Raw genomic sequence first — 288,358 nt, forward strand, 5'->3', positions numbered from 1 at the left:
GTATTCAGTCTATAAAATGTTCTGTTTTGATTCTATTTTCAATTCTGTAACCTGATTGATATTTGACTAATGAATAAAGGGTCAGAGAACTTTAACTTTTAACTAGAAAATAAAACCCTTTAAAAATACTCACAACTCTCTTTATTGGCTTAAATATTTAATTCCATTTTGATTTTTCATGTTTATGTAAAGTCTCCTGAAGGTAATATACAGTGGCAAGGGTCCAGTTTTGCATTGAGAAATTACCGTGAAATTACCGCTGAATCAAAAGACGAGACTGATTGCATTGCAAAATTGTAGAGTATGTTCATATTTTCATATTCCCTTAAGTAATGTCCCTTTTTTGTGTCATGTACATTATGGCGTTTGTTGTATTCTTTGGCGTGCACTCTTTGAAGGTATGTTTACCTTCAAAGAGGGCCCGCGTGTTGTGTCTGTTTCGGTTCGAAGTCCGAGTTGCTGAATTGCGATTCAGCGGTTGGACTTCTGCCAGTACAGACGTGCTCCTGTGATGTCCTCAGATACATATGGAATAAATCTACTTGGATTGTAATTCAACCTGCTTACTATCTTCATTCCATATCAACCTTTGTGTAAATTGGATTATTACACACTTTACATTTTGGCGACGATTTATTTTTAAAAGAGGACTTCACCACCTTTGCACCTCCTACCTCTGTTGGAAAAGCGCTTCTGGTGATCGGCTCCACATTTTTCTTCAATTGACTCTTTTCCGCTTTTTTCTGCCACCTTCGAGGAGCTAAAGATGGAATTTTAAGTATTTTGATGCTTCCCAGCTCGAAACTCTTCTGACGTCTATCGCGCTCCTCACGAGATCTCCTGGCAACCACTTCAACAATCGACCAAGCGGAAGAGATATCATCACGCTGACGTACATGCGTCACCGGCGGCAATTTTAAATTCATCAACAAGCCTGTTTCCATAACAACTGATTTTCCGATCACGAAAGTTACAATCGGAAGCTCATTCAAGACACGGGAATGTGCAGAGTGTATATCCTTCAGCGATATACACGCTAAGAAATCAAAATTAAAGATTTAAACGTGCATAACATATATTTAAAGGGGAAACAACAACCTAAGAACACAAAAAAAAAAAAAGGATTATCAAGAAATCGAAGGTACTTTTTGTTTAAAGATTTATAAAAAAAAAAAGGGGGGGAACAGAAGAAAATCAGTAATTCACAATATATATTATACAAAACATATATATATTAACATTATTTTAATTGTATTTAGAGTTAGTTTTATAAAGTCAGTTTTATTTTATTACTTGATTTTATCACTCTCACTCAAGTTAATGGCAACCAATCAACAAATTGTGTTCCTTGAGCAATTTATTCCTGTTCCTGGTAAACCTAAGGAAATTTGGAAAACATGGTTTCGTAGCTTTGAGAGTTACTTGGTTGCGATTGATGCTGATGATTATTCTGCAAAAAGAAAGTTGGCAATTTTGGATAGTCACTTAGGCAAGGCGGGACGTGAAATATTTGATAATCTTCCGCCTGGCATTCCTCCTCCCGGGAATGGAGATGGATGGAATATTTTCACTGATGCAGTTCAAAGACTGAATAAAAACTTTCTAGAGCAACCAAATGTTATGCTTGAACGATATAATTTCATACAAAGAAAACAAAAGCCAAATGAAACAGTTGAAAAATTCATTTCTGCTCTCTGAAATTTAGCGGCGGAATGCAACTTTGGAGCTTACCTTGACACAGTCATAAGAGATCAATTTGTGTACAAATGTTTTCATAAAAAAATACAAGAAAGGATTTTAAGTTGCCGTGATCCATCTCTTTGAGAAGTCATAGCTATGGCAAAAAGCATTGAGCGATCAATTATTTCATCGCAATGTATTTCAGAAGAAACAGTTTCTTCGTTAGATTTGCAGAACGACTCTCAGATTAATGCCATTACTGCAAAAAACAAATTTATGAAACCTTTTAAAAAAAAGAGTAACTTCGTCATGCTATAGATGTGGTTCAAGAACACATCTTGGGAACAGTCCTATTTGCCTTGCTCTTGGAAAGAGATGCTTAAATTGCCAAAAGATAGGACATTTTTACACAGTCTGTAGGAGTAAACGCTTTGTTCAAGTTAGTGCTGTCTCCTCAGCTGAGCATCCCAACATTAACATTGCTTCTGGTGAATCGTCCATGCAAAACTTGGATATTAACACTGTTGAGGTGTCTTCAAACATTTTACAAAAAAAGATCATACTGTCAATTGAGAATGATGGAGATTCATCTATACTTAATCGCGCAAAAGATCCTACATGTGAAGTTATGATTAATAACATTTCCTTCAACATGATGGCAGACTCTGGTGCTCCAGTAACCATCATTTCAGATGTTTTTTTTAACTATCTTTGGCCATCTCCTTCCATCCAGCTATATCCTCTAGATATTGTTCCAAAAGCTTATGGTGGCAAAGACATTGATATGTTGGGTTACTTTATTGGTGATGTGTCATGCTTGGGTAAATGTATTTGTACAAAGATCTATGTGGCGATCAAAGGAAAATGTATTATAGGTTGGCAAGACCTTGCAAAAATGGGCCTTAAGCTAGTTCCAGGTTCAGATTGTCCAGTACAAGTTAATGATGTCTCCATTTAATTGATTTCTGAAAACTTACATGATTTAGTCAATAGCCTCACTTCAAAATTTCCTGAAGTTTTCAAGGAATAAGTTGGTAAAATAAAGAATTACAAGCATTTAATCAAGCTCAAACCAGTTGCCATTCCAGTCATGCACAAATTAAGAACAATTCCATTAAATGTTAAGGATGATCTGAAAAAGCTATTAGATAAAATGGTGTCTGAAGGCATAATTGAAACAAATAATTCTTCACAATGGGTCAGTCCAATAGTTATTGTTAAAAAGAAGGATTCCAGCATTCGTTTGTTTGCTGACCCTCGCTCACTAAATCAAAATATTGTCATCCTCTTCCCAAGATTCAAGATTTACTTACTGGTATTTCAGGTTCCAAATATTTCACGTTACTTGATCTCAGGAGTGCATACCACCAGATTCCTTTGTCTCCTTCATCATCTGACCTTACTACATTTATCACTCCGTTTGGAGCTTATAAATATTTAAGGCTTCCATTTGGCCTGGCTTCTGCAGCCAGTGTTTTTCAGAAAATGATGGATGATCTACTTAGAGATATACCTTCTGTGTAAACGTATCAGGATGACGTTCTTATTTTTACAAAAAATAAGGATGATCATATTAACACTTTGAATGCAGTTTTATCCCGATTCAAGGATGTTGGTGTAACTTTAGGAAAAGGCAAATGTAATTTTTTGCAACGCAAGTAGATTATCTAGGACACTCGATTTCTGAAAACGGTATCAAACCTACATTTTCACTTACCTAGGCCATTTCAAATGTTCCGATTCCCACTGACCAAGATTCTTTGAAATCTTTCTTAGGTTTGACAGAATATTACTCAAGGTTTGTCCAAGGTTACTTGCATATTGTTCAACCTTTACGTACACTTCTTTAAAAAAAATTAACATTTTCCTGGTCCAGTGAGGTTGAATATGCATTTAATCTAGTTAAAAGAGTCATAATTGAGGCACCTGCTTTATCATCTTTCACTCCTGGATTAAAGTGTACAATCTCTGTTGATGCAAGTCAACATGGCCTTGGTGCAGTCCTCTGTCAATGGATAGGGTCTAAGGAGCACACCATCGGCTTTGCTTCCAGGTCCCTAAATAGTGCTGAAAAAAATTATAGTACTATTGAAAGAGAAGCTTTAGCTTGCTCATGGGCAGTTGAAAAATGTTAAACTTATATTTGGGGGTTCTCACTTCGTCCTTCTTAGTGATCATAAACCCCTCTTACATCTACTCAATGGAAACGGCACTGGGAAAGCTTCAGCTAGGTTGGTCAGAATTCTTTCAAGGTTACATGAATTCAATTTCACCATACAACACATTTCTGGAGGACATAATCTGAGGGCAGATTGTCTTTCTAGACTACCTTTAAAAGTTAATTTTTTAGACTCAAAATTTGATGACATAGAGTGTGTTGTTGCCTTAATTGAGGATTTAGTTCTTTCTCCTTTTAACATTTCTCAGTCAGAGTGGGTCAAAGCTTACAGTGATGATTCCACACTCTCTGCTGTTAAGAACATGATTATCTCAGGTTGGCCAAAAGAGCGTTCTCTTCCTGCACCTTTAAAGTCATTTGCTCAAGTGTCAAACGATTTGTCTATTATTAATGATGTGATTTTTCGTGGAGATCAATGTGTCCCTCCAACTATTTTTAGAAACAAACTTTTTCATGCAGCTCATGAAGGTCATTTAGGGCTTGGTGCCACCTCAAGAAAACTTAAAGAGCACTTTTGGTGGCCAGGCCTAGATAAAGATATTACCAATTGGATTAACAATTGTGACACATGTTTAGTGTCGGATAAACATTGGAAAACATCTCATCTTCCTTTACATTGTGTTCCTTTACCTGAGGAGCCCTGGTCAAAAATTGCTATTGATTTTGCTGGTCCTTTAATTATTTTGCCGCAGCCGAGACAGTATATCATTGCACTCATTGATTATCACTCAAAATGGGTTGACTTTGATTTTTGTGAAGCTCCCAATTCAAATGCCGTCATCAAATTTCTTTAAAGAGTTTTTCTAGCTGAAGGTCCCCCAAAAGAAATTATTACAGATAATGGTTCACATTTCTGTTCTTCCTTAATGCAGGAGTTTTTTAAGATGCATTCCATTAAACATTAAAGGGTTGCATTGTACTCTCCATCCTCGAATGGTCTCATTGAGAGAGTGAATAGATTCATCAAGGAGGACATTCAGTCTGCAATTCCCTCAAATGTTGATGTTGAAACTTTCCTAAGGAAGAAGATTTGGTCATAAACGGTCACTCCTCATTCCACTACTGGCATATCTCCCTTTAGACTACTTAAGAAAAGGAATCCTAATGGAAACATCTGCCCATCGTGGATAAAAAGTATTTCAGGAAATGATAATTCTTGCTCAGCTTGTCATGATAAAGAAATCATCAAAACAAATGTTCTTGCGCAACAGGAAATTCAAAGGAAATTTTTTAATTCTGTTGTTAACCCTGTTGTGCAAACTTTTCTGATTGGTGATTGGGTCATTATTAAAAATCCTAATAGGGTTATTAAAGGTGTTTCCAGATTTTCTCTACCAACACAAATTATTAAAGTTTCAAAAGGCTCCGTTTTTTTGGATAGGAAGGGATGGTGGAATAAAAGAGCTATAGTCAAACTTTCTCCTGAGCAAGCCAACAAAATTAGGTTGTCAAAGCACTCGACAACTCTTCATGCTCTCATTTTCCTATTGGCTCACCTTCAGATAACTCAAACATTTTCACGCAACCTTCTCTAGCTGCTTCTGACAGCTCACCTCAACGCTCTACCCCTGATTCCAGTTTTCAATAGAATTTCTCTTTTCCTACACCATCAACTTTATTATCATTCAGACCTTCTAGGAATTGTTCATTCCCTGCAAAATTTAAGGACTTTTATTTGTCTTAACCTTTCTTTCTTTTTACAGCTTGTTCTTTTATAAAAAAAAAGGGAGATGATGTAGAGTATGTTCATATGTTCATATTCCCTTAAGTAATGTCCCTTCTTTGTGTCATGTCCATATGGCGTTTGTTGTATTCTTTGGCGTGCGCTCTTTGAAGGTATGTTTACCTTCAAAGAGGGCCCGCGTGTTGTGTCTGTTTCGGTTCGAAGTCCGAGTTGCTGAATTGCGATTCAGCGGTTGGACTTCTGCCAGTACAGACGTGCTCCTGTGATGTCCTCAGATACATATGGAATAAATCTACTTGGATTGTAATTCTACCTGCTTACTATCTTCATTCCATATCAACCTTTGTGTAAATTGGATTATTACACACTTTGCAAAAATCTTGTTTTGTGAAAGCACTTTGTCTGTGATTCAGTAGTTAAGCTGGTTAGAGGAATGGGCAGGCTGTTCTTAGCTATTTTTCATTTTAAATGTAAAACAACGGTGTTTATATGTTTCTATAGAACCCAAGCCAGCAACTGGAACACACAACTTTCAACGTGACTGGCGATGCTTTTGTCTATAACACGTGCAATGCGATACGAATTATAATAAAGAATGATAAATGGAGCAATATAAAATGTATCCTCAGTCGGATTTTCGGTGACGCTTCTGCAATAAGTGACGTCCGAGGGAGAGTCAGTCTGGTGCAATCCCCGTGTGTAAACAGACTCGGGGCACTGCCTGTGTGGGCGGGCGGGACTGGGCTGGACCGGGCGGAGCTGCTGCGTGCAAGGCTGGGCCCTGAGGCGTTGGACCGCTCCTGCACCTGGCCTGGCCTGGCTGCTTCAAGGCCTCGCACTGCTGGCCGCAAAGATGGAAATCCCCCCGTCTCACTACCCGGCCACTCGTGCAGCATCCCTCGTGGCAAGCTACATCAACTACCGGCAGGGGGCGCCGTACCGCGTTTACCAGCCAGACTGGGTAACGGCAGCCAGTAGAGAGGTGAGTGGCGGACGGTACTGCAGAGAGTCAGTGACAGCCTGCGCGCCTGAGGCGGTTAGAGCGGCCGAGGGGTGTTGTGTATATCCTCGGGCCTATGGTGAAGTCGGCGCAGCAAATCACGAGGCAGGCACACCAATCGCTAGTATGAACTTCTGTCTCGCGCTGGAAACTCGGCGGCTTATTGCGTCATATCCGGGTCGTACCAAACGCTCCCCAATCCCGAGGAGACGAGGCCCGTGATCCTGCGCTCGCATAGCCATCAAATTTTAATTCTGCCCGTTACATTTCCTTGGTTTTTTTGTGCTAATGTGTGAAATTTGATGCTGTTTGAGTGACTCTTTATCGCAGATTTAACAAAGTATCTATGCCTATTAAATAAAATAAATATCACACATTAACAAATCGTTGCAGTGTAATGCTTTAAAAATGGTCGTAAAACATCCTTTAGTGAAAGTGATCTCGGATAAAAAGCCAGGACAGAATGAAGGTGTAAGTCACACACATTGTGACTGCTGACCAGCTGTGTCATGGGCTTTCCTTTTCCCCAGCCCCACCTACTCATGGGCGCTCTCAGTGATAAAAGCTCAAGACACACCTACAAATTCAGTTGTTTAGTTTTGTTACTGCAGAATGTCAAAACTGCACATTTATATCTGCTAAGCTAAAGAACTGTTATCTGCTTGGTTAATAGCACAAAAGGAAGAGCAGGGGCGTTAGCCAAATCACCATGACAATAGTGCTAGCGTAATGTCTTAATGTAAACATGACATTACCCTGTGGCTATTTTTATTTGCTCACTTAATTGCAGCCCTGCCAAGTGTCATACATTTGTGTGACATACAGTATGGCAGGCTGGTGGGGATGCGGTGACCTAACCTATAATGTGTTATTCTAACACAAGATGCGTGGCACCTGCATGTGGTAAGCCCCCTGACTCCCCTGGTTGGCTTATTAGGAATTACATTTTTTAATCAACCATATAAACATTAAGAAAGCTGTAATGTTCCTTACATAGGTGGCACATTTCCAGTCTGCTTTGTTCAGCATTTCAATGGTTGGCATGTGCTTAGGTGTGACATTTTTAATGGTTGGAGTGCATTAATGGTTGGAGTGCACTTGTGTGACATTTGATTGCCTAACGTGTGACACTTTGACTTACATTACATCATGCACCATGATATGGGACTGTCTCATGAAATGCGATCTTTTTGGATCGAAAGGGGTGCCCAAAGTGCTACCCTCATACTGGTGGAAGGCTACAGCCTCCACCAGGAGTTGAGCAGCACAAGTGTTGCGGTGGTACATACCATTTAGTGAACAGTAGTAGCGAGCTGGACCTTTTTACCCTGTGTCACTGAAGTGAGGCCTACAGTCTCAGTCACCTTTTTAAAAGTTCATCTCCTGTGTGCTTAACTCACCCTTGGCCTACATCAGGTAGATGTGTGGTACTGTAAAACGCAGAATTAGTGAGTGACTCTGCAATGTATGTATCAGTGCCTGGGAAGGGTACAGTACAGGGCTACATCAGTACTGTGTAGTGCATGTATGGATAGTACATGTACTGAGTGTATGTAGGCCTGAGAGGAATTCATTACATAAGAGATGTAGTGCTGCATGTCCAATGAAACCATGTTCTAGATGTATTTATGCTTTCATAAAGTACAGTATATAAAGAGTGAAGTGTTGTGCAGCATGCACATGGTGAGTGTGTGTGCTGCCAGTGTGTGTGTAAATAGCATGTGCACTCAGACTGAATGTGTGTGCTGAATACATGTTTGCCTGTAATGGTACAATGCATAGAGGTAACAGTACTGGATGGCAAGCGTACTGTGAATCTATACAGAGTGAGTGTGCCTGAAATACATTACATGGAGGACCCTGGGTTCCATTTTGTGAAGCCCAGGCCTGCTTGGTGAAAACATGAGGAGGAGAGACAGATTTGTGGATTGCTACATTCCTGTAAGCTTGGAGGGACATACACTGGAGGGAAGGGAGGGACGTCCATTGCAATTCAAGAGGCTGTTCTTAGATTCAGTGAAAAATCACAAGTAAGGGGCCTGGACACCTCTCAGGAAGGAAACTGGGGCTGATAAGAGACTCATAAAGAGTGAGGCTGGGAGCCCGGGATTAACCTTTTAATGCACATATCACTGTGGCTGACGTTGTGAACTCTGGTCACTCCAATGAATTGTGTTGTGGGTCAATCAGCTTTGGAGTCATGCCTGTTGTGACTGGCACCTTTCATGAAGAAAGAGAGAAGTATTCACTTCAAAAGAAGCAGAACCCCAACAGAAAACTTCCAACGGTCCTGTATCACATTTGGTGTCTGGAAAAACGAAGGGGAGGTTGAGCCCCCAAAATGATGTCATCTGCCAAGCAGCTAGACAGGTGCTGTGAAAAGGGAAAGCTCTACAAGACTTTTGCCTGTGATTAGGACAGTGGGCAAAGGCCTGCTAGTTTCACTTCTGGATGAGGAGACATTACCTAGGACACCAAGATCACCTGCCCTTGAGCATCATCGCCTGCTTGGTTGCCAAGACCATTATGCCCTGCCCTGGAGCACCATCGCCTGCTTCATTGCCAAGACCAATATGCCCTGTGGGAGAGGAGAGCGTTGGAAGGAGGGCAGTATCGTCTCTGCGACCATTTTTTTTAAATTTTATTTTTTAAACACTTCTTTATTTTCAATTTGACAAACGTACATGGTGCTGTGATCAACGGAATAATTTGATTGCATATAATACCGGCATAGCATTCTACTTGTGCCAAAGATCGGGTTTACATGATATACAGTTTTCATGCATTCTACATCACATCATTTATGCGTCAACCCATACATATGAGAGCCAAAATTACAGTCACTTAGGGTCACATTTCAAGAAATACTCAGAACATTAACTGTGTGAGGAAAATAATCGTATGTTGTAAATGGGATGGTACATATTGTCACTGACTGCGTGTGGTGTGTAGGAGGTAGTTTGATGAGTGCTACAACTCTAGTGATTGCTGGCTTCACCTTTGGTGGAGGGGGAGCATGGGAGGGAGGGCATTGGGGTAGTTGGACAATGCGCCAACTTATGTGTGACTGAGCACGTCTCTCGCTTATTCATTTTTAAGAGCACCAGTGTGTCATAACCATTTACGGTGGAGTGTCCGTTAATCTGGCCTTGACCACTGTGAGATATGTCTTCCAGTTTGGAGAGTTGGGCGTGACCCAGTTACTTGATATGCCTGTGTAATATCTCCAGCTGTGCTATAATAACTTTACCTAGGTTGATGAGCTCATAGCTATCCTACGTTTAGCTTATGTTTAGCTACCACCAGTGCCAAATATAAAAACTTGTTAAGGGTCTTGTGCGCTGTCGTTGATCTCAAAAGAAAGTGTGGACCTTCTATTGGTACAGTATGGGCCACAGCCTGGGATAAAGTCTCAGCTATTGCCATCCCGTAGGATAACAAGCGTGGCCATGACCATACCATAAGTGTAAAATTAGTCCCAGGATCATGATAGCGGGGGCAGGAGTCCAGGGAGCCTTGATACATCTGTTTTAAGTCTATGAGGCGTGAGTTATGTGTGTTGGCGATAATTAAATTGGGTATATTTAAGCCTAGCATTCATGGAAAATCATTTTGGCACTCCCAAACATTGCTGCCATTGTTTATCTGTAAACATAGTCGAGAGTTCACCATCCCAGTAGGCTCTGGCGTGGGAAGGGGAACTGCACTGTTCCTGCTGTTGCCTCTGGTCTGGAACCCAGGTCCAGGCAACAGGCATCCCCCAGTGGGATAGCTCAGGGGCATAAGAGGGAAAGGGTTATTTCCTGTGTAGGTAAGAGGCCCAGAAGGATCGGGTCGTAGTCTTAAGGCTATTCCCTACATCCCTCGGGATTGTTCTCGCTGCGATAATCATTCCACTATCTTAGTCAGTGTATTCCAGTCGCCCAACATCCCAGTTCTGTTACATTTTGGCCGGCTATCCAGTGCATTGGCCATTGCATATGTGCGGCCCCGTAATTATAATCGTAATTTGGGTCCCCCAATCCTCGGGGACCCCAAGCCTCCCTCCGTCAGGGCGGCATAAAGTTTTGGAAGAGAAACCCGCCTTCTACCTTTACCCCATATTAAAGCCATTTAAAACATCTTGAAATCCTGAAAACATTTCTGGGGGATCAGAATGGGGAGAATGGCAAAAAAATATAACAATCCTGAGTAGGACCAACATCTTAGAGATGGATATACGACACATCGGAGAAAGTGGCAACTTAGTCCTGTATGTTGAGGAGGACCTGGCGCTGGCCATTGCCCGGCCCAGATTGCCATCCAACAGATCGTTCGGTGAGTGGTATACCCAGATATTCAAATATTAGAAGGAGTCACAGGACCACGGGAGTGTCCTCCTCTATTCAGGGGTTAGTAAAGTAATCGGGAATATTAGGGATTTGTTCCAATTTACTTTTAGGCGTGATACACTCTCAAACCTCTCTAGCAATGCCATAAGGTCTGGGAGTATCGCTGCTTCTTCACGTAAATATATCAGTGCATTGTCTGCATACTGTGATATTATATGCCACTAGTTGTATGCACTTATCCCCCAGCTCGTGGCCTGTGGCCGAAGTACGCAAGCGAGTGGTTCAATTGCTAGTACAAATATAATCGGGAACAAGGGGCAACCCTGCCGGTTGCCCCGCTCTATGCTGAAGGGACCAGAGACTGTAGATCCAGTTGTCACTCGTGCTACTTGTGAGTTGTACAATAATGAGATCCACTTAAGGAAGTTGGGGCCCATTTCAAACTTAATTAGTACCTCCTTCAACTAGCGCCATTCCCACAGTGTAAAAAGCCTTCTTGATATCGAGTGAGATTTGATTTGATTTGATTTTTCAATTTGTATAGCGCGCGAATGCCAAAAGGCGTCTTGGCGCTGAGATTCCCACTGACTCCTAAGTATGTAGTTGGGGCTGTTTAGCAAAAAGCCATGTTTTGACTCCCTTTCTGAAGGTTTTCAGAGATGGACTGTTTTTCAATTCCAGCGGTAATTGGTTCCACATTTTTGCCGTCTGCACTAGGAAGCTTCTGCCTCCCCAGTTTGTTCTTCTGTATCTGGGTACTTTTATGAGTTTCCTTTGTCCGGATCTCAGAAGTCTATTTGGCTCATACAGTTGTAGATGTGTTTTTAGAAATTTTGATCCCGTTCCATTTATTGCTTTGTATGCCAAGCATAGTGACTTAAATTCTATCCTACTTGCAATTGGGAGCCAATGCAAGCTCTTAAGTTTGTGGCTTACTCTTTCGAACTTTGGAATTTCCAATATCAGCCTCGCTGCTGCATTCTGCAGGCGTTGTAATTTAAGAAGAATTTTCCTCCTTGCTCCGACATATAGACCATTTCCATAATCCAATCTGGACAAGGCCAATGCCGTCACCACTGTTTTCCGAGAGTCATGCGGTATATAAGGTAATATTTTTCTTATCATTTTCAGGATGTACCAGAGTGATGATGCTAGTTTGCTTGCTTGAGCGTCAAATGAGAGGTTAGTATCTAGCATTATTCCTAGGTTTTTTACCTTTTCCGACGAATCTGGGCATCTTCCCATATCTGTGGGCCACCATAAAGGTGACCATATGTTTGTGTCACCACCTAGTATCAATACTTCACTCTTATCGCCGTTTAATTTCAAGCAATTCATTTGCATCCATTGGCTGATTTTTGTCATGCAGCATTGGAATTTTGCTGCTGTGTCTTGTACCTCTTTATTTATTGACACCACAATTTGGGTGTCGTCGGCGTAGGATATAGGGGTGAATCCCTCACTTCTTATTATTTGCGCGAGTGGGGCTACATATAAATTAAAAAGCGTGGGGCTCATTGATGATCCCTGCGGAACTCCGCATGGCAAGCTGAACAGATTAGACTTTGCTTCTCCTGATTCAACTGAGAATGTTCTATTTTCCAGATATGAGGCTATAAGAGCACAGGTTGACTCATGAATATTTGCTGTTTTTAGCCGTGTTATGAGGATTTCGTGGCTAACCGTATCGAAGGCCGCCGATAGGTCAAGTAATATCAATGCGGCCTTCGATCCGTTATCCATTATTGTCCTGAGTTCTTCCACTGCTGTGATCAAGGCTGTCTCTGTTCCATGCTCCGCCCTAAAACCAAATTGTGAATGGTCTAGCCATTCTCCGTCCATCAGATGTTGGGATAATTGTTTATTTAGCAGTTTCTCCAGAATTTTAGCGGCAAAAGGGATCCTGGCTATTGGTCTGTAGTTGTTAGGATTTTCGCCGTCCAGATTGTTTTTTTTTAGCAGTGGCCTAATGGATATCATTTTCCATTCGTCAGGGAAGGTGTTGGTAATGATAATTTTGGAGAATAGTTTTTCCAACACCAGGCTTAGTTCAATGGAGCAAGCCTGCATTATTCGGGGTGGGCAGGGGTCTGTTGGGCTACCTGAGTTGCAGGTAAGGATTTCTTTCTGTATCTGCTCAGCTGTAGGGGGTGTAAAACTAAAGGCTGGTATTAGGTCTTGTTGAGTTTCTGAATTAATTGAGTGGGATATATCTTTTTCCAGAGTTTCACTGTTCTGATTTTTAAAGGAGTTGTATACTGATGAGACTTTGTTAACAAAGAGGTCACCAAGTGTATTGCAGAATTCCGATGACAGCGCTTCCTGATTATTGTTTTCAAACTTTGAAAGTTTTTTGACAGTGTCAAAAAGAGTTTTACTGCAGTTTTTTGACTCATTAATTTTATTAGTGAAGTATCTACCTTTTTCTTCAATTATTAATTTTTTATAATTATTTAATGTGACATTATATTCTTGTCTGAGGTGGGCGTCGTATTTGGTTCTCCATTTTTTCTCTGCTTTTCTGCAAATTTGTTTTTGTGTTCTTAGCGCATCTGAGAACCAGGGTTGTGATGGGGTTTTTCTTTTCACAGTTACCTTTTTTTGAGGGACAGCCGAATTGACTGCCTTATCTATCCACTCAATAAATTGTTTACAGGCTGTATTACAGTTATCGTCCAATGTGGGGTAGGATATTTGGAGTTTCTCCTTGAACGCCTGGTTGTCAATTTTAGACCAGTCCTGATATGTTATCTGCCTAATAATGTCCACTGGTCTTCCCGTCTCCTTTTTAATTTCTAGCGTAAAGGTTACTAGTTTATGATCAGTCCATGGGATAGGGAGAGTCTCTACATTGTGTAGGTTCTGACACGACGAGAAAATTCCGTCTAGTGTATGTCCAGCATTATGAGTTTCGACGTTGACTTTGTTTTCCAGGTCAAAGTTAGCCATAGCATCAATAAATGCTGCTATCTTAGGGTCTGATTTTTTCTCTAAGTGTAGATTAAAGTCACCTAGGATGGTATAATCGGGACATTTCACACTTGATTCCAGAAAGGGGCTTAGTAAGTCGATTAAGGGGGTTTTCGAACTGGGTGGTCTATATATTAGTATTCCATTAAAAGTGTAATTATCTGTGATCTTTATTTGGAATGACAATGTTTCACAGTCAGCGGTATTACCTTTGTCTGAGGTTTTTACCTTCAATGAATCCTTAGCTATAATCGCTATCCCTCCTCCTCGTTTAATTTTTCTGTCAACTCTGGAGAGGGAGTATCCGTCTGGAATGGCTAAGGCTAGGTCAGCATCTGATGCCTCGTCTGCCCATGTTTCAGTGACGAATAATATATCTATTTTCTGTCCGTTTATTAATTCGGACGTTTGTATATTGTGCTTAACCAGTGACCTTGTATTGATCAGACCGACTTTCAGATTATAATTTCTGTGCTTTGGTATCCCGGTGTTAGCCATATTTTTGGCGGGAAGAAAATCGAAAGTGAGTGGACATGACGAACATTTCTTGCCCTCTGTATGTGGTTCTATCTTGGGGCATAAGGTGGTAGGTCTCCAACATTTTAGTTCCTCACTCGAGTATTTCCGTGGCCCTATGTGGTGGTTTATTTGTCCAGGGGATGTGGCCCTTGGCCCGGACTCGGCGCGGACGAGCGCAGACGAGCTTGCCTTAAGCGCGCCTTCGGCGCGCAATCGTCGCGCCCGCTGCGCTCGTCCGCTGCGCTTCCTGTGCATACACATTATTGTAGGGCGAGAAGGGGGCGTGGCCTCGAGGGGGGCGTGTCCCTCTGCTCGGCGTGGTCGATGGCGCCTGACAGAGCTCCTGTGTACTCTCCTTCCCAGCGCAAGACTCGCTGTTGGGGAGGCTTCTAGCAGTCTATTCATGTAAAGTGCAATCGCTTTAAAAACACAAGTATACACAAATTTTAAAAGTCAATTTCTACAATGCTCGCTAAATTCTCGCTCCCGGCTGTGCCTCAGGAGGGTTGTGGGTTTCTGGCGCGCTCGAGTTTCAGCGCTGCAGATGTACTATCAGGAAGGGGGCGTGGCCTCGAGGGGGGCGTGTCCCTCTGCTCGGCGCGGTCGATGGCGCCTGACAGAGCTCCTGTGTACTCTCCTTCCCAGCGCAAGACTCGCTGTTGGGGAGGCTTCTAGCAGTCTATTCAGGTAAAGTGCAATCGCTTTAAAAACACAAGTATACACAAATTTTAAAAGTCAATTTCTACAATGCTCGCTAAATTCTCGCTCCCGGCTGTGCCTCAGGAGGGTTGAGTGAGGCGACACAGGGATGTACACCCATTGCACGTGCCCAGTCCATCATCATAAAAAGTCTTCGTAGGTTAAGGAAGGTGTTCCTACGGAGTATAAAGCTGTTTTGGTCTTGATGCACCAAAGTTTGTTTCACCACAATCAATCCGTTGGCCAACACCCTACCAGGGATCTTATAATCTGAATTCAAAAGGATAGTGGTCAGTAGGATCCTAGAAGCAAAGGGTCCCTGTCTGGTTGAGACAAGACCATCAGCACCACCTCTCGAAGGGAGAAGGGCAATACTCCCCTATCTAATGCCTCGGTGTAAGTTGGGGACTAATTGTGTTCTAAAAGTGGAATAAAATTCCAAGGGCCAACCACCCGCTCCAGGAGTCCTGCCATCTGCTTAATGGCGTCCGTTATCTCTGCTTCGATAATGGGAGACTCTAGCTCACCAGGCCGCGAGGGCCAGATATGGGGAAGAGCAATGCCCTCTAAAAAAAACTGCATCACGGCTGGATCGTCCCCTTGGGGGAGGGGGGCTCTGTACAAGGAAACGTAATATGAGTAAAAGGCACTGTTGATGCCCTCCTGGGTGTTTACAATATAATCTCATGTCGTTCCTAATGCTGTAAACGGGTACCTAGGGGAGTCGGACATTAGCAGCCATGCCAGCAGTCTGCCGGCCTTGTCATAGCATGCCGTCTAGCCAAGTGTTCCCTGTGATCAAGAGCACCCAGTTTTTCTAAGGTTGTCATATGCGTTAATCTGACCTGGGTCAGGGAAGCTGCAACCGACTGGTCGGTAGGCAGTAGCTGCTCATTCTGGCGTATCTCAGTTTCTAGGTTATTGAGCTCCCTGTGGATGGTAAGCATAGCACTGTAAACATTTTTGATCATGTAGCGACGGAGCATGATCTTGATTGTATCCCACTCTACTCCCATTGTCCTAGAAATAAGATGTAATATCAGTGGCGGTGCGTCCATTGGGGCGCAGGGGCGGAGCCCCCCTTACCGAACGCGCAAGCAAATCCGAGACCGGCAGCAATGGCAATGAATGCAATGATGATGAATAATTGCGTCGGACATGAAGGGGTGGGGCCGGGGGGCGAGCACTGTGTGACTGACACAGTTGACAGGCAGCGGCTCGCAATTTATTTGCGCATGCTCGAGTTTGTCTCACGACAAGCACGAGCATGCGCATTCGCCGCACTGTCTGCCACTGACTACTACTGAGAGGAGGGGGCCGAGAGGCAGAGGGTTGCCTCATGCAGCAGCCCCGTCTCTTGGTATCCGGGCGAGCCCTATCCGTGCTCTTTCGCCAATCCAGGGCAGGCGCTGCTAATGCAGCGTCTCTGGATTGGCTGAGAGCCTGATAAAGTCTCTCAGACCCGCGGCAGCCTACGAGTAACTGCTAATTGGGTGCCTGCGCAACTATGGCCAATCACTGTGGCTTATGTCTGAACACAGCGACAGTGATTGGCCATGAGGTGCGCACTCCAGCAGTTGGTCGCGTCATCACGCACGCGGTGGTGCCACACTGTCTGCAGACTGCATGCATAACCTCGTGGCGGCGGTGCATACAGGACAGGAGGACCCGTCGTGTGACTGATCGTGGTGTGGTGACAATTAATTCTTGTTGTGTACTCTACTGTCCCGGACTTGTCCATTGGTGGTGACTGGTGAGTACTGCAGTGATGTATATCCTTATACCGGCAGTGGAGGAGGTGGGGGCAGCGGGAATTTTGTTTCGTTGTTTCTTGAAGTGAGGCGCGTTGCTGGGTTTACAGATCCGGGAATAAAAACATGACTGCTGTTGCAGGGCTGTTTCAGAATGGGACCCTAGTTTAGCTTATTTCACATTCAGTTGCTTTGTGTGAACCATAAATGCAGGAATTGTACTTGGCACATTAACTGGATGCTGTGATCAGAATGTTCGAGAATGACTGAGTTTGGCTGAGATCTCAAGCAGTATTACATTCTGTAAACATTTACAACAACCTCAAAAACAAAAAAAGTCCATCTGTACACATTCAATGTTGCTGGTGTCTTAAGAAGGCAGTAGCCGTGGAAATGTCGAATTATTGTTTGTAAGATCAAAGCACTGTGCAAAAAGTCGATTTGACGTTTCTCCCCCCTGTCCTCTGCTCGCTGGCCTGGTCTTTTCTTCTAAGGGGATAAAGGTCTTGTCTTGACTGTCTATCACTGTGTAGACTTCCATAGCTTTCTGAGTCACGAATTTTGCCTGAAAACATAATGTATTTATCAATACCATAATAATGGCTCTATCTACAACTTGTGAGCATCACAGATGTAAGATGAATGACTGTTTAAAAGTTGATAACAATATCTGTGGTTGACATTCTATTAACAGGCACTTTTACCATGGTAAAAAAATGTAGATTACCAGTTACAAATGACTTCACCGAAGTTGCACATTCCAGTTGATTTTAGTATCGTATTAGACTTTATTCTTGGTAGTTTTGGTTTGACTGTCTTACATCTCCTTATGAAAACACCAACCACCGTGAAATGACTACCGTTTGCTGACATGTTTCTATAAACTGAGGAAATGGGCTATTTTGCGCGCGCAGAGAACGCCCCAGGGAGCGGCCATCTTCTCACCGCCAGTCAAAGCACACGCGATAGACACCAACCCCTGGGTGAGAGCCTGGGGCTGGGGGTTAACAATAGCAGGCCCCAGGTGCCTGCCGTGTGTATGAATCAATCAATACGGCTATTTGTGGCCCAGACCACAGCGGTTTCTTCCGAGCGAGCTCCGATTACCGCCGAGCAGAGAGAGGCTCAGGCCTGATGAAGCAGGCGGGATCCGGGCCTGGCGCAATCCGCCCGACAGAACCTGGAATTAAGTGGCTGGCAGGGGCGGGCTGGCAGCGAGAGAGTGAGAGGCAGGGCGGGCTGGCAGCGGGACAGTGAGAGGCAGGGGGTGGGCAGCAGAGGTCAATTTTATATAGAGGAAGTAGCAGCGAAGCAAAGATGTCGTGTCCTCGTCACCTCGTGCAAGAAGGTAAAATTGCCACTCTCCTCATTTGATAGTAAAAAACAGTCCTAATTGGAGTTTAGTGGGCCACTCGCACCCCTGGACCCGGTGCCACTAGCGGCACGTTATATAGGCAATCCCTTGGAGGGGGGGGGGGGCGAAAAATACCAACAGTAGTAACAAGTGCGCATTCACACCAGGGATGGCTGCGTGCACTGTTTCCCTCCTGTTTGATAATTAACCTTCTGCAGGGGTAGATGTAAAAACTATTTTTTTCTGTGCTTTAAAGTGGCTTTAGGGATGTCTGTACAAATGATAACTTGTAACATGACACGAGCACCTAGCCTTATAATAGTGCTATATATTTAATTTTCACGAGCACTTGTGATATTTATTTTTAGTTCTTCAGGGGTAAATGCTATTTGCGACCTCCAACCCAGTATCATGTCCTTCTATCTCCTTCTTCCACTCACCAACCGTTGTCATCATCCTCTCAGAGTGACACCCACCTTCCCTGATGGGCCTTACAATTCACACCCTGAATCAAATACAACTAAGCGCTACCAAGAGGGCTCAAAGTGCAGGGATGGGCGCCTTACCAATAAACAGGTGTGGGGCAGTTCATCATCAGGGAATAGGGCTCTCTCCCAGGGCCCTGGCCAGTCTGCTTGTGTTTTTTTTTATCACCTTTCAGAAGCATGGTGTCACAGTTATGAGAGCTCCTCAGGATCCGGGTGGGGAAATAGAGTTCCACCTCCAGACCTCCCCGGACTCCAACCAAAAGGTTACAGAGCCCAGAGGGGATCAGGCGAGGGAAAGGATAGGGGTAGGATCAGCAGGGAATAGGATCTGCAAAAGAAAAAACAACACTTCAAAACATCCAACACATAAGCTTGAAATAACCGTCTACACTCAGGTGATCTCTCTAAAGTACACAGTACTACACAAAGCTCACAACAAACTACTCTCGGTTGGTCTCGCTAGTGTGAAGAGATCCTAACAGTGTAACAACAATAAATGGCATCCTAAAACTCTCCCAGAAACTACTAGGTGACTCCCTGCCTCCTAAAAGGATAATGTCACGGCCTCTTTCCAAAGGTAATTTGGCTTCCACGGTGCTACACCGCCGCCTAGGTTCCCTACGTAGCAGCGCTCCTTCACCGGGGATATCAACACGCTTGAAGTTGTCTCTAGACTCCCACTAAGCAGCGCCCAAGGCCGGGTTAACCAAGTCTCGTACTTCAAGATGCGTAGGCGCACTGTGGCGCAGGGACTAGCCAGAACACAGGGGGCACTGAAGGGTTCGCTCAGCCGAGCGCAACAAACGAAAGTACTAATCACCCTTGACGCATTATTCCAAGTACCCTACTATATTTAAATCACGGGTAGGCTCCGTGAGTCGATCTCCATGTCAGCTCCTCCGAGCTTTCTGCCTTATCGCAAGGCTGTACTCACCAGTACCTTCGGTACTAACACCCTGGAGGGGGGGGGGGGTGAGGGGGGGGGGGGTTGACAGGTCCGAGTCCCAGGTAAGGCAGGCACAGCACTCTCTACCGAGAATGCCTCCTCCACCAGCTCAGCCGAGCCTCGATACTCCTACCTCTCGGTCTTCTTCCCCCTTCGTCTGTATCTCCGGTAGTGTCTCTCCCCGCCTGGTCGCCAAGCTCCGAGGGGCGGGGAAAGCAGGTCCGGGATGGTTGCAAACGGGATACGCCGGATACTTCCTGATCGCTGGGACGCCGAGCTCCGAGCAGCGAGCAGGACGCGATTCGAATTCAAAATAACGCACGCCGGGAGACGCGCGTGCCGGCCTTAAGAAGCCTCCCACTTCCTGGTTTCAGGGCTGCTGGGATATGTAGTCCCGAGACGCTGGGTAGGCGCTTCGGCACCCGAACCCTCACACATGGAGCGCAATGGCAGGCAGAGAAAGAGGGGGATGCAAGAGTTGTGCTGAGATAACGCTTCGAAACGTGTCTTTAGTAGAAACGTTTGAATTTAAAATTGTGATTTATTATATTCCATAAAGATACTGAAAGCTAAAAATCATATCGTTATTACATGTTAAATAAAAAACATCTGTGAGTGAGGTACTCAGAAATGCATTGTATCCCGAAGTCTGTTATGAAGCTCTGTGGTTATACTGAATAAGCAGCTAACTATGTTATATGACATCTCTTTATTAATGTTATAACTGCACTTTCACAATTGCTTTATTAACCTTCCTGCTTTCTCAAATTTGCTTGAAAATGCACCATTTTCTTCTCTTTTTTCAAAATTTTCTCGGGGGGAGAACCCCCCCCGAACCCTCCTTATAGGGGTTCGGGCTCGCTCGCTACGCTCGCTCGCAACGGTGAAGTATACCAATCATTTTACGCCTCACCACTTTAAAATATCACCAGCCGCCCCTGTGTAATATTGTCTGAAAGGGAGGAGTGGAGCGTGATGTCCTGGAAGGCCTCCAGAGGCAAAAGCTATGTTGAAATTTTAGGTGCACATCTCCCCCAAGTCAATTGTAATTGTAGAAGACTATGATCTGAGAGGGTACGTCCGAGATATTCAGCACGGGACACCCTGGCAATGGCTTCCCATGAGCAATAGATACGATCAATTCTGGTGTGGGTTGTGCAACCCTGAGTAATGTGAGTATTCCTTAGCAGGTGTAAGCCCCTCCAAGCATCCTGTCCCTGAAGATCAGTGGCCCATTTCTGCAAGTGTAGTGTGAGAGCATTGATTGAGCTCCTGGGAGTTGGGGGCAGAAACAATCTTTGTCAAGATCTGGAGTGCAATTAAAGTCATCCCCACCACAGTAAATTGGGGCCAGTGTGTTCCACAGCAGCGTTAGGGTCATGGATTGCAGGAAGCGAGCTTGATTAGTATTTGGGGTGTAACGCGAAATGAGCGATAGCTGAAGACCATCTAGCAAACCCTCCAACATTACAAAATAACCCTCTGGTTAAATTCGAATGTATAGAACCTCTAGGGGCATCCCAGGATACACCCAAATCAACCCTCTTCTAGCACAACTATAAAATGTAGTCCTTACTAGTGTCCTTGCAATGGATCTTACGTCTGTGAAGGTATTGGTACACACGTTAATGCTTGGCAAAACCTGCGAGTCCCAAACGTTCCGGGTTAGTAACAGAACTGATGAGCCCTGTTCATTTACCATTAAGGCAATTACATTTTAAGCAAGTGTAGCCCCTACAACAATACCAGCCCACCCCTCACGTCCTTCCACACACACAGTACGTGATATCCTCACAAAGATAAAAGAAAAGTTTGCTTTGTGAATAATTGAAACATAACAATTTAAGCACTCAACTCCCGCTCTCCGGCTAGTTCGCCAACAGGTGGCCAGCCATTGGCACTGTAATGCAATATTAACAATTACAAACAATAGTCTTTACTAGTGGTTCTTTGTTGGTGGGGGGGGCGGCAATATTCAATGGCAGCAGCAGGCCTGCTGGACAGTAGCCACAGCCTGCGGCCTGCACCATGGCTACAGATGCAGTGAAAAATACATGCCCAATAACAGACGTATGCCCGCCCGTTCAAGTACTCTCCAAACCTGAAAGGAGTAGGTCACATTAAGTCCTCAGCTAACTGTGGCGTGACAGATGGACTTTGAGTCAGACATTGTCGGCAAGTCATTGTTCCGGCTCACCGCCCCCGAGGCGACTGATGCATGTTTTTCCACATCCATCCACACGCAAACCATCTCCTTGGCTGCTTGCTCTTTAGTAGAGCACAGTGGTCGATGTCTGGTAAGCACTTTTCGTTGCTGCTCTATTTGCAATGAGATGGAGGGGTTGTTTTGCCCCCAGTGGTGGGGGCAAAGTCCCTGTGCTCGAGCAAAGACCAAGCATCCTCTAGTTTAGTACAGAAGGAGGTTGTGCCCTTGTCCATGACCCGGAGAGTGGCAGGGAACTGCAAGGCATACTTGAAGCTGTGATCACAAAGGCATTTCTTCACATCCAGGAAGGAAGATCTGTGCCGCTGGACTTCCAGGGTATAGTCCGGATATATGTGGACTTGGGTCTTCTCGACGTTCCAGGGACCCCTGGTTCTTGCAGTTTGTTAAATATGATCTCTGTCCCTGTAGTTAAATAAGTGTGCTACCACTAGGCATGGAGGGGCACCTGGGTGAGGAGGTCTCCCAGGTACCCTGTAAGCCCTCTCAACTGAGAATAAGGTGGATTGTTTGCCCCGTAGAATCATGTTAACAAACCAGTCCTCGAAGTACAGCTCCATGTTCGGGCATTCCACCTACGATTTGTACATTATTTCTCCTTGATTGACCTTCTTGCTACTCAATTCGTCCACGCAAATATTCCACCTCTTCCTGCATGGCCCGGATACGTTTGTCAGAATCCACCACGGTGGGTCGTAGGGCAGCCAGTGTATATTCCGAATTTTCAACCTGGTCCTTCAATTTTTTGTGGTCCTTCCGGAGGAGACCCACATCAGAACATAAGGAGTCCAGTCTAGGTTTGAGAGTGGATTTAATGTCCAATGCTGCAGTTAGGAGTTTGTTGAACCGTCGGGAGTGCTCCGATAGTGTGGCTGCCAACGTCTTGTCTGTGGGATCGCAGACATTTGGGCATTCGTCATTTCTGTGTGCACCGCCGCCTGTCCCCGGGGCACTGCCTAATTTTGTCTTCAACATCTTGGGGGTAAGAGAGTGATCAGTTATGCCACTCCCCACGCAGCAAATGGGGGCAATGATGCTGAGGTGGCAAAGGCAAGCCAGCCAAACGTTACTATGGGCAAGCAGCAAGCCGCTAAGCCATACCTGCTTGATGTCTATGGCATGTAATGTGAGTCGCTATGGGTGTCCCTCTGTCGTCGCACTACCAGTGAAGGGTAACTTATGTTTAGTTAGTACAGTGTGACACCCTGGGTCCGAAGCAGTGAACTATTGCAGGTGACAAGGCATTGTGTGGAGCAGTCGTAGGGGGGCAACACAGTTCCTTAGGATCTTACTTGAGCCGGGTGCATTGTGATTCCAGTGGTGGTAGTGATGCAGCAGGTGGGCTTCCGTTGTCCTCAATGTATTGGAGCACTTTGTCGCATCGAGGAATGACTCATGCACTGCACTGCGCTGCGATTCATGCATCGCGGCGGGCCCCAGCGCCACTCGTCTCCAATAAGTCTGCTCCTGTGTCCTTAACGTTAAAGAGAGCAGGGCAGCGCGAGATTCCTTATGGGACATAACTGTCTCACTGCCACACCGACGGGGAGTTGTGGGGGAGGGAGCGAGAGGGCTTCCAGATCCTTTTGGAGGGATTTTTTTATTGTTTTGCATTTCAACTTTATAACTGTTTTACTACTGCATACATAGTTTGCACATGGCTTCTAAGTTGACCCTTTTCTCTGTTCCATAGCTATCTGGTGGTTGAGCTCAGGTCTTTTTTAGTAACTTCAGTGGTTCACCCTAACAAGGATTGTGATTTCTATATGAGATGGGTACTCACTTCCCTTGTCTAATAATCCAGTTTTGTACACCTTGGGAGGCAAGGTGTTAGCTAGTTTGAAGCACAAACAGCATACCTCACCCCATCAATGGAAGTATACCATTCGCAGATCAGCAATGGAAGATCAAAAGCACTCAAAGTGTGCACCAGATTCCGTCATCTAATACAGAGACACAGGACCGGTGAGAACAGGGACGCACCTTCCCCAATATTCTTAGGCAACTCTTCTACCTCACACTATTGCCACATTAGGACGGCAGCAGAGGGTAAAACCCTTTACCTCAGTGCTGCCTCATCATAATGATTCTGTGTTTAATACTGAAAGATCTTCTAGACTTTCAGCATGCACTACCACAGTACCTTCTCCAGACCTCTCGGCAGCCGTGCATCCCCCTTGTAACCTTTGGAATGCTGCAAAGTGGGAGGCACCTCCACTCCAGACTTTAAGGTTTGTCTGTGGTAAGACCAAGACCATGTGCTCCACTCCTCTTGGATAAATTTCTCCTGGATCCCAGAACCAATTGCTTTAATGTTTGAACCCTTGTAGATTTTTGAATGCAGCTCTTACCAATCGACACCACATCCACCAACTTTGCCATCTACAACCTGTTCACAGTCATCCCGCTCCTCTTTAGCAATCCTTGAATACTCGTCTTGTCCTCAGCTAGACCCTCTCTATCTGTTTCTCTCTTTTCTTTCAACTCCATCATTGGTCTTGCATGCTCTTACCTTGCTCAGACTGTCTCCTTTTATGTTTGGCTTGTCTCGCCCGGGTACATGGCATTATCTTACCATCCTAAAACCCACTGTGCTCCCCTGTTATTCTAGTCATTTGAAGTCCTACCACCACAGTATTGAGACACCCACCTTCTAAAGATCTGCTTTCTGACTTGATCACTGTGAAAGAAGTATCCTGTGATCTCTACGACCTGAGCGGGCGTCACTTGGTCCAAGTACATAAGGATCATTCCAGTAGCTAGCACGGATCAGACCAGTCATAATCTAATCCTGTCTCCCCATCACCCTCTTTCCTATGTCTCAAGGTTAGCATTTAACCTTTACATTTGAGCTGCTGTCAAATCTCTACAAGTGCAGAGTTTTTCCACCCCCCAGTCTTGTGCTGTGCAGTCTCACCCTGCACTTCTCGTGGGTGGTCACACGGGGCGGGGGGGGGGGGGGGGGGGGGGTGAGTATGTAATTAAATTTAAAAAATATATATATGTAATTAAACTTACCATTCCGACGGCCAGGTATCCCGTCTTCTCTGCTCTCCTGCTCTCCATGAACAGGAAGCAGTAGCAGGCAGCCAGGCTCCCCACTCTGGGAGGCCATTTTCTCCATGTAGGCTGCATCTTGCCTACATGGAGAAAAGGCAGAGTGCGCATGACAGGTTTGGGTGGCCACAGAGGGCCAACTAAACAGTCTTTGCGCACTCGGGAGTGGGCAGGCACACCACTCCTCCACTGCCCTGCTCTTAGAGCAGCCCCGCCCACCTGCCCGCCCGCAAATAAACATAAAATGGTAATAACGGAAAGTTATTACCATTTTAGGTTTCTGCTTCTCACACTGCGAGAAGCAGATTGGCGACGCTCCTCCGCCCTAGTGGAGGAGCCGCCCCTGGTACTGAGTATATTACTCCATGAATTGTTTGTTGTTTAATTTACACATTTCAAGTTGTCTGCTTTCTTTTTATTTTGTAATAAGTTAATCCAAGAGAAAAACCCTGCACAATCTACTGTGACAGAAACCTTTTACTGCAAAAAAAAGTTTTTACAGGGGAACATTTTAGCTGAAAAGTTGGGGTCTGTACCAAATTGTGCAGAAGTGCAGAGACAGAGAAGAGCAAAGATTGCGTGCTGTGTACAGTTCTGCCAGTGGAATTTAATTTCTTTTTTTTGTTTTATGTCTATCAGTAATTGTACCTTAAGAAAGTAAGTTTATTCATGCATAGTTATTTAAAACCATAGCATTAGATTTTTCATTGTCATACAAATATTAACTTTTAAACGATATAAGTATATATCCCCTTCTATCTAATTATTTTGTTTTTACTATGCAGAGGTTAAAAAAACTTTTAATGTTCTATCCAGAACCATTGCTACCTATCAAGAACCCTTTATTCCTACATGTTTCCTAAAGTGCGAATGTGTCGTACTATTTTTCTTCAAAAAAATGCATAGATTTTAGACATAACATGAGCAAAAGCAGAGTTATAATAAAACCAGTTATATAAAGTTATTTTAACATTTTCTCAGTTGACCATTAATGTTCAGGAGTCTCTTGCTGCTTTTTTCCTGCAACTTTAAAAAACTTAGTAAATCGACAATTCATTATAGTCAGTAGATCTAAAACTTGCAATAACAGCCTGTCTGCTGTTACGTATTCCTCGCTCATTAAATGGAACTTTCAGTCAAAGTCTTCTTTCTTTTAAATGTCCTGAACATACATGTGATGTGCATTATGTTTCCTTCTCCTTTATTGCACAACCTTCAGGGCACTTTAGTTAGTTCCTTATTCCATATTTTTAGGTCGAGCCTGGCGATCTGCTGTAGTAGAGTATGGAAGAGAAGCCCCGCCCACTCTCCGCCCATATTTGTCATTGGCTTCTGTGTTTGTCCTTCGTAAATGCTGGCTTCTGATTTCTTAATAGGCTTGTTAGTTCCTCCTTAGTAACGCCTTTTCTTCATTTGTAACCTCCCATGGCTGCTGGCCCCTTTACTTCAGTTGTTACACGGTGCGCGTTATTTAGTCTTGTTAAGCACTATTTTCTTCATTGAGTTTCTCTTCCTGCAAGCACAATGTGCTTTGCTTACATTCAGCGCTCCATGCGCCATTTTGTTTTACACATCCCGTTTCTCTCTGTCGCCACAACGTGCTTTGTTTATTTATTCAAGCAGACAAGCAACGTTTCTTAAATTGCCTGCAGTGTGGAAAAACAGGTTTGGAGTGAGGTTTCAGAGGCCAGGGTGAGAAAAAAAATAAGGTAATGTACTTTTGCCTCGTCTTTTACACCTGGGGTGCCACGGATAGGAACGGGAGTGGGGGGGGGAGGTGATGTGCTGGAACTCTCCTCTATACGTCTGAAATTCTCACTGCTGTGGGCCCGGGGTCTCCATTACATCCGTTAAATCCGGATAGTAGAGGCTTTTCCCAACAGTGAAAGAGGGGTGTTGATGTAATGAAAACGCTGCGTATAGATAAAACACTGTAGACGATTTTGCAAACGGGAAGAAGCCCGCAGACGATTTTGCAAACAGAAGTCTGCGGCTTCCTGTCAATGCGTCGGTAACTGCTTCCTGCCCGTCCGATTGCACCAAGCATGTGATAACATAAAGGCAGGGCTGTCAATTCAGGTGCTGCTTGGCACGGACTGTAAACAATGCTCTATCCGCATGTCTTTAATATACTAAGAGAGCAAGGCACGCAACCTGTGTGCAGGAGCATCAGGGGCACAAAATAAACCGCTTTGGGTTTACAGTCCGTGATTGGATTAAGCACACAATACAAATTGAGCTTACAAACATAGAAGAAACTATGGTTGGACGAAATGACTGTCAGCACTGGGTATTTCTCAATCCCTTTCACGGAAGTGGATGCCTTCTATGTGCGCAGTGTGTACACCGAGCTGTTAAAGCCGCATTGCGTCACAGCGCAAACTGCCCCAGTCCAACTCCCCTAAAAAGCATGCAGAGGGACTCGCTAGTAGGCAGCAGTACTGAGGCTTAGAGGTCGGGGTCCAATGTAGTGGTCAGAGACATCGTTCCCAGGGTCAGCCACAATGCCTTACCGTCTTTCTATTCCTTCCTTGAAGTCTTGTTTCAACTGTAAGTACTGAAGGCTTAAAGGGTGAACAGCTCACGCCACGCGGCAGCATGCTGCAGATCACAAGGTGTGGCGCTGACTCTTCAACGTATAGCCTTCTCTCTATGCAGCCAATCATGTGTAAGATGTTCCGCTCCCTTTTGCCCATGTCACAGTGGAATGGTTAAATGGTAAGCCATTGCAACATTACGTCTTGCGGAAAGATATATCACAAGCATGAACACTGTGTCAAACCAGTATTGAGACCTTCCTTTAGGATCTGCCGATACACCTCAATCCAGACTCAAGCAGTAGCCCCTGATATGAGAGAACGCACCAGAAATGAAAACTTGGGTCATGCCAAGTAGGTTCAAAGATACTGTTTTGTTTTACTTGAAAAGTGCAAACGTCCGCATTGATGGTGCTGTGGACACAACACTGCGCTACACCTACAAAAAGATGTCTCTGGCCAGCGACATGACATGCTTCTGCAGATTCAGAGAAAGGGCTGCAGGCACCTCTCAGCCACCCATTACCAGGTTTGACTTCTCAAATTCCAGAATACGGCCCACATACCAGACCTGCACCCAAGTCACAATCCTCCTAAATGAAGGCAGGATCACCTTCGGGCTCGTGCGTGCGATAGTCTCTCACCACTCAGCTGCCCAATGAGCGTCAACCAAGTATCTCATTTGTAAACTATACCAATGTATTCAATTGTACCACAAATCTTACAGAGTTTGAGCTTAAGACGTGTGCAAGTCATCGGGTGGATGGAAGAGGCTTCCATAAGGATAACACCGTCTGAGCAGAGAGGACAGGGTGCCAAGGACCACGGAAGGAAGCATTCAACTGCTCCTGTTACACACAGCGAATGTGCAGTGGTGGGCAGCATGAGTTATTGCCATGGATGGGCACTGCCAGAAGTACATGTTGGTGGGCAGCACAGCCGTTGGCTCAAACATCCTGTGACTCGACAACCCACTTATTCTCCTCGTGAAAAAAAGATGAACATGCCTGTGAGCAATATAGCTGGTACTAAAAGTCAGGCGCTACAATGCACATGGGACCAAGTTGTAGCTACATAAATAAACAAGCAATGGCGAAGAGGAGCACTTCTATACAAAAACATGCGGTGGGGCAAAAGAAAAAAGCATTTCTAATGTAATAGGTCTCACATTTGGGAGAGTTTAAGCTAATGGCATTGTAAATTACAATACCTTTAAAAAATATATATATATGTTTTTATTGATTTATAGCCTTTCAAACATTGTACAATACGTTGGGCCAGCGTTACATTTCGCAAACAAATATATATAAGAGGTAGCCCCTCAAGAATGTAATACCATCCTGTCAAGAGATAAATGCACATCCTCAACATTTTGTATCGATACATACAGTATTGTACTGGAGCGTAAATATGTCAGTCTTATCAAGAAAAACATAACATCATAACTTTAGCTTGCCCATCCCCCCCCCCCCCCCCCCCCCGAGTCAGATAAGGAAAAACTCTATCCTGCTACGTGTAATACAGGTCAAATGATGAGTGTGTGCAGACAATTCTACACTGCTCTCAGGGTATGAGAGGCCTGTGGACTTGCAGCCTCATCGGGATCGTCCTCTCCATTATTTTGTTCTTCTGTTACTTGTGAGGTAAGGCCCTCCCCCGTGTGGACCTCCGTGACCAGGCCATCGCATCTTCTTCTAGTTCACCATCCCTTTGGACCCGTCTCATCCGAATTAGCTCTGCCGTCGCCCATTCCCCAAATTCCCCAGTCCACTGCTCCGTCGTTGGGGGCCTCGGACTCAACCATCTAATCGCAATCCTTCTCTTAGCCAAAACCAAATCCCACTGGAGGAATCTACGTGTAAGCTTTTTCGTCTTAGGTCTAGGGAGTAATCCCAACAGCACTACTTTAATAGCTTGGGGTAGCGTCCACCCCGTCACTCAACGTAAATTCTGTAGTATTGATCCCCAGAAGAGACCCAGCTCTGAACCATCCCATATCATATGTAAGAACTGAGCGTCGCCGTGTCCGCACCTGAGACATCCATCAGGGTGATCCGGGTATATTTTATGGAATACACTTGGTGTCAGGTAAGTTTGGTGTACAATATTAAATTGTGTAAGTTAAAATCTGGTATTTGAACTTTATGCTTTTAAACCCTTCATGCACCCTTTGCCATTCTGAGTCCGTCAGGGGCTTTCCCAGCACCACATCCCACTTAGCTTGAATAGGGAGCGGATGCATATTCAAGTCCCCTCTCAGTGCCCTATAAATGTGTGATACCAGTCTACGACCCCCTGCCAAGGTCACAAGAGCCTGAAGCGTGGCGGTAGTGGGTGGCTCCTCCGAGAACGTCGGCCTCACCTCCTGTGCGACCGCTGAAATCTTGGCATATTGAAGATATTGCCCCTACCTAGCTCGAACGTTGATTCTGCCTCCTCTCTGGTGATGAACTTTTGTCCCAAATATAAATCCCCCATCGTGCAGCAGCCCCCCCTCCGACCATCTGAGAGTGGACATGGCTTGACTTATTTGTTTAAACTGCACCACCGCCCATAGCAGGGCCTCCGGGGCATAGGGTGCTCTTTTCACTGCAGTTTTAATTGCGAGTTCCCAAATTACGGCCACATGTCTGATAATGTATGGGAGGGTCTCTGGTACTTGGGATCTCATCATAAGATGATTTGGGAGAGAGGTCTCCCCATGAGTACCCCTCAACAATCGCCTCTCTCAGTTGTCATTCTCATCCAGCCACTGGGCGGCGTGTTGCAGCTGTGTCGCAATGTAATAAAAGCCCAACCTAGGAGCCTCCAATCCTCCCCGTTACCATGTCCTTTGTTGTGTATCCAGTTTCACCCTTTTCCTTTTGGACCCCCATAAAAGATCCACCAATAGGTGATCCAGCTTACGAAAGTATGTCCATGGAAGACGGTAGAGGGAGTTCTGCACAGTATATAAGCAACGTGGGAGAATCCCCATTTTAATTAAGGCTACTTGCCCCATCAGGGACAGGGGTAAATCCTTCCAGGATTCGATCGATTGACGGATACCCTCCACACACTTCCCCTTATTGCATTCCAGGTAGGTCTCCTGTGTGTGCATCAGCATAATCCCAAGAAAGCGTATCGAGTCTCTAATCCAGGTCATCCCCACCATGGGTAACTCACTCTCCTCTTTGCCCATCAGGCTCCCCATTGTGAAAAGCTTAGACTTCCCTGGGTTAAGGCAAAGCCCTGACAATTTGCCAAAGCCATTTAGCACCTTAAGGAGCTCGGGGACAGCTTCCTTTGGACGCCTGAGTAATACCAAGGTATCATCAGCATATATTGACACCACATGAACTGTAGCCCCCAGCCGAATCGCCCGGTGTGCCATCCTACATCTAAGGAAGGACACCAAGGGCTCCATTGCAAGTGCGAAAAGGAGCTGTGACAGGGGGCAACCCGGTCGGGTACCTCTCTGGAGTTCCAAGCTGTCCGATACCTGATTGCGAAGGTGGATCCGGACCGTTGGCTTATTGTATAGCATTTATCTCCCAGTCCCTTCCGTCCAAGCACCATCCACATATAATCCCATTCAAGAGAGTCAAAGGCCTGTCGGATGTCCAGGAGACACTGAGCCCAGTCCTCCCCCTGTAGTTGCAGCGCGTGCCAGACATGTGCCAGTCTGCGCAGATTATGCGTTGTATTCCGACCGGGAACAAACCCAGCCTGGTCTGGGTGGACCAATCGGGTCATGTATGGCAAGAGCCGCGCCGCTAACACACCACTCAGAATTTTTTCATCAATCTTCAGCAGAGAGATGGGGCTGTAGGAGCCTGGGAAGAGGGAATCCCTGTCCGGTTTCAGAATCATGGTCACTAGCGCTTCCATCATGGTGGCAGGAAGGATCCCCTTATCCAGAGCCTCAGTATACACTGCCAGCAAATGATCTACCCGCTGTGGGGCAAACATTTTATAAAATTCAGCGGGTAGACCGTCACTCCCTTGACACTTTTCTGGTTTTCATTTTTTGATCGCGGCTAATATTTCTCCCCTAGTGAGTGGCGCCCCTAGAGCTTCAGTATCATCATCCTCAAGGATGGGAGATGTTATGTCCCCAAATAATCCTGCATTGCATGCAGCTGAGTCTGTGTCACAGTCCAGCATGTCTGACGTAAATGACTAGCCAATTCCTGTATAATCGCATCCTGGGTATATACCGCGTTTCCCCTATTATTGCAAAGCTTCAACACCGAGTTCTGTACCGTCTCTGTGCGGATAAGTCGTGCCAAGAGCGCTCCTGATCTGTACCCATCCATATACAATCGTTGCCTGTAAGTGGTATAATTGTGTTTCTTTAATCGAGACCAAGCCTCAAGGAGGTCACCACGGAGTCTCGTTCACTCTGTCATGTCCGCGGAGTCTTATATAGTATATGCTTTAGGGTCTTTAGACATTTTTCTAAAGTTTCAATATCAGCACTGATTTGCTGTCGGACCTCATAGGTAGTCCTCATGCATACCCCCCTATTAACAACCTTCATTGCCTCCCACTCTGTGGATCTAGCAGTTGTGGATCCCCAGTTTTCCCCAAAGTAATGACTTAGTGCCTCTGTCACAGTTTTCACATATGGGAAGTCTGTAAGGCCGCCACAGCAGAATAGGTGGACGTCCTGGTCTGCTGGATAGCGTCACCAGTAATGGCGCAGGGTCGAAGAGATATCTTGATAAATATGAAATGTCCTGCGTGGCAGCAGACAGGCCGGTGGAAAGACAAAAATGGTCAATGCGGGAGAAGGTATGAGCTGGGGGGGGTATAGCAAGAGAACTCACTTTTTGTGGGATTACACGCCCTCTATTCGTCTTGAAGTTGCATACCGTGAAGGATACCTGTGAGGGATCTCCGCATGCAAGGTATGGTAGGATCTCTAGGGGGTTCCCTATCCAAATCTCAGTCAAATATACAATTAAAATCCCCAAAAGAAGGACCTCAGCCCCTAAGTACGGGGTAGCCGCCTTTAAGATTGTTGGGAAGAAATAGGGGCAGTCCAAGTTGGGGGCATAAACATTGATAATACATATTTCCCTCCCTTCCCGCCTCCCAAACTGGATAACATATCGTCCTTCAGAGTCTAGGACATGTTGAAGGTGTTGGAATGGGACCCCTGGCACCACCCATGTAAGTGCCCCTTGTGCAAAACCAGAATATGATGTGCCGTAGATCTGCCCCCTCCATCTCTTCGTAGTGTGTTCCCCCACATATGTGTTTCTTGCAATCCCGCTATTGCTATCCTATATCTCTTCAGGAAGGCGTGTATCCTTCGACGATTATCTAGGCCTGCCATCCCACGGACATTCCAGTTGAAGACCTTCAACATTTGTGCTGTCATGACAGTAGGACATTAAGCACCTACCATACGTGCCTCTGAGGTCAGTGCACCCATCTTGTTGGTTCCCCAGCCTGTGTATCCAAGTGTAATCCCGTGTGACTTCATTGGTTCCCTTGTAACAAAACCATCTTATAAGTAATGAACATACACTTACCCCCCCACGGGCAGTAGTATAAATCGGTAATCGCATCTCCTGTTCCCCACACCAAACGATATATACCGCCTCAAACCGCCCTCCACCCCCCCTCCCTTAGACGTTCCAAGATCAGTATGTTCTGCTTAAGGCATTGACCCAAGCCTTCGCTATCTAATATGTCAATTGCGTCTCCTAAACGCTGTGCAAGAGAACTGGTGACGCTGGGGCGCAACATTTCTCTCCAGCTTCCCCGACAGCCCTGGTCTCTAGTGGGGGCGTCGCTGCTCCCGCAGCCGCGGTGCTCCTAGCAGATCAAACGCGCCATCAGAACTCCAACCTATATGTAAAAGAAATGAAGGTTAGGCAACAAAGGAGAAACTTGTTGGAGCAGTCAGGGGTACCGCTCCCGCAGTCAAGAAACAAGAGATCTCCCATGGACCCATAATGTAACATTTTCGATCAGATATGTCAGATTGCCATCCTATCTGTAATACAAACAGAACTTATTTCTACATTACAGCAGGTAATGTTCAGTGCATTGAGTTCATTCGTGGCCACTGCCGGGTCCGTCGGTCAAGGTCTGGAGTCGTGTCCGCCGAATCTGGAACCACCTCCGAGTCGGAGGCCTGCAACACGCCGTTGTGTCTAACCTTGATACGACCCAGGCTCATCGTTCTTTTTTGTGGTTTCTGATGTGTAGTGTGTCTCCGGCCCCTTGAGGTGGACAGCAAAGACGGTGTCCCAATGGAACTCGTAGAAGGGACCAGCCATCTCCCATCCGGGGCTCTGGTATCCAGCCAGTCACTCACTTCCCCTGCTGAGAAAAACAACAACGGTCGCCCCTCACTCTCCACCCTGGGTTTCGCCGGGAACAAGATGCTGTATTTTAAGTTCAAGTCTCTCAGTATTCTTTTCACTGTGATGAAGGTTTTCTGCTGTTCTTGGACCCTTTGGGTGTAGTCCGGGAATATTGCTATGGAATGTCCCTCAAAGAAATATTGTTTGCCACGGTGGGAAGGTCGAAGCAAAAGATCCCTATCCCGGAAGTTGAATAGTTTTGCAATTATGGCACACGGAGGTGCACCAGGTCTAGGGGGCCAGCCAGCGCTCTGTGTGCTCGCTCCACACTAAAGAACTTCGACAAGTGTTTGCGAGCAATTTCTCTAGCGATCCAGTCTTCCATGAACAGACCCACATCCAGCCCTTCCACTTCTCGGGAAACCCCACAAATCTTAGGGTTCCACTTCTGGAGCGACCTTCTGAATCCTCCGCCTGGTCATCGAGATTGATCATCTGCCGCTTCAACTCCACCAGTGTCTCACCAAGGTTCTTTACCTCCTTCTTGAGGGCCTCCGTGTCTTTCTCAGTTGTCGTCACTCTGTCAGAGACTTCAATGAGATCGCATCTTAGTAAATTAAACTCAATGCCACAGCATCGATCTTTTTGATCATATCGTCCATGGTGGATTGGACGGCCCGGATAACATCCATCAGTGTCGGTGCGTCTTCAGCAGCCTCTTCCATTGTTCCTTTTTCCGTTATAGGGTCCTCACCTCTGTTCTCCGGACCATGGGATATGGGCTGATCATAATTTGACATCTTGTTGGATTGCGATTTCACTGTTTTATCTTTCCCCATACTGTTTCACGAGTTGCCGCAAGTTTGTTTATATGGTCCCTCTCCATGGGAGGTGCAGCCGGTCTGTATCTCTCCCCACTAATTCGTACTCCACGAAAGTTCTTGCACTCCATCACACGAAGTACCTTTCTCCTTAACACGGGTAGGTAGGACACCAGTCATAAGCGAACAGTTCCGCTATCCTCTGATCCGGAGTGAGAACCTCCTAGCCACCTCACCATTTCGTTGTCATCCAGGGTGGCGCGTCCAATGAGGCCGTCCGCGGCCACCCGTATAAGGTTCACTCTGAGGACCTCTTCAGACCCCTTCTTCCCGCTTCCAAGCCACAGAGGTGGGACCTCTTATTATCTCCCTCTTTGTCCAGGCCTACTCTACCAGACACCTCTGGACTGCACAAGATTTAGGCTGCCCTCTTCTCAATCACCATAGCACTGCAGCTAGTCTTTGCGAGGGGGATTCTGAATTACTCCCAGCGCACCGCACTGGTATCCTGTGCTGCACTTGGGAGTCCAGTTCTCGAGGGCTGGTGGGATTCAGGAGCCAGCATCTGTCCCCTCGAGCCCACAACCTCTGCTCAGGGGATTCACCTATGGGCCAATCGTGCCCTAGGCCCGGGTAGCCCTCCCCCTGGGATGTCGAGTGGGGGCACACCACTAACCGTGTGTGTAAGGCAGGGGCACTCACCCTCTGTGCCCGCCAGGTCCAGGTCACTCCGCAGCAGGCGTTGGCCCTCGAAACAGCGCCTCGCCCGACAGCTCTGTTCAGGGGTGAGATCAGGAAGGCTCTCCCGCTCCGCGGTGTAGGGCTCCACCACTGCGTCACTGCGGCCCGCTGGTGCCTCACCCTCTGCGAACGCACATTCCCAGGCTCTCTTTGCTCCGACAAATTTTGGGGATGAGCACCAGGACACTCCGGCACTTGGTTGTTCTTTCCAAGCCTGCGTCTCAGCTCCCCGCAGGACAAGATGGCGCCTCTACGCAGTACGGACGATACCGCTACTCCGGTATCTACAACGTTATTCTCTCCTCCGTTTGTAGCTGTGTGGGAGTCTTTAGTATATCAGAAAATGGCCTGGGGTCGTTATAGGGCTAAGATTATTCAGGATTATTACTTACATCGGGCCGCCGCGCGGAGCTCGGCTAAGACACGTCTAGGTGGCCATGATGCCAAGCCACGTCCAATGACAATACATTTTATTTATGTTTTAAAACCAAAAACATAAATAAAAGACATTGTCATTTACAATGCCAGTAGCTCAAACTCATGTAAATGCAAGACCTATTGCATTACAAATGCTTGTTCCCTATTATTTTTCCGAGGATACTGCCAAAACGGAGATGCATAAAATCTGTTTTCAAATGTATTTTTTTAATAAATCTTTTTATTAGAACAAATTCAACAACAAGGCATAGTATCACAGAATCACAGTAAAGGTAGCCGCAAAACAAAGATACATCAAGATACAGTAAGCTTATGCAGTAGGAATTACAGGGAGGAGGAGACATCTTCGTCCTGTAGTCGAGGGGGGGTACATATGTTTCCACGATATCAATTCCAAGGGGCCCATATCTTGGACCATTTCCGGGGGCAGCCCGAGCCGTATATACAAATTTTTCTCGTTGCATACACCAATCAAGGTCTTTTTTCCAGTCCGCAATTGTGGGTGCATGCGAGGCCACCCAGAGCTGTGCAATGTTCCTTTTGTCTATCATGCAACCGAGAGTGACCCATTGTGTGGCGTAGGTGTTGAGGTCTGTCGGCTCCCAGATGTTAAGGAGGCACCTAGGAGCTTCTGACTGGATCTCAGCCTCTAAAGTTTCACTCATGATTACATGTATCTTACGCCAGTACTCCTGGATTAGCCCGCAGTGCCATATGATGTGAATGAAAATGCCTGGTTGAGAGACCCCCCGTCTACAAGACCCATCCGTATGACCCCCCATGTGCACCAGTTGGGGGCCTGTTACATATATTCTATGCAGGATTTTGAGTTGCACCAGTCGGAGCCGCGCTGATATTGCTACTGTTTTAGGGGATGAAATTGCCGTCTGCCATCCTTCATCGTCTAATTCGATACCGTCCCCGGTCCACTTCTCTCTCAGTGAGGTCAGGGGATCGCTCATGTTATTAATAAGTTTTCTGTAGGTTAGGGATATAGCCCTTTCGGGCACCTACCCATCTAGCAGTCTGTCCTCAAGTGGGGAACTGTCCGGTAGGGAGGCGTCACACGGCAATGCGGACTGTAATGCGTGCCGGACCTGGAGATATCTAAATAACTCAGAGTCCACCAATGAATACTGACTCTTAAGAGCGCTAAATGGTTTTACCCCCTCTGTGCCCCACAGATCTCCAATACTGGAAATGCCAATCAGGTCCCACTTGTCAAAACCTTTGGTGTTACCCAGGTATCCTAGTGTTTGTGAGTCCCAGAGTGGGGTAGCAAGTGTTAGTCTATTATTCCAGCCCAGCGATTGGGTCGCAGCATGCCAGATCTTGACTGTGTGTTTGGTAGGTCCTGTAAGTGGGTATTTGTCAGGTTTGGAATATAGTGTTCGGGTGTAAGTCCCGTAAGGGAGAATCCAGCGGTCCATACGGAACCCCGGAGTGTCAGGGCGGCCGTAGGTGCCGTGGTTTATTGCTGTGAGGTGTGCAGCCCAGTAGTATTTCCTTACGTCTGGTAACCCGATTCCACCGTCGTACCAACTAAGCGTGAGTTTTGGTAAGGCAATGCGCGGTCTCCCACACCAAATGAGGTCCATCTGGAGTCGCTCTATTTCCTTAAAATAGGAGTTTGGGACAGGGTCAGCCGCATTTTGTAATGCATAGAGGAAACGGGGCAAGGACATCATTTTAAATAGGGCTGCCTTGCCTATTAGAGAGATCGGGAGCGATTTCCAGTTTATGATGTCACTTTTAAGCCGCTGCAGGGGTGGGACCAGGTTGCGGGCATATCTGATCGTCAGGTCAAGAGAAATAAATATACCTAGATAATTAAAGCCTTCAGTAACTATTGAGATGGGGCAGTTTTGGGGCAGTTGGGGAGAGTTCCCATGGAGAACATATATGAGTGACTACTGCCAATTGACTCGAAATCCAGAATATCTCCCAAAAACGTCTAAGATGTCGAATATAACAATCAGGGTCCTCTTGGGGGAGGCGAGGTAAAGGAGAATATCGTCCGCATAGAGAGAGATACGGTCCTCCCAGTCTGCCGACCATTGCAGCCCTCTGATTGTTACATCTTTACGGATCCATGCTGCAAGAGGCTCAAGGGCTAGCGCGAACAGCAAGGGAGAGAGGGGGCAGCCTTGGCGGGTGCCCCGACCAAGTGTAAAGGAGTTGGATTTTTTGTTGTTCACTACCACTTGCGCCAGAGGCGCGTTATAGAGGAGTTTCACCCAGCTGATGAATATCGGGCCAAATCCTAGTTTTGTTAGTACTGCGAAGAGATAGGGCCATTCAAGGGTGTCGAATGCCATAGTGGCATCTAGGGACACTAGGATTGCCTCTTCGCGAATGGTCGGGCCCTACCCAGCACCCCGTGGACTCTGCGTAGGTTCAGGGCAGTATTTCGCCGAGGCATGAATCCTGATTGGTCAGGATGTACTAGGTCTCCTAGTCTGTTGGCGAGTACTTTAGCCAGGATTTTAGGCTCAGTGTTAAGCAGGGAGATGGGCCGATAAGAGGCACAGTCGGTTTTGGGTTTACCGTCTTTATATATGGTGACAATGGTCGCCAAACGTTGATCAAGGGGCAGTATTCCCTCCTCCAGACTGTTAGTATACATGGATTTCAGGTAATGGCTTAATTTGTCAGGGCGAAGCTTGTACAGCTCAATAGGGATACCGTTTGGGCCGAGAGCTTTACCCGGACGTAGTGCTCGTATTGCTAATGCGATTTCCTCAGCGGAAAGGGAACTATCTAGGAATAGGCGATCTGCCTCTGGGAGGGTAGGGAGAGAGATATTCTTTAGAAGGTCCAGGGAATCTGCATTTGTATATGGGGCCACAGAGCTATAAACCGTGTAGAAATGGGCTGCAAATTGGTTGGCTATCTCTTGGGGATCCGTTATGGGGTTGCCGTCAGCTCCTCTAAGCTCTGGGACAAGGCGGTTAGCTCGCTCCTTCTTATCAAGCCAGGCAATCAGTTTCCCAGCTTTGTCTCTCCAGTCGTAGATCCGGCCCAGCCTTTCTTGCCCCATTAATTTGGCGCGGTCAGTGACCAGAGCCCTATATTCGTCTTGGCGCAGCTGGAGTGCATACAGCGTTTCGGGCGTGGGGTTTGAGTTAGCGTCTTGCTCGAGTTGATAGATCTCCTGTTCAGCGTCTGAGATGTCTTTCAGTCTTTCTTTTTTGGCTCACGCTATGAGGGACAAGGCCTGACCCCGGACCACCGTTTTAAAGGCTTCCCAGAGCGTCTGTGGGGATTCAACTGTATGTTCATTTTCCGTAAAGTAGTCATCAATGGATTTAATCAGATCTTTACGTATTTTGGGGTTTTTGAGGTGCCAGGGATTTATAGGGGCGATGCGCCCTATTTGTTTGTAGTCTAATACTATGTGGGCCCACAGGGGGGAGTGGTCAGATATACCTCTAGCAAGGTGCCTGACCTCATGAATGTTGGCGACCTGGGAAGCGGGGGCAAGTATGTAGTCCAGACGGGAGAGGCTGTTATGTGCACCCGAGTAAAAAGTATGTTGTATTTTGTCCGGGTTATAGGTTCTCCATACGTCTACTAAGCCCATTGCCTCCAGAAAGCTAGGGAACGAGTGTGCTGTTGGGGGTAGCACACGAGGCGGATGTCTGTCTAGCGCGCCCGATACGACAGAGTGAAAGTCCCCACCGACAACGAGGTGCCCCTCAGGCAGCGCCAGCAACAGAGCACTAAGGTCAGCGAAAGTAGCATGTTGTAGTCCAGGGGGTGCATAAACAGACAGGAAAGTTATAGTTTGACCCTCCCACGTGCCCGTGACACCAACATATCGTCCGCGGTCGTCTATGTATGTGGACGTGACAGATAACGGGAATTATTTTTTTCATCGAGAATCCCCCCTGCACATCGCCCCACACTTGTTGCCTATTAGATGCGTTTCCTGAAGCAGGACTATATCAGAGGAAAGTCGTTTTAAGTGCTGTGACACCACACTTCTCTTAATTTTGTCTTCCAACCCGTTAATATTCCAACTTAAGATTTTAACTTCCTTGTTTCCGTTGCGCACCCATTTGCATACAAACAAAATAGAGCACTGTATTTCACAGTTAGGGACTATGCCGTCGAATACATATAAACAACAAATGACAATAAGAAACAATCCCCCCCCAACACCCCCCCTCCCTGCTTCCCTGCATTCTGGGCTCAAAACTGCCCATCTGAACAAAAAGTGCAGAGTGCCTGTCGCCCATCAGAAAAAAAAGAAAAACCAGCTAAAAGAAGAATGTAAGGGGAGGCTGTGGCACTCCGCCGATCCTCCCTCCCATCATAATGAGCCATCTAAACATTGTGTGAGGAAATCGGGCTAGGGAATATTGGTTTATGCCATAATAAAGTGCACAGTTCAGCACCGGTGGGTATTAAGGAGTCATGGTCAGGTTCCAGTCCACGATGGAAGACGGTGGCCTCGTAGTCAGTAAAGGACTTCCAGCGCAGGCACCTCCTCCGTTTCAACTGTCAAGGGAGCCACTTTCCGGAAGGTCCCTCCGACTGTCCAACCAGTCAGATGCGGCCTCTGGAAGATCGAAAAAATAGGTTTTCCCATCCGCCTCGACACGCAGACGCGCAGGGAAGAGCATGGCGTATTTCAGTTCTCTGGCCCGTAGTCGTCTTGGAATGAGCGCAGACGCATCAGCACCGCGAGAGTAAAGTCGGGAAAAAAAGTAACAACAGCGTTGTCCAGGTGGAGTGGGGGGGGGGACTCTGGCGGCTTGTAGGATCGTATCCCTATCTCGGTAGTTCAATAAGCGGGCCAATATCGGGCGGGGCGGGGCTCCCGGCCGCGGGCGACCCCCGGGTACTCTGTGTGCCCTTTCGACCACAAAAAGCTTGGATAGACCCTTTGGTTGCAATTTAGTCGTGATCAGGTTCTCAATGAACAAGTCCACAGTAGGGCCCTCCATTTTTTCCGGCACCCCCAGAACGCGTATGTTGTTGCACCGTAGTCTCCCTTCATAATCATCAAGCTTATCTTCTGTGGATTTGCGGAAGGCTTGTAGTTCTGTAACATCAGTTTGCACTTGCGAGATGTCTTCTGCTAGACCTGTGGTGGTGGTCTCGAGTTGTTTTACCTTTTCCCGATATTTGGCGAGGTCCGCCCTAATTAATGTCACTTCAGAGGAGAGGGTATCAATGGACGCTCGAACTCCAGTGATTTCCGCCATTAGGTCCTTCATGGTGGGTTCAGGAGGGTCCTGCTCTGCGCCACCTTGGTGCATGTCTCCTCCTGCCTTCTTATCAGGTAGGTCCGCCTTAGGGCAGGTGTAGCGGTCAAGTTTGCTCTGCTGGGACGCCCTCGCGCCTTTTGAGTTGGGCATGTTGGGGCCCCCGGCCCAGCCAGCGAAGACGCAAAGCTAGTCCTCACGAAGAAAGGCACCAGAGCAGGATGGTTATGGGAATAGTCGCCCCGGATATGTCACCTAGTACATGGCACGCAGGTGAATCGCCACACAGCGGTGTCCCGCGACAGCCCGTGGGTCCAGCAGGTCAAGCGGATCTCCCTCGTCTCTCCCCAGCCACTCCGCCACGACAAGGTCCCGTCACGTGCACACCGGCACCCAGGACCCCAGAAGGCGATATCAGGTCTCCCAGTGCGCTTTCGTCGCGTGGCAGCCTCTTTCCAGCTTTCTGCGATTACGGATCCACGGGGGAGCCACAGAGGGCAGCAGTGCCAGTCCCCACAAGGCGCTGCGTCGCCCCAACTCCAGAGGCCAGGGCCGCCTGTAGCGCAGATAGTCAAGCCCTGCAGACGTCGCTCCAGATTATCGCTCCCGGGCACAATCCCACGGCAATCAGGGCAGTCAAGAAGGGCCCAGCCCAATATTTATGTCCCGCTGCGGCGCGCCCCACTCCCCTACCTCAGGCAACAATGCTCCACTCGTCCTCCGTAGTTGGCCACTCCGCCCCGGCGTGAGTCTCTTGACGCTCCGAGCGAATCAGAGTGGTGCCTCCTTCACCGCAGCCTCAAAAACGGTGATCGCCCGTTGAAGTCCTCCGCAAAAGGAGGGAGGGGGGTCATCGATGATGGAGTCTCGAAGGTCATCCACAAGCAACATCGGGGGTCCCGGAAAGGCACCGCGCATCAAAGGAGCAATGCAGCCCCCAGGGGGTCCCCGTCAGACCCGCCGCCGCCGTAGCGTCCCGGCAGGGGAGGGGGGAGCAGGAGCTATGCACTATGTTCTCCTCAACACAGGCGGGAGGCCGCCACAGCAGATGTCGCAGTGCTGCTTGTTTTCAAAGGGCGCTCCGCAGACCGGTGACTTCCGGTGGAGGTCGGCCGCCGCTGCCGCTGCGCCGCGCCGAAATGCACGCACACTTTAGCCCCAGACTTCAGGATTGCCCCCGGGCCTCAGATAACGGGACCTCACCTCCCAGGCTTGGAGGCAGCGCCGGGAATCCTCGAGGCATGAACAGGCACCGCTCACATCAGGGACTCCGATTCCAGCACTAGTAGTCAGGATAAGTTACAGGATGTTAATCAGGGAGGAGGTTTTCGGCGGAGCTGAAGAGCTACGCTGCCATCTTGCTTCGAAGCTAGGCCACGCCCCCTGTTTTCAAATTTCTTGACCATCCCGGTGTCGAGATATGATTGATACTTCAATATTTTATATTTGTTGATCACGGTCCAGGCATGTGATCTACTAGCTAGCTTCTCTTTCTCTTTAAGTAACAAGAGTTTATTTACTGTAGTACTAACTACATTTTTTAAAGCAGCTGGAGAAAAGGGAATTTACCTATATTGTTTGTATTCCAAGGTCTATAATGGCTGGATACAAATATATGAGTGCTGGTGCTAGTTCGTTCCTCTGAATCTCCTGCCACAAAACTTGGCATAATTGGCTTCCAAAGGCTGACCTAATATTTTTTTTTATTGGCTTATAAAGCGGCCGAATCACCCCCAAAGAAGTATCTCCGCGCTACGGAAGTGCTGCAGTCATGGCGGATGAGAAGCGGGTTTTTAGCAGAGCTCGGTTTTGAGGAGCTTTCTAAATAGAAGGTATTCTTAGCATTTACGGAGATGAATAGGGAGCTGATTCCAATAATAAGGGGCTAAGTGGAGAAATTCTTTTCCACCTAAGCGGGATTTTTTGAAGCGCGGGACAAGGAGCAAGGATTTGGCTCCTGAGCGTAAAGATCTAGGCGGCTGATATTGGATACGTTTTTCTGCTAGATAGTTAGGACCTTTCCCGTTTAGTGCTTTGTGCACAATGCAGCATATCTTAAATTCGACCCGCTTGCGTATTGGAAGCCAGTGCAAACATTGTAATAGAGCAGAGGTCTTCAAACTTTTGTAGGTTGAGCGCCCCCCAGCTGAATTTCTTTAGATGTCGGGCCCATCCACCACCTGACAAAAATTTCTGGAATCTGATACACTACATAACCGACCACCAAGTTTAAATCCCGGGCCATATCCGGCAAATAATGTTTAACACAATAAGAGTGTTTAGTAAACTGCAGGTTTGTGAGCGGGTGTGGTGAAATGACAGAGACTTATTACACAGCTCAAAACACAATTTTCCAAGATAAAATGTGCGTAAATTGTTTTTACTAGGATGCTTTGTTTTAGACATGACATAGAATGATAATAACACCACCAACATTAATGTGACAGGTGTGCCTGTTTTTCGGCACAGAGAAGGTCAATCTGTGGATGGATTTTTGCAATGCCATCCTCAGGTCGTGCTCCACATCCGGCCTTGAACGGTACTTAGTCTTTAACACCGCAAGTGCTGAGAACCCAATTTCACATAAATAGGATGAGCTGAAAGGCAAGAGAGTTTTAATAGCCGTTTCTCTCAAAGCTGAATATTCTGCCGACATTTTCAGCCAAAACAGTGACTGTATGGGAGACAGTGTTATCAGATTTTTCAAGCACTCCCTATCTCAGAGCCGGTACACAAGGAACAATTCTTCTCTTGAAATCATTTGCAAACGTTTTAGCAGCATTATAATGGGATAATTGCCCACCAACCAGTTATGGATCCAAAGACAGAGGTCAAAGTCGACAGAGAGGGCGCTGAACGAACACCTTATTGAGAATTCCTTAGTGGTACGATAAGTTGCTTGCCTGAAGTAGTGGGGGTTTTGGAAACATGTCGGGCTTATGTTTAAAATAAATAGAACTAATAATAAATGAATGATGTTGCCTATTTTACTTCAGAGCAATGTTGTCTGACAGACTTTGTGGTGGCAGGGACATGTTACTGATTTTAGGGGCCCTGGGCCAAAACTATTTGGGGGCCTCCGTTCAGAACAGCTTTGAGTTTATGATTCACTTTTAGCTCTGCCATACCCTCTTTAGCCAGGCTACTAATGGTGCACAGGCACTATAGTTGAAAATCTAGAAGTGTTTACATCTAATATTCAGAGATAGTGATGAGTGTTTTCATTGTTGTAACACAGCAGCAGCCCACTAATTTCACAGCGAATAATATCTGCGATACCCTCCAATTTCTCATCTGTGAGGACCCGTTTTGATCATGGTATCAGTGTGAGTGCATTGTGATTGCTGTGAGTGCCGGATGAGCGTGAAAGTGAAGTCCGAGAATGAGGAGCGAGTTGTCTAAATGTAGGGTGCATTCCCAGACACTTGAAGTAAATCAGCATGTTATTGACGGCAGCGTAGGGTTTCAAAAGTGTTAAACTATTGCTGTTATGGCATTAACCAGGGATCGAGGGTGGAGGAAATAAATGTGCTGATCTTGCAACAAATATCCAGTTTTATGATTAGGGTTGCCAGCTCATTATTTTGATGACCCAAGCGGTACAAAAATAAACAGTCACCTAAAGCTGTATTGTCAGCACTTATCTGTGCATACTTTGAACACCAAATAGAAGTAGAAAGCACTTTTTATTGTGTTCTAGGGTTGCCTGAATGATCCATGACTGATAATAAAAGGGAACAACGACAGAAAAGTCACATTACAAATGAATTCATACTTCTTTATTTATAACCCTATTTAATGTCAAGACAAGCAATTTTCAGGCTGTTTAAACTACACATGGCTGGCATTTTTCGTTTGGCAACTTGAAACCCTTTCTGCCCTGTGGGCGTTGCATGCCTGCCTTTCTGGGAAGGAGTCTCCTCTGCTATGAAATCGAACGCAAACGAATACAGTCCACAGTGGACTGTTTGTTCGCTTTCAGTTTTAGCAGAGGAGACTCCCTGCCTCCCACTGCAGCTGAAGCATTTCAGCTCTACGCATTAACTCCGTCTTGGGACGGTTAGCTCCTTAGCTCGCCAAAGGCAAAATTTTAGGCTGGAGTGCTCGCCCTCCCTGAGATGGTGTCGTACCTCCCTGGGGGGCGCGCCCATCAGATTGAAGAACGTTATAATAGAGGGACAGGAGCTGTTCTGGCAAGGGAGTTTGAGTTCAAGCAACCGCTGTGTTTTGGACTACCTGAAGTCTAATTAGGGAGGACTTGCTCGCTGAAATCAGGAGAGCATTACAGTAGTCCAGGCGGCTTATCACCAGAGCCTGGATGAGTGCTTTTTGTACAGTGAGGGGGAGAAAGGGAAATACCCTGCGTAGGAGGCTTAATATATGAAGGCATGAGCCCACGGTGGTTGTAACTTGCTCTTTCATTGGGAGTTTCTGGTCTAGACGTATGCCTAGGTTCTTGACCACAGTCTTAGGGATCGGAGTATCGCCAAATTCTGGAGGCCACCATTCTGGGGACCGAAGCAGAGGCGCTTCTCCGAATAGCATGATCTCAGTTTCCCCAGCATTTAGCTCCAGGAAATGATTCCTCGTCAAGTAGCGATGTCAATCATGCCTTCCAAGAAAGCAGTCTGAGTGTTGTGTGAATTTTTGTCAAATGAGAGTAAAAGCTAGGTGTCATCAGCATACGAGATTGGCGTGAAGCCCAGCTTTCTAAGTAATCCAGCTAATGGAGCAACATAAATGTTGAACAGAGTGGGACTAAGGCAGGATCCCTGAGGAACTTCTTTAATTCGGTTCCAGGTTTTAACATAGGATCTTAATCTTACTATGAATTGGTTTTTGAGCCCAAATTCCAGTCTTATCTGGGCAGGTATGCCTCCACAAGAAGTTGAAACAGTGTTCTAAATACTTTTGTGGAAATTAAATTTAAAAGTGCTTCGTCTCTGCCCCAGAGTGCTTTACTACCATATGTAACTGTCAGTAGAGGACGAGCTGAAATGACTTTCAATAGTGGTCCGTTACTTGGGCCGTCTTTGAAATGTACGGAATGCCAGGGTCAAGGAAACAGCTTTCCTCTTTAAGTCCTTCCTATGCTGTTTAAATGTAGCCCTATCATCAAACAGAACTCCTGCGCATCTGTACGTTGTTGTCTGTTCAAATAGATCACTACTCGGATACCATTTATGCTTATTGTTATTCTACCAACATAATAATGATCCACAGGGACTAATGTGTCAGTTTGGTCGACATGTTTCTTGCCTTATGCCCCTAACGGGTCGCTTGGCAATACTTCAGGACCGTGGTGGTGAGAAAGTGCTCAGGAATATCTCTACTACAGTTGCCAGTGAAAGTAAAATTAGTACGTCACCAGCAAGGGTCTATGCGGTCCTCGGAGGGTAGAGGGACCTACGAGTGCGAGTCCCCCAGCAGTGGTCACGGGAGCCAGAGCAAGGGTAGGAGCACTGCTAGTCGCACGCCCCCCTATTGGTGAACTACAATTTGCTCTTTTGGCGAACCCGTACAGCCACGACCCCACTACTGGGGGTCTCGCACTCGCAGGTCCCTCTACCCTCCTGGGACCGCAAAGACCCGTTAGGGGCATAAGGCAAGAAACATGTCGACCAAACTGACACATTAGACCCAGTGGATCATTATTATCCAGACAGGGCTCACATATTTTAATTATGTTGGTACACCACCAGAATAAAGTCAATCCCCAGTGGTGACACCAGACCTATTTTTTTTTTTTTTTTTTTTTTTTATAAAAACCTTTATTTATATCAGTCTGGAACACAGCTATTCAGCCGACATCCCGGAGGTTCGGCAGCCAAGTAAGGACAACACATGGAAGTGTCCATAGCTCTGGTGCAGGAAAAGACAAAGGTTCCTTTTTTTAGAACAACCTAAAATAAATAACACAAGCAAGGCAGTGTACCCAATAAACACGTGCAAGTTCCCAGTGGGAGCGCAGCCCCAATCTCAAACACAGAACAAAACCACCGATCGGGCGGATGAGGGAGAGGCAGAGGCACTAGCAATCTAACGTGATATCCTCATAGTAATCCCAAGTTGGAAGTAAGGCTAGGGGGAAAGGTGCTCCTCCAACGGTTCAGTGGCCGGGGGCAGACATATATCCCCCCTATACTGGTTCCATCGCCCCCATATCTTATGCCATTTCTTAGGCCGCCCCCGGGCACAGTACGCCGTCTTCTCCCTAAACATGCTCCAGTCCATATTTTCCATCCATGCTTCCACAGCGGGAGGTCTCTGAGAGCCCCACAGTCGCGCAATATCACGCTTCGCCACCATATTTCCCAGGGTCACCCATTGAGTCTGCGCAGCATCATAGTCAGTAGGACCCCAGACATTCAAAAGACAGCGCCGTGCCTCTGGCAACAGTGCAAAGCCCGTGACCTCCTGCATAACTACATGAATTCGCTTCCAGAACTCCGCAATCACACCACATTCCCATATGATATGTAAGAAGGTGCCCACCATCCCGCAGCCCCTCTTACACAAACCATCCTCGGAGAAACCCATATGAATCAGTCGGGGGCCCGTGACATAGACTCTATGAAGTATCTTAAGCTGCACTAGCCTTAGCCGTGCCGGGATCGCGACCTCCTTAGGAGAGGAAATGGCATACTGCCAGTCCTCATCATCCAGTTCAAGACCGTCCCTAGTCCACTGATCACGCACCCCGAGGAGGAGGTCGGTCCGGACGTTAACAAGCTTCTTATAGATTAAGGAGATTGTACTCTCCGGCATATGGCCATCCAGAATCCGATCCTCCAAAGGAGAGGACTCGGGCACAGCCTCCCCCTCGACGAGGACGGACCGCAGAGCGTGGCGCACCTGTGCGTACCGGAAATATTCCGTAGCCTCCAGATCGTACTCCGTCCGTAGCTCATCAAACGATTTCACTCGTCCCTTAACAAGAAGATCCCCCACTCTGGAAATCCCAATCAGGTCCCATTTCTCAAACCCCTTCGTGTGCCAAAGTTTCCCCAACGCATCGGAATCAAACAACGGAGTGGCGCGGGTAAGCCTATCCTTCCAACCCAACGAGTTCGTAACAGCCTTCCACACGTGTACCGCTGTCTTGGTCGGTCCCATGAGGGACCCATCCATCGACCTGGAGTAGAGTGCTCTAAAATAATTACCCCTGCGCAGCAACCATCGGTCCATAGCAAAGCCGGGGCTCAGCGCCAGTCCGTAGACGCCGTGGTTGATAGCACTTAACTGGGTGGCCCAGTAGTATCGCCTGATGTCAGGAAGCGCGATACCCCCATCGTACCACGGAAGGGTCAGTTTTGCGATAGCTATACGCGGTCGGCCCTCCCACAGCAGCGAGCGCTGGAGGCTCTCAACCTCCCGAAAATAGCTGGCCGGGACCAGCTCCAGAGTATTCTGCAGGGCATAAAGAAAGCGGGGAAGAGACATCATTTTGAACAGCGCGGCCCGGCCCAGGAGGGAAAGCGGCAGCCGCCGCCAACCCGCCACATCCCGCCGCAAGCGAGTCAATGGAGGGAGCAGGTTTCTCTCATACCGAACAATCGGATCGGCGGAGATATAGATCCCTAGATACAAAAAGCCATCCCGGGCGATCTGGATCGAACAATTCCGCGGGAGAACAGGGGCGTCTCCATACAGGGCATACAGGTACGACTTACCCCAGTTAATGGTGAGACCCGAGTTCCTACCAAAAGAGGCCAAAACGTCACAGACTACTATGAGAGACTTCCTAGGGGAGGTGAGGTATAGCAAAATGTCGTCGGCATAAAGAGAGATGCGGTCCTCATGATCTGGTGACCATCGGATCCCCCTTATGTCCGGGTGCCATCTTATCCATGCCGCCAGCGGTTCAAGGGCAAGAGCAAACAACAACGGCGACAGGGGACAACCCTGCCTGGTGCCCCTCCCCAGCTCGAACGGACAGAACGCCCTACCATTGACCGCGACTTTGGCCAAGGGTCCTTCATATAGTAATCTCACCCAGCCAACAAAGCCAGGCCCAAAGCCGAATTTTGCAAGAGCCGCCCACAGATATGCCCACTCTACCGTGTCAAAGGCCATCGTGGCGTCGAGTGCAGCCACAACGGTCGACTCCTGCAGCGTCCCCGTCCGCGCGAGCACGCCGCGGATGCGCCTAAGGTTCAACGCAGTGTTACGATGCGGGATGAAACCGGATTGGTCCGGGTGAATCAGGTCCCCAATCACCCTAATCAAGCGGTTGGCCAGTATTTTAGCAAGGATTTTCGGCTCGGCATTAAGTAGCGAAATCGGCCTATAGGAGCTGCATTTATTTCTGGGCTTGCCGTCTTTGTGTATGACCACAATTGTCGCCAGACGTTGGTCAAAGGGAAGGCATCCCATTTCTCGCGCCTCCACAAACATAGCTCGCAGATGCGGAGCAATCTTGTCCGGACGGAGTTTATAGAACTCAATTGGCAGACCGTTCGGGCCCGAAGCCTTGCCCGGGCGCAGTGAACGGATAGCACCCGCGACTTCGTCAGCTGTGATGTCACCATCCAAATCGTCCCTGTCTATATCAGAGAGGCAAGGCAGAGCCAGATCGCGCAGAAGCTCACACGAGTCCTCAACCGGCCTGTCCGATACCGAGGTGTAGACCGTACGGAAATAATCCGCGAAGCACTGAACTATGCCATCCGGCTCAGTAACACTAACGCCACCCTCTGTAACAAGTTCTGGCACAACACGATTAACCCGCTCTTTTTTATCCAGCCACGCTATTAATTTCCCGGCCTTGTCCCCAACATCGTACAGTCGCCCCTGCTGCTCCCTACTCAGGGCTTTGGCCGCGTCCGTCACCAGGGCCTTATACTCCGACTGCTTAAGGCTCAATTTGTGCAGCGTTGTTGCCAAAACTTCCCCCTCCAAGGCCAACTCTAGAGCCGCTATCTCCGCCTCGAGCTGTACGACCTCCGCATCCCTCCGACGCTTGGCCGCCGTTATCAAGGAAAGGGCCTCTCCCCTCAGCACAGTTTTGAACGCTTCCCACAAGGACACCGCAGACGCGACCGAGCCTAGGTTTTCCTGGAAGTAGCGATCGACCGCCTTCAGTACAGCGCTACGAGTCCTAGGGTCACGGAGATACCAGGGGTTAATCGGGGCCACCCTACCCCCCATCTCTCAACCAACATCCATACAGATCCACACCGGCGAATGGTCCGAAATACCCCTAGCCATGTGCCTAGCCTCAGACACAAAGGAGGCGTGTGCAGCCAAAGTAAGTACATAGTCAATTCTGGAGAGACTGCCGTGCACCCCTGAGTGAAAGGTGTATTGTCGCTGAGTGGGATGCAGCAGTCTCCAACAGTCAACCAGACCAAGGGTATCCACGAAATCCGTAAGCCATTTCTGCGCCCCCCCAGTGCTCCTAGGTGGGTGTCTATCAAGCAATCCGGAGCCAACCGCATTAAAATCTCCACCCACCACCAACATCCCTTCTGGAAGATCCAGCAGAGCCCTCCCCAGGTCCTCAAACGTGGAGGGCTGCAGCCCAGGAGGGCCATACACAGAGACCAGGACCAGCGTCCTGCCCTCCCACCTCCCCGCCACAGCCGCAAATCGCCCCCTTTCATCAACAGTGGTGGAATCAACCTCAAACGGCAGTGAGGCCCTGACAAGTATTCCAGCCCCTCTGGAGCCCGAGGAGAACCCCGAGTGCGCGACAAATTTATAGCCCTTCCTGTTGAGCGCGTAGCACATGTTGCCTATCAAGTGCGTCTCTTGCAGTAGAACTATATCAGGGGAACATCGCTTCAAGAATTGCAGAACGCTCCCTCGCTTAATGCGATCCCCTAAGCCATTAACATTCCAACTGAGTACCTTTAAGCCCCTACCCCCATCCCGAAATGTAAGGAGACCACCACCCCCCCCGAAGAACCGCACTTGAGCTACAGAAGCTTGCATCACTATGCCTTGCAAAACAAAAACCAACAACAACCATCCCAACAGTCCCAGTCCACCCCCCACCCTGCACCCCTGCGTAAGCTTGAAAAGCCCCCCCAACTTGCAGTGTGCCTGTCGCCCTATTCTAAGACTAATCTACAAAAAGAAACCCAGAGGAGGAGAAAGCTCCCTTCATACCCCCGCCACCCCCCGGGTTACTACACTCCCGGAGAAACCAAAAACTGCGAGTCACTGTCCGGGGCAAAGTCAAAATAATCTTGCACCAGAGTCCTCATTCCTGATCCACACCACCACCTTCTGCTACACCAGCATGCTCCCCGCCGGCCCGTCGCTGGGGCAATGTGTCCAGCCATTCTCTGGCCATGTCCGGTGAATCAAAAAAGAAAGTCCGCTCTTCATACACCACGCGCAGTCTGGCCGGGAAGAGCATGGCGTACTTCAATTCCATCTCTCTAAGCCTTCTCTTAACCGCCAGGAAGCTCTGCCTCTGCTTCTGCACCGCCTGAGTAAAGTCGGGGTAAAAGTTCACAGTGGTGTTCTGGAAGGCCGTCGGGCCGGACACTCTTGATGCTTGTAGAATGGCGTCCCGGTCCCTGAAATTAAAGATCCTTGCGACAATCGGTCTCGGAGGGGCCCCCACCTTGGGCCTCCCACCAGGGACTCTGTGGTCCCGTTCAACAGTAAAGAACTTAATGAGGCCTTTGGGCGCCAGATGGTTAACCACCAAGTCCTCCACGAACAGGTCCACAGACTGTTCCTCCGAGTTTTCCGGGACCCCAATAATGCGCACGTTATTGCGCCGTGCCCGGCCTTCAAAGTCCTCCAACCGTCGGGCAAAGAGGTCGTTCGCGGACCTCAAATTGCGGACTTCCAGCTGCAGGTCGGAGACATCACCCTGGAGGCCAGAAGTTTTAAGGTCCAGGGATTGAACCCGTTCATTGGTTTTCCCCAGGTCTGCCCGAATCAAGTTAACGTCGATCGAGATGGTGTCCACTTTGTGTGCCAAGGTCTCGAATTGCCGCCCGATAGAGGCCTGCATTCCCTCGATGGCACCCATAACGTCCTGGAGGGTTGGTTCCGTAGCGGGGGGTAGACCGTCCTTCAGGGCTTCCAGTGGCCGACCCGAGCCGCCCGGTGACTCCTTCTGATGGGCATAACGGTCCATGTTGTTGGTTTGGGTGTACCCTCCCCGCCTGGTGCTCTTTGGCTTCTGTTTTTCAGCTTCCGATTTGGTTGACATCGTGATCTGCAGCCGAGAGCAATACCCTTGCCCATCCAGAGAAGACAGTGCGACAAATGGCCGGCGCGGCGCACTCCCAAGCCAGGGCGCGATGAAATCAGGAAAGTGAAAGTGACAGTGATGACACCGTCCTTCCGATGGCTCGCCCCACACTCAGCCGCTGTTGTTCAATTAGTGTTCGGGCACCGTGCCAGCGCAAGCCCCGGGCATCTTCCGGGGAGCAGGCCGCGACCTTCCGTGTGGCACAACTTCGGCGTCCGGTGGGCGATTTCAGTCCGGACAGCGACAATCACCTCAGCAACGGTTCGCCTTCAATATTCCGGGTGTGAAAGACAGGATTCGTCACAGGATATTTGCCGGAGGGAGCGCGGGTCTCAGGAGCTCCGGGCTCACGCGGCCATCTTGGTCACGTGCTCGGCTCCTCCCCCCACCAGACCTATTTTAAACCACAAACACACCCACTCACTACACTGTTTCACTTATCCCTACGCACCTATACGGCTGTCTCTTAAAAGATCTCCGATAAAGAGCCCCTACACGGAAAACCGTCTGGCATTGCAACGCCGGCCCGACGAGGAGCACAGCCCAATGATGAAGCATGGCACCTTGCTAGGTGTGTGAGGGCAATCAATAAGAGACTTGCTCCCCTCCCCGTTTCCCTTCTCTCCCTTGAGGAACTGCATACCCACTGCCTTTTACAGTTTTCTTATACCTTACTTTTACACCTGACACAAACTCGTCAGTGTTTCTTTAAACGTTTTGTTTTTCTTCAGAGGTTTTGCTGATTCCCTTTTAGTGCTCTTAGGGCTCTGGGCACTTTCCCACTGTAAATGCAGTGTGAAAGTCCGCGTGCCCTTCCTACACATATTAGGGAGTGGTGCTCACCTGATGTTTTTAAACATATCTCAGCCTAGCATTGGAGGACCGTGTGTGCACTTGCACTTATGATGTTTTTAAACATGTGTCAAGCCTGCCATTGCAGGCCTCTGTGTGCGCAATTGCATTTATGCTCAGGTTGGCCTTTCTAAATAATTGGCCAAGAATGAGGGGGTGCCTTTCACTAACACTAAAGCACCCCTATGGTAAGTCTTAAGGGGTGAAGCAAGTGGTAGGTGAAAGGCAGGGCAGAAATACATGTGTGTTCCCTAATCAGATAGTGAAGAATACTCGTGTGTTTTCACGACCTATGAGACTTGCTGTTCCCATAAGTTAATATGCGGAAATGTTTGAAATTACTTCAACCTGCAATTGTGGCTTATAGTGCAGCAGCCTCATAATGTTTCCTATCATTGGATTTGCAATGACATACCCTCTCCTGTGGTAAAGAGGGATTTGTCATTAATAGCTTACAAATGCCACTCCTAGAAAGTAGGCTCTGGGAGCCAGCTCATGGCCCCACTAAAGATTAAGTTCTACATTCCACAGCCCAATGGCAGACAGGACTGACATTTAGGGGAGACAACTGTGGTTCATAGGCAAACCCTCTGAATTAGCCCCCACTTCAAAAGCACACCACAGTATAACTACTGGTGCCATACTTCACCAGGGAATATACCTCTTTTTAACACATTATTTTTCCCCGCAGGAAATTACAACGCGGTCGTTACAATGACCGCGTTGTAACCACGCATACCATTACCCCGCAAGTCGTGACAACGACTTGCGGGGGGGTGGCTGGATGTTGGAATAGTATAGTTTACTATTCCAACTCCAGTTTGTGCGGACAGTAGGGAAGGTGTTGAATTTTAAATCCAACACCTTCTGCCCCCTCCGCAAGTCGTTGTTCAGACTTGCGGAGTTATGGTATGCGTGGTTACAACACGGTCGTTGTAATGACTGTGTTGTAATTTCCTGCGGGGAAAACATTTCGTGGTAAACTTTGTTTACCTTCACCAGGGTAGAGGTACACTTGTGGGGACGTGGGACCGGAGATCCTGAGACTGCGTGGTGCACACTGCCAGAGGAATCTGTTGTGCAAAAGGAGGATTACTGCAATTGACAAGGCTCGTGCACCCTTCCTAAATAGTGATTGGCCGGGCGGACTACCAGCTTCTGTGTGGCACTCTGAAGTGAGCTCTCCAAGGACTTGTTGGCTTGCCCCCTTGTAGGAAGCTGGCTCTGTATATACTATACCAAAGTAAGGTATAGTGTGCAGAGTCCAGGGAGCCCCCAGAGGTATAGCAGAGGCTAAATTAGGTAAGTACTAACCGCTCTCTTTGTGGTTGCGTGGGCAAGCAGTTAGGCTTATCCAGAGGGTGTTAAGCATTTATTGTATTCACTCAATCAAGGCTGATGGCACACACTCAGAGACGGAATCCAGGCCAATTAGGTAAGTATAAAAAGATATACTTGAGTTTTATTTATAGAACCAAGCAGGACTTGGCATAGGTAAGTAGAAATGCTTTCAAAGTGCAAGGCTGTACACAGAAATGCAATTGTGGATTGCATTGGAATCGTTACAGGTTTGTATTACTTTTTAAACGGTTAAAAATATAGGAAGATTACTTTGGATTACTCTTGGATTACTTTTTAGTTACTTTACATTCTCGAGGTGATATGCCAAGATAACATACACTAGGAGTGGTCACTTGCAGGTAAGTAAGTCAATTCTTAAGGTAAAGCAAAGTTTCTTTCTTGCCATACAAACACAACAGGTCGACAGAACATTTCAGGCCCAAAATCTCATAACATGGGTTTCTACGGGGAAAAATGGTTATCAGTTTCACAGGTAAGTAAACATCTTACAAGTGGGAGTTTTGGGGGTTAAGACCAAGGTTCCCTAAGGTCTAGGTGGGCATTCAAATCGCACCACCAGCATCACTGGGGCGATCAGATGCAGAGTGCAGGGGCGCAACATTAGCTAATGGAGCTAAGGGGGCCTTCGGTTAGGGCCTGCTTATGAGCAGGCCACTTGGGTGTGGGAGCAAAGCTCCTGGGGTTAAGGTCAGCACTGCATGGGCCAACAATCAGCACAGGAGCTGCACCATCAGCGGCACAGGAGCGGCCGGATGCAGGGTGCCAAGTGGACGTCAGGGACCCTGTGATTGTTAATGGAGATCGTCGTTTCAGCAAATTTGCTGCAGGCTCAGACAGGGAGACTTCCTGAAGGCGACCACTGGTTGGAGAGGTAAGTTGGGTTCTTGGGGGATGCCTGGACACCATCGGTTGGGCCACCCGAGGCCGTGGGGCGTTGGGTAAGGGGTGTCTTCTGGCATCAGGATTTCTTACCAGCTCCGGTCGCGGTCAGGGGGACCTTTTAGGCTGAGGCAGCAGGCGTCGTCTCGAGGCTTGAGGGAGATCAGGGATCACCAGATTCCAAGTCAGGATCATTGGGAGACCTCCTTGTGTAGTTGGGCCACTCAAACTCGGGCCGTGGGCATCAGGTGCAGAGTGGTGCAAAATCACTGAGCCGCCTGGATCCGGATTTTGTGGATGAGTGTGAGAAGTTGGCCTGATGTATGATGTCACTAGTTATAGTGTACACCTTATATCAGTCCAAATACCCTTATGGTGATTGGTTGTAAAGTCAACCTTATAGACCAGCTATCCTAGTGGTAGCATGGACAAGAGCAGTCTTAGGCTAAACTCTGAATGGCATGTGAAGCCAGCTGTGATACCATATATAATCCCTTGAATACCAAATGAAAGGACACCACAACAGATATATATAAAATAAAGTGTATTTATTCTAAGCAAACCCTCAGCACTCTTTATGAGATTAGAGGTAAGTACAACACAGTCTTATTTATGCATACATTAAGTCACACAGGTAAGTAATACAGTTAGGCCCTAGGGGCCACGCAAACCATATACTAAGTAAGTGGTATAAGAACCACTGTCACGGAAATAGAATAGGCCTAGGCCTAGGGAATCGCTGGGGCTACACTATACTAGCGTTAGTTAGGAAGTGGGAGGCCCACGGGATTCGTGTGCAGAGTGGAAACACTCACGCGTAATGCGTAAAAGTCAATAGCAATAGTACAGTTTAGAAAACGTTAGATTTAGGACACTTCCGGAGTAGCTAGGAAGTTGAGACTTGAAAACTAGACACTAGGATAGTCACTATCCTGATGAGCACCGGAGTACCCAAGTTACCTAGCCCACAGGCTGCGGGTGCATAGGGGTGAAGATGCGTCGTTTTCGTCGTCGACTCCTATGGATGCCTGAAGAAAGATGCTGACAGGCAGTCAGTGAAGAGTGTCCGGTGGATCCCAAGGCTGGGATCAAGAAGAGAAGAAACCTGCAAGCAGAAGGGACAGAGTCAAGGTCACTAGCCAGTGACCACGTGGAACCAGGAAGGAACCAGGCGATGTCGTGAAGATTGCAGGTGAAGGTGAAGCTTGTCGCTGCAGCCAGGAGGACCAGGAAGCGTCGAGGACGACCAGGACCAGGAGGCGAGCTGTCCCACGAAGGCTCTTGCTGTCGGCGGCGTCGAAGTTGGACTAGGACTCACCAAGCCTTGGCAAGCGGAACCCACGAAGAACGAAGGACTTGCTTCTGGTGCAGACCAGGAAGGTCTGGGGTGCTTCTTCTTTGCAGAGAAGCGGGAGCCAGTCTGGAGGAGCCAAACCAGCGCAGAAGATTTCAGGGAGCGTCGTCACAAAGGCCACCAGCCAGCGGGCAAGCAACCGGACAGACGCGGCAAGCAGGAAAATGCAGAAGGGCCCCACGCAGGACTCGTGGAGTGTGGGGGGCTGATCTTCGGTGCAGATGGTGCTTGGGGTTGGGGCTTCTCAATCCCCGGTGCACAACTTCGAGGGTGCCTCAGAAGCTGCGCTGTAAGTTACTAGCCACTTTTCCCAGGTAGCCGGTCCCACGTCGCTCGTCGCCTCCAAGGATCTCAGCTTTGCTGTGGATGTGGATCAGGGTCGGAGAAGTCTGGAAGTCAAGGCTCTGGTCGGGCTCTGCAATCGGTTCCTCGTAGAACGTGGGCAAAGCAAAGGGTAGTCTCTTGATGGTGCCTGTTTGCACAGGGTAGCCACTCCTTGGCTACAAGGGAGATTCTTCAGTCTTCTTCTTTCGTCGAATGTCGAAGGTCCAGAGTTTCTGTTCAGTTTTGCAGGTTCAGGATAATCTAAAGTCTTGAGGCCCAACTCCCACTCTTATACTAATCTGGGGGGCTGGGATACCTGCTAGGTCACGCCTTATGGGTGGGACCTGAGAGGGGGGTGGTTACACCCACTTCCCTTTGTCCAGTTTCGCGCCAGAGCTGGGGCTGGAGTGCCCCAGCGCCGGTTTGAACTGGACTATGCAAGGAACACCTTGTGTGCCCAAGGCATGTCTCATTCCTTTCAGCCCACCCTGCCCCAATACACTAAAGGCTGTCTGGGGAGGTGCTAGCACCTCCCCAAGCAGGAAACCTATTGTCCAGGCCTCCCTGGCTGGGATCACTCCCAGCTGCAGGAGGTCAGACTTGTGTCGTGGCAGCAGCATCCATTTTGTGATGCTGAGGCTTTGGTCAGAGGCTAACAGTTGAAGTATGATTTTAACATGTCTTTCCCTCTAGAAGGGGGGAATAATATTCTCATGTCCAGAAATGGCATGGGGGTATTATTCCACAGTGTTAGACACCTTACACGACATGTTTCGATAAAGCCAAACCATAGTTACCATAACCGTCTAAGATTATAAGGCACTTTAAGAGTATATGGTAGGCTATATCATAGAACAGCTATAAGGACAAGGTTCCGAAAGCTGCAGACAGGCTCAGCTCATGCTAGAGCACCATCTCACATGTTACCAAGCACTCTGCCTCCAGGATTGTCAAGGCCTGCCATAGGAGTGACTGATAGGTACACATATGTCTATATGTAAGTTAGGTATAGGAATACTACACCTAAGCAAGGGGTGATTACACGACCTTGCCCCAGCTGAGTGATCAGCCAGTTGTGTCAAAATGGAAGGCCAGGCCAGGGGTGGCATAATACATGCTGCAGCCCCTGGTAGGCCTAGGGTACACCTATGCCCTGGGTACCTAGGGTACACTGTACAGGGGCCAATAAGGTGATCCTATCCAAATGGGTTATGCACCTAAAGTACATAGTATTAATTTAGAGAGAGAACAGCAGGGCTGTGGGTCTGATTAGCAGGCCCACAGCCACATCTAAGTCGAAAACCAGTAAAGCAAAAGCAAAAAGTGGGGGTGAACATAGAAAGCAGACCCTACTCTCCTACACAACCCCCCCCCCCCAAACTTAGGGACATTAAACTAACCTTGACCAGTTGAGTCTTCATGTTCTAAGTGGAAATATCTGGAGAGTCCATCTGCATTGGCATGGTCAGTCCCAGGTCTATGTTCCACTGTGAAGTCCATCCCCTGTAGGGAAATGGACCACCTAAGAAGTTTGGGATTTTCACCCTTCATCTGATTTAGCCACAAGAGGGGCTTATGGTCTGTCTGAATCTTGAAGTGAGTGCCAAACAAGTATGGCCTCAGCTTCTTCAGGGCCCAAACCACAGCAAAGGCCTCCCTCTCAATAGCTGACCAACGTTTCTCTCTAGGGGTCAGCCTTCTACTTATAAAAGCAATGGGCTGGTCTTGACCATCTACATTCAGTTGTGAAAGAACAGCTCCCACACCTAACTCAGAAGCATCTGTCTGGACAATGAACTCTTTGGAGTAGTCTGGACTTTTCAGAATAGGTGCACTGCACATGGCCTGCTTCTGGTCATCAAATGCTTTTTGACAGCTTACTGTCCACTGAACTTTCTTTGGCATCTTCTTGGAGGTCAAGTCATTAAGTGGTGTCACTATGGACCCATAGTTCTTAACAAACTTTCTGTAGTACCCAGTCAGGCCCAAGAAAGCTCTGACCTGAGTCTGGGTAGTTGGAGGAGCCCAGTCCTTTATGGTCTGGATCTTGCTCTCCAGTGGTTGAACCTGACCCCCACCAACTAGGTGGCCCAGGTATACAACCTTGCTCTGCCCTATCTGGCACTTAGTGGCCTTGATAGTGAGGCCTGCCTTTTGCAGGGCCTCTAAAACATTCCTCAGGTGGACCAGGTGATCCTCCCAGGTGGAGCTAAAGACAGCAATATCATCAAGATAAGCTGCACAATAATCATCCAACCCAGTAAGGACTTGATTCACCAACCTTTGGAAAGTGGCAGGTGCATTCTTCAAACCAAAGGGCATTACCACAAATTGATAATGTCCTCCTGGGGTCGAGAAAGCAGTTTTGGCCTTTGCACTCTCAGCTAGTCTGATTTGCCAGTAGCCTGCTGTTAGGTCAAATGTGCTCAAAAACTTAGCAGCTGCCAGTCTGTCAATGAGCTCATCTGCCCTAGGTATTGGGTGGGCATCTGTCCTAGTGACAGCATTGAGACCTCTGTAATCCACGCAAAACCTCATCTCTCTCTTACCATCTTGGGTGTGAGGTTTTGGCACAAGAACTACAGGACTAGCCCAAGGGCTCTCTGAAGGTTCAATGACTCCCAGCTCCAACATCTTTTGTACCTCAACTTTTATGCAGTCCCTGACATGGTCAGGTTGCCTGTAGATTTTACTCTTCACAGGCAGACTGTCACCAGTGTCCACCTCATGGGTGCACCAGTTTGTCTGACTTGGGGTCAGAGAGAACATATGTCTGTAGGATTGCAGAACTTGTCTGCAGTCCTGTTGCTGATGGACAGTGAGGCTGTCAGAAAAGACCACACCATCAACTGAGCCATCATCAGGGTTCTGAGTCAACAGGTCTGGGAGAGGGTCACTCTCTTCCTCCTGCCCCTCATCTGTAGCCATGAGTAGCCCCATGTCTGCCCTGTCAACATATGCCTTCAATCTGTTGACATGAAGCACCCTGTGGGGGCTTCTGGGAGTCCCAAGGTCCACCAAGTAGGTGACTTCTCCCTTTTTCTCAACAATAGTGTGGGGTCCAGACCATTTGTCTTGGAGTGCTGCTGGGGCCACTGGCTCCAACACCCACACTTTCTGCCCTGGCTGGTAAACAGTCAGTACAGCCTTTTGGTCATGCCAAGCTTTTTGGAGTTCTTGGCTTGCCTCAAGGTTTTTAGAAGCCTTCTTCATATACTCTGCCATCCTGGAGCGGAGACCAAGTACATAATCCACTATGTCTAGTTTGGGTTGTCTGAGAGGTCTCTCCCATCCTTCCTTCACCAAACACAGGGGTCCTCTTACAGGATGCCCAAACAAAAGCTCAAAAGGGCTGTAGCCAACCCCCTTTTGTGGGACCTCTCTGTAAGCAAACAGAAGGCAGGGTAAAAGGATGTCCCATCTTCGCCTAAGCTTGTCTGGTAATCCTTTTATCATTCCCTTTAGGGTCTTGTTGAATCTCTCAACAAGCCCATTGCACTGTGGGTGATAGGGTGTGGTGAACTTATAGTTAACACCACACTCCTTCCACATTGCAGTCAAGTATCCTGACATGAAGTTGGTACCTCTGTCAGAAATGACCTCCTTTGGAAAGCCCACTCTGGAGAATACTCCAAGCAGGGCCCTTGCCACAACAGGAGCTGTTGTGGTCCTCAGGGGAATTGCTTCTGGGTACCTGGTGGCATGGTCCACTATCACCAGTATGAATCTGTGCCCAGATGCTGTTTGTGGGTCCATTGGTCCTACAATATCTATGCCCACTCTTTCAAAGGGGACCCCCACCACAGGTAGTGGTATGAGGGGGGCCTTTGTGGTGCCACCTGATTTGCCACTGGCTTGGCAGGTGACACAGGAGCGACAAAACTCCTTAGTATCTTCTGACATATGGGGCCAGTGAAAGTGAGGGACAAGCCTGTCCCAAGTCTTGTTCTGGCCTAAATGTCCTGCAAGGGGAATATCATGGGCCAAGGTTAGAAGGAAGCCTCTGAACTTCAGTGGTATGACCAACCTCCTGGATGCACCAGGCTTGGGGTCTCTAGCCTCTGAATACAGTAGCCCTTCATCCCAATACACTCTATGGGTACCTTGAGCATTCCCTGCAGCCTCAGCAGCAGCCAGCTGTCTGAGGGGTTCAAGAGAGGGGCAGTCTAATTGAGCCTGCCTCAGATCTGCCCTTGAAGGTCCCCCTGTCCCAAGAAACTCAACCTGATCAGGTTCAAGTTCTTCTAGGACAGTTCCTTCAGGGCTCTCAGAATCATCCTCCTGGGAGGGCTGATCCACCACCTGAGGCAGGGGGGAAGGCACAGCCTTAACCCTACTGCTCTTTCTCTTGGGTTGTGACTGGTCCATAGTTTCAGGATCCAGCACTTGTTCAGTGGTGCACTTTTTGGCCTGTGACCTGGTCACAGCAAGGACATGTGCATCTATCCCCAGCATTTCTGCATGGGTCCTATACTCCACTTCAGACCAAACTGAAGTTTCAAGATCATTGCCCAGTAAACACTCTACAGGAAGGTCTGAACTAACAACAACTTTCTTGAGGCCAGTTACCCCTCCCCAGGAGAAGTTAACAATAGCCACACTATGGGAGGTAGTGGCATTGCTAGCGTTGGTCACTAGGTAATTCTCACCTAGTATGATCTGTCCAGGGTCCACAAAAGCAGGTGTCACCATTGTGACACTAGCTCCAGTGTCCCTGTAGGCCTGAGCCATTCTTTGGTTGATAAAAGGTGTCTGTCTGTACTTGCCCAGGTTACTGGGGCCTACAGTAGAGGACAAAGCTAAGTCCCCATCACAGATCAGAACAGCCTGAGTGGGTACTCTGACTAGGCCAGAGTCCTCCTCAGTTCCCAGGGTTAACCCTACTACACCCTTTTGCTGGGAACCACCACTTACAGCTGAACTAGGGGGTACAGTTGCCTTAGGGGCAATGGTGGCTGGGGGCTTATCCTTTTTGGTGCACTCACTAAACCAATGTGAGTTGGACTTACAATAGTTGCACCATGGTTTCTTTTGGCCATCTTTCTTTTTATCCTTTTTGGGACCACCCTCCCCCTGAGCCTTTTGGGGGCCTGGTGAAGACTTCTGGTCTTTTTGTTTCTGCTCATTACCCTTCTGGTCTGCCTTTTTCTGATCACCGCCCTGGTTCTGGTTTTTCTGCTTAACTCTAGTCCTGACCCATCTATCTGCCTTCTTTCCCAATTCTTGGGGAGAAGTCAGATCAGAATCAATCAGGTGTTGATGCAATAGCTGGTTTTGACAGTTGTTAAGTATTTGCTCTCTCATGATCAAATTATACAATCCTGTATAGTCCTTAACCTTACTTCCCATTAGCCAGCCTTCCAGAGCCTTAGTGGCACAATCTACAAAGTCAGTCCAGTCCTGAGTCTGTGTCTTCTGGGTATCCCTGAACAACAACCGGTATTGTTCAGTGGTTAGGCCAAACCCATCAATCAGAGCACTCTTCAGGACAGTGTAATTATCTGCATCCTCATCACTAACTGTGAGGAGCTTGTCTCTTCCTTTCTCAGAGAAGGAGAGCCACAAGATAGCTGCCCACTGACTTTGGGGTACCTGCTGTACTTTGCAAGCTCTCTCCAAAGCAGTTATCCATTTGTGGATGTCATCCCCACACTTGTAGGGAGGGACAATCTTGCTCAGGTTTCTATTATCATAGTGCCTGTCTCTATCTCTAGGAATGTTGCTGCCACCAGTGGGTTCTGACCCACTCAACTTTTGTTCTCTAGCCAGAGCAAGCTTCTCTTTGGCAAGGGCAAGTTCTTCCCTCTGAATCCTCAGATTAGCTTCCCTCATTCTGGCTTCATGCTCCTTTCTCTCAGGGGAAGTCATTCCCCTGTGAGAGGAAGCATTAGAGATGTTAGAGACATGGGAGTGGATGGATTCCCTTGAAGGGGATCTGTCCCTCCTGCTTCTCTGTGTAAGCCTACTTGGGGGTCTGTAAGGGGGACCCCATGCAAACTCCCATGTAAGCTTAGGTTAGCCTGGCTAAGTCTTCCTACTTGGCCCTGGCTGTCTACCTCTTCATCTGAAGTCTCCTCTGACTCCTCTGTGGTGGGTAGACCCTCCTCTGTACCTAGGGTACCTGCCTGAGATGCCCTAATAATGTCATACTCCTCTAGGAGTTGTCTTAACTGAAGGAGGGTAGGGTTTGCACCCTGTTTTATTCCTCTGGAGGTACACAAGTGTCTCATCTCCTGGAATGTTAAGGTATCATATCTAGAGGGGGTCTTTTGCAGACCTGATCCTCCTGAGGGAGCATCTACTTGATCTCCTCTCAGAAACATGATCTAGTGAGGGTGTGGTGTGTGCACCTACCTACACTAGTTGTATCTACTAAACCTCTCTAGTAGTTGTAGTCAGGGTGTGTTACTCCCTTCAACCTACAACTACAAAGTCCAGTAGGACTTAAGTATTATAATCTATGTTATATGTACCTAGACAATATCTGTGTGATCTTTCAATTTAGTATCTCAAGATTACAATGGTATTACAACAGCAAGCTCAGATCCCAACCGCTGCTCACCAATGTGAGAAGTTGGCCTGATGTATGATGTCACTAGTTATAGTGTACACCTTATATCAGTCCAAATACCCTTATGGTGATTGGTTGTAAAGTCAACCTTATAGACCAGCTATCCTAGTGGTAGCATGGACAAGAGCAGTCTTAGGCTAAACTCTGAATGGCATGTGAAGCCAGCTGTGATACCATATATAATCCCTTGAATACCAAATGAAAGGACACCACAACAGATATATATAAAATAAAGTGTATTTATTCTAAGCAAACCCTCAGCACTCTTTATGAGATTAGAGGTAAGTACAACACAGTCTTATTTATGCATACATTAAGTCACACAGGTAAGTAATACAGTTAGGCCCTAGGGGCCACGCAAACCATATATTAAGTAAGTGGTATAAGAACCACTGTCACGGAAATAGAATAGGCCTAGGCCTAGGGAATCGCTGGGGCTACACTATACTAGCGTTAGTTAGGAAGTGGGAGGCCCACGGGATTCGTGTGCAGAGTGGAAACACTCACGCGTAATGCGTAAAAGTCAATAGCAATAGTACAGTTTAGAAAACGGTAGATTTAGGACACTTCCGGAGTAGCTAGGAAGTTTAGACTTGAAAACTAGACACTAGGATAGTCACTATCCTGATGAGCACCGGAGTACCCAAGTTACCTAGCCCACAGGCTGCGGGTGCATAGGGGTGAAGATGCGTCGTTTTCGTCGTCGACTCCTATGGATGCCTGAAGAAAGATGCTGACAGGCAGTCAGTGAAGAGTGTCCGGTGGATCCCAAGGCTGGGATCAAGAAGAGAAGAAACCTGCAAGCAGAAGGGACAGAGTCAAGGTCACTAGCCAGTGACCACGTGGAACCAGGAAGGAACCAGGCGATGTCGTGAAGATTGCAGGTGAAGGTGAAGCTTGTCGCTGCAGCCAGGAGGACCAGGAAGCGTCGAGGACGACCAGGACCAGGAGGCGAGCTGTCCCACGAAGGCTCTTGCTGTCGGCGGCGTCGAAGTTGGACTAGGACTCACCAAGCCTTGGCAAGCGGAACCCACGAAGAACGAAGGACTTGCTTCTGGTGCAGACCAGGAAGGTCTGGGGTGCTTCTTCTTTGCAGAGAAGCGGGAGCCAGTCTGGAGGAGCCAAACCAGCGCAGAAGATTTCAGGGAGCGTCGTCACAAAGGCCACCAGCCAGCGGGCAAGCAACCGGACAGACGCGGCAAGCAGGAAAATGCAGAAGGGCCCCACGCAGGACTCGTGGAGTGTGGGGGGCTGATCTTCGGTGCAGATGGTGCTTGGGGTTGGGGCTTCTCAATCCCCGGTGCACAACTTCGAGGGTGCCTCAGAAGCTGCGCTGTAAGTTACTAGCCACTTTTCCCAGGTAGCCGGTCCCACGTCGCTCGTCGCCTCCACGGATCTCAGCTTTGCTGTGGATGTGGATCAGGGTCGGAGAAGTCTGGAAGTCAAGGCTCTGGTCGGGCTCTGCAGTCGGTTCCTCGTAGAACGTGGGCAAAGCAAAGGGTAGTCTCTTGATGGTGCCTGTTTGCACAGGGTAGCCACTCCTTGGCTACAAGGGAGATTCTTCAGTCTTCTTCTTTCGTCGAATGTCGAAGGTCCAGAGTTTCTGTTCAGTTTTGCAGGTTCAGGATAATCTAAAGTCTTGAGGCCCAACTCCCACTCTTATACTAATCTGGGGGGCTGGGATACCTGCTAGGTCACGCCTTATGGGTGGGACCTGGGAGGGGAGTGGTTACACCCACTTCCCTTTGTCCAGTTTCGCGCCAGAGCTGGGGCTGGAGTGCCCCAGCGCCGGTTTAAACTGGACTATGCAAGGAACACCTTGTGTGCCCCAGGCATGTCTCATTCCTTTCAGCCCACCCTGCCCCAATACACTAAAGGCTGTCTGGGGAGGTGCTAGCACCTCCCCAAGCAGGAAACCTATTGTCCAGGCCTCCCTGGCTGGGATCACTCCCAGCTGCAGGAGGTCAGACTTGTGTCGTGGCAGCAGCATCCATTTTGTGATGCTGAGGCTTTGGTCAGAGGCTAACAGTTGAAGTATGATTTTAACATGTCTTTCCCTCTAGAAGGGGGGAATAATATTCTCATGTCCAGAAATGGCATGGGGGTATTATTCCACAGTGTTAGACACCTTACACGACATGTTTCGATAAAGCCAAACCATAGTTACCATAACCGTCTAAGATTATAAGGCACTTTAAGAGTATATGGTAGGCTATATCATAGAACAGCTATAAGGACAAGGTTCCGAAAGCTGCAGACAGGCTCAGCTCATGCTAGAGCACCATCTCACATGTTACCAAGCACTCTGCCTCCAGGATTGTCAAGGCCTGCCATAGGAGTGACTGATAGGTACACATGTGTCTATATGTAAGTTAGGTATAGGAATACTACACCTAAGCAAGGGGTGATTACACGACCTTGCCCCAGCTGAGTGATCAGCCAGTTGTGTCAAAATGGAAGGCCAGGCCAGGGGTGGCATAATACATGCTGCAGCCCCTGGTAGGCCTAGGGTACACCTATGCCCTGGGTACCTAGGGTACACTGTACAGGGGCCAATAAGGTGATCCTATCCAAATGGGTTATGCACCTAAAGTACATAGTATTAATTTAGAGAGAGAACAGCAGGGCTGTGGGTCTGATTAGCAGGCCCACAGCCACATCTAAGTCGAAAACCAGTAAAGCAAAAGCAAAAAGTGGGGGTGAACATAGAAAGCAGACCCTACTCTCCTACAATGAGTCTTTGCTTGAGCAAATCCGGTGTTCATGGGAGACAGAGTCTGTTAGATGAGTGCAGGGCAGGTCCTCTGGACTCTGGGGGTCGCTGGCTGCTGGACTCGCCGGGGTTCTTGCTTTAGGCAGGCCGTAGATGGGACAGGCCGGTAGGGCTGGACTAAAGCAGTTGTTTTCCTCTTCCTGGGTTAGCATGGCTCTTCGGTCCTTCTTATTTCTTCCTCGAATCTTAGGAGGCAAGGTTCAGGTTTGCCCTTTAATATTGAATTTGGGGCGGTTAAAGGGATGTGCTGGTCGGGATCAATCGGTCCCTTCCATGGGGTGGATACACCCCCTAGTAGGCCACCCTCCAATGGGACGGGGGCATGAGCCTCTTCCTGATTGGTTGGGTCCCCTCATCTTCAAGATAGAGGGGACTGAGATGTGTGCTTCACCTCGCCTCCCCTACCTGAGGGGTGGGGTTGGCAATGGTTGGCACACCCCTCTTCCTAGCTTGGTTTTCCCACCGATTTTCCCTCTCAAAGTGGGGGTAGAACTGGTGGGGGCCAGTTGCTGGGGCCAGCAAATGGCAGGGACAACTACCAAAGGCGGCAGGCCTTTGAAGCTTCCCTTTTTGCGGACCCAACCCATCCTGGGGGAAGGAGGTGTGACACCTCTGCCTAGGATCGGCTTTGTTTCTGGCCCTAGAGAGCAGAGGCTGTCTACCCAGGGGTCCAAAAACATGTCTGGTGGAGGCAAATGGCGGGCAGCCATTCAGGAACCAGACCAGGGCTGGTTGTTTTTCAGGGGGCATCTCTAAGATGCCCTCTGTGTGCATTTTACATTAAATTCCACATGGTATCAGTGTGCGTTAATGTGCTGAGAAGTTTGCTACCAAACTTCCCAGGTTTCAGGGAAGCCATTATGGAACTGTGGAATTCGTAATGACAAACTCCCAGCACCATATACTCTTTATGGCTTCATTGCACTTAGAGTGTCGAACAATGGGCTTCGACACTGCAGGGGTACAGGGCTCCTGCCACTGTTCCCTCACCTGTGGTCTAGTGCACCTTGCTCGAGGGGTGACTTACCTAGGCCACAGACAGTGAATTGCAGGCATGGCACACAGGAATGTGTGCCATGTCGACTCTTCACTTTTCTCTGCACCAAAACACGCATCTTGCAATGGCAGGGTGTGGGTGTTAAGGTACAGGGCCAAACCTTCACTTGTCTCCTGCCACCTAATTAGCCCTGCCTTTTTCCCTGGGCCCCTTCTTTATCTCCAGCCCATGGGTGTAGGCTAGTCAGGTTTAGCTGAATGTTGAAGGAGGGCTTTGGCCATGGGGTCTGCAAGTACATTATCAGCTGACCGTACACATATATGTGCATCGCATTAAGGTGCTGTGGGTGGGAGTGTGCTCCATGCAGACCCGCCTGATACCCGTAGCACCCATAGCACTGTGTATAGGTGTTGAGTGAGTGTATGGGAGTGACTGCCTGTGATTATTCACACCGTATGGCTGTGTCGCCCTCCACGTTGATTCCTTGCAAAAAGAATATTACGTTTGACATTGGTTTGTATCCATGTGGCTTTGGCCCACGGGGCTATTTAAAAGTGTTGTAATTATCTGTGATGACACATTTCTGATATTGTTGTGAACTGGGGTGCACCCCATAACTGTGTGGTATCGAATTAGACTAATTGCCAGGGTGGGCTTCGTTCTGACAACACTTTGCACCGCATAGGGAATCAGGGGGGTTAAAGTAGGATTTTTCCCAAGTGTACATATTACTGATGTCATTTGTAACACTTTTGGACCTAGTACTGCTAGTGAACTTTCCGAATGTGATTTATGCCCAGAAATACATGATGTTAATGTTGTGTTAGTTAATGTGTGTGTTGAATACAAACTTTATTTACATACACCGTATGAGAAGTTTCTTTTGTGACGCTCGGCGTATGTATTGTGAGAGTGCTGTGCCAATGCTTTACACATTGCCTCTGTGATAAGATTGACTGCTCAGTGCCACGCTACCCAAGAGAGGGCCCAGGTTATACAGTGAGCGTAATCACCCACCGCTGACGGGAGTGGTAGGTTCTGCCTGGCTAGGGCCTTGCCTCAGCCAACCAGAACGTGCCAGTTCCAGCAGTTACTTATCAAGGCCTTTTTGAAAAGGCCTCAGTCCTCGAGTGGTGAGTGCTATTCTGCCATTGTTTCTATGTCCACCTGTGATAAGAGGGCATGGCTTACCTGCACGTACCTGTAAGCCTCTGTGTCTGCCTACCCATATTCCATTCAGATGGCATCCTAGGAGAGTGGGCCCCAGCTTTCTATACATGCCCGCCTACTGATGCTAATTTTGTCTCAGCTGTTATAGCCCCGGAGTCTCCACACCACACCACTGCCAAGGTGCCGCTATCCCATAGTGGGATCTGAGTTGTTAATTTCCTTACCCTCCCAGGTTATTTGTTGACTGATTTCCACCTGACCACTGGTATACTGGTGTGAGGCAGTAGGCCTCTGATGAGTCTTGTTCTGTTGAGGGCTGTTGAGTAGCCTCGTGCTGTCATGGCCATACCATCAGCCCTCAATAAAGGCTCAGCCAGGGGAACAAATGCCCAATCGATGAAGACAATCAGTTAAAAGGCCCAGTAGTATTTCCTGCATCTGGAAGTGCAATGCCTCCACCGTAAAGCCCCCCGCCCCCTTGTGAGTTTGACAAGGGCAATAAAATTCTGCTCCTCCGTTCCATAACAGGAGCCCGAGTTCTGGTTCGAACTTCTCCCAAACATCTGGGACTATTTTAAAAGGCGTATTTTTGAGTACATACAACAGTTTAGGGAGGGAAAACATTTTATACAGTGCTACTCGGCCTAACAGTGATAGTGGTAGGGTTCTCCAATGCGTCATGTCATTTTCAAAAGTTTTCAACGCTAGGTACAAGTTTGCAGTAAGGAAGGTTTTGGGCTCCCTTGTAATGTAGATACCCAGATATACAAAGCTCTCCAGTGAGATTGTGATTGTGTCTTTTTGGATGGGCCATCTGACATATTGCGGTAATGGATGTAAGAAGGATTTCCCCCAATTTATTCTGTAGCCTGAGTAGTTACCAAATAGCTGGAAGATCTGCTGAAGTCTGGAAATGGTGTCATCTGGCTGTGTAATATACAAAAGGGTTGTTGTGCTCCTATAACGAGATATGCTTGCCCCACGCCACTACCCACTGCAGTCTATGCACCAGGGGTTCCTCTTGGATCCAACAAGCGAAAGGCTTAAGTGCCAGGGCAAAGAGCATGGTGGAAAGCGGGCATCCATGCCTGGTACCAAATTAAGACGGAAGAGATCTGACCATGCGGCGTTAACTCTGACCAGCGGCTGTAGGTACAATAATTTAATCCATCCAGTACAGTTTGGGCCTAATCCTACCTTTCACAATATACCCCATATATATATCTATTCTCACATATCAAATTCTGTATCAGCTTTTAAAGACATGACCACTGTCGGCTCTGACACCCCCAGATTCTGCCAATACGACCAAAGAGTCACAAATAATTATTCTTGTCCCTGTAGTTGGCATGAATCCCGTTTGGTCCGGATGAATCAGTTCTATTATTACTCCTCTGAGCCTGGTTGCCAACACTTCTAGAATTATTTTACTTTCCGTGTCAACGGATAAGATAGACTTACAGGAGGCATAACCACTGGCTGGTTTACACTCCTTTAGTAGCGGTACAATGGAACCCTGCTGCATAATTTGATCCTCCCCTGTCGCATAATTCCAGTGGACCTGCCTACACCTCCTTTCACGCCAGTCATGCCTGACTGCTATTACCCACAATACACTGGGTTGGAGTTGTCAAAAACACAGTCCTTGCCAGCATGCTGATTAGTACTGTGTAAACTGCTCTTCTGGGTCACACCACTCAGCCTGGGGGAGGGGGGAGGAGTAGATGGAGCTGAGCATGGTTCACACCACTCAGCCTGGGGGAGGGGGGAGGAGTAGATGGAGCTGAGCATGGTTCACACCACTCAGCCTGGGGGAGGGGGGAGGAGTAGATTGAGCTGAGCATCCGCTCCAAAGTTCAAACTCGTTGAGCAATGGACGCCGGCCAATCTGAGAGTTATCGTGTCAAGTCAGGGCAGCAAGATCCCCTGATCTGAGCAGGGCCGCTCCCGGGTCACGTGATCAAATTTCTTTCTCAACAGTGCAAAGAATACTCTACGCCTATCTGTTCTTGTCCTGTTTAAAATGCTTTGCAGGAATTTCTTCATTTGTATTGTATAAATATAGATTAAGCATATACCTTTGTCACATAGATTAAATTTAAGCAAACAAACAAGTGCACCTGTGGAGCAGACATCCACAAGCGAGGAACAATTGCTCTTTCACAACTTCCCCCAGGGTCAAAGAGCAGATCCTGCAACATCTGAGAGTTTCCTTTCAACGGTTTAGTAAACATAACGCAACCTACTAGAGATAAGGCACAATAATGCACCACTGAGTGGACTCTGACCTCTACATAGAGATAGAGAGATGGGGGTTATGTCCGCCCTACCTAGATCCATATGGTTTATACATTGTATAGTGTTGCAGAATTCATATAGCGCTTAGTATCCCTGTGCAGGCAACGAAAGCAATTGCCTACCCGAGGAACAAGCTACATTATTTAGGGTGTGTGGCTGGGAGGGTATTGTCTTTGTTTTTTTTGTTTTTTGTAACTTGTTTTTATTTTTTTTTGTTCCATTAGCAGCAGCACAATACCGCAATCAAACACATCGTTTTCCATGATGAATAGCAATGCAATAGCCCCTGAATGTGACAAGTTTGCAGATAACAGTTCCACAACAGTGCATATCTTCAACATCCACCGTCCCGCTCCCCCACCCCCGAGCTTGTCTTTGGTTTTTAATCCTATGCGGAAATGTTTTCCAGGTCATGAGTGATGTAAAAAAAAGTGTGGTTTTCCTGTTATGGGAGGCAGCGCTTAGCAATGTGGTGGATGCATAGCCGTAAGGGATAGACCTGCAGTTTAAGGTTTTTAATAAACTAGCGGCTTTTAGCAGCTCTGCAAGTCCTTTCAAGGTATTTTTTATGATTAGAGCCTGCTTAGCTGGTTTCTGTACTGGGCTGTCTATCCTGCTATTTTCTTTAAAGGTTTTGGTCCTGAGCAGGTATGGTTGGAGAGAGAAGTGGTGGGGAGATCTGCTGAGATGGGCTTTGTTACTATCATCTCATATCTGAATGTCATTGTGGGATGCAAGTAAGCGGTCACAGTGTGTAGCTAGTTGGGACCTGCGGTGGTAGACTAGATTAAAGTCTTTTGATTGGCCAACAGTTTGCCAGATCTCGTCAGTTATTTGATGCCTCTCCAGTGGGTGATGGTTGGTTTATTGGCTGGTACAGCACGTGGTGAGGGAGAAGTCCTGTGGTAGATTTATCTTATGTGAGTGTAACAGGATTACGCTGCAGTACATCAAAAATAAATAAATACTTTTCATATGCTGCCATATCTGATTCAGGTATTGATTACTCCTGGCTGGTGGTTAAGGCCTTGACAGTTCTGTTCCAGTTTGAGAACCAGGGCACTTTCTTAACAATCCTGAGTTCTATAAAAAAAAATTATTATAATAATAGAAACTCACCTCACCAAAGTGCACAAGAGCAGTCCAGGTGTCCTACCCACCTGAAGTGGCTGGTCACACAAGCAGGCTATCTCGGGCCTTCTCCTCTGCATGTTGAGCAGATGTATGTTGGGTAATAAATCTGCCTTGGGATCCCTTTAACTGTCCTCCGATCTTCCGAGTACCTTTTGAACCCATTGGATCAAGTGGCACCACTACGCATGTTGAACCACCGAGTGGATAGATCTCTGCTTTGGTATCCCTTTTGTCTGCTCAATGAAGGCGGGTGCAAACCCAAAATGGAGGCCAAGTTCGAGGACGATAAACCGGTCGAAGCACAAGATGGAGAAGAAATTCTCGGTGGAAGAACAATGACCAGGTGCACTAGCAATTCTTCCCAGAACTAGATGTGTAAAGGATGTTGGGTTGAGGGTAGGATTAAGAATTGGGGGCAGGAGTTAAGGGGCTGTTGGCACAAAAACTAATGTTTACACATTTGACCCATTCAGGCCCGAGCTTCCCACCCATTCAAAACAGACCAAGGAGCAGACCCACCACTTCACTGCCCAGATCTGCGTGATTGGAGTCCATTGCTGACGTCCTTAATGAGGGTAAACAGCGACTTTTAGTTCATAATGAGCGGTGTGACTTGCATCATATGGTGCCCGAGAATCACTGTTCATTCTCCCGGCTGAGGCTGACCCACTTGCCCCTTATGCGTGTGGCCAACACAAAGCTTCATAGTTTTACTTGCTCGCCCCTCCTAGCATCAGACATTCATGCACACCATGGAGACATATTTGGGGACACCGCGCCCTTGGCCGCTGCAGTGGAATGCGATCCAGCTCTTAGCTGCTCATCTCTTGGTGCTCAAAGAAGCACAGCAAGACCAGTCAGCAGGTTTGGGGGAGGATGTACAATTCACCAGTCCCCAGAATCCAGAAAATTGCTAAACGAGATCCAAAATCCAAAATATTTGACCCATTGTGTGTTGCCCTGTACATTTGTTTAAGCATGCTGGAACGCTCTCCTACATTGCTTAGAAACACAAGGCCTGATCAGCACAATACCCCTTTGTGTGTTTTGGAGACTCATGAAATACCAAAGCCAATAGGTCTTTCTTGCTACACAAGTGGGTGAATGCAAGAATTTGTCAAGGGAAGATTATGATTGAATGCAAGGCAAAGTGAGGGCATGGATGGATAAATACATTGACACATATGTTGGATGTGTTGGTTGGAGGATGAATGTATGAATGAGTGAGTGATTATCTGGTTGGTGTAATTGTTACTCACAATTTACGTAGTATTTCCTAAGCACCAAAATGTCACCATTTTCGTGGCACTTTAGGTTAGGGCTTGTTCATTGGATGCTGGGTAAGGTCCCATACTTGACTTGCATGAATCGGTTACAAGAGGGTTCGAATCCTGCTCTTGTGGATATCTCGTCAATGGGCAATGCTTTCTAATCAATCTGTCCTGTTTATTGTCTCTTCGCCAAGGAGAAGGTCCTATCTGGGCTGAAGGGGCTCTCGTGTGCTCACCTCCCCTGGGCCACTGTAAAAACACTCATAATGGCTCATCGATTGAAGCAGGTCTTTGCGATTGTATAAACCTTATGCAAATTATAATTTGCAAATATCGTTGCAGTTCTCACGCGTTCCTATGATATTCAACCATAGGTCAGTCTGGTTCTTCACAGTTACTTATGTCTGATGATAATACTTTGTTGATGGTTTTTAATACCAATTGACAGCTGGTGAAAGCTTGCAGCTATTAAAATCTACTTCTTCCTGAACTCCATGGAGGTAAATACTGAGAAGACGGAGATTCTTTGCATTAGAAAATGTTATATACTTGACAGGGGCACACCTGGTTGGTACAGAGTGGTAGGAAGGCTAGATAGTGACAAGCAGGGGCTACAAAAAAAAATATTATAAAAACAAATTAAATAGTTGGTGTAAAACTGAAGTTGGTGAAAGTACACAGTTGTCCTAGTATCCTATGCATTTAGGAGTAGACAGGTGGCTGAAGAAGGATTGAAGGCATCGTTGTATTTTTTTTTTTATGTGAAATTCGATGGCCCCAAACCAACATTATACTATAAAGTCACATGATGTAAATGTTCTCTCAATTCTGACGTGTTACTTATATTCAGGGCCACTGGAATTATGCAATTGTGCAGCCTCAGCGATTTTGGGATAATTATAGATGTGCCACATAATCTACAATCTGCAGCATAATCCGGAGATTTTAACAAAAAATATTTTTGTTTCGAGCTCAAGCAGTTAAAAAGTTACTAAAAATGCAACAAAACGTGTTGCAGCGCATTGTAAGGACCTAAGCAAAGCTAAACTGGTCACCTTTCTGTTGCTAATTGCTATATTTGAGTGTTAAATTGGTACTAATGTAATGCAACCAAGGCCCAGAACGTGTTGCCAAGTTTAACATTTATGAAATGATACTATTACAAAATGTGGCACATTATACTGCATAATTTAGGCCTCTTCTGTCGCATAATTCCAATTGCCCTGCTTATATTTGAACAAAAGCACAAATAGGGAGAGCATGTCTCCATCTAACGTAGACTTTAAAAGACCGAATTAGACCTGTTCTAAGGCTACCCTGATGCTGCAAAGCAGAAAAGGGGATGTGCTATGAGGAATAATCTTGACAAGTGCACATAAGCTAAAATTATAGGTGGGTCCTTTTTGTTGTTGCCTTCTGTCACAATGGGCTCTGGGTCTGGCCAGGGGTCCACCCTACTGAAGGATGAACTGCCAAAAGGGGTGGTGAAGAGCACTGGGGGGCCTGTTGCCAGGATTACGGCAGGCATCACACTAGTGCAGATCCTGGAAGCCACCCACAAATCGAGACTTCCTCGAGCAAAAGATCGAATCACTTGTGGTGGACCTTGGGATCCTCCGTGATGATCCTTACAAGCTGTGTGCCAGAATAGCAGAGACTGAAGCGGCCTCTGTAGTGGTCTCACCGTGCCTGGATTCTCTAGAGACACAAGTGCGTAACCTCAATTAGAGGGTGGATACTCTTGAGACACGAGCGGAGGACGCCGAAGGCTGCAGTCGGAGAAATAATGTACAGATCATTGGGCTTCCAGAAAGGGTGGAGGGCCAGGACATGATTCACTACCTAAAAGCCTGGTTTGAGGCGACGGTGGTCCCATGGGGATTGTCTAAATTCTTTGCCTTGGAGAGGTCGCACAGCGTCCCGGCTCTGTCTTCACCCCTGGGGGATATTACGCGTCCAGTGGTGGCACGCCTGCTGCCCTACCGTGACTGGGATCTCATACTGCAATGATTCTGAGGGGTGGGCAGCTTTCAGGTGGACAATGAACCAGCTATTTTCCCAGACTACACCTTGGAGGTGCAGCAGAGCCGAGCCTTTTTCACCGAAGAGATAAGGGTGTCAGGGGGGCGGATGTTCGCTATATGCTACTTTTTCTGGTCTGGCTCAAATTCCTAGTGGACGACAACACTTTCTTCTTTGATATGCTGGGATTACATCACTACCTTCTTGTCTTTTGCTCATGGTGCATTGGTGTGGATCCCCCGGGGACGCCCTTGAACATCTAAGCAGAGTTGAATTAGTGTTTACATTAACCAAACACCGTGACTCTCTGAACCAGATGCTGGGATTGGCTCCGGAGGTACCAATACTCCTGGGAGGAGACTATAACACCATAGCAGACCTGGCCCAGAAGTGTTCTACCCCACCCCCTCCGGACTCACAGACCTTTAGAGTTGCTGCTGAGTTTCATGGTTGGTTTTCTCACTGGGGGTTATTGGACACTTGGTGATTGCGGCATGTGCACCTGTGGGAATATACATATTACTCCCCAGTTTATGACTTGCATGTCCGCCTAAATGGCTGGGTGTGTAAACTAGTTGCCAATGGGGTTGTCACCAGAGTAGAACACCTAGCGTGCATGCTGTTCGATCACAACCCAGTGCTTCTTGGCCTAGCATGCAGGAGATGTACCTTGGCGATACTCAAATGAAGACTATTAGCCTCGTCCCTCTTAGAGCCCACCTTCAGAGAACCCCTAGAAACCCCTATGCGTAATTCTTTTGACAACTGAATGGGAGGCTTTGAAGGTGGTGGTTCAGGGATTCTGCATTGGGCAGTCGGTGCAACTGCGCAGGTCGCTGACTGCCTGGCTGACAGCACTTGAAAATGTTCTGGTGGGCATTCAGCGCTCTCTTCCTTCCGACCTAGCCGCACGCCCTTGACTGCTGGAGGACAAGGAAGAGTTTGCAGTAGTTGCTGAGCAACTGTGCTCTCTCCGTTGTTAAGTAATCAAATCAAAGTATGTTTACTTATTGTTCTTTTTAACCCTGTTTTAATAATTCACTCTGTGTGTGGAATAACTATTGTATTCATTGTAATCATTGTGATTAATACAATACATTTTTTGTACTGTACTCTCAATTGGAGAGACTACCTGGACAACCCGCATGTGGAGGGACGGCGGGCCGGTAGGCTGTTGGCCTGGCTGGTCCAAGAGACCAGTGTGGTCAAGCTACCACCCACATCAGGAATAGCCAGGGTCATCTCGTGTACTCGCAATATGAGATACTAGATGTCTTCTCATCTTACTATCGGGATTTGTATGGTGCATGCCTTGTGCCCGCTGCCATAGTACTGGATTAGGTCCTGGGTGGAGCGCAGCTCCTGCACCGGAAGGCTGAGGATCAGGAAGCCCTGGGGGTCCTATTATAAAGGATGAGTTCAGGGCCGCCATACCGGACCAAGTCGGACAAAAAACAGCAGGTACTGGCGGCTTGCCTGCTGAATTGTACCGCACCTACGCTGGGGACCTGATCCCTAGGCTCTATGTGCTTAATGCCCACTCAGAAGAGAGACGCCTGCCAGCTACAGCATTAGGAGGCTCTTATTGTTTCGGTGCCCAATCCGTGCGGGATCGCTCCGAGGTAGGAGCATATTGACCTTTATCAATGTTAAATATTGATTATAAGATTGAGTAAAACACTGGTGAGTCGCTACATGACCCTCTGCCCACTTTTATCCATTATTATCAGAATGTTTTAATTTTGCAACGCAACACCTTTAACAACATCCGTAGATTGTTTGGCCTTCTGAATGAGACGTCAGAGGAATACCCCCGAGGCACCCTGGCCCTCTTGATAGACTTGGGCAGGGCATTGGACACTCTGGGCTGGTCTTATTTGCATGAGGTAATGAGGAGAATGAACCTGGTGCCGGTAAGTTGCCCTTTCGTATGCCGATGCACAGGACTGTGTGAGGGTGGTAGGCGGGGAACAACCTTTACGACACGGTCATTACACCGCGATACCGTTACAACACGGTCGTTACAACAACTGCGTTGTTAGCACGCAATGCATTTACATCGCAAGTCTTTACAACAAATTCCACTAGGGGGTGCTGAGGTATTGGAAATAAATTCCAACCCCTTCCCTACTGTTAGGCAAACTGGAGTAGAAATAGTAACTAATATTATTCCTAAGTCCAGCGCGCCCCTTAGTGAAAGTCATTGTAAAGACTTGCGATGTAAATGCATCGCGTACTAACAACATGTTTGTTGTAACAACCGCGTTGTATTAGCACGCAATGTAATACATTGCGTTGTCAAGTGCTATATCCGTGGTTGGCAGCATTTCCTATGAGTCCTTGGGGTGTTCTGGGGCATGCACCAGGGTTGCCATCTTTCCCCAATGCTCTTTGCATTGGCAGTGGAACTTTTACCAGTATAATGGGGATTGAGGGCATCCCCCGAGGGATACCGTTGCATACTGAAGTACATATAGTGTCCTTGTATGCAGACGACATGTTGAACTCTCCGCGGCACCCTGACTTGGGTATACAGTGGTGCATATCAGTGTTAGAGAATCTGGGTGTTGTGCTTTCCCCCTGTTCCCAGGGCTGGATTGATTCCTGCCTTTTTGTAACAGACCAACGCATTCAATGGGCACCTATGCAGCTGAAGTAATTGGAGGTGCGTGTGTTTCATGGTGAGGAAGATATGAGGGGAGCTGCTCTGTGGGGGCTTAGAGCGATCTCTTAAGCTTCCCATTATGGTGAGAGTTGCTCTTACCAAGATGGTTGTCCTCCCACGAGTCCTGTTTTACTTCACTAATCTTCTGGTCTTAATCCCCCAGGGTTGGTTTATGTCCCTTGATGCCGTACTCCGGGAATTTGTTTGGGACGGTGGGTGGTATTGTGTGTCCCTTGCCACCTTGCACAGGCCTACTAGGGCTTAGGTGTCACTGACATATAACTGTATTTCCTGTTGTTGCAGCTGTAGTGGCTTGCCAGTGGTTAGCGGCTAAAGACACTCGGGATCCTGGAGGGTTTGCCGAGCCGCAGCGCAGGGATGACCTGGGGCTTGGATGTTGGGACGGGCCACAAGGGGAGCCCCACTGTCGCAACTTTAAACTTTGTGCTGAGGTGTTGGAGGTCTCTGGGGATGAAATTAACCACCCGGTGCTCTATGCCCCGGCGATCCTACTCGTGGGACTTCTTACCTGCAGAGTGGGTTACTTCATGGAGCACATATTGGAGTAGTGGCTTGGGGTGGGCATAGAAACTGCAGGTGGCTGCTAAGTGGAAGGCACTTTGCGAATCCTGGACTCAGTAATGAGAGAGAATGATCTCCCTGGTGCTCAGTGCCTCACAAATAGGGCGGTGGGTGTGGCCATGCAGAGTCTGTGGGTGGAAGGCCGGACATAACCCCTGACACATGAGTTCCTGCAGGTGCTTTTCACCTTTGCCATGGGGCCGAGCTAGTCTCATGGCTCTATTAATCAGCTCTAGAAATGGTCACGGTTGACCTCCCACGCAGGTGCGAGTGATGGCAGAAAGCCTTGGGCAAGAGGCTCCAGGGCAGGGAGTGGAAGATGGCTATGGAGCAAGTTCACAAGTTCTGGCGTAACACATGCCTTAAATATACGCAATTTACGCAATTGAATTTCATACATACCACTTATCTGACTCCCCACAGGATAAATACTGTGCAACAGACAGACCACATGCAGTGCGCTGGAGGTACCCTGCGAGATGCTGGGTTTCTACATATGGTATGGGAATGTCCAGAGATTAGGCGATTCTGGAACGCAGTGATAGCTGAGGTGGAGCGCACTCTGGGAAGCGAGAATGTTGGCAACATGGCCCTTTGCTTGCTGGGCATTTACCCGCTGAAACAACGGCGTAGAGTGGGTGACGTATTTCTTGATCTAGCCATGGTCTTGAAAAACAGGATATTGCCCTGTATTGGAGGTCGTGGGAAGGTGCCCCGCACACTCTGTGGCACTTCTCTGTGGAGTTACAGGCCAGGGCAGAGGCTGCGGAGAGAGGAGAGACGAGGGGTTTGAAGACAGCCTATCGTGGGAGGATAGATAGATAAGATAGATAGATAGATAATATTATTGCACAATTAATTAAAATCAGTGCAATCGAGCCAGAGAAAAACAATATAAAGTGCATATATTCCAATATTCTAAAAGGGTATATGAGAATGTATCACCCTGTTGTTCTGTAGTTTAAAAGGTTTAGACACCGTCTAGGCAACTGTAAACATGAGGATTTAAAACAATTGGGACAGCATTATGGATTATAGTTCTATATGATTGTTGGAATCCAAAACTGCTTTTACTGTGGACAGATATTTCATGAAGCGTGCCGCCAGCTGCACTGATTCACCTTTCATGCACTCGACCAGGGCAGCTTGACATGTCCGTATATTTAAACACGCCAAATAGGGCGAAGCCGGTATATTCTCAAAGTGCGTAGTTTCTCGCAGGTGCACAGTATGTGGCTTAGAGATTCCTCTGCTCCCCCACATGCTCGGCACTGAGTGGATACAGTCTCTTTATACCCTCGTCCATACTTGTATGCCAACAGTGGAATCAAGCCGAACTGTAATTTCATTAGTTGACGTTTCATTATTGGTTTTAAGGGGGAAGGGAGGTAATATGGCAGTGTCCCACTGTTGTAAAGTTTTGATGCCCAGCTTCCATGACTTAAGTTGTTCAGAGTTTGTGTGTCACTATCGGCCGACATTATCGTCGCCTGTTTTGTTAAGAGTCTCGCTGCTGCCGATGTGGGTGTAGGGGCTGACCATATTTCTTTGCTTCCAATACCTCAACGCAGTGAGCTACAAATTCACACCATGTAGACCCTCGGCTGTTTGTCATTGTCCAGATGTTTTTCTTTACCGTGTTATCCCGCACTTGTTTGGCTTTTAGACAATAGGCTATGAATCTAGCTTTTAGGATCCACTAGTGAGATTAAAGGTTGAATTGCCTACGTATTTGCACATGTGAGGTAGCAGTCGGTAAAAGAAAACTCTACGGAAACAGGCTGACAGAACTCTGTCCAACCATGTTGTCATTTTATCTTTGAAGGCTATTGCACCATGGGTCACTGCCGGTAGAAATATTGCCCCCATTACTCGGATTAAGGTGGTAAGATCTGGTGAGCTCATGGCTTTCCTTGCTCTACAAAAAATGCCCTCTAAAGATTGAGCTGTTTCTTGCATTGCAGTGATGTGAGCAGGCGGCCGTCGTTTGTGATCGATCAACACTCCCAGATACTTGTATACAGTCACTATCTCAACAGATTTACCTTCAATGTACCATGCACCTTTCCTTTTCATTTGTTGGGAAATTATCATTGCCTTTGTTTTTGCCGTGTTTATTGTAGATTGTTTTATTTGCAATATAAAGACAATGCAGTTAGCAGCCGCTGTAATCCAATGGCGCCCGAACAGGGACATCTCTTTCCCCACACGCCGGAGATGACGGTCCAGTTTTACCCCCTTCCATAGCCGTGACGGACTTCAAGCGCGCACGTCGCGGGTCTTCCCGCCAACTCCCTCAGGCCAACGAAGGGGACGGACTGCGACCAGGCATCCAGACGAGGCGGTGAGGAACGCAGATTGTCCTACCCAGAGCCCACCTGCGAGAGAGCTGTGTCCGAGGTATACAGAGGCCCACCAGATTCCGAAGTTCCGAAGTATCCACGTCACGAGTCGAGTCCAGTCCAGTCTGGTCTAGTCCAGTCCAGAGTTTCCGAGGCCTTCTGTTCCGTTCCGTGCTTCCCGGTGAGTACCGTTGCTGGGGACGCATCTAGACGTGCACATTGGTTTGTGCCGGTCAAGACGGGTTTGGGTACACAGACCTGGTCTGCACTGTTTTAGCAGTGTATCTGTACTGTTTAGCAGTACATCTAGTATTATGCAGTTAGCTAGTTTTATTCTAATTATCGTTGTTCATTTTAAAATGTTTTAATGTGTTTTAAATGTCGTGGTATGAGTGATTGTTCGATCTTCATTACTGTGTTTATTGTATTAATTGTGTTCAAGTCCGAGTAAGAATAAAGTAGCAAGGTTTAAGATGCCGTTATTCTCAAAATTAAGACAGATAAAAACTAGAAAAGGAATACTCGAGGAAGCCGTTCCCATTCCACCTAGGGACACTCCAGGGTACTTTATGTACCATAAACATGGCCTAGATGCCGTATTATATCTCGATTTGTGGGTGGACTACACCGAGGATTTAGCAGAGAATCAGAGATGGCATTATGGAAAAAGAAAGCCAGACAGTCACAGAAAAATGCCATTGAATTATGGCGTAAAGAATTGCATAGACGCACAGAGAAAGCGCTCAGAAAAGAAGAGAAAAGTAGGGAGGATTCAGACAAAGCCCGAGAAAACGTATTAGTTGAGGAAGGTATCCGAGTAAAAGCAGAACAAGTAGACAGACAACGAAACACTCTTATGAAAGAGAAAATGTAGACCAGCTCGGAAGGATGCCATTGAGTTTTGGCGCAAGGAGTCACATAGGAGGACAGAGTAAGTGTTTCACGAAGCAGAGAGAAGTAGACTGGAGTCTGGAAAGCCAAGGAAAAGATGTTACAGGAGGAAGTGGAGCAGGTAAAATGAGCGCAGGCTGACAGAGAAAGAAATACTGACGTTGCTGGTATTTATCCCGTCCTTTCAGAGGGCCTAGCAAGAGTGGCCCCAGTAGAAAGACCAGTTAGAGTGCCACCGCAAGTACCACGATACATATAATAATGATATAGTAGCCCAAAGGTTCTTGAGCCTCCCACCAAACGAACAGCGCATAGCTGGTGTTTACATGGTCCAACATTTGACTACGTTGTCAAAAGGAAATTGAGAGGGGTGTAGCTAGAGAAGGAGCAACACCTGTGATTTGATGACACCCCTAATGTACAAAGTGTTAACGAAAAAATAATTAGTGAAAAGTTGAGCTTGAGAAAAATTGTGGGTATTTCGAATTTGCAAAATTGTTCCAGAATCCAGGTTTGTGTTCTTGGTGGTCCAGTGAGCCAATGTGCTGGGTCAAGTCGGTAAGATTATGACCCCCTGAGTGCAAATTGTATGTAAAAATAATTTTTCAATTGGGCGAAATATTGCAGTTTTTATGGAATTGAGTAGTCTTTTTGTCTTTGACAGCTTCAGAGTGAGGAGAAGGTGGGGGCTGTGTAGAGCAGAATGTGATACAGAAATCGAAGACAGATTCTGACCTTGTAGCCAGTGTAGGTGGGGGCCGGTGAGAGGAGCAGAACAGAGGCACTGCTTAGAAAGCTTCTCTGACATCGCATCTGTGTAATGCCTGCAGCCGGAGAGCCTTGGGGGCCAGGAGTAGGAAAAACAAAAAAGTTGGCTGGCAGCCCAGGCTCAGGCCGCGCTGAGGGGCTATTTTTAGCTTCTCTGATAAGACAGGGCAGCTGAGAAATGTAAGTCGAGAAAGATTCCCTTGTTCTATTCTGTGCAAAACCAGTGCCCCGGGGAAATGTCTATGGAGAAGATTTGTTTTATTTTTTAGCAAATGTTATATTGCTTCTGGCCAGAAAGTAAAATGTTGCTCTTGCTTGGAATTTTAAGGGCTATATGCCTATATAAAAACGATTTTCAAATTCAGACATTTTTGAATTGTGGCCACAAGCTGCCACCAGTTGCATTGGATAAATGATCCAGTGGTTACGGGTCTGTGAGGAAAGATGGGAGATGCATCTTCGACTAGGACATGAGGGTACATTGTGTACGAAGATTCATAGCTCATTTTTATAAAAAAAAGACAGGTTCGTGTGTTCTTCATTTTTGATTATTGTTGCTGATCCTGTGTGTCAGACTTGACACGGTCATCATTGGGATGACCCACTGTCAGATGGGGGTGTATAGGGCAGGTAAATCAGTTATTGATTATAAGCCTGACAAATTAAGCAGGCCAGAATGTTCGCCTCTGAGCTGTAGGTACTGTAATTGCGCATCACTGCTCATTTATATATGTTAGTGTAATTGTCTATGCTTTCTGTGCTTGGTATACTGATGGCTTGGCATATGTATTTTATATATGTTTTGTTTTTGTGTTGTATTGACCAGTATGTTTAGCATTAATACAAGTTCTCCTGGGCGTTACAGAGATGGTCGTGACGACGTAAATCTTTGCGCTGCGCTTGGCTGGAACTTGTTCACAATTACTAAATTTCACAGACATGATATTACCTTTATCATGCTGTCAAAATAGCAGACAACACGTTATCAGTGTATGTCTAATTGGTATTGGAAATGAATAAAAGAAGAAAAAAGTTATGCAAGACTAAAATATGTATCACATGACTGCCTTTCTCTTATAGACAGGCAGCCTCGGTCATATGTTTCCAGATTGGACATTAAGGAACCATTATGATCTGTGCACTCGCATCTTAACTCTTGAAAGGCCTGTTTTAAATAAGGACTGCCACCCCAGAGTGACAAATGAGGCTCGGTATTTAGGGTAATGAGAAAATATCTGACAGGATTTCCTTTTTAAAGTTTGCTTTAGTAAGCTCATTCTTGTAAGTGGTGGCCCCAAAAGTTGACTTGTTTTTAAATTAGGCTAGTGGTTTGGGCTTCTGAAGAGAGACGTTTGAATATGAAAGGCGAGGGATTCAGTTTATTGTATAGGTGGAAATTATTGCTGAATGACTGGTTTCTTTAGCAGATAAATTATTAATTATCAACATTAACAACTGTTCTTAAACTTGGTTTTCCGAATATTTAGGTAATTTAGCATTCCTATTAGGGCCTCCTAGCATTAATATTGACTTCAGGTTGGTGTAGGTTCACATAATAGGGACATTTGCATATGAGATGTCATTTGGCCAGCCTATGAGCTCACACAATGAAGTTTGTACATTTGCTGGAGGGATTTCTCTTGAATTTCAACTGCGCTGTGCATCTCCTATAATTTTGCTTACGCCCAGTTGCTACACGCAGGGTTTGGTAGTGTTTGACAGCAGTGGAATCTGTTTCAGATTTCCTCCTGTCAAAAAGGGGGGAAGGAGGAGAATATTGGCTTTCTGCTGGCCCCTGAGGAGGTTTGCTTCCCGCTAGCCCCTTAAGAAATTAAGCCCCTTAGAAATTAGCCCCCTTAGAAATTAAGCCGAGGAAATAGGTATGGTGCTTTCCCCTTTTTCTCATGTTTTATTGTGATCTTTCAGGGGAATTAGTTGTGGGCACCGGAACGTATTCAATTGATTTCTGGTTTTTCACAGCCCAAGACACAAAAGGAGGTACGTGCATTCATTGGCCTCACTTCATATTGCAGGCAGTGGATTCCCCAGTATGCTTACATAGCCAAGCCCCTGATACAGTTAACGACACAGGAGGCAGCTTCTACTAAAGTCCTCTCTTGGACACAAGAACACACTGTGGCATTTGAAGAATTAAAGAGAGCTTTATGTCAAGCACCAGTTTTAGCAAACCCTGATTACAACAAATCGTTTATGCTTTTTGTGACAGAGCGGGATGGAACAGCACTATCTGTCCTAACACAAGATCATGCAGGAAAACACAAGCCCTGTGCTTATTTTTCTAGTACATTAGACCCAGTAGCACAGGCTTTGCCTGCGTGCCTAAAATCAGTTGCAGCAACGGCCTTAGCCATAAGACAAAGTGACTCGATAGTGCTGGGCCACCCTCTGACAGTACAAGTACCACACGCAGTAGAGGTTCTCTTGAACCGGACACAAACACAACACCTGACTGTAGCTAGACTGACAGGCTATGAGCTAACGTTATTTCAACAAAACATAGAGATCAGACGATGCAATATACTGAATCCCGCTACCCTTTTGCCCTCCAGTACAGAAAGCGTTTCACCACACGACTGTGTTGAAGTAATACATACCGTGACTAAACCAAGACAAGACTTGACAGACGTTGCACTCCCAGACCCCGACCTAACACTATAAGTTGACGGCTCATGCATGAGGACAGGGGCGGGAGAATTAGTGGCAGCATATGCAGTGACTACTGATACTGTAATAATAGAGACTAAAAGAATAGACATATTGTCAGCACAAGCAGCAGAGCTCATCGCCCTGACACAAGCGTTAGACTGCAATGCTACAGACTGCTGGGTCTGTGGCCGATTTCCCCCGTATCAGAAGGTAAAGGGAGTGTTGACTCTTTTTCCTTTTCCGTTCTCCCATAATGGTTCTTGCGGAGCATGGTTTGCCTTAATGACATCCATCAACGGTGATGCCAAAGAATGTCAAGACAAGGAGTGTAGGGGCGAGTGGGTATGGGGTAACTTGAATAAAGTCATGAACAAAGCATGTTTCCCAGATGAAGAGGGACTTCCCCAAATGAAAGGTACAGATCTAGAAAATGAAGAGTATCTGCAATTTAAATTTAAATTACCTAGACTTAATTTATGCGGTAAAATTCAATACGAATAACTCAGTAAAAATAAGAGGCAGAATCCGTGGTATTTGAGGTTATAAAAGGGAATTTTATTCCTTACAAAGGAATTATGGTTCGAACCAGGCAATCGAGTTCCGTCACCACGAAGGTTCAGGAAGGGATCAGCAATACATTATTGACAGGTTGTCATATTTATATGAGAATGCATTACAGTAAAGACATATGCAGAAGGCGTTACAGCTGAGAAGAGAGATAAGAATACACATACGTAATGAAAAAAGGCGTTACAATAGGCGTGCATAAAGGCGTATACTAGAAACGTCATTATGATGATGACACAAGTGGGTGGATCCATAAGAGAATCCTGCAAAGTCAGCAGAAATACATGGCAGAGATGCGCGCGCAGCCGCATGACGTGTGATTGACGTGCAACTAGAGGGTGAAGGGAACTTGACATTTAGCCCTACATGAGGAGACAGAAGTCTGGGATGTCAGGACAACCTAATCCCAAATCATATCTAATATCTTGTGTTTAAGGAACTATATTATCTGGAAGGAAAGGTCTTTTCGGACAGAGCCTATTCTATACTGACTGCTAGTGCGTGTACAAGCGTCTAAGTGTCTACATGAGATGCGAGGGGGCATGGGCCTACCATGGTAACGAAAGTCATGAATTACTTGCACGGAGACAGTAAGGCCGGGCCCTTTGCTCTGCAGCTGGAGGGATGTTTACCTAAGCCACTAGACAGGAATGCATTTCTCGAGGAGCGGAGCAGATAACTTGAAGGCTGAATACAGTTTTGGCAGGCAACAGGCCGGGCTAGGCACCGTTAGCCGCGCAGGGAGTAAGACAAAGTTCATGGATACAGATGCAGGTCCAGGCTGGAGCATTCAGAGGCAGAAGCAGGAAAAACTCGATGGCAGAATTCAGGGCCTACCTTGCCAGAGCTGGAAAACGTGAAAAGTATACCATATAAAGACGGTGGCAAGGCATACTTAGGAACGGAATATCTGACCCATTCATGGCAGATCTGAAAGAGGACATATTAACGTTGGACACAATTGTATTTGCGTCTTTATAGCTTGAAGTGGAGGGAACATACATGTACTTGTAGCATGTACATGGAGCCGTTGGGGTCTAGATAGGGGACACAATTGATCATAAAAATTCATATTTCCTCATTCCCTCCTTGTCCCCTACAGACCCTTCATGAAATATCGATCTTCAGGAATCCATCAATCTGTTCATGTAACATCATTTGCTCTTCTTTCTTCTTCCGGGATTTTGAATGAAAACTTGAACGTGGAATACATGATGTGGCACACAGGCCGCAAATCGCTGGTCCACATTGTAGACACAGGCAACAACTGAATACTATGAGAAGGCCAATACCTAGGAAGGATAGGACTTTCCATCCCCAGGCTGACAACACGCTCCAGAACCAACCGGACCATGTCCAGGTGCCTGGATTCTGATGTATCTGCTTTGCAATCTTGTGAAGACGAGTTATGGCTTTATATACGGATGGCGCGTTTTCTGGGATGAAAACACAGCAACTTGATCCGATGACCCTACAGGCTCCGCCCCTATCGGCTAGGATGACGTCAAGGACAAGACGATTTTGGAGAACGACAATCCGCATCGCAGACTGCTCCTCTGTTAAGTTGCCTAGGGCGGAAGTAGTTTCATTCACTACTGCTTCAAGGGTTCTGGTTAATCTATGTATCAGTTTACTATTTGAGACCACACCTATGTAAGGAAAGAGACCTTTATTGAAGTCTGTATATTGTTCCCATGCTGTTTCAGTGTAGTCAACAATCGGGATATCTCTCTGGGGTCTATGGTGTACTAGATTGGTATTTCTATGATAATCAGGAGGGGCTAGGAAAACAGGTGGCAGAAGGAATGCAATGTAACAGGTACCATCCCAATCTAGAGGTAGGCGTATATATGCGGTATGACCACATATGAAGTAGGAATGACGGAAAGCTCTAAATGTAGACTTGCCTTTATCACTGAATTCGATCACAGTAGTACATTTACTATGACCCAGGTGTACTGAACCATTCTTTCTTACACAGAATTCTCCTTTGACTGGTAATACTGACATAGCAGGCAAGACTAGTGCAGCTTCAGATTCAACATTCAGAATCATGAGGTTAAGTGTAAAATTACCTAATCCATATACTTCATTTTCTAGATCAGTTCCTGTTCTTTTGGGAAGTCCCTCCTTGTTAGGATAACAGGCTTTAAGCAAAACTAAGTTCAGGTTTCCCCATACCCAGTTGCTCTGGTAAACTACAGTGTTTGAATCTAAAGAGTTAATCAAACTAAACCATGCTCCACAGGAACCATTGTGTGTAAACGGGTACGGAAAAAGAGGCAGAACTCCTTTGTATTTCTGATAGGGAGGAAGTCGGCCACATATCCAACAATTTGTAACATTGCTGGTCTGATGGAAATGGTGTAACATACTAATGAATGTGTTGTTGCGCAGCGCAAATCTATAGGACAACTCATGTGGAGGTAGTTCACTAAAAGAATGTTCGGCAGTAACATTGTAAGCAGAATAAGCACGCTTGAAAATAGGATAGTACATGTGCAACAGTATACTTGCAGCAATAATAAAAAGACTTAGAAAAAACATAATCAACAATGTCACTATACAGTGACTATGAAGTGATTTACAGTATGCATGTTTCTTGAGCTGTTTCTGTCTATTTCTCTCTCTAATTCGGTCTAGAGGATACATGTCAGAGACTTAATTCAACCGATTCACCTTGGAGAGGACTTAAACAATCGAATTGTCTGACTTGCTAGACCTTAGTTTCAGTTTGTATTCCTGTGATTCGGTCTTTTCAACCAGGGGGAGTTTTGAATCAGTCTGTGGAAGGGGGCAGGGCTGAGAGTTCAAATCAGATGGTAGTCCATGAAATTTCTTGATATGGCTCGAGTGTAACCAACCCTTGCGACCCTTGACCTTCACTGCTGTCCTCGTCGTTAGAAGTACCAGCTTTGGCGTTTGCCAGCGAGGCTCCAACGGGCTCCTCCTGTCGAAGTTTCTTATGAAGACCAGGTTTCCAGGAACCACTTCATGGGGCTTTACCTCGGTGTTGTCGGGAAAGGCTGCAGCTACCTGTGAACGGCAAGATTGTAGTGCAGACATCAAGGAAGCAAGGTAATCTGTCAGCATATTACAATCAACATCAGTGATTTTACGAGGTATAGGCGTCCCCCACATATTTGGCGGTCTACCGAAGACCACCTCGTACGGGGATAGCCCTGTGCGAGAATGTGCTACCATTCTCATGTAAAAGAGTGCAACTGGTAAGGCTACTATCCAGTCGACACCTTTCTCTCTACAGATTTTAGAAAGTCGTATTTTCAGGGTCTGATTATGACGTTCCACGAGACCTGCTGCCTCGAGATGTCGGACACAGTGGAATTTCCATTGATAGCCTAACAAGAGTGAAATGTGTTTCATTAGCTCGGATGAGAACGGCTGGCCATTATCTGAGTACACGATACGGGTCAAACCATACCGTGGGAAGAATTCACGAACTAATTGTTTGGCAGTAGTCGGGGCAGTGTAATCTGAGACGGGATATGCCTCTGTCCAACGGGAAAGAGCGCATACAACTACGAGGACATATTTGAATCCTCGACATCGTTCCATCTGGATATAATCCATCTGGAGGACTTCAAAAGGGTGATCGGGAGGTTGAAATCCACCCTGCTCTACAGGTACGCCTTTACCTGGATTGAACTGACAACAAATCATACAAGTTCGGACTTTCTGTTTGGCTGCAGCTCGTAAGTGTTTGTTGAACCAAATGTGTTGAATACTGTCTAACATAGCTTTTTCTCCTAGATGTGCTGGACTATGTATTGTGTTAATGATAACTTGAACCATTGAGTCGGGGAGAAACCATATAGATTTTCCCTTCGTCATCCATCCCTGATCTGTTTGGATCCCTCCTAATTCAGTCCATTTCTTTATTTCCTCTGGTGTAGCATGTGTCTGTATGTCAATTACATCAAGGGCGGGATCCCTAACTGTCATGCAGTGTGTCGATGTCGGAACTATTGTCTTTGTCAAGTCAGTTGCATGAGTCCTATTCTGTGCTGTTTGCTTAGCTGTTCGGTCTGCTAGGTCGTTACCCTGGGAAATGATATCGGTGACTTTTGTATGGGCCTTACACTTCATGATAGATATTGAAGTAGGTAGATGTATTGCATCTAACAGAGCTTGAATGAGGGGACCGTGTTGAATGTTGGCACCGTGAGAAGTCAAATAACCTCTCTCTCGCCAAAGGACTCCGAAGTCGTGTACAACTCCGAATGTATAATGTGAATCTGTGTATATGTTAACTTTTCTATTTTTAGCTTGAATACAGGCTTGTGTCAGAGCAATAAGCTCTGCTGCTTGAGCTGATAATGTGTCAATACAATTTGTTTCAATGACTTCGGTGTCTGTCGTGACTGCATAAGCGGCCACTAACTCTCCTGTACTTGTTCTCATACATGAACCATCCACATAAAGTGTCAGGTCTGGGTCTGGTAATGGGACGTCTGTCAAGTCTTGTCTGGGTTTCGTCGTAATAGTAATGACTTCGATGCAATCATGTGCCAGTGGGTCTGTTCCACTTAATGGCAAAAGTGTGGCAGGATTTAATGTACTACAACCTCTGATTTCTATGTGTGGCTGAAACAATGTTAGTTCGTAACCTGTCAGTCGTGCTATAGTCAAGTGTTGTGTTTGTGTTCGGTTCAAGAGAACCTCTACTGCATGTGGTACTTGTACTGTCAATTGATGTCCTAATACTATGGAATCGCTTTGTCTGATCGCTAGAGCTGTCGCTGCGACTGATTTCAGGCACGCAGGAAGAGCTTGAGCTACGGGATCTAATGTGCTAGAAAAGTAAGCACATGGCTTGTGTGATCCTGCTTGTTCCTGAGTGAGTACTGACAAAGCAGTACCTTCACGTTCTGTAACAAAGAGTGTAAAAGGCTTACTGTAACATGGTGTCGCTAAAACAGGTGCTTGGCATAAAGCTTTCTTTAAGTCTTCAAAAGCTTGTGTATGTTCTGAAGTCCAAGGGAGGACAGTCGATGTCGCTGCCTCCTGGGTTGTCAACTGAATGAGTGGTTTTGCTAGAAATGCATATTGGGGAATCCACTGCCTACAGTACGAAGTGAGGCCTATGAAGGCCCGTACCTCCTTTTGTGTCTTGGGTGGTGGCATGTTTACAATTAACTGGATGCGGTCAGGTGTGAGCTGTCTCCCCCCCTTGGACAGCAAGTGCCCTAGGTACACAACTTGCTGGGCACAGAATTGCAGCTTCGAAGGGGACACCTTGTGCCCCTTGTCGGCCAGAAAATGTAAAACCGTCAGTGATGCTTTTTCACATTCGGGTTCGCTTCGGGCGGTGATCAGCAGATCATCGACATACTGAAGCAGTGCAGTGTTAACTGGCATGTGGATACTGTCAAGTTGTCTTTTCAGTGCTTGGCTATAGATGCTAGGACTTTCTGTAAATCCTTGAGGCGCGCGTGCGAATTTAAAGCTTCGTCCATTTAAACTAAATCCGAACAAATATTGGCTTTCCGGATCGATTGGGACGCTAAAGGAGGCGTTCTTGAGGTCAATTACAGTAAAGAACGTTGCCTCTGAATCAATAGCTGTCAGTAATGACGAGATATCTGGGACCACGGGATATTGTGGTACAATGCATTTATTCAATTCGCGCAGATCAATAACTAATCGATATACTGGGGGTGCTTTTGGATCAGTTCGTTTAAGAATCGGAATGATCGGAGAATTACATACATTGGAGTCGGTTTCTACAACCACTCCTTGTGCAATGAGCTCGCCAATGATTTGCAGTAAAGCCACTACAGCATCTGGAGGTAACTTGTATTGTCGCATTCGTGGTAATACCACTCCTGCTTTGAGTGTGACTCGATATGGTGTAATGTGCATACAACCTACATCAGTGGGGCCTTGTGCCCATAAATATGCAGGTAGATTCTGTAACCGGTGATCCATGTCTCTTGACACGTAGTGACCTTTAAAGTCACGCAAAAATAGTCGTACTCCGTCCGGAGAACAACATATTATAGCTCCTAGAGCTTTCAATGTTTTAATACCTAACAAGTTTTCTGGGCATGATTTTGTAAGCAATAGATCTGTAGTCCGTGTCAATGGACCAACTGTAAATGCAAGCGGTTGCGATACTTCGTTGATAGTAGGCTTTCCTGAAAAACCAAGGGAAATATTTTGTGAGCCTGAGAGGGGTGCCCCTGGGACTTCGTCGTGACTTATAGTTGTTCTGCTTGCCCCTGTATCAAGTAGAAACTTTCTGTCTTTCCCTAATACTTGACTCTGTACATAAGGACCCTCTTGATCTACAGGAACCTCAATAAGGGGTAAGCCAACTTCCCTCTCTAGGCTATTTCATGTGTAGCGCTGATAATCTGGATAGTCATTTTGTGCATACTGGTACATCTGTTGCGTCGTGTTTTGTGTTGCGGCAATAGGCTGTGGCTGTGGTACCACTACGGTCTGTTGTGGAACCGGCATAGGCTGTACATGTTGTGGTGCTTGTTGTTGGATCTGATCCTGTCTAGGCGGACGTGGTCTCTCCTTGGTTTTAGAACTGCACAATCGTTTATATAATGACCTGGCTGTTTACAATAGTTGCATGTCCCTTTAACGGGAACTGCTGAATTACTGGACTGTGTCGCACCCTTTTTATGACCGTCAGCTGGAACTGACTGAGCGACGAGCATTTTCATTTTCGTGTCTTTCATACGTCTTTGTTCGTGTTCTTGTTCTTCTCTAATTCTATTCTGGTGATACTGTAACATTTGTAACATCTGTGAAGGAGTGTTAGCTTGCCAAGTGCTCTCAACTTTCAATACTCTGTTTTTAACCTGTGGCAGGGAATTCTCGACCAGTTTTGTTACAAAAAGATGTGGATATGAATCGCTACTTGCTTTCAGGCCGCTATTAATACCAAAACATTTTTCAAATCGGGAATAAAAATCACTAGTGTCTTCATCGGGTTTCTGTTTACAAGCTGAGATTGCTCCCCAGTCTTCCTTTTTCGTAGTTAATAAACGTGGCAATACTTGTACTAATAATCCTGGCAATGCTTTTGTTTTGTCCCCAAGCCCTACGCCTGCAGTTCGGGCATTTTCTTCGTTTTCTAATACTGTCCAATCAATCTTTTGGTCTCCCACTTCCCACTCTTTTTCTTTGAGTTTCTCGTAAATACCGGCAGGCAATAATACTTTCAATATTTTCATAATGTCAGGATAGGTATAATCACCCATGAGTAACATGTCCTTTAGTTCACGGTGAAAACCTGCTGGATCTTTGTCATGGCTGGGCACTAATTTTTTCATTTCCAATAGTTCTATTTTAGTTATGGGCGTGTACACAAACACGCGTCTAAACGTATTATCATCATTTCTAACTGGGTGTACTTCGCGTAAGGGATTCTGTCTGTCTATGTAATACATTTTTCTCTCCATGGAGGGAGCTGGATCATGTTCTGGACACAAAAAGGCACTATATCTATGTCGGTATTCTAGAATTACTTTAATTAGATCGGTACCTAGACCTCTCCATTTATTCATGAGTAGTTCTATCAGTATATCAGGTAGGGGACCAGGATCGGAGTGTTGGCCTTTATATAATATAAGGAGATGTTGTATCATGTATATACTAGCTAAACGCTGTTCGTCTGGGGTGAGATTCAGAAACGTGTGTGCTAGCGCATCATCACTGTATTTTTCAGAGCTGTCAGCCCATTGTACTGCTGACCTGGCTAATTCTTGTTCATCCATAGAATCGAGCACATGGTACCCCCTTTGTTCTCGAAGTAATTTATCAGTAGCCTGGAATAAGTGTTCAGGGGTCCTTGGATTTGAGATAGCTGTTTGAAAAATTCTGTTACATTCTGGACGTATCGGACGTATTGTTTTATTAAAAGATCTTCCTTTTCCTACATAAGCTATCGTTTGTCTAGCTGGTAATTCTAATTGTCCTGTGTTCATTTCTGACTGTTCCTCCTCCTCTTCCTCTGATTCAGTTTTATCTGCTTCTAATCTTCTTTCATGTATTCGTTCTACTTCTTTTCTGATCTTTCGGCACATGACTTCTATATACTTCTGTTTATCATGTTTTCCGTCTGCTATATTCTGACCCCATCTGGTAAGTACTTGCATTTCCTCCGGATCTACCTCAGGCCTATCTCTGTTTCTGATCAAGCAGTTTATGAAAAAGCGTAACAATAATTTCTGCATATCTACTTTCTGGTATTCCATGGCCTCGCCAATACTTTCAGGACCTTGCCCTGTTTGGACAAAGCGATATATTTTGTCTAGATGTTCAACCATTCCTGGTAATGTCATTAAATAGTTTGCAACTCGTCGTAAACGTACTGAAGATAGCAACATCCTGTCGTGTTTACCTGGCACTGGATCATATCTACAATCTGTAAGAGGCTCATTTAATATATTGTCATTAGCTCTTTGGGGTGTACGTTGGTGTGCTAAATCCCTATAAGTCAATCTAGTTGCTGGCGGTGGCGTGGAAAAACCTCCTGTCGCACCTCCTGAGGTGCCAAGTCCAAAAGGATTTGTTGGGTGTAGGGTAGAGAGTGTGGGTGCAGGAAGGACTGTAGAAACAGATGGGATGTTTAGAACGTGAGGAGGAGTTTGTTGCTGCGGAGGTGGGGGCAGCTGATCTTGGGGTTGAGCGTCGTTAACAGGTGGTGTGCGTGGCTGCGCACCATTAGCATATTCGGGGGCTGCATCATCTAAATAGGAAGAAAGGAAAATGTCCTTTGCGGTCTTGGGATGTACTTTAATCGGGAGTAATGGAGGTGGCAGATCTTTTGGTACCTCCAGGGTGGCCTTAGGCAAACCCTCGGCCAGAAGAGGATACATACCATTCATAAGAGTGTTTCGTTGTCTGTCTACTTGTTCTGTTTTTACTCGGATACCTTCGTCAATTAATATGTTTTCTCGGGCTCTTTCTGAATCTTCCCTACTTTTCTCTTCTTTTCTGAGCGCTTTCTCTGTGCGTCTATGCGATTCTTTACGCCATAGTTCAATGGCATCTTTCTGTGACTGTCTGGCTTTCTTTTTCCATAATACTTCTTCTATTCTCATGATGCAATCTGCATCCCATGTCCCAGTAGCGGGCCATCTCTGACTCTCTGCTAAATCCTTGGTGTAGTCCACCCATAGATCAAGATATAATACGGCATCTAGGCCATGTTTATGGTACATAAAGTACCCTGGAGTGTCCCTAGGTGGAATGGGAACAGCTTCCTCGAGTATCCCTTTTCTAGTTTTTATCTGTCTTAATTTTGAAAATAACGGCATCTTGAACCTTGCTACTTAATTCTTACTCGGTCTTGAACACAATATTTACAATAAACACAATAATGAAGATCGAACAATCACTCATACCACGACATTTAAAACATATCACAAACTTTTTAGAAACGAACAATAATAATTAGAATAAAACTAGTTAACTGCATAATACTAAATATACTGTATGTACTGCTAAACAGTACAGATACACTGCTAAAACAGTGCAGACCAGGTCTGTGTACCCAAACCCGTCTTGACCGGCACAAACTAATGTGCACGTCTAGATGCGTCCCCAGCAACGGTACTCACCGGGAAGCACGGAACGGAAGGCCTCGGAAGTCTGGACTGGACTAGACCAAACTGGACTGGACTCGACTCGTGACTTAGATACTTCGGAACTTCGGAATCTGGTGAGCCTCTGTATACCTCGGATCTTGCTCTCTCAGCTAGGCTCTGGTCGGGATTCTCCGCACTCCTCACCGCCTCGTCTGGGTGTTGATCGCAGCCGCAGTCGCCCCCGTTGGCCTGAGGGAGATACAGGAAATCCTGCGGGTACGCGTAATTGTCCGTCCGGCTGTGGCAGGAGACCGGGTCTGCAACGCACCTCCGGCGCGTGGGGTGTGAGAGGTGTCCCTGTTCGGGCGCCAATTATGTGGTAAATTTAAATTACCTAGACTTAATTTATGCGGTAAAATTCAATACGAATAACTCAGTAAAAATAAGAGGCAGAATCCGTGGTATTTGAGGTTATAAAAGGGAATTTTATTCCTTACAAAGGAATTATGGTTCGAACCAGGCAATCGAGTTCCGTCACCACGAAGGTTCAGGAAGGGATCAGCAATACATTATTGACAGGTTGTCATATTTATATGAGAATGCATTACAGTAAAGACATATGCAGAAGGCGTTACAGCTGAGAAGAGAGATAAGAATACACATACGTAATGAAAAAAGGCGTTACAATAGGCGTGCATAAAGGCGTATACTAGAAACGTCATTATGATGATGACACAAGTGGGTGGATCCATAAGAGAATCCTGCAAAGTCAGCAGAAATACATGGCAGAGATGCGCGCGCAGCCGCATGACGTGTGATTGACGTGCAACTAGAGGGTGAAGGGAACTTGACATTTAGCCCTACATGAGGAGACAGAAGTCTGGGATGTCAGGACAACCTAATCCCAAATCATATCTAATATCTTGTGTTTAAGGAACTATATTATCTGGAAGGAAAGGTCTTTTCGGACAGAGCCTATTCTATACTGACTGCTAGTGCGTGTACAAGCGTCTAAGTGTCTACATGAGATGCAAGGGGGCATGGACCTACCATGGTAACGAAAGTCATGAATTACTTGCACGGAGACAGTAAGGCCGGGCCCTTTGCTCTGCAGCTGGAGGGATGTTTACCTAAGCCACTAGACAGGAATGCATTTCTCGAGGAGCGGAGCAGATAACTTGAAGGCTGAATACAGTTTTGGCAGGCAACAGGCCGGGCTAGGCACCGTTAGCCGCGCAGGGAGTAAGACAAAGTTCATGGATACAGATGCAGGTCCAGGCTGGAGCATTCAGAGGCAGAAGCAGGAAAAACTCGATGGCAGAATTCAGGGCCTACCTTGCCAGAGCTGAAAAACGTGAAAAGTATACCATATAAAGACGGTGGCAAGGCATACTTAGGAACGGAATATCTGACCCATTCATGGCAGATCTGAAAGAGGACATATTAACGTTGGACACAATTGTATTTGCGTCTTTATAGCTTGAAGTGGAGGGAACATACATGTACTTGTAGCATGTACATGGAGCCGTTGGGGTCTAGATAGGGGACACAATTGATCATAAAAATTCATATTTCCTCAGTTTGATCGAGTAATGTTGTATCATCCGCATATTGGAGCGATTGGATTTTGGTTTCAGCTAATTTGGGAGGGAAAGCTCGGGCTTCAGCCAAACAGTCTGGTAAGTCGGCCAGGTACAGATTAAAAAGCATTTGGGCCAATAAGCACTTTTGCTTCAAACCTTTATTGGTTTGTATAATTTTGGTGGTAGACCAGGCTGTAGTGACAATAATCTTGACCCAAGTTTCTGAGTATAGAGCAACCAATGCTTTTAAGAGAGTATTGTCAATGCCCCAGTTTTTTTTATTTCTCCCACAATCTTGGGCGGGACACACTGTCGAAGGCAGATTGGAAATCGATGTATGCAAGATACAGACCCCTACCTTTTTTAGCCAGTGTTGTCTCTATCAGGTTGGACATGCAGATCAAGTTGTCTTCGATGTGCGATACCATTCGTTCGGAACCCTGTTTACGTGTGAGGGATCAATTTATGCGCTTCAGCCCAAGCCGTCAGTTCTTGTAGCAGTATACTAGCATAGCATTTCCAATCTACATCTAGGAGTACGATCATTCGATAATTTTCAGGGATGGATCTTGAGCCTTTTTTGTGTATTGGGACAACAAGGGATCCCCGCCATGACTCAGGGATACTTCTTCCCAACCTATACTCCCAGAATAAAGGCGCCATGATTGTTGCCCATTTACGTGCCGTCCCTTTATAGACCATGGCCGGGATACCATTGGGGCCAGGCACCCCTCCAGGATGCATTTTTTTAATAAAGTGCATAACTTCGTCGGGTGTTATTTCTTTTTGGTCATGGGAGAGGTTTTGTGACTCCGTGATCCTATGTACGTTGTTAATGTTCCTCATGAAATGGATTGTGCCATTATTACTGGATGTCTCCATATAGAGTACTTTTATGTGGTTTTCCCATGCTGTAGGCGAAATAGTGTGGGTGGAAGTGTTGGGAGGCCTTTCTTGCTCGTGATGACGAGGAGATCCTAGCCCCTGAACATGATGGCACGTGAGGGCCTCAGCGGGAAACATTTGGAGTAAAGTACCACTGCCTTTGCCTGCAATGTCAGGACAATCGCACCTTATGCACATCCATTAGATGACACTGACCTGCCCCTCTCCCTGCTTAATTGAGAAGTTTGCTTTCCTAATTAATGTACACACCTTCTACCGGAACTAGTGCCGGATGGTTATATGTAGTTGATCCTGTCTGACACTTTTTGAGTCATGGTTTTGGGTTCTTCTCTTTATTTTTTGGCCCAATCGGTGTTTTCTCCTATGTGGGGTCGCGCTGCAACATTGACGCCCACCTGGGGTGGTGCAGGGGCAATGATGATCGCTTCTGATGTGTTGAGCGACTTCCCTCACTGTTCAGTCATTTTTAGGTCAAGCCTAGAGTATGGACGAGAAGCCGCGCCCACTCTCCTCTCATATTTTTCATTGTCTTGTGTCATTGTCTTTCCTGAATGCTGGCTCCTGATTCGTTAATAGGCTTGTTAGTCCCTCCTTAGTACCGCCTCCTTTTCATTTGTCACCTCGCATGGTGACTGGCCCCTTTCCTTCGGTTGTTACACGGGCCCTGTGATCTAGTCTTGTAAGCACTATTTACTTTATTGAGTTTCAGACAGGACCTGCTTTACATACATGCAGTCTGGGGTGCCTTCTTTGCAACACCGCCCTCCCTCCCGTTGTCCGTGCCTTCTTTACCTCACCTCGCCCGCCCTCCCGTTGTCCGTGCCTTCTTTACCCCAACCCCGCCTTCCCTCCCGTTGTCCGTGTCTTCTTTATCCCCCCTCCTGTTGTCTGTGCCTTCTTTACCTTCCTCCCCATCCTCGCTCCCGTTGTCCGTGCCTTCTTTACCTCCCTGTCTTCCCTCCCCTTGTCCGTGGTGCCTTCTTTTATTGACAAATGTTGGTGTGGGGTACATAATCATAATTTGTTACCATGTCTTTATCGACGGCTAACTAATAGCTGCTGGGTGTTTTGGAAGCGTCTCTCAGACACTGTGAAGTTTACACAATGGAGGTACACGGAGGAATGCACACGTCTCCAGCATGCATTGCAGTATCAGCTGCTGGACGGGTGTGAGCAGCTCTAGCCAGCAGTCGGTTGTTTTACTCCCAGCGAAGCAGCAAACAATAGGCAGGCAGGATAGATAGCTCAGTGGGTCACCGTCCTCGCTGGAGGGATGGGAGAAGGAGTAGTTTATTTTCTGTAACTCCAGTTCTGTAGTAGGGGTATCTCTGTTATAGTCGTAATCTAGTGAATAGTCCCGCCCATGTGCGTGGACCCCGGAGCAATAAAAAATAATCTCTTAAATTGTCAAGCCATGCAGACCTGCATCTACACTTAAGAGAGAATTCACAGACAGATAATGCAGCCTATATCCACAGGCTACACTGTCCAGTACTTCAACTAGAAAATTCCACCAACATCCACAAACAGCACTGCCTGCCCAGCTTTTTCCACAGAGAAAAACCTGCCTCTACCAGCAAAAGCCTCTGGAATGATAGAGAGCGAGGAATGGACAGACAAGCCCTATAGGCTGCCATTATGTGGCTCAGAACAGGATACTGTGCCTTTAAGAAAACTTTCCAGAACTTTTCCAGTATCCCAGAATTCACAGTAGGTCCCTTTTACTTTCAGTTCTTTTTGAAGGCGTAACACGCCAGACCTGTAGCATTCCTTACATTAACATTTATCTCTCCACCGGGGAGGAGGGCGGGCGCTTATGACTATAACAGAGATACTGGAGTTACAGAAAAGAAACTACTCCTTCTGTAGTAGGGGATCTCTGTGTATAGTCATAATCTAGTGAATAGAATGGCAAGCCCATCCCCTCACCAAAACGGCGGTGGAGAAGACTACAAAATAATACCACTACTGTGCGAACAAATTTCGCAGCGAAGCCTGCCCAACCTGAGCATCTGCCCTGGCATCCGTGTCCAGACAGTAATGCTCAGCAAAGGTATGGACCGAACTCCAAGTGGCCGCCTTGCAGATTTCTGCAATCGGAACATTACGCAGCAAAGCAGTCGTGGCAGCTTTGCCCCTGGTGGAATGAGCCTTAGGTTTACCCCCTAAGGTCTTATTAGCCTTTTGGTAACACAATTGTATACAGGACACAATCCACCGAGAGATGGACTGTTTGGAGGTAGCAAGACCGGTCCTGACTGATCCATAATTGATAAACAATTGGTCTGACCTACGAATATCTTTGGTCTTATCAAGATAAAACTTCAACACCCTCCTAACGTCCAGGGAATGTAGAGACCTTTCCGCTGGAGAAGAGGGATTCTGAAAAAACGTAGGTAAAGTTATGGTCTGGTTGACATGAAAATCAGATATAACCTTAGGAAGAAATTTAGGGTGAGGACGCATAACAACCTTAGCAGCATGAAATACCGTATAAGGTTCTTGGCAACACAACGCCTGAAGTTCACTCACCCTGCGGGCCGATGTAATGGCCACTAGGAACGCCGCCTTCCAAGACAGGTGCTGCAACGAAGCCTTGTGAATAGGTTCAAAAGGCTCCTTCATCAATCTGGACAGCACCACATTCAATTCCCAAGAAGGCGAGGGAAGTCTGACAGGAGGGAACACTTTCTTCAAGCCTTCCAAAAAAACCTTGATCACAGGGATCTGAAAGAAGGAAGTCTGTGAAGGGCATTTCCTGTAAGCAGTCAAAGCAGCGAGATGAACCTTAATGGAATGGAAATTAAGGCCAGACTGCGCCAAATGCAAAAGGTACGGAAGGATGACATCTTCCTTACATGTCGTCGGGTCAAAGTGCTTGGACTTGCACCAGATGCAGAATCTCTTCCACTTGTAAGCATAGGACGTCCTAGTGGAAGGTCGCTTAGCCTCCTTCAGTATATCTGCTGGTAGATTCAGATGGCCATATTGCACTATCTCAGGAGCCATGCCGCCAAACTCAAAGAAGAGAGGTTGGGGTGAACCAACTGCCCCCCGAACTTCGTGAGAAGGTCCGACCTGCACGGCAGCCGTATGTGAGGAAGGAGAGACCGGTGAAGCAGGTCCGTGTACCACCACTGTCTGGGCCATTCCGGGGCAATCAGGATCATCCGCGCCCCGGACTGGGCCAGCTTGATGAGCACCGCCGGAATCAGGGGAATGGGTGGAAAAGCGTAGAGAAAGCTGTAGTACCTGGATGCGAAGTCTCGGCATTCGCTGTTTTCGGCGGTGGCGAACAGATCTACGTCTGGAGTCCCCCACCTTGCGAAGACGTCCCCTAGTACTTCGTCGTTTATGACCCATTCGTGGTTTTCCTGAATCAGTCTGCTCAGTGCGTCCGCCTGAACATTCTGCACACCTGGCAGATGCGTGGCCGTAATCGTCAGTCCTCGGGCCAGAAGCCAGTGCCAGATCGACTGCGCCTCCCGCGACAGGGTGCGTGATCTCGACCCCCCCCCTGCTTGTTGAGGTAATACATCGTGGTTGTATTGTCCGTCTGTACAAGCAGCGAGGTGGTCTGGAAGGACGGATGGAAGGCCTTCAATGCCAAGTAAAAGGCTCTGAGTTCCAGGAAATTTATGTGGTACGTCAACTCCACCGGGGACCACTTTCCTTGTATCTGTAAGTCTCCGGAATGCGCTCCCCAGCCTTGGAGAGACGCATCCGTCACGATACTCTTCGTGGGAATGTCCTTGTGGAAGGGGACCCCCCTGAGGAGATTTTCCGCTGAACACCACCACTGAACACCACCACTTCAGCGACTGAAGAGCATGCAGAGACAGCCGTATCTTGTCGTCCCAAGAACCTGTCCTCTGATCCTACTGATCCTCCAAGCACTCCTGCAGTGGTCTCATGTGCAGCCGTGCGTGAGGCGTGATGAAGATACATGAGGCCATCGATCCCAGCAGCGAAGACACCTTCCTCACTGTCGTCACTGTCGTCGATGGAGCAGTCATAAGAGCCTGAGCCTTCCGAAGCAGTGATAACCGTCTCTCCTCCGAAGGAGACACGCTTGCCTACAGCGTATTGATGGAGGCCCCCAAGTACTGTATGCACTGGACTGGAGTCGGGACAGACTTGGACATGTTGACGTGTAACCCCAGCTTGTTCAAGAGAACGCACGTCTTCTGGAAGTGCGCTTGTGCTTCCGAGAAGGAGAAGGCCTTGATCAACCAATCGTCCAGGTACGGGTAGACAAACACCTTGTTCCTCCGCAGGTGTGCAGCTACCACTGCCATGCACTTCGAGAAGGTCCTGGGCGCAGACTTTAGCCCGAATGGCAGTACTGTGTATTGATAATGATTGGCGCCGACTTGGAATCGCAGGAACTTCCTGTGCTTCTGTGCAATGGGCACATGGAAGTACGCATCCTGTAGGTCTATGGCACAGAGCCAGTCTCCCTTTTGCAGCTGAGGGTAAATCTGATGCAACGATAGCATGCGGAATTTCTCTCTGCGAATCCATTTGTTTGCTTGCCGCAAATCCAGAATGGGCCTGAACTCGTTCTTCTTGCGAACCAGGAAGAACCGAGAGTACAGACCTCTTCCCCTTTGAGACAGAGGTACGTCTTCCACCGCCTTTTTCCTCAACAGGATGTCTGCCTCCGCCTGGAGCTCTCGCAGTTGATACTGTGAGCTTACCGGCGGAATCGCTGGAGGCGGGCTGATGAACCGAAGACTGTATCCATTGCAAACAATATTCAGCACCCACTTGTCCTGAGTAATTTTTCTCCACTCTGCCAGAAAAGATTGAACGCTTCCCCCCACTGGAGTGGGTAACGGTTGCAGGGGAAGTAATCGCTCAGGGCCGAGACCCAGCCGCACCCTTGGTCGCTGTAGCGGACTGCTGGCCTCCTCTACCCTTCTGGCGCTTCTGGAAGGGTTTCCGGAACTGCTGCTGCTGTTGTTGCTGCTGTCCCGGGGCCTGCCCACGCCCTCTGCCTGCAGCCCGAACCGTCTCTGGAAAGGGCGCTTTTTCTTCTCAGGCTTCTCTAACCCGACAGCCGTCAGGGTCTCTGCCTCCGTCTTCATGCGGGCCATTTCGTCGTCCGCATGCTTGCCGAACAGGGTTTCCCCCGAGAAAGGCAGGTTGGCCACTCTTTGTTGTGCCTCCGGTCTGAGTGAGGTAAGGCGAAGCCAAGCGTGACCCCGTTGGTTGATGCCATGACAATATCCATGTGCCGCTAACAGAGACACTGTGAGAAGTTGGCCTGATGTATGATGTCACTAGTTATAGTGTACACCTTATATCAGTCCAAATACCCTTATGGTGATTGGTTGTAAAGTCAACCTTATAGACCAGCTATCCTAGTGGTAGCATGGACAAGAGCAGTCTTAGGCTAAACTCTGAATGGCATGTGAAGCCAGCTGTGATACCACATATAATCCCTTGAATACCAAATGAAAGGACACCACAACAGATATATATATAAAATAAAGTGTATTTATTCTAAGCAAACCCTCAGCACTCTTTATGAGATTAGAGGTAAGTACAACACAGTCTTATTTATGCATACCTTAAGTCACACAGGTAAGTAATACAGTTAGGCCCTAGGGGCCACGCAAACCATATACTAAGTAAGTGGTATAAGGACCACTGTCACGGAAATAGAATAGGCCTAGGCCTAGGGAATCGCTGGGGCTACACTACACTAGCGTTAGTTAGGAAGTGGGAGGCCCACGGGATTCGTGTGCAGAGTGGAAACACTCACGCGTAATGCGTAAAAGTCAATAGCAATAGTACAGTTTAGAAAACGGTAGATTTAGGACACTTCCGGAGCAGCTAGGAAGTTGAGACTTGAAAACTAGACACTAGGATAGTCACTATCCTGATGAGCACCGGAGTACCCAAGTTACCTAGCCCACAGGCTGCGGGTGCATAGGGGTGAAGATGCGTCGTTTTCGTCGTCGACTCCTATGGATGCCTGAAGAAAGATGCTGACAGGCAGTCAGTGAAGAGTGTCCGGTGGATCCCAAGGCTGGGATCAAGAAGAGAAGAAACCTGCAAGCAGAAGGGACAGAGTCAAAGTCACTAGCCAGTGACCACGTGGAACCAGGAAGGAACCAGGCGATGTCGTGAAGAGTTGCAGGTGAAGGTGAAGCTTGTCGCTGCAGCCAGGAGGACCAGGAAGCGTCGAGGACGACCAGGACCAGGAGGCGAGCTGTCCCACGAAGGCTCTTGCTGTCGGCGGCGTCGAAGTTGGACTAGGACTCACCAAGCCTTGGCAAGCGGAACCCACGAAGAACGAAGGACTTGCTTCTGGTGCAGACCAGGAAGGTCTGGGGTGCTTCTTCTTTGCAGAGAAGCGGGAGCCAGTCTGGAGGAGCCAAACCAGCGCAGAAGATTTCAGGGAGCGTCGTCACGAAGGCCACTAGCCAGCGGGCAAGCAACCGGACAGACGCGGCAAGCAGGAAAATGCTGAAGGGCCCCACGCAGGACTCGTGGAGTGTGGGGGGCTGACCTTCGGTGCAGATGGTGCTTGGGGTTGGGGCTTCTCAATCCCCGGTGCACAACTTCGAGGGTACCTCAGAAGCTGCGCTGTAAGTTACTAGCCACTTTTCCCAGGTAGCCGGTCCCACGTCGCTCGTCGCCTCCACGGATCTCAGCTCTGCTGCAGATGTGGATGAGGGTCGGAGAAGTCTGGAAGTCAAGGCTCTGGTCGGGCTCTGCAGTCGGTTCCTCGTAGAACGGTCGCAAAGCAAAGGGTAGTCTCTTGATGGTGCCTGTTTGCACAGGGTAGCCACTCCTTGGCTACAAGGGAGATTCTTCAGTCTTCTTCTTTCGTCGAATGTCGAAGGTCCAGAGTTTCTGTTCAGTTTTGCAGGTTCAGGATAATCTAAAGTCTTGAGGCCCAACTCCCACTTTTATACTAATCCGGGGGGCTGGGATACCTGCTAGGTCACGCCTTATGGGTGGGACCTGGGAGGGGGTGGTTGCACCCACTTCCCTTTGTCCAGTTTCGCGCCAGAGCTGGGGCTGGAGTGCCCCAGCGCCGGTTTGAACTGGACTATGCAAGGAACACCTTGTGTGCCCCAGGCATGTCTCATTCCTTTCAGCCCACCCTGCCCCAATACACTAAAGGCTGTCTGGGGAGGTGCTAGCACCTCCCCAAGCAGGAAACCTATTGTCCAGGCCTCCCTGGCTGGGATCACTCCCAGCAGCAGGAGGTCAGACTTGTGTCTGTGGAAGCAGCATCCATTTTGTGATGCTGAGGCTTTGGTTAGAGTTAAATAGCAAAGTAGGATTTTAACATGTCTCTCCCTCTAGAAGGGAGGGATAATATCCTCATCACCAGAAATGGTATGGGGGTATTATTCCAAAGTGTTAGACACCTTACACGACATGTTTTGATAAAGCCAAACCATAGTTACCATAACCGTTTAAGATTATAAGGCACTTTAAGAGTATATAGTAGGCTATATCATAGAACAGCTATAAGGACTTGGTTCCGAAAGCTGCAGACAGGCTCAGCTCATGCTAGAGCACCATCTCACATGTTACCAAGCACTCTGCCTCCAGGATTGTTAAGGCCTGCCATAGGAGTGACTGATAGGTACACATGTGTCTATATATAAGGGTAGATATAGGCATACTATATCTAAGCAAGGGGTGATTACACGACCTTGCCCCAGCTGAGTGATCAGCCAGTTGTGTCTGATTGGAAGGCCAGACCAGGGGTGGCATAATACATGCTGCAGCCCCTGGGAGGCCTAGGGTACACCTATGCCCTGGGTACCTAGGGTACACTGTACAGGGTCCAATAAGGTGATCCTTACCAATTGGTTATGTACCTAGGGTACATGGAGTCCATTTTAAAGAGAGAGCAGACAGCCTGAGACCCTGAATGGCAGGATCTCAGGCCAACTAAGTCGAAAAACCAGCTAGACACTAGGTAAAAAGTTGGGGGTAACCATAGTCAGATATCCACCTTCCTACACAACCCCCCCCCAAACGAAAGGAGATAAGGCTGGCCTTGACAAGGTAAGCCTCTATTGCCTGAGTGGCCATATAAGGAAGAACCAGCACTGGCATGGTTACCCCCTGTCTCATGGTCCACTAAGCAATCCCTCATCCTAAAGATATCATAGGGTCTCCACCATAGGGAATCTCTACCTTTGGTGTGTCTTTGCAAAGGAAAAGGCTGGTGTTGAGATGGAGTACTGAAGTGAGTGTCCTCAAAGTGAGGCCTCAGCTTCCTCCAATCATCCTCCACCATGGATGCCTTTCTTTCTCTAACTGAGTTGCACTGTGCTCTCAGGGTCAGCCTCTGGCTACCTAAAGCTGGAGGCTGGGTCCCTTTTGTGGGCTTACTGGAGGGACAGGTCAGGTTTGGGGCCCTAAGGTCCCATGTTTGCCTGTGCCCAACAGAATCCCTCTGGGGGAGGTCCCTAACTACCTGTGAAGGGGATCCCTCAGGAATGTTTTACCCATCACCTGGCTAGGGCAACTAACCAGGCAATCCTCATTCTTTTGATGGGGGGGTTCTTGTGGACAGGGGCCCTCTTGGGGTCCACTGGCCTCCCTGACCCCTGCAGCCCTGGGCTGACTGAGGCAGGGTAGAGAGAGGCAGGCTACCTGCACCAGACTGGGTCCCACCTTGGAAGGGGCCACTGACATCAGAGGCTCTGCCAGGCCAGGCCTGGCTACCTCTGGGGCAGTTCCTTCACAAGGGGTGAGGTCAGATCCCTGAGGAGGCTGACCTTTTCCTAATGCCTGGGGAGAGGGAGACTTTTCTTCCTCCCCACTACTCTCTGTTTGTGTGGAGTGATCCATAGTTTCAGGCTTCACTACACCTAAGTCAGTCTGAGTATGGGCTGAGACCATTACAGCCTTGCCAACCTTTTCAGGAAGGCACTCAGTTTGTGTTTGAGCTGTGACTGTCACAGCTCTGCCAATTTCTACAGGGAAGTCTGTCTGTGCCTGGGCTGTGGCTACCACTGCCCTTCCAACCTTTTCAGGGAGGAAAGCTACTTGGACAGGGGTTGTGACTGGCACAACCCCACTACCCTTTTTGGAAAGGCCTACCATTTTGGAATGGGTGTCTTGTTCAACTCCAGCCCAAGCTGAGAGTTCTAAGTCATTCCCCAGTAAGCAGTCCACAGGCAAGGTTGGAGACACTGCCACCCTTTTAGGGCCAGTGACCCCTCCCCAGCTGAGACATACCTCTGCCATGGGATGACTGTTCTGTTTGCCATCAATGTTAGTTACCTGGTATGAGAAACCAGGCAAAAGCTGCTCAGAGGGAACTAGCCTATGGGCCACCATAGTGATGCTAGCTCCAGTGTCTCTGTAGGCCTCAGCTTTTCTACCATTGATGTAGGGTTCCTGTCTGTACCTACCCAAAGTGTTGGGACAGGCAGTGAAGTTGGCAAACCCCATGCCACCATCACAGACAAGAGTAGCTGCTGTAGGGGAATTGGCTAAGCCAGAGTCCCCCTGTGTTCCCCAAGAAAACCCAACCAAGTTTTTGGGGGCACTCCCACCACCTGGGGGATTACTGCTGACAGTAATAGGTGGTGTGACAGGAGTAGTTGGAGGAACAGTTTTGTTTTTAGCCTGTGGACAACTGCTGTCAGTTTTCCAATGCCCAGGTGTTTTACACACATGGCAGTAAGGCTTTTTAACTGCGGTAGAGGAGGGAGCTTGGGACTCACCACCCTGTGTGGAGTTTTGGGGCCCTGAGGAAGATTTCTCTTTTGCTTTATCCCCACCCTTCTCTTGAGGCTTGGTGGTATCTTTCTTTTGGTCACCACCCTGATTTTTAGGCCTAATCCTGGTCCTGACCCATTTATCTGCCCTCTTTCCCAATTCTTGGGGAGAGGTCAAATCTGAGTCTACCAGGTGTTGATGGAGAAGCTGGTTCTGACAATTACTAAGGATCTGCTCCCTCATAATCAAGTTGTACAATCCTGTATAGTCCTGCACCTTGCTGCCATTTAACCAACCTTCCAAAGCCTTAGTGGCACAATCCACAAAATCAGACCAGTCCTGTGTCTGTGTCTTCTGGGTGTCTCTGAACAACAACCTATATTGCTCAGTGGTTAAGCCAAACCCATCTATCAGAGCACTCTTCAGGACTTTGTAATTGTTTGCATCCTCATCACTGACTGTGAGGAGCTTGTCTCTACCTTTGTCAGAAAAGGAGAGCCACAAGATAGCTGCCCACTGACTTTGGGGTACCTGCTGTACTTTGCAGGCCCTCTCCAAAGCAGTCATCCATTTGTGGATGTCATCCCCATTCTGATATGGGGGGGACTATCTTGCTTAGGTTTCTATGGTCATAAGACCTATCCCTATCTCTAGGAATGTTGCTGCCACCAGTGGGTTCTGACCCACACAATTTTTGCTCTCTAGCCAGAGCAAGCTTCTCTTTGGCAAGGGCAATTTCTTCCCTCTGAATCCTCAGATTAGCTTCCCTCATTCTGGCTTTATGCTCCTTTCTCTCAGGTGAAGTCATTCCCCTGTGAGAGGAAGCATTAGAGATGCTAGAAACATGGGAGTGGATGGATTCCCTTGAAGGGGATCTGTCCCTCCTGCTTCTCTGTGAAAGCCTACTTGGGGGTCTGTATGGGGGGACCCCATGCAAACTCCCATGTAAACTTAGGTTAGCCTGGCTAAGTCTCCTTACTTGGCTCTGGCTGTCTACCTCCCCATCTGAAGCCCCATCTGACTCCTCTGTGGTGGGTAGACCCTCCTCTGTGCCTAGGGCACCTGCCTGAGATGCCCTATGAGCATCATACTCCTCTAGGAGTTGTCTTAACTGAAGGAGGGTAGGGTTTGCACCCTGTTTTATTCCTCTGGAGGTACACAAGTGTCTCATCTCCTGGAATGTTAAGGTATCATATCTAGAGGGGATATTTTGCAGACCTGATCCTCCTGAGAGAGCATCTACTTGATCTACTCTCAGAGACATGATCTAGTGAGGGTGTGGTGTGTGCACCTACCTACACTAGTTGTATCTACTAAACCTCTCTAGTAGTTGTAGTCAGGGTGTGTTACTCCCTTCAACCTACAACTACAAAGTCCAGTAGGACTTAAGTATAATAATCTATGTTATATGTACCTAGACAATATCTGTGTGATCTTTCAATTTAGTATCTCAAGATTACAATGGTATTACAACAGCAAGCTCAGATCCCAACCGCTGCTCACCAACGTGAGAAGTTGGCCTGATGTATGATGTCACTAGTTATAGTGTACACCTTATATCAGTCCAAATACCCTTATGGTGATTGGTTGTAAAGTCAACCTTATAGACCAGCTATCCTAGTGGTAGCATGGACAAGAGCAGTCTTAGGCTAAACTCTGAATGGCATGTGAAGCCAGCTGTGATACCACATATAATCCCTTGAATACCAAATGAAAGGACACCACAACAGATATATATATAAAATAAAGTGTATTTATTCTAAGCAAACCCTCAGCACTCTTTATGAGATTAGAGGTAAGTACAACACAGTCTTATTTATGCATACCTTAAGTCACACAGGTAAGTAATACAGTTAGGCCCTAGGGGCCACGCAAACCATATACTAAGTAAGTGGTATAAGGACCACTGTCACGGAAATAGAATAGGCCTAGGCCTAGGGAATCGCTGGGGCTACACTACACTAGCGTTAGTTAGGAAGTGGGAGGCCCACGGGATTCGTGTGCAGAGTGGAAACACTCACGCGTAATGCGTAAAAGTCAATAGCAATAGTACAGTTTAGAAAACGGTAGATTTAGGACACTTCCGGAGCAGCTAGGAAGTTGAGACTTGAAAACTAGACACTAGGATAGTCACTATCCTGATGAGCACCGGAGTACCCAAGTTACCTAGCCCACAGGCTGCGGGTGCATAGGGGTGAAGATGCGTCGTTTTCGTCGTCGACTCCTATGGATGCCTGAAGAAAGATGCTGACAGGCAGTCAGTGAAGAGTGTCCGGTGGATCCCAAGGCTGGGATCAAGAAGAGAAGAAACCTGCAAGCAGAAGGGACAGAGTCAAAGTCACTAGCCAGTGACCACGTGGAACCAGGAAGGAACCAGGCGATGTCGTGAAGAGTTGCAGGTGAAGGTGAAGCTTGTCGCTGCAGCCAGGAGGACCAGGAAGCGTCGAGGACGACCAGGACCAGGAGGCGAGCTGTCCCACGAAGGCTCTTGCTGTCGGCGGCGTCGAAGTTGGACTAGGACTCACCAAGCCTTGGCAAGCGGAACCCACGAAGAACGAAGGACTTGCTTCTGGTGCAGACCAGGAAGGTCTGGGGTGCTTCTTCTTTGCAGAGAAGCGGGAGCCAGTCTGGAGGAGCCAAACCAGCGCAGAAGATTTCAGGGAGCGTCGTCACAAGGCCACTAGCCAGCGGGCAAGCAACCGGACAGACGCGGCAAGCAGGAAAATGCTGAAGGGCCCCACGCAGGACTCGTGGAGTGTGGGGGGCTGATCTTCGGTGCAGATGGTGCTTGGGGTTGGGGCTTCTCAATCCCCGGTGCACAACTTCGAGGGTACCTCAGAAGCTGCGCTGTAAGTTACTAGCCACTTTTCCCAGGTAGCCGGTCCCACGTCGCTCGTCGCCTCCACGGATCTCAGCTCTGCTGCAGATGTGGATGAGGGTCGGAGAAGTCTGGAAGTCAAGGCTCTGGTCGGGCTCTGCAGTCGGTTCCTCGTAGAACGGTCGCAAAGCAAAGGGTAGTCTCTTGATGGTGCCTGTTTGCACAGGGTAGCCACTCCTTGGCTACAAGGGAGATTCTTCAGTCTTCTTCTTTCGTCGAATGTCGAAGGTCCAGAGTTTCTGTTCAGTTTTGCAGGTTCAGGATAATCTAAAGTCTTGAGGCCCAACTCCCACTCTTATACTAATCCGGGGGGCTGGGATACCTGCTAGGTCACGCCTTATGGGTGGGACCTGGGAGGGGGTGGTTACACCCACTTCCCTTTGTCCAGTTTCGCGCCAGAGCTGGGGCTGGAGTGCCCCAGCGCCGGTTTGAACTGGACTATGCAAGGAACACCTTGTGTGCCCCAGGCATGTCTCATTCCTTTCAGCCCACCCTGCCCCAATACACTAAAGGCTGTCTGGGGAGGTGCTAGCACCTCCCCAAGCAGGAAACCTATTGTCCAGGCCTCCCTGGCTGGGATCACTCCCAGCAGCAGGAGGTCAGACTTGCGTCTGAGGCAGCAGCATCCATTTTGTGATGCTGAGGCTTTGGTTAGAGTTAAATAGCAAAGTAGGATTTTAACATGTCTCTCCCTCTAGAAGGGAGGGATAATATCCTCATCACCAGAAATGGTATGGGGGTATTATTCCAAAGTGTTAGACACCTTACACGACATGTTTTGATAAAGCCAAACCATAGTTACCATAACCGTTTAAGATTATAAGGCACTTTAAGAGTATATGGTAGGCTATATCATAGAACAGCTATAAGGACTTGGTTCCGAAAGCTGCAGACAGGCTCAGCTCATGCTAGAGCACCATCTCACATGTTACCAAGCACTCTGCCTCCAGGATTGTTAAGGCCTGCCATAGGAGTGACTGATAGGTACACATGTGTCTATATATAAGGGTAGATATAGGCATACTATATCTAAGCAAGGGGTGATTACACGACCTTGCCCCAGCTGAGTGATCAGCCAGTTGTGTCTGATTGGAAGGCCAGACCAGGGGTGGCATAATACATGCTGCAGCCCCTGGGAGGCCTAGGGTACACCTATGCCCTGGGTACCTAGGGTACACTGTACAGGGTCCAATAAGGTGATCCTTACCAATTGGTTATGTACCTAGGGTACATGGAGTCCATTTTAAAGAGAGAGCAGACAGCCTGAGACCCTGAATGGCAGGATCTCAGGCCAACTAAGTCGAAAAACCAGCTAGACACTAGGTAAAAAGTTGGGGGTAACCATAGTCAGATATCCACCTTCCTACAGACACATCCGCCGCCGCGCTGATAATCTGATTTGACACCAGCATCCCCTCACGCAAAGTCTCGAGAAAGTCCTCCTTCTTGTCTCGAGGCAGCAGCTCCGCATACTTCTGGAGAGACTCCCACAGGGCACGGTCGTAGCGCCCCAACAGAGCCCCGGCACTTGCCGCCTTCATGGTGGTAGAAGCCGTCCCACAGACCTTTCTGCCCGCTGAGTCTAGCCAACGGCTATCCTTATCAGGCGGCATTGTCGAGGAAGGAGTGGTAGCATGCTGCTTCCTTGCCGCCGTCACAATGACCGCGTCCGGTTTCAGGTCCATCCTCAGAAAGGTCAGGTCTGATTCCGGCGCCCGATACTTCTTCAGGAGCCTAGAGGGGGCTGGTTTCGTCACCGCCGGAGTGAGGAACAACTCCGTAGCGGGCTCCACCAATCCCGGCACTAGTGGCAGCAGGGGGCGAGACAGGTGCTTCTTGTGCAGCGTCTCAAAGATCACGGACGTCGTAGGTGTTGGCACCGTCACCTTGATCCCTAGTTTGGCCGCACCCCTCAGTAGCACCTCCTGGAAGGAGACTATATCGTCGACAAGCGATACTCCCGTCCTTGGCGAGTCCGACAGCGTCGACGAGTAGTCCCTGGCAGACGATTGGTTGCGGGATCTGGCGCTGCGCCTCCTGCGGCGTCGCCCAGATGTCGATGATAACCGTCCACGGCTCCGTGATCTTCCTCTCCGTCCGGAGCGGGAGCATGATCTGTTTGGCTTCGGCCGCTTCGGAGTTCTCTTCGGCGGCGTCGGATACCTAGGCAACGACACCGACCGTGGCGGGGCCACAGGTGGGCCCGACGGTGTGTGAGGCGGAATGGTATGAGGAGGAGGAGGAGGTGGTGGTGGTGGTGGAGGTGGAGGCGGTGGCGTAGGGATCCGCGGTGAGGGATCCCTTGGCAAAGGAGGAAAGGGTGGCGACCTAGGCTTAGGAGGTGTATACACCACTGAGTACACCGAGCCCGGTGACTCCGTTCTCTTACTTTGTGACCCCGAGGAACTCCTGGCGTCAGGACTGCTCCTGCGCTGCCTCAGTGTCGATGAACGCCTCCTCGCCGGCGAACGCCTCCTCGACGGCGAACGCCTCCTCGACGGCGAACGCCTGGGACAGGCCCTCGACGTTGGGGATCCCCTCGACGGTGACCATCTCCTCTTTGCCGACGGCGAACGGCGACCTCGCCTCGACGGCGAGCGCCTACGCCGGGACTGTTCTCGACGCCAATGACTCGACGGAGAAGTCGACGGCGTCGACGAAGATGATGTCGTCGACGGCGGGCTGCTCAGCTCCCTCGACGTCGAGCGTCAACGCCGTTTCTCCCCAGAGTCCTGGGGAGATGGTGAGCAGAATGCAGCCATCCCCCTCGACGCCGTAGTCGACGTCGACGGAGAATGGGGACGTTTGCTGGGCTTCCTGCCCCTGGGGAGCCCCACAGGGGCCTCAGCATGGGCAGAATTAGCCCGTCCTGACACACCTTGTGCCCTCAGCCTTCTGTCCTCCAGGCCTAGGAGCCTGGGCAAATGTCACACTCCTCTGGAACATGGGACTGGGGAAGGCAGACGATGCACACCCTTTGTGGGTCCGACTTGGCCTTCTTTCTCTCGCACTCTGGGCACTTGTCAAACAAGCCAGGCATGTTGACCACACAGAGCACACACAAGAAGGAAGGCAACAAGGTACTTAATATAGCACTTGAAAAGTGAACAAATCCAAATAAACCCTTGAAAAGGGAGAGCTCAATGCTCCAGGGTCCTGCTAGCAGGAGACGGAAAAAAGAACTGAAAGTAAAAGGGACCTGCTGTGCATTCTGGGATACTGGAAAAGTTCTGGAAAGTTTTCTTAAAGGCACAGTATCCTGTTCTGAGCCACATAATGGCAGCCTATGGGGCTTGTCTGTCCATTCCTCCCTCTCTATCATTCCAGAGGCTTTTGCTGGTAGAGGCAGGTTTTTCTCTGTGGAAAAAGATGGGCAGGCAGTGCTGTTTGTGGATGTTGGTGGAATTTTGTAGTTGAAGTACTGGACAGTGTAGCCTGTGGATATAGGCTGCATTATCTGTCTTTGAATTCTCTCTTAAGTGTAGATGCAGGTCTGCATGGCTTGACAATTTAAGAGATTATTTTTTATTGCTCCGGGGTCCACGCACATGGGCGGGACTATTCACTAGATTATGACTATACATAGAGATCCCCTACTACAGAAATCTCTTACTCTTGCAGGTTTCTCACTATATCACCCGCATGGAGAGGGTAAAATGCCATTTTTTACAGCCCTGTGAAACCGAACAAAACTTGCAACAGTGATATTAAAATAATAAAATATGAATACAATGCCTTATCCAGTATTGTATGCGAGCGATTATCTTGCGAGATCGCTTTACAAAAAATCTTGTTTCTAAATCTGTGTTTAGTCAGATTCTATGGGAGTGGATAGGATCAATCGGAGCAGCTAGCTGACACCGCGCACTGCTCCAACGCTAAGACTTCAAAGGACTCCGAAGACTAAGACTGTCCTGCACTGTTAATGTGTAGCTCTTCTGTTTTGTGTTGTGTGAATCTCTGCAATGTTTCTGCGTTAAAGCGCTCCGATACACTAGGGTCAGGCCAGCGCTATATAAAACTTCTTAAATAAATAAAAATGCTTGGATAGCAAATAATTCTCTTTAATGTATCTTCGTATATTGATTCTAGAGGGACAACGGTATGTTGAACTGCAGTGACCAGGTATCTTTTTGTAAAAAATCAAGTAACACAAATGACCAGTCCAAAATCCCCCATGTAACTATCTGCATTTTCTATTTCAGAATAGTGTTTACAGCGTTCTCTTCTTGCATTTTAAAAAATATATTGATAAAACGGTGACATCTGGCTCTAGAATCACGTGGCTTTTAAAATCTCATCCTCTGAGTAGATGTGCATTAAACACGTATTTAATCCGAGTGATCCGAACATAAACTTTTTTGTTTTGCGTCGTGTGCATCCCAGTGCAAATGACAACACTTTCAGCCGCTGTGATCTACAGTGCCCGGCGTCGGTCACTGTGCTTGTTTAATGCCGTTTCATGTTTCATCATCACCGTCCGATCCCTGCTATTTTCAACAAATGTAACCTGACTTCTGTAGTATGGAAATATGCAATAAAATCCAGACGAAGTGAAGAAAAGTATCAGGGCAGAGGGATGTGGTCCTGAAGTGATAAAGTTTACAAAAGGACACAAATCCTATAAATATTGGGACAGTTTGATATCTTTGTGTGTATTTTCATCAGCAAGGTTACTCTCTAATGATGGCTATGTGTAACGATTTGCTAATGATGGCTGAGTGTAAACATTGGCTAATAATCTTCTGAAATATGGATTCATCATCATAATGACAACCCCTATACTACTCTGCAGAGCTTTAAAGTTTTCAGTGCCACTAGAAGTATGTGGCATCATTAGCCAATGGTTACGCGCAGCCATCATTAGCCAATGGTTACACGCAGCCATCATTAGCCAATGGTTACACGCAGCCATCATTAGCCAATGGCTACGCGCAGCCATCATTAGCCAATGGTTACACGCAGCCATCATTAGCCAATGGTTACACGCAGCCATCATTAGCCAATGGTTACGTGCAGCCATCATTAGCCAATGGTTACGCGCAGCCATCATTATCCAATGGTTACGCGCAGCCATCATTAGCCAAAGATTACACACAGCCATCATTAGCTAATGGTTACGCCAAGCCATCATTACCCAATGGTTACGCGCAGCCATCCTTACCCAATTGTTATGCGCAGCCATCATTAGTCAATGGTTACACACAGCCATCATTAGCCAATGGTTACGTGCAGCCATCATTAGCCAATGGTTACGCGCAGCCATCATTAGCCAATGGTTACGCGCAGCCATCATTAGCCAAAGATTACACACAGCCATCATTAGCCAATGGTTACACACAGCCATTATTAGCCAATGGTTTCACACAGCCATCATTAACCAATGGTTACACGCAGCCATCATTAGCCAATGGTTATGTGCAGCCATCATTAGCCAATGGTTACGCTCAGCCATCATTAGCCAATGGTTACGCTCAGCCATCATTAGCCAATGGTTACGCGCAGCCATCATTAGCCAAAGATTATACACAGCCATCATTAGCCAATGGTTACGCGCAGCCATCATTACCCAATGGTTACGCGCAGCCATCATTACCCAATGGTTACGCGCAGCCATCATTAGCCAATGGTTACGTGCAGCCATCATTAGCCAATGGTTACGCTCAGCCATCATTAGCCAATGGTTATGTGCAGCCATCATTAGCCAATGGTTACGCTCAGCCATCATTAGCCAATGGTTATGCACAGCCATCATTAGCCAAAGATTACACACAGCCATCATTAGCCAATGGTTACACACAGCCATTATTAGCCAATGGTTACGTGCAGCCATCATTACCCAGTGGTTACGCACAGCCATCATTAGCCAAAGATTACACACAGCCATCATTAGCCAATGGTTACACACAGCCATCATTAGCCAAAGATTACACACAGCCATCATTAGCCAATGGTTACACGCAGCCATCATTAGCCAATGATTACACGCAGCCATCATTAGCCAATGGTTACGCGCAGCCATCATTAGCCAATGGTTACGCGCAGCCATCATTAGCCAATGGTTACGCACAGCCATCATTAGCCAATGGTTACGCGCAGCAATCATTAGCCAATGGTTACGCGCAGCCATCATTAGCCAATGGCTACGCTCAGCCATCATTAGCCCATGGTTATGTGCAGCCATCATTAACCAATGGTTATGTGCAACCATCATTAGCCAATGGTTACGCACAGCCATCATTAGCCAAAGATTACACACAGCCATCATTAGCCAGTGGTTACACACAGCCATCATTAGCCAAAGATTACACACAGCCATCATTAGCCAATGGTTACACACAGCCATTATTAGCCAATTGTTTCACACAGCCATCATTAGCCAATGGTTACACACAGCCATCATTAGCCAATGGTTACACGCAGCCATCATTAGCCAATGGTTACACGCAGCCATCATTAGCCAATGGTTACACGCAGCCATCATTAGCCAATGGTTACGCGCAGCCATCATTAGCCAATGGTTACGCGCAGCCATCATTAGCCAATGGTTACGCGCAGCCATCATCAGCCAATGGTTACACGCAGCCATCATTAGCCAATGGTTACACGCAGCCATCATTAGCCAATGGTTACGTGCAGCCATCATTAGCCAATGGTTACGCGCAGCCATCATTACCCAATGGTTACGCGCAGCCATCATTTTAGCCAATGGTTACGCGCAGCCATCATTAGCCAATGGTTATGTGCAACCATCATTCGCCAATGGTTACGCACAGCCATCATTAGCCAAAGATTACACACAGCCATCATTAGCCAATGGTTACACACAGCCATCATTAGCCAAAGATTACACACAGCCATCATTAGCCAATGGTTACACACAGCCATTATTAGCCAATTGTTTCACACAGCCATCATTAGCCAATGGTTACACACAGCCATCATTAGCCAATGGTTACACGCAGCCATCATTAGCCAATGGTTACGTGCAGCCATCATTAGCCAATGGTTACGCGCAGCCATCATTACCCAATGGTTACGCGCAGCCATCATTAGCCAATGGTTACGCGCAGCCATCATTAGCCAATGGTTATGTGCAACCATCATTAGCCAATGGTTACGCACAGCCATCATTAGCCAAAGATTACACACAGCCATCATTAGCCAATGGTTACACACAGCCATCATTAGCCAAAGATTACACACAGCCATCATTAGCCAATGGTTACACACAGCCATTATTAGCCAATTGTTTCACACAGCCATCATTAGCCAATGGTTACACACAGCCATCATTAGCCAATAGTTACACACAGCCATTATTAATGTCAATTGTAGAGTACAGTAAGAGGTCTGTAGAGACAGTGGGCCTTGGGCGAGCCCCTTTCAACATACGTTTTCATGTGTTTTCATGGTTTGTCATTGCTTGAATAGGTTGTCCACCAAGGCCACAACATTTTTTAGATGGTTGCGTTGCCCTATTTGTGTTCCATTCATTTGTTTTACTTTGCTGTCATGATAACGTTTTGTTGGCGTACAGATTTTTTTATAACAAAGTTAAGACATTTGCACACACAGGCATTTTGAAAGCTGCAATGGTGCTTTCTCAAAAGTGCCTACTAAGCAATATTTTGCAGTGTATTCCCTTTAAGTGCGCCATTTATAATGCATTTACTAAGGCGCGCAAAGTCGATTTGTGTGGCTTTGCATCGTTTGGTAACTACAAAGTAACACAACTTGCGTTACTTTGGGTTTCGTAGGCGTTACATGGGTGGAGCATGGGCGTTCTTGGCATCCACCAATGTATTTTAATGCAAACCCAGACTTACAAAGACTTGTAAACTTGGGTATGTGGCACAATGATGCACCTACGTGACAGAAGCACAACAAGGAGAAACATCTTTTCTCCTTGTTACGTCCTCCTTTCATGTGTGCAGCATTCTTCAGCACACATAAAAAGAGGAATGTGCCTCTAAGGCATAGACTCAGGGGTCCCCCAGGGTCAGGTAGGTACAGTTGGTTCACCCTCAGCGACTCTAGGGCGGCCAGTTGCAGAGAGAGTTAGGCCCAATTTTATACTATGAGGGATAGGGGGGCCTTGGTTGGTGGCTGCTGACTAGCAAGCCACGCGGCTGTGGGAGCTGGGCTCCTGGTCACTTACTCAGGGCAAGTGGGGAAGTAGGTAGGTGTAGAGGTTGCACTGCCAGGGCCACTCGGGCGGCTGGGTGCAGGGTGCTTTTGAGCCTTCGGGCGCTCAATTGATTTCAATGGGAAATCTCCGGTTTAGAAAAAGACTGCAAACTCGGGGACAAGGATTCTTCAGGTGCCACCACCACTTCGAGAGGTAAGTTGGGTAGTTGGAGGATAGGTAGGTACCCCTGGATTGGGCACAGGGGGCCGCGGGGCGCCGCGTGCAGGGGTGCCTTTTGGTGTCGGGAAATCTTACCCTCTGTTCATCGCGGTAGGGGGGGCACCTTGTTCTTGTTGCAGGGATTCTGCTTATACACAGAACTATGCGTAGAACCCCAGGACCTCAGTGAATTGTGGTGTACCAGAAACTCACCTCAGAACCCAGAACCCAGTATCCGGCTAGCATAAGTGTCCCATTCGTTATCCGAGATTTAGCTCGGCGGTCCCAATGAAAAGACAACCCAGAACAAGCGACTCAGTATACTCTCAGTAATGGTGGGAATCGGAAATACCTGTTCGTATATTATTCTCACATCAGTCCACAACAATAATCAACAGAGACACGGTGTAAATAAAAAGAGTTTATTTTTATAGACCACGTGTCCTAAGATGCAGTACTTTGGCTAATACAAGCAGACAAATGATTAAAATCAAAACCATCAACATCGTTACAATTCCATAGAATATAAAAGGGGTGATCATGTTATAATGACAGTGGATACTACCACCTTCCCTTTACTAAGAAGCTAATATTATTATTAGACTAATAGAAGGTCTCTTAGGCTTGAATAGGGGACCCCATACCTCAAAGATCAGCTTAGTGAAATCACATCACAGGAGCATCAGGAGTCTTCTCGCAGGAAGGCTCGTCTTCGGTCTGAATAATAAACATGATGTCTGTGATATTAAAAGCACCAACTTTCAGGTATTTGCAGCTGCTCGTGTGTTATGACTAAATAGTGGGTCGATCAACCTAGAGTGGAAAACATGCATTGTCTAACAACTCAGACTGTTTGTCACATCGTGTGCAGACCAAGGTCGCTGCGCAGAGCTCGGGATGGTAACAACAGATTGCTCTCGTGTGAGGCAAAACTCGAGTCAGCAGTTTGTTTAAGCAATAACATGTGAACGCAGTGTCGTGCGCAAAAGCAGCAAGATGGCTTTCTAACCTCTAACGTGGTTATGCTAACTTAACAATGTATGTACGTATTAAGGGAGTCCTTACTACATGCCCCCTTGATCGAAGCACTACTTAGTATGCAAGAAAAGAGAGAACGCAGAGTTCAAGTGCGACAGAGCAGAACAAGGCGTAGCCAATTTAAAAAACAATGGTCAGTTCAGGCAAAGTCCGAGCATGAAAAAACCAAAAGTGTAAAGAAAAAACAAAAAACCTCAAACGTGCAGTGGGGGGTGAAAAAATGAAAAAAAAAAAAACGCCTCACCGGGCAGAAGTGCAGACGCACAGGGACTGTTCAAGACACGTGAGGAAAACACAGAGGACGATAGTTCACTCAATCCATGAAAGTATATGCAGCATATGTGGCCACTGCTTCCAGCAGAAAATCATTGGCACGGCCACTGAAGGTTTCAGCCATCCAGTTAATCAAAGAAAAGGAACATACATGTTCTTCCATTAGCGGAGCCTCTAGCACCATCACCACCGTGTACTTCCAAATAACTCATATCCAAGAAGTCATATGCCGCTCTCGCGATGTCCCAGTTACCCAGGATACCATGCGCCGCACCGCAGGCCATAATCCGAACACCAGAACAGGCGGACTCGTGAGACACTAAGGGCCTCATCAGTCGATCATAATCCGGGTCCGGAGACACCATGTTGGTTAAGCACAAATCCATAGGCCATTCAAAGGGACAATCTAGGCAGTGGAAGACAGGTTGCACGCAGGTGAAGTAGGAATACCGGAAGGATAATCCATATGCCTGGCTCAAAGTCGCCAATGGCAGGACACCATAGTATTCAAGCATCCTGTCACGAAGAAGCTGCAGACGGGACAGGCTGTCGTGTGGCACAGAAAGAGCAGCCATTCCGTAAGATGAAAAGTAAAAGTAGCACACCTGCCACTAGCGCCAGAATTAAAGGGACACCTCCAAAGACGTTTGAGAAAATAGAATGAAAAAATGCCGGAATCACACCAAAAATAGTTTGGAAAGAGGTCACGAGGCCCGAGCCCACAAGTTTAAAAAAATGAGCCAGGCCAGTCGTGGACGAGGCATTGAAAATTGTTTGGATCAAAGCTCCAAAATGCAGGGGGAGGTCAGTATTCAAAAGCGCCTGTACCTCAGTGCGCGTATTTGCTACGTGAAGGACAAATGTTTCCCGGGAGGAAGTCAATGGCACCTCCTTTTGGGACAATAGCGCTCTTATTCTGCTCATCTTGTTGAACTCTGCTTTCAAGGTTGGAATCGAAGGCCAGATGGAAGCATCCAGCCTCCCATGCGGGGGAGGAAACAGAACGTTATTGCAGCAGACAACCCTCTGCGATACAGTTACTATATATGGGATCCCCACTAACATCCCGCAGCAAGCTTCATTATTTAAAATTAAATAACTACCGTTTGCAAGCAGCGTGAAAGATGGCGTAATCACTGGTACCGGGATACCTTTGAGGACGCAGGCCAAATTCGGGGCGTGTACATTACAAGCACCGTGCAACTGAATGTGCCTACATACAACAGAATGATCAGGTGTCGTTGTACATTCCTCACCCTTCAGATAAACCTCAGTACCGTCCCTTGTACATCTATACGTAAAGGGGAGGGACCAGACTTCATGTATGAAAGCGGTACCCAGCTGTTCATATCTACCCAGAGCATAGTGTTTCATACAAGAGGTAAACTTAAAAAGTGCGAACGGGAGAGTTATCAATCCGTGTAAGAGCCACACTGCTGAATCTACTTCCGCTACAGAGAAAGGTAACGGCTCCAACTTTTCAATATGTAACAAGGAATATGAAGCATCTTTCATGGACATGAACTGCTGTTTGTCAGTAAGGTTAAAGGGAAGAAATAACGATGTTGTATTCAGATAGTCCCAAGGGACCTTCCCTGCCTTCAATGTTTGTAATGTCCATGCAAACTGCATAACAGAACGCAACTGGTTTTGACCATGATACAATACAGACATATCATCATGCACAATATCAACAATTGAAGAAACAATATTATCTAATGTATAAATTCGAGAAGAAAGAGTGCTAATTCTGTTATCAATAACTGCTAATACTTTTTCCATATTAGCCTGATCAATAGCTCTCAATCGTGAAGCTGCCTCAATTTGCGACAGTTTCCATACTTCGTTGTAAATAGCATACGCCCATCTTTTGGATCTGCCACCCACAGGACCTTTAACAAAATCATTCAAATCTATTTTGTCATGTAATTTTGATAAATGAACTTTGACAGATGCCAAGGTGGAATGTCGCAGCCAGGACTGACATAATTTCCCTACAGAGTATGTAGTTACTGTATGTGACGACTCAAACCGTGGGTCTACGCGTTCCTGAGTGTACCCCGGTTTCAGTCCTAGAAAACGACATTGACAGGTATCAGAACTGCTTTGCCAAATTAACCATCCCTCATTACTAAATTTCGAAATATTGAAAGATGAATTAGAAACTAATGACTGCAAAGCAGGAAGGGACAGATCTGTGTGGTTATCCCAATTTGGGTAAGCGCCCAGATCCGGCACAGAAGGCGAATTTAGTTTTTTAGAAGTGGCCAATCCGAAACAGGTGGTTTGGAAGATGGTTGAATTTAAAAACAACATATGATTTGGTACTAGACAGGCACGGTGTAAAGCTTCAGTTCCCTGAACCTGCCACGGTTTGGAACCCCAAACCGCCTTAAGATCAATAGTAGCCTTCCATAGATCATAACCTTTGATTGACAACTCATCCATAAAGGACTTAGAATAAAGCAATTTGGTGTGTGTCAGTCTAACCTTAGAGGCAGACTCAGGCTTAACTTTAAAATAAAAGGATGCCGGGGCTGAAACAATGAAATCAGTAAAATAAGTAAACTTATCAACTAATGTATGTGAACTGCCAAACGAGGGGGCGGGACAGTGTTCCCATTGGGTAAAATTTACAAAATTTCTAAATGTATTCGCTTTATGCAGGAAGTGATTGCCATAATGTTGAAAACAATACTGTTCTGCATAATTAGCCGCATTTTCATACAAATCCTCAGCATCAAAAGCGGCATAATATTACAAATCTGAAAACAGTGCCTCAATGGCGTGTACATCCCAATCATCAGAACGTATGTTCTGTTTAACTACATCACCCATAGAAACACGAAATACATTAGGTACATTAATGACCGCTGTAGGCCCATGAATTTGAAATTTAACTGCATCCCATGCGATTCCATCCATGACGGGCCAGGCAGTAATATTCACAAAAGTCTGGTCCCTTTTCATGATGTGGGACGAGGAGTGGGGGGCCAAAGTTCCATCGATAAGTCTAATTGTCGATCTCTCTTTGAGATAGTGGCCATCCACCAAACGGAAAAAAACTATAACAAATCCAATGGACATAAACAAAAAAATACTGAAAAGCAGCAACCAGATGTATGTCCAAGGGGCTATCAAAAAATGTCTCTTAAACCAGCTTACAAAAACAGCAATGTTCGATGGGGGAGTTGAGGGCAAAGAGTTAGTGTCAAAGGAGAAACGGGACTGGCCAAGTGCTGTAGATTGTAAAACAGGCGAGGGTCCACGTGTAGGATAAGCATACTCAGTATCTTCGGGCAAACCAACAGCCGGTGGAATCAGCAAGGGATCAGTAACTGAATGCATCTCGATGGCAACATCAGACAAGGTGTTAGAAGCAGGAACCAACATTGAATTGCTTTGCATTGTCTGGCATGAAACTGCCGGAGTCATACTAAGAAGTATCGGCCACTCGCTGAAGTTTGACATTGTCAATAGAGATGTACCTGTTTTCTTTGCGACCAGGAAGTGGAGGTAAAATGACTGTTCTTGTACCCTGCACTCCAAGCACTGGAACTGGTGCACGATAAGAGGGGCCGAACTCCTTCTTGTTCTCCACCTTCTCACGGACCAGATCTCCAACTCGGGGTAGCCAGCCGACTACCGGAATCTGAACCTCAGCTTCAGATGTGGAGGGCAAGTGTTCTTTCGAAAGAGAGTCTCTGGCTTCTTGTAGAGTCTGCAAAACAGCACAGTGATCATCTACGTCAAAGGGTGCGGTCGACGCCGCAATGTCTAGACCATCAAGGTCTGGAACAAACATTCTGATTCCGAAGAGCATCATGTACGGGGTCCGCCCACCCAGAGACCTTCTAGGGAGATTATTAAGTGCACGTTGGACGTTATACAAATGGGCTAGCCAGTTCCGGCCTGTGCCTAAAACACGTGCTGTCAATGATTGCTTTAAGTCACGGTTCATTCGCTCCACCACACTATTACCCTCAGGTCGGTAGGGGGACGAAAATTTGACTAGGACCCCCAAATTTCTCATAGCCTCCTTGTAAGCCTTTGAGGCGAACGCAGGGCCCTGATCAGAATGGAAGGTACCACACGCAAAAGTTCCCACAAAGACACGCAAATCCCTGATGACAGTCCGCGAGTCAGCACTCCTTTGTGGCCATACCCAAAGAAAACGTGTGCACGAATCCACTGCAACCAAGATATACTTGTACGCAGTATCAGAAGAAAAAGGACCGCAGTGATCTAAATAAACACAACCAAATGGCTTATTAGAGATGTACAGCTGTGTCTGTGGTGGGCGCGCAACAGTAGAAGGTTTAATCTGTTGGCAAATGTCACAATCAAGAACATATGCGCGCGCTTGTTTATATAAACCAAACCACCAGTAACGTTGTTGTAGCAGAGATATTGTAGCTGACACACCGGCGTGGGCTGACGCCAACCCCTCGTGCGCAGCTAGGATCAGTGCTGGTCTGCAGTCCGCGTTGGGAATAATTCTGTCACCAACGTCGTTAATCCTCACTAACGGGACGTTATCAGGACTTAAATGATAAATATAACGAGAGGGAAAACCCTTCGGGTAATCACTTCCCTTCTCTGTAGCAGCAATAGCTGCCAAGATGTCATCATCAATCTTACTTTTGGATCTTGTAACTGCTGCCACTAAGTATGTAGCCACTGCTGTTTTCGCTGCCTCGTCAGCTAAGCTGTTGCCGACAGCATGGACACCAAGTCGTTGGTGACTAAGAGTGTGAATAACATTCACGAGAGGGAGACGTTCTTTAAAGTCTGCCACTCGAACCCAAAGCGTTTTATGCTTAATTGTGCTACCTTTCGTGTCTCGATAATCATTCTGAGACCAGAAGTGTAAATTGTCATTGTAGGACTGGACACAGTAGAAGGAGTCACTAACTATAAGAGTAGTGACTCGGGGATCAGCAAACTCCAGTGCAAGCACCAGAGCCCGAAGCTCCGCTAATTGCGCGGTACAATCACCCAATGACTGCGTATGCACTGCATCAGATTGGAATTCACCATTTACGAATGTACCTACGACAATTGCGCAAGCCGCTGAATAAGCGTGCTTTGATCCAATTGCGGGCTGCGCAGACCCGTCCGTGTATATGACACAATGGTATTCTTCGAGCGGGCGCAAAGACAGAGGTGCCGGATGAACGAATTCATACTGCAAGTACTCTTGAGTCTGTAATGGGGCATCAAAGATGTAAGTGACATCTGGCGACGTCAGTGTTGTGGCCCATTGTATCCACCGTGGATGCAAAGCTTTAGAATTTGGTACACTTGCCTTAGTCACTGCCTCTAAGGCAGGATATGGTGTTACAACCAGAATCTGTTTCCCATGCGACAGTGCGCGTTCCTTGAGGATCGCCATCTGCACAGCAGTCAGAACTTTTTCGACCGTGGAAAAACGTAATTCAGCAGAGGTGTACAAGTGGGATTTGTACGCAATGGGGACTGTATCGCCCTCATTAAACGTCAAATACGTGAACCCCACGGCGCCTGGCACTATTCTTATTACCAGGTTAGTGCGGTTATCACGTGTCAGCAAGTATTGTGAAGCAAGAAGGTCAGCCTGTAAAGACTGTAAAATTGCAGAGTGTTCTAGCTGCCAGCTAGACTTCGAAAACGAAGGTTGTACCAAGGCGTAAAGCGGCTTGATACGCTGGGCATAATCAGGAATGTACGTACGGCCGAAATTCAGAAAGCCCAGCAGAGATTGTAATTTCTTCAGTGTCGTAGGAGCACTTAAGCGTGCACACTTCTCCAGAAAGTGGGGGGCTAACCCCTTACCTTCATTGTTGAGCTCGTAGCCCAAAAACAACACCGTATATTCTGCGATGTGAGACTTCGCAAAATTGAATTTGTAGCCATAGTCAGCAAAACTCACGATAATATTGTCGACTCGAGACAGATGTGGCATCAGCTCATCATCCGTAAGATAGATATCGTCAACATAGGAGTATGCGTCGGGGTCTATTCTTTCTAAGAGAGAAACCACGCGAGCAGAAAAGACGCCAGGGCTATTTTTGTAACCCATGGCTAATCTTGTAAACTGTTTTTGTTTGCCGCCCGAAGTAAACGCCGTCCACTGGCTACTAAGTGTGGACAGGTTGTGGCTAAAAAAGCCATTGGAAATGTCAAGTGTCGTTTTAAACCTTTTACGCACGAGACTGTCGACTAAAGCCGAGCTATGTGTATTTTGTACCGCGCAGGTCCGGCAATGGGAGTTTAGGTGCCGGTAATCCAAAACTAAACGGTACGAGCCGTCAGGCTTCGTTACAGTGAATAAAGGGTTATTCAGAGGGGACACACATGTTTCAATAACACCCTGATATTCCAATTGTTCAAGGATCGCCGCGACGTGGGGTCTAGCTTCACGACGCATGGGATATTGTGGTTGAGGCTGGGGCATAGACCGCAATGGAATCTCATGGCAGGGGGACAATCGGTCCCATCCCACCTGAGTACGATACACCGCCGGCGCAAGCGCAAGCGCCCACTCCCCAGCATACACTTCAGCTTGGTCCTTAGGCACTGTGTGCGCAAAGGACGGGAGGATTACTTCCTCCCCTCTAGGAGCCTCTAAAATGAACGCTGGAGGCCAATCCGCCTCCGCTAGGAGGATATCATAGGTGGTGGTCAGATTATCCCAAAAAATCCCTTTTATTGTACGTTGTATGTCACCCTCAATTAATAAGACTATTTCATAAAGTCTGTCAGGGGGAGCCACTCTGGTGTCAGCTGTTTCAACAGTAACCAATATATCAGTTGCTGTCACCGCCAGAAATGGACGCAGAGCTTGACGGACTATGGTAATTTCCGCTGCGCTGTCCAGTAGCGTCAGCGCCCATGTCCGGTTCCGAAGCTGTGTCCGCACTATCTGAGGCATACCTTGCCGTCAGAGCCACCACTTTCTTCTTCTGAAACGGGGGTCTTTGTCGTGCAAATTCGTCCTGCTTGCCTTTACCCTCAGTCTGTCGGGGTTGGTCACGCTGTTGTGGAGCACCCCGACCCTTGCCACCGCCTCCGCCACCGGAGTGTGTAGCCGATGTTTCCTGTGAAGAACGAGGAGAACGCTGTTCAGAAACCTGAAATCTATCAGGAGACTTAATAGTAGCACGATCGCGCAGATCATAAGTGCGTTCACTACTTGACTGTACGGGAGAGGCAGGCCGAGAGCCCTGTTTCTGTTGCTGCTGCTTTCCCTGTTGTTTAAACCGCCAATTTTGTTTTGGAAAACTTGGTCGGTCGTCCTTACCAGAGGTTTCTGCCTTACCCTGCTGTTTTAGATCGGGATTTTTGATTACAGGCTTAACTCCTAAAGAGCTACGACCCAAATCCCGGTATGCCTCTGCGATTATTTTCGCAAATTCCTGCGGTTTGTCCTCTTCAGCAACTCGCTTCAGTTCATTACGAACCTGGAAATGCAAAGCATCACCCTTAAGGTTTCCCATTATCATGGTAGCCACCAGGTCAAATTGTCCGAGGAGCCGCATCCCTAATTCTATCGCAGACTCCGCACCATGGTTCTCTTGAACTCGTTTGATAACGGAGGGCAGCTGCAACAAAGACGGAGTGCCAAAGCACTGCGCGTACGTCGCTGCAAAGACCTTGCCCCAATTTACACAATCATCTATGTGGGGGACCAAGTCTTTAGGCAAACTAATGGTGAGGATCCTGTGTTTCTCCACAGGAGATGTATTCGGGTATACCGCTTCTATTTGGTCAAATTTTTCAGCAAGCCAAAAGGGGAAATCATCCCTAGTTTGGGGGCGCTTGCCCATAACAGAATTAACCATAACAGGACTAATGACCACCGCATGGTGGTCAGTAGGCTGCCCCGCAACAGCAGGTGCCCCCGCCTGCACATTGCGCGACACGTACTGCACTAACGCCCTATATACCGTAATGAGGGCAGTGTGTAGTACACGCAACTCAGCCACCGTCACCGTGAGGTAACGGGGATGAGGCGTAAATCCGGCTAGTACCGGCCAAGTGGCCCCTGCAATTGATAAAGGGCCCATTCTTGGCGGTATAACCACATGGGGAAGGGCGCCATTAAACCAAATAAGATGCTGCCAAGCAGGTATTGGTATTTCTTGTGTCCTATACGGCGTATAGTTCGCTGGCACGGCAGCGGCAGTGTAAGAATGAAAGGTATTATCATCCTCACTTACCGCCGGAATCGTCACCCAAGAGTAGAACAACTCATAGGGATGAGCCGCATCGGCTCCCACCACAAAGATGACGTTCATACCAGTGTCCGGCACCCCATACTGCGTCAAATGACGTTTCAGAGCTGCACGGCTATGCGCCGCAATATCCACCGACATTAGGACAACACACACTCGAAGCTATCAGTAGCACAAGGGTTCAATAACCTTTTTAATGATCAAGCTTGAAGGAACCTATATCAATAGAACTAGGTAGGTTTAAATCCGTCAGACTTGTTATCCGGAAACAAGAATGAGGGTGTTGTGGACTAATACAAGCACTACTAAGGCGTTTCAACTCATAGACCAAACGTTAGGTGCGCCATGTTGCAGGGATTCTGCTTATACACAGAACTATGCGTAGAACCCCAGGACCTCAGTGAATTGTGGTGTACCAGAAACTCACCTCAGAACCCAGAACCCAGTATCCGGCTAGCATAAGTGTCCCATTCGTTATCCGAGATTTAGCTCGGCGGTCCCAATGAAAAGACAACCCAGAACAAGCGACTCAGTATACTCTCAGTAATGGTGGGAATCGGAAATACCTGTTCGTATATTATTCTCACATCAGTCCACAACAATAATCAACAGAGACACGGTGTAAATAAAAAGAGTTTATTTTTATAGACCACGTGTCCTAAGATGCAGTACTTTGGCTAATACAAGCAGACAAATGATTAAAATCAAAACCATCAACATCGTTACAATTCCATAGAATATAAAAGGGGTGATCATGTTATAATGACAGTGGATACTACCACCTTCCCTTTACTAAGAAGCTAATATTATTATTAGACTAATAGAAGGTCTCTTAGGCTTGAATAGGGGACCCCATACCTCAAAGATCAGCTTAGTGAAATCACATCACAGGAGCATCAGGAGTCTTCTCGCAGGAAGGCTCGTCTTCGGTCTGAATAATAAACATGATGTCTGTGATATTAAAAGCACCAACTTTCAGGTATTTGCAGCTGCTCGTGTGTTATGACTAAATAGTGGGTCGATCAACCTAGAGTGGAAAACATGCATTGTCTAACAACTCAGACTGTTTGTCACATCGTGTGCAGACCAAGGTCGCTGCGCAGAGCTCGGGATGGTAACAACAGATTGCTCTCGTGTGAGGCAAAACTCGAGTCAGCAGTTTGTTTAAGCAATAACATGTGAACGCAGTGTCGTGCGCAAAAGCAGCAAGATGGCTTTCTAACCTCTAACGGGGTTATGCTAACTTAACAATGTATGTACGTATTAAGGGAGTCCTTACTACATTCTGAGGCTGCAGGCTTCTTCAGGAGTGTCGAGGGAGGTCCTTGGGTGCCGGACTCGGGGTCACAGTCGCCGTGGGGTCGTCCTCGTGGTCTTTGTTCACTCCGGCACTGGCCAGGCTTGGCTGGTGCAGAGTGTGCTGGATTTGCGGTTCCGGGCTGCTGCCAGGGATTAGAGATAGGTTTTGAGTAGAGCCTCTACTCATGGGAGTCCCAGGGGCTTAGAGCCAAAAGGTAGCCAGGTCCTCCGGGGTTTGTGAGGTTGCTGGCCACAAGAGATGCCGGGTTGGAGCAGGAGCAGGTTTGCGGGTCGACAGGCCGGTAGGGCTGGGGCCAAAGCAGTTGGTGTCTTCCTCTTCTTAACAGCTGCAGGGCAGGTCTTCTTTCTTCTTGCTCTTCTTTGTATTTTGGAATCTGGGGAAGGAAGGTTCAGGGTGCCCCTAAATACTAGATTTAGGGGCGTTACTGGTGGGTGAAGGGCAGGGACCAATGGGTCCCTGTCCTGTGGTGGGTACACCCCCTATCCTGCCTCTCTCCTGTGGGAGGGGGGCAGTAGCCTAGTCCTGAAAGGGTAGGGCTTCCCATCTTCAAGATGGCGAGAGCCTGGAGATGTGCTTCACCTCGCCTCCCCCACCTGAGGGGTGGGGTTGGCAGGCTGGCACACCCCCTGTCCTTATTTGGGGTTTCCGGCCAAAGCTTCCTGCCAGAGTGGGGGGTTGCAGTGGCCTGGGGAAGCTCACAGAGATGGCATGCCTTTGAAGCTTCCCCCTGCCCATCCTGGGGGAGGAGATTTAGCACCTCGCCCAGGATGTGCATTGTTGCAGACCCAGGAGAGGAGGGGCTCTCCCACCCAGGGGTCCAGCAACATGTTTGCTGTGTGGCAGCCTAGGCAGCCTCAGAGCAGACGTGAATTGTAGGTTAGGTTTAAGGGGGCATCTCTAAGATGCCCTCTGGGGTGCTTGGTACATTAAATCCCACGCTGGCATCAGTGTGGGTTTAATGTGCTGAGAAGTTTGATACCAAACTTCTCAGTCTTCAGTGTTGCCATTATGGTGCTGTGGAGTTCGTGTTTGACGAGCTCTCAGCACCATGTACTCTTAAATGGCAGCACTGCACTTACAGTGCCCAGGAATGGACCTGGGCACTGTAGGGGCACAGGGCTCCTGCTCCTGTGCCCACACCATTGGCATAAGGCACTCAGCTAGAGGGGTGGCTGATGTATGCCATGACAGTGTAGGTGATGGGCATGGCACACAGGGATGTGTGCCATGTCGACTCTTTGTTTTGTCTTGCACCCAGACACTCAGCCTGCAAGGGCAGTGTGTGTGTAAGGGTACAGGGCCTCTAAGGGTGGCACAATGAGTGCTGCAGCCCTTAGAGGCCTTCCCTGGTCACAAGGCCCTGGGTACCATTTACCAGGGGCTGACATGTGGCCAGGGTTTGCCAATTTTGGGTTTTGTGTGTTTTTAGGTAAGGAACATAGGCCCTGGGCACCTGATTGGCAGGAGTCCAGGGCACACTCAGTCAAAGTACATTCAGCAATTCAGCAAAAAGTGGGGGCATACCATGCAAGAAAGATGGCACTTTCTCAGAAATAGGTCTCGTCTTTGGGACCTTATAAGTATTTAGTTTTGCAGTACGATATCCTTGGTGCAACAACATCAACTGTTGCATGGCTAAGCACTTATAAGGTCCCAAAGGCGAGACCTATTGGCTATGCCAATGCTTGTTTATGATTGGGAGTACGGGTGGGCTCTTCTCAAAGTTGCTGTATCGTCGTAAGAGATGGTGGTGCTTTTGTAAGGCCCTAGACTGTTGCAGCGTGTTGGAGGAAGGAATGGACAGGAGAGAGGGGACGTTGAAAATGGTGTTTAAACCTGCTGGTGCTTTCATAGCGCTTTACAGCACTTGGGCGATGTGTTAGTGCAGAGCGGACCGGGCCAATGACCTATTCATAACTGCAAGGACGTGATTGCCGACTATGTACAGTATGTAGGTATTTTTTCCATGCCTGTGAAAACAAGCATTGGCATAGCCAATAGGTCTCCCTTTTGGGACCTTATAAGTATTTAGTTTTGCAGCACAATGTCCTTGGTGCAACAAGATCAACTGTTGCATGGCTAAACACTTATAAGGTCCCAAAGGCGAGACATATTGGCTATGCCAATGCTTGTTTTCCTTCTGTTTCTTCATCTTATAGACTGCCGATGTTCTATATGTTTCAAATAATCAGTTTGTCTCCCATGATTACGTTGGCATGGATGCATGATAGGACAGGGACGACGCTCGAAGCCCCAGGTTCATTCTTTGCGTGTGTGCAAAGTGCACAGATACACAGGCGGGAATGTGAAGTGACCCCACAGCCATGAACAAGCCTCGGTATATAGCTCCTCCCCAGGGCTCAGTGCGGGCTGCAACCGCTGCCCCCTCCGCCCCGCTGTGCCCAGCGCCGCGGCTGGAGTCGGCAAGTGGGCGGGTAAACCCAATAAGGTTTTGGGATTTCACAAAAAGGGGGGGTTGTCAGAGCAGCTTGGTAAGGGTAGAGCTGCTGTGTGGCATGGCATTTGTATTGTACATTTGCTGTGCACAGTGTCGCTAGGGGACAGCATAGTTGTTCCAATAAGCATTCCACAGCACTAAACAGTGTGAACAACCTTGGCTCACAAGTAAGACATCGTTGTGTGTGAGGGACCAATAACTTCTTATTATGTCAACATGAAAAACTACAGTGTCTTGTGCACGAAGGACTCCGGAAATCGAACCGCCTTTGACGAAGGTCACAGCTTTGGCATACAAGAGAAGGGAAACGCAACGGACGGACTGATTGCAACACGAAGGGATTGTGTACCTCATTGCACGCATTTCCTTTAGAAAGAGAAGAAGTTGTGAATTATTTGCTGTGCAAAGGCTGAGGAAGCACAAATGGCAAAATGCAAAACATTGCGCCACAAGTAGCCTATTTGAAATTCTCCATCAGTTCTTCCCACAGGGTTGCTGCGGTGTGCTTAACCACAGTGTATGCATTTACAAGAAGATGGCACAGAATGCATTTTAGAACGTGTCCTTTCGTTTGGCTGCAAAACTGGCTCCACGTACAAATTATCCTCATACCCAAATACATCAATATTAAGGCAACACCCACCTTTCACCATCAGACGTCACGCCTTGCTCGACAGCCACATAAGTATCTTGTCCGTTTACGACAGCTCTGAAATGTAGTCGGCTGCTTCACTTAACCTAAAATCTCTGGCTGAAACTGCCCCACCATGCCCCCTCTATTGGTACTAAGCGCCACAAATTCCGTAGTACTTCCGTTCTACAAATATTGGGAGTTCGTCTTCAGTTCAACATTATGTATATCGGCACTTAAATCAAACGGACAGATTTCAAACCAACACAATACCTTGAATAAGAACCAGGGCTTTAAGTGGGCCGGGTCTCACCGGGTCTGAGCACCGGCAGTGTTTTTTTAAGGGGGCCTCGAAACGGGTCTCTATCGGGCTCTGTTTTGGGCCCTGGCACAGGCAGGCTGTTTTTTTCCGGACTGCAGTGACATCAATGTGCGCTGCTCACACTGCTCACTTCTCACTAGTGGAGAAGTGACAGCATGACGTCATGCCAGGTGAGCGTTGTACTTGTAGGGGAAGGGAAATCCTTTAAAGAGAGACATTTTCTCTCTGGATTTCCCTTCTCTTTGAAACTCGGGGGCAGCAACACTGTCGTAGTGTCACCAGGGCTTTAAGTGGAAGTTTTTTCATTATTATATACAAGCCATAATTGCTTTTATTTATCACAGCCATTGACAAAGCCAATAGTCCTGACTTGTTGTAGATATGATGTTACTTGTTGTATCATATATCTAGATGCAATGACAGAAACAGCAAAATACAAGTCGGGCAGCACACTATGCTCAGCACAGATTTTTAAATTAAGTGTTTTAAGCCACGCCCTTAATTACACTGGCCACGCCCCTTTGAGAGAGCCCCCAGTTTTTCATCCCACTTAAAGCCCTGCTAACAAGGAACAGTACCTCACAGCAGCACGTGACAAGATTATGTAAAGGAGAACCTAATTTCGTCTATTGTGAAGGTGTGCCCTCTAGGGTGAAAAAAATAGTACCAGAAAAGGGGGTGAAATGAAACACCTTAAGTTCAAGCCTTTCCTAAGCCACATTTACCACATGCTGTAAGCTTACCCAGGAATGCACTCCATCCATTGTTTATCATTGGCTTTGTGTTTTGTCACTCGGCTTAGCCTGCTTTCTGTTTGCTGTCTTTATTTACTTTTGGCTCTCCAACGTGTTTGTGTACCTCCTGCGGAGTCTGTTTACCTCTTAAAATACTCCGAGTAGGACTTTTTGGGATGTACGCTGTTTCTGTGTGTGCTGACCCAAGTTCTGTCAAGTTACCCAATCTGGTTGTAAATAGATTTATTTTAAAAGCTGTTGTCATTGATTTTAGTTTTAAGGCTGTTAAATTGTTGCTTCGCATGTGCTTTTTAGGTCTCGCCTGAGACAGCGCTTTAGCGCTGCTCTCGCGAGAGCTTTTGTAAAAGGGGGATCTGGAAGTGCAAACAGTGCTTTTCAGGCCTCCAAATACAGTGCATGTGCGCCGGGCGCGCGCACCATTTGGCAGCCTGAAAAGCACTGCCTGATCACTTCGCGGCCCCTTTGATGTCCTCAGTGAGCCGCGCGGCCACTGAGGACATCAAAGTGCACACCATTTGCCACCCCCTTCCTGCTTGTTATTGTTTCCTTTGATCCCTATCTTTCCCTTTCTCAATCTCACCCTCTCCCTGCCTTTTACAACTGCGGCCGCAGCACTGTGCCCGCCCCCACTCCCCCCTCCCACTCCCTCCTCGTCAGCTTCAGTGCGCGCTTGTCTTCTCTTTTAGCAGCCTCTGCTCCCTGACACTATGCTTGCCTGGGGACATGGATTGAGTGTGGCGTTAAGTTTGAAGTGAGAGCCACAGGAACTTAAAATGATTATTTTTCACTGTATCCTACCTAGCAGTTTATTATCTAACTCTGCTCCTCCTGCTGACTGACATTATCTTTCCTGGCTCACATTTGTGTTGTTTTATATATTCCACGTTTATGTGGGTAACTTCAGCTCCAATGTTAATTGACACCTGTAATTTGTAGAGAAAATGTAACATTTTATTTCGGCTGATAGTCAGTGCAGTGATGGTAACACTGTTCTTTAGTGATCTTTATGGTATTCTTGGAGCGCAAGAGGCGCCTGGGTTCTCGAGCTCCCGAGATAGCGCTTCTCCTACTGCGCAAGCTCCTTCTCTTGCGGGTCCCTGAAGGCGCCTCGAAGTCCACGCATCTTGATTCAGGCGCTAAGGTGCTTTGTATTCTTTGCACAAGAGGCGCCTTGGTTCTCGAGCTCCAGTTAGAGCCTCTCCTACAGCTTTAGCTCCTTCTCTTGCAGGCCCCAGAAGGCGCCTCGAAGTCCACGCACTTGATACAGGCGCTAAGGTGCTTTGTATTCTTTGCACAATAGGCGCCTTGATCTCTCTTCATCTTGAAATATGCAACCCCGCTCTACGATAGTAACCGGGAAATTATAAGTCACAGTTCAAAGTTGTTTTCATCACCCGCTCTCCCTCTCTTTTTTCCTGCCTCCGCCGTTCTTTTTCTCTCCAGCTATCTATTACCTCCTGTCGCCCGCCCGTCCTCCTCTTCACCTGCCTTCCTTCTCTCACACTTTCCTTCCCCCTTCTTTACGTCTCTCCTGCTCTTTCCCCTATCTGCCTCTTCTCTTCTCTCCCACTCTTAACATCCCCCCCCTTTCCAGGGGCTTAATTTTCACAGGTGTCTCACGGAACGCTTATTATACGTCGCTCGTTTTTCATTTTCTGCCCCCTCTCTACCTCCCTCTTGCTTTCATCACCCGCTCTCCCTCTCTTTTTTCCTGCCTCCGCTGTTCTTTTTCTCTCCAGGAGTCTATTGCCTCCTGTCTCACGCCCGTCCTCCTTTTCACGTGCCTTCCTTCTCCCACGCTTTCCTTCCTCCTTCTTTCCATCGCTCCTGCTCTTTCCCCTAGCTGCCTCTTCTGTTCTCTTCTCTCCCACTCTTAACCTCCGCCCCCCCTTTCCCCGGGATTAATTTTAACTGGTGTCTTACGGAACGCCTAATATCAAAAATTATGTCAACAAGCAATTTTACGTGTAAAACATATACCATGTGATAGTGCTAGTAAGCTATCAGTTTCAAAGAGCAATTAAGCAGTAACGTTGTGTAAACTGCATAGATTTAAAAATATTTCCTCCGAAATCTTAAACATATCCTGATATTAAACTAGTATCCTGTTACTAATGAATTTAAAGCTTCATTTGCTTGTTTAGGGCTGTCCTCACTTGGGATGTCTTTACAGCCAGCCTTTTTGCTTGTACACACGTCCCTAGTCTGTAGACTTGTTAGATCAACAGATAAGGCCATGGAATGTCTCCAGGGTGGACTCTGTTTAGTTTCAGCACAGCCCCTCCCCCCCACCCCGCCTTAGGCTATTTCTAGGCAGTCAGACGAGGTGTTTGTAAGAGGCTGCGTCTCCTATGGTGCGTTTATAATGCATATGTGTTTGGCTTCACAAAAGCAAACAAAAGCCCCAGCACGCCTGGCAGCGCCACTGTAGCCATACAGGGGTTTAATTTAAAGTGGTATTTGCCGGGATGCTTTGCAGCAAAAGGCATTTACACATGCCATATACCATGCGATAGGGCGGTTTATAAATGGGCTTTTAAACTCAAAGTTTTTTGGGGGCTTGCTTTTTGTAGTGTGCATTCTTCTCTCTCAGCCCTACCCTTGACTGTCTTCTTTAACGCGCCGTCCTGGTAGGGTTGGTCTGGGCTAAAATTCAGATGTAAGTAGGCCTAGTGAAAGGTAAGGGAAACATTGTGGCACGCGTGAGCACTTGCCTCTGACGCGCATATGAGTGCGTTTCAACTGTGTACCATTAGTAGCGCGCTGTGCGTTGCCTTTTCCAATGTGGTCTTGGGTGTACATTTTTATAAAAACGGCCCTCTTTATAACACAAATCAAGTTGCCCCGTGAGACAGTGCCTGCTGCCACCGTCCCATTGGCATTCGCCGTGTTAGCCTCAGAAGGGTCGGAGGGTACACCACTGTGCAGCCTGCATATTATATGCAAATTACAGTAGTGAACACTGAACTCGCGCATCTATCCTAACAGTTGTAATAATGCATTAACTTATTAGAAATAACTATATGCAGAGCACTATTTAAGGTAAGATGCGCTTTCTGTCTTTGGCAGAAACAACTTTAAAAAACTTCCTTACAGCCTTCTTTTTACCATCCCATCCGAACCTCTATACTATAACACAAATCCTTACATTGTGCATTACTGTCACTGCCGCCACATCCCTCCTCAAGCAGCATACATGATTTGCGCTACAGGCCGCCAGATACTGCAGTGCGATTCCTTCAATGGAAATGCCTACAGACGAATTCACACTCAAACATCAACATTTCGCTACCATCCACCTAGCCATCTGCAGGTTGCTGGCGCCACATCAATTAACCTACTAAACTTCACCAAAGAACTCAACAATTAACAGGACCAACCGCCATCTAAACAACAAGCATTTACAATGCAATGGTCTCGGCATTGGTAAAGTTAGAGCTATTGGCATTGTTCATGACATTATTTTTGTTTATGTTTTTGTTATTAAAACATTTAAAGAAACGGCATTGTTATTTACAATTCACAAAGCAAGTTCTTGAGCAGGTCCTCGTACGCGTGGGGATTTATGTGTGTAGTGCAGGATTCACTGCTGGATGGGCCCTTTATAATCAGCCCTTATTCTTAGCCGTCTGGGACTGTTACTGGAGTTAATGCTATTTTTCCCCAGAATACACATGTTGACATTCAGATGACAGGTATGCTTTTCCCTATGGAAGCACTGCGTGCTGTGTAGACGCGTGGTTCTTTGTACTGTGATGATTATGATAGACTTACGTATGAGACTTCAGGAGCATCCTTTAACTCCTTAATATTAAGTTTGGACCAGATGCGATTCCTCTTAGTAACCGGTACAGGAGAGTGATAGGCATGGCAAAGCGCAGCATCCGCATTTAACACCCACTGGCCTTTCTTTGGCCCAAGAGCAAGCCAATGCTCTGTGAGTTGAGTCAGGGTGGTTAAGTCTCCCAGCCAAGGATTTGTATTCAGCACTGAAGGTGGCAGAACTGGTTTTAAGTCAATTCTGGCTCAGGCAGCCTTAAGTAATTTTTTTATAAAGGTAATTTTCTGCTTAAGTTATCTAAAATTTGATTTCATCATTAAGTCAGATTGTAAAAATAATCAGAAAACTACTGTTTTGCCCGTTCCTCAGTGGAGATGGGAAATAAAGAGTTTGATCCGACTCGTACCTATACGAGAAAAGTGAAGTTCAGCCTACTGACTTAAACAGCACTTGACTTTTATTTAACTGTGAGGGCACACTAACCCCAATAGGTGGTGTACCCTAATTTTATTATATATTAGCACCCTGATCTATGGGCTAACTAGGCACACTTTACGGGTGATTTATGGTTATATATAAAAATAGCTTTTTTCCACATAGCAAAGGCAGTTTGTCATGTGTCACTGCAGTGCATTTAGGTATAAATGGTTTTTACCTGCATTTAGTTCTTTAAGTAACAGCCTCAATCAAGGTGGACAAAACAATTCCATGCATGCCTCCCATTAACATGAGAGCCACTCCCTCCTCCACGCCCTCCGTCCTCGCAGACAGAACCTGTAATCATTGCCACCCTAAATAAGTCCTCATTGTCCACCCTGATTTATCAAACACATTACTGGGGCTGAAAGCTATTTTTTTGACCTGAGAAACTATATAGTAATAGTTTTCTACCTTGGAAATGACAAGTATCTTTATCACTCTGAGTCTACTGCAGTGCATTTAAACTGCAGCATAGGCAGCGAACAGTGGCACTGCTGGCCGAAATATGTTAAGTCACTTATGTGGGTGGTGTGAAAATACACTGCAGCCCATGTATGACGTTGAACTTTCCATGCCACAGATACACTTTAGGTACCATTTACAACGGACTTATAGGTAAGTTACATAGGCAAAATAAAGAGTTTCAATGTACAGCACATGTTCTAATTGGGATGCAAGGACACTTTATAACTAGTTAGCGGCGGTCAAAGTGCACAGAGAGGCAACAAATCTGGGGGTGACCTTTTAGAAAAATGCAAATTTGATACAGTCCAGAATTGTTTAACTCTATTATGAATCTGTACCCTTGGCACACTAATGAATGAAAACTGCTCCACCTTCCATCACATCTCCCATAATTAGACCCGCTTGGTCACGTTTGATGTTTCCTACATGAAACTGTGCCTAAGCGAGGCTTCAGTTAAGGTTACCTTTGGTAGTGAGGGCCCCAGAGTAAACACTATGCCCAATGCTCGCAGAGGCTGCATCCGATCCTGGACCAGGTTGGGTCACACATCTAATATCTATATAGACGACAGGATGTGTGGTACTCTTAAAAACTGTAAAATGTTGATAACCCATAAAACACATAGGGAATAAAACTCTCAGAAATATCTGTCATTTAAAAAAAATCTATCATAATTTGCTTAAGGCATTTCAAAAGTAGGGAGAAAAACTTGTAGATTGGAAGGCATTGAGAGCTGAAACCCTGAGTCTATGCCCTAGGGGCAAGGCCGAACAGTAGCGAAGCAAGGGTGCCATCGCCCCTAATGCAAAATAGGGAAATGGGCCTCCAGTGCCCTAGTTTGGAAGTTAAAAAAAGAAAAAAACTATAACTGACCTGCAGTGGGCCCCTCAGTCCTCTGGGCTCGTGTGTTTTGACTTGCAAATGGTGCACTATTGATAACTAGGCCCCTGGAACTAGCAATGTCACACCTCTACCCTTCCTTGTACTGATGAGGGACAAAATATCCAGTAACTGTAAAGACTGCAGCAGATTTCAGACGACAGAACATATTGAAAAATAATCAGCCCCGAGGCGATGCACATGAGAACAGTTACTATCTGCACGGGGCTGGCAGGGTGATGAGAAAATGTAATATTAAAGAGAACATTTACTTCAAGCCTAAAGATAACTGTTCTATCAGCTTCACTTTTATTGTTCAACCTGAGCTTCCGAACTGTGTAAAAATGTTTTACTACTTCCATAAATCTTACAAAGAAGCAGGGGCGCCTGGATTGCTACAGAAGTGGAGCGCTGCTATTCAAGGAGTGTTATACCCGTGGTATGTGTATTATAACGTCTCCATGAACCAGAGGCGCAACTAGAGCCAAATTTCGGGGGGGGGGGCTAAGCAAAAATTTCGGGGGGGGGGGGCTGAATCTTTAAACAGTCAGCAGAGTGGCGCTGATTTCGGGGGTGGGGGGGCTGAATCTAGGCAGAGTGGAGCTGCAGGGGCTCTTAGAAGGGGTGAAACAACAGTGAGGCCTCATTAACATGTAAATGGTCTTTTAAAGACCTGTGAAGTGCTCGGGCGCGGCTTTGTGTGTGCCTGCGAGGCTGTCTCATCCCGGGCTGCCGCACACGACGGGGTGGGGGGGCTGAAGCCCCGTGAGTCCAATGGGTGTTGCGCGCCTGCCATGAACTAATGCTCTTGGCTAGTCAGGTCTGTAGGAGTATCAACCGTGGTTGCATGTAATACATAATGTAATAATTTTTAATGGGAAAAAAATTATAAAAAGAGGTTAAAAGATTCACGAGTGCACGCCACACACAGATGTTTGCAGGGTGGGCTAGAGCGCAGACAGCAGAAATGTGGTGACCGTGCGCATTGATTTGCATCGCAATGCCTGCATGTGTCTAAGTTGTGCTTTTAAGCCGAGTATCTCTCATATGCGATTACATACAAAGGATTTGCACTGGAAGCACAAGTAAGACACGCACAAATGTGAGTCCCGTGGCAGCAGTTGCACGTCAACAGCGCGGAAGCAGTCCCACGTCTACCATGTGAGGTTCGCTCTGGGAGAGAGAGGGCGCCTCTCGGCGGCCGACATATCCCGCCAACTCAAAGACAAAATTAGAATCCAGGGGGCAGACGCTCTGCCATGGAGATACCCCCTCCCAACCTCGCTGCTTCAGCGCAGCCGCGGGCTGACCGGACTGTGGAAGAGGGGCTCGCTAGTGGCGAATTAGCACTTCCTGGCACAGTGCCATCATGTGGCACAAAACCGTCAGCATTGTGCCCTAAATAAAAGTATTTTAAACAGTCCCCAACTGCCCCAGGCAGCCCAGAAAGCGAGTTTGTATCTCGCCCCGGCAGCAATATCCCCGGCTTTTAAGGAGACCAGGATCCGCAGGAATTTAATTCTATCCTCCCTGAAACAGATGTATCCACCAACCAGCCCTCCACGAGATGGGCCTGGCGGCGAGGGTGCGTATCGCGTTCACCCAACCGCACTGGATGTTTTCTGGAGATCAGACCGCCTTCCCATAGAATGGAATCCCAGCTTTCAACAGTGGTTACGGACGTCACATTTTTTCAAGTAAACAGGCAAGAATAGTGAAACCCCTGGTATACCTCGTCCTCTAGTCCCCACAGATCTCACCCCTTCGCTCTGCATGTGTATTCAGCCAGTCTGGGTTAATATCGTTACTACGATTCATGCACGAGCCCGATTTCTAATTGTTGCTTTCTCAAGAGGACGCGCCCTCAATTAATCTCACTAACAGGAGCAAACAGTGAAAGCCGAGGGCACCGGAAGACAGCACCGCCTTTCTCCGAGGCAGAGTAGAAATGCCTCGGAGAAACGCAGCCTCCTTTTCGGATTCGGGGGCGTGTTTTGCTGTTGTCTCCTCCCTGAGACTTTTCACAAAAAACACGCCCCCCGATCCGAAAAGGACGGGGCATGATTGGAGTGACGGGACCTCTTCTCCAATGGCTGGCCAGCATTTACGAGGCCAGCCAATGGAGAACAGGGCAGAAGAGGGGCGGGCTCAAGCCCCTCTTCTCCCAAGTCATTAAATCTCCGGACTTCCGGTCTGCCGACCGGATGGTCCCGAGACCTAAAAATAGTGCTACTAACACCCTACTGCTAATGTTTTCGCTACTTCCCCATTCACACCATGACTGGCTCCATCTTGCCCTAGGTCATGTAGCCAGGATCTCTCTTCAGGCGCGCAACACCCATTGGACTCACGGGGCTTCAGCCCCCCCCCCCCCCCCGTCGTGTGTGGCAGCCCGGGATGAGACACCTTCCCCGGCAAAAAAGAAGCCGCACCCGAGCACTTCACAGGTCTTTAAAAGACCATTTGCATGTTAATGAGGCCTTGCTGTTGTTTCAGCCCTTCTAAGAGCCCCTGCAGCTCCACTCTGCCTATTGCTTAAAGTTCAGCCCCCCCCGAAATTTTTGCTCAGCCCCCCCCGAAATTTTTGCTCAGCCCCCCCCCGAAATTTGGCTCTAGTTGCGCCTCTGTCTCTCTTCATCCTGAAATATGTAACCCCGCTCTACGATACTAACCGGGAAAGGATAAGTCACAGTTCAAAGTTGTTTCCATCACCCGCTCTCCCCCTCTTTTTTCCTGCCTCCGCTGTTCTTCTTCTCTCCAACACTCTATTGCCTCCTGTCGCCCGCCCGTCCTCCTCTTCACCTGCCTTCCTTCTCCCACGCTTTCCTTCCCCCTTCTTTCCGTCTCTCCTGCTCTTTCCCCTAGCTGCCTCTTCTCTTCTATCCCACTCTTAACCCCCTCCCCCTTTCTAGGGGCTTAATTTTAACGTGTGTTTGACGGAACACTTATTATTAAAAAGTATTAGCAGTTACAATCAGATAAGTAAGTTTTACAAACTCTGGTATACATTTTTCAAAACTGTAGAAAATTCTTTGGGCTTCAATAAAAATGACTTGTTAATTCAGGTATTCCTTGATGCAGTCGTTGCCATGTATGTGGAGTACAGCCTAGCTGGGAAACAACTGAGCGCTGCGTTGATGGCTTTGGCAGAAGGGAAGCCTCATACTACTGTTAAAGTTTACTCAAGGTGCAGCTCAAATCCTGGGAAACTTCCACCTTCTAACAACAAAGAGATGTACATTTTAGTTGTTACGCTTTCTTTCCCCCCCCCCATCTTTTCCACACAAATCCTTTGGAAACTTCCAGTGTGTGTGTGGGCGAGGGGCGGGCAGTGACTCTGAGCCCCAAATCATAGCGTGCTTTTGCCAGCCCTAGGTCATGGAGCCAGGATCTCTCTTCATCCTAAAATATGCAACCCCGCTCTACCATAGTAACCGGGAAATTATAAGTCAAAGTTCAAAGTTTTCATCACCCGCCCTCCCCCTCTTTTTTCCTGCCTCCGCCGTTCTTTTTCTTTGCAGCTGTCTATTGCCTCCTGTCGCAAGCCCGTCCTCCTCTTCACCTGCCTTCCTTCTCCCTCGCTTTCCTTACCCCTTCTTTCCGTCTCTTCCGCTCTTTCCCCTAGCTGCCTCTTCTCTCCCACTCTTAACCTCCCCTCCCTTTCCATGGGCTTAATTTTAACAGGTGTCTCACGGAACGCCTATTATGCGTCGCTCTTTTTTCATTTTCTGCCCCCTCTTTACCTCCCTCTTGCTTTCATCACCCACTCTCCCTCTCTTTTTTCGTGCCTCCGCTGTTCTTTATCTCTCCAGCAGTCTATTGCCTCCTGTCGCAAGCCCGTCCTCCTCTTCACCTGCCTTCCTTCTCCCTCGCTTTCCTTACCCCTTCTTTCCGTCTCTTCCGCTCTTTCCCCTAGCTGCCTCTTCTCTCCCACTCTTAACCTCCCCTCCCTTTCCATGGGCTTAATTTTAACAGGTGTCTCACGGAACGCCTATTATGCGTCGCTCTTTTTTCATTTTCTGCCCCCTCTTTGCCTCCCTCTTGCTTTCATCACCCACTCTCCCTCTCTTTTTTCGTGCCTCCGCTGTTCTTTATCTCTCCAGCAGTCTATTGCCTCCTGTCGCAAGCCCGTCCTCCTCTTCACCTGCCTTCCTTCTCCCACGCTTTCCTCCCCCCCTTCTTTTGTCTATCCTGCTCTTTCCCCTAGCTGCCGCTACTCTTCTCTCCCACTCTTAACCTCCAACCCCCCTTTCCAGGGGCTTAATTTTAACAGGTGTCTTACGGAACGCGTATAATCAAAAAGTATGTAAGTAATCAATTTTACATGTAAAACATACCATGCGATTGTGCGGGTAAACCATCTGTTTCAAAAAGCAATAAAGCAGTCCGATTGTGTGAACTGCGCAGTTTTAACTGGTTTCATATTACCGATTCTTTTAGAGGGCTCCCAACATGCACCTGTATAAGGCCAGCTCCATGCCCCAGTGCCCCCAGACATCTAATTAGCTCTCAACATGCTCAAAGTGCACACACACCATTTAGGTAAGTGTGCAGACGAAAAGTTTTAGCGGGACTGGTGAATCTACAGCTAGGCCAGACATAGTCTAGAACATATGCTCTGCTCCCTCTCTACCTCCCTCTTGTTTTCATCACATAACACTCAGTACCACATAATTACACACCACGTAATTACACTATACTACATGCACCATAAATACACTCCACATAATACCTCTAAGTACCACATAATCACACAACACAATTACACTCTACTCAATGCAACATAAATACACTCCACATAAAACCACTAATTAAACTACACACCACATAATTAGACTACACTCAATGCAACATATATACACTCCACATAATTACACTGTCCTCAATGCAACACAAAATACCACTCACTGCCACATAATTGCATGCCACATAATTACACTGTACAAAATGCAACATACACCCCACATAATATCACTCAGTACCACATAATTACATACCACATAATTACACTCTACTCAATGCAACATAAATACAATCCTCATAATATCACTCAGTCCCACGTAATAACACTCCACATAATTACACTCTACTCAATACAATATAAATACACTACACATAACACCACTCAAAACCACAAAATTACACCACATATTTACAGTCTACTAAATGCAACATACACTCCACATAATGCCACTCGCTGCCACTTAATTAAATGCCACATAATTACACTCTACTCAATGCAACATAAATACACTCCACATAATACCACTCAGTGCCACATAATTACACTCTACATAATTACTCTCCTTAATGCAATACAAAATACAGCTCACTACCACATAATTACATACTACATAATTACACTCTACTCAATGCAACATAAATACAATCCACATAATACCACGCAATACCACATAATAACACGCCACATAATTACACTGTACTCAATACAATATAAATACACTCCAAAAAACACTCAAAACCACATAATTACACCACGTAATTACACTATAATAAATGCAACATACACTCCACATAATACCACTTAGTGCCACGTAATTACATGCCACATAATTACACTCTCCTCAATACAACACAAAACACTTCGCATAATACAACTCAGTGCCACGTAATTATATGCTACATAATTATACTGCATTCAATGCAACATACACTCCAAATGATACCACTCACTGCCACATAATTACATGCCACATAATTACACTCTACTAAATGCAACATACACCCCACATAATACCACTCAATGCCACATAATTACATGCAACATAATTACACTATACTCAATACAACATATACACATAATATCACTCGGTGCCACGTAATAACACGCCACATAATTACAATATACTCAATGCACCATAAATACACTCCACATAATACCACTAAGTACCACATAATCACACATCACAATTACACTCTATTAAATGCAACATAAATACACTCCACATACCACTCAGGGCCACTTAATTACACACCACATAATTATACTCTCCTCAATGCAACATAAATACACTCCACATAATACCACTAAGTAACAAATATTTACACGTTACATAATTACACACAATTCAATAAAACATAGACACTCCACATAATACCACTCACTGACACATAATTAAACACAACGTAATTACACTATACTCAATGCAACATAAATACAATCCACAAAATACCACTCAATACCACATAATTACACGTCACATAATTACACTCTTTTTAATGCAACATAAATACACTACACATAACACTCAGTACCACATAATTACACACCACATAATTACAATACACTCAATGAAAAATAAATACACTCCACATACCACTCAGGCCACATAATTACACGCCACATAATTACACTCTACTCAATGCAACATAAATTCACTCAGTATAATAACACATAGCCAATAGGTCTCGCATTTGGGACCTTATAAGTATTTAGTTATGCAGCACAATATCCTTGGTGCAACAACATCAAGTGTTGCATGGCAAAACACTTATAAGGTCCCAAAAGCGAGACCTATTGGCTATGCCAATGCTTGTTTTCCGTCTGGCCTGTGTCACTTGTTCGACTAGAAGACGCATAATTCTGTCACTTTCACCCTTTTAAATAGCAAACACATCCTGCTTCCTTGTTTACAAAGTGTACTGCAGGCTCATCGTTGGATGGTTAGGGCTATATATAAAGGCAGTACACCACAAACAGCCACAACACTCAGAACAACAAGCATTGAAAATGCAATAGGTCTCGCACTCGTTTAAGTTAAAGCAATTCTGTTTGTAATTAGGTGGCTTTTTAGCTTTGCTTTTATTAGTGTTTTTCAAACTTTCATGTACATAACATGCATATGTATGCATGCATTTATATTTGTATTTATATAGATATGCAGATGTGTATATATATGTTTATATATGTATGTATATATATACACATACATATATATAAATGCATATATATACATATATATGCATATGTGTGCACGTAGAGAGGTAGACAGTACCTCTCTCTACCTCTCTACGCAAGAGAGGTAGAGAGAGGTAGAGGTAGAGAGAGAGGTAGAGAGTGAGTAGTAGACAGTAGAGAGTAAGAAGTAGAGTAGTAGAGTGAATAGTAGAGAGTAGTAGAGTTGTAGAGTGAGTAGTAGAGTGAGTAGTAGGGAGTGAATAGTAGAGAGTGAGTAGTAGAGTGAGTAGTAGAGAGTGAGTAGTGGAGAGTAGTAGAGAGAGTACTAGAGAGTAGTAGAGTGAGTAGTAGAGAGTAAGTAGTAGAGTAGTAGAGAGTGAGTAGTAGAGAGTGAGTAGTAGAGAGCAGTAGAGAGTGAGCAATAGAGAGTAATAGAGTGAGTAGTAGATAGTAAGTAGTAGAGAGTGAGTAGTAGAGTGAGTAGTAGAGAGTAGCAGAGAGTGAGTAGTAGGGAGTAGAGAGTAAAGTAGTAGAGAGAGTAGAGTAGTAGAGAGTGAGTAGTAGAGAGTAGAGTAGTAGAGAGTGAGTAGTAGAGAGTGAGTAGTAGAGAGTAGCAGAGAGTGAGTAGTAGAGAGTAGCAGAGAGTGAGTAGTAGGGAGTAGAGAGTAAAGTAGTAGAGAGAGAGTAGAGTAGTAGAGAGTGAGTAGTATAGAGTAGAGTAGTAGAGAGTGAGTAGTAGAGAGTGAGTAGTAGAGAGTAGCAGAGAGTGAGTAGTAGAGTGAGTAGTAGAGTAAGTAGTAGAGAGTGAGTAGTAGAGTAGTAGAGAGTGAGTAGTAGAGAGTAGTAGAGAGTGAGCAGTAGAGAGTGAGCAGTAGAGAGTAGTAGAGTGAGTAGTAGAGTAGTAGACAGTAAGTAGTAGAGAGTAGAGAGTGAGTAGTAGAGAGTAGCAGAGAGTGAGTAGTAGGGAGTAGAGAGTAAAGTAGTAGAGAGAGAGTAGAGCAGTAGAGAGTGAGTAGTAGAGAGTAGTAGAGTGAGTAGTAAAGAGTGAGTAGCAGAGAGTGAGTAGTAGGGAGTAGAGAGTAAAGTAGTAGAGAGAGAGTAGAGCAGTAGAGAGTGAGTAGTAGAGTGAGTAGTAAAGAGTGAGTAGTAGAGAGTAGAGTAGTAGAGAGTAGTAGAGAGTGAGTAGTAGAGAGTGATTAGTAGAGAGTGAGTCGTAGAGAGTGAGTAGTAGAGAGTAATAGAGAGTAGTAGAGAGTGAGTAGTAGAGAGTGAGTATTAGAGAGTGAGTAGTAGAGAGTAGTAGAGTGAGTAGTAGAGTAGTAGAGAGTAGTAGAGAGTGAGTAGTAGAGTGTAGTAGAGAGTAGTAGAGAGTGATTAGTAGAGAGTGAGTAGTAGAGAGTGAGTAGTAGAGAGCAGAGAGTAGAGTAGTAGAGAGTGGTAGAGAGTGAGTAGTAGAGAGTAGTAGAGAGTGAGTAGTAAACATACCATAAACATTGAAGGACTACCATTAAAAGTGCAAGTTTTCATTATTTTTCTTAATCCAAACGTTTGCGTGTTTTATAACTTGCAGGAGATTGGTTTAATTAGAACACGTCATGCAGAGAGACATTTTCTAGTCAACACAGTAGCTCCTGTGACTTTTCTTGGGGAGTTATACTCGTGCAGAGATTTTTGCAGGATCACTGGAATGTATTTCACAAAATAAGTGTAATTTTGCAAACGTTATCCACATATCATTACAAAAAAAGCAGATACCTATTTCCAAACAAACGTGATAATCATTTATGTATTTTCATTGTGTCGCATTTTAAGCTTGGTGCGAGCATTGATATGGCAGGAATGGGCCTTCATGCATCTATTTATACATAACTTTTGCTATTGTTCGATTTCAGTGTGAACAGAGTTCTTTCAGCTGCTCGGTGCCAAAGACAGGATGTAAATATTTGAGCAGATGACAAACAGCGGATGCATCTTTCCACAATGTGCACAATTTGCATGTTGGAAAAGCAGTAGCTGCGAGCCCCGCACAATACATAGCACCAGCAAACAAGACCTTTCACTTTCCTCCATTAGCATTTGTTGATTTGGAAATTTAAAAAAGAAAGATCATGTTGCAGGGATTCTGCTCATGCACAGAACTATGCGCAGGAAACCAGGACCTCAGTGAATTGCGGTGTACCAAAAACTCACCTCAGAACCCAGAACCCCTATCCGACTAGCATCAGTGTCTCATTCGTTCTCCGTATCATCTCGAAGCTACCAATGATTAGACAACCCAGAACATGCCACTTAAGAGTACTCTCAGGAATGGTGGGAATCAGAAATACCTGTTCGTTATTATTCTCATATCAGTCCACAACAAGAGTATTCAGAGAACCAGTAAAGTTTAAAATGTTTATTTTATAAACTACGTGTCTGAAGATGCAGTACTTTGGCTAACATAAGCAGACAAATGATTAAAATTAAAACCATCAGCATTGTTACAATACCATAGAAAATGAAGGGAGAAATCATATTACCAATGATAGTGGAATACAACCACCCTCCCTTCGCTAGTAAGCAAGTATTATTAGACTAATAGAAGGTCTCTAGGTTTGAATGGGGAACCCCATACCGTAAAGATCAGCTTAGGTGAATCACATCACAGGATCAGCTTTGCTCTGCGCCTGGAAAAGTTCTTCTACAGAATGTGTCTAATGCATGCAAACTGCAATATTAAAGGCTCGCGACTTTCAGATATTTGCAGCTGTATGCATGTTATGGCTAGAGCGTGGGCCGATCAACCTGAACTCAAAAGCATACATTGTTTGTTGGCTCAGACTGTTTCTGCACACAATGTTCAGACCAAGGTCGCGGTGCACGTCTAGGGGTGTGAACAACAGACAGTTCTCATGTGAAGAAAAGGCAAGCAAGCAGTTTCCAAATAATAACATCTATCTGCAGTGTCGTGTACAAAAGCTGCAAAAGTGGCAAGATGGCGTTTCTATCATCTAAGACACTTATGCTAACATAGCAATGTGTGCATCTAAAACTCCGCCTCCACTACACCCTCCCTTGATCGGACCACGAACAAATAGGGATACAATTGAGGAACGCAGAGTTCAAGTTCGACAGAACGGAACCAAGTGCATGTATTGTGAATCCACAGAAAGGGGAGTGAAAGTTCGAGAGGCAAAAGAAAAAAAGAGAAAAAAAAACGCGTAAATAATGAAAGGAAAAAACAGAAAACGTGAACCACGTCCATTTGGTAAAGGCTCAGCTAGCTTAAATGTCGAATCAAAAAAAAGAAAAAATGTGTAGTTCGTATAAGGAAAGTTGGATGACATCCAAGTTAATCCATCAACGTGTATGCACAGTAAGTAGCGACAGCCTCCAAGAGGAAGTCATTAGAATGTTCTGCAAAGGTTTCCGCCATCCAGTCTAACAAGGTAAACAAACATACATGTTCCTCGACAACTAGGGCCTCTAGCACAATCAGAGGACAACTGGCGTGTTCTTCAAGATAACTTCTTGCCAAGAAGTCATACGCTGCCGTACCGATGTACCAATTCCCTAGGACTCCATGTGCCGCTCCACAGGCCATAATCCTGACACCAGAACAGTCCAACTCATGAGCCACTAAGGGACTCATCAGTCGATCATAATCCGGGGCAGGAGTCACCGAGTTCGACAAGCACAAATCCAGAGCCCATTCGAAAGGACAATCTAGGCAATGAAAAACAGGTTGCACGCAAGTAAAATATGAAAACCGGAAGGACAATCCATAGGCTATGCTTAAGGTGGCCAGTGGCAATGTTCCATAATATTCAAGCATCCGGTTACGAAGATGGAGCAGCCGGGACAGGCTGTCGTGTGACACAAATTGTGCAGCCATTGCGCAGTAAGCAGACCAACAACCGCACACCAGCCGTGAGGGCGAGAATCCATGGGACCCCACCAAAGACGCTGGTAAAAATAGAATGAAAAAATGCAGGTATCACACCAAAAATAGTTTGGAAAAAGGTCACGAGGCCGGAGCACACAATTTTGAAAAAATGCACCAAGCCAGATATTGAGGCATTAAATATTGTTTGAATCAGGGCACCGAAATGAAGGGGGAGATCAGTATTTAAAAGCGCATGCACCTTGGTGCGGGTGTTTGCTACGTGAAGGACAAATGTTTCACGGGAAGAAGTCAGAGCGACTTCTTTTTGAGACAATAGAGCCCTTATTCTGCTCATCTTGTTGAACTCTACTTTCAAGGTTGGAATGGAAGGCCAGATGTATACATCCAGCCGCCCATGCGGGGGCGGGAAAAGAACATTTTTACAGCAGACTACTCTTTGTGAGACAGTCACAATGTAGGGAATTCCCACTAGCATCCCGCAGCAAGCCTCGTTTTTTAAAAGCAAATAACTACCATTAGCTAACAACGTGAAAGAGGGTGTAATAGCTGGCACTGGAATCCCTTTCAGGACGCATGCTAAATTTGGTGCCTGAAAGTTGCATGGACCATGCAATTGGATGTGCCTACAGACTACTGAGTGATCAGGTGTGGAAGTGCACTCCTAACCTTTCAAATAAACTTCTTTACCTTCTCTCATGCACCTGTATGTAAATGGGAGTGACCAAACTTCATGCAAGAAAGCCGTACCCAACAGTTCATATCTGCCTAGGGCATAATGTTTCATGCACGAACTGAACTTAAACAAAGGAAATGGTAATGTGATTAACCCGTGGATAAGCCACACAGCGGAGTTCAATTCGGCCACAGAGAAAGGCAAAGGTTCTAACTTTTCAATATGTAGTAATGAGTATGTTGCATCTTTCATGGACATGAATAGTTGTTTTGCAGTCAGATTAAAAGGAAGGAATAAAGACGATGTATTCATGTAGTCCCAGGGGACTTTCCCAGCCTTTAACGTTTGCAAAGTCCATGCAAACTGCATAATAGAACGCAATTGATTTTGACCATGATATAAAACAGACATATCATCCTGCACAATATCAACAACAGAAGAAACAATATTATCTAACATGTAAATTCTGGAAGAAAGGGTGTTAATGCTATTATCGATAACAGCTAGTACTTTTTCCAAATTAGCTTGATCAATGGCTCTCAGTCTGGAAGCAGCTTCAATTTGCGACAATTTCCAAACCTTGTTATAAATAGCATACACCCATCTTTTGGATCTGCCACCTACAGGACCCTTAACAAAATCGTTCAAATCTATTTTGTCATGTAATTTTGATAAATTAAGTTTAACAGATGCCAAGGTGGAATGTTGCAGCCAGTTCTGACATAGCTTCCCTACAGAGTAGGTAGTAACTGAATGGGAAGGTTCAAAGCGGGGGTCCACTCGAGCCTGGGTATACCCAGGGTGTAGACCCAGAAACCGATGTTGACCGGAGTAAGAGCTCTTCTGCCATATCAACCATCCTTCCGGATTTAATTTGGAAATATTGAAGGATGTATTAGTAATGTACGACTGCAACGCATCAAGGGACAGATCTGTATGATTATCCCAATTAGGATAAGCACCCAGATCAGGAATAGAGGGGGAATTCAGCTTTTTAGAAGTAGCCAATCCGAAACAAGTGGTTTGAAAAATAGTAGAATTCAAAAATAACATGTGGTTTGGGATGAGGCAGGCACGATGCAGAGCTTCTGTTCGCCGTACCTGCCACGTCTTAGAACCCCAAACAGATTTAAGATCAATAGTAGCTTTCCACAGGTCATAACCCCCGATAGCCAATTCATCCATAAAGGATTTGGAATACAAAAATTTAGTGTGTGTCAGCCTAACCTTCGAGGCAGACTCAGCTGCCAATTTAAAATAAAAGGCAGCAGGTTTTGAGCCACTAAAATCAGTAAAATATGCAAATTTGTTCACCAATGTGTTAGAGCTGCCTTGCATTGGCGTCGGACAATGTTCCCATTGTGTATAATTTACAAAATTTCGGAATGTATTGGATTTATGTAGGAAATGATTGCCATAATGTTGTTAGCAAAACAGTTCCCCATAATTACCAGTGTCCAAATACAAATCCTCAGCATCAAAGGCAGCATAATATTTTAAATCAGAAAACAGTGCCTCTATGGCCTGAACGTCCCAATCATCAGAGCGGATGTTTTTTTTTCACAACATCACCCATAGAAACACGAAGAACATTGGGAACATTAATAACCTCTGTGGGTCCATGAATTTGAAATTTCACAGCATCCCACACAATCCCATCTAACACAGGCCAGGCAGTAATATTCACAAAAGTCTGGTCCCTCTTCATGATGTGTGATGAGGAGTGGGGGGCCAAAGTTCCATCAGTTAGTCTAATTGTAGATCTTTCATTGAGATAGTGTCCATTTATAAGACGAAAAAATACCACCACAAATCCAACGGACATAAACAAAAAAATACTGATCAGCACCAGCCAAATGTAAGTCCAAGGGGGAATTAAAAAATGTCTCTTAAACCAAACAGCAAAAATAGAAATTTTCGATGGAGCATTTGAAGTCATAGAGTTAGTGTCAAACGAGAAACGTGACTGGTTAACTGCCGTTGATTGTAAGACAGGCAATGTAACGTCTGTGGGATAAGCATACTCAGAATCTTCAGGTGGACCACCAGCCGGTGGTGGCAACAAGGGATTAGTAACTGTATGCATCTCGATGGCAATATCAGGCATGGTGGTAGAAGCACGGAGCCAAAACAGAATTTCTCAGCATCGCAGGGCAAGAGACAGCTGGAGTCATACTAAGAAGAATCGGCCACTCGCTGTAGTTTGACATTGTCAATGGAGATGTACCTGTTATCCTTGCGACCAGGAAGTGGAGGTAAAATGACTGTTCTTGTACCCTGCACGCCAAGCACTGGAACCGGTGCACGATAAGGGGGGCCGAACTCCTTCTTGTTCTCCACCTTCTCACGGACCAGGTCACCAACTCGAGGTAGCCAGCCGACTTCCGGAATCTGAAGCGCAGCATCAGATGTGGAGGGCAAGTGTTCCTTTGCATGACTGTCTCTGGTCTCTTGTAGAGTCTGTAATACAGCACAGTGATCATCTACGTCAAAGGGTGCGGCTGACGCCGCCATGTCTAGACCATCAAGGTCCGGGACAAACATTTTTATGCCAAAGAGCATCTTGTATGGGGTCCTCCCACCCAGAGACCTTCTAGGGAGATTATTTTCACGTTGTACGTTATACAGATGGGCTAACCAATTCCTACCAGTGCCTAAAACCCTAGCTGTCAGGGATTGCTTTAAGTCAAGGTTCATTCGCTCCACCACACTATTACCCTCAGGTCGGTATGGAGATGAAAATTTGACTTGGACCCCAAAAGATCTCATGGCTTCTTTGTACGCCTTAGAGGCGAATGCAGGGCCCTGATCAGAATGAAGGGTACCACATGCAAAAATTCCCACAAAGACACGCAAATCCCTGATGACAGTTCGAGCATCGGCACTCCTTTGTGGCCATACCCAAAGAAAACGTGTGCACGAATCCACTGCAACTAAGATATACTTGTACGCAGTATCAGAGGAGAAAGGACCGCAGTGATCTAGATAAACACACCCGCTGCGCTGTCGTGCAGCGTTAGTGCCCATGTCAGGTTCCGAAGCTGCGTTCTCACTATCTGTGGCATACCTCGCTGTTAGCACAGCAACTTTCTTCTTTTGAAACGGGGGACGTTGACGTGCAAACTCGTCCTGCTTGCCTTTACCATCAGACTGACGGGGTTGCTCACGTCCTTGTTGGGCACCCCGACCCTTGACATGTTTCCTGTGAAGAACGAGGAGAACGTTGTTCAGTAACCTGAAATCTATCAGGTGACCTAATGCTAGTGCGATCGCGCAAATCATATGTGCGTTCACCAGTCGCCTGTACCGGTGACGCAGGACGAGACCCCTGTTTCTGTTGCTGCTTTCCCTGTTTCTTTGTTCTACAATTTTGTTTAGGAAAAGTTGGACGATCGTCTTTGCCTGACAAACTAACCTTAGTTTTCTGTTGTATGTCAGGAATGACAATAGTAGGCTTAATCCCCAAACTACTGCGGCCAATAGTTCTATAAGCCTCCGCAATAATTTTAGGCAACGCTCGGGGCTTATCGAGTTAGTCAACGAGGGCTAACCCATTCGCCACTTGAAAGTGTACCGCATCTCCCTTGAGTTTACCAAGGATGAGAGAGGCCACTACGTCGAACACTCCGACAAGCCTCATTCCCAACTCGACTGCCGCCTCCGGACCGTGTTGATCTTAAACACGCTTGATAACGGAGGGAAGCACGGCCATAGATGGGGTGCCGAGGCACTTCGAGTAGACCGCTGCAAAAACTTTACCCCAGTTGTCACAATCGGACACCTCTGGGACTAAGTCCTTCTGCAAACTATTGGTGAGTATCCTGTGTTTCTCCTCAGGAGTAGAGTGCGGAAAGACTGCCTCCAGCTAGTCAAATTTCTCAGCAAGCCAATAAGGTAAATCGTCCTTATTCTGGGGGCGCTTGCCCATTACCGAATTAACCATGACGGGACTAATGATAATCCCGGCTGGGCCAGCTGGCTGTCCCGTAACAACAGGTTCCCCCACCTGCATGTTACGTGAAACGTATTGCACTAAAGCCCTATGTACTGTAATCAGGGCTGTATGGAGGACACGTAACTCATCCACCGTAGCCGTTAAATAACGAGGATGAGGTGTAAATCCAGCCAGTACCGGCTAAGTGGCCCCTGGAATTGACAAAGGGCCCATTCGAACCGGTGTAACCGCATGGGGAAGGGCGCCATTAAACTAAATTCGATGCTGCCAAGCTGAAATAGGAATCTCCTGCATCCTATATGGTGTATAATTTGCTGGGATCCGCGTGGTAGTATAGGAGTGAAACGTATTATCATCCGCATTCACCACCGGCATCGTCACCCAAGAGTAAAACAACTCATAGGGATATGATGCATCGGCACTCACCACAAAAATAACAGCCATCCCATCGTCCGGCACCCCAAACTGCGTCAAATGACGCCGCAGAGGAGTTCGGCTATGTGCTGCAATATCGACCGCTATAAGGACACAGAGAAGAACAACAATGTATCTTATATTAGCACAAGGGTTCAATAATATAAAAACCTTTTTAATTGGCAAGCTTGATTGAACCTATCGTTCCAATAGGTAGGTTAAAACCGTCACTCCCGCTGTCCGGAAACAAGAGCGAGGGCATCGTGGACTAATACAAACACTACTAAGGCGTCTCAAATCAGAAGACCAAACGTTAGGTGCGCCATGTTGCAGGGATTTTGCTCATGCACAGAACTATGCGCAGGAAACCAGGACCTCAGTGAATTGCGGTGTACGAAAAACTCACCTCAGTACCCAGAACCCCTATCCGACCAGCATCAGTGTCTCATTCGCTCTTCATACCATATAGAAGCTCCCAATGATTAGACAACCCAGAACATGCCACTTTAGAGTACTCTCAGGAATGGTGGGAATCAGAAATACCTGTTCGTTATTATTCTCATATCAGTCCACAACAAGAGTATTCAGAGACACAGTGAAGTTTAAAATGTTTATTTTATAAACTACGTTACTGAAGATGCAGTACTTTGGCTAACATACGCAGACAAATGATTAAAATTAAAACCATCAGCATTGTTACAATACCATAGAAAATGAAGGGAGAAATCATATTACAAATGATAGTGGAATACAACCACCCTCCCTTCGCTAGTAAGCAAGTATGATTAGACTAATAGAAGGTCTCTAGGTTTGAATGGGGAACCCCATACCGTAAAGATCAGCTTAGGTGAATCACATCACAGGATCAGCTTTGCTCTGCGCCTGGAAAAGTTGTTCTCCAGAATGTGTCTAATGCATGCAAACTGCAATATTAAAGGCTCGCGACTTTCAGATATTTGCAGCTTTATGCGTGTTATGGCTAGAGCGTGGGCCGATCAACCTGAACTCAAAAGCATACATTGTTTGTTGGCTCAGACTGTTTCTGCACACAATGTTCAGACCAAGGTGCACGTCTAGGGATGTGAACAACAGACAGTTCTCATGTGAAGAAAAGGCAAGCAAGCAGTTACCAAATAATAACATCTATCTGCAGTGTCGTGTGCAAAAGCTGCAAAAGTGGCAAGATGGCGTTTCTATAATCTAAGACACTTATGCTAAAATAGCAATGTGTGCATCTAAAACTCCGCCTCCACTACTATCTAGATCAGCTCCTTGTCATCAGAAACATCCCACTCAAGTACAGTTTTGTTGGACAAACCAGTGTAATGCGGCACTTTCACTCAATGATGGTGAACAGGGACTACGACTTCCAGATAGGAAGTCTTTGCTCCTTGCCAATCCTTGTAAAACAAGCGCGGGCTCTTTACAGGGCGGACAGAAGATGTGCACGCGGGGACTGGCGGCGAAAAAAAAAGTCCCCAGAGTGTCACGCCGCCAGTAAAGCAGACAATCCCCGCGTGCACATCTTTTGTCTTGTTTGTCTCCCCGCGTGCACGCTGGAATCGTATCGATTCCAAAAGGTCCTCTGCATGGCAGAGCAGCGCATGCGCTGCTTTTCGCCAGGCCGAGACCTAAAAACACATGTGTGAAAGATATTGTCATTTACAACGCCAATAGCATTAACTCTCGCAAATGCAAGACCTATTGCATTGCAGATGCTTATTTTTTTATTGGTATTTGCAGCGCGTTATGCGCACTTTCACTTTTGCTTAAATGGCGTCAGCTTAACTTTTAAATATACTCCTACCCCACCAATGCATGAACACTGCACGAAGCAGGCGCTGTGTTAATTACAGAAATCCCTGGATGCTTCCTCCACTGACCTCCCTCTCTCCCCCATCCATGACCTTCGAGTATCGTGTTCTTTTGGGTCTTCTTTTAGGGAGAGCTTGTGCTGTCTCTTCGAGACATGCTGTGTTCAGGATATGGGCATAAAGCTACGTCCACTTTCCGCCCCTCATTTTAATTGGCTCCTGTCCCTGTCCTTTGTAAATGGTGGTTTTTCATTAGTAAATAGGTTTAGTAGTCCCTCCTTAGTACCGCCTTGTCTTTTCTTGTAACCTCCCATGAGGACACCTCCTGTTACATGTGTTATTCCTTCCTAGGTTTTAATTACAGCCTCAAGGCACTATTTTCTTTCAAAGTTTCAGGCAGGCCACATACTTGGTCCTAAACTAGGCTGGCAGTGGTTACTTCACTCACTAGAACATCTCACATTTATATGAGACCGTCTACAAATTTCCCTTCACCAGCTCCACACACAGTACAACCTAATCTGAAATTAATGTAATAATTCTTTTGTCACATTTCAAAGCTACTTATTGTATGTATCGACATGGCTATTTGAATGTTCTCGTAGTACTGTCTTGCATGCAATGCATTATGGGTAGGGTGGATTTACCACATCTTCTGCAGGGTGTAGTACCATATGTGACCAAAAGAGGTCCATTTGTGGCCCCACATGGTACTGAACCCTGTAACATGGCTAGGTAAAAAACATTGCCATTTATAATGCCAATAACTCCAACTTTGTAGACATGCAGTGCTAGTTCCTTGCTCACTAGGGGCCTCTAGGAGCAGCTTGCGGTGCTGCACCTAGACATTCAGTGCTGGTGCCTTGCTCACCAAGGACCTCTAGGAGCAGTTTGCGGTACTGCACCGAGACATGCAGTGCTGGTGCCTTGCTCACTAGGGGCAGCTTGCGGTGCTGCACCGAGACATGCAGTGCTGGTGCCTTGCTCACTAGGGGCAGCTTGCGGTGCTGCACCAAGACATGCAGTGCTGGTGCCTTGCTCACTAGGGGCAGCTTGCGGTGCTGCACCGAGACATGCAGTGCTGGTGCCTTGCTCACTAGGGGCAGCTTGCGGTGCTGCACCGAGACATGCAGTGCTGGTGCCTTGCTCACTAGGGGCAGCTTGCGGTGCTGCACCGAGACATGCAGTGCTGGTGCCTTGCTCACTAGGGGCAGCTTGCGGTGCTGCACCGAGACATGCAGTGCTGGTGCCTTGCTCACTAGGGGCCTCTAGGAGCAGCTTGTGGTGCTGCACCTAGACATTCAGTGCTGGTGCCTTGCTCACCAAGGACCTCTAGGAGCAGTTTGCGGTACTGCACCGAGACATGCAGTGCTGGTGCCTTGCTCACTAGGGGCAGCTTGCGGTGCTGCACCGAGACATGCAGTGCTGGTGCCTTGCTCACTAGGGGCAGCTTGCGGTGCTGCACCGAGACATGCAGTGCTGGTGCCTTGCTCACTAGGGGCAGCTTGCGGTGCTGCACCGAGACATGCAGTGCTGGTGCCTTGCTCACTAGGGGCAGCTTGCGGTGCTGCACCGAGACATGCAGTGCTGGTGCCTTGCTCACTAGGGGCAGTTTGCGGTGCTGCACCGAGACATGCAGTGCTGGTGCCTTGCTCACTAGGGGCAGCTTGCGGTGCTGCACCGAGACATGCAGTGCTGGTGCCTTGCTCACTAGGGGCCTCTAGGAGCAGCTTGTGGTGCTGCACCTAGACATTCAGTGCTGGTGCCTTGCTCACCAAGGACCTCTAGGAGCAGTTTGCGGTACTGCACCGAGACATGCAGTGCTGGTGCCTTGCTCACTAGGGGCAGCTTGCGGTGCTGCACCAAGACATGCAGTGCTGGTGCCTTGCTCACTAGGGGCAGCTTGCGGTGCTGCACCGAGACATGCAGTGCTGGTGCCTTGCTCACTAGGGGCAGCTTGCGGTGCTGCACCGAGACATGCAGTGCTGGTGCCTTGCTCACTAGGGGCAGCTTGCGGTGCTGCACCGAGACATGCAGTGCTGGTGCCTTGCTCACTAGGGGCAGCTTGCGGTGCTGCACCGAGACATGCAGTGCTGGTGCCTTGCTCACTAGGGGCAGTTTGTGGTGCTGCACTGAGACATGCAGTGCTGGTGCCTTGCTCACTAGGGGCCTCTAGGAGCAGCTTGTGGTGCTGCACCTAGACATTCAGTGCTGGTGCCTTGCTCACCAAGGACCTTTAGGAGCAGTTTTTGGTACTGCACTGAGACATGCAGTGCTGGTGCCTTGCTCACTAGGGGCAGCTTGCGGTGCTGCACCGAGACATGCAGTGCTGGTGCCTTGCTCACTAGGGGCAGCTTGCGGTGCTGCACCGAGACATGCAGTGCTGGTGCCTTGCTCACTAGGGGCAGCTTGCGGTGCTGCACCGAGACATGCAGTGCTGGTGCCTTGCTCACTAGGGGCAGCTTGCGGTGCTGCACCGAGGCATGCAGTGCTGGTGCCTTGCTCACTAGGGGCAGTTTGTGGTGCTGCACCGAGACATGCAGTGCTGGTGCCTTGCTCACTAGGGGCCTCTAGGGGCAGCTTGCGGTGCTGCACCGAGACATGCAGTGCTGGTGCCTTGCTCACTAGGGGCCTCTAGGGGCAGCTTGCGGTGCTGCACCGAGACATGCAGTGCTGGTGCCTTGCTCACTAGGGGCAGCTTGCGGTGCTGCACCGAGACATGCAGTGCTGGTGCCTTGCTCACTAGGGGCAGTTTGTGGTGCTGCACCGAGACATGCAGTGCTGGTGCCTTGCTCACTAGGGGCCTCTAGGGGCAGCTTGCGGTGCTGCACCGAGACATGCAGTGCTGGTGCCTTGCTCACTAGGGGCCTCTAGGGGCAGCTTGCGGTGCTGCACCGAGACATGCAGTGCTGGTGCCTTGCTCACTAGGGGCCTCTAGGAGCAGCTTGCGGTGCTGCACCTAGACATTCAGTGCTGGCGCCTTGCTCACCAAGGACCTTTAGGAGCAGTTTTTGGTACTGCACTGAGACATGCAGTGCTGGTGCCTTGCTCACTAGGGGCAGCTTGCGGTGCTGCACCGAGACATGCAGTGCTGGTGCCTTGCTCACTAGGGGCAGTTTGTGGTGCTGCACCGAGACATGCAGTGCTGGTGCCTTGCTCACTAGGGGCCTCTAGGGGCAGCTTGCGGTGCTGCACCGAGACATGCAGTGCTGGTGCCTTGCTCACTAGGGGCCTCTAGGGGCAGCTTGCGGTGCTGCACCGAGACATGCAGTGCTGGTGCCTTGCTCACTAGGGGCCTCTAGGAGCAGCTTGCGGTGCTGCACCTAGACATTCAGTGCTGGTGCCTTGCTCACCAAGGACCTTTAGGAGCAGTTTTTGGTACTGCACTGAGACATGCAGTGCTGGTGCATTGCTCACTAGGGGCAGCTTGCGGTGCTGCACTGAAACATACAATGCTGGTTCCTGGCTCACTACGCAAGCATTTGCAATGTACCAGGTCTCGCATTACTGAAATTATGAGCTATTGGCATTACACTATTATTTGCAACGCCAATACCTCAAACTGTCAGTAATGCAAGACCTATTGCATTGCAAATGCTTGTTTGTAACGTACAGGGTGTCTGTTTTTTTGCCATATTGGGGAGCCCTCACAGTCTGTTAAACTGTCCTCTGCAGCACACATGGCGCTGCCTCTCCTCCGGTTTCGGCCAGTGCTCCTGCAGCTACTCAACACCCGCCTTCACCCCTTTCATGTGGAGGGGGAGGGGGAGGGATCAGCGAACCTCCCCAAAACTCGCTCACAGCGTGATTAAACTAAAAAGTACACACGGAAGACCTTTGCATGCATAGCATGTATTTTTTACTTATATTGAATTAATTAACTTTGTTGTTCCAAAATATTTGGTTACTTTGAGCCTGTTTCATATGGTAAAGAACGTCCTCTCAGTTATTCCCGAAGGTCTCAATTAACAAGGTATAGATTACGCCTGCGAGGCTCAAATTTCACTCCTGCGACTGAACCGACGCATTTCTTTTTTGTGGATTCTCAGCAATATTCAGAACTATACCCAAAAATCTCCAAACTGATTGGATTGGCAGGCACAGTGTCCCCAGACCCTACACTTGCGTAGTGTCAGTGGCTGTAGAGAATGTGACAGGCGCGTTGTGCCCTTTTTCTTTTTTTTAAACAAATTTTATGAAGCTTTTGTTCCATATCTGCTTACAATTCAGATTATAGAGTGCAGCCTTGCAAGAGTTCCATAAACCGAGTGTATACAGGGTATCAATAGCGGAGGCCAATCACAGTGCCATACACTTAGGCCTGTCTAAACCTCCATCGATTCTTCTGTCGTTATATCCCCTGAGCGGCCCGGTCTATTACTCCTGTATGACCATTCGTTTTGCGAGCTCCGTCTTTCTGAATCACTGCCTCTTGTTCTTGTTAAACAGTCAACTACCCAACTCCCCCCCCCCCCCCCTTCGTCTCCCAGTGTGATCTACAATTGCAATATTTAAGGGGAAAAAAGTGTTATCCTTTTTTTATTTTTTGTGAAAAAGTAAAACGGAGATCAGCGCCGGATGCGAGGAAACCTTCCCCTGCTCATCTTTGGCCTCCATTGAGATACATGTCCACCTAACAAACTGCTACATGACGGGTGCGGTTTTATGCAGTGGCCACAGATCGAGCTAATAAGGTAAACAGAGCTGTTACCTCCACACCCTATAAGCAAGATGAATACAAGAAAAGCATTGGTAATCTTGGATCGATGCAGCGAAACGGGCATTTTTGTAGTTGTAAGCCATCCTACGGATTCAGGCTTGTGTTGTTTTCTGTGGAGTGGCTTTACATGTTGAAGAGGGCGCCAGACATTCTTTCAAAGAAACAGAAGGAAATGCAATTAATGTCACTGGAGTCGCAAGATTGTCTTTAACAGAACTGTCAGCACTCTGTGGCTTCAGAAGCAGCGGAGAGTGCAGAGCAGACAGTTTAACTTTGGTAACGAGACCCTGGCTCCGGGGCTCTCTCGCAAACCCAGAATGCAGGGACTGAGCCGGCCTGGATGGGAAACGGGTCCTGGCCCTTGCTGCTTCTGTCTGTCGGGGGGTGAATGAAGCAATGTCTGGGGACCCCTTTGAGGAACCCGAGGCAATTACGCTCCAGCGTTCCTTTTGTCGCCGACATCTATTGTCTACTGTTTACAAGGGCGTGTGTCCAATTCTCAGCCCTCACTCCAACATGCCTAGCCTCCCTCCATCCAGAGGATTCACTCTCTCTAAAGTCCATCACCGCAAGCATCCGCCGCCAGTATGCCCACCGTGCAGTGCACCTCCGGTGGCATGCCCTCCAGGCCCTGCATACTCGCCACTGATGGCACAGACTCGGGTGTGCTGCATCGCAAACTTGGATATTTGACTTCCTCGTCTGGATTTCTTCATATTAACCATACTACACTGCCCCATGCATCATATGCCATGTCCATACCCTCAGCTATGTCCTAAATGCGCATTAAACGTGCACACCTTCCCACTGCCCTGCATCCCTACGGTCTGCCACACATACCCCCTAAGCGCTGACGTCACAAACTCTAGCAGCCGTGCATGCCTCTCATCCCTGTGCACAGCGGTGAAGTGGCCTTCACATGAATCGTAGATACAGCTGCTTCCCACACTGTATCCACCCTCTCCAATGGCACGTGCGCGTTGAACCAGCATTCCAACGGCGCAGGCGCTGTGGAGTCCCTGCCACTCCAAAGAGGCGCGCGAAAAAAGTGCTTCAGTATTTGCATACAAGTTAAGAGCCGCGCCCAGGCATACATCCCCGCCCCGCCCCGCCCCGCACGCGCGGCGTGATCTCACCCCATCCCCACTCCCTCCAACTCGAACTGTCGGCCCTGCAGGCGCCCTCCTGCAGCACCGGAACCGGGAGCAGCAGCGGCAAGGGCAGGGGTGGAAGGGTGCTTCGGCTGCGCCTCGGGGATTGCTGCTCCCGGTTCTGGTGTTGCTGCAGAAGTTGATTGTAAGGGGTTCACGATCAATCTCTGGCCTGGGTGGCGAGGGGGAGCTGCAGTGACGCTGCGGACCCGCGGTGACCCTACAAGCATCCTAACATTGGCTAATAATTTCAGAAGAAACTGTGAAATATTTTCCATGTTTCACGGTTCCCTGCGAAACATTGGTTTTTATACCACTGCATTTTGTGCAATGAAAGATGCCTATCAACACACACGCACGCACACACTGGTGACTGGGATCAATATGCTTTAAGAAATCAAGTGATATACAGTTAGCTATTAAACTTAAGTCTGTCAGTCAGTCAGTCAAATATCTTTATTCGGTTTAAGAGCAAACCATAATAGCATACTACAAAACATGGTATATAAAAAAACTGTTGTAGGTACGTGATTCATTTAACACAATCATGGCTCATAAAAACTTATAGAGACATTCAATAAAACCAATAAAAACAATTTCATTTTTAACACAATTAAAAGAGGATGTACATGATATAATGTTAAGTTCATTTCCTCAAAAAGTCTGTCATGAAGGGGCGGCGCGCAAAAACATGTGCAACATTAGGCGAGTACAACATCAGCAATTCCACATCCCTTCCATTTACTCTCTTTTAGGCTCAAAATGTTAATTTGGTTGAGAGGCACTTGTCTTCGCGCTTGAGTTACACAAAGGCGACTTGCATAAACTTACCCAAAGTGAAGGCAAACGACCTGAGGCCCAAAGTGTCCTTCAGAAGATGAAAAACTGCGCTCACAAAAAACCAGAAAAAACGACAATGAATGAACGTGAAATCCTGGAAAGGGGCTCCTGCCCTCGAGCGCAGGAAGGGGTTTGTCTAAGGGTGCTCCGGAGGCGCCTGCTGCTCTCTCTGCACAGCCGTCCTCTCCTCTTCCCTGGGCTGTGTGTATGTGGCATAGTGCCAATATCGGCAACAGTTATCACATAAGTACATAAATAAAACACATGACACTGTAATGTAAGTGGAGAAATATTGCTGCAGGTTTATTAGCATAACCAATATGCAAACATGGTGGGTTATCTTACGGGCGATCCCAGGGCAGGCCAGCTCCTATGCCGCCTGCCCGTCTGATAAGCCTAGAGTCACCATGGCAACGCCAAATGGTGTATACCAAATATGGGGAGGGGCCACCCCTCCCATCCGTGGACCCCCAGTCCACTTGCTTCACACGCCCCCCATGATGGGTGGGCGGAGCATACATGGCAGCCCCCGGTTGCTCAGACCCACAACCGCCTGTCGGCTAACGGGGCGCCGTCGTTCTTCCAGGGGACAACGCTAAAACATCCCTGGGTATCCTGGCTTAGCACCCCGCGGTGCTGCTGCATGATGTACCCCTTGGTATGTGCAGACCCTGGATCGCCCTGTAACTCCTCCTGCAACACAAAGTAAAATTGTTAGAAGACCTGGCCCCCCCCTTTGTCCCTCCGGACGCCGGGTAAGCGGAGGGGCGGGCAAGGCGAACGAGCGGACAAGAGGACGAGGAGGGGGCGGAGACAGTATATGTACCCCTGTCTCCTCCCCGCCCTCGCCGGAAGCAGCTATCTGCTGGGGTCTCCCCTGGACTAGCCCAGGGACTCGACCTCCAACCCCTGTGCCTTCCTGTGGCACTAAGGCGGCCGCCCTCTAAGGGGCGGGCCACTATGCAACCCCCCCCCCCCCCCCGGGCAGCCTTACATAGTGCCAATATCGGCAACAGTTATCACAAAACACATAAGTACATAAATAAAACATACGACACTGTAATGTAAGTGGAGAAATATTGCTGCAGGTTTATTAGCATAACCAATATGCAAACATGGTGGGTTATCTTACGGGCGATCCCAGGGCAGGCCAGCCCCTATGCCGCCTGCCCGTCTGATAAGCCTAGAGTCACCATGGCAATGTCAAATGGTGTATACCAAATATTGGGAGGGGCCACCCCTCCCATCCGTGGACCCCCAGTCCACTTGCTTCACACGCCCCCCCCCCCGTGATGGGTGGGCGGAGCATACATGGCAGCCCCCGGTTTCTCACACCCACAACCGCCTGTCGGCTAACGGGGCGCCGTCGTTCTTCCAGGGGACAACGCTAAAACATCCCTGGGTATCCTGGCTTAGCACCCCGCGGTGCTGCTGCATGATGTACCCCTTGGTATGTGCAGACCCTGGATCGCCCTGTAACTCCTCCACAGCCTTGGGAGTGGCCACCGTCACTACCAGGGCCCCCCACCAAGGTAGACCTATTTACTTACAACCTGCTGCAGCCAAAGCTTCCCCTAGATACAGTAGGAGAAGGTCCATGCCTAAACTAGAGAGGTGCACCCCATCTCCCTCCAGGCACCCTGTGGACTTGACGTGTACAAGACCATGCATGATGAAGCCAAGACCCTTTGCTCTGCGCAACTGTGCATGGCTCCCGGTAGGCCTTTTTACCTACAGCATGCTGATACCGGGCTTCTCCCAGGTCCAGCCAAAACAAGTCTACGCCTAACTGGACCAGCGGCCCGCATGCACCATCAGGCCAGGTTCCCCCATCCTTTCTAAACTCCCCCGGGATTTTTGACTGAAATGACCTTAAACCTAAACTAGGCGATGGTCCAAAGTTGCCTTTGCATGGCCGAAGAACAATCCCTTTGACAGGACACTCCTGCCTGGCCGTGCCAATGCGGGAGGGGGTAAGGGTTGACAAGCCCGCCTTACTTCCTCCTTCACTCCGTTGGAGTGCGTCCATCGCATTCCATCAGTCACCACCAAATGTGAAGCCTTGCCCTCCCAAAATTCTGCTGGTATACCAGGGAGGGACAGGACAGAGTGACCACAGAAGAGAACCATCGAGTAAAATTCTTCTCTATTTTGAATACTGGGGAAGCCAATTGTTCTCCAGCTGGTGTCTAGCACAAAGTGTCACCCCGGGGAATCCCTTAATCATATGGACCATCTCGCCCCCGTTGGAAGGCCACTTCCACCACCTGCCTAGCTGCCAGCCAGTGCTGGGGGGTGAGAGAAGTTACCCGATACCGGTACTCGCATCAATGGTACCTGTTTCGTCGAACTCAAGGACGGGCTACTAAGTGAGAAACCAGGCTCCGCCCTTGTATCCAGGGTCAAAACCAAGCCCCTCCAAGTTCTGCTGCTTCACCTGCCTGTTAACACGAATCCCAGGGCAGACCACCGGCCTATGACCCATGCTTGGCCATGCCTGAGCTAAAACACCTCTGAACAGCATGACAACAGGCTAACCACCAGCATTGCATTCAGAATGTTCCTGACACAGCCAAGAAACATGCGCATAACTAAAGCAACTGGCACCATGCCATAAAAGTATCAATTCAGCCTTCTATGAATGCAAAATGTGCTCTTGTGGCGATCCGTATTAGTGTTCCCTCCAAACCAGCCGCCCTAACCAGGCAACCCGCACCCTCTTGGCACTGGCACACTCCCGCCCTAGCTGCCCTAGAGTGCCTGGTCGTGTGTGGCCACAACCTACGTTTTATCACTGACGTTATATCGGGGTATGATGACACTCAACTAACTCTACTGCTGAGTGCCCGTTGCACCATCGCAAGTGTGTCTTTGCCTACTCAGTGGCTGGATGTAAAGTTAGATGACATTGGCAGCCCAGTCCCGGGCGACATAGCAGCTTTACAGTTTCTGGTGCTGTAGACCGTACCTGTAGCTTGATGAACCGAATGCAATTCCCTTGCTCCTGTTGAGCACGAAACCCACAACAATTTCTCACCATGGTTCCATACCTTAATGCTGCTCATCATTTCCTAGCAGAATGTTGACAAATCTATGTTCTGCAATGGCACTACTTCGCAGCCTGCACCATTCTGCCAGTGCCGAAAAGACCTTTGTCCTGCTGCCTGGCCTAAGCAATCTTGCCCTGTTCTAGAAGCGCCCGCTTCAGCCCTAGAGCGAACAATTCGCCAGTAACCCCAAACTGGCCCTGATGCGAAACAAACCATGCCAAGGCACACAGGTGTGTGCAATAACTAATAGCAGGTCTAACAGCGTCAACAGGCATCCTCAGCTTACAATAGGCGTGATGGAGTAAGGGTTTCCAGTGAGAATAAGATGACAGCAAACACAGCGAGAGGAAGCGGCCAATGACCTGCCCCAAGACTCTTCGAAATCCTCCTACCGAATGATGTGGGAGCTCGCCACCAACCTCTGTCCAAGCCTGCCAACCCCACAAATATTTGGACCCCTATTGCTCCAAGGATTGGAGGGGGGGAGGAGGTGCATTCCTGTCTGAAGATGTGTGTTATGGAGGACATGCGTCCTAGAGTACCTATAGATGGGTTCCAACGAGTCCCTGATGTGTTTAATACTAATAACAGTGGTAGCAACTCAATCAGCACAGGGCTAGTTGCCCCCTTGTCTTACAACCGTGTGCGACACACAGGGAGATTAACGGAAGGCTAACCCCAGTCAGACACAGAAAAACCCACCACGTGGCTGTGCCCAAAAAACCACCATCCCGCATCAAACCGACCCGATGGAAGGACAACAAGCACCTAACGCTCTACACCAGCGGAGACCCCGGAAATAACCAATCGTTTAACAATCGAGTAAATAACAACGGAAATCCTTTCAGCATCTGAAGGCCTAGCCCTTCAGAAGTAACCTGGGAGCACAACGCCAGGCATCAGAACAGGCCTCGGCACCTGTGGCGTGTGTGATCTTTGCCCACTACCGTGTGAGCCAGGGCCCCCGTTGCATTCCTTTTTTTTTCTCTTTTTTTAACTGATTGCTGAAGCACACGTAAACCACCCTAGCTGTTCCTTGCCGGTAGGTCATCATACCCTCCGGAGCCCCAAAGAACGACCAGGTAACATTAACACTCCCTCAACCTAGGCGTAACTCTTTGCTTAGCCTAGGTGCTGGATGCAAAGTGACACCTCCCCCTGCTCCCGACCATAGTGGTGAAGTGTCCCAGGAGTGCTCGGCAAATATAAAAGACCTCGACAGAACCGAGGGAGCCCTGCGCAGCTACAAGTGTTTTCCAGAGTAAAACTGGTCTGCCGGGCTACCCAGCATGCTCCGGCACTGGCTATGGCATACAGACCGGCCACCAACACAACGCCCGCTTCGGCAGGAATACTATCAATCAACCTCCCATCTCTCATCATCAGTACTGGCTTGACTATGCCTCTTTGGTGCATAAGATAAATGAGTCATGATTGTGGCTAACAGGCATATCCTCTTGAAAAATGCCTCCGTTCAGGCATGGTAAGGCCGGGTCACCAACACTACTAGCCAAACTTACTAAAGCTTTACACTCCCAAGCCCTTTCAGTGTAAATATTATTCGAATCAAGACACATGGGATACCTACGGGCCCCGAGCCCATCCCGATGAAGGATGTGCATTACCAAAAGTGAGAGCCATAGTCAATACTGGTGACCCAGGCAAAGTCAGGCAGATCATTGCTTCCCCAGGTCTATTTACAACCTTTACTGAGATACCAAATACGTTAAGGGCATCTGCAATGCATAGCCACCAGAGTACAATGTTGGGCCGGTGGCGATGAACGACTTATACAAAAGGCTGGTAAAGCAGTGGACACTGAGAGATGTTGCACTTGGCCACCAAGAACTCACACAATAGGTCAACCTGCCTGGCCCAACGCAGGCAATAACCGGGAAATCACACCTCCTTCCTGGACAAGGGAAGTTGACGGACACAACAAAACGGGCCCCTCACCCTATGCCATTGACCGACTCGGGCCCACGAGGTAATCTACTGTGGCGGAGGACACCTACCCCCTGATGGCTGCTGTTAACACATTACCCCTTCAGAACATTGCCTGCAAGGTGGCCGACTCACCACGTGCACTCCGAAAGTTTTCAGCCTGGTATAACTCAAGCAACGTCACCCAATCTCTAAGACAAGCAACGATGCCATGACATGACAATGCATGGGAGGAAGGCAAATCAACCACCGCAAACCCAAACCGCAACCAGGGACATATGACCTGTCTTTGAATGCACAGCACATGTGATAAAAACAAGTTGTAAAGGCATATTTATTGTCCATTCACCACCAGCCCAATAATTTAGAAGAGAGGCACTGTAGACTTAAACAGTTCCTTAATTAAAGGAAAGTTTTGAGACATAAAGTCGACTTTTAACCCAAAGAGCATCTGGCCATCTTCCACATGCAAGTAGAAGAAGCTGCGCATCAAGTTTTTTAAGCGGTCAGGTGATTCACTAAAGGTCCCAAAAGAGAAGAGCGAGGCCATGTTTTGTATTTAATTAAGTTCAACTTATGGCTCTTAGCAGCTCTTGCTGCATATAGACAAAGTTCTTTCCCTACTTCTTTCTTCACTCTCCCAGTATATAGGAATTTATGGAAGTTTGTACAAGGTTTCCTCTCCAAATATGTTGGATTCTCCCAGGGATCATAACAATGAGCTATTTACACGAATGCCTTCCAACTCAAGCCCCTGCATATAGCTGCAGTTCACAGTTTGTGCTGCGTTGCGACTACTTCAGTACCAAATTGTGTGATGCAGCCCCTATGTTTCATTAAGCCGTATATCACCTTACACAAAAAACAAGGCAATGATAAACATGACCCCTACCTTCCTCCTCAAAGTTATTTCTACTTTGTGCCAATCAGAATATGTTGTCCCCTAAAAGCCCTTTACATATATTTCCTTGCCAGATGAAAATCATCTCACACACATGAAGCAGAGTTCTAAAATAGTGCCTAGTCAAAACTAAAGACTTGAGGCAGTCTACTCAACTATGCTCCTCTCCATAATAGGATGGTGATATCTAAACAGTCTTCAACCAAGCTAAACCATATCCTGCATTGTAACAACAAATAAACAATCTCTTTCAGGCGGGCTGAAGTCCAAATTACAACTGATGCAGGATTATTGCATTGGTCTATACACCCTGTGCACCAAATAACGCTACACCAAGGACACACTCATTTCTTTTTTGTCACGGGGAGATTAAGTGATTTGCCCAGAATCACTGCATATTGAGAATGCGCTGAGACTTCGGGCCTGGTTCTCTCCAGCATATCGTAATGGGCCATGCACTAGCTAGTTGTGCATGGAAAGCATAAGTTTCGGTAGGTAAATGTTTGAACTCTGTTATTTTCCGCCCGATAAGCAGGTTTAATTGGGTATCCCTAGAAAATTATTATTAGTTGCCGGAAATAATGTGGTTTGTGTCCTGCGCTATGCTGATTATGATTAATGTAATTCCGCACCAATATCGACAGCGCGACTCGACCCTAAAGTAGGAGTGTTTACATGGGCACAGTTCATACATTGCACTTTCAGGCACAGGGAGATTAAGTGAGTTGCCCTGACTCACCGTATGTGAACGCAACCCCGAGGCTAGAACCGTGGTTCCAGCACCAAATCGGCGGCGCAAACTCGCCCCAGAAGAGTGAAGCGCTTACCTGAGCACAGTATATACCTAACACATTCATGCAAGAGAGGAAAAGTGAGTTCCACAGAATCACCGTCAGTGAACGGGACCCGAGGTTCGACCCTGGTTCCTGCACCAAAGTGGCCCATCTAGCCAACAGACTACCTCCTCTCTGGCCGTCTCGGGGGATAGGCCTGGCCCTGGCCGCAGACTCTTCCCCTCAGAGCGGTGGCAGCACCCGGGCGCCGAAGTGCATCCAGTCCAGACGAGGAAAAATTTGCTACCCCGGATAGCATGATAGAGACACGAGGCTCGGGCGCCTACGCCTGCCCGATGTAGGCTGCTGCACGTGAGCCCCGAAAACCTACCCTGTACCATCTGCTCCTGGTAAGTTAAAAGGTTGCCGGCCTGGGGAGGTGGTAGTGTAGCGGACGGAGCGCGGCCCCGCGGCCCGACCCAGGGTGCCTGCCACCCAGTCGGCCGCTGAGCGTGGCACACCACAGCAGAAAACGAGATGGGGGGAGAGAATTGCCCAGGCCACTGACGCAATGGAAGGTTATTCCAACTTTTATAAAGCATGTAGGATAGCTGAAAACTTGCACATTATTATTTATCTAATATTGCAGAGTTTTATACAGTGCTAGCTTGCCGGAGTCCAATCAGGTATCAGAGCGCCTTACATAGCACCAGTTGCATTACATGGGGACGCACATTATTTATTTATTTTTGTCGGGCACAGGGAGATTGTGATTTGCCCAGAATCACAAGAAGTTAAGGAGTTCAGCGTCAAAAACGAACTCGAACCCAGGTCCGAGCTCGAGCGCCCTGTCCGTTGCCAACTCCTCTCCCCTAGTCGATCCGCGATCTACAAGTTCCTACACCCGACAGCAGGCTCGCTTCCGGCGGACCACCAACCCTCCCGGGACACATGCCACTGCCTCGAGGGGATTACGGGAGAAGGGGTCGCGTAGACCGGGGTGCCCTGACTGCTCCCTTTCGCACCTAATCACTACCGACCCCCGACAGGCGTATAGAAACCCCCGGCATGCGCCAGCCAAAGCGCTCAAGTGGCGCCAATGTACCACTTGCCGAGTCCAAAATAATCCAATAAGAGGCTCGGACGAGGTCCGAACCCGTGATCTCCGGTTTACGAGATTATGAGAGCGACGCCTTACCACTTGACCACCGAGAAATTAAAAGCCCGGACTCGAACCATGATACCTCAGACCCAAGGACGGCAGCTCTGCCACAAAGCCACGAACGCGAACCATCACCCGTAAGGGTCTCTAGGCGAGGGGGGGGGGGGGGACGGTAACGCGGGCCCGGGTGTCCCGGAGCAGGCACTACCAAAAGAGATCTACCTGAACAGAGTCTCAGACCTTAACTGAAACGCTTGTGCACCATGCACAGTCCTATCTATTAGGCAGGGCAGCGTTTCATCCAGTACGTGCCCGACCGACTGCCGTGCCCATCCAAGGCTACTCCTACCACACTTGAAACCCAGAAACCGCAGTCCAGGCAGCCCCACCACGGAACGCTCCCCCGTCTTCAGCCGAGCACGACTGCCAATCCACGTCTTCCACGCATCCAAACCTCTGCAGTATACATGACAATAGGGCCACCCCTTCCGGTGATCCCTCCAAACAGCAAACCCGACAATTGTGGCCATCACCAGCACCCGAACCCCTTTGCAGGCACCAATGTATCCCAAACTCGGAACGGCGACCCGCAGCAGCTGATCCGCATGCCCCTCCCGACAGACCACGAGGGAAGCAATTCCGCCCCCGCACAGCGCCGCCTCCTCCCCCGGACACCGAGCATCCACCCCACAAGGGGAACAGGGAACCACTCCCCCAACGCAAGAAACGTAGGGCAAACAATGCCCGCACGTGAACCGATGCACGCTCAAGCGCCCCCACCCCATGCCCCGAGGGAACAAAGGTGGCACACGATCCAGCGACAAACAGGCAGCGCGGCACCCCCGTAGTGAGGGACTCACCCGAAATGCCCTGCAGGCACCCACGAACGCGACGACGACAAACCACAACGCCAGACCCAGTCGAGGGGGTGCATCAAGGCGAACGAGCGGACAAGAGGACGAGGAGGGGGCGGAGACAGTATATGTACCCCTGTCTCCTCCCCGCCCTCGCCGGAAGCAGCTATCTGCTGGGGTCTCCCCTGGACTAGCCCAGGGACTCAACCTCCCACCCCTGTGCCTTCCTGTGGCACTAAGGCGGCCGCCCTCTAAGGGGCGGGCCGCTACGCAACCCCTCCCCCCCCCCCCCCCCCCCCCCCGGCAGCCTTACAGTTTCCATTGCCCAGCTGCACAGTGCACTGATTCTCATTTCACTGCTGGGTTTGCTTTTTTCACTACTCGATGAGTCGCTCTCACATCCTTGTAATTCAGGTGACGGATTCCAGAGTGAAAGACAGCCGCAAGCTGCTCTGTTTATCTTTGGACGGCGCTTACAGGCAGTAGGCAGCAGATGGCGCTGGAGGGCCAGAGAAGAGTCAGAAACTTAGGAAGGGAAACACAGCGGCAACTGTCTTCAAAAGACTGGCGCAGAGTTCTTAATTTGTACAGCGATCTCAAGTGGCGTACGCCGCCTGTCATTGGTGGGGACACCGTTTTGTTACCATCACCATACTTGGACCCAGGGCAGAAAAGAGAAAGAGAAATTGGAAGACAGAAAGAAAGCAGTGATAAAGACCCTGAGAGGGAGATGGACTGACAGGGCAAGGTGGTGGAAGAAAGAGGCACGGTGTGCAATCAAGACTCGTGGTATTGGCAGTGATGGGCTCATAAGAACATCTTTGACCCCCCCTGGACTTTTTTCATTTGTACAAATTAGGCGCTGAATTAACCGTGTGCGCGCTTAACAGCTGCCGAGCCGTCACATAACCGCCGTTATCCAGGGCTGTTGAACATGAAAGCACGCACGGCAAGGAAAGCATGTCGTGCCTGCAGTAGGAGAAACCCATTAAAGAAAATCATGCTGACAGACTAAATAAAACATACCCTGTTGCAACAGAAATAAAAGGGCCAGTCGCCGTGGGAGACTACAAATGCAGACATGGCGGTACCAAGGAGGGACTAACAAGCCTCATAAAGACTCCGAATTCAGCGTTTGCGAAGGACAATGACACAAGCCATTAAAAATATGGGCGGAGAGGGGGCGGGGCTTCACAGCCATACTCAACTACTACATGCCTCGCAGCAGTGCATGTGCTTCCCTGGCTTGACCTAAAAATGGCCGCCATTGCTAAAAATGGCGTCCCACCAGTGCTTTTTAGGTCTCGCAGACCTAGCGCTGGAGCGCGCATGAGCTCCTCGCTCTAAGAGAGGGCTTTTTGTCATCAATACGCTTTCCGAAGGGGATGTAAAGCCCCTCCCATCTTTTTGATTGGGTAGCGTCATCCTCCATGCTAAACGCTGACTTCTGATTGAAAAGGAGGCTTCTTAATCCTTGCTACCGCCCTGTCCACTTTTGGCCCCGCCCACCCGGACTGGAATTTTTAGTTGCAGCGGTAGACAGTGTCTTTTTTATTCCATTCCACAGCTGCAGACAGGAGGCAGTGTGTTTGTGTACACTAGTTTTGTTTTGTACTTGCAGCATGCTATGCATGCTTTTACTTTTACAATGGGGCCACACCCACCACTAGCGGGACGGGCTGCGCAGCTTGTCCAAAACTTTTTTTTTGTAAACATTAAATAATGGCAGCCGCGCGTCTTGTTGTGCTCAGCTCCCCCACTCATTATCTTTAAGTATACCAGCTCGTGCGGTGCCCTCCGTTGCCACCACCTCCCACGGCACGCCACTCTGTTTTGTACTGCGTGGTATAAAATGTATCTTTTTTAAAGCCCCTTCGGAAGATGTGGCCTCCTTCGAGGCTGCAGCACACCCGGAACTCATGATTTACGGTTTCTGCTCTCTGCTTGGGCAGGATGGAACAGACACGAGCAGTCTGCAGGAACTCAGGCTGCACACCCTCCCCCTGCATCAGGGCTCTGCTGCTTTAAGGGGCTGGGCCCCGTCATATTTTTAGGTCTCGCCTACGCAGCACACAAGCGCTGCATAGGAGGGACCGCTTGGCATCGCACTGTACTTTCTTGGAAACTCATGCATGTTTTGCACTGTTTCCAATGAGTACTCGTGCATGCAGCGTGCTTGCCTTGCGGGAGCGAGCAGCGGCGCCATCTGTTTGCAATTATCGTGCCATGCGGCTCGCTCCCGCAAAGCAAACGCTCTGCATGCACGAGTACTCGTTAATTTGCGGGGCCGCGCTTGTTTTTCAGCACTTGTTCCACATTGCTGCTGGCCCCACCCTGCAAACCCTCCTGGGCTCGCTCACTTCCTCACTGTCTGCCTGTGATCGATTGTAGGAACACAGGCTCTACTTTCCATCAGTGTGGAAGTCGCTTGTCTGACCCTTGTCCCCATCTCTCTCTTTAGCTTTTAAGTTTTCATCCCTCTGTTTCCCAGGGCTACCCAGGGGTTCTCCATTTCCCCCCATGGCTTTAGCGCCCTCCCAGGGGTACTCCATTTTCCCCCATGGCTCAACCCCCTGCTATGGACGCTTCTACTTGGCTGTAGATACTGAGCCCTGCCGCGCCGCGCCATGGGATTGGTGGACTGGGCTCTGAAGAATAACCTTCCGGAGCGGGAGCTGCGGAAAGTGAAAATAATCCTGTATGGGGCAGGGAGCAGGCGAGGAGCAGCGGCCAGTAGTCTGGAGAGCAGGTTTAAAACATGGGTTGGGGGTTACAGCAAACTGTGGAGGGGAACTGGGGCCACTACTCCGTATAGCTCCTGAATGTTCCCATGCCCTGTGTGTACCTTCAGATAGTTATGACTTTGTAGCCAGCAGCATATACATATATATATATATATATATATATATTTTTATACAGTTTTCTATAGCGTGAACTCGAGGCAAAGGTATTGGAGCGCTTTAATTGAGCACCCGTTACACAAGGACTGTTGCGGGGATTCTGCTCATGCACAGAACTATGCACAGGAAACCAGGACATCAGTGAATTGTGGTGTACCAAAAAACTCACCTCAGTACCCAGAACCCCTAACCGACTAGCATCAGTGTCTCATTCGTTCTCCATATCATTTTGAAGCTACCAATGATTAGACAACCCAGAACAAGCAACTTAAGGTACTCTCAGGAATGGTGGGGATCAGAAACACCTTTTCGTTACTATTCTCATATCAGTCCACAACAAGAGTAATCCGAGACACAGAAAAGTTTAAAATGTTATTTTTAACTACGTGCTCTAAGGTGCAGTACTTTGGCTAACATAAGCAGACAAATGATTAAAAATAAAACCATCAGCATTGTTAAAATTACATAGAAAATTAAGGGTGAAATCATATTAAAAATGATAGTGGAAAACAAGTCCTATAATACTTTGTGAACCACCCTCCCTTGGCTAGTAAACTAGTTTTATAAACTAATAGAAGGGCTCTAGGTTTGAATGGGAACCCCATACCTCAAAGATCAGCTTAGGTGAATCACATTACAGGATCAGCTCTGCTCTCTGTATCTGGAAAGGTTTTTCTCCAAGTGTCTGAATCATGCATGCAAATGCTATATTAAAGGCACCCGAGTTTCAGATATTTGCAGCTGTGTGCTTGTTCTGTCTAGAGCGTAGGCCAATCAACCTGAATTCAACAGCATACATTGCTATTTGACCTTGACGGCTTCTGCACATAGTGTTCAGACTAAGGTCGCGGGGCACGTCTAGAGATGCGAACAGACCGTTCTCATGTGAAGAAAAAGTAAGCAAGCAGTTTTACTTGTAATAACAGCTACCTGTAGTGTCGTGTGCAAAAGTGGCAAGATGGCGTTTAGCTTCTAAAACGCTTATGCTAACATAGCAATGTGTGCACATAAAACCCTGTCTCCACTATAGGACAAATTTCATTTTTGTAGCCACAGGAGTTAAAGTCATTTGCCCAGAATCGCAGGACATTGAGCCAACGCCGAGACCCGAACGTGGTTCCCCAATTACAATCTCGGCAGAGTGGGCAGCTCTGGGGTTACGCCACACCCTGTCCCCCAATGGAATGTGCCTTGCTGAGCTACCACATGTGGGGTGAGGGATTTCGAGTGCGGGATGGAGGGTTTGGTAGCAAGGAGCTGAATTTGCCCTTCTCCCTTAGCCTAATCCTGCCCAGCCCCTCCACCCCCTTGCGCCCAGCAGCTGCTTTGTTATTCACTTCACACATTTATTTCCCACTCGAGCAGCGAAGGCCTCTTCCTTAATGGCCTCAGTGAATGGTGTCAACAGGGCATTTGGGTATTTAGGTGACTTTATTAATCAGTGATGGACTTTGATTCCGCACATGAGGTTGTGGTCCTGATGGGTTTTGTTAACAGCGCACATCTGACACTTGTAGTTGTTCGGCGATTAGGTGTATTTATTGTTGTAAGGAATGCGTATTTCTTAATTGCTGTTGTTTTTTATTTTTGCGCAATGAACACCTTTACCTATTCCCTTTATACATTCTGAGTGTTTCTGTGTACAGCTGTACATGAGTACTCTTGTGTGGCATATAGTTTTATCTAAAGAGTTCTGAGGAGCGCAACTCTCTTTGTTGTTTTAAGGGCATGCGGCCCAGTTTGCTAGGGCCCGTGTTATTGTTCAATGGAGTGGAACTGATGCTTCTAAAACTGAATATTAAAGTGACATGTAAATGAGTTTGACCTGGACGACTTTGTGCCAGTTTGTGCGCTGTGCCTTGACTAATGTGCAACCTTGTGTGTGTGGGGCGCTGAGTGCATGTGTTGGGGCGTGGATTGTTTCCAGTTGGGAATCGCCTCCTATTGCATCCCTCCACTAAATGCCTGAACTCATGTCCACCTGTGTCCAAAATGCTCATGGCCCGTAGTCAACAAGCCCGGTGTGATGACTGATTGTACAGCTACATCTCTCTTGATCCACGCTGGGTGGGCGCGGTGACCTTTCAAACATTCATCTGTGTAGGTGTGAGAAGCGCATGTGGTGATCCAGGGTGAGTAAACACAAGCAGTTTGTTTGTAAAACATCCAAGGAATCCTTGCTTTTCACTGCCACCCACCTTGACTAATGATTGAACATCTAAATATTTCCAATTCCCATAACTTAATAAGAGACCAGAAAGTGTAACTGGTCCAAAAGAACATGACTTCTTTGAAGAACACTCGTTTAACCTTACTGGTTCACAGGTCTTATACCCTTCTACAGTTAATCCCATACAGATTGCAGATGCAAACAAGCATTGGCATATCCAATAACTCTCGCCTTTGGGGCCTTATAAGTTTTTAGTTATTCAGCAAAATATCCTGGGTGCAACAACATCAACTGTTGTGTTGCATGGCTAAACACTTATAAGGTCCCAAAGGCGAGACCTATTGGCTATGCCAATGCTTGTTGGTTCCTGTAATTACATCAGACGCTGTTTGCTGTAAGCGTTGCAGAGCCCAGCGCAGCAGCTGCCAGCCTTCCATCCTCGGATACTACCACACTGCCCACATTCAGAGCCTACTGGCTGGAGCCATGCGTATTAACTGCGAGGGGGCAGGGCAGGGACCGCGGAGAAGGAAGGTAGCCCCGCGCCTCTGCACAATCATGGGCGCGGAAAAGTCCATTTGTCAAGCTGCCCAGCATTGCTAAAAGTTGGATAGTAGACTTTGATGAGGGATATGACGTAGGTGACTCCGTTTCTAGCTCCACGCCGAGTGCGCGAGTTTGTGGCTGAATTAGATCACGAGGAAAGGCTAAATGGGCACGGATTGTATACATAAAGTGTTTCTATGCTTCGTCAAGGGCAGAAGGAGCTATTAACACAATATTAAACTTGAATTACGCAAGACTGTTTTGCTGCCTGCCACAAGCAGTATCAAAATAATGTCTGGAAGCTTCCATTCAGGGAACATTTGGTTGAGTCCATGGGTTTTAGTGCTATATACATTCACATGTTATAGCGCTGTACCACAAACTACTTTGTCTCGAAGCGGTTCCTACCAAACCAAGGAAGTGATGGCACAGGAGTTAGACGACTTTCTCATTCCAGTCCCTTTCGATGGCCATGCCCATCTGATACCATCCAAAATGCATCGTCAGGGAGGATGATGGTGGTGCAGCTTGGGGTAAGAGTTGTGTTCTCAAACCCCTATGAAAGGCATGCCACTAAACTGCAGTGCATCTCTGTGGATGAATTCGGTGGCTGTTGTATGTTGAGGCAAAACGTGTGTGTTTATCTTTTCTATCTGTCTTTTATAACGCACCATTAAAGTGCACAAACAAGCTGTGCCAGAACCTGTTTTGCTACAGATATTTTTTTTTCTATTTGCAAGCCCTCAGGTGCTGTTGACATTCCGGTGGCACGCGCTCTCAGGTGCTGTTGACACTGCGGTGGCATGCACTCTCATGTGCTGTTGACACTCTGGTGGCACGCGCTGTTTTCTGCACTGTAATAACCCTCTTCTGGCACTTGTCCTTCCGGTGGGTAGTGTAGAGAGCCACCATGCATCCATACACCCCTCAGGGCAGGCTCGACCCGAGGGGATAAATAAACGCCCGGAGACCGCTCGAGGTCTTCCAGCCACAAGAGTGAAAGTGGTGTCATCGTGTATTAAATCAGTGCGCTGCTGTGGCCTAATTAGACCGAGGTCCCGCCGCGCTACACTGGCGACGAGGCCAGTTGCACCCCACGCGTGCCTGCCCACCTGCCCGGTTACCTACAGTCAGCTCGTGGAGCCCACCCGCTGTGCCCTGCACCAGCCGCCGTCTACCGCTGCTGGCTGTTCCTGGAGGCTCCGCAGCATCCGGAGCTGCACTTCTGTCCTTGCTGTCTCAGCCTGCGCCCACCCCCGCGTCTCCCTACTCTGCGGGAGCACGTTCAGCTGGCGGCGCTTAATGCGGCCTGCGGTCACCTGGGGTAAGTGCCCGCCGTGCAAGCGCTGAATCACCGTGCGCCTCGCTGCGGCCGGGCCGCCCCATCTGCTCCTTACTCGCTGCAGCCCTCAGGAGCACGTCCGCTCTTGCCCCCTGCCTCGTGGGTGCTGCGCTGGACATGCGATTGGAGCGCTTGGCTCCCCCACCTGCTCTCTTCCTGTGAGGCCCCCAATGCTGGGCTGCCCTGCCTATTGCCTGCCCCTTAATTTGAACAACGCTCTGGGTCGTCTTCCCACCACATAGGAAGGTCAAAAGGCACAACCCTGCTACCTCAGCATGTGGACACTGCTGTGTGCGTCCAATCTAGGGGATCTGCACCTCTGGTTCCGGGTGGACGGGGGTGTAAGCTGTGGACTACGTGCGCTCCCACACTGTGAAGCATACAAAAAAAAAAAGGAGAGAAGGAAAAGGGGAATCACAGGGCAAGGAGGACTGTAGCCTGAGGCGATTACTTGGCCCCTCTCTACTGGCCCACATCAAGGGCGAATCACCTACTGCGCGTCAGTGACGCCGTAGAACACTCTGAAGCACGCAGCCACGTGGTGACATGCATGCCAAGGCGTGGATCTCCAGCTCCCAAGCCACACCCTCGCACCTGCGCATCAACGTACGGTCGCGATGAGCAACCCTCCGGCGGGTGGCGCTGCCGCCCGGCAAGATGGGGGAAACAATCCAGTTGGGGGTGCCAATATGCCTCCCCCAGGACACAGCCACACAGCGATCACACCTCTACCCCCTTTCAGTGAAGCCTCAGACCATGGCACAGCTGCGCCAAGATGGAAAGCGTGGGTTGGATGGCTCAACCACTACTTCAAAGGGACAAGGGAAACAGACAGCACCATGAAACGGTCGCTTCTCATCTACTACGGAGGCGCGGAGATATATGACCTCTTCGAGACGCTCCCCAACACGGGAAATGCCGACGACTATGATGCGGCGGTCGCCGCGCTCAACAGGCACTTTGACCCCCAACTCAACCCTGATTTTGAAAAGTTCAAGTTCAAAAGAGCGTGGCAGTTGGACTCGGAGTCTGTCGACATGTTCTATGCACGGCTACGCCGGCTGGCCACCACGTGCACGTTCACAGACCACCGGGAGGAGATACAGGACCAAATAATCCTGGGATGCCACTCCAGACTCCTGCGAAACTGATCCTTCGTCAGCCTGTGATCTCGCTGGACGAGATCCCGGTCCTGGCCCGCTCCCATGAACTGTCGGCCATCCGAGCGGAGGAAATGGAAATCCCCCTTTGCACGCCCGTTGCTGTCTCTTATGCCCCCAGGCACCCGCCGATCAAAGAGAAGAGGGTTGAAGCAATCCAAAGATGCCCCACCACGACTCGACAAGCGCCCAGGCCGTCACCAGGAGGGCCGTGCAGATACTGTGGAGAAGATCACCCCGTGACGGCTGTCTGTGGGGCAAAAGGGAAGACGTGTTCCCGCTGTGGGAGGCTGAACCATTATGCCAAAGTGTGCTGCGGCGGACGGTTCAGACAAACCTCGTCAAGGCTCAGAGGCATGCCACAAAAGATTCGCCAGCTCTCTCGCGACGATTCACCAGCGACCGTGGAGGGCCAGCCATAGGAACGACGCCCGGTGTATGAAGATGATGACGAGGAAGTGTTTGTGGTGTCGTACGTCTGTAGAACCGACTGTCGCCAAAGGCCACCTCCCATGTGCTCAGTCTCAGTTGAAGGCACAGATGTACAAGCTCTCATCGACACCGGCACGTCAGTCAATGTGATGGACTCAGAACAATATGTTCGCCTGTCACCTCGACCCCCGCTTGCACCCTCCAAGGCTCGAATCTATACGTACGGAGGGACTGATCCACTTCCTCTCCGAGGAGTCATTCAGGCCAAAGTCACGAGCGGAAGCTACACCACTGAGACCAGGTTCCACATCACCGAGGGACGAAAAGGGACACTGCTCAGCTGCCACATGGCTGAGGACTTGGGACTCGTCTTCTTTGCCAACCAGGTCCACGACTCCCACGCTGAAGCGATGTTGAAGGAATTCCCGGCTCTCTTCAAAGGACTGGGGAAGCTCAAGGGCAAGAAGTTCAAACTTCACATCGACCCCTCTGTAAGACCTGTGGCTCTCAGGCACCGGAGGGTGCCATTCAATCTTCGCCCGCAAGTGGAGGAAGAGCTGAAGAAGCTCGAAGACCTCGATGTGATTGAAAAGGTCTCTGGCCCAACCCCATGGGTGTCCCCGCTGGTCGTGGCTCCCAAACCCAAGCAGCCTGGCGCCATCCGGCTCTGCGTCGACATGAGGCTGCCAAACACGGCCATGAAGAGAGAATGCCACATCACTCCCACAATGGATGACATAGTCGCAGACCTCAACGGAGCCAGGTGGTTTTCCAAGCTAGACCTGAATGCTGGCTACCATCAGCTGGAACTAGAGCTCGAGAGCAGGTATATCACCACCTTCTCGACGCAAGTTGGTCTCCGAAGGTATAAGAGGCTCAGCTTCGGAGTATCATCGGCAGCTGAAGTCTTCCAGAATGCCATCAGGGAAGCACTGTCTGGGCTGCAAGGCGTAATCAATCTTAGTGATGATATATTAGTGTTCTCGAACACACTCGAAGACCACCACCGTCATCTCCAAGCCGCTCTGAAGAGACTAGCAGACTGGGGTTTAACCCTGCACAAGTCCAAGTGTTCGTTCTACTAAGAAACGGTTGACTTCTTTGGGTACACCTTCACCCGAGAGGGGTTCCTTGTGGGCCGCAGCCATCCGCGCAGCCAGCACACCAAAGAACCCCACCGCAATGAGGAGTTTTCTTGGCATGGCCACCTACTGCGGGCGGTTCATTCCAAACCTGGCTGCCATATCTGAACTGCTCCGGACCCTCACACGCCATGATCACAAATGGGAGTGGACTGCGGCTGCTAACAAGGCGTTCAACGACATCAAAGCGGGGCTGCTAGACAAGACAGTGATGGCCTAACTTCCATCCAAGGCGATGCACGGAATTGGTCATCGACGCCAGCCCTGTGGGCCTGGGAGCAGTCCACCTTCAGGAACATAGACCTGAGACCTGGAGACCGGTGGCCTACGCGAGTAAGGCCCTCACCGACACAGAGGCCAGATACGCTCAAATTGAGAGGGAGGCGCTGGCCATCAAGTGGGCGTGCCAACATTTCCACCTGTATCTGTGCGCCCAGGAGTTTCACGTCGTGACTGACCACAAGCCCCTACTCCCACTTTTTGCAGGCTCATCCTGGCTGGCGCCCCCGAGAATCGAACGATGGGCAGTGCAGCTACAGTCCTACAACTTCAAGATCATCTACCGTCCTGGGGCCCACAACCCGGCTGATTACCTTTCCCGGCACCCTGAATCGATGTTGCCCTCAGACCAATTGATGGATGGGTGCAACACGGAGGCGTTTGTAAACATGGTGTCGCAAGTGGCGTGTCCCACAGCCATGACACTCGAAGAAATTGCCAGGGCCACCCAGGAGGATCTCACTCTGTCCCGAGTGAGAGAGGCGCTAGAGAGCAATGGATGGACACACTTCATGGATGGAGCCCGCGTCCTCCGACCCGAAGTTAGCCATGCCCGACAACAGCTCTGGCAGGTCCGCCATGAACTCAAAATGGGGGAACAAGGAGTTGTGTTAAGGGGACACCTGATCATAGTCCCAGAAAAGTTGCAGAAACAGGTCCTCACACAGGCACACGTTGGCCACCAAGTGATGGCGAAGACAAAGGCCAGGCTGTGCAGCAAGGTTTGGTTCCCCGCAATGGACTCCATGGTGGAGGAAATGGTGAGGCAGTGCCACGCCTGTACGATCACCGGAGGAGATCCCGCACCTGCAACTGTAATCACTGAAGAACCGAGCAAGACCCCCTGGACACACATCAGCCTAGATTTTGGGAGTTTCCCAGATGGACGTCACATGCTGACACATGACTCATTCTCAAAATTCCCCATTGTCGAAGTAGTAATGTCAACAGCATTTCCCCAGGTGAAGAGGGTCCTGGACCGGATTTTCACAATGATGGGGCTGCCTAAAGAGGTAAAATCCGACAACGGACCTCCGTTCCAGGGCCGAGAATTCCAGGAGTACCTTGAGAACAAGGCAGTTCGGCACCGGAAGATCACCCCGTTATGGCCCTAAGCAAATGGGGAAGTGGAACGCCTGATGCGGACACTCAACTGAGCGCTGCGCATCGCTGTGGATGAAGGAGAAGATGCCGAGACAGCTCTCAACCAGTTCCTTGGCGTGTATCGACAGACCCCTCACAGCACAACCAATTGTGCTCCGGCTCATCTACTGTTCAAGCGGGCCCCACGAGACAGTATCCGGTCAGATCTGACGTGGGTGCCTGCGAAGCAGAACGATGAGGCGGTCCAAGCAAGGACGGAGATGACAAACAAGAAAGCCAGCGAAGCACGCAGGGCGAAGAACCTCAGCTAAAGGTGGGAGACCGGGTGGTGATCAAAGACAGACAACCGGTTGGAAGTTTCGGACGCCCTACGAGCCAGAAGTGTGCACCGTGGTGGGCATTCAAGGGACCATGGTCACTGCCCAAAAAGGACAGCACTTCGTAACAAGGAATTTGTCCAGCTTCAAAAGGGCGGCCGAGAGGGAGCCGGGCCAAGAAGTATCCGACTATCAAGATACGCTTTCGAGCTCTTTCCCCCCTGTATCCCCAAGCATGGGGAGTCCGTCGCTGGAGTCACCCCGGCGAGCCAGCCAGGATGGTGCGGATCCTGCCAGGTCGACCCATCAAGACACCCCAACAGAGTCATCTGAGAGCACTTCGTCCAATCCGCTGGTAGGTTCCAGCTCACGGAGCCAGAAATATGGTCTCCGGCCGAATCCTGCGCCCAGTCAGAGACTAAAAGACTTTGTATATACGTCCCCATAAACTGGGAGGACTTGGTGGTCCAGAACTGAAAGAAAGGAGGGATGTAGAGAGCCACCCGGGCTCTCCATTACAGTGTTGCAGTTTCCACGCATCCATACACCCCTCGGGACGGGCTCGACCGAGGGGATAAATAAACGGCCGGAGACCTCTCAAGGTCTTCCGGCCACAAGAGTGAAAGTGGTGTCATTGTGTATTAAATCAGTGCGCTCCTGCGGCCTAATTACACCTAGGCCCCACCGCGCTACAGGTAGCACGCGCGCTGCCTGACGATGGACGATGCTCCCAGGAAGTTCTTCCTGATGGCGAGCGTGGCTCCACAAGTCGCCTCGGTGGCTTGCAAACACACACATCACCATACTTAGACACCTCTGTGGGGGAAAAGAGATGGTTTTCGTTCAACCAAAACATTATTTTAACTTTCTTCCTCATAAAGCGCTGATTCTCTCCCTTAGGTGTTGACCCACACTTGCAGTTCTGATAATGGATTACCATCGGTTTTCCTTCAAAGAGAAGCTCTCGGGGCAGCTTTCACCCTTCCTGAGGTACTCATGGGACCTGAACGGTGCCAACGCAGACTCTTACAGCAAGGCTTCTGTGCAGAATGGGAGGGGCTCTGAGCTTCCAGGAGGGCTGGGGAACAGCCACTTGCTGAAAGGCTCAATTATTGGTTGCTAATTACGAGTAACGCCCTTCTTATAACTCACATAAAATGAGGGTGTGACTGATAGCTGCATGGGTTTGTGCGCGCTTGGCTATTCATTATCCTAAGGACACCATTAGGCTTTCTTTGCACTAACGATTTGAACATGACCAGCGCTCTATAGAGCCCTGAAACTGTGAACAGGTGGCTATAAGCCGTAAGTAAATAGGTCCTTGCTGTTAAGAGTCAGGGTTGTGGGGACAGATTTACCTGCGTCACCGGGGCCCACTTGCAGGTCACTTTTCATGCCTCCCAATCAAACCGGCCAAGGGTTAAAACACCAGCCCGCCCCCTCCTTTCTTGGATACACTTACTCTCCAAATATCACTAAAGCTGTTATTGCACAGGAGAATTCTCACTTTTTCTGGTTAGTTCTGCTGGCGAGCAGCACAGTAATCTGGCTCGGGCCTGAGGACTGCCCCTTTCTCACCTCATCCTGCCTTATTGCACCAACCAGGAAGTGGCCCCACTGGTGGACCTGGTGCACAGCCATGGTGTCAGGAGAACTACCAGGGGGCCCTGGGCTTCCTCAGATGAACATTGGCTGTCGGCGACCCCTGCAACACCTTCCTGCTCTAGTTTCCTGTCTGGTTACACCTGAGCCGGCCGGTGGGCACACTGATGATATGGGAGGTGAAGAAATATAATCTCCTTCTCAGGGGTCTCACTGATACTTAGTCCATTCAAACCAATAATAAAAAATTTGGCACAGAAGCTGAAATATAAAAGAACATTTTTATTAAACTCAAATGAGTGTGACTACGTCACACAGAAGCCGTAGCAACTGAATGAGGTAGTCCATAGAATGGTCTTACTACACGTCTTATATACTCTTTATCCTGCCCCAGGCATGTAAGGGAGTTGTACCAATTACATTCCTAAACAAATGGAAAATCTGGAGGGTCAGCAGGTGAGTAGCCTTTGGGGTTTTAACAGGATATGGGCAAAACATTATAATTACATAGTTCACAAAGGTTAATCTGATTTAGATGGCACTGCAGGGCATGGCATGATTACATGTACAGTATCCCAACCCAAAAGTTAATCATTAGGAATGTCCCAAATTCAATCTCCAAAAGCCGGACAAACCTATAATTGAAAGCATAACCCATGTAATGAAGAAACATAAAAAAAGAAACAGTAACAGATGATGAACAAGATAAGGCATGTGCAAGGAAACTAAAAGTTAACGATGTCCTGAACATTGATTGGCAATCTCAGACAAAGATCGATCAGGGAAATTGGCTTTGCAAGGTCAGTTTCAGGTGAAGAGGTCAGTTTCTTACAGTTCATTCCACAGTCAGAAAGAAACCTAGTTAATGTATACATAGACTAAGAAGGCCAGGCCACTTTGTTCGCCAGGCTACCTTCACAGGCCTACGTGAGGGCAACACAAAATGGTGGCACAATATAAAATGGAGTCAGTCTCGAGAATTACAGAACCTCAGACCCTCCTTTTGCCATTACGTAGGCAATAACCTAAGACTCATGTTATTCTGAATCTAGGTCTATATCGATATTCATTAGGTCGTCAAGGTGTTGCTGTAACATCATCTTATTATTCTCTACTTCTCTCGGGACAGGTCTCCGAACACACATAGTAGCACAAAGACTCACTTCTGGTGGACCATTTTTGGATGCTAGAGGCGGAGCCACTTCCTCTTCCATGGCAATTCAGTCAAATGAGAACTTAATTAACATTTACTTTATACAATTGCACTGGAATCGCTTGTGCAACTGTGCCCAAAGTCCGCTCCAAGCCTCTCTGGCAGGCTTCTATCGTCCATCAAATCTGCTTCCATTGTCTTCTTCCGCATTGGGCCTCTCGATTCAGGCCTCTTCATGAAAATAGTACTGCTTAGTTGGAGTGCCCTCCTGGCAAACACTCACAGCTCACTCGAAAGTCTCAATGTCTCAAGGCAGTGCACCAGTGTCTCTCCTCTGCGGCAGACACTACAAATAATGTGCTCATCATTGGTCATGGGCACAGATCATCTTGTGCAGACCCGGGTCTACATTCTCAGGCTCCAACACTCATTATTCAGTGTCAAAGGACGCTCAGGCTGCTCTTTCATGGGCACCATAATGTAGTGCCTTTTATCAATCTTAGATCCTCCGGTGCACTGCCCTTCCATTGGAGCAAAGAAAAAGGGGGGGGGTGTGGCCAAAACTCAGGCCAAGGGGTTCAAGGGACTGTCAGAGGTTACCAGCACATGACAGGTAGAAAACTCAAGGCTCAAATCAACCCTGCCATCAACAGCTCCTCCTTCTTTTCTGATGTTCAACGCCTTCTGATGAAGCAAGCACGATGCTTTGGAGATACCATTGATGGCGCGCTGGCGATCACTGTCCAGCCTTGCTACTTTTCTGGGTGCTGGGACTGTCGGGCCAAGACCTCCGGCCCTCATCTTGTAGCTGTCACTGATGGGAATTAGGCTTAAATCAGCGTTCTGCAGGTTATTATGACTTGATACCGCAGAACCTAGTGACGTAGGAAATGTGACACAGTTGTTAGTTTCCTTCAAATTCAGTACAAAAACAGTTCATTGTATTTAACAAGGGGACTGCAAGCAGGTGGCCTGCAATCTTCAAAGGAGTGGCTTCAATGTGAGAGCATATCCTCTACCATCTAGGGGTAGATAGTTACATGGGAATTCTATCTGAATGGATGTCCTCACACATAGTGGCATTGTCTAATGGGGTAAACAGATATTTTCCTCAATAATTAAGTCTAGGTGTTCCTAAATTCCTTATCTAGAACCCCTCAAAAGAGAAAGCACATGATACAGATTATCAGGGACATGTAGATACCTCCCTTAAAAACCCATCTGGTCATACGAAAGGGAATTATACATAATATGGGGTTCCCTGGTACATCACTGCAGTCTGGAAGTGTGAACCTGAACAATACACCAACAATAATAAATGGGCTGACTGGTGAAAGGAATACGGAAAAGGGAACTGGGACTAGGACACAACCAAAATCCCCAATAACTAGGCACAATGTGACATCGATCAGGGGAGCAGGCACAATGTGACATTGATCAGGGGAGAAGCGGCAAAAGAAAAATCTATAGGAAGGACAAGAAATTACTTGGGTGATAGTCAGGAATGTGACACAACACCAAGAGTACGGGTGATACACAAAAGGCCAAAGTTACACAAATTTTAACTCTACCGCTGGCCGCTACACCATATACGGTAATCTCGGCTACTGTTCCAGTTCCTTCCCCGGGGAAAATGAAACCTGGTACTTAGGAAGCAGAACATGATTAACTAATGCAATATAGAAATTAGGTCACCTTGTACAAGAGTCACAGATCTATCATTTCATCCTTAGGTCCAATCAAGGAAACATAAATATTGGGCTGCCTGTTCCTTGGGGAAAGGGCAGTAACGTGACTAACTGCAGGTGACACACTTTGATCCTGTATATCTCTTTTATTTTTCTTCAATACTATTATAGCCAAATAGACATGATGCACTGGTGAAGTGTTGTCTGTCTTGTTCACAGTATGAAAATATCATATCTGTGAAATTTAGTATCAGAGCAAGTTCAACCAATTGTTGCTCCAAGATGTACATCGTCATGACATCCCCTCACAACACAGGAAAACTTGTAATAGTATCAGAAGCAACAACATAAAACAAAAACATACATAAAATAAAAAAACCACACGTCAAGCCATCAGATATACGTGCTGTATACCAAGCACAAAAAGCATAGACAAATTACAATAGCACATTTAAATGAGCGGTGACGCACGCACTTCATAGACAAATTACAATAGCACATGTAAATGAGCGGTGACGCACGCACTTCATGCAGCCCCAAACCCAATATTCGGGCCTGCAAATTTGTCAGGCTTAAAATTAAAAGTACACTTTCTTTTACTTTCCTCACCCTCCTTTTGACAACTGGTCAACAGTTAGTGGTGATCAGCTGTCAAATACAACTTACTGTGTCGCTTCTGACACACAGGACCAACAGGAACAATTCATAGAAGGACAAAATTGCAAAAACGTGAAAAACACACGAGTCATACAAAAACTCATCTTGTTTCAACATACTGCTAACTCCCACCTTACTGACGTCAAGGTCAAAATCTGCCTCTCCTCAGCCCTCTCTCTCTTCACCCTGAAGCTGTCAAAGACAAAAAGCCTACCTAACTCTTTCTAACTTGCAATAACCAACCCTATCCAAAACCACATACCATATATATTACTTCCTTTAGGGGCCACAATCCACTCCTATTCCCAGACTCAAAAACATCTACTGTGAATAATTCACAGAACACAACGACACAACATACCAGCTTTAGAACAAATGCTTGTTACCACCCTATGCAATGGTACTCATTTCATCAACCTTAAATGGATGAACGTCTCAGTAGGTCCATCTAGAGTCAAAACCTTCAACCCTGATATTAAACTCAAACCTCTGCACCGGGCACATTGGCTCACTGAGCCATAAAAAGCAACCCCAAATGAGAAAAACCTGCAAATTTGTATTATACCTAAATGTATGCATTTACTGAAGCCTAAGGCACTTTAAAAGCTACTCTAAATGAAAAAAATGCTGTCTAAATAGTGCCCTCACCCAATTTCGACTTTGACACCTGGGGACTTAAAAATAAATATCCTATAATTGTGCTACATATTAATCATCCTCAGAATGTTCTTTACAAATTGCAGAGATTGGACATTAGACATATCTCATGTAAATCCTTAGAAAAATGAGTTTTTTTACGCCTGCGCCAAGTGAAATTCCATATGCAAATGTTCTCATTTCTGCGGTTCAACACAACTTAAATTAAATTTTAATACTAGGAGCAAACACTCAGGACACACAATACAGCGCGCTTTAGTCATTTATTTCATAAATAGCGCCATCGCTATTTACTTACAGAGACATTTAAACACACATTTAACCCACAGATCAATACTCAAGACAGAAACAAAGGACAGCCCACAGACTGTACTTAGACCAAACCATTTGTAAATACTAGTTGTAAGTCATATTTACAAGAAACGCTTCTCAATGGTGTTCCAAAAGACTGCAAAAACAGCCCCACAGACCTTTATTTCCAAGACGCCAAGATACACTCAATTCACTAGCTTTGGCTGGCAGAACACCAAAAATCGCTCTGCATATCTCCATTCATAAGATTGCGCAGAACAAAGGATCCTTGTATGTATTATGTCCATATTTTAATTCCCTGGGGATACAGAATCACCAAGGAAGAAATATGTTTTTATACCTAAACCTATTTAGGTATTCCCTCTAGGGGAGCCAGCTAATTTACTTCACATCACACTATGGTACCTCCAAGAGAAAAAACAACACATTCTTCAATGTGAGCTTTGAAAACAGGCATGCTAAAAATACTGCAGAATATGCAATATTATAATCAAAGTAGTGCTTAAGGTACACTCCGTAGGTTGCACCGTTCAACAAAACCAGATAGAGAAAAATCTCCTCATTACCTGCATACACAAATTGCAATTCGCATATACAAACCTATACAAATCCAAAGTTGGCCAACACAAATTCCAAAATTCCAAAGCTATAGTAAGTGTTACTAAACTACCTTACCAATCCAAGGCAAAAACCAACAGTAAGAGCCGCATAACGACTTTTACCAAACAAATGGTTGTCCAAATTCTAACTGCCAAGTTCTAAATGACCTAACGGTCTTTTTTTTTTTTTTTTTAAATACTCACGCCAAAAAGGTTCTCAGTCAGGGTTGACATCATGTGGAGGATCAAAATCAGGAAGATCAGAAATATACTGGGCTTCAGAGACAAAGAATCCCCAGAATCTCCGTGCACCGAGTACCTCCTTAGTAGAGTCCTGTCCTGTCCTCCTCAGTAGATTTCTGTCTTTTGACAAGATCACTCCCACAGATAGCCACTTCTCTGATGAGGCCCAAGTTGGCCGCGCCATTTGAAGAAATATAATCTCCTTCTCAGGGGTCTCACTGATACTTAGTCCATTCAAACCAATTATAATGAATTTGGCACAGAAGCTGAAATATAAAAGAACATTTTTATTAAACTCAAATGAGTGTGACTACGTCACACAGAAGCCGTAGCAACTGAATGAGGTAGTCCATAGAATGGTCTTACTTCACGTCTTATATACTCTTTATCCTGCCCCAGGCATGTAAGGGAGTTGTACCAATTACATTCCTAAACAAATGGAAAATCTGGAGGGTCAGCAGGTGAGTAGCCTTTGGGGTTTTAACAGGATATGGGCAAAACATTATAATTACATAGTTCACAAAGGTTAATCTGATTTAGATGGCACTGCAGGGCATGGCATGATTACATGTACAGTGTCCCAACCCAAAAGTTAATCATTAGGAATGTCCCAAATTCAATCTCCAAAAGCCGGACAAACCTATAATTGAAAGCATAACCCATGTAATGAAGAAACATTAAAAAAGAAACAGTAACAGACGATGAACAAGATAAGGCATGTGCAAGGAAACTAAAAGTTAACGATGTCCTGAACATTGATTGGCAATCTCAGACAAAGATCGATCAGGGAAATTGGCTTTGCAAGGTCAGTTTCAGGTGAAGAGGTCAGTTTCTTACAGTTCATTCCAGAGTCAGAAAGAAACCTAGTTAAGGTATACATAGACTAAGAAGGCCAGGCCACTTTGTTCGCCAGGCTACCTTCACAATCCTACGTGAGGGCAACACAAAATGGTGGCACAATATAAAATGGAGTCAGTCTCGAGAATTACAGAACCTCAGAGGGTGTGAAAACATCGCCATTGAGTGTTTTAGGTCCTTGTTCACCCCCATCTGCTGATATAAAACTGCAGACTCACGACTGCCGCACGCCTCAGTACAAGAAGTGTGCACATGGTTGGAACATACACGTGTGTGTGTGCCTAAACACCCCTGCTTCTACTGCGGAGCGCCTCATGCAATGCAGCTCTAACACCTACCAGCTGGCTTCCATTACTGCCGGTAGTAGAAGGAGTGTTGCACTTGCCCTCAGCCTGTGTCCACTCCACTGCACTATATTCCATTGCAATATACGAAGCGCCACTGCATGCCACTATACTATACACAACTTTACTCTACACCACTACGCTTTACATCACATAATTTTACTAAATACATCATTCCATTGCTCACCTAACACATATTTACACTACACAAATACACTCCACTCCACACCACGCAATTCCACATCTAACAATTCCAATCCAACCCACATAATTCCACTCAAACAACATACATCCACTCCATAACACAAGGGTCAAAGACATTACCATTTACAACGCTAATAGCTCTAACTCAAAAAAATGCGAGACCTATTGCATTTTTAATGCTTGTTATTAATTAGGCAAATAGTTCTCCTGAAGGGCTAATGCAAGTAATACCGTAAGGACACATAAAAGGTCGAGTCCTGATGGGAGGTTGCAAAGGAAGACAGCAAGGTACTAAGCAGGGACTAACAAGCCTTTTAACAAATCAAAAGGCAACATTTACAAAGGACAGTCCCAGCAGCCAATTGAAAAGATGGGCGGAGAGTGGATGGAACTTCAAGTCCATACCTCAGTACAGCATGCCTCGCAGAGCAGCGCATGTTATGCCCTGCCTCGTCCTAATGACACACCTATGGAATTTTATTTGTTGATTTGTTACACTTTCAAGAGCATTAGCAGTGGAATATTCCACCTCACCCAGCTCTCTGGCAACTCGTCTCATCCCTTTAATTGACAGACCCATCCCATAGTTTAGAAACAGTAATTCAAAAAATGAATCCTTCTCCGAAACTGCTTTTTTCTTTTTTTAGTGTAAAACTGAATAGGTTATAGCTGAGTGTCTGAAAGTGTGTACTATGTAGGCAGGAAAGCAGGAGCCAGACCGTTGTTGGGACAGTCTGGTAAGCTTGGTTGCCACAAATCTAATAAGGAGCAGTTTGTTCAGTTGCACCACTGCAGGTGAACTATACCCCAGAAGGAAACATCTCTTGGTAAATAAACTTGGACAAAGGAAAGGAGATTGGAAGTTCGTGCTGGCCCACAGTTGTATTGCAAAGTCTTTTTGTGAATCAGTCCTACAGCTGATTGAGCAAACAAAATGACGGGACGGAAAATGTTCTGGTCAGGGAGTGGCGTGTTCAAATCATCCATGGTAGTAGGTTTTGTTAAGTTATCACATTCAGGAATAAAGTGTCCGTGCAGGTGTAAGTCACTGCATTTTTCTTTCCATCAGACGGAATGCTTTCATGGATCACCCCCATTCAAGTCAGTGGGCAAATGTGGACCCAGCCAGCAATTTAAATCCTGTTCGTACTGATCCAATCCTTGCAGAAAAAACATTGTCATTGCCGGCTGGTTGTCCACCTCAGAGAAGAGCATGGGCTCCTTCCTGTTGTCTTATTCTAGCCCACCATATTGCCTTCGGGCACATCCACAAGATGAACCTAACCAACCAGCTTAGTGTTAAGCAGACTGCTCAGACGCACCAAGGGAAGAGGGCTCTGGGAGACTTCCCACTACCTGTTGGAGGCGGTGCCGCGGGGGCTGCTTCTTCGCTGTTCCTCTGTTGAGTGCCTGCTGAGCCAGGGGCTCTGCTGGAAGCCGACTTGGCTTCTTAGTGCCTGCTGAGCCAGGAGCTCTGCTGGAAGCCGGCGTGGCTTCTTAGTGCCTGCTGAGCCAGGATCTCTGCTGGAAGCCGCCTTGGCTTCTTAGTGCCTGCTGAGCCAGGAGCTCTGCTGGAAGCCGGCTTGGCTTCTTAGTGCCTGCTGAGCCAGGGGCTCTGCTGGAAGCCAGCTTGGCTTCTTAGTGCCTGCTGAGCCAGGAGCTCTGCTGGAAGCCGGCTTGGCTTCTTAGTGCCTGCTGAGCCAGGAGCTCTGCTGGAAGCCGCCTTGGCTTCTTAGTGCCTGCTGAGCCAGGAGCTCTGCTGGAAGCCGGCTTGGCTTCTTAGTGCCTGCTGAGCCAGGAGCTCTGCTGGAAGCCAGCTTGGCTTCTTAGTGCCTGTTGAGCCAGGAGCTCTACTGGAAGCCGGCGTGGCTTCTTAGTGCATGTTGAGCCAGGAGCTCTGCTGGAAGCCGGCTTAGCTTCTTAGTGCCTGCTGAGCCAGGAGCTCTGCTGGAAGCCGGCATGGCTTCTTAGTGCCTGTTGAGCTAGGAGCGCTGCTGGAAGCCGGCGTAGCTTCTTAGTGCCTGTTGAGCTAGGAGCTCTACTGGAAGCCGGCGTGGCTTCTTAGTGCCTGTTGAGCCAGGAGCTCTTCTGGAAGCCGGCGTGGCTTCTTAGTGCCTGTTGAGCTAGGAGCTCTGCTGGAAGCCGGCTTGGCTTCTTAGTGCCTGCTGAGCCAGGAGCTCTGCTGGAAGCCGGCTTGGCTTCTTAGTGCCTGTTGAGCTAGGAACTCTGCTGAAAGCCACCATGGCTTCTTAGTGCCTGCTGAGCCAGGAGCTCTGCTGGAAGCTGGCGTGGCATCTTAGTCCCTGCTGAGCCAGGAGCTCTGCTGGAAGCTGGCGTGGCTTCTTAGTGCCTGCTGAGCCAGGAGCTCTGCTGGAAGCCGCCTTGGCTTCTTAGTGCCTGCTAAGCCAGGAGCTCTGCTGGAAGCCGCCTTGGCTTCTCAGTGCATGCTGAGCCAGGAGCTCTGCTGGAAGCCGGCGTGGCTTCTTCCTGCTGTGTGGTATGCTTGACGTGCCTCAGATTTTGGTTGAGTCTGAAAATGTATTTATTAACAAGAGCTGTGATACAATACAAGCAGATGCAGGGATGAGCTCATGGTTGAGAGCAGGCAAACTTCAAAAGCATATAAGCAGAGCTCCTGCAGAAGCAGCAGGTTTTGAAAAATCACTTCCCAGGTACAAGGAGGTGCAGTGGTGCACTACATCTCAGATCGGAGGCGGGAACGTCATCAGATTTTAGCATGGTGAAGAAAACATCAATGTTGCAGGTTACAGCAGTCCAGTGTTATGTGAGGCAAATTCATATCACCTTCATATTTCTTCCGGATAGACCCTGCACAAGCAAGGCACGCAAAATACCCAAAGAAAATCAAATATGCAATTCAGTTTGAAGAATCACAGAGGAAACGTGTTTTAAGCCTCCAGTGAATGGAAGGAACTGAAAGTTCACTCGAAATATGAAGCACAAGCACCCCCACCAAAGCGGACTTATTCCGGGATGTGGCGCTTGAGCTGTGCTCCTGCGAAGATGGAGTGAACACAAAACTGCGGGAAATGGATCACTTTTTAGGTCTCGCCTGACCCAGCGCATGCGCTGGTCTGGCGAGACTTATTGAGAGGGCTCCAAAAAGTGCTACCAGGCCAGCCTGGAGCTACAGTGCATGTGTGCGGGCGCGCGCGCTTTACCGCGATTACTTTCACTTTCGCGGCCGCACGGCCGCTTTGCATAGCCTATAGGTCTCGCTTTTGGGACCTTATAAGTATTTAGTTATGCAACTGTTGCATAGCTAAACATATAAGGTCCCAAAGGCGAGACCTATTGGCTATGCCAGTGCTTGTTTGGAATTTGATTCTGAGGCGGGCGTGAGCATTGAGAGGAGCGATCATGGTGCAACAGTACACCAATGACCGTACAGAACAATGACCTAATATTTTATGAATACGAGTTGTTCTTCAGAGCAGAGACTGAGTTCAGATCATGCACATCACTCAAGTCATTAAAAGCAAGAGCTCACTACAGAGGCCTCTACCATGGTCTGCTGAAGACTAGTTTATGTGACGCTCTACAAGAAGATGACACATCAAGCTGCATTAAGACCCAGCAAAAGCAATGCTCAAGAAATAGAAAAGATGAGGGCTGTGACTGCCCATCTTAAAGAAACCAAGAGGTGGTGGCTTCGCATGAAGCTGATTTTCACATGTAAAGATGATATTGTGAAACCAAGAAAGCAGCATAGATCCAAGGCATGGCTGAAGAGGACCCTCGAGAGGGGATCGAGTTGGTCAGAAAGAGAGACAAAAAGTACATTTAAACAGTCATGCAAACCCAGAGTCAAGAGGAAGACAAAGAAAGAGGAACTACTCCAAGGGAGTAGTGAGGTGTGAGAAAAGATGGCTCTTATCCCCTAAATAGTTTTTAGGTCTCGCCTAGCTATTGCGTTTACGCAATCGCTATGCGAGACTCTACTAAGAGGGGCATTTCAAAGTGCTCCCAAAAGTGGATTTTATGGCGAGCACGCGCACAATCACGTGCATCGTGCCACCATACAAACCGTTTGGGGAAGCGCTTCAGCCCACTGGCGCGTGCACGTGTCACTGCCTCGGCATCATACTTCAAAGGGTCCGCTCCCCCGCCTGGAATGCGCTCCACCGCCCCCGCCAAGCGTGTGCGCCACGCTCCACCGCGTCTCGCCGTAATTATAAACGTATGACAAATTTGCTTTCACTTTCACGCGGCGGGAACTCGCGTCCGGACCACTTTAGAAGCTGGGCTTGTTCTAGTAACAGTGCAAGGATTTTCAGCAATCTGGGCGCAACAGAAATTCACCTTAAAAAGCCTGGCATGTTATGGCATTTTTCCGAAATGTTGTGCCGCCACTAGGTGTCGCCCCGCCTACTGCTTTTATGTTCTTTTATGCAGGTGCAGTTATCCGAGAAATGGCTCAGCCTTAGACCGGCCTTTTCGCTTCTTTCATTCATAAGAGGGGCGCAGCACGCCTGGATCTAGCCCTTTGTAAACATGAGTCACAACATATTCACTTGTGCCAGGAGGTTCATTCATTGGTTTCCAGTAAAATAACACATCCATTTGAACTAAGAAGTCCATTATGCACTGTCCTTCCTCTTCTGAGTTTACAGATGTACTTTCCTCTTGCTCAGTCTTGGTTTTAAGACATACACACGCAACTTGCGTGCATACATTACGTGCAGACACACTTTATGACTCTGACGCACAAACCAGTAGATCGCCATGTCCTCAGACTTAAAATGTCCCGATGCGCACAGACCAACAGACGCGCAGGCATCACCCGTACCCACATACCAACCAACAGGCATACAGCCACTATATGCACAGGCCGACAGAAACACACAAGCCAAGTACGCATTCATGTCCACAGACGTATTGGTATCCATGCACACAGGCCGTCATTGTCATACATGAAAGCACGTCTGCAGACTAACAGACATACAGGACTCTGGAAGAGACTCACAAATGAATTGAGGGATGTACAGAGGAACTGATGGATGCCAGACACGCAGATAGAGGCATCATTTTTTCATATGTGTTATGTAAATTGCAATGATTTTAATTAATCTGCAGAAATAAACATTACTTAGCATCATTTTTTCTGATGAGATGCAGGCATGATCTTGAGCCCATAGGCGTAGGGAAGTTTGTACGAGTGAGAGAAAGCAATAGAGTGTCCGTGCCCATTTAATCTTTGGCCTCTCTTTGGGAAAAAAACACTTTTAGTGAGTAATGAACTACTTCACTATCCATGCCCATCCAATGTTTGCCCTCTTTGGAATGATCACCTTTGTTAAGAACAAAACAAAGCCCTTTTTCTTCCTAGATACATTTTCTTCCCCCGAAAGTAGAAATGCACCCCCTGCTAATCCTAACACACACCACCTAAATGCCAAACAGAGTATGTAAGCCTCTGATTCCTGAACTTACGTATCAGTGAGAGAGTGTAGTCAGTCGTGTGCTGATTGTCTCTCTCTGCCTGCACCCTGCAAGCCCTCCATCAGTGTCTTACGCAGGAGGGCATAGAAATGCCTCTGTGGTGACGGTATACACATGGTCCAGAAAGCTGCTTTGCTGGCTCTGGGGCACTTGTGGTGTTTGTAAGTCTCTCTGGGGAGTTAAAGCTTCTGTGCTGCTGGTAGGTTGTGACATAGAGCCTGGGCCCTGGAAGGCTTCAGTGCTGCTTGGAGGCTGTCCTGAGTGCAGCTTGTGGGCTACACTGAACTATGTAAGGTTTCTGTCGTGCTTGGAGGCCGCCCTGGCTGTTCAACTCTTCTCGGCTGCTTGTTGGCTGAACCAGGCCATCAAGGCTTATGTGCTGCTTGAATGAGCCATGGGCCTGCAGGGCTTCTTGTTGTCGAGTTCAGTCCTTAGGACAGGCTCTCAGGTCATAACAGACCCCTTGTTGGGAGAATCCTCAGGGTATGAAAGGGTGTCTTCACTGCCTTGTAGTGTGGACTGTAGAAGGACATTTTTATCAAGTGGACAAACACAGTTTGGAAGAACTAAACAGCAATAAATAGGGCGACTCACATAAGAACAGGACACCGAAGTGTGTCGTGTTGTGTGTGCTGCTTGCGCTCACATGCCCACATACTAATTGGGGTTTTGTGTCAGAGTGTCCTAGACTTCCAGCTGTGGCCTTTGATCCCTAATACAGCAACGAACAGGCTGTATTACCCAACTGAGAGGCACTCATTGTTTTGCCCCCGAGAGGGTGAGCCAGGCCTCTGGACTGTGGCAGGCTGGGCACATTTCCTGAGCTGTCTAGCAACACACACTCCGTGTCCTTTGAGATAGGTTCCTAGTCTGGGCTCTGGAAGCGGTGTCGGCTCATACTCTCAGTCGGGGGCATCATTATCAGCTCGCTTCCCTGGTAGGTGGACGCCTACTATGTTCCCTATATTGGACCAATTTGTGCCCAGCATTGCCAGGTTACATTGACGTTTTTAACTTTGATGTGTATGTAATATGGGTACTTTGCAGCTGTTGATTTTTGCATACCTATGATGGGGCATGCCTGCCCTGACCTGCCTTTGTGTTTGAAGAAATGCCAATAAATAAATATTTCTTTATAGTGCACGTTGATGGGCAATTGGAAGATGCATAAATGAGACAACGGCGCCAGGAGTCGGACAGTATGTTACCAGGGTTGCATTCGTACAAGGAAATTACCTCACTTTTAAATCTTGCGGTGGATCCATTTACCAGCAAGGAGATCAGTTCTAGAGTTTTAGGACCAATGGGCTGATATAGTTCTGCTGCAGGAGACCTACCTGTTGCGTTTAACTGAAAAACACAGTTGTGCTCTCTTCAGTTGCGGTGCAGATCTTCACAGAATAATTAAAACATAAAGCAATGTGAGTTAGCAATAGTAGTCAGCCAAAGAGAACATTCCAGAAAAAGATAAGCCTGGAAACCCAGAGGTAAGAGCTGATGGTAAGGTATGGCAGAAGCGAGAAATGTCAGTGATGGTCAAAACAGCATTTTATGTTCAAGTATTTCTAGACTCAGATCAGTTTCCAAACCGAGGAATTTTATGTGAAAATATTGCCCGGTTGCTGGATTGGCTAGGAATTCACCTCATTCCAACCCCCTCGAGATCACCAGCACTAGTACCGCTCTGACTAGTGGATTGGCAAACTTGACTCTGGGAGTCGTTTTCTTCAGGGGTGCTCTCAAAACGATTCCAGTGTAATTGATAACATTATTCTTGAGATGTGTGCCGAGTGGGCAAACAGCTGTCTGATTTAACTAGGACTGGCCTTAGGCTGCGGAGCATTGCGTGAACTTCAGCTGTATAAACCGTGCCTATTTAGGAAGGACACCGTTTTCCAAATCTAGTGTACAACACTGTGCATCGTGACATTTAACATTAAAACCAAAAAAAGAAGCCCTCCAGTCCCCCCCTGCCCCCTCCCTGCCGGAGGATTTCAAACTACCCACCCCCAACAAGGCAGAGTGCCTGTCGCCCACACCCCATATGAAAGTAGCTTGGTGTAGAACACTCCCGCTCTCGCCGTGAGTTAAGGATGGAAACATATTACACATTATGGGATTTAGATCTATGCTAGTCCTATCTTGAGCTTTAACCATCAGAGCAGCATATTTTTGGCAGTCCAGCTTGGATTAACATTGGCGGATCATACCTCGTCAGCAACAGGTACATGAAGAGTACCCCAGTACCTTGTCAGGTGTCCCACCCCGTACCCAAGGGCCTCAGGTGTCTCCCAGGCTACAATGTTTAGAGTTCACTACACCCCACCTTGTCAGCCCTTCGAGGCCGAGATCAGCTATTTCTGACTTGGGTCATCCCGAGGTGTGTCCCTATTGTTCAGTCTGTTACCTCGGAGTCTCACATTTCAACTGTCATTTGGCCTCCCGACTCCTCGCCAGCCCTCCAGCCATTCCCAAGTCTCTTCTGGAGAGGAGAAGAACCAAGTTTTGCCCTCCGATTCAACCATGAGCTTTGCTGGGGAGAGCATAGAGTATTTTATTTCTTTGTCTCGTAGTGCCTTCTTGACTGTAATGAAGCTGCGTCTTTGAGCTTGCACTTTGGTGGTGAAGTCCGGGAAGAAGGTGAATGCGCTATTCTCCAGTGTCAATGGTGGGCGGGCTCGTGCCATTTGAAGTATAACATCACGGTCGCGAAAGTTGAACACTCGTTCTATAATTGGTCTGGGTGGGGGGGGAGGGTGGAGGGGGGGCACCCGGCTTTGGCCTTCCCCCTGGGACCCGATGGGCGCCTTCAATGGAAAAGTAGCTGGACAGGTGCTTCGGCTGGAGCTTGGTCAGCACCAGGTCCTCGACGAAGAGGTCTGCAGCCGGCCCCTCCGCCCGTTCCGGGACTATGTTATTCCTGCGCACTCTCCCTTCGTAGTCGTCAAAGAGTCCTTCCATTTTCACCTGCCGATCACGGGGTTGGGCCACTTTTTGCTTATGAAGGGCCGTATCTGACGTCAATGTCTCAGTGGCATCCTCCACGTCCTTCACCCTGGCGTCCATTTAATACTGAGAAAGCCCTCCAGGTTCCTTCAATAATAATGTTGAACTGTTTTGTAATTGTTAGAGAATTTTCTTAAAGCAGAAGCCAAATAAAGAATAATACATTACAAAAAAAGTTCACTTGTTAAAATGTTCTGCAGCAGGATTCAAGAAGTTTAGAATCAACTTTTGTTCTCTTTGGTTTTCAGGACATCGAGGAAGCTGGTGGAGTTAAAAAGCACAAATACAAGTTAACCTTTCCACTCCGGGACATCCTCAAAAATGTAAGTAGTATGATGTTAGGTGGGCATACTCCAATTCTGTGGTATGGCAGAGGCGGGCCTTCGCTCACCTGGCGCTGAACTTTCCATCAATCCAAAGGCAGCCAACTACAACATCATACTTCTTAGTTGTCATCTGGTTCTCATTTCAATCAATGGCCCTGACGCATCTGGTGTTTTATCTGACATGCTTTGGGTGTTCCCAGAGTTAATTTGGTAGGCACAAGTCTGAGGTGAGTGAGAGTCCTCAAAATCTTAAAAGTGGATTTTGAAGTTATTCCTAGTCTCCATATCTAAACAGGTTCCATATTAGGAAATATAATAAAATATATGTGTCGCCTTCATAGTGCAGTTGGCCAAAAGTGTTACAATGCAGAATTGTTTAAATACTCAGGCACTGAATTTTATAGATATGTCCCAAGAACTTATGTTAAAAAAAGTTGTAGAGCGTAGGTACACCATACGGTTTCTTGGCGCTGGTAATAGAGAATAGTCTGCAGCACGTTGATTCATTCATAAGCTTGGAAGAACAGCCACGTTTTTAGGAGTCTCCTAAATTGAAGGTAACACAGTAAGGATCTGATGTTTGAAGGGAGTGAGTTCCAAAAACCAGGGGCCAGAACAGCAAATCTTGACCCGCCTAATCTCTTCCTTTTACAGGTGGGGATAACCAGGAGGTTAATGTGGAATGACCTCAGGTTACGAGCAGGGATATACCTTTGGGTGAGGGTAAAGACAAATTCCGGGCAGGTGCCATGCAGTGATTTAAAGATAAGGCATCCTTAAATGCACTGCGTTGTGTTACTGGTAACCAGTGCAGCTTCCTCATTAGTGGAGTGATGTGACACCATCTCGGCTGATGGTAGATCAGTCTAGCTGCCTGGTTTTGCACCATTTGTAGTTTTCTTGTTAAATGTACCAGAAGGCCGAAGTAGAGCGAGTTTGCATAATCAATGTGGGAGATGACCATAGAAAGAACGACCTGAACAAGAGCTTCAAAAGTAAGTAATCTACTAATTTTCCTTATCTTCCGGAGCTAGAAAAAACGTGGACACTACAGACCCGATCTGGGACTTCAGAGAGAGATCGCTATCAATTGTGATTCGAGGCTCTTTGCTGAAGTTGAGGGTAGGGGTGACATCCCGAACTTAGCGGGCCAAAGATTTGATGTTCTAAGGATTTCGAGAGCCACCGACTAAAGACAAGTTCTGTTTTGTCTGGATTTAGTTTTAAGTGGTTGCTGTTCATCCAGTTACATATATGTAACATAGTTGTCTGGAAATTCAGAATAGAGTCAGGAGTATTGTCAATAGGAAATATTAATTGCAAATCAGCATAGTTGAAAGTGCACACATTAATTTCCCCCAGAGACTGAACTAATGGAAGGAAGTACACACTGAAAAGGTGCGGGGACAGAGATGATCCCTGCGGCACGCCTTGGGTCAGTTTCACTTTGGGGGCCGTGAATTGGGAGAGTTGAACCGATTGAGAGAGACTATCTAAGAAAGACATGAGCCATTTAAGGGCAGATTCCTGGACCCCTGCGTCCCTGACACATTCCATCTAGAGTTCATGGTCGACCGTGTCGAAAGCTGCAGATAGATCAAGGAGCACCAGTACCTGGGGATTGCCCTTGTCTGCTTCTTTCCTCATTTCATCTAGTACGGTAAGGAGTACTGCCCCATGGAATGGGAAGGGCAGAAGCCAGCTTGATGAGAGTCAAGAAACTGGGACTGTTCGACAAAAGAGCAGCTGGAGTTAACAACGTGGGCTTCCAGTACCTTAGCCAAAATGGGAAGCGATGGGATGATAGTAAGGACAAGTAGATCTGCGCCTATTTTCTTGATTAGTGGAACCACTATTGCTTCTTTGATTGCTCTTGCAACAGAGCCCCGGATTAATGAATCATTCAACAGAGAAAGGGCAGAATCAGGGCATGCATAAAAAACTTTCTTCAAGACATGAGGGGTACAGCTTACTAGCTGTTCAAGAATGGAAATGTCCGCTAAGAGCTCTCAGAGAAGTGGTATTCAATCAGAAAAAGCCAAGTTTCCTAATTTTATTTCCGCTTGGATTCAAAAAGCTGTATCTGCTTAGTTGTGCTTCCTCGTCAATCCTAGTTGGATAGTACTGAGTGTGTATTGTGAGTTTATTTGGTAGCACTGAATAGTGGTGATTAAAGGTGCTGCTCTTGTAGGCAAAGAGGTACATGCAATTAAGGGTCACGGTAGAATAAAAGAAGGTGTGCAAGAGTTAGGCTTTGTTATGCTGTATGGTAATAAGGAGAAGAGAGTTGTATTTCAGAATATCAAGCACAAAATATCATGCTACCAGAATGGTATCATTTCGGTGAGTATACGTTTTTTATTCTTAACACCATACCTATGTGCCTTGAAGATGCATGTCTCATCACAGTACGTATAAGTGTAGTTAAGTATTGTAGACCTATATTTTCCTTTATGGTATGTTAGTAGTCGATATTCTTGCGGCAATATTTTGGTAGCACATTATTTAAAACTCCATATTCAGGTAGTATACCAAGAAGAGATTGGTTTACAATTTGAAAATATTGGAGAAAAACGTATATCCTTTTTGCATGGCCTACAACATAGATCATACTTACAACTTGTTTAATGATTGTAATTGTATGATGCACCAGATTATACCAATGTGGTATTTATCTTTTCATCCTATATTTATTAAGATTTAAAGAATACATTCCTTTGATTGTGACTTTTGTATGAATCTGATAAAATAATTTGGGTAATGAGTCATTAGGCCGGTTATGGCCACACGAGTTCAGTGAGGAATAGTGACTTGTGTATTTATAGCGCTAGGAGGTCCCCGCTTGCAACCGAAAGCACTGTTAATATGAAAGTCATTATTTTAAAACTGTATTACACACAATATAAGAGAGGCTGCCGCAAAATGATTTACTGTTTAAGATAAAACAATTGCTTTCAAAATATATATTTTAACAATAGGCAATCAGACTGTACCTAGTGCAAACATTTATACAAGAGCCCATTAAAACGATGCGTTGCCGAACTCATCTGATAACCGACTTAGAATACATCCCACAAAGAATATATCTTCAGCCTGAAGCCTCAAGTGACCCCACCAGTTTGTCTATACAGCTTCCAAAGCAGCCTTTTCATTTGGTGATTTAGCAATTGTACATATTTACTTTATTTTTAGCTAGCAAGCACTTTGGCAAGAAGGCATGTTTATTTTACTCTTTGTCCCTCTCTCAGCTTTACAGCACAGGAGACACGACACACTTAATTTTCAGCCAGTCACCTCAAAGTCTGCATTAACCATCCAGGTTATCAAAAAGTATGAGAACTATTTTTGTAAAATTGAAAAAACATGGGCGATCCCCATGGATCCCATCATCGTCGCCTTCTCATTACATACAGATGTCCATGTGGGTAAATGAAGGCGGTTGTTAAGAAGAGGACAGCAGGGTCGCATTCAGATGCAGAGCCCTGATAGTTTGAACCCCAGCTACCTCAAAGTAATGGCCTTGGAGAAAGAAGAAAAGTTGATCCATGGATACCGCCAAAGAAAAGACCCAGAGGAGAGTGCACCATGTGGGCGATAATATTTAGAATTTACAAATGGACAGACAGCTTCCCCAGAGAGATGCTGTGAGAAAGGAGATTAGATGTGGGGGGGGGGGGGGCTTGCTTTTTTTCTCTTTAAAGGGCCATTTTTACCATAAGAGTAGCAGGTGCAGTTTCACTGGGGCCAGGAGTGTCGTGGGCCCCTGCACCCCATTTATGGCTGTTTTACTACCAAGAAAGGAAATGGGTGCCCATGGTACTTGCTGGTATTAGACACCAGGTTAACTTTATGGTGCAAGGAGCAGAGCCCAAGCACCAGGGGCATGATGTTGGGCATGTATCCTTTTTTTGTTTATGTTTTTCATAAAGGGGCAGACAGCCTTCTTTGGCCTCAGGTCAAGTAGTGATGCCCAGTGGAGCAGGCAGAGGAGAAAGGGCTATAGGTATCATTGGTGCGGACAATGCAGTGGCACCAAGACCCCGTGGTGTGAGAGGCCAACTAAATGCCATTTATAGCTGTGATACTCACCTTTCTGGCTTGCATTAGGGCTCAGTGACCCTACTTTACAAAAAGTGCACATGGCACATTTTCCTTGCTAACATTAGGGCTGAGGGAACCCTTGCTGCCCGGGTAAGTGGGCCTTTTCTTCTTCTCTTTTCAAGATTGGAGAGATGACCAGTAATGGTGGGGGAAGGGTGAAGGAGGTAGCCTGCTGCTCAGAGCCGCTGCTATCATTAGTGCACCAGGTGCATTTGCATTGGGTCCCAGGAGTGTGAGGGGTTCACATCACCCAATTGTGGGGAGCACTGATTATTTTGCCAGTTTCAGTTTTTTTGATGCATATGTTGTTTCATTAGTCTCACATTTAATATGGATTTTGAGCTATAGAAAAAGTACCCCATAAAATGATCCTATAATTACTACCCCCTGCTGTTAGCCCTGCGCCTCCTGGGCTTAAAGATTTTCAGGGGAGGGCGAAAGGATGCTCGTATTGAGGGGGAGGGTGTGCTCAAAGAAAAAATAAGTTTGAAGACCTCCGATGTAGATTGTTCCTGGTGAGTTGGTGAAAATACCTCATTGCTTCTCTCCTCTTCTGATTTGGATGTGAAAGAGCGACCTCCAGAAATGAACAATGAGGGCGCTTTGTGGTTCTCTGTAGGTATCTCCAGGTTTCCCACTACTATTTTGTGTCTTTATCTCTGCATATCTATATGCACACACAGTAAGAAAGCTGCAAGATTTGTAAGTGAGCTGAGCAGTTTTTCATCAGCATGGACAATCTTTGCCTTAACTGTGAAGTCTGCCTTCTCCCCATCACGAGTCGTTACTGGTGATCAGTTTCGTGTTATGTAGTCCTTGTTTACAGGGCCATCACCTAACTCTATGGTGCTAAAGTACCATATTCCAAGTCCAGGGCTTTCATTTGATAACCCTGTGCAATCCAGGCGTTGTACTCTTTTTTTGCTTTGATTGCATCAAATTGAGTTTGTACCTTGTGTTTTTGTCATTATGGACTGTATTGAGTGCGCACATTCAGGTTTTCTGATCCAGGTACTGGACAAAGTGTTCACTACTCCCTGCTATGAGCGGCCTCAATTTCTCGTTCTTAGAATAGACATTTCACATGCCCTCCTTGCTTCGGCATGTATGCCACATCCCCTTCTGGCGTATTTGGTAGTAGTGTTGCTCCTTGCTACCGCCTTTGTATTGCCTCACCCATTGTAAAAAACCTTTACACCCTTGCTCGGTGCCTTTATCATAAACAGGCTGCTAACCTGATGGATACACATAAAACCTCTAACTGCAACCCTGTGCCACTGCTTTAAAACACAAGGAAACCCTGTCTATACATTTCCATCTCAAGCTGCCAACCGCACAATTCTAGCTCACCGCCAAGGTTCTTGAACAGTCCTGTGAGTCTAAACACGATTTTTACATTGTCCTGCCTAAATGTTTCTGCATCATCCTGCTGCCTCATTTCTCATATGTTATATTTTTCTTTGGGCAGAGAGAAAACACTGTTGCAAACTGCACTGCTGAAATCATATATCTCCTCAGTCCACAAAGAGCTCCTGAAATAACCTACACTCTCGACCAAGAACTCAGTAAGGACACTCTTGATGCAGACAATGCATTTTACACCAAAATGAGGAGCCTGGAGAAGCCGCTGGAGGCGGGGAAGATCCCAGGTAAACGGGTGGCCTTGTTTGCACCAGTTTGATGAGGACTTATTTATCCTAAATGATAAATAATTTGGAAATGTCCTATTGATTGCCTCCAATTTTCTGCCACATTAGGTTCTTGATAGAACATATAGCCATTCACTTGGAACCATTACATGGATTTGACTTTTTTCGTACTGTTGACATGGGGAATTTCTGGACTTTGTATGAAGAAGCCATTGGGAATCCACTAGAAGCAGTAGAGATATTTCTAGTGAAAACCGTCCAAGGCAAAACAAAGGCAGAGCCATTACCTAATCAGTATATATTCATATAAATTCTTATTCACTGTGGTCATTGTAAGTAGGCCAGTGTACTAGAAATATTTCTACTTTTTATTTATGCAGAATTAAGTAGAATAGTGCTTCTTTTTTCCCTAGATGACTTCGGCAACATGTCCCCAGAGATGGAGCCCATTCGAAATCTTGCCCAGATAGCATGCGGTTACATAGTGTGGCAGAACGCGACAGAGGAAACGAAGTATAACATGATACAAGTTCAAAGTGTCCAGCAAGTGGTATGTAACCCTGCCTGGTGCATAAGCTGTTCATTTTACATTTTACTATGTGTAAAAACATGTTCGTAGCGACTGTTGCTGTGGATATAGTCCTGAAATCAAGTTTAGCATTCAGACATTTGCAAATTGTTTTTCTTCAAAAAAAGTCTTTTGAGTCATGTGAGGCACCGGGAGTCCTCCCTTAGTTCGCAATGCTCATGGGTACCGACTCCTTGCTGGATTTTCTATTTCCACTATTGGCTTTGGATGTGTAATACCGGGGCTCATTTTTCTGACACCTTCTTCACTCTTCTGCTGGGCCCACAATGTAAAATGTTATTCCGATCCTCGAGAAAAGCCTTTGTTATTCGGATTCTTCAGGATGACAGTCTCTGGAGACTGACTTAGCCACTGACTCGCGACAGTGGGGCCTCGGGCCCTCCTCCGGGTTGTGCAGCCATGCTTTCAATGATTCCTCAGCAGGGAATGCACTCAGAGTGATGGGACAGATGCCATTTCAATGCTGTCCCCAGTGACATGTCAGAAATAGTTGGTCCAGTCACCACAAGGCTCCTTTGAGCATGGCGACAGCGACACCACATGCCGGCCTTCCACTCTGAGAAGACCTTCCAGTATCAACGAGACAGAAGATGGGCACACCAGAAAGTCCAGCAGCAAGTCTTAAATGATACCTACAACAGCTTTGGCGAAAAGGCCCGGCTGGACATAAAGGTAAGGATGCCAGGCCCTCTGGCATTCCGCCCCCATCAGCCATCCCCCTGCTCAGAGGCGGTCTTTTCCTCCGATTCAGGCCAGGAAGAAGAAGAACAGTACTTTTTCCTCACCTCAACAACCTCTGTCTCTCAAACACTCAAACAAACACCTCCACAAGGGTTGTGAGTATGCTCTGCACCAACACCCACACCAGGCCTCTGTGGAGTGCTCACACAGAGGAACAGCGCACCAACTAAAGGGTCAGGCATTTAGACCCCAGACTACAATACAGCCTTTGGGACCTTCGGGACCTACGTGTTCGTCTTCACCGATCAAAGGCATCAATCCTCCTCAGCCATCAAGATCCTGAACAAGCCACAAGGACCTTCTAATCCAAAGACACCCTCAAATATAGCATTGAAGGTAACCTCAGTCCCAAAGTGACCATTGACTCTGAGACCTCCATCAATGCAGAAGTCACCATTAACATCAAGAATTCCATCAACGGTGCGCTCCGATAAATCAGAGCAACCTATCCTACAAAAACTGCAAGAGTTGTTTGATGCAAGGCAAAAGCAACAGTTCACCCATCCCCTAACAGGGAAAATGTCTTCAAAGCTCCCTCTAAAAAAATATTAAAAACTTTGCCCCCTGAAAACGAATTGTATTTTTTAACAACAGTTGGCTTTCAAGCATTCTCAAGCTTCTAAGCCTAAAACCCAAGGACAGGGGCACCAGCCCTCTCCCCTATATTCCACTTCCTCCACCTTTGCCATCACCACTAACACCACCACTTTGCTTGTATTTACACTTACCAGAGGGGTCTTCCCACTCCTCCAGTTGGAAAGGCTGTTCCTTCAGCTCTGCCGACCCTTACAAAACAACATTCAACCAAGTGCTCACAGATGAACCTTGGGATGACTACAGTGTTGATCCCCTGGGGGAATCCAGATCGGGACCATTATTCTGTCCCCAGGACGACATCATGGCAAGGTGGTTCAACGGGTGGCTGCTTTACACAAAGTTGATATGCATGTACTTCATGGGGAAGACAATTGTCTTATATAAAAACTTTCTAGTGCAGAGAAAATTGTCCAGTACCTACTGATCTTAAAGGGCACGGGGGAAAAAAAGCCTTCTCCCAATGACCTGGCCTACATCAAAGGACATGTCCCACAAGACTCCCTTGTTGCCCATACAGCACACAAGCTGACTTCTGTTCAGGCCACCGGTGATGCTCCCCTGTCCAATAAAAAGGGCAATAGGCTGGACGGTGCCTGTAAGAGGGTAACTGGGGCCACTACCCACTGGAGGGTAGCCAGCTCCGTCAGCCTCCTTTCCTGCTATGACAGGGTTCAGTAGGTTGAGATGCAAGAGCTAGTCAGCAATCTCCCAGAGGAATTTAAAAAAAGCAGAGGGAGGAGATAGTCACAAAGGGAAAAGTGTCTCCTCATCTGACGATATGCCTGGCTCAGTATCCTAGGCTTCAAGCCAGAGGGAGCAAAATCTGTTGAAAATCTCCTTTGATGGAGAACGTCTCTTAGGGCCACAGATTGATCAGATGTTAGAAAAAAAAATGAAAAAGGACACTAATAGAGCAAAAGCCATGGGTGTCCTTCAGACTCCATCACCTAGGAGCTCCTTTCACAGGCAACAATACAGGGCATGCTCTGAAGCGGTTTCACCCCTCCCCCCCCGTATAACGCAACATCCGTCAGGAGACGGAAGGAATTGTTTACTTGTTGTCAGGAAATCACATCAGACAAGTGGTAGTTAGCGGTGGTTCACCTTGGGTACTGCCTTTAACTTCTCACACTCCCTGCCAACATCAGACCCTGCACCCTCCGTAGTGACCATCTCACCTGTCTCAAGAAAGAGGTACAAGTGCTCGTCCAAAAAAGGGACCATAGAGCCAAAGCATCCTCACCAGTAGAGCAAGGTGCTTTCCTTTCTTTACTTCCTCATCCTCATGAAGATTGTCTCTCTCATTCCCATTCTAAACCTCAGGCCCGTAAAATGCTACATCCTCTCCGAACATTTCCATATGGCAACACTGCAGAATGTCATCCCTCAGCTTCCACAAGGTGATTATATGATAGCACAAGCCATTAAGGTCACTTACTCCCACATGCCCATCCATCCACCCACACTGGCGCTACCTCCGCTTCATGGTTAGTGGCCATCCCTATCAATTCAAAGTACTACCCTTCTGTGTCACAAATGCTCCAAGGGTCTTCACAAAGTGCCTGGTGGTAGTAGCCACCCACCAGAGGAAGGAGGCATCCCCGTTTTCCGCTACCTCGACAACTAGCTTATCAAGAACGCAAGTAAGCACCAGTGCCTAGCCGATACCCAGGCTGTCGTTTCACTCCTACACAGCCTTGGGCTCACTGTAAGTGCCACCAAAACCCATCTTCTGCCCCTTCAAGTCCTGCCTATTGAGTTGCAATACTAAACCCAGTTACAAGCAAAGCCTATTCCAATTGATAGTGTGTGCTGGCCTTCGGGCGGCTTGTAACTCATTTTCAGCTAAATAGTCTGCTTTCACTCAGAATTTGTATGCACCTATTGGGAATGATGGCTTTTTGCATAGCAATCATACCACTCACCAACCTCCACATACGTCAGCCACAGGAATGCCTCAACTCAATGGTCACAAGCGGAGGGTCAGTGGGAAGGTCCAGTGTTGGTAAGCACCAGCAAGCATTGCTCTTTGAAGTGGTGAAACTGCAACAATCTGTGGCAGGGCAGGCCCTTCCTAGACCCTATTCCACAAGTCGCCATCACCACGGGCGCCTCTCATGCCAGCTGGGGAGGGCATCAGGACCACAGAACCATACACGCTGTGTGGGCTATTCAGCATCAGGGACACCATACCAATTACCTCAAGCTCGTTGGCATACATTTCGCTCTTAAAGCCTTCCTTCTCCTCATTCAGGGCAAGATAGTACTAATCAAAACAGACAGGGTGCCAGCCATGCAGTACCTCCAGAAACAAGGTGGCACTCACTCCCCCATCATTACTGGCACAAAAGAAATGACGTTAGTCACTCGGCCACCCCATTCGCCTCATGGCTGAGTACCTTCCAAGGATGGACAACAATCTGGCTGACCTGCTCAGACGGGTACTTCAACATGTCCATGAGTTGGATCTCCACCTGCATGTCCTTACCCACTACTTCAGGTCCTGGAGCATGCCACACATAGACACATTTACTACCCGGAAAACGAGAAATGGTCAAACTTAGTCTTCAGGTACCCACAGTCCTTGGGCAATGTACTAGTGGTGAGCTGGTCAGGGATCTTTGCTTTTGGCCTCTCCCACTCCTTTCATTTGTTTTTCTCTGGGGCTCTCATCCTCGTAGACCACACCTGAACCAGACAATCCGGTACTCGGCACTCCCACAGATGTCAATCAACCTCCATGTGAAGCAGGACCTTCGCACCAGGAGTTAACGCCAAATCAGACACCCAGCTCAATTTATCAATTTGGCACCTGAGGTCCTAGAGTTCGATTACCTAGGTCTTCCAAAAGGTCGCATGAACAACTTACGTAAGTCCTACAGGCGTACCACACACGTCTGCTTTCAGCAAAGTGGAAGAGATTTGTCTTAATGCATCCTCAAATACTTGGCTCTCCTAAAGCTGGTGGGAAGGAATATTGTGTGGTACTTAATTCAGCTGCAAAGTCTGATCTTGGCTACAATTCAATTTTGCAGCCATATCCACTTACATGCAAAACGGGGAACACTCCTCCGTTTTTCACATGCCGGTAATTAAAGCCTTCATAGAGGACCTTAAAAGAGTCATTCCTCCCAGAGTTCCCCAGCACTGGTCTGGAACCTCAATATAGTTCTCACCAGACTCATGCCCCCAACCCCCTTTGCACTCTTGCCCTCCCCAGTGCCTGTCCTGGAAGGTAGCTTTTCTTTTCACCATAACATCTCTTAAATGTGTTAGCGAGCTCCAAGTCCCCACGCTAAAAGAACCCTTCGTTTAGGTTTGTAAAGACAGATTGTTACTCAGGACTCATTAAAAGTTCATTCACAAAGTGGATTCCCATTTTCACCACAATCAAACCATAGAGCTCCCAGGACCAGATGTACGACCCACCAATTTGCAACTCGCAAATTGCGTCACATTCGCAACTTGCAAATTGGGATGCACAATAGTGTCTCAGACACTGTTTGCGATTCCTAATGGGGTTGCAAATTGCCTGCCTCATTAATATCAATGAGGCAGGCGCAATTTGCGACTCCATTTGGAATTGCTAGAACTCACAGGGATGGTGGCCTGCTGGGGTCAGCAGACCACCATGTCTGTGACTCCTTTTTTAATAAAGCATTTTTTTTTTAATGCAGCCCGTTTTCCTTAAAGGAAAACAGGATGCATTTAAAAAAGAAAAATGAAACTTTTCAATTTCATTTTTTTAAGGGCAAAACATTTTTTCTCACAAAGGGGAAGGGGTACACTGGGGACTCCTTTCCGTTTGCGAGTGGTTTACCACCTACTTGAAGTAGGTGGCAAACTGCAAGTGTTTTGTGGCCGCAAATGCGGTTGCAAAACAAAAGTACATGGCCTGGTGACTTGCTATTAGGAAGGGACGCCCCTTCCTAATAACGAGAGTGGCAAATGCTATTTTGCGAGTCATTGTTTGGCAAAATAGCATTTGTACATGCCTTTAACCTTTTTTGCGGTCGCAAACGGCAGGATCTCCCATTTGTGGCCGGAAAAAAGGGTCATACATCTGGCCCCTAGTCTTTTTCCCTAAGACAGACTCAGTAGTGGTAAGAGCCCTTCACTTTCTATATGTCAATGGGCTCTCATGAAGTTCATCAACAGGATTAAAACCTTCAGAAAACTGACCAGTTGTGCATAGCCTTTTCTAAACCTCACAAGTGCCAGTCCATCTCTAAGTAGCCCTTGCCATGTGGATAGTCAAATGAATCTGAATTTGCTATCGTAAAGCTAAAACCGCTCTCCATGTTATCCTCAGTGTGCACTATACACACAAGAAGGCAAAAACATGGCTTTCCTGTGCAACATTCTGTTAGCTGACATATGCAAAGCAGCTACTTGGGCGAGGATGTGGCCTAATGGGCTAGGGCGGTCGATCTCAAAACTGGGGAATCGGGTTCGAGTCTCGGCAATGATGCTCAACATCCAGTGATTCTGGGCAAATCACCTAATCTCCCCGTGCCTAACAAATATGAATGTATCCTTGTGTAACATAACCGGTGCTCATGTAAAGTGCTCTGATACCCGATACCTTCGGGTCAAGATTGCGCTATATAAAAGTCAGAAAAAAAACCATACACACCTTAACGAAGCATTATTGTGTGACTAGCGTAGCTAGACAACAGGCAATGGTTGGCCAAATTGTCTTTAGGACACTATTTCAGATAGCTGCATCATGCCCAAGCTGCTGCCGCTTACAGAAGGATGCTGTTTTACAGTCTATGCAGAGCATGTTTATCTACAACACATGGTACAAACAGAACATGTTACTTACCCTGTAGGCATATGTTCATAGCATATAATGCTGTAGGTTCACACCTCCTCCTGGGAACTGTCTTGCTCTTATTACAGATTTTGTCCCTTACTCATTAACTTCCTTTACCAATGCACATGTTCACCATACTTTCTTAACTCACCTCTCCATTCTACTCTCATCCGCTTTGCGAAAACCAATCTTACAAGGAGTCGGTGCCCATGCACATTGCCAAGTGAGAGTCACAGTGTATCTTGTGACTTGAAAGACTTTCTTTAAAAAAACACAACTTGCAAACGTTGTGGACTCGCCCACTGCCTTGGAGGTATATCCAGTTGCTTTCCCTTGGATCAGGGATGCGGCATGGCTTGACATTTTTTGGTTTGATTGATATTGGTATCCCTGAATTTAGTAGAAACCATTTAATACGTGGACATCTAGAAGTTAAAAATAAGCAGTTTGTTTTAGAATTTGATTAGGTGCATTCGAAAGGAAGCAGGATAATTGCGTTAGGCAACGGTCCATTTGTAGATGGAATGGCTTGTTTTTGTCACAGCTGATTAGTCTAACCCTGCCTGACATAAAACAGTAAAAGCTTGCTTCAATGCACTAAGACTTAGTTCTGATCTCCTTTAGTTCTCTGCAAAGTCTTTGGGTTTTATATTCAACAGCCAACTCTCTCCAATAGATTATGTTAACATAATTGCAAAACAAATGCTCAATGGTAGTTGCATATGTAACCTGACATACTCTAAATTAGATTTACAAACAGTAGGCCAATGTTTCCCAAACTGTGGGCCACAGAGTGCTTGTGGGTCGCCAGCCGATTTTTGGTAGGTCGCAAAAGTCCAAGCAATAAAGAAGTCTTTAAATTCTGTATTTATCTTGCCAAATTTGTTGTGCATCGAAGACTGAGGTCAGATATCTGGCTTTCTCTTCTGACAAATTGCTGGTTGTGTTTTTTAACATGTGGATCGGTGTTTACACACTCCTCTTACTTTGCAGTCACAGAAAGAACATTAAAGTGAATTATGTGACAATCTTGCTTGGGTACAGGGAGCGTTAAAGGAAAGGCTGTAAGATGTCATGTTTTGGAACACACAACATGTAAATACCTGTAAAATGTGAACTAAACACATTCAGCAGTTAGAAAGCACAATGTAACACATTTTTTGTAAATCTGATGGAAACAAAGATTTTAGTAGGATCAAAACAAATCGAGACACTTTACTTGGTGATGACAAAATTTCACTGAAACACGATTATTATAATTTGTGTTCAATATAGTTTTATCAGTAACACGGTATGTCTGTATACATTTAGTGAACATTTCTGTGGAAAATGTGCTGTCTGGGCCATGCAATCCTTTAGTTACATTACAGAAATCACCTGCGTCATGCTCATTAAATATAGGTGGGTTACAAACGTTTGTCATTCGATAACTAGGGTTGTGGTTCTAAAAAGCTTGGGAAGCGCCGCACTAGACTAAACCTCTTTAACCTTTCTTACTTGTTGGCCTTCTGGCAGCAAGAATCTGCCCTTAAAATTTGTAGCACAGCTAATCAAAAACACAAACGAAATAACACATCTTGCCAGTATGTAAGCTGGCTGGCTGGGGAGACTTGTTGCACACTGATGGAAGCATGCAAAACGTACAATGCTGTACACCAGAACATCACAGTCCATTTAGTAAAAAAAACCTGCATCTCCCAGGGGAAAGCAGCCACTGCAGAAACAAAGGAGGACTGGTGCTTGAAACCCCAACTTCGCAAACAAAACCTCTGAATTCGTTATTCTGGTGGGCAGCTCCAAAGAGCTGGAAGAACTTTTCTCAAGACTTGGGAGGGCCTTTTCGTACACTGATTTAAAAATAGAAGAGAAATAACTCTATCCCACTGCTAAAACCTGTGCGCCTCCCTTGACCACCTGGAGGCGTCCTCTTTCCAATTAGAGTGCCTGCAGCTCAATACTCAACTTCATCCTCACCTCATTCTGTTTTTCAAACATGTACATCATTTCTTGGGGATAGTATCTGTGATTGATTTTTTAAAATGAATACTACCTTTTGCTGAAGCCAATAAATGAATCCTGTTCTCGAAAATAAAATGCTCTGATGTACATATGATGTGGCTCTACATTAGAACACTTTGAATAAATGTCTTCCTGCCACGCCCCCTCCTATCCAGAGCTCTACTCGAACCTCCTGTGAAGGGAACCACCAGTGTCACTTTCCACTGATGCTGTATCCACGCTCCACCACTACGTGTGCATGAACTGATGCAAAAGCCCCATCTATCTGCTTTCTTGATAGGTCAGTGCTACATAATCCTAGACATACATTGTTTAGTTTGGTCTCTGTTGTTGGATACACTCAATCGTAGTCGTACAGGGAACATCTCGATGCCCAGGGAACTAGTCAAGCTAGTTCAGAAAGGCCCCGCTGCGTACAGTCGAATGATCACTCTTATTAGGGACTCTCCAGGGCACAACATGTCTGCTTGGACTGGTGTGGCTCTTCAGTTTCCTGTTTATTTTTCAATTTCAGTTCTTCTGTGAGTGAATATTGTTGATCGGCATCATGGAGGCAAGAGCAGTTTAGTGTCTTTTGTGTTCTGCGAATGAGAGATTATGATCCAGTGGACATTTGGCCTTTCTGCAATATTCTCTTGAATCCTTCTGACACTCTGTACCATTATCATATTGTCTATTTAACTTTATTTGCTTTAAACGTCAATAAAATAATAGTATGACTATGCAATGCACATAAAAGTGATTTCAAAATCCTATTTATTGGGGGTAATGTAAACCCTATTAAATATTTTTGCAGAACTGGTATGATTCCTGTGAATAGCGGATATTATCTCAGGGATCACCTAATCTCAGTGTGCTATACTTGTCAATAACTAGTCGGTCACTAGGAATGCTCATCGTCTGCATCACCCGTTGATTAATCAATATTCTTACAAAGAAATGAAACCTGAGCCTTCGATTGCTAGCAAGGCCCATTGCCTTGTGAGCAATGCCGACTGCAGACGCGAGTCGTTCACTTCTAGAGACCACTTGTATATCGATCCAGTGAAGATATCACCGGGTTCTACTGATATTTACAACAGCCCAGCATTCGGTCGTGTAATTTGCTGTCAACAGAACCCATTGATGTCATAACTGGGCCATAAAACACAGTTGCACCATCACACGTACACATTAGAGGTGTTGTAAGTGCTACATCAATGCAAAAAAGGTCTGAACATTATCTTTACTTTCTTTTAGAAAAGAGAAGATGAATATCTTGAATTCAACTACTCGGTTTTCTTCCATGACATGGTGTCGCAGGTAAGTATTCCGTTGAGCACTCAGTCTTGCGCTTTACGTTGTGATGCAGAAAGGCTTTCAGGGAACCAGTCCCTCCACAAAATATTGGTGGTAACGCCCTGCAAAGAGGTTTCAGATAGTTCCATGCTGATCGCCATTCTTTGTTAGACCTCTTCATGGTAAATTCTGCTGATCCTACAGCCGGATAAATAGAAATGTCAAAGTTAGGGCATGATCAAACTAGAACATCAAGCCAACATTGCACATGTGTCTGAGGAAGCTGCAAACTGTTTTCTGCTTGGGATACTATGGATTGATTTTGTCCAGAGTGCCTGCATGATCTGCTCCGTTTACTAATTAAAATGATCTAAACCTTGCTGTCGACACCCCGGTGGGGTTTAGTTTGCCAGACAAAGAGTTTTTATATTTCTTGGCTTTAATTTTCTAAGTTCCTACTGATCAAGTCAAATTCTGGGATGAAACAGAACCAATTGTCTTTTCTCAGCTTTTACAGTGGGGCAATGTACCCTTTCTTCCACGGATAAGACTAAGCTGCTGAGGGTAATCTACGCCAATTAAATTTCATTGGACAGCAAACTGATACATTGGTTTCATCCAGAGGTTGCTGTCTTAAACTGATTAGACATGGCAAACCCCTTCGAAACGTGAAATATCCAACTGGATTTGTTGGGGCGACAGTGTACTTCAATATAAAATATCTTAGTGGCGTTTATGCTGGGGCATCTAAAGCAAATATGCTTTATTGCGTATTCTGCAGGGCCTGCATTAGTGAATGTTTCACCGAGAAACAATATCAGCCCTGCAAGGAGTGCATACTAAATGAGAGAATCCAGTTCAAATGGCTTAAGCCAGCACTTAAAGAGATGTATGGATCTTTCTGAGATTGTCTGAAAAATAGACTACAGATCTTTTACCCAGCAAAAGAATTGCTCTTGAAAGATAAAACATTTCTTCAGCATAGAACAACTCCAGGGCAGGTGAGAACAATTTTCTCTATTGAGTGAAACCTTATGGAATAATCTGCTGGCTGGCCTTCAACTTTCCCTTAATTTACTGTGTTTAGAAAGGCGTTAAAAATGCACTTTTTAGATCTCGCCACATACAACTTTGAGCTCTATGGGGCATATCAGCAACAACCGGCGATAATTATAGCTAAACGCACTTAGCGCTAAGATAATTATCGCCGGCTAGCGTGGATTTTTATCGCTGAGATAGCGTGCTATTAGCAACGCTTATCTCAAAGCGATATAAATCCTCACGCTAACTGCCTAAAACGCAAGATTATCGCTGGAAACCCAGCGATAATCTCACGCAATGTGCCGTTGGCTTGATGATAGGGACTCACAAACTTGGCCATGATATCCACCTTCCATAGGATATCATGGCTAAGTCAGTCCTGAAGCAGGCGTAAGGAAAGTAGTGATAACAAGGGTTATCGCTACTTTTCTTGCCGCTATGCTTCATAGCGTGGGGCTTGATGATAGGACAAATGTCGCTTAGCGACATTTCTCCTGTCATGTCAGGTCAGGAACGCCCACTTTGCATCTCATTAGAGATGCAAAGCTGGGCGTTAGGAACTAACGCAAGTTTTCACGCATTAGCGTGAGCTTGCTAATTAGGCGATAAAATGATCGCCGCTTTTCGGCCGAAAACGGCCGCAAAAGCGGCGATAATTCTATCGCCTCGCCTTGCTGATATGCCCCTTTATTTGTTAAAGATCAGTTGTGTACAATACCGATAATGGGCTTTGGGTCAGCCCATGACTTACCATTGGTTGGCTTTCTTGTCAAACTCACTTGTTTACTTCTCATTCAATGGCTTTCTTTTCTCTTCTTGTGGTTGTCCTTCCTCTGGAGTAAAGATGTTTTTTTTACCATCCTGTTTATTTGATGACTTGTATCCTTCCACTGCTGACATACAGGCAAATCCTTTCTTTTATTTTTCCCCCAGAACTCCATGAGAGTGCACGTTATTTCTCGCTCTCTCCCTAGTATGCTGCTTCTCTTCTCAAATTCCTACCTGCCTTGCATGCTAGATGTTGCTTCTCCTACTCATCCAGTGCTTTCCCCACTCCTCCTTGCCCAGTTGATTTTTATTTTGTTTTTCATTCAATGTCCCTGCTTGTTGCTTTTCCCCTGTGTTGACTTCTCTCCCCATCTGTTCCTTCGTTGCTCCTCTCGGCCTCCTGTTGTGATCTCTTTATTTGTTTTTTCTTAAGGGCCTGACAATTGGAATTTGCATCCATATTTTGCATATTGGTGGGGTGTACAGTATAAACGTTGGTGGTAATGGCGTGTCTCCAGGGCAGCTAAATTTCATGTATGTATTGGACTTTATGAAATGGGCTGGAAAACAAAATGGCACCCATCTGAAAGCGCACAAGAATTTGCCTATGTTTGGTCTTGCCTTTCATGTAGTCTGTGCACAGTTAAAATGAAGCATAAATGATAACATAGTATAAAAACAAATGTTCAATATTAAAGGTTAAAACAAAGCAGTGTTGCAAACCTTATGGTTGCGCCCACATGAAACCAAGACCCGTAGGGGAAGTCAGTAGGCATTGGTACTTAAAAACCTCTATTTATGATCCCTGTGGTCCTGTTTCTTTTTCTCTGTAGGAAATAATTCCTTGGAAGCTACGAGTTCTTTGGCACCCTGAGCATGGGGTTGAAGTGAAAGAAAACAGCAGGCAGCCCAGATATGGGAGCACTTGATTGCAGGTGTGTGCTGCTGCCGCCAAAGCCCGAGTAACACTCCAATCCATCGACGATCAAGATCTCGCTTTAAACCCAAGCATCTCCTCCTTTTCGGACTATTTTAAAAAATAACTGTTTATTGATTTCTGCTGCCTTAATTTTTGTGACTCTTTATAAATGCTGTTTTATCATAATGCCCAAGCTTGTGAGTTCCCGTTTGTGTATTTAGAGAGTAAACCAAGGAATAGAGAGTTTTACAAGATGGGTGAAGACAGCATGTGTCAGGTCACTGTTCATATATCCTCTTAGATTGGGGATGGGGCAGTAGTCGTAGCTTCTTGTTGATGAGGCGTTCTGTGAAAGGGAATGTCCTCCAGCGATGGTGTTCCAGACTTTGGGTGCATAGCAGGAGACGGTCTACCTTCTTATCTTTTTTCTTGCTTTGAAGCAAGATGATTTCATTGCTCTGCATGTTGCATTGTCCACCAATGATATTGATGTTTTCTGCCAGGTAGGGTAGAGTATTGGAATTGACTGCTTTGAAGATAGATCAGCAGACCTCAAACATGAAGCGGCAGGTAGGGAAGTCGGTAGAGTTTCGGAATTGACTCAAATTTACCTCAAAATGATTCTAAAGATTGTGTTAACCTTTCCCTCAACAACACTCACCTTTGATACAGAGAGCAGAAACTTGTCACAAGATCTGTTGTCAATCCGCCCTTGGTTCAAAATGCAGCAGCATACTGACTCCACCTCAGATTGTTTTCTTCCACCATCGGGCTTGGAAGTTTGGGAACGCTGCTTCGGGATTGACATGTTTCGCGTAGTTTTCACTCAGTTCCAGCAGCTCAACCTTCAAGACCTTTGATGAAAACAGTACTATTGCGTCCCCAAGAGCATCCATGGTCATGAACGGTTACACTTCAAAGCACCTCGCCTTCATGCCTTAATCCTTGACTGACCTTGGGTCTTCATTTTCCTTTCTTCAAGAATGCACCTATGGTAAGGGTATGGAACACTCTTACAGTTATGCCCTAGGTGTAACATCAGTTACTCCTGGAGTGACCATCTCAAGTACCGTTCCCATGCGAGTCAGGCTTTGAGCCCTGAGTCGAGTCAGAAATGGGAAAAACCTTTGGATGTGGCTCCTCTGACTGTGTTGTCCCGGACCCCAGAGCCTGGGTTGAGGCCAGAGAAAACTTAATCAAAACACACCGCGTCACACTTTGAGCTGCCTTGCCCCCGTGGCTCTGAAAAATCTACAGTCTGAGCAGAACAACAAAAGCTCCTCCACAATCTGCATCAACGTAGAAGCTAAAGCTCCTTTCCACCCTGAAGTTTGACACCACATAGGAGTCGATCTTCGAGAGGCTGTCTGGGATCCCAAATGTAACGCAAAAGAAACCGTCCATTCACCACATCACTGGTATGATTCTTGCAAAACCTTTGGTTCCAGGACTCATCCAGATTCTGAAGAAATGCAGACTGGGTTTTGAAGTGCATCAGGCCGCTACCCAGTAAGTCCACCTAGTTTTGGAAGGATTAGGGACTCGGCCACTAGCCCTTTACCATTCCCATCCTTGCCACCAACTCCACCACCACTCCCACGCTTCTTTTCCACTGACTTCAAGACTCTGACTCAGATACTGTCAGCCCTTAGTACCCTTTCTGGCCCTGGAAAGGTGATGAACAATGGGGGAAGTATCTGATAGACCTCCTAGACAACACCAACCTCAAATGCTACCCTGGCAAACCATCCCCACCGAACTACTATACTACATATCATGCAGTAATATAGTGGGCTGCACGCACCATTAGGTAAAGATGCATAAAGTGCAAGATGAGGACAACTTCTTGGGCGAGAACCTGTCTAAGAACGCACAGTGTATTACCTTACGTTGAAGACAATGCTTAGGCAGACCACGACAGCTTCAGGGAGAAGGTAAACCCAGGACAGTAGGTCTAAGAAGGGATAAAAAGTATAAGCCAGCCTTCAATCAGTCTTATATCCGTGGGCAGATTGCCACGGCCTGCCTAGCTGTCTACACTGATCTTATAAGGGCCTCGGCACAAGCTACACAGGATGCCTCTCCATCTTATAAGAAATGTAAGTGTCTTGACTCGGCTGGTAAGTGAGTAGAGCTTTGAACAGCCACCCATTGGAGTTTCGCAAACCTGCTGCAAGAGGCATCAACACCAGCATCCTCCGCAGGCATTCCTGGCTCACAGCGTCATGGTTTAGACCTGAGGTGCAACAGCACCAATTGAAGTTCCTGTTTGATGAAGAGCATCTGTTCGTCCCCAAGCTCAACTAGATAGATGCTTGAACAAATCAAAAAAGTTATGGACATCTCCAAGTCCATGGATGTCCTAGTCCCAGAAGTACTTTTCGTAGGCAGCAAATCAGGAAGGGTGCAAAACCAGTGAGTTCAGGCCAGAAGCCCACATACTAAGAGGAACAACAGTCCTTTCAGGACCCCCAGCATCAAAAGGCATTCCAAAGGGGGTCCATAAGTTAAAAGTGCATGATAAAGGTGCCTCCACAAGGGGCACCCCCGCTGAAAGCAGTGACTCTACATCACTTCCTTCAATCACATCTGTCCTGGCAAGACTCAGGTCTCTGATCAGTCCACAATTCCAACCCTACGTCCCTCAGTGGTACTTCTAGATAGTGGGGGACCCCACCTATCGACCTATTCGCCACCTCTGCATTACAAGTCCTGGGCTCTAGATCCCAGTTTTGCAGGGGTTGGATTCCTAACCTAGGTGTGCAAGACTTAGTTGGAGCACCGCAATGAGAAAAGAATACTATTCAAACTGCGGCCCCACACCACCCACTTGACATTCCTGCAAGGGAGGTGTTTTCTAGGTTACTAACAATCCCATAAAAGGTTCAGAGACACCGTGGTAATCCAAATGATCTTTCATTAATGATTTACATACTTGAGTTACTGTTATTCAGGCTGAATCCTAGGGATTTCACATTGTCAACGATTGCTGGTTTGCAGTTTAAAACATTGCAGGAGACAAGCTAGGATTGGACTGATAACCGGTAAATTGGAAGAATGAAGGGGCATATCAACAACAACCGGCGATAATTATCGCTGAGCGCACTTAGCGCTCGGATAATTATCGCCGGCTAGCGCCGATTTTTATCGCTGAGATAGCGTGCTATTAGCAACGCTCATCTCATCAGCGATAAAAATCCTAGCGCTAACTGGCTAATGTGAGATTATCGCTGGAAACCCAGCGATAATCTCACGTTAGCTAGTTGATAGGGACTCACAAACTTAGCCATGATATCCACCTTCCATAGGATATCATGGCTAAGTCAGTCCTGAAGCAGGCTTAAGGAAAGTAGCGATAACAGGGGTAATCGCTACTTTTCCTGATGCTATGCTTCATAGCGTTAGGCTTGCTGATAGGAGAAATGTTGCTTAGCGACATTTCTCCTGTCATGCCAGGTCAGGAACGCCCACTTTGCATCTCATTAGAGATGCAAAGCTGGGCGTTAGGAATCCTGACGCTAAAGCAAGGTTTCACGCGTTAGCGTGACCTTGCTGATTAGGCGATAAAATTATCGCCGCTTTTCGGATGAAAACGGCCGCAAAAGCGGCGATAAGTTTTTATCGCCTGCTTGTTGAGATGCCCCGAAGTGAGGAGAAACTTGTTTTTAAAAGGATGAATGTTCAATTGATGCAAAACCAACCTGCCTTTTTCCTTTTGCCGAGGTAAGTAGTGAGACCTCGTTGAGGAAGAAAATTCTGAGATAAACTGTATATCATCTGCATACTGATGAAAGAGACTTCCTGAATCTTGCGTAGGATGCCAAGAGGTCCTATATATAGATCAAAAAGAGTGGGAGCAAGTATAGAACCTTGTGAGATGTGCCAGGGCAACTGAACTAGAAAGTAAATCATCGATTATAATCCGCTGTTGTCAGGTGGGAGGTGAAATATTTGAGGGCAGTACATTCAGTACTCGTGTGCTTTTTTTTTAAGAATCTTGGGGCCAGATTTTCAAAAAAGACCCGGAACGCATCGCAGTAGCAAAAAATGCTGGGCTGCGTTGCATGAAAGGGAGGGAGCAGGAGAGTGCCATATCCACAGAGATATGGCTCTCTCCTCCCCTCTCCCTAGCGCTGGCGCTGATTTCAGCTGTTGAGTGCCACACACACACACACACCTTTGCGCCATAGTGCTAGGGTATGTGCATGATTCTAACATAGGTTTTGTGCGGGAAGGGTACCCTTCCAATTCGAAATACTGTGCTTAGACTTATTTTAAACCTTTTACTTCTTTGCTTGTGTACTGCACAGTGCAGCATGCATCCACAGTCTGAAAAGAGAAATAAAGGCATTTCTCCTTATGATGCATCCTTCGAAGTGGCATTTTCTTTTGCCACTAAACCCTTTCTCCTATTGTTTGTATAGGATTTTGCGTAAAAAAAACATGGGTGGTTGCATTGGAACGCCCCTGTACCACCCATGTAACGCCACCTTAGTACTAAGTAATGCAAAGCAGTGCTTTGCGTTACTTTTAGGATACTTTCCAGCACAAAACAAGTTTTGCACTGGAAAGTCAATTCAATTCAGTGTAAAATGTTTGTAAACCTATCACATAGTGAACAAGGAATCAGTTATGGTAGCAAATACCACAGAGAGATCTTAAAGTACGACGAGACCGGTGTTGCTGGAGTTGAGTGCGCAAAGTGTCGTCTGCTAGCTGTAGTAGGGATGTTTTTTAGTGTAGCGGCCATGTCTCAACCCTGACTGGAATTTATAAAAAGGAATCATCAAAAATATGGTGTTTGTTGCAATGCAAAGCAACTTGTTCGACAAAAAGAACAAACTTAAGAGGTGCTAAATATTGTTGAGATCTCCTTTGTCCGCTGATGTTTTTTTCAGCAGTGAAGTGAATGGACTAATTTTAAGGCAGTCAGGAGCGCTCATTGTGTGCGATTCACTAACGTATGCAAGTATTCTGAAAGTAATGTTAGGATTTTGATAGTGTTACTTGGATCTGGGTCTTCAGATTGATCTGAAGGCTTTATTGTAGCAATCATTTTTAAAAGATCATTTTAAAAGGAGAGTCAAATTTAAGCCATTTCTAATATTAGGAGGGCAACCTAAATTTCCTTGTTCACATTGAACTTTCCAATTCGAATTGCATGTGTCTGTTGTTGTTCAATTAATTTCCAGACATTGGTGTTCTTTTCCATAAAATTCTTATTAAGTATCCAAATCTATCACACTTAAAACAGACCCAGCCAACTAGTTTCATCCCTTATAAGAACTTCATCAGGGCCTACACAATTGTTTTTTAAAAAAAAAATATGTAATCAATACTTTAAACTTATTAAAATCGACAACTCTGGTTCTTATTTTTACATTCCATTTACATTTTTTTGGGTGAAATTTTTAATCTAACATGAACCACTTCCATTTCAAGGAGTGTATCAATCAACATTTCTGTACCGACCTCTGTCAGGTATACAGACTAATATATACACAACATCCCCAAAAATTCAATTCATCTGTGTGTTCCTTAAACAAAAAGACAGCAACTTTTTATATAGTGATTGCAGTTACCAAGTGCGTACTTCTGAACTAACACCTCTTGTACTCCTCAAATGAGCATACAAGAAGATCACTACTTTACTTACAATTTGATTTACCCTCCTTCTGAAAATTCTTCTTTTCCATTCATTCCGTGTTTAGATGTCTGGGCTCCTATTGTCAAGAAAACAGTTTCATGTGTCAATACGCCTAAAGACTTCCATCTTTCCTCAGAAAGCGCCCCAATTCAGAAGACATCTTCTGAGAAGGTACACAAGGTTCTCCTTAAGATGATGCCATTTCTCTTTCTTCAATCCAAATACAGCAGATGGTGGAGGTAGTTTTTGCGGCCAGAAAAGGCCCTTGTCCTTCTAAGAGTCCCAGGGGAACAACGGACCCAGAGAATGAAGGGGCTCGCGGTTGGGAGAAAAAATAGGAGGTAAAATACAACTTTGTGCAGACACTTAAACTGATTACAACATCTAAGGGAGAACCTTCCTTTACCAGAATACTCAGAAATCATAGATGGCGATTATTTCTTGGGCCAATATCAGCAGCGAGAGCTTGAAAATTTACATTTACTCGGGCTGTTTGAAGGGTTCGGTGTAACGAATAAAAGAGGTGCACTGCAAGTCCTTTCTAAAGTTTATGATGCTAAGATATGCCCTGCAAGAGTATTCAGAGGAGTTCCCTGCACTAGTGAAAGTGGACTCTCTGATGGCAAGGCTATCTTTCAAATGAGTGATTATCTCAGAGGAAACAGTTCTTCTGGAGCAGGGGTCTCCAACCTTTTCTGTAGTGAGTGCTACTTCTGATCAGTGAAAATCATCGTTAGCTGCTGAAGACCAAGCAACTCTCGAATTGTTAACAGACACCCTCACGTCCAGCTGCAATGACTTTAAGCCTAATATCCATAGAACTAGATACTATGGTCTGATCAAAATACTTTGATTAGGGACACTATGACAAGACTGCCATGTAGTGTCAGTGAGAGTGTGGGCTTTGGGGATGTATGAACATGTGAGTGTATGAATGGGATAAATGTGTATGGGTGACTGAGATCCTATGTCGTATGTACTTGTGGCATTGGAATACCTTTTCTTATAAGTGGCATTGTTACATGTGTAATACAAACATATAGCTATTTTTTTTTAAATGTGAGAAATTTAAAGTGCAGAAAACGTGCTGCAAAAACGTTCATGATATGGAACATTTTTCTGCTCTTTATATTTCTCCCACTTATAATAATAACTGTATTTTTCAGTTATAAATATAGCAGCCACTGAGAGCTATATGCCTGCTGTATGTAAAGCCAAAACTTTGAAATGGGAGAATATTAAACTGAAGTGTTAACTTTAAATTTATATGGAATCCATAAAACTCATCCTTTAGATGTATTCCCATTTCCAAGTGTCACATTTACAGACACCAGGAATCTCTTTTCCAATGCCCTGTAGACAAGGTGCCATATTTATAACCGAATAATACTGCCATTTGTTTAAATGGGAGGAATTTAAAGTGAAGAAACATGCTTCATAAAACATTAATATGCAATTGGCTTAATTGAAAGTTGGGAAAAACATTAAGACTTAGGGCCAGATGTATCAAAAAATCAGTTTGCGTTTCCCAAATAGCGATTTTTACCCAATCGCTATTTGGGAACCACAAAATACTATGCTGGTACAAAATCGCAGGAAAATAGTGATTTGGTAAAATTCGCTATCGCAATTACCGTTTTTCTAAATTTGCGATTCTGTAATTGCGAGTTCGCTATTAAGAAATTGCAAAATTGCGAACCTGCCTTTCAGGACCAGCATGATGACATCACAACCTGGAAGTGTGACGGCCCATGCTGTTTCTGAGTGCCTGAGGCTGTGTAGATCTGACAGGGTATTTGGAAATCAGCCGATTTCCTTACCACAGGCAGGTGACTTAAAAGTGACTTTAGATTGAGAATGTAAATTAGCAGAAGTCACAATCAAAAATACATCTTGTGCTCCAAAATTATCATGAGATATAGTTTAGAAGATGTAAGTGTCGACGATGTTTCGATCCCCAACAGGGTTATGGGATCATCATCATCAGGACTAAGCAGTAAAGCAAATGCCTGGGAAGTTGCTCTTTAATCGAGGCTTGATGGGATCGGGTAAATTACAGTGAACGCGAGCCAGCAAGGAGCCATGAGTAAATAAAAAGGCCAGGGGGTATGGATGAACCCAGTCTGATCCGAAAAGGACGTGGGGTTGCCTTTCGGGGCAACCGACGGACCACACGAGGCACGCAGTGGAATAGCCGCGGTAAGTCCCGCCAGGAGTCAGGGGCGGTAGTAGGTACGATAATCCGAAGAAAAGTAGTGCCAGGGTTCAGGATGGAACCGATAGCAGAGGCATCACGGCGGAATAGGAGCTGCCGCACGTTGTGCTCGGTGGCCACCGACGGGACTCACTGCGGCTATTCCACCTCGTGCGGTCCTTCGGTTGCCACGAAAGGCAAGCCTACGTGCTTTTCGGATCAGACTGGGTTCATCTATACCCCCTGGCCGTTTTATTTACTCATGGCTCCTTGCTGGCTCACGTTCACTTTAATACACCCGATCCCATCAAGCCTCGATTAGAGAGCAACTTCCCAGGCATTTGCTTAGTCCTGATGATGATCCCATAACCCTGTGGCCACCGAGCACAACATGCAGCAGCTCCTATTTCAACTTGATGCCCCTGCTGCCGGTTCCATCCTGAACCCTGGCACAACTTTTCTTCGGATTATCGTACCTACTACTGCCCCTGACGGGACTCACCGCGGCTATTCCACCGCGTGCCTTTTGCGGTCCTTTGGTTGCCATGGAAGGCAACCCCACGTCCTTTTCGGATCAGACTGGGTTCATCCATACCCCCTGGCCGTTTAATTTACTCATGGCTCCTTGCTGGCTCGCGTTGACTGTACTTCACCTGATCCCATCAAGCCTCGATTAGAGAGCAACTCCCCAGGCATTTGCTTTATTGCTTAGTCCTGATGATTATCCCATAACCCTGTTGGGGATCGAAACGTCGTCGACACTTACATCTTAACTCTAAACAGTAATTCATGATAATTGTGGAGTACAAGATGTATTTTTGATTGTGAGTTCTGCTAATTTACATTTTCAATCTAAAGTCACTTTTAAGTCACATTCCTGTGGTAAGGAAATCGGCGGATTTCCAAATACCCTGGCACGTCTGTGGTACTTTGAAATTTGGGACCGCGTAGGAGGCAGGGCCCTACCCCTGTCTATTCCGGTATTAGCGAACCGCGAATGGTCAATGCGGTATGTACAAGTGCTTTGTATAACGTTTTAGCTATAAATGCACTGTGTATATGATATTAGCACTATGTATACGATATGATACAGTAACTTCGTGGGTTCCATCTTAGAGCGGTGGCCATCTTATGGTTGCCCTCACATAGGCTACACATTACAAACAAGTACGGGCCTTTAGAACACATGTACTTTCTGTTTGACTCCTCTGTGACCTGTGCAGCTTGGCTCCGCTGCTCCAGGTCAGTCCGGTCTCACGAGCTCCCCGTCCTACGGCCACCTGCGATTAGCATCAGGGTTTGACACACCATAAAGCCTTTTCATCCCACACGAGCCTCCGGCTAATCTCTTTCACACCTGACTCTTCCTGCTTTATGGCTTGTTTTCCAAACAGGAGATGCCAGTGTTTATTGGGGCCTATTGATATCTGATGTGGGATCTGAGCCTCGCTGGGTAAATAATTGTGGGCTGGCTTAACTGGAATGTGGGACGGTCATCATGACTCTGCCTTTTCGTTTGTAATGTATACATGTGAATGACCATGCCATAAAACAAGGAATGTGTGCCTGAAGCATGATATTTTGTATTTAAGGAGAAGCCCGTTTCTGTAACTTTAAGCAGTCTCCTGAGAACATACATTGTGTTGTACTTCTCGGATACCTGTAATTGGTCTGCAGCCAATAAATCGATCTTTGACTTCACCCAGAAGACTCTGTGTTTCTGTTGGTCTGAAACAGGAAGAACCCGAAGTCTTAGGGTGTGTTCCCCTGCACCGCTGGGCTTAAAATTCCCAGTACTTCAGTTGGCGCCCAACTCGGGACGATTTCAGCGGTACCGGTCCAAGCCAGAGGTTCGTGAGGAGCTTCGTGTGGAAATTCTGGAGGAAGGCCGCCACTTCATCGACCCCTGCATGTCGACGTGGTCCGAAAGTCTTTTCTGCGAGGTTCTCCGTGTCCCGACGGCTACGAAGGACTGCTGCCCTGATTAATCGTCCTGTTTTGGACCCTTGACGATTTTGGTAGAGCGAAACAATCGAGAGAGTCTTCTGGTGACGCCATTGATCATCGATATTCAGTTAAGTATAAGTGGAGCGTCTCCCAGTTTGTTTGGTATCCTTCGGGATTTTTGGTATCCTTCGGGATCGCTTTGATTTGGAGCTTGCAAGTCCCAAAGCCAGAGGACTCGTGTATTCACGAGACTATCGTAATCGATAATCCTTTGACGTTTGAAACTAGACTAGTGAGCGAAGATGCCTGGTTCTAGTGTATTTGGTAATTGGTTTTGTTTGAGTTGTAGAAGGGATTTCCAGTTAGAGGATTCATGTCCGGTTCCTCCAATTGGAACTCCAACTTATGAGCTTTATGTAAAACATGGCGTAGGCCCCATTGCATATAATGAAGTATGGATCCGATACACCAGAAAGGATGGTGTTTTAAAATGGCCCCAAAATGGTAGTTTCGATACAGATATCTTAGATAATTTGGAAGTGAAATTGTTTAAAAAGAAAGCCCGGCCGGCGATGTTTGATTCTTTCCACCTATGGCGAAAGGAAGCCAAACAGAAGGAAATTAAGCTAGCAAAAAGGAATAAGAGAGAAAGAGGTATGTCAATGATGCAAGCAGCTGTGCAATTTAAAGATAATGAGGAGGAACAAATGAATGAGCAGTTACATAGACAGCGCAAATTAGGGATCGATAAATGTTACCCTGTTTTGTCACCCCTTGTGCAAGATGAAACAAAAGAAAAAGAGAACGATTCCCTAATGTCCCATTTGCTAAGTTCGCCACCCCCGTATGCGCAAAATGCCACAGCGCCTCCACAGCTTCTAAATGTACAGCCTCCAGTAAATATGCCACAAGCCTTACCACAGCTGCCAGCTCCTCCTCAGCTGGCTCCTATCCCTGCAGTGCAGCCCTCTCAAGGGCCGCCAGTTGTGTTACCTATTGCCCCCGCGCTTCCTGCGACTTTGCCTAGCACATCAGCTGCCCCCGCTCTTTCTTACACTACCCAGGTACCTGTATCTGAATCCACTTTTCTTCCCTCTGTCTATCCCCCCGTTTTCGCCTCAACTTCTCCTTCAGCACGACAACGACTAGCTAATGTAGTTACTAGTTTAATGTCGCCTCTCTTTGGGTCATCTAGTGCGACTCCTGGTTTACAACGTAAGCAATTGCGCAGCCAGCTGCCTGGTCCTGACGAGAAAGAGGTGTTAGATCATCTGGCACGTAGGTGGATTGGTTTCTCTTCACTTTATAATGTGGAATCAGTTGTTAACGTTTTCGACCAATGGGATGCCCCAAAACAGAGGTATGTCTTTGGCAAAATGTGCGAATGCCTCTGTAAGGAATTTGAGGATCATGGTTCGAGCACAATCCCGCAGGAATTGTGTCGCGTGCGATTTGATTTCGAAAAAGGTATAATTGTGGGTCCCGATGTAGATAAAGCAGTTGCGATTCTACTGTCCTTCAGGAAAAGCGATTGTCAGCAATCATTGTTCGAACAGGAATTCCCTGTGGGGAAGAAGGTAAAAGCGCGCCAATATCCGATGCGTGAGGTTCCCCCAGTTTGGAGACCTGCTGAGCCAAATGCTGTTCCACCTGTCTTAGCACATTTTCAGCGTGTTTGGGTACATGTCCCATGGAAGCGTTCTGAGGTGTTAGCGCTTAAGCAGACATTGCCTGACCCCCGTAAAAACCCTACAGGATATTATAAGGAGTTATCGCAAACTGCAGAATCGTGTGTCATGAATCTGGCTGACATAGATATGTTGTTTGGGGATGTGGTTCCACAGCCTTTATGGGGATCCATTCGTAATACGGATCATGTTGCAGAACTAGGGGGCACATGGGCTAATATCGTTGCTGCAGACGCTAGACAAGTTGGTGGCGCGAAGCCTGACCCTTTGGTAGCAGAACTCCCTGGTAGAATTATTACATACATGAAAACTTTAATGCCCGCGATCCGCGTAAATTGGGATAAACTGTCCGCATGTAAGCAGAAGAAAGATGAGACAGTGTCCGATTTCTTTACAAGGTTTGAAGAAACGTTTATCGACCACAGTGGTCAAGACATGAGTACTGAAGGTGCCCAACGGTTATTTGTGGATAAATTTGTGCAGAATCTACTTCCCGAGTTGTGTAAAAAATTAAAAGACTCAGAAAGTTCTTGGGCCGTTTCCTCTTCAGCGCAAATACTGGCTACTGCACAGTATTATGAAAATAGAGATAAAGATGAGAAGGATAGAACAGATAAGAAAACGAAAGAACTGAAAACAAAGGTCCTCTTGCAGCAGGCTTATCCGCCACGTGGAGGACAGAATAATTATAGGCAAACCCAAGGTATCTATCAGCAACCCCAACAGTTTCAGAATAACCAGCAAATGAATGGGTATTATCAACCACGTATCCCTGTAGGTCCCAATCAATGTTCATATTGCAGAGAGGAAGGTCATTTCAAGTATAGTTGCCCTAAATTAATGCAGCGTACTAATAATGCGTATGGCGCAAGAGGTAGAGGTGGTCAGCACGCTCCTAGAGGTAGAGGGCGTGGAAATGTTCCCCAGAACGCGCGTCCTCTTCCGCCTCAAAATACCATAAATAGCTTTGATCAGCAAGCCAACGCGACTGGTAATACAGCTCAGTATTACAATAATGATTATTATGCAGAAGACGACAATGTGGAAGGTAATGATTACTAGGACAGCCGTAGACAGAGAGAGGGAGTTGTTTCAGTACCAGTGGATCAGAGTGGACCGTATGTTAAGGTGACTACAGCAAATGTAACGGAGCCCTTTCTGCTGGACACTGGTGCTGCAAAGAGTTCAATTATGCATTAAAAACTCCCTGGCGCGCCTTTGTCTGGCGAAATGAATGTTTCAGTAGGTTTTTCTGGCGCCCCAGTTAGGAACCCGATTTCTAGTCCTATGCCACTTTCTGTTGGACCTTGTGAGCTAAAAGCACCCCTCATCCTAACGACAGGATGTGGTGAAAATCTGCTAGGATTAGATTTGCTAAAAAGATTGCATGCAACGCTATATTGTTCTCCCTCAGGAGTACAACTTACATTAGGTAAGAAAGTGATTTCCCCAATGTATTTGTCTAAGAATACAATGCCACCTGAGTTGTCATCCCTTCCGGATGTCCTTTGGGCTACTGGTCCCAATGATGTGGGTCTCCTGGAAATACCGCCATACGTGGTCACTTTAAAAGCGGATGTATGTCGTTACAACGCACACTTTTACAACGCATGCACTTACAACGCATTTTTTACAACGCACAATCCATTACAACGCATGACACTACAACGCATTTTTAAAAACTACCTTTACAACGCATTTCCATTACAACGCATACTACCTTTACAACGCATACCATTACAACGCATAATATTAAATTGCATTTAAGGTAAGTATTAGATAGTATAGGGGTAAAAATTACTATTCTAACTCCAGGGGGTGCAACAGTAGGGTAAGTGTTGGATAGTATAGGGTTTAAAATTACTATTCTAACTCCAGGGGGTGCAACAGTAGGGTAAATGTTGGATAGTATAGGGGTAAAAATTACTATTCTAACTCCAAGGGGTGCAACAGTAGGGTAAGTGTTGGATAGTATAGGGGTAAAAATTACTATTCTAACTCCAGGGGGTGCAACAGTAGGGTAAGTGTTGGATAGTATAGGGGTAAAAATTACTATTCTAACTCCAGGGGGTGCAACAGTAGGGTAAGTGTTGGATAGTATAGGGGTAAAAATTACTATTCTAACTCCAGGGGGTGCAACAGTAGGGTAAGTGTTGGATAGTATAGGGGTAAAAATTACTATTCTAACTCAAGGGGGTGCAACAGTAGGGTAAGTGTTGGATAGTATAGGGGTAAAAATTACTATTCTAACTCCAGGGGGTGCAACAGTAGGGTAAGTGTTGGATAGTATAGGGGTAAAAATTACTATTCTAACTCCAGGGGGTGCAATAGTAGGGTAAGTGTTGGATAGTATAGGGGTAAAAATTACTATATTATGCGTTGTAATGGTATGCGTTGTAATGGTAGTATGCGTTGTAATGGAATGCGTTGTAAAGGTAGTTTTTAAAAATGCGTTGTAGTGTCATGCGTTGTAATGTCATGCGTTGTAATGGATTGTGCGTTGTAAAAAATGCGTTGTAAGTGTAGTGCGTTGTAAAAGTTGCGTTGTAAAGGTTGTTCCCCTTTAAAAGCCAATGTCAGATTGCCACGTATTCCCCAGTACAAGATCTCCAATGAAGGTCAGAAAGCGTTGTTAGCAATTGTCAGCGATTTGGTTAAAAAGGATGTAATTGAAGAAACAAGAGGCAACATTTGCAATAGTCCAGTATTACCTGTCTTAAAATGAACGGACCCTTCACAGCCACCTGTTTACAGATTTGTGATTGATCTTAGAGAGGTTAATAAGATTGTTGTGCCACAGTTTCCAGTTGTTCCTGATATAACTGCCTTATTAACTATGATTCCAGCTTCCGCTGCATGGTTCTCAGTGATCGATTTAAAGAATGCTTTCTTTAGCATCCCAATTGCAGAGGAGAGCAGAGACATTTTTGGCTTTAGTTTAGGAGGTCGAAGCTTCCGCTTTAAACGCGCTCCACAGGGCTACTGTGAAAGTCCATCAATATACAGTCAGGCTTTAAAAGCACAGCTTGATGCACTTGTTTTACCTAGTGGCGCTATCCTTATTCAGTATGTTGACGATTTACTAATCGCCGCGGATACTGAAAAGATTTGTAAAGACGCTACATTGTCATTGTTGCGTCATTTGTCTGCCTTTCATCACAAAGTGTGTCTCTCCAAAATGCAATATTGTCGACAAGAAGTGACCTATTTAGGTCATCTCTTATCGAAGGAGGGGAGGAAACTGACCCCAGAGAGAATTCAAGCCATTGCACAATTAAGTGTGCCAAGAACACAGAGAGAAGTGCGTGCTTTCTCGGGCATTACTTCATACTGTAGGCACTGATACCAAATGTTTCCCTGCTGGCAAAACCTTTGTTAGCATTAACATGTAAAGACACACCGAATCCCATTCCATGGTCTGAAGAGTGTCAGAAAAGTTTTTGGGAATTGCGAAATGCATTATGTTCAGCTCCTGTGTTGGGTACCCCTGACTACAGCAAGCCTTTTACATTGTATGTTCACGAAAAGAACGGTTGCGCATTATCAGTGTTGACACAGCCTTTTGGCGACAGACCGCGTCCATGCGCATATTTTTCGTCAACCTTGGACCCGGTAGCGAGGGCATTGCCAAGTTGTCTGAGAGCCACAGCCGCCGCAGCTATGTCTATTCGACAGTCTGCTGGACTAGTGATGGATAATACATTGATTGTTATGGTTCCACATGCTGTGGACACATTGTTAAACAGGACCAAGACACAGCACTTAACTAGTGCGCGATTGTCTGGATATGAATTAACACTGTTAGCAAATCATATACACATAAAGAGATGCAACACGTTGAATCCAGCTACATTATTGCCGATTCCAGCAGACCTAGATGAGATTGAGCAACATGATTGTCTGTTCAGAACAGAAGAAGAGACAAAAGGGAGAATAGATCTTAAAGATACTCCCCTGACTGAGTGTGATGGTACCTTATGGGTGGATGGTTCGTGTTTCAAGCTTCCGAATGGTGATACGACTGCTGCATATGCTATCACGACTTTGCACACGATTGTTGAAACTGCACGAGCGCCACATAATTCGGCTCAAGCAGCAGAACTGATTGCCCTTACAAGAGCATGCGTGTTGTCTGAAGGAATGAAAGTGAACATATATACTGACAGCCAGTACGCCTTTGGCGTGGCGCATAGTTTTGGGCGATTGTGGAAAGAACGTGGGTTCCTGATTTCGCATGGAGCTAAGATTCAGAATGGCAAGTTGGTGAATGATCTCCTTGAGTCACTGACCCTACCGTTGCAAGTTGCGATTATGAAATGCAGTGCGCACAAGAAAATCACTGATGATGTTGGTCGCGGTAATGCATTTGCTGATGAAATCGCGAAAGAAACAGCAAAAGATGTGAAAACTCGAATGTATGTTGCAGGCCCTGCAAGATGGGTTGGTGATGTTGGAATGTGTGAAAACACAATAGAGAGTGTAAAGTCCCTTCAAGCTGAAGCCACAGAGAAAGAGTTGAGCAAGTGGAGAGAAAGTACGGGTAAATTGGATGAGAATGGTTGTTGGGTTGATTTGTCAGAACATCGGCGATGGTTGTTACCTGATGCATATGTGCTTCCAGTGGTTACTATGGCACATGGAATGGCACATATCAGTATGAAAGGAATCTAAGTTGTTGGCTCCAGTATGGCAGAATGCTGGAATTCCCAAGTGTGCAGAGAATGTGGTCAAGAATTGTATGGTATGCTTGAAATACAACCCTGGTAGGGGAACCCCAACTCCAGCTGGTCATTTTGCGCCTCCATCATATCCATTCGAAGTTTTGCAGCTAGATTTTATCCACATGGAAAGGTGCAACAACCTGAAATATGTATTGGTTGTTGTTTGCGCTTTTTCACAATGGATAGAAGCGTATCCCCTAAAAGACAACACTGCTTTATCCACAGCCAAAGCCCTTGTGAAGGAATTCTTCCCTAGGTTTGGAATGCCAAGAATGGTGTGGAGTGATAATGGGAGTGAATTTGTGGGTCGAGTGATGAAGAATGCGTGTGAGGGGTTAGGGATCAAGCAAAAGTTTCACGCTGCAAATCACCCCCAATCAGCTGGATTAGTAGAGCGCTACAATGGCGCTCTAAAACTCAAGCTGGCCAAAATCCAGGCGAGCTCCGGTCTTAAATGGCCTGACGCTCTGCCTTTAGCGCTCCTGTCCACCAGAATGACTGTGCATTCACGAGTGGGACTTAGCCCATACGAGATTAGTTTTGGCCGCCCGGCCAATGTATGGGGTGTGCCAAGACCGACGAAATTCAGTGAAATCGAACATCCAGTACTGCTTGACTACTTGTATGAATTGACGGCTAAATTGCATGTTTAACACCAACAGGTGCATGATCTCTCCCCCTGGCCTCTGAAGCTCCAGGACACCCTATCGACCCTGGCACGTGGGTGCTCATCAAGAACTTCCAGCGAAAGAGCAACGATGAGCCCCGTTGGATTGGCCCTCACCTCGTACTCCTGTCTACAAGATCAGCTGTTCGAGTAAAAGGGAAAAAGAATTGGATCCACGGCGCCCACATCAAGAGGATCCCTTTGCCTCTACCGTATGACCAGTGGGTCCAAGAGGGTATCGCTGACTCTGAAACAGACACTGTACCTCGTTTTGTGCCGTTCAGTGATGCACGCGTAACAGGCACAACTTCAGCACAACAGAGTGACGATATTTTGCAGGAAGCTGTGCCACCGTCAATTCGATTGGACACCACAGAGCCTGAACTCTTGTTTCAAGATCAGACAGTACCTGGCCGTTTCCACTACAACCTGAGACCAAAGCCTATGGACAAATAAAGATTCCCTTACCTTTTTGTTTTTGATATTATAGCTCTCCCATCTGGAGGACTTTTCTTGATTTTTGTTTTTCGAACCACCATCCGGGTTCAGCCGCAGGGTCGCGGTGCCAAGACTTTGGGATACAGGCCGAACATGTTAGGTCAACGGTTCTGGTTGGTCTAGGGCGTTTCCTGGACCGACAGGCGTACTCCTTAGCAGAAGATACTCACCCGCCGCGAGCGGCACGATTAGAGGATGGAGTGTTTCAAGATGGAGAGACCGGCTGAGGAAATGAACTTTAAAGCAAAAATATGTAAAATAATGAAGAGCAAACGTTTTGTATTTTTATGTCTGTTTATACTATGTAGTATGATAGTGTTTACTGTAGGATTTGTATTCTTCTCCTCTCAAGAGCCTATTGCACCCACTGTACAGCCTATACCTCCTCCTACTGTCTCCTTGCACTCTTTTCACCCTCTGCCTGAACACGAACAAGCTAGACGGTCTGAGTTTGTAAACAACTCGTTTATTCAGCTCCTGCACCAGCACCAACTAGTCATGAATATAACCAATTGCTGGGTGTGTGGTTTAATGCCACGTACCATTAATAAGGGTATTCCTTATCTAGTGCTGCCGTTTAGTTACAATGGATCGTCATGGGCATTCCAGACCATGTTTCTCTTTGCACTAGATGCCTACTCCCCGCGACAACCGCGTTCCATCAGACCTAGCACAAATAATAAAGCTTTAATGAAAGGAGTTGCCGATATGAGCAGAGATATCGACGCATACTCATCTATACCCAAGGATGAATTGAGAGCTTATGTAGGGTGGAACGCGACGGGGTATAGTATTAGTCTGGGTGAAAGGCAGCGAAAAATCTCATCCCCAATCTGGGTCGTACCCCACATAGGTCGGTTCTGTTTACAAGGTAATGGTCAGAATCCAAGAGCTCAACTGGGGAAAAGTGACTGTACTGAAACGTACACTTTTCCATCACAGTTTTCCCCTGCGTTTTTGGCTGCCAAGGGTACATATTTTGTCTGCAATGACCGAGCATATACATGGTTGCCCCCTGATTTCTCGGGCACATGTTATATTGCAAATCTGCTACCGCCAACATTTACTGCTGCCTCTGACTATCACAAGACCAGAGTTGTAAGAGGCGTGATTAGTAAGGAGGATACTGCAGGTCAGGAAGCGGGAGACTTCTTTTTGGGTTTCCTGCCGTTTTGGGGACCTATGGTCAATAGTAGGAACCTGAGACAACTGACTTGTGTGGTTGAATCCACTGTTAATGTTACGGCTGGTGCCCTTGGTAATTTGACAGCTGAGCTCCAAGCGGATCGCCTCATGACTTTGCAGAACCGCATGGTTCTAGACGTCATACTTGCAGACCGCGGTGGGGTATGTAAGGTTATCCAATCTAGCTGTTGCATTTTCATACCAGATAACGCTCCAACAGTTTATCAAGCCATCTCCAAACTGCATAAAATATCTGAATCCATACACGTGGATAAAGGAGATTGGTCACTGGTGGGGTGGTTCTGGGAACTGATATCTGCCTGGGGTTGGAAGATTCTGATGGTCATTGGAATGATTTTAGCCATTCTTTTACTGTTCTGTCTGTGCATACAGTGTGCTCCTGCGATATGTGGCCTCTGTGCTACATTATGTGTAAGGAAACCTGTATCGAGGGACGAGCTAAGTAATAGGATGATGCTACAGCAACATCTCCTTGACTTAGTGAATATTGACCTAGACTCGGATTGATATGAGTATAGTTATTGCCTATGTAAGGGCAAAAGGAGGGTCTGTGGTACTTTGAAATTTGGGACCGCGTAGGAGGCAGGGCCCTACCCCTGTCTATTCCGGTATTAGCGAACCGCGAATGGTCAATGCGGTATGTACAAGTGCTTTGTATAACGTTTTAGCTATAAATGCACTGTGTATATGATATTAGCACTATGTATACGATATGATACAGTAACTTCGTGGGTTCCATCTTAGAGCGGTGGCCATCTTATGGTTGCCCTCACATAGGCTACACATTACAAACAAGTACGGACCTTTAGAACACATGTACTTTCTGTTTGACTCCTCTGTGACCTGTGCAGCTTGGCTCCGCTGCCCCAGGTCAGTCCGGTCTCACGAGCTCCCCGTCCTACGGCCACCTGCGATTAGCATCAGGGTTTGACACACCATAAAACCTTTTCATCCCACACGAGCCTCCGGCTAATCTCTTTCACACCTGACTCTTCCTGCTTTATGGCTTGTTTTCCAAACAGGAGATGCCCGTGTTTATTGGGGCCTATTGATATCTGATGTGGGATCTGAGCCTCGCTGGGTAAATAATTGTGGGCTGGCTTAACTGGAATGTGGGATGGTCATCATGACTCTGCCTTTTCGTTTGTAATGTATACATGTGAATGACCATGCCATAAAACAAGGAATGTGTGCCTGAAGCATGATATTTTGTATTTAAGGAGAAGCCCGTTTCTGTAACTTTAAGCAGTCTCCTGAGAACATACATTGTGTTGTACTTCTCGGATACCTGTAATTGGTCTGCAGCCAATAAATCGATCTTTGACTTCACCCAGAAGACTCTGTGTTTCTGTTGGTCTGAAACAGGAAGAACCCGAAGTCTTAGGGTGTGTTCCCCTGCACCGCTGGGCTTAAAATTCCCAGTACTTCACGTCCTGCTCACTCACCTTTTGTGTATTGTTTTGTTTTAATTATTGTGTGAATAAAATCTTGAAACTGTCAATTGAGACACAAATAGACCCAATCTTGATTGTAACATTGCGGTTAACTACATCCTTTTACCTTGTAAGAGACCACTGTCTCTTAGAAATAACTACTACCCTTGGTCCCTTTTTGACTACAAGGGTTTCCTTGTTTCCCTTTCTGAGGCTTTGTAAGAGGCTGGGAGTAGGAGCACACCACTTTGAAGTCCATCTGGAGTGCAAATACATCCAAAAATCCACCACGGAGGAGATGGTGAGGAGTCATGAACAGCTGTTTGGCAAAAAATCTCTGCACATCACTGAGTCAGAGAAAAGAAAGATCTGGCTGGACATACAGGCAAAAGTGCATGCCATTGGTGTCACACAGCGCTCCATAGAGGATCTACGCAAGTGCTGGTACGACTTGCGCTCAAGGGCGAAAGAAAAGGTTGCAAGCAGGCTTGCAGAGGCCAAGAAAACTGGTAGAGGTCCATCTACTGAGCCAGCGTCAACACCCCTTGAGGAATTGGAGTCCACGCTACAGCCAGAAACCATCAGCGGCGTAGGAGACATTGACAACTCAGCCACGCCCACCGTCAGACAAGGTAGGATGCATGCTAAAGCGCCCCTGACCCATTACACCCCCCCCCCCCCCCAACACCCCACTCAGGAATGACTCCATATCTAAGAACAATAGTCACTCCATGTAACAATTTAGTGATCACCCAACAATGCATCATGGGAGATGCAGTCCCACACAACACAGTAAAGCATTGATACATATCTGCAGTTGCGATACACCAGTAAAAGACCAATTCAAGCACAGCATTTAGGTATACCAACTGAAGTAAATTTATTTTGGAAATAACAGAAAACAGGACACACAATAAGTAGTTCTCTTGTATTTACAGATGAAACTGCGACAGTGTGTGAGGACACCCCAATTGATGTGGCACCACAGCTAAAGGAACAGGCAAGGGAGAGGAGTCTGACCATTCAACACAGACAACACCTGCACCAAGACCGCGCCATTACACTGTGGCTCCACTACAGGAGTTGGAGGTAGGAGTGCAAGCCATCCGGGATGAGCCACAGCCAAGGGACGAAGAGCAGGCACGGGACCCACATGACCAGTCTCCTTTGCACCGTAGCGATAGTGGTCTCATGAGCCGCAGACAAAGTGCACAACACACCGCTGACGAAGGAGACTAATCCTCTGACTTCTCTGAGCTGGAGGGCACAATGGCGAAGGTGCAGCGGCTGCAAGCAAAAGGCATGCGGTCAATGCAAAGGCAGCTGGTGTCTGTTAATCACAATCTGACTGACAAAGGATGGCATCAGGGAGCTCAACAACACTGTGGCCGAGGGTAACAAGGCATGTGCAGACAGCATGAAGGACATGACCGTAGCCATCAAAGAGCTCTGTGACACCATGCAGAGGGGCCATGCCTCCATACGCAAGGAAAAGCAACACCTATTTACCCGTCTGGATCATTACACTAAGGCAGTCAACCGTCTGTGCAGTGCCACAGCTGTCCTTTCCAGACGCATAATGTCCGTGCAGGTTGAAATTGCACACTGCAGCTAGGATGTTGCCAAGGGGTTGGTGCAGGTCACAACTCCATTTGAACAGCTACAGACAGCCAACATAGCTGCCACAGGTATTCTGGGTGCAGGGGACAGTGAGGAGGTCTTCAGCCGCAGCTGCATTACCCCACCTGTGACTGAACCCAGACGGAGGAGTTTGAGGCAGGGAACAGCATCCAATGCCTCATCAATGGAGGGCAGTGTGAACATTGACCGTGCAAGTGCGTTACGGGAGCACACAAAATAGACAGAGTTTCGACAGACTCATGCAAATAGGTGAGGTAACCTATTGCATACATGCTGAAGTAATTTAAATGTGCATGGACTGTGTACATGGTATGTTAAACACCAATAGCCACACATTAGTTGTGACCTGTAGGCTGTGTGAAGACTATTCATCTGATGTTAAGGTGTATTAAAACACAGTTATTCAACAGTCATGAGTTGCTTTGTGTCATCATTACTCACCTAGAAATAGTTGTGTGTTCTTTTATCACGTCTATGTCTGCCATCTGCTGTACCTACACCACCTGCTGGTCTGAGACGTGGACCTGGTTCCTCATCTTCATCTAATTTGGAATCTGTGAGTTCCACTGGTATGCCTTTTGTTGTTGTGACATTGTGCAGCATGGCACAAGTAGCCACGATCTTGCAACAGGTCTCTGGCTTATACTGCAGTGCTCCTCCACTTTTGTGCAGACAGCGGAACCTGCTCTTCAGTATTCCAAATGTCCGCCCGATGACATTGCACGTTGACTTGTGTGCGCCATTGTATTTTCTCTCACTCTGATTGGACGGATTGAGGTACGGTGTGAGGATGAATGGGCACACAGCATATGCACTGTCACCTACAGGATGAAAGGCATATGGTTAATCACTGTCCTATTCATGCAGTAGTATTGAGTCCATCAGAATGTGTAAAATGCAGTTACCTAGCAGGTATACTTCGCCAAATTCACCCCCGGTGAGACGTGTGTATATTCCACTGTGTCTAAAAATGAAGGAATTGTGTGTACTGCCAGGATATTTTGCCACTATATCAGTTATTGTTTGTTTTGTGTTAGATAGGACCTGTATGTTGAGTGAATGGAATGATTTCCTGTATACGTACTCCTCTGAGGGGGGACAGAGGGCTACATGTGTCCCATCAATGCACCCGATAACATGTGGGAACTGTGCTATCTGGTAGAATTCCAATTTGGTCTGCTGCAATGCCTGTTGTGTGGTGGGGAATCTGATGTGATGGTGTATCCTCTGTACCATTGCATCCAAGAATGCATGAAAGAAGCGTGACAGGCAACTTTGGGACACCCCTCCTGCTGTAGCTATGACCCCCTGGAAGCTCCCTGATGCTAGTAGGTGCAGTGAACAGAGGACCTGCACACGTGTTGGAATGGCTTGGGTCCTGCGGGTTGGATGCTCAAGTATTAATTTTAGGTCAGCTATCAGGTCTAGTGTAGTTACTGAGTCTAGTCTATACTTCTCATGTATTTTTTCCTCTGTCTGCTGACCAGGCTTATGCGCACTCTGAAAACACGTTCCTGTCTCCTCCTCCTTCTCTGTGCTGCTGCTTGAATCCGCATCCTCCTCGCTATGACATACAGCGCTGCCATTGAGGCCTGTTTAAATAGGTTGCACCTGGTTACCACCTGCCTTGAATTGGAGGTAATTTGAAGGTGCAAAAAAGCAAATTTTACATATTCACAATTTGCGAGTATTTCATACATTCTATCGCAAATTCGCAATCTGTGACATACATTTTTGCGATTTCACTATTTGGGATTGTCAAATTGCGAATTTGCTAAGGGTTTTTCGCAGATTGTTTTCTTTGCAAAATATGAAATCGCAGTTTTTGTGATTTTCCATTTTGCTATGTGGAAAACTGTCATACATTGGGACATGCTATTTTGCATTCACAGGCAGACTATTTTTGCAATTCACAGCGTTTGCAAACGCAAAAATAGCTCGACACATCTGGCCCTTAATGTTTTATAGAAATGTTTTTCCTCACTTTAAATTTCTTAATCATTAAGATAACTTTTCATTTACATTTTCTATCATTTAAAAGCATTCAGAAACATAATTTTGATCTCACACTCTAATATTGAGTTGACAAGAACTTATTTAAGAATTAAATACCTCAGTGCTACAGTTAAGTCACCTCTGTGCCTTGTGTCATAAATCTGACTCCAGCACTGCTCGTTATCAAGCCCTGCTATCTGCAGCCCAAAGAAAGTAATGTTAAATAAACACAGCCTTCCTTTAACTTTAAAAGAAAAATGTGACCCTGTGCTTTATTAAAAATGAACTTAAGGCTGTGAGCTACTTTGAAGATGCCAATGGGATGCTGGTAGCTTGCGATCGACTGGTTGAAGACACCTGTTCTGGATGCTGTGGGGATAAAAATGTGTAAACTTCTGTTGGACCTGGTCCTTTATGCTATGCAGGCTCACCGCCAGACTTTTTGCCTTCACCCCTCCTGTTTTTTAACCCGTTTTTAATTGCTTTTAGCTCTGTGTACACCTTCCCAGTGCAAAAGTGCTTGTGCTCTCTCCTTTGAACATAGTGAAACTGGCTTACACCTAATTGGCATAAAAACATTTAGTGGCATGGAGAGCACGGGGCCCACGTCTGGGCATACCCGTCCCACTCAGGGTGACAAGTGCAAAAAGTGAGATAAAGAATGATGATGGATTCAACCCAGATCTGTGACTGGGGGTGAGTGTCTAGAAAGTTTCAGCGCTCCGTCCATCATCTCCTTGTGTTTGCTTTGTTCGCCCTAAGTTGGCAGGGTATGCCCAGACGAGGGTCCCTTCCTCACTTTGCCACTGGATTCAAGCTAGCCTGGCTGATGAAGGGTGTTACCCAGAAACCGGTCCCAGGATGCTTGTTTCTGGTTCAGGGAAGGCCAGGCTTGGCAGTTTGGACTGGACTGTTCCCATGAGGCACAGGGTCAAGTCTGATTTGCATATAGGTGGGTCTGAACTGAGGTGGCGAAGTGAGCTAAAGAATGATGATGGATTCAACCCAGATCTGTGACTGGGGGCGAGTGTCTGAAAAGTGTCAGCGCTCCGTCCATCATCTCCTTGTGTTTACTAGGGGGCCTGGAGCACTGATTATGCCACCCACTTAAGTAGCCTTTTAATCATGTCTCAGGCCTGTCGCTGAAGCTTCTGTGTGTAGTTTTAAGCCGCCATTTCGACCTGGCAAAATAAGCCTATTGACAAGCCTAATCCTTCCTTTTTAGGTCAAGCCTAGACAGTGCATGCCCTGTCTGGAAGACATGCTGTATTCAGTATGAGGGCTTTCATTCCGCCCCTCGCTGCTGATTAGTTAAGGAGAGCATCACTTGAAAAAGCTTACTTCTCAAACAGTGTTTTTACTTTCTATGTCCCACCTTCTTGTGTCTTGCTGTTCTCCTGGAGTATTGGCCTATTACAGGTATCATTTCACAAGAGGGTTTTTGCCTTTGTTTTCGCACACTCTTTTAGTATTGTGGCACACTGCACAGGTTTTCCAGGCCTTGGTCATCCCCTCCCCATGGTGCTCTCGTCATTGTCTGGCTCATAGTATACCAGTTATTAGCAACATTTCAGAATCCCCTTCCACTATATGTTATCACGAGCAACCCCACACTAATGACCAACAAGGGTGTGAACATCAAGTTGTTTGTGTAATATGAGTCCTGTTTTTCTTTTGTTATGGTTGCTTATCTGCTCTCGCGCACTGCTCAGTAAGAGTGCATGCAAGCCAAGCCTCTTTCCCTCCTCCTTTCCCTTTTCTGGGCACGTTTTTACAAAGGTGCAACTTCAGGTGTAAATGGTGCAATACAAAAGGTCACCCAACTCGCACCATAACCGCAGGCGACAGCCATCAAGAAGATAAGGGGACAGCAGAGGGAGTTACAGACCCTGGAGTCCCAAGTATGGCTCCGACTCACATGTCTGCTAAGCGATAATACGCGGTGCTCTCCTATTAAGAAATTACCACCATCAGTATTGCCCTGCATGTGCCTGCTGGCCTTCTGGAATTTTTGGCGTAGCAGTACACCACATACCCTCATTTATTTTCAACCGTAAACTTGCTGGAGTTGCCCAGAAGCTGGTAAACCTCTCACCGGGTATGGTGCCTCCCTCACCCCCCCTCCGCCCTGTTACTGCTCTTGGTACAAGGCATTGCTAATCTGGCTCGTGTCGGGATCACTGCTTCGATTTAGTGCACCCAAATGCACGGAATGTATAGTCCTGCAGTTTCCTGCCAAGTTCCTCAGTTTTGTGTGCTATTTACTGTCTGTCTGCTGTTTGAGGTATTTTTAAAACCGTCCCTTCTTCAAGGTGCTGTGGGCACATGCTGCTCTCTCTTTGGGGTCTTACTGGAAAGGGGTGTGGGCGTAAACACAAACCACAGCGCCGCCAGTTGCTTTTTGTTTGCTTTTTGCCTGAGCTTTGTACTAGGTGTACTGCCCTGCCGCACATTCATGTTTTATTTGGAACTGATAGTTCCTGAAAGGATAGCTCCCTTTTGATACACTTTCGTTGACTGTCATCATTTTATTAACAAACTTTTTATACTGTTGTGCTGCAAGCTAAAATACATCTGGACACTTTTCAGTCCATTTAGTAAATCCTGGAAACCTCCCCTCCATCCACACCCCACCATCTGGAATTACTTGTCCGTGAACCGCTGAGCAGGAAAGTTTGTGTCATCACCTGCCTTGAGTGCATGAAGTGTACACGAAAACATGCCCCACTGTATTGCTTTGCCCTCCCAAATAATACAAAATACAGCTCTCCCACACAGAGGCACACACACGGCGAAGCAATAAAAACACCTAGAAAGGGATTTCACTCTTATAAAATGAGGCACATTTAAAAACAATTTTCAGAATAAAGCATGGGTTATTATTTGTGCAACACTCTTTAACAGAAAAGCTTTCCCAGATGTCAAATGAAACAACAAATAATTGTATATAAAAAAAATATATATATGTGTGTGTAAGCAATAGTAACATACTTATAAGTAAGCAAATGCAACAGTTAAATGCATGGAATAAAGTACAAGGAATAATAATGATAATAATACTGGACTTCTACTGCAAGAAATAAACACTGTTAAATGCAGATAATCCGACATAAGAAATCAAAAGGAAAGAATGAAAAGATATAAAGATATGTACACTAAATACATCAGATGATTGTGACCACAGGAGACTTGAATGGGAACACTCACACATCACAATGCCAATAATCAAAAAGAATACAACACCGGCTGCAAAAACTGCATCTTAGCCCACTCCTGACTGGGGGATTCACAGCCGGAGTCGAGAGATGAACAAGCCGGGAACTGCTACACTGAACTAGACACATCTGTCGTTCATTCAGGTCAAAACAAAATCCGCTTTCCAAGTGAACAAACCCGTGTTTTATAATCTCAAAGCACTAGAAGTTTCCGAGAGGGCCTCCTCCGCCTCAAGGAAACTTACTGGAGTTGGCCACTCTCCATGCAAGCATTCCAAATGCAAACAAGTTCTTACGTATTCTTCTGCGCTCCCACATGTTCCAGCCCCTTATCTGAGAAAGTACAAAACATCTCCATAAGTACAGAAACAATCTTGAACACGAATAGCCTACACAACTTAAGTGATCAGGGGGCTTGCCTGTGTACGCAAAGCTCAAACTAGACAGTGTCAGAATTTAAGATGGCATGAGGGCATATCAAAACCAATAGAAAAAAACTTCATAAAACTTCCCAATATAGAACATAATGCACATTTGGGCACCACTGCATATATCACTACACTCTGATACAGAGAAGTACATTCCACACCTTTCTCTCCCTCATGCATTCAAATTACCATCCCATACGTTCTGTTCCTGGCAAGGCTGTTCTACTCTGAAAACACTCCCACTCCAAAGCTTTAAGCAGACACGAAATGCAAGTGCAAAGTGGAAATAAAACACACAAAATCAATTCAAATAATGGTAGTCAAAGGCCATCACATGGTCCCAATACATGGGAGTGCCTGTGGCACTACACCCATCTGCAGTTGCTGTTTAAGATAATGTGCTGCAAAAGAAGGGGCATTTTATAGGGTTTGGGAGTGGTGTGTTCTCGTCCCTCTTTCTATCCTTCTATCTCTTGTTTTTTTTCGTCCCGGTGTCTGTCTTTATGTTTTCATTCTGTATTTTTAGTCCATGTACCATTCCATATATGTATCTGCACCTATAAAATAAATTGCTTGCCGCCGCCTTGGTGCTGCTCTCTCTAACAGATCGGCTGTGCTTGTCTCTGGCTCACAGTGCTGCACTCTCATCTTTCCCCTCCCACCCCTGCCATCAGCTGGATTGGGTGAGGAAGCTTCAGGCTCTGTGGCTCAGTGGCTGAATCTACACCGACCACTATGGCTTTGACACTCATTACACTGTGTCTCTCTCTAGCCCAGTCTATCACTCTAATGCTCTCCGTCTTCCTCCCAGTCTCATGCTCCTTGTACCAGTCCCTGTCCCTTGATCCACACCCTCAAGCTCTCTCTCACTGCATGTTTCATGTTCCACAGCCAACGGTTCTTATTAGAAATAAATTCCTGTCTCTCAATCCGTACCTCTGTCTTTCTCCCTACCTCTGTCCTTTTCCCTACCCCTGTCTTTCCCCCTACTCATATCTATCTTCTCTACTCCTATCTCTTGTGTTCCAGGCATAAGCCCCTCATCTCAGTGTCTCTCTACTGCTCCCTCTCTTCTCCCTTGGTAGGTAAAGGACATTGCCATTTACATTAACTCAAAATAATGTGAGACCTATTGCATTTCCAATGCTTGCTAATACATGTAAGTCACTCCTAGGGTAGGCCCTACATAACCCAGAGAGCAGGGTACAGTGTATTAAAAAAATTCACACATGTACTTCTAAGTTTTACATGTCTTGGTAGTGAAAAACTCCTATGTTCATTTCACTTTTGCAAGGCCTACCTCTCCCAAAGGATTGCCTGATTACATGTAATAAGTGATAACTTTCAATTGGGAGCAAGTAGGAAAATCAAGTTTGGTCTCTATAGACCTGTAATTTAAAAACCTCTTTAATAGTAAAGGTGGATTTTAAGTCACAATAAAATACAAATGGCACTTTTAGAGGTCCCAACCATTTGGTGACCGCAGCCTGTATCTTGGTTACAAGACTAGGTGTACCTGACCATTGGTCTTTGTGTATTATTCACAGACAGCGAGACAAAGGGTTAACAGATGTTGCTAGAATGGGCCATCTCTGTCAAGATGAGGGGGAGGAGCCAGTACCTACCACACTCGCACATCACAAAGGCTCTGCCTTACCACAATCACAAAGGGCTTCACACTTGCCTTTTGTGTTCCCAGACAACCTGGGTGCAGGGCAGGGAAGCCGAAAATTCCAGACACCTCTGTAGGGAAAGGACTCTATAAGCCTCTCCCACTTCAAAGTGGGCACCAGGTAACAGTAGTGGACCCTCGATGCCAACTCTTTAGATCCTTTCTGGGCATGTGGACTCTGCCAGGAAGAAAAACTGCCCACCTGTGAAGTCTGCCCTGCAAACCTACTTTGTTGCTGAAGGCCTGCTATTGCACCAGGATCCTTCTACTGTTGTAGGCTGTCCTGCTGAATCCAGCCAGCCTGTGCAGACCCAGGGCTCTAGGCAATCTCCAAGGGTGAGTCAGCTACCCCCCTGTTCAAGCCACAGGGACATAACCAGCTTCTTCAACATTAACACATCTCACTGCAACCCTCTATCGCCTACCGACCAGCGTGACGCAGCTGGCCCTCGACGCATTTCAGCGCATGTGCTCGCAAGCCCCAGCAGCTTCTTTGATGCTGATACCGCCCAACGCCTTTGGCCCAGTGCAAAGCACCTCGTCTCTTGCGCCGACCATTGCAAGTCTCTGCAAGCTAACCAGGGGGATGGGAGATGCACACCTTTTATAACAAATGTAATCTGTAAAGTTAGTTGAAAAGTTCTGCTTGCAGTTGGGGTATCGCTGGCTGATCACCAGCGTGAAGCAAAGAAGTATAAAAAGGTGTTATCCAGACAGGTAACGTCCCCCAGTTGCACAGCCCACCTCCAGGTGAGGTGATTAATCCAATGGACAAAGTAAAATTTCTCCAGTAAGTTAAATTTTAATATGACTTCATAGTTAAGCCTTCCAATTAATTTCAAAGGACTCATATCATCTGCAGCGTAAATGAGTTAAGTTCCAATCACATAGATTAGTGGAAACAGACCCAATGCATTTCGGGCAAGCCCTTCATCAAAATTGAAACGGAAAACAGAGGGTATAATGGATATATGCAAATAGGTTTGTAATAATGCAAAACATACTCAGGGTGAAAAACAAGCTTAAATTGAAGAAGCATGCTCGTGATGGAAAAAACCTGCTGGAAATCGAAAAACATGCCCATCATGGCAAGTAAATGAGCTCAAGAAGAGAGGTGAACTTGGCAATCTATTAAACAGGAGAGTGTGTCTCCATGCAGTTAAGCAAACCAAATTCGATAACTTCGAAAAAAAAAAGGGTAAAACAGATAGTGAATTGAACTGGAAAGCGTGTCTCCATGCAGTTAAACAAAACATGAATTCGATGGTGAGGGGAATAAAATAGTGAAAAGACCTGCCGCAAAAGCGAGTGAGTTGAGTGCCACCAACGTTGTATGAAGAAACGAAGAAAAGCGAAGTCCGCATTGTCCTAAAATAAACAGTGACGGATAAACAGTAACGGAAGGTGACTGCGCTGATAAACATGACGTACTATAAAGTGCATGAAGTAAATCGCATGCAGAAAGAAAAAAATCAAACCGGACGGTTACCGCTATGAAAGGATAGGATAAACTAATCCGTCTGCGGGTGTGCCGCAGCTGTAAATGGAAACGCCGAGCAAGTGCCGGGGACACGAAGGTCCCGGATATACGAAAACGTGACCCAGAAGTGAATGCGGGGTTAGGTTGAAGCGTTGATGGAAGTATTGATAACATTACAAATATACAAAACTAAACAGACACATAAAAATATAATCCAGTAACAAAGTGTATGTGATGTTTTTTAAAAAGTGGAAAAGCGAACAAAATAAAAACGCGGATCTAATAACAAGGAAACACACAATGGGTGCCATATTGTTATGTGTGTGGTATGGAATAGTACATTGTAAATGAACAAACAAACTGAGAATGTATGAGAAAAGAACTGAGGATGAAGGTGCATGTAAAATGTTATTCAGAAGTGAGTGAAAAAATATATGTAAGGATAATAATAGGAGACAGAGTCTGAAAATTTAAAGTTAGAAGTTGGCTATTAAAGTGAATGATAACAAGGTAAAGCATAGGTTTAACCCCTTGAGTGCCCATGACGAGATGGTCTCGTCATGGGCCGCGGTTGCGCTGTGCCCATGACAAGACTATCTCGTCATGAGCCCCGCCCGCTAATGAAACGCCCGGCACAGGGCGTGGAAAGGGCGGGGCACACAAGGGGTTAAGGTAAAAAACAAAAGTCAGAAGTCAATGTAAAAAAGGTAGAATACAAAAAGTGTATGGACTAAAAAATAATTGTTAAATAAATGTTGACAGTAAAAAGCATAAGATGATGAGTAAAAGGATCAAAATAACCGTGGTTATAATAACAGAAGGTGAATGAAGTGTGATTGAAAAAAGAAGGTGGCTGGAGTGCGATAGAAAAACATAATTATGAAACAGATGGTAAAAAGAACCATGTAAAGTAAATGATTGGAGAAAACAGGAAGTTGGTGAATATTCAGATGGTTAGAAAAAAGCAGCCAAACTCTATGCGGTCATTAAGTCCGTTGGGCACAATGGTATCCAAGAATTTGGTCCAAAACAGTTCATGTTGTAATAAAAGTTTCCGATTGTCTCTTCCTTCTTGGGTAGTGACAGTTTCAAGTACCAAGAACCGGAGCTGACTGATGTTATGTTTAAATTCTGAAAAGTGTGTGGCAATAACCGATTTCTTATTGGTAGTTCTGATGTTGCTATTGTGTTCATTAGGTCGGATTTTGATCTTCCGATTCCACAAGGGCATTTTAAGAAATACCCCATATTTTTAGTGCCACAGGTTGCTGTCACTTTCAATTTGATCTTATTGCCTTTACGTGGGTGAGTAACATGTGGTCCCTTAATAATGTTATTGCAGTAGTTGCAGTTTAAACATGGGAAAGTACCTTGGCAATGTATTGTGGCAATAGATGGCTTGGGTTTCAATATATCTTTGATATTCTTACTGCTTTCATATGCAAAAAGGGGTGGGGTTGAAAAAATACCTTTAAAGTCAGGTTCTGATGCATAGCCCAATGTCATAAAATCGTATTTTAGTATTTACCACTTTGTTGTGAAAACTTAGAAACCAGGACCACCTGGTATTTTTTCTCATGTTTGGTGGTCGTGAAAAGATCTTCTCAGGTTTTGGTGTTTAATCTGGTTTAATCAAGATCAAGGATATCGGAAGGGTAATCCCGGTTTCTGAAACGTTGAAGCATGTTGTTTGTGTCAAGTTAGCTGGCTTGGAAGTGATGCGTTTAACTCTGAGTAATTGAGAGTAAGGCAAATGTTTTTTCAAGGAGTACTGGTGAAAACTTTGAAAGTGTAATAAGTTGTTACGATCAGTCTCTTTTCTGTAAGTGTTGGTTTCAAGGTTAGCACCAGTGTTCACTATGGATATATCCAGGAAGCTGATCATGGAATCACTAATGTTATAAGTAAATTCAATTCGGTCGTTGACTTGGTTGAGGTCTTGGATAATTCTAACTGGGTACGTTTCCATAACACAAAGATGTCATCAATGTATCGGACGTAAAATGCCAAATTTCTGACCCATTTGTCTGTAGATAAAGTATGAACAAGTTAAAATTTGTGCATGAATAGATTAGCGTACCGGGGGCTGCACAATTCCCATTGAAGTTCCATTCAGTTGAAGAAAAAATTCATTGCCATGCTTAAAATAACTGTGGTATAAGGTGTAGTGCAGTAATTCAAGCAAAAAAACTTTGGGATCTTGATCTAGTTCAGCTGAATTCAAAAAGTATTCGACGGCATTTATGCCCATGTCATGTGGAATAGACGTGTATAATGACTTCACGTCGATGGTACAAAGCCACGTGTTACAGACATTCTGCATGTTGAGAGAGCTGATTTTTTGCAAAAAGTCGTTGATGTCCTTAATATATGTCAACATCTGTTGAACCAACGGTTGGAGATATTTGTCCAAATATTTACCAATTGGTTCGTGAATTGTCCCACATGTAGACACAATCGGATGAAATGGTGGTTTTCTCAAATTCTTATGAACTTTGCGTAGCATGTATATGCTGGTACTTCTAGGATTGTCTGAGAATAAGAAATGTATGTCCTGTTCAGTGATGGTGCCATGCAAGACCGCTGTGTCAAGAAAATGTTTCAAGATCTTCTTGAATTCGTCAATCGGATTGCCATCCAATTTCATGTAAGGTAATGTGTCATTGATGTGTGTTTGGACATTCTCTTGGTAGAAGTTTGAATCCATGATAACAAGAGCACCACTCTTATCTGCGTTGGTACATGTAATGGAAGGATTACTAGCACACTGGTTCAAGATATCACGTTCTCTGCGGGACAAATTGGAGTGCTGGCTCTTCTTGGCTTTGAAAACTCTTTGAACATCTTGTTTCACTAAGATTTCAAAAGAGTCCAGTATTTTGTGACTTATCGGGAGAAAAGTGCTTTTACTCCTTAGCCCTAAAAGGGTACCGCTCTCTGGGTGTGAAGGATTCTCCAAAACATTGTGGGGAAAATGTTTTAAGCGCAAAGTGCGCATGAATTTAAAGAAACTGACTTCCATCTCGAGTTGATTGGAGTGAAAAGTTGGGACAAATGAAGTCCCTTTTTGGAGAACATTAATTTCAGAAGAAGTCAGAGAGTTTGAGGAAATGTTAATAACAAGCTCAGGTTCATCACTCATTTCTGACTCCTGGTTTCTCTCTTGGATAACGGAGCGTCAAATCTTTTTCCTGTTTCTCCGGTTGCCCCGTTTAGTTCATCTGAAGTGTGTTGACCTTGGCCTAAAAATGAAACCTGAGATGTACCAGAGCTTTGTTGGTTGCCTCCTGTTGGTATGTTGGAACCTTGAGTGGTCGTGGTGCCGCTCTTACTGCGGTTGCTAGGAGTTTGTTCACTGTTGGTGGACGAGGTTTCAGTGTTAGAAGTTTTGAATGAAGGTCAATTTTGACGACGACTAGCGTACATTTTGGCCTAGTTGTGGACTTCCCCCAACTTGTATTCGATAGGGTCGCCTTTCAATTTGCGTAGCTTTCTTTCTTGTATTTCTTTGGTATGTTTATCAAGTTGAGCATTGATGTCTTCCAACGTTTTTGTCCATTCTTCCGCGCTAAGTTTTGTCGATAATTCTTGTTTTAGATTTTGAATTTCACTGTTGAATTCTTCCAGCAGTTTAGACAATTCCTCCACAGTTAATAGGATAAGATCAAGGGGGCACTTGTTAAGGACGGAATACCATTTTTCTATCAACTTCGAATTATTCTTGCAAAGAGTAGGTTTAAGTGCGATTCTCGGACCATGTGGGATGCATTTAACCCGATGGTATTTGATGAGGGTACTCGCATGTAGGCGTTGGCTGATTTCTCTTTCCGCCACGTAAAGAAGTTGTTTGATGTTACTCTGCACATTACCTGTGCTAGAGCTCTCCGTTTCTGTTTCATTGATTAGAGCATATATCCTATGTGCTTCATTTTCCGTAAAAGGCAAAAGTGTGTACGCGATTATCTGTGAGATTTGAGATCTCATCATAAGGCATGTCGTCAGGTGGGTGCTAAATACCAGATCAGAAGAGAAAAATAACGGGGTGTTGGTAGATGCACACCTTTTATAAAAAATGTAATCCGTAAAGTTAATAGCTGAAAAGTTCTGCGTGCAGCTAGGGTATCGCTGGCTGATCACCAGCGTGAAGCAAAGAAGTACAAAAAGGCGTTATACAGACAGGTAAAGTCCCCCAGTTGCACAGCCCACCTCCAGGTGAGATAATTAATGCAATGGACAAAGTTACATTTCTCCCAGCAGACAAAGTTACATTTCTCCATGCAGACAGATTTGTTTATCCTATCCTTTCATAGCGGTAAGCATCCGGTTTGATTTTTTCTGTCTGCATGTGATTTACTTCATGCACATTATAGTACGTCATGTTTATCACCGCAGTCACCTTCCGTTACTGTTTATCCGTTGATCCAGCGGGTTACCAAACTCAGGTACTCAAACACCATATACTCACCTGGGCCCATAAACACACATTCACATAGGCTAGTAAATACGGCTGGGGGTCAATTTCTATAAATGCCTTTTTATGAGATTAGCTACCTGTCAGTTTTTAACTAATCTTTCACTGATCAAAAAGTTCTTTCCTCTGGTCAATGGACCTATTAGTTGGAACTAGTGGATGGTGAAATGACATTTAGAATTTATATTCCTTACCATGTTGAAATAACCACGGACTTGGGAGAAGTTTAAATGTTCATCTAGTTAATTCATACAAACTAGTAGAGAGGTCAAAAGAAACATATTAAATTCAAAATAAAATGATTTCACTGTATACCACCTATCTCTATTCTAACCCCATTTACTTATAATAGCTCTCCCCGCGTTAGCATTTAGTAAATAGCATGTTTTAATTTCAGCAAAGCAGATGCCTAGCATTTGAGTTTACAAGCGGCCATTTTGAAAGCGTTTGCGCAGGTGCAGGAAATTCCCTCCAAGCAAAGACTCGTCATACTGCGTAGATGCTGTTTATGCATGCGCAGTACAGTTTACCGCGATAGCAGTCATTCTGAGTTTCACTCGGAATACTTGTTAGTAAAACACATAAGCAAGCGTCATTCTAGTTAAAATATGGAATGTGGTGTATATTAGTTTACACAAAACTTCAATTAATATAGAATTACGAGTTCTATGAGAGGATTGCTTCCGAGCAAGTCTCTTTTATACGAGTCCTTTCTCCATCACCGTCGCTGTTTATTTTAGGACACTGCGGACTTAGTTTTTCTTCGTTTCTCTTACAACGTTGGTGGGACTTACCTCACTCGTTTTTGCGGTGGCTCTTTTCACTATTTTATTCCCCTCACCATCTTTTTCATATTTCGTTTAACTGCATAGATACACACTCTCCAGTTCAATTAACTATCTGTTTCACCCTTTCTTCAAAGTTATCGAATTTGGTTTGCTTAACTGCATGGAGACACGCTCTCCTGTTTAATGGATTGCCGAGTTCACCTCTCTTCTAGAGCTCATTTACTTGTCATCATGGGCATGTTTTTCCATTTCCAGCACGTTTTTTCCATCACGAGCACGCTACTTCAATTTAAGCATGTTTTTCACCCAGAGTATGTTTTGCATTATTCCATACCTATTTGCATATATCCATTATACCTCAATTTCAATTTTTAGATAAAATTCCTCTGATGAAGGGCTTGCCCAAAATGCATAGTGTCTGCTCCCACTAATCTATGTGATTGGAATTTATTAACTCATCTATGCTGCAGATAATATGTTTCCTTTGAAACGAATTGGAAGCCTTGACTATGAAGTTATATTAAAATGTAACTTACTGGAGAAATTTAACTTTGTCCATTGGATTAATTACCTCACCTGGAGGTGGGCTGTGCATCTGGGGGAAGTTACCTGTCTGGATAGCGCCTTTTTGTAAGTCTCTCAAAGCCCCACCAGCTCACATTGCAGCTCTTTGTTGACAGTCATCAACCCTGCTGCTGCACGATGCATCTTGATGCCGAATCTCACATTGCAACTCCTTGTCAACAGCTCCCCGATGCCGGCCCGTGCAGCTGGACAGAAGGACTTTGCATATCAATGCTCACAACCACAAGGTCCTTTTCAGCGGACTGACCTCAGTTCTCGATCTGGCACTTTAACACGGTCAGCCTGCACTTGTGACTTGGACCTGGTCTTCTGCAACCCGAACAGTTGATTTCCACAAATCCTTTAAAATTGCATATCTATGCTTTTACTGATTGGATTTTTGTCAAATAATTTAATAAATTTCACTCTACCTTTTTTGAAATTCGTGTAAGATGTTTTTTGTGTTGTGTTCCCTTTTTATTACTGTTTGTGTGCTGCATAAATACTTTACACATAGCCTCTAAGTTGAGCCTGACTGCTTTTGTGCCCAGCTTCCACAGGATTAAGCACAGGTTAATTTGGGGTTTGCTTGTGTTTCACTGTGACAAGAATTGTGGTGGTTGCTTGAGTGTGTTTCACCTTCCTCAACTAGTAACCCAATTTCTTAGAACTTCTTTCTGTAAAAGGTCCTCGTCGAGTAACTGCTTAAAGATTTCCAGTTATTAGCGGATCAGGTACAGGAGAATATTTTATATCCACACTGGCAGTAATGAAATGGCAGACACACTTTCTCTCCGATATCTCTTTTGACATGTTGGAAGCTGTGGCACCATCATTGGTGGCCGTAGATGCCAGAGGACACTTCTGGATGTGTTTTTGGAAGGCCAAAGCCACTCTAAGAGCATTGTTAATCCACCTCCCTTTCTTGGGTTCCAGACTCTTTGATTCTCAGCTAGAAGAACTAGTTCAGAATTTGGCAGTGGATAGAAAACTCTTGGCTCCAGTTCGTTCAGGTTTCAGAGGGAGAGGAGCACTTTAAAAGAGAGTGTTAGAGGAGCGAACCAAGTAGCTGTCTTTGTCGGGGAGCCCCTTCCTCTGACAAGACCTGGGACGCATATCTGATCTGGAAAGAAAAGATTGTCGACCAGTGGGCAATGGAAGTGGTACAAACAGGTCATCTGGTCCAATTTGCATAAGACCCAGAAGAATATTTTTCTCAAACATCGACTCCACAGGGTATGGTTTGACTGGAAGCATTGCTAAAAGGAATCCAGAAACTTAAAAAAAATAAAAAAATAAATAAAACCCATTTGAGATTGAGGTATCCAAACTTTAGGATTTCAGGTGCCAGATCACAAGGTTAAGATGACTGGGATCTGGATGTCTTATCTCTCCATGGTTCTGAGTGAGAAGCTTGGGGGAGAGGTGTAATTTTGGGTGAAGAACTACTGATAATTCCAGAAGGGTTGTGAACCAGGGTTGTTGAGCCCATGTGGGAGCAATTAGGATAATTGTCATGGAATGTTGTTTGAGTTTCCAAACCACTAATGGAATTAGTGGGAAAGGCGGAAAAGTGTAAGCAAATTTTCCTAACCAGTTCACCCATAGCACATTGCCTTTGGACAATAGGTAAGGATACCTGGACACAAAGTTTGGGCATTTTGCGTTGAGGTGTGTGGTGAAGAGATCTATTTCTGGGTAGCCCCACATCTGGAAGAATAGGATGAGAACTTGAGGATGTAGTTCCCATTCGTGGATCTGTTGTCTTTGACGACTGAGCAGATCTGCAATGTTTACTCCTGGGAGGTGTTCTGCAAGGAGATATATTTTTTGAGGAATAGCCCATCTTCATATGCTTTGAGCTAGTTGTGAAAGCTGTAGAGTGTGTCCCCCCCCCCTGTTTTTGTATGTAGTACATTGCTGTCATGTTATCTGTACGAATTAGGACAGCTTTGGCTACTAGATGCATTTGAAAGGCTTTCAATGCGAGAAAAATTGCTAGAAGCTCCAAATGGTTTATGTGGCGTTGTTTTTGTTGTAGGGTCCACATGCCCTGATTGGTATGTTTTCGAAGATGAGCCCCCCAACCAGTGAGCGATGCGTCTGCTGATAGCACTATCTGTGGAACCGGGTCGACGAATGGCCGCCCCATGGAAAGGTTTTGTGTATTCTCCCACTGCAGAGAGCGATGTGTGCGGCCGTCTACCAACACCAGATCGGTTAGCTGACCTTGAGCCTGGTTCCACTGACGTGCTAAGCTTTTCTGTAGGGGACGCATTTGGAGACTTGCGTATGGAACAATTAGAATGCAAGAAGCCATCATTCCGATCAATTGCATGAACACTCGGGCTGGTAATGAGTGTTGAGGCTGAAATAGTGATATTAGGGTTTGCATGTTGCGTATACTGATTGGGTTGGGGTATGCTAGAGCTTTGCAAATGTCTATTGTGGCTCCCAGGTACTATTGCATGTTTAAGGGTTAGAGATGAGACTTGGTGAGGTTCACAGTGAAGCAGCTGAACTGTTTTGTGAGTGTGGTATTTGCAGCTGTGTTGTGACTTGGCTTTAATTAGCCAGTCGTCCAAGTAAGGGAAGACGTGAATGTGTTGTCTTCGTAAATGAGCTGCGACTTCTGCCAGACACTTGGTGAAGACTCTGGATGCTGTAGTTACTCCGAACGGGAGAACTTTGAATTGGTAATGTTGCCCCTCCACCACGAACCTGGGATATTTCTTGTGAGCCGGGTGAATGGGAATATGGAAGTATGCGTCCTTTAAATCTAGAGTGGAAAGAAAGTTGCCTTGCTGAAGCAATGGGAGCACCTGTTGTAGTGAGACCATGTGGAAGTGGTCTGATTTAATGTAGAGGTTTAGCTGTCTAAAGGTCTAGTATGGGTCTGAGAGATGCATCCTTTTATTTGGAATCAAAAAGTATAGGAAGTATACTCCTGTCCCTTGATGATATATTGGGACTGGTTTTATCGCATGTTTTTGTAACAGAGAGAGAACCTCTTGTTTTAAGAGGGTGAGATGTTCTGGTGACATTGCACGTTCTCTTGAAAGGATAGTTGGGGCAGTGCAGGTGAGTTCCAGGCAACAACCATACAGGATAATTTGTAATACCCACTTGTCTGAGGTGATTGAATTCCAGACAGGTAGAAACTGTGAGAGACGTCCCCCGACAGGTGTGGGATGATCGGGGGTAGTGGAGGGAAGTCACTGTTTATTAGCAGGGGAAGAGCGGGTGGAGTTACCTCTGCCTCTTCCTTTATTATTATTCCCTCTGTAGCTTCCTCTGGAGGAGATAGATTGGTTGTTATTTTTATAAAAGGTGGAGGGATTCTCTGGTGACACTGTTTTTGAGCCACCCCTGTAAAAGGAGCAGCGAAAGGAACCTCTATTAGAAGGGAATTGTAAGGCCCCCATGGACTTAGCAGTTTCGGTGTCTTTCTTCATTTTTTCTAGTGAAGTATCGACTGATGGTCCGAAAAGATGCCCCTTATCAAAGGGCTGATTAAGTATGGAGGATTGGACCTCCTGCTTGAATCCAGAGATTCGAAGCCAAGTGTGCCTGCGCAGCAGTATGCTAGTGTTGATGGCACGAGATGCTGTGTCTGCTGCATCTAGTGCACATTTTATGGAAGTGTTGGTGATAAGCTTACTTTCCTGAATCAGGTCATTAGCTTTAGTCTTATACTCATCAGGCAAGTGTTGCATGAGTTTTTCCAACTCATCATAATGAGCCCTATCATAGCATGCTAACAGAGCCTGAGCTTTGGCAAAACGCCAATGGTTAGCAGCCTGCGAAGCGACTTGTTTGCCTGAGGCATCGATGAGTTTAGACTCCTTATCAGGAGGAGGGGCATCGCCTGTAGTTTGAGAGTTAGCTCTCTTGCGGGCGTTAGATACAACAAGAGAGTCTAAGGGCAACTGGCCTTTTATATATACAGGGTCTTAGGAGCGGGCTTGTATTTTTTATCCACTCTAGGTGTGAGTATTCTGACTCTAACCGGGTCTTTGAATACCTCGTCTGTGTGTTTTAACAGGCCCTTGAGCATTGGCAAAGTATTAATAGATCTTTGCGTCTGCGTAAATGTCTCCACAAGGAAATCCTCTTCTAGAGGGTCTGTATGAAGCTCCACTCCATGGTATTGAACAGCTCTGTTGATAAGCTGTGCAAAGCCAATGTTGTCATCAGGTGCGGAGGGTCTGGAGGGATACAGGTCAGGGTCATTATTTTGATCTGGATCGTTATTATAATCCTCCTAGGGATCAGTGTCCTGTGGTATGTCTTGGTTGTCTGGTATATTTTGATCATCATCCCCATCCCCATAATCTTCATCCTGTTGGTCAGGTGAAAGTGGAGGTGGTGGTGAATTTGATGGTGTAATAAATAGATTGGGATTAACAGGAGGAGAAGGAGGTATGAAAGGGGGAGAAGGGTTAGTACCCATGTCCTTTTTCTTCAGAGGTATAGAAGAATCCTCACAGAGATCCAGTTTCCGTTTTTTAGGAAGAGTGGCCGAAGGTGTCCAGTTTCAGGGTCAATAGTAAGTCTATTTTATTTTGGATCCAAAACTGTCTCTTCAGATGGAGGCTCCTTGGAAAGAGTATCTTTCTCTTTAGGAGTGGATTTCGGCGTGGAAGATTTGGGCTGAGAGTCTTTGTGCGCCAAATGTTTTGAATCCGTGTGTTTAGTTTTAGCCTGCTTAGGGTCAGAAGGTTTCAGAGTGGCATGATTCGGCTCTGAACTTTTCGGCGCGGAGGGTATCGGCTCCGAGGTTTTAGGTGTGGAGGATTTTGGTTTGGACGATTTCGGTTCGGACGATTTCGGTTCGGAACTTTTGCTTTGGAGGATTTCCGATCCGAGGCCTTCGGCGCAAACGTTGTAGGGAGTGGCACATGTTTTGTTTCATGCTTCGGTGCTGAAGGTGTTGGTTTGGTACCGGAATGGGTCCGGCTCGAGCCCGAGCCAGAAGGCTTGTCGTTGTTTCATAGCCAGGCTGGAGGGCAGGGCATCTGAAACATTTTCTCAGTGTTGACCCGAGCCCGAGGGAGGAGGTGATACCGGAGCCTTCGATTTTGATTGCGTGAGCACATGGGGAGTTGTACTCACGATACGTTGACACCGAGTGACGTTCAGGTCTTCCTCCATGTCGGAGTCAGCTTCAGACACGGAGACTAGTTCTTCTTCTTCGGCTTCTGCAGCTGGATGGTGGGATTCTAAATCTTCACCAAAGATTTCCGGTACGGAGCCGCTGCATCTCGTGGCGTCGAGCCCGACGATCACAAATGGTCTTTTGCGATCGGAATGATCGACATGCTTCACAGTCATTCTTGTTGTGCTTCGGGGATAAGCAGAGGTTGCAGACCTCATGCAAGTCTGTGCGTGGGAACTTAGCACGACATCCAGGACATAGCTTGAATGGAGTCCGTTCCATCGACTGCTGGCGTGGTCGGCACGGGTAGGCCCGACGGCCCGCCTCTAAGTTCCTGATCGAAGGTTTTCACAATGTACACGATGCGCGTCGAATGGGAAATCACAATGGATAGACAATACCGTCGAGGGTAGAGGATTGCGTGTCGAAGAGGTTCGAAAATGATACAGAACCGGAGCGCAGCGATAAACATCTGAACCCGATGGCGTAAAAAAACAATCTGCCAATGGAGTCGATGCCCATGCGCCCCATCACCGAAAGGAGGAGTCACCTACCTCGTGACTGGAAAGACTTCTTCAAAGAAAAACAAAGTGCAAACATCCATACCCAACACCAGTTGGCGATCTATGCAAAAGCATATGATCTACAGCTCATATGCCTCGAACATCTGATTTGAAGACTACCCTACTATTGACAAACCAAAGGTTACAAGAGATGATAGATATGAATGTAACCCTTATGCAAAGACTCAAAAGGAAAAATATCAATCCCAGTGCAATACGCCAATGCTGCTATCTAGGAGGGAATCACTCTATTCAAATAGGGCCAGATCGGACTAGGGCCACAACCCCCTTGTAGCCATGCTCCTACCAGATCCAAAGGGGGAATGCTAATGTGAGGACCCAGCCACGCCTAATCTTTCTAATGACTCAACTCACAGTATTCAGACTAGTTCTTGGAATATGAAGGCAGGAACCGGCCATATTACATCCTCCAGGAGCTCTGAAATGCCAAGAGGTTACGTATGCAACCAAGGAGTATACTGTCTAAAGCCCCCTGCTAGCGAACCTTCAAAGAATATGACGAATACGACCAAAACCACCAGCCCCTTAGTACGGCCGTTTCTAAAGTGAAGGAAATCTTCTCTACAGCCAGCAACTTTCCCATCTCCAGATACAACCATTGAATCTGCCATAGTTCAATCTACATGTCAAATGTTCTCAAACTTAAACCTGGCGATAGGGAGTCTACCGATTCCCTGATTAACAAAGTATCCCACTGGATTAGACACAGAAGGAAGTGCCTTTCAATAATTCATTCAGATATAATCTTTGCACTATGGGAAACAAACTGCTCAGGATGCTGGGAGGCAGCAAGATTGACTTTTAAGGATCCTGCGATGGCTACTGGGTTACCTGCCCTGGAGGCACGCTCATACCCACCTCATGGCTCCTCTATTCAATTTAGAAGTCTTGCTGGGTTCCAGTCTTTAGTTACTAAATATAAGCCCCTTCTGAACCATTTATAAACCTCTAATCAAACCTCCAGTATATAATCGAGAGTATGTGGTCTTGAGGAACTAATAGACCTGTACATTCAGAAAAATCCAATCTGAGTGAAATTGATTGACCAGGGGAGGGGCCCTCATACAAAGCTACACCTGAAGACCATAGCAATATCCTTTCACATCCCATTTCCACAGTTGCAGTGAACAATGGTTGTCTGGATACCAACATTGCAATTTCTTCTCTGAGCCCATGCATTGAGCCTAAATTGACCTAACTACTCCCTAATGAACAGGATACTGCACCTACCTATCACCTAACTGCCACAATCCCCAGAGAGGCAGCAATATTAGATATGGCAAACGGCTCTTGAGCTGCCACGAGAGACACTGATAAAGACATTGGTCATCTAAAATTTTTATCTTGGAACATAGCTGATGTAAGAGGGAAATTACTGCATCCTGCATGGGGGGCCTTTATCAATGATTTCGATAGAGTCTTACTACACAACACTTGGGCTTTGGAAAAGGTGTTCTGGCATGGATATACAAGCTATAGCATAGAAGCGGTGCCCATTAGGTGGCTTAATACTTTGGATCAGAAATCTACCAGAAGTTTCGATCATTAAGCTGGACATTTACAGCAATGATATTTAAGGCAGATATATATATTCCATCGCTTCATAAGCAGGAATAACGAATCTGCAACCCTAAAGCTTCTGTACCATCATCTATCAGAAACAACACATAAAGCACCCCTTAGTGGTAGCAGGTGTTTTCACTACAACATTCGAGCTGTTAGAAGGTCTATCTACAATTACCGAGGGGGAAGATGAAACCAGACGAATTGAGAAGTTGCAAATTCCACCATTAAGATCTTGGTCCCCAATGGGTTTCCAAATTTTATCTCCCACCTTATCTAATGAAGTAAGGGCCTATAATGGCAAATTTGATATTGATAGTCCACCAGCCTTTACTTTCAAAAGAGGGCTCCGCCAGAGCCGAATTGATTACATTTTATTGGATATTGATCTTTGGCATTTAATACTAGATTTTGTAATCACCACAAAAGAAGAAAGCTCTGGTTTTAACACTAAATAACCAATTGTTAAAGGCAAAACTAAGCCCAGTACCCTGCCCAGAATCTATATTGTCGATTTTCAACAATAGGAAGGCAGTCAAATGGTCGAAGATCAGCTACAATACCCAGTTACTGACACAAATTTCTACAACATTTAACAATTATTTGGGCCCATTTGATAGCCACTCCCCTCAAGACATACCTATGAGCGGGTTACACTTAGCCTTTTATAAACCTTTACTTACACTATGCACCAAAACCATGAAGGTACATAACTGTAGGAAACCACAAGCCCCTGCATAGTATAATAGTGAGTGCTGTAGACAATTATAAATCAGAGCTACTAAATCATGTGACCATCACATAAGCAAAATTGAGCATTCTATAAGTCCACCAACTCCTCGTCCAAACAGGCATGGATTGACTCAGGCTGGATGGCCCCGCTAGAAGCTATAAACATCAAGGACCACAGAACATTCTGGAAAATATTTTCTCATGGTGGTACAAAATCTTCTAGCCCCATTGAAGTTGTGGTCCAACCCTTATTCTGGGTCGAGCACTTTACAAGTTTATGCGCGGCAACCTACCAAACTGCCTTCTATAGGGACGCCCAGAAAGAAGACCCACATAGAATTTTCACTGGAGGAGACTTTTCTGGCTATCAACGATCTCCATATCGGCAAAGCACCAGCCCTGATAAAGACCCTGTAGATCTTTACCGCTCGGAACCCACAATTCGGGGCCCCTACATTAATGTCCTCTCTAATAAAATCCTGGAGGGCGATAGCATACCCCCATCATGGTTATCCACAGAAATAATCTCTATCTATAAGAAGGGAGACACCTCCCCAAGTAACTATAGACCAATCAGTCTGATTGATACCCTGCAAAAGGTTTTCTGCCATCAAATACTTTCTAGGCTACAAGACTGGCTGAATGAGAGGATGATTCTGTCTTTCTTCCAAGCAGGATTTCGCTCATAGGTGAGCACCACTGACCAGGCCCTTCACTTGAATCTGATAAGATGGAAATATCTGACTCTTTCTAAAGAACATCTTTACATTGCTTTTGTTGATCTAAGGGCGCGTTTGACCTGGTTCTGAGATGTAGTTTGCGGCTTGCCTTATTCAGATTGGGCATTGATCCTTACGAGACTACAAGAGGGGACCTAGGCATAGGTGTGATGGGAGACCAATAAGCAGCTCACTTAATGAATACTCAACGCACGTGGAGTGTGTCAGTGTCAGGGGTGTGTTCTCGCCCTGACAATATTTACGCTTTATATTAACGATCTGGTGGACCACTCGTCAATATGCATCCATGACTTCCCCAGGATAGGGGGTTTGCCAACACTCGCATTATTATGTGCGATGATTCTGTCTTGCTCTCCCGAACGCCCATGGGGCTGCTGAATAGTTTCTCAGAGTACTGAAGATCCAGATGCCTGGAACATTCTGTCTATAAACCCGCCCAAATCTCATAATAGGGGTTTTTATATGTGCGGAGCAAAGCTCCAGCAGGTTCATCAATTTGACTATCTAGGGGGTTAGGTGTGACCAATCTAGAAATTGGAAAGCCCAATTATTGAAATATGAGCTTTCATTGACCCATGGATCAACCACTATTACCAAACGTTACAAATCCACTACACCAAACTCATTGTCCGCAGTTGTAGAATTTTACAGGGCCAAGGCGCAGTCAGTAGTCCTATATAGGGCTTAACTGTGGGAGATGGAGAATCTTAAGGGGCTGACCACCAATGAAAACTGTTTTAGAAAAACCTTATTTTCTCTACCCAGCAGTACACCCACACTTTCCCTGTGTTTTGACATGGGACTTAAATGAATTGGGGGCATAGTAAAAATAAGACCACTACTTTTCTGGGTGCAATTGTGGTCCTCCCCTGAATTGGCTACCTATATGTCTGCACTGGAGGAGATGGTGAGCATGTGAATACATTTACACATAAATGGGACGTAGGTGGCTCTAAAACGCAGAACTGCATGATCTGCACTAATAGCATTGAGGATTTTGAACATGTATTGTTTTTCTGTCCACTTTATGCCAAATCTAGAAGGTCCTGGATTAGGCCGGAGTGTACCACCTTGGATACAAGACATTTTGGTGTTGCCGCTCTGATTCTAAGAACGGACATCAGTGTCCCTAGGGCCCTAAGCCTGAGTAGTTATCCTTTAGCAGTCAGACACATAAGGAATTGCGGTGCCTCGGACTATAATTATTTAGCAGGCTTCATGGAGATGATAGACATTGGGCGACTAGGGCATTAGGCCTGGGCAGATACCCATTATATAAAACAGATAGGACTTGAAGCCCTGCCCTTTTGATGTGTGTCCACCTTTAAAACTGCCCTTCTCAGGAACCCTGCTGGGGATATGACAGGATGCTCTTCCTCCTTTTAAATCTTTGGCCTACTGGATGCTCTGCTGTTTTTTATGCGCATGAACTGGATGACATTTGCCTCTATGTAACGGTTTGCTCATAAGTTACATCTGCATGTTTCACTCTGGCTGTTTTTACAATATTAATACTGTGCTTAGTGGATTCCTACGATTCTATTGCTGCTATGGTTATTTGCATTTTAATCATGAATGCTGATTTGAATGTGTTTTATTGCTAATGTTTAATTGCCTGTTTTATGGGCTTGTTCCGAAATAAACATTTTTGATGATGATTATTCTTGCCCTTCTATGTCCAGTAAAATTTCCAGTTTCAATTCCTCACATTTGACCTTGCGTCTGCAAGAAGGATTGTTACCACACTCTTAGTGCCAGCAGCAGGCAGAATTCATTCTCTGGTGAGATCTGCTTTCCCTATCTGGATGGCTGGCTGATCGCATCTCCTGGTTTAAGGGTTCTGAAGACATTCAGACTGTAATCAACGCACTGATAGAGCATGGAATTTCATAAACTGCCGAGTTCCACCAGGTTCCAGTTCTAACTTTACAATTCACTTATTCAAGACCTAGGTGTGGTAGGTTTTTCTTCCAGTGCACAGAAAACTGGCACCAAGGCTGTCAGTTTTGTGGGGGATGCAACGCGCCACGGAGGAGATCTGTTGGTTCTGCTGAATCTAAAGATGGGCTGGCAGAGCACCTTCAGTCCCACTTCCAACGTGGCATCACTTGGGAAAGTAGGACTCACAGATGGCAGAGTCCAGGTGCTAGGTTCAAGGTGGCTGGAAGCTTGTTCTATCCCTAAGGTTTCTGATCAGAAGGGCGGCGACCTAGCCCTTGGAGTCACTCTGGGGCCCTGCATTTAGAGATGCAGGTCCAGTCCTTCCCACCTAGGCAAGAGGGCTGCAGAGCAGCAGGTCAGCACAGTAGGGCTTCAGTCCTTCAGGGCAGCAGTCCAGCAGAGTGGTAGTCCTTTCTTCTACACAGCAACTCTTCCAGGCAAAATCCACAGGTCCAGAAGTATACTGAAGTGTCAGTGTCTGAGGACCAATATTTATTCCGGGGGCAGTGGCGGCCGGTAAAAATTTTAATTGGTGGGGCTTAAAACCCTGCCTGGATTTTCACAGACCAAATTAGTGAAGCATTGGAGCCCAATTCCAGTAAAAAAAACCAAATCAAAGGCATTCCCCCTGCAAAATTATTTTTTACATTTTTGGCTAAAATGATACATTTTATACCACATTTTGCATAATAAACTGGCATGTCACTGGTGAAAGGGGAATTCTGTCACATGCTCCAAGTCATCATGCAGATTCCAGCAGTGTATTCTGTATTGGAACTAGAGAAACCATACTTTTGTGTTTGTAATGTTCTCAGTAAGGAGGGCTGTGGTGGAAATATACTTTTAAAACCGAGCTGCAGTGATTTGCCACCTAATCTCAGCAGATGGTAAATGTATATAAGGACATCTGTGTTTAGAGGGGTGGAGTGGCCAGGGAATACTACACAGGGTGGAATTCCACACCGGAATTCGGTTTCACACTGTAGTAGAGAGCTGTGGTGTCACTGCCAGTAAAAGCAGTACTGTTCTGACTCCGGATTGAAGTGCCTTGTGTAGACCCACCTGATACGAAGCACTACAATAGTGAACATCAGTGCGTACAAAGGAAGACAGGACTTTGGCCTCCAGAACAGTCCAACTGCAGATGCAAGGCCAGTCTCAAAGGGGCTTTTTGAGAGCACACGTCTAATAATGGCCTGCTGGTGGAAGTCTGCAGCCCGCCTGTGATGGCAGAACCAGGTGCATCTCCTCCCTGGTCCAGGGTGTCAGGTAAGCAGGTGGTGTGTGGTAGAGGTGCCGGCGGCTGCTTCCATGACGCACAGTCACCAGCCACAATTACAAGCCCTCAAGCGAGCTGAGCTGAACGTTTTAATGTAAGTTCAGTGACCATGAACCGAACACAACGAGTTATAAATCTCAGCCACTTACTGAGCTGTTCATTACGAAATACACACGCCAAGTGCTTGGGTCTGTTTTTGGAATTATGGGGTTCCCGTTTCCTTTGCTATTTTTTGTAAAATGCATCTTTTTTTCGCGCTGACCAGGCAGATTCAGTTATTTTTACTAGCCCATTTTACTTCTCTTTATTATGCAATGACCTCTGCTGGAGGTAGCAGAGGCCATAGAAGAGACTAGACACCTGGAAAAAAGGTGGCCGCACAGGAGAGGCGACTTACCCTTGAAAGGAGGCTGAGCATCGACCAGGCTACTCGAACTTGATGTTCTCTGACGATGGGGGAAGGTGAAAGTAAACAGATAGACTGTGCATTCACACCTGCACAGTGTATCGGTTTACTGCAGGATCACACGGCGTAGGTCTGATCCACCCTCCTCCCTCCCACACTGGCTGCCTCTTCCACCGAGCCTTCAGCGATTGGTACGTAGCCCTGGGCAGTACAGGGCTGAAACTCACAACGCCCAGGGCTACCTGGAAAAGTGACGCTTGCAGTGTGACATAATGGGTGTTCCCAGGAGAACCTGAAGAACGGCAAACCAGGGCTGGAACATGGTAAGCCCTGGTTTAATCCAACATAACTGGAGAGGTTGGCACATGCGCACTAGTGCATATGCCCGTGTAAAAGTGCCTGGCTTTCGGTCCCACACTGACACGATTGTCACATAGTGACAGCAGGCCTGACAGAACTATTTTTTTTAATTACAATTTTAATCATTACAACAGTAATGATAAAAACTAAGAGGGTTATTCTCAAGAACGTGTGATAACTACCGCAAAAGTAGCTTAACGCAACTTTTCATCTATCGTGGGAAAATAACTCCGTATTAACGTGGTATTCTCAACACGGCACCATGTGATAGACCCACGACAACGCGTCAAATGAATGCGTTAAAATCAACGCGACCCCGCAAAAATGCAAAACACGAACGCGAAAAAAGCGGTGATGATGCCAATCGCGATACAAAAATCAGCAAAAACCAGCCAAAGGCCTGCAATCACCACGCGACATGCGGGAAAATGCACTATAAAATTTGGAGAAAAAACCCCCCACCAAAACCAAATCAAACTGCGTAGCACCATGGATGCACCCGGGCCGAGTGCAGAGGACAACCTGAACCCCAAAAGCCCCACAGTGGACCAGCCAAGAACCCCATGTTCGGGGAAGGGCAAGGAGAAGAGGAAGACGGGGTTCAGTCCGCAGGAACACCGGATCATCGTCACAGAGGGGATAGAACACTACCAACAACTGTTCGTCACCTCCACTGAGTCATTGGCAACACAAACGGAATAATGCAGTCCATCGTCAACAACGTGAATGCAGCCGGAGAATCGAGGAGGTCAATGGAGGAGGTCAAGAGGCGCTAGCACTAAGTACACAGCCAAACCAAGGAGAAACTCGCTACCAACAGGAAGGCAGCATTGGCGACTGGATGTGGGAGTCTTGCGCCGCTGGAGGAGCTGGATTAGCTGGAGGAAATGGTGGCCACAGTCATCAGTGTGAAGACGGTGCAAGGACTATGGGGGTCTGGACACAACTCGATATGACCTGACCCAACAGCAACAGGGTGAGTAAGAACCAGGGACTGTGGGGACGAAGGGAGATGGGCACAATGGCGCATATGCACAAACAATCATGTGCAGCACACTGCACACCCACAATGAGTGTGGAACATGTCCCTGATACGGCACACTGTAGCACACATAGAAACACCAAGTAGGCCCCCGTCCACAATGTGCACAAATGGGCCCCCCTCCATATCACCAATGCCACAACCTACCCATGCACATGTGCTGAATCCAGAAAAGCAGCGGCACTGTGAGCCACACGGACTATGCAAGTGACACTGCATGACAGATAGCATGGCTGCAGTCACAATACATGACATGGTGCACGAGACGACTTTGAGTTGGCTGAGTGTGGACCACATCCATAAAGGAGCAGGTCACACTTGGACACATCCACGTGCACCTACAACCCAGGACGTCAAAAACACATCTGCAGACAAACAATGCACAAGAGGACAAAACATGTCCAATAGCACAAATGACCCAAGTTGCAAACATCCCAGCACCCGAAAAGCACACACGTAAAAGGCACATCGACTCAAGGGGATAAGGGGCTGCCAAATCAGAGCTGCAGGGGCGACTCGCCAACAAATGTAGCACACACACATAGCAATCACAGTACATCAACATTGACGACAATGTCGTACAAACCTTACACCACAGGACAGAGAACACAACTGGTGCCGCCCGTGCGCAGAAACTGGCCAATCACTTCTGGTATGGCATGACACTGAGATGATAATGTACGAGCACAACCTCACATCCGTCATGTAGTCGTAATGTCCACTGTCTCCCATCAAACAGCCAGCTTCACCAAAACGCCAAAATGTACATTGTCATGCAGTCTGAATGTAAACATCTACAATGCGTGAACATACATGGAACACATCGTTAACCTCCATCTCACCGTTACATTGCAGAGGGACAATAAACACCTCCTGCAGAGCAGACCACACATCTCAACAGTGATGATGAAGAGGACACCCTGCACATTTGCCCAGATACCCTCCAATGGCTTGTGGACAGCCTCCACACACCACCCCCAGGAGCATGGCAGCCCAGCTGACCCCACACCCTGCACAGACCACACAGCAGGAAGCACACCACCACAGCTGGCTCACAGGACCCCCACGAGCAACACATGGAATTCCAACATTGTGTGTTAGGGTGCCAGGAGAAGATGGCTGATCAGCTGCAGATGGGGTTCGACCTCATGGCAGCCAAACTCGATGCCATACGTGGGTGTCTGAGTCCCATCAGGGACCACTTACAGTCCCTAACGGACACCCACTGTCCGCACCATGCTCAACAACAATCCTTGGCTGACCTCGCTGGGGCCATTACTCGCATACAAGAACTGTTTAGTCAGACAGGCTCCAGCGATGACAGCATAGAGATTGTGATTGTGATATTTTGTTTGGACTTTCAATGGTGAATGATTGATTCTGCTTTTTCTGTACTCACATGACTGTTAGTTGTTGAGATTCTGCCGCATCAGGCAAAGGATTTGGCACTGATGCAGAGGACAATGGAGACCATGGAGCCGATGCAGGCTGGAAGTAGGGCTGCCACGGCTGAACACCAGCGAGATGTAGCAGGGATCTTCCATGCCTTGCAGGTCCTCGTCTTGCCATTGCTGCCACCCAGCCTGTCCCAGATAACTGCTGCTGGAACTTCGACACACACATCTTTGCCCCCTGATGTGTCATTGGCACGCAGTGATGCAGCCCTATCACCTTCGCACCCTGATGTGTCAGTACCCCACAGTGATGCAGCCATAACACCACACACACACCTGACACACCGGACACAGACGACGCCTCAGAGGAGCAAGATGTGGAGGGTAATGACTGTGTGATGAAGGAGGCAGTAGCATCCGTACCCGCCACATGGCCTGTCCCTGCCTGGTTCAGCCCTATGCATCATGCCCTGGAACAACACCTCCCACTGTCCCCCGGAACACTCTGCGACATACACCTGGACCCCAACATGGCCTGCCATATCTGCTCTTGTACCAATGACACAGCAATCCGGCTGCGGACTGAACTCTTTCTCTTCAGATTAACCTTGCATTCCCCCAAGGACTCTGGTTATCCCACCACTGGGCAACCACGTTATGTGGGCATGAACTGGCCATGTACCCCTCCAGCTCTGACACTCCCCAGAATGTGAATAAAACATTCCAAATCACACAGATGTGTCATGTCTATGTTCACTCACGTATACAGGTATGGATGGATGTAGGCACATTGATTGCACAAAAAGGTACACCCTGGTAAATGTCATCAATGCGCATGTTTGACCCTGACCCAACTTAGCCCCACGTCCATGTATGATAAAGGGCTGTGTGTAGACATGTCAGAATCGGTAGCACGCCTGAAGTATTGTCCCCCATCGCATGTGGCTACAGAACATCTCTTCGCATGATGTACTCACACACATCAGTGTGGACACAGTCTGTTTTAATGGATCATATTGATCCACATGGCAAGAAGTGGGACACCATACTCACATTGCTGAAGACACGTAAGAGCACAGGTCTACTAGCAACTATCCCAAACACAATGTCTGGCTCACAGAGGGGGAGCTGCCAATAGGGATTCCCCACCAATGTACATGCAGCAGTCGGTCCCTCCCTTCGTACAGACAATGCTCATTGAGGCACAGGATTTATCATACTAATCAACACTCATCACAGTTCTACACTGGTAAAGTTGCGTAGACTTTATTAGCATGTGCGTGTCAGTACCGGCAAGGAATGGGCCCCAACAGGCAGATAAATGCTTAAGACACTTACAGGCAGAATGGGAACATGTCGAGGTGCAGGAAATGGGGAGGCAGGAATGAACACATATCCTTATGGATGGCAACGTCTCAGCCCACCTTGATTTGCTGGTCGAGTCATGTGATGTTTGGCGTCTGCTCATAGCCCGTGGCAGGGGACACGACTCTCAGCCCATGTGATCTGCATGGAGCTGCACCACTGGACTGCGCTGACTGTGTGCTATGCTGACAGTGAGCAGGTGAAAGGGACCAACAAGGTCACATGTCGTGCTACATTGCCATGTGTGTAGTCTCCTTCCAGCAGTATGTCAGATTTGGGAACTTTGCCAAACGACGCTGTGCAGCACCACCCATGGGGCTGCATCACCTTGCACAGGTGTGTGACAACAGGCGTAGGTGCACGCACATGCATTCTGATTCCCTGCGAATGCAGACATGTCCACTGTTGTTCTGGCTTATGGGACCATTCCTCCACAATGCAACACGGTGTTGGGACCTGTGCTCTGGGTGTCAATCAGTTGTGCCTGTAGGAAGGTAGTTACTTGTCCATGAATGCGAGCGCAGCTTCATAGGCACAGAAGTACGTCGTTCTCGAGTTCAAGGAACACGAGGGAGAGCCAATCCATTAACTGGTCCAGACAGATGTGCTCCGTTCACGACGTTTCGCCAATCCACAACACAGCCCAATAAGGGAGCGTCTCGTTGTGGTCACTGCACACAATGACTTGTGCAATATCCCATCCACTACTGCCAGCTCATACGCCACAGATCAGGGCATCCCATGCATGGGTATCCCGGTTGCACTCCTGTTCGTGGGCCAACAGGGGCCGCACTCACAAGTCATAATCCAGTACAGCTACTGTTGTGTTGGATATGCAGACCTCCATGGGCCACTCGAATGTGCATGATCGACAGTGGAACCAGGGCTGGACGCATGTGATGTACGCAAGCCGGAAACTCAGACGGTAACTGATTCGCAAAACTGCCATTGGCAGAGCTCCCAACAGATGCAGCATTCGTGCACGGTACAGGTCCACGTGACAGGGGTTGTGCATGTTCCCGGGATTGCCTGCAATTGCGTTTGTTGGTCTTGTACCGCCAGCACTCCTCAGACCGGTGGATCTGTGTACGATATGCCACAGTTCGGAGCAATGAGTTGTATGTATGTTTAACGTTTGGACGTATGGGTTGTTTTTTCCCAATGTGTTGGGGGCATGCAATGCAGGTGTAGCTCGAGCAGGGACAAGTGTGTGGACACGTTGGTCTTTCATTAGCACAGTTCGTGGTTTTGGTATGGTATCTCACTCAGGGGATGCTGGGCGCATTGAAGACCAAGGTCGGAGGTTCGGAGTCCTTCTGCTTTGTGTATTGAGACAAAGGAGCTTTCATGCCTAATTTTAGTCTGACTACTGCTTGCATTTCTGAAATGTGATGTGGCCTTCGCGCTGAAATTGTTGCCAGGCCTTAGATTTAGGGTGCATCAATTGCGAAACACAAGCAACAGTTGGCATGTATGAGCCAAGGGCCCGATTGTCCTTGTGCTCCTTGTTCAGTCTCTCTCTCTCTTTCTCTCTCTCTGTCCTTTGATGAGTGCCTGACATACCTTCTTATCTTGGATATTGTCTTACAGGCTGTCACTTGCAGATTGTCCTGGGATGACCCGCCATGACTCTTCCAAATAGTTGTTTGGAGAGAAATTTGATTGTGATATTTTGTTAGGACTTTCAATGGTGAATGATTGATTCTGCTTTATTTGTACTCACATGACTGTTAGTTGTTGAGATTCTGCAGCATCAGGCGAATGATTTTGTTCATGATTTCGTGATGTTGATGTGCAATCTCTTGGTCCAGGGGTGCCCGGTGTAGGGCCCTGGGGGGTGGTGGGTAGTGGGTGGTCCGGGGGTGGGTGGCGGTGGGTGTTGTGGCCCTCTTGGGGTCCGAGCTGCATGATCATTGGCTCCATGGCATCTGTTGTTCTTCAGGTGTGGCTCTGGGCTGGGCTCCCTTTTCTGGTGCAGGTTGTTGTCCGACTTTGCACCAGGTCAGAGCAGGTGTTAATTTCCTGCTGCGAACACGCCTTATCGCATGTTTTGTGTTCTTATCGCAGATCTTTCTGGTCGTGGAGAATGTTGAGGTGTGGTGTTGTCGCGGCTTTTTGCTCTGAAACACCTACTCTGCATCTCATTAGCGATAGTTGCCGGGGTCATCCCTGGCAATGTTTTTTGCGCCTGCTATCGCATGTAAACTGGTGGTATTGGATGTTAGCACCTGCTTGTGAATGGGGCGATGAATTTATCGCGACTTTGGCTGAGATAAATTGTTGATAACTCGGCGATAGATCCTTGAGAATATGCCCCTAAATGTTGATTACGAAGGAAATTTGGTGGGCGCAGCCCCTTTGCCCAAAGCAAGAAACCGCCACTGACATGGGGCCATATTCCTTGAGTGCCTCGGGGGCACCAAGGGCATTTGCACCTGCTTTGCGCGCTCCCGGGCACATTGGTATTACAGAAGGGGCCGCAGGCGCCTGTGTGTCCCCTTCTGTAATACCGATAGCACTGGTGCACATAATGCATGCAAATGAGGGAATCCCTTTGCCTATGCCCCGCGCCGTATTGCAGGTGCAGAGGCAAAGAAGCTGTCAGGAGGTGCACCGCCTGATAGCCCACTGGAGTGGGGAAAGGGGGGTCTGTTTGATCTCTTAGACATCCCCTTGTAGGTGTGTGTAGTCAACACTGAGTAACACGGAGCAGCTTCAAGGCAGTCGCTCTGTTTTTCACCTGAATCTGCTGCCCCAGGACAGCTCGAGTTCGGGGCAGCGCATTCACTATAATGCAGCGCATTTTCCTGGTTAGCACTAACCAGGAAAATGCACCCATATCGTAATTAGGCCCCTGTTGCCCACTTTAAAGTGGAGGAAGCTTCTAGAGGTACCCCAGGCATCCCCTTCCTCCTTGTCCTGGCCACAGCTTGTCTTTGTGATGTGCAAGTGTGGCAGGTGACAGCCTCTCCCCCTTGTTAATTCCGAATGGCCCATCCTGCCAATACCTATCTTCCCTTTGTCTCACTGTCTGGGAGCAAAATATAAAGACCAACTTATAGCTACACCTAGTCATGTAAGCCAGTTCCCAGGTGGAAGCTACAGTTTATCAAATGTAATAATGTAACTCCAACGTTATTCTATGGGAGAGGTAGGCCTTGCAGTAGGAAAAAACAAATGTAAGACTTTTTCACTACTAGTACATGTAAAACTCAACATACCTGTCCTAATTTTTAAATACACCACACTCTGCCGGATGGACTGCTTAGGGCCTACCCTAGTGGTAACTTATGTATTAAAAAGGAAGAAAGGTTTGGCCTGGCCAATGGTTTATTTGGCACATTGACATAGCAGTGTAACACTGCACACACAAGCTCCAATGGCAGGCCTGAGACAAGTTTAAAGGGCTACTTAAGAAGGCATAAGCCGTGCTGCAGGCCGGCAAGCAGCAATTAAATTACAGGCCTTGGGCACATGTAGTACCACTTTACTAGGGACTTCATAGTAAATTAAATGGGCCCATTGGATGGAAGCCAGTTTTGCCATATTTTAAGGAGAAAGCACAAGCACTTTAGACTTGTCAGCAGTCATTCTGGTATTCCTAGAGACTTATTTAAAGGAACTGGGAATTAAATGACTTTCTCTCTACACTACATTGCTCTCCTCTATTCTGCCGTTGGATTATTGCTTGGTTATGTACTCATTCCGTTAAGGACTGGGACAAGGCAGACGGATGGATGAGGAGGTAATAAACCGGTCACGTACTGGTAATCTTCATTACTCTGAATCCAGGTCTTTCTCGTCATAGTCCTGTTTCCCACCCTCCTTGGGGATGAAGATCAACTACCAAGATAGTTTAATGTTCACCTGCTTGGGTAAGTACAGGAAGTGCATCATTGCCAGACTTCTTTTGTGTTCTTCAGCAGGAGGCAGTAAGTGGTCGCAATAGTGTGTTTTTCCTTAAGCTCAGGTAGGTTTTAGCATTCAGTGGTGAGAGTGGTCACTCATTTAGTTAAGGACTGTGACAAAGAAGGGCTGGCCTCGGAGTTTTAAAGATTACCAGTAAGTAACCAGGTCACTGAGGTTGGTGGAGGAGGCAATAACATTACTGTTAAGATTTATAGGAGAGAGGCTGATTAGAGCTTGTGCAGCAAGATGTTTCAGAACAGAACTTTTAATGTCCTGAAATCAAGGATTTTTTTTTTCACTTCAATAAATGTTTTAATATGACTGGAGACTATTGAGAATGGATCAAATGATGATCAGACCTGTCCACAGGAGATGTATCCCCAGATGAGATCAAACCACCGGTAGCGATTATGAGATCCTGGGCGTGCCCCTTGATGAGTGTTGACTTAAGACAGTGTGCGTATAATCAATTCCTGAAATAAACATCATAAGAACACATTGACAGCAATGTTTTTCGAGTCACCACAGTGGAGGTTGAAATCACCTAGAAAAAGTTTATTACCACATATAAGCGGCTGCTTGATCGTGCTACATCCACTCTTCAAGAAAGATTTAATTGTACCTCGGAGGATGATAGATAACAGTAAGGCTCAGATTTACAAACGCTTTGCTTAAGGTTTGCTTTACTTTTCTAACGCAATCCAATCTTTTACGTCAGATGGTAAACCAAAGTAATGCAAATCTGTGCAAAGCGGTCCCTGTGCTTCAAGTGGGCATTCTATGGGTGCTGCAGGTGCGCTTCCATGCAACGACCCACGGGTTTTGACGCACATTCCCATCTACAACGAAGTGTAGAGAGGGATTCGCATCAAAATCCTAGGCCTCCTCAAGACAGGCATAACAAGGAGAAATGTTCATTTCTTTTAGTTTTTCCCGACTTTGCATGTGTCTTGTGTTATTCAGCGCACACACAAAGTGAAAAACACCTTAAAGAATACTTTTTGTAAAGCAAGGCACCCCTTCCAGCACAAAACCTATGGTTCCCACAATGCAGACACCCTTCCACTATAGTGTAAAGGTGTCTCCCTTGGTGCTTGGCAGCCACAAGTGCACCAGTCCACAGAAAGAGCAGAACAGCATCCCATCTTAGTAGGAATGGCGCTGTTCTGCTCTCTCCCGTTCAAGCAACTCAGTGCGTGCAGCAACTTTACTTGCTACCCCGCGTTGCGTAACTTCTATGTAAATCTGGGCCCAAGTCTTGACAGAGAGGAATGCTCCACTCTAGCTTCCTTGACGAAGCACTGGAAGGAGGAGTATGAATTAGTTGCCATCTTCCTGCACTAAACAGAATGTTTGGGTGTAATAGCAACCCCTCCTCCATGTCTGTCCTCACAATGAACTCGCATAATAGACTAATTGTTCAGGAGCAGAGGATCCATGTCTTGGTGTGTACATGCACGTCAAAGTTAATGATAATGCCAGCAATTTCCAGTCTGTTTCACTGCAGATCTACAGCTTTGTAATAGAGAGTTCAGGTGGAATTCACCTTTTAAACAAAGGCTGTGGCTAAAGATCTTCTTGGATCTGGGTGAGGGGGCTGTGATTCACTTTCTTTGGGGGATAAAAATTTACTAGCAGCCTATGACCATTAACAATTGAAACAGTCAAACTCGAGACAGGTCCATCAGATGAAACGTCTCCATTCAAGACAGGAACCGCAATGGTTGTAGCTGAGGAATGAGGATGATGATCTTAACTTTTAAGAAATCATGTATATTCATTTTGGAGAGGAGGAAACTTGCTCTACCGGGCCAAGGGTCCTGGTTGTTTCTTGGAATAATATTCTGGGCATTACTGTTGTGGCTAAGTGAGGGAGCCGAGAGGGCGAGCGACAGAAGAATCTACTGAAGATTAAACATGTGGGGGATTTTTTACTTATGTTATGCCAGTGTGTCTGTGATGCAAAGCTTTGCGTTAATTTACTTACCATAATGAAAGACTGTGTGCACAGCCCAATTGTATGGCACCACATTAGCACCAATGCAACCATACAAAATTGGCTAAGAGGTCAATCTTGCAAAGGAGGTGTCCCAAGATAAGGGATGAGTTGAGCTGTGGGCCATATTGGATGCCATTTCCTGCAGGTCTGAGTTGACAAGGTAGTTGGTTGATGAGCAGGGTAAGCCTGAGGTAGGCCCTTTATCAGTAGGGTTAAGCCGGATGTTCCCAGTTGTTGTGTTTGAAATGTTTCATAGATTTAGAAATATTAAGTGAGTAAAGTTTTTGAAGTAGTTCTAGCTCATCTTAATCAGTTGTTTGGAAAGTGAGGTAAGTTAGATGGAACGATAATGAGCAAGGTATTGGTTGCAAGTTGTGTAGGGCTCCAATTCTGATCCTAGAAAACTAATCCCAACTAACCACAGAGTAATACATATAAAACAAATTAATAGCAGTGCATAACACTGATGAAAAGTTAAAACTCCCAAGCAATGTGATAATAAATCTCTTTTGAGGATTACTCAAAGGTTAAAGACAAGTCTGTACAAAAATACACAATGCGAGATTTTGTGGCCAGTCTCCATCTTCCTAGCACACAACCAATATCAACTCAGCATATCACTCGCTCTTGGGCTCTCACTTGGGAGTCACATAGCAACCATTGGACATCATATCACTTACTGTGCATTAGGGCAATATTTGCTTTGGCGTCGACAAATCATACCGGCCTGTAAGCCAGTCCTCCACATCTTGGTTGTGTTACCCAGCAGCCTCAGCCATCATCCTATGTATCCAGAAGACAAAGACTCCACAGGCACCTGCAGTCTCTCACACAAAAGGTACTGCTCAGTCATCTGTGTCTCGCACCTGGGAATGTCATTAATATGACAGGCAAGGGGAAGGCAAATTCTGATATTTCCTGAAAAGCAAAAGAAAACTTGGGACACTACCACAGGTTTGCTGTTTTTCAAATTTTTTCAGTCTAGTGGCACCCAAAGTAGGACCCAGTGTTAGACTTTCTTTATTAAATTTGCATCCTAACAAACCCCTGGAGCTCTGCTCGCAATAGTTCATTTTAAGCCCAGCAACATTTTGGACAGACATCGGAGAAGAGGAAGTTTTCTGGGAATGTGGCTTCTGAAAGCACATTGTGCTTCACATTTTGTATCAGAAAAGCGTGTTTTCAATTATTCTTTTGTTTGCTCAGGGTGACGGACCACATCATTAGGCATATTTATGAGCCCTTTGCGCCGCCGGAGCATCGCTTTATGTTGCATTGAATGGCCTCACTGATATGGAGTAAGGCAAGGCAGCGCAGATCGATGCATTGCCTTACTCTGCACAATAGAGAGGTGTTCCATGGGCATTGGGGTGGGTATTCCCACGCAACACCCATGGATGTTGATGCTTCCCTCAATTTACAAAACCATGTAAACCTGGGGATGCATTAAAACCTTGCACTCAACCAGAAGAGGAGCAACGAGGAGAAATTACTTTATTTCTCCTTGTTTTTTCCTCTTTCCATGTGTGTTGCATTCTGCAGCACACGTGGAAACAGGGAAAAGCATCCCAGGATTGTTTTTGTGCAGGAAGATGCCCCTTCCTGCACAAAATAATCCTGCCTGTGACACAGGCACCCTTGCACCCTAGTGCAAGGGTGCCTGTGTTGGTACTAGGCTGCCGCAACAATGCCAGTTCAGGGGACAGGACAAGAATGCACCGTTTGACGTACATACCACCCATTCCTGCCCTTTCACTTTGACACCCAAACATGAGGCCCCATATGCCTACATAAAAAGCAAATGCCACAGCTCAAACCTTGGCTGTGTGGCTGGAGAGCACTCATCATGGACAGTGGATCGCCTGAAACAGCCCAGTGCGAGACAGACACACGCCTCTCAGTGACTGCTACTGTAGTAGTAGTAGTAGTAGTAATTGAACTTTATTCGATATGTAGTAACAATATCATAAAAGTACATACACATAGATATAAAAAATCATGTTAAAACAAGTAAAATTTCATTTAAGTCATAAAAAAGGTAATATCAATAAAAGTACGAATACAGGGTCAGAACATCAAGACATATATCATCTTAAACCTGCATTGATATCCGCAGCCTCAACGACATTTTCAGATAAGATGAAATGGCTGCCAGAATTAAAGGTGATTCCAGGGTTTTTAGTTTTTGGTAAGCCATCTTACATGACCGTAATCCCCAGGAAAATAGCTCTTGGGTGTTGATAAAATCTACAGAATAAAATACTATGAATATTAGATTGAGTTGAAAGGTCATCACATGGGCACTTCGGAAAGTCACTGGACCAGAAATTTAAATTAGGAAAAGTTAGAAGTCTAAAAAAGGTGTTGGTACGAAAGCGGGTCAGGAGCATGCGCGTGTACGGCGATGGTTCTAAGAGTAAATATTGCTGTGTGCCACTCATGGAGATTGAATTTTGGTAGTCCGCAATAGAACTCTTCTGATTTTCTAGAAACAATCGTTTGCAGCTCCAATAATTTAGAACAAGGCGCTTTAACATGGCTTTTGGTATATTAGCTAAGGTTAAAGGCTCAGTAAAAAATTCAGGGTGCCCTATGTCAATAGACAAACTCTTGACATAGTTCAACCATTTAATGTTCTTGACCTCTTTCAGTTTTAGACAGTCTATAATAATTTCCCTATTAAAAGGTGTCTCTTCGTTGGTCCAGACTTTATGCCATAACATGAGGGGGGAGGAATTAATCGTGTCCAAAATATACGTGAGGCCCAATTCAGTATGCACCATATAAGTAGAGGTGCCGGGGGGGACAGCCAAAAGATAACGTAAGAAAGCGTTCTCAAGACGTTGAATTTGGTCAACAGATTCAATCCCCCAAATCCCAGATCCATAGGTGCCGGTTGAGATACACTTCGCCCGATAGATCTGAAGTAGAGGGTTTATTGGTCGACCCCCCAGTTTTTTAGAAAAATTGGTCAAGGCTCCTATGGCTTTAGACAGTGCTGAGCCTCTGGCTTGAACCGCAGCTCGCCAGGTACCCCTCTTGTTAAAAGTAATGCCCAGGTAAGGAAAGTTATCAATATTATCCAGTTTGTTACCATTCAGGAAAATAGAGCATGTTTTTTTTCCAATCCCTAGGCCGCAGGACATAGTATATGTTTTAGAGGTGTTAACATTTAGTCCTTTCCTTGACATAAAATCAGTAAAATCATTAACTGCCCTTTGTAGGCCAATAGGTGTCTGGGACATAATTGCGGCATCGTCCGCGTAGAGGAGAATAGGTATAGGTTTACCATTTATTGTAGGATAGTCGTGGAAAGTTCTATTCAGGTGATGAGTAACAGAGTTGATATAAAGAGTGAAAAGTAAAGGGGAAAATACAACCCTGTCTAACTCCTCGCCTGATAAAAAATCTGTCGGAACATTCCTCATTACTACCATATCTCACGCGGGCCGAGGCGTCCCTGTACAACTCTTTGATAAATGATAGAATAGGGGGATCTAAACCAATCTCTACCAAGGAATCCCATAGTTGCTTATGATCAACACAATCAAATGCAGAGCTAAGGTCTACGAAAGTTATAAACAGATTTCCTTTTTTAGCCTGGGTGTATTTGGCTATTATGAGGGTTAAATTCAGGCCCTGTTCAATGGTACCCTTGCCTTGTCTGAAGCCGTATTGCGAATTGGAGATAATGTCTTGTGAGCTCAACCAATCCTGTATTCTATTTAAAATAATTCGCCCAGCTACCTTCATAAGGGAATCTAAAAGTGAAATTGGGCGGTAATTTGCGGGATTGTCCCTCGCACCTTTTTTAAAGATTGGGACGACAATTGCCTCTGGCCAAGTGGGAATAAAACCAGTGTTATTCAGAGAATTTAAAACATTAGTGAGTAATGGAGCCCATACGTCTGGATGTGATTTAAAAACGTCTATTGGTACACAATCCGGACCAGGGACTTTCCCAGAGGGGCTGGCTTTTAAGGCCATCAGTACTTCAGTATGGTGAAAAAAATATTTAAAGGAAAAGAAGTAGGGGTAGTTAAATCACAAAGGGAATTGGGGTCACTTTCACACTCACACAATCGGTTAACAGAATCCCGAGGGTTATATAGGGTACTAAAATGTTTGACCCAAGTTTCAGGAGTTATGGCTGAATCCAAAATCGGGCGCTGGGAGGGTCGAAAAAAGGGGGCATTAACTGCCCTCCAGAAGGCGGTATTATCCTTCTTCTCAGAAGCTTCCACAAGCGCTGACCAAGCCTCCGACTTCAGCTGATTATGTCTTGCCTGGCGCATACTACGGTAATTATGTCTAGCTTGCTGGACTTCTAAACGGTTCCTAGGGTTACATTTCAGAGCTACTTTTAAAAGTCGCAAAGCTTTAGAGCAGTTTCTGTCAAACCAGCCGTGGGTCGAAAGGGGAGATTTCCTTGGGGCTCGTACAAGAAGAATTTTAATTTCTGACAAAATTGCAGAAAAATAATTTGTTATTGTCTGCGGGTTTTCGGTAAGTGATAAACAAATTTGGATGTGGTCATATACATTATTAACCAAAGAGTTGAGAAAAGTCAGGTGAACCACTTTGTCCCATTTAAGAAAGAGGCCCATGGTGGATCCCGTCTGCAAGGGAGGGGGATAGAGGGGATTCAGCCTGACCGTGTCATTAGCGGGCGGGGTTAGCTTTAAAGTTACCCCAATTGGATAGTGGTCGCTAATGACAGTGTCAAGGGTCTCCCAGTTGAGGATCGTACCTAAATACCTCGCAGATATGAGTGTATAGTCAATAATGGTATGACAACCTCTCCCGTTATAAGTAGGTTTAAAACTCTTGGGTGGGAAGCATAAGTCATTGATAAAAGATAAATTAAAGTAAGATGTTAAGTCATTTAAAAGGTCCCCTAATTTAGAGTGACGAAAGTGACTGGTAGAATCGTCCATATCAATTGTCATTCCACAGGTACCTTTAGTACTCTGAGGGCATAAAGAACAATTAAAATCACCCAACAGGATAATTAAGGTGTCAAATTTATTTTCGGACTCTATTTTAATTAGGTCAGTTTTTAATCCATTGAGCACCAGGTCTAAGTGAGAGCTTAGGATGTTATTATAAAAATTGACCAGAACAATATTTTTGATGGAACCACCAGTCAGTTTAATAAGCTGGTAATTTGAGGTGCTGGTGATAAGGACTGGTTTTAATCGGCATTCCACAGAAATATAGGTTGAAAGTCCCCCTTTACTTCTGCCATGGGGACAAGGAGAGGCTGGGGTATGGAAGGTCTGATACCCTAAGAGATGGAGCTCTGTGGTAGTCCAGGTTTCCTGTAGGCAGATGATGCTATGACGGGAAACGATTTGAGTCCATGCTGGGTTGGTCAATTTGTCAAGGAGACCTGCCACGTTCCAAGACAAAAGGGTATCACCCTGCAAGGGTTCATTCGAGCCAGTATTACCCATCATAATTTCTGTTGGAATCTCATTAAATTCTATAGGTTGCAAGGGGATTATAGAAGATGAAATATTGCTGTGGGCTGTATAGTTAGAAGGAAGATTAATCATCCGACAATCAGTCGGAGACATTGACTCTAAAGATGAAGAATGTGGGGCAGTGTCAGAAGTTAGTTTCCACCCAGGGTTGTCAATTAACGATGTATCATTATTCTTGGGAGTGAAGTTATCAAGTTCCGACGTAATTGGCAAAGTGCTCACAGTAGGGAGATTGTCAGCCATAGATGCAAGGTTGAGAAGTCAATCTTGTTCTTCTAAGCCAGAAAGAGTGGCATATTTATTTGAGGTCGGGAGAGTAAAGTGGTGGGCCTCGGGATTCAACCTTGATGATGGGGGTAAGAGTGTGGGATTTAACAAAAGAGAACAGGGATAAAAATAGCTTAAATCGGCCGTTGAAATTCCCATGCCCCTACTCGGAGAGTACCAGTCCACAATATGGGGTAAGACCCTGCGATCTCTAAAATTAATTATAATGATGTCACCCTGGATGTCCTTAGGTCTGGTGCCCACCCAATTCAATCTCCTCACGTGTAGAATTTCACCATTAATTTCAGGAGGAAGTGGTCTATTTTGTGTCAACCAGTATACAACTTTATTTTTAAGTTCCTGGTATCTCTCCGTTTTACCTGGGACAAGTACTGGGACGCCAGTAAGTGTCACTACGTAAGGAGCCGCTTCGGGGGGCAAGTCAATGTGGGAGCTTTTGTCCAAATTGTGATCCGGGACGGGCTGCCGGTTGATGTTATTACCTAAGGGCACTACAGGAATAGAGAGTTGGTCGACTCTTAGGGCCCTCGTGGCAACGGGTTGTTTCTCTGATACGGGGAGTGGTGCAGCTATATCCTCTGTATGATTCAGTGTATTAGACTGAATAGTTGTTTGGATAAAGGGAGGGGGCGCAGTGGCCACAGTGGTATTTTTGCAGGAGTGAGAATAGAGGTCGTTATTAAGTGCAATAAGTGAAGCATGCGATGCTTCTAAAGATGTTAGTTGAGTCGCAATGTTCTTAACTCGTTCCACTAAAGGAGACAACAAAGATTTTACCAACTGTTCAATGTCAGTCAATAGATTTGAAAAAGGAGATGTAGGAGGCTGTATCGGAAGCGTTAGAGGCCTACCTTGAGTGGGGGTTGGAATTGAATGGGGCATAGGTTTAGGCAGATCAAAATGGGACCCTTTTCTCCATTTTTTAATTGATACAGTAGGGTTTTTTTTAGCTAATAGGTTAGATGAAGAAAATCTATTTTTAACAGCTTTTCTTTTGGATGTCTTAGCGATATGAGTTGGAACTAAATCCTCAGGGGAACTAACAGTTAATAATTGGGGAAGTGGAAGACATGTATTGGTTTCCTTTGGAGTAGCCGCTATCTCTAATAAGTCATGAAATTGCGAGGAGGGACCTGCGTCGTCCCTTGAGTCAAGATCAGAGGTCCTTGATGGAGGTGAGCGGACCTGTCGGATGTGGCCCAGGGACGAACGCTTCTGATAGATAGGGTCCAATGATAGACGGCGTTCCGCAATAGCAATCTCTTTCTCTAGGACAGTGGCGGCCCTGGTAATAAAGTGGTCCAAAGTCCCCCTAACTGAACCCCCCACCAAGGAGGGCCTTGATTTTATGGGATTTGTGGCCATAACGGTTTGTTGGGTAAATAAAACTCGAGTGAACAAGATAAAGGCCAAAACTAATGCAAAGAAAAAGAATTTCGTTAGATACGACTAAGCAAGACAGCCTCCTGTATGCCAAGCTAAACAGACAAAATAGATATCGCTTCACTCTGAGTCTGGTGTTACAGCTTTGCTATCATCGACAGGAGGGGTGGCCCAGCCCAGCCTCATTCGGCCTTGGACGGCCGTAGACGGCCCGCCCTTTGCCCGGGCTTAGCCCGCGCGCGGTCCCGCGACACGGGGTATTGCGCCGATTTTAAAGCGCCTCCGGGCGCGTGAGGGGTGACGTCGCTTCCGTCATCCAGGGAGCCTGGGAGCTTGAGTCCGTTTTCACCCTTGCCTCCGCCTCCACACAGCAGCCACGGAAGACTTGCGGCAGCGGGAGGGGGAGAACCACACGGGCTGCAGTGCTGGCTGCCACACTGGAAGGAGCACAAGGTAATTGCGGGGTCCGAGCAGAGTCAGTCACAGGGCCAGGGAAGTCGCACTGCTACTGAGTGCAGCGGGTCTCCATCTGAATTGGAATCACGCATCTGAGTATGCATAAGTCAAGTGTGAGGACTAAGAACCTACCCACACCACCACCAGGGGTGAAAACCCAAGAAAATTCGTGAAATGATTGATTGTTTAACTTCTGGGGCACAATTCATCTGCATCTGAATATTTCTTATGCTTCTGCAATAATTTCTGGTAAACAAGTTCCTCTAGGGTCACCCTCTTGGTGGAGATAGCATGGAGAAGAATAAGGTGGGAGTGAAGGTGAAGGAATTATGATTTTTACTCCTTGGACTGCTGTTGGCTAAGCGCTGCATAGCTGTTAGACGGCTGCAATAGGGATTGGCTTAGAGAATACAATTAGTACGTGTTATCATACAATGAACAATAAATCCTTGTTTTGAACCATTCAAACTTTATTGATTACGTTATGAACTCAAACTTCGCATTACTGGCAGTGCGCATAGGGGGACATCTCCCGTGAAGGGAAATGCAACTTTCTTCACTATCTAAAAGTGGCATTTCTAAAACAGTAATGTTAAATCCAACTTTACCAGTAAAGAGAAGTTCTCATTACCATTCCAAAGATATAAAACATGATGCAACTACTCCTTTCTAATCAGGAATTACAACTGAAAAGTGTACTAAGGAATTCCATATGCTAACCTATGACAGTAGTACGCCTCACATTAGCAAAAAACGAATTTGGATGTTTAACACTACTAGGACATATAAAACTTATCAGTATATGTCATACCTTTAACTTACAGAGCACCCAGCCCTATGGGCTACATAGGGCCTACCTTAGAGTGGTCTTATGTGTAATAAAAGGGGAGTTTAAGGCTTGACAAGTAGTTTTAAATGCCTAGTCGAAGTGGCAGTAAACTGAACACAAAGGCCCTGCAATGGCAAACCTGAGACAGGCTTGAAAGGCTACTTGTGTGAGTCGCACAATCTGCGCTGTAAGCCCACTAGTAGCATTTAAGTTACAGGCCCTGGGTATATGGTATACAACTTTACAAGGGACTTACAAGTAAACTAAATATGTCAATTGTGTATACACCAACGTTAAATATCACAAAGAAGAGACAAGGGATTGAGTCTTCTCTGACTCCCTTACCAATATATAAATCTCACACAGCAGAGAAAACCTTCATGGCAAAAAAAGGGAGGGATGTACTGTACATTAGAAACTGGAAAATCAAAAGAGTTCTTAATACTGCCCTCACACACTTGGTAGTGTCATGCTTCATCATTGGGCCGCATCATACAACCAGGTGCAGACCAACACACAGGATGGAGCGCAGTTTTTTAGAAAAAAGATGAAGGATAGTGGTGAGGGTAGAGTGCAATAAAGAAAGACAAACACACAAAAGTGTCACTCAAATCATAAAGGAAAACAAATTTTTCTCCTGGAAAAACGGGACAAAGAGAGGTGCAGGTATATTTGTAAAACTGCCTAGGTGTTAACCATTAACTATTTATTTTATGTCAACCTCTGGCAGGATTAAAATGATCAATATGGGGTATTCAGGGAAGGTAACGACCCTTCTATCCCCACTGCAGTTACCAACATGTTTCTGCCAGCTTTTTTTGCGCCTAACCAGGTCGCTCTGGCATTCGTCAGGGTGTTGGTCCCTATTTGCTGGTCTGTCCCCCTATTAGGGTAATTTTTACCTTTTTTGTCTGTACAATGTGGGCTTTGCCCCCACGTCACTCTTCTCTGGAAATTTCCAGGAGGGTTCACAATTCTACAGTGAAAGAAAAATATAAAACAAGGAAGGAAAACCAACCATGATTTCCATACTCATTGTTCTTATCATTAGCCTTTACACATTTCGATTTTCCCATGCATTATTTAAAAGTTTCATAGCAACCAATTAATTCAACACACACCTTAACCCCTCACAGTGGGGACACCATACTCAACGTGGACCCAATAACTCAACACCGTGCGTGAGTGTCATGTTTGAAGTTTAAAATCTGTACGTGAATCCACTGCATAGATATTACTTAGCTAAGAGAAAAACAAGACTTAGCCATCTCACACAACCCAGTGGATCATATTAATAAGTAATTCAATCATGTGAATCCATCGCTACTTACAAGAGTTTACGGATTTTATTCTAAACCCGGGACCATGTTTAGGGGAGAGGCACATGCCCTTTAGCACTGGTTAGCAGCGGTAAAGTGCTCAACAAAAGAAGAGGAGGAAGGATAAAAGTTTGGGGTGACCCTTCAGAGAGGGCCATTTTCCAACAAAAATATTTTAAAGAACCCTGCAAATACAAGGTGGGCTCAGTACTGAAGAAAGTTGTTTTCAGGTAGTCATGTGGTGATGAGAGGAGGCATTGATGGTGCCTACACAGCCAAAACTCAGTTTTCGGAATTCAAAGAGGTTTATAAAGGTATTCAGGACTAGTCAGAGTTTTCTGAGTTGTTGGAGTGTATGGAACACTAGGTGAATTCCTCTTCAGACATTTTGTTTATGTGGTAAGATCAGCAGCCTCAGCTGGAGTGGTCTCCATTGCATCTAGAAATAAGCTCTACTTTAAAGACCGGACACAAATAAAGTACAGAGAGGTACGGCATAGTCATGATGCCTATTGAACGGTCATGTTATTTGGC

General features: G+C 46.6%; 1 protein-coding gene and 1 long non-coding RNA gene across 2 annotated transcripts; one reads left to right on the top strand and one right to left on the bottom strand.

Annotated features, from left to right (window-relative positions):
- The first annotated feature begins 6,252 nt into the window (after positions 1-6,252).
- LXN (latexin) lies at positions 6,253-219,524 on the top strand. Its single transcript, XM_085610295.1, has 6 exons — positions 6,253-6,525; positions 200,738-200,812; positions 206,385-206,565; positions 206,979-207,115; positions 216,570-216,632; positions 219,251-219,524. The coding sequence occupies exons 1-6, from the start codon at positions 6,397-6,399 to the stop codon at positions 219,344-219,346; spliced, it is 681 nt and encodes a 226-aa protein (XP_085466421.1). The 5' UTR covers positions 6,253-6,396; the 3' UTR covers positions 219,347-219,524.
- A 20,856-nt stretch (positions 219,525-240,380) lies between these two features.
- Positions 240,381-278,959, bottom strand: LOC146816464 (uncharacterized). Its single transcript, XR_014962448.1, has 3 exons — positions 278,744-278,959; positions 241,420-241,799; positions 240,381-240,624 (listed from the first exon to the last, which is right to left on the bottom strand). It is a non-coding gene; the product is annotated as an uncharacterized LOC146816464 (long non-coding RNA).
- Positions 278,960-288,358: the final 9,399 nt, after the last annotated feature.

This window comes from Triturus cristatus, chromosome 6, assembly GCF_964204655.1.
Source record: "Triturus cristatus chromosome 6, aTriCri1.1, whole genome shotgun sequence".
Classification (NCBI taxonomy): domain Eukaryota; kingdom Metazoa; phylum Chordata; class Amphibia; order Caudata; family Salamandridae; genus Triturus; species Triturus cristatus.

Coding starts and splice junctions, on each gene's coding strand:
- LXN (XM_085610295.1), top strand. CDS start 6,397: ATGGAAATCCCCCCGTCTCACTACCCGGCCACTCGTGCAGCATCCCTC. Junction 200,813..206,384: donor TCCGGGACATCCTCAAAAAT/GTAAGTAGTATG, acceptor TTCTTTGGGCAG/AGAGAAAACACTGTTGCAAA. Junction 206,566..206,978: donor GGAGGCGGGGAAGATCCCAG/GTAAACGGGTGG, acceptor TTTTTTCCCTAG/ATGACTTCGGCAACATGTCC.